Source organism: Vombatus ursinus, unplaced genomic scaffold (assembly GCF_900497805.2).
Source record: "Vombatus ursinus unplaced genomic scaffold, bare-nosed wombat genome assembly UNPS02014812.1, whole genome shotgun sequence".
Classification (NCBI taxonomy): domain Eukaryota; kingdom Metazoa; phylum Chordata; class Mammalia; order Diprotodontia; family Vombatidae; genus Vombatus; species Vombatus ursinus.
Window position 1 is genome coordinate 826,248 of NW_020954590.1, and position 257,322 is coordinate 1,083,569.

General features: G+C 37.5%; 1 protein-coding gene across 2 annotated transcripts; it reads left to right on the plus strand.

The window, feature by feature from the left end:
* The first annotated feature begins 96,982 nt into the window (after positions 1–96,982).
* LOC114053901 (tyrosine-protein kinase Lyn) lies at positions 96,983–243,534 on the plus strand. Of its 2 annotated transcripts, XM_027877021.1 has the most exons (14): positions 96,983–97,131; positions 97,276–97,335; positions 174,106–174,242; positions 177,247–177,298; positions 177,625–177,730; positions 179,101–179,199; positions 179,320–179,423; positions 183,617–183,766; positions 185,442–185,594; positions 207,285–207,467; positions 209,659–209,735; positions 232,952–233,105; positions 234,869–235,000; positions 241,885–243,534. In XM_027877021.1, exons 3-14 carry the CDS (start codon positions 174,111–174,113, stop codon positions 242,085–242,087), a joined length of 1,545 nt encoding a protein of 514 aa, XP_027732822.1. In that variant the 5' UTR covers positions 96,983–97,131; positions 97,276–97,335; positions 174,106–174,110; the 3' UTR covers positions 242,088–243,534. The 2 variants fall into 2 exon arrangements, with proteins under 2 accessions (XP_027732822.1, XP_027732823.1); XM_027877022.1 differs by having other exon boundaries at positions 96,983–97,335; positions 174,106–174,179.
* Positions 243,535–257,322: the final 13,788 nt, after the last annotated feature.

Genomic DNA, 257,322 nt, shown 5'->3' on the forward strand with positions numbered 1-257,322 from the left:
TTCTCCAACTGATGGGCATCCCCTCAATTTCTGATTCTTGGCCACCACAAAGAGAGCTGCTATAAATATTTTTGTACATAACTATCACTGTTTTGCTGATGATATGATGACCTAAAGAATCTAAAGAAGCAATTTTTAAAAATAATTTTTAAAAATTTTTAAAAAACAATTGACAGCTTCAGCAAAGTTCAAGATATAAAACAAACCCATGCAAATCATCAGCCTTTCTGTATGTTTCCCACAAAATCTCAGTTGGAAGAGATAGAAAGAGAAATTCCATTTAAAGTAACTACAAAACAGGAACTAGATAAAAACAAATAGAAAGCACTTTATGTAAACAAAGATACCTAAATAGTTGGAAAAAAATATTAATTACTTATGAGTAGACCAAGCCAATATAATAAAAGTGACAACAGCACCTAAAGCAGTTTACTTATTCCGTGCCATATCATTCAAAATACCCAAGGATTACCTTGTGAAACTAGAAAAAATAATAACAAAATTCATCCAAAGGAACAAAAGGTTAAGAATATCAAAGGAATTAATGGGGGAACAAAAGTGGGAAGAAAAGATTCTAGCAATACCAGATCTCAAACTATACTTCAAAGATGTAATCACCAAAACAAGTTGGTACTGGTTAAGAAATAGAGTTTCATTGGTGGAACAGATTAGGTACCTAACATACAGAAACCAAAGTGGATGGTAACCTAGTGCTTGATAAAACCAAAGATTTTAGCTTTGTTGTTCAGGTGTTTCTGTTATATCTACTTTTCCATGACCCTATCAGGTTTTTCTTGGCAAAGATACTGGAGTGGTTTGCCATTTCCTTCATTTTACAGATAAGGAAATTGAAGCAAACAGGGTGAAGTGACTTATCCAGGGTGTCTGAGGTTAGATATTAACTCAGATCCTCTTGATTCCAGGTCTGGTATTCTATCCACTGCACCACCCAGCTGTCCTATATTAGGACAGTTATTCACTATTTGACAAAAACTTTTGGGAAACTAGAAAGCAGTGGCAGAAACCACATATAGATCAATATCTCATACCATATATACCAAGACAAACTTTAAATGAGTACATGGTTTAGACATAAAAGGTGAAATGATAAACAAATTAAATAAGAATGGAAGAAATTTTCTGTCAGATCAATAGATAAGGGAAGAATTCAAGATGGAACAAGAGAAATAGAGATTTATAAGAGGTAAAATGTGCAATCTTCATTATATAAAATTTCAAAAGTTTTGCACAAACAAAACCAATGCAACTAAAATTAAAAGAAGCAAAAAATTGGGGAGGGAGGAGAGAATTGAAGAAATGAGTGAACTAATTGAGGCACAGGAATATAATTGAATGTTATTGTACTGTAAGACTGATGAAAGGGATGATTTCAGAGAATCCTGGATCACACTGATGAAGAGTTAAGTGAGCAGAACCAGGAGAATGATGTTTACAAGGGCAGTAGCATTGTAAACAAACAAACCTAAAATATTTAATAATTGTGACCAATGCAATAACTTTCCATGTTTCTATGATAATGACCTATGATAAAACATATTTTCTATTTCCTGACAGAGTGGTGGTGGTCTCAAGGTGAAGAAAGAGACATATATTTTTGGACATAGCCACTCTGTGGATTCATTTTGCTTGACTTTGTTTATTTATTACAAGGTCTTTTTTTTTTCTTTCTCTTAATTTTTAATGGTTTGCAATCTGGTTTCTCAAAACTTTCATTGGTTTACTAACTGTGGGACCCTGGGCAAATCACTCAACTGCCTCAGTTTCCTCAACTGTAAAATGGAGATAATAAAAGCACCTACCTTACAGGGTTGTGAGGATCAAATGAAATATTTGTAAAGTGCTTAGCACAGTGTCTGACACATTGCAGGGGTTTAATAAATACTTACTTCCCTTATCTTCCCCCTCCTCAACTATCTTTCCAGGTTGATTACATGTTATTTTCCCTCCTTCACTCTATGGCCAAGCCAAACTTATCCTGCTTGTTTCCAATATGTAACATTCTTTCTCACTCTACCAGTTCCATGCCAAAAAAAAGTTGAACTACTTACATTTGAATTGTCTTAGGAAGCTTCTGAAGATCACCTGGGAAGATAAGGTACCAGACATTCAGGTCCTTTCTCAAGCTGAATTGCCAAGAATTCAAAGTCTACTGCCAAGAATGCAATACTGATGGGCTGGCCATGTTGTTCAAATGCCAAACGTATGTTTGCCTAAAAAAGTATTTTACAGAGAACACACATGTGGCAGGGACTCACATGGTGGTCAGAAGAAGTATTACAAGGACATCCTCAAGGTGTCTCTGAAGATCTTTGGAATCGATTGTGAGACACGGGAGACACTGGCACAAGATAATCCACCATGGTGTGCCCACATCCAAGAAGGCACTGTGCTCTATGAGCAAAGCAAAATTGCTCAAAGAAACATGAGATGCACAAATTTAGAGACATCTCCCTCCCAAATGGTCATGTAGACTATTTATGCCTGATCTGTGGTAGAATCTTCCAAGCTCATGTTGGTACAGTTAGACACACTATGCGTGGACCCTGACATCACAATGTCATTTTGGTCCTCTTCAAGCATAAAGGACAAACAACAACAACCCTTATTTAGGCTGTTCATCTAGGGTGTGGTCTTATTTATGTCTTAGAACTTGTAGCCCCTTCAAGAATTAACTCATATGGGAGCAGCTAAGTGGTACAGTGGATAAAGCACCAGCCCAGGAGTCAGGAGGATCTGAGTTCAAATCTGGCCTCAGACACTTGACACTTACTAGCTGTGTGACCCTGGGCAAGTCACTTAATCCCATTGCCTAACCAAAAAAAAAATAACTCCTACAAAGGACCTTTATTGACTCCCTCAGTTATTAATGCTATCCCAACTCTGTAGTTAATTTGCATTTATTCTGCTTATATTTTGCATTTATGTATCTGTATAATTGTTGTACCCCTCCTGATCCTCAGTAGAGTGCAAGTTTCTTGTGGAAAAGAACTGCTTGATTGTTGTCTTTGTTTTCCCACCATTTAGCACAGTGTCTGACACATACTAGGTCATTTATAAGAGTTTATTGAATTAATGATGCTATTTTTGCTCTAAGTTATCATTGTTTCCTTTTCTAAATGTTCATAGATCATCTCTTTAATAATGTGTCCTAGAATTTTGCTAGGAATTAAAGTCAAGCTCACCAGCCTGCTATTTGAATGTTTTACCTTCTTCCTTTTTGCAAAAATTAGGATATTTGCTCTGCTCCAATTCTACAGTATTTCTTTCATTTGCCATAATTTTTTAAAGACTCTGGCAGCAACACATACATTATGCTAAGAGCTTAAAAATATATTGCTTGAATATGCCCATCATTCAGATTCATAAATTTGTAACACATAATCCAATGGAGTATAAAAGTAGGATAGAATAAAGACTAAATATGCTAGATGCTACACCAAAGTGTTGTTGTTTAACATAAGCTTCTCACGTTATCTGTCCATTATTTGTCCAAATGCCTTTAGAAGTTGTTTTAATTTCTTTAGGTATCGGGGCCCACGATGATGCCTTGGAAGAATGAAGAAGTAACATACCTTTATGGTAACATTCTGTTACCATAAAAATTTGGGGCAGAGTAATTTAATGTAACAAATTGTCACTTTACCAACATAACTTTTGGTGTTTTCTCAGACCTATTCCACGATGGCTGAATCCCTCATATTTCTTCATTGCTATCTCCTTGAGGTTTGTCTGTTTTTTGAAATCTGACTTGATATGGCGAGGTATCCCTTTCTAATAACAATTTTCACCACACCCTTTTCATTCAGAAAGATTCTTTCCCTCAGACTATGTCAATCACTCTAAGGCATAGTCACCAGAGATTTTTGCTAAGGCATCCATCAGTAAAAATGTTTAAGCATGTGCCCCCAATGTGTGTATATTTACTCATTTATAAAATTATACACACATACTACTGCACTAATAATTATGTGTATTGTAAAACTTACACAAAAACAGATATTATTAAAGGATGAGATATTGATGAAATGATGTTTGATGCTAGAGTCAATGGGAAGCCACTAGAGTTTAGTGAATAAGGAAGATATGACATGGTCATATCTCCTCTACTTCAAAAAAAATCACTTTGATAGTAGTGTGGAAGATAAATTGGAGAAGGAGCAGGAGCGGGCGGGGGGAGGAGACTTGAAGCAGTTAGACCAATTATGGGACTATTATAACAATCCAGTTAAGAAGGGTTGGGGGATGAGAGACTGCGCTTAGGTGGGTCATAGTTGTTTTAGTGGAGACGAGGGGACAGATGTTGGAGATCTGGGGGTAAAAATGACAAAATGTGTAAATTGATTGGATATAAGGGAGGGATAAGGGAAAGAGAAAAGTTGAGGATGACAATAAGGTTGTGAGAACCTGGATGACTGGAAGGATGGTGGTGCCTTCAACAATACCAGGGAAGTTTGATGAGGGGAGGGTTTGGAGGAAAGATAACGTAATGACACCTGAGGTGCGTATCACAATCCAGCCTTATCTATTCATCCTGATTAACTAACTCACTCTGTCCTATCCAAAATCAAGAGGCAAAAGTCAATCACTTAACATGTATTTATTAAGTACCTAACTGTATTCCAGGCACTATGCTAAGCACTGGGGATACAAAAAAAGATAGTCCTTGCTCTCAAGGAGCTCGCAGTTTAATAGGGGAGACAGTATGCAAACAACTATGTACAAACACAATATATACAGGACAAACTAGGGATAATCAACAGAGTGAAGGCATGGGCATTAAATGTAATCAGGATAGGCAGGGTTTTAGCTTGGACCTGAAGGAAGTCAGGGAAGCCAGGAGGTGGATGTGAGAAAGTCTCTTACCAATCATTGCCTCTAATCACAGAGACTGACTTCCAATGGGGCAACAACACAGCCACAAGGTATTTTGGGAGTTAGAGATGGAGGTGGAATTTTCCCAGTGACACCAAGGCTGCTACTGTGGGTGCCATGGAAGCCCTGAGGGAAAGATGTCTGGCTCAGAAAGTGGGGGTGGAGGCTGCTATCATGAACAGCAGGGAGGAGTGGCCGAGTGCTGGAGATGAGAAGAGGTGGTTATGTTGGAGACAAGTGCCCATGATTAGCTATGGCAGCTTGGATACGATGAGATTCATTCTCCTACCCTGACTTGTTGATCAGGCACTGCTGAGATAAGGTTAAGTGCCTCATTTCTGAGAACATTGCCTAAGAAGCAGAGATTTAACCTCTTGCATTTCAGCCTTCCTCCTGAGCCCTGAAGCTCTAATCAGTACCCTGAAAGACTAGAACTTTTAGAGGGCAGCTAGGTGGTGCAGTGGATAGAGCACCGGCCCTGGATTCAGGTAAGACCTGAGTTCAAATCCGACCTCAGACACACAACACTTACCAGCTGTGTGACATTGGGCAAGTCACTGCATCCCATTGCCTAGCCCCACACCCAAAAAAAGATTAGAAACTTTAAAAGGGATTAATAACCAGAGCATTTTTTTTTTGCTGGATAGTCTGAGTTCATTGTAGAAACTAATGGAGCATATTGGACTGTCCACTGGTTTTCAAAATTGAATAGGAAGAGAAGAGTGGGCAGGATTTTCTTGGGGAAATGGTACTTTAAATATACCCAAGCCTCTCCTTAACACCAAAGCCTGTCTTTTTTTAACATCAGTATCCCTCTAGTGATAGTTTTTGGCTGTGAGTGATAGAATACCATACTTCCCGAAGAATTAAAGTTCCGAGCCTTCCCATCACCCACAGGAAATCTAGAGGTCATGGTTGATATGAGTAAGCTTCAACATATTACAGATAAAGAAAAATCCATTTTTCTTAAGCTGAGCACATAATTCCAGTCTATCCTTTAGAATTATCATCTCTCATTCAAAGTGCTATTTAAGCACACATAGTTAAGAATTGCACAAGAAAAGAGTCATAAAGGACACCATCAGAGAAATGTTTGACTGGAAAAGTTGGTGTTCTTATCATGTAGTGAGATTAAAGGAAAACAATAGTCAATCCATATGCTCTGTTAGTTATCTGCAGTAAATTCACATGCATTTTAAGTGTTTATTAAATTAACAAGGTTAATTGCTTATGTCTCCATCTGAACTTTTTGTTTTGTTTGTGTATTTTGTAGTTATATTAATGCTTTTTTTTTTTGCATTTTTATTATCTCTCACTAACTCTTCCCCACATAGACATTATCCAAGTTCAATTCCCCATCACCTCTGGCCAGGACTATTGCAATAGCCTTCAAATTGTTTTCTCTGCCCCCAGTCTATCCTCCACTCAGCAGCTAAAGGTGTTGTTGTTGTGTTTTTTTGAATGTAGGTCTGATCTCCTTACCCTACTCCAATATCTTTCTGTTACTTTCAGGATCAAATATAAAGTTTTCTGTTTGGCATTTAAAGCCCTTCATTGCTTTGTCTTTTTCAACCTTTCCAATCTTCTTACACTTTACTCCCCTGCATGTGTTCTACAATCCCACTAAACTGACCTATTTACTATTCCTCACATAGGACACTTCCACCTCCAAATGTTTCCACTGACTGTCCCTGGCCCTCCCCCTCCCCTGTATGTAGAATGCTCCCCCTTTTACCTCTGCTGCCTGCCTGGTTTTCCAGACTTCCTTCAAGACTCAACTCAAAGCCCAACTTCTGCAGGAGACCTTTCCTTAGTCCCCCAGCTGTTAGTGCCTCTTCTCCGAGATTACTTTCCTTAGACTCCTTCTATATCTGATATGTTATTTACATGTTCTCTCCCCTAATTGGAATATGAACTCCTTAAGGTTTCTCCCTTTCTTTGTTTCTTCATTGCTTAGCACAGGACCTGACACATAGTAAGTGCTTTAATAAATTCTTGTTGACTGACTGCTTCCATAGATTTTTTTTAACCTCAATCAATTAGTACACTGTAGATTAGTCTTTTTAGATAACTCCTCAATTTCTCTCTCATTGAAATTGTTTTGCTTGTGTCTTCATTATTTCATGTTTGAGCTAATAGAATTTTAGTTCATCTTCCCAGCAATACTAGCTTACCTTTAGAAGCCTTTGCTACTCTCTTTTTTTTTTTCATATACATTGACCCACTGCATTGTGGAAAAGCAGACACCTTCTTAGAGGACTCAGCTCCTCTTTTCAGGCTATTCTATCCTCAGTCCTTTATAGGACTGATTTGGACATGCTTGCTACTACAGTAGGATTAAATCAACCCATGTATATCCAGTCCTTGACCTCCAATCTCACCCTAATTCCTTTGGAGACTGGAGATTTCCCATTGCCACCATTATCTTCCATATTAACTTCTGTAGAATCAATCTGGTGAGAGACAAGAAAAACTCCAATAATTATTTAAAGCAATTGTGTTTGACCCAGCCAAGCTGGATTTGACTTATTTCTTGAATTTGTGTAGCACCAAAGGCCCTCTCATATGTGGGCACCTTAAATCTTACTTTAAACGAAGGCATATTGTGGAACAGTTTCCACTCAAAGCCATAGGTCATAAGCGCCCACCAATATACTATTATTATTTTACATAGCCATAGGACACATTAGTTCAAAGCATAAAACATCTAAACAAATAGTAAAAGAAAATGAGTGACAAGAAAGTCTATTCTCGTCCCCTTTAATAAAGGATACTTTCCACAGGTTACTACACCCTTAAAGGGAAGGGAAGATGTGTAGAAACTTTACAATCAGGGCAACTCAGCCTTCTAATACTGTAGAGCAGACATTGGGATTTGATAATGTCATCATATTGCTGTCTGCAGGAAATATCTACAGAGCTGTTGCTCTGCTCTACTGCCATGTACTGATATTTAGCTCCAATATGACTTCTTCCTCAGTAGGAGAAGGGGGTCTGTCTATTATTAAATTATAGATGCAGGGACTATTTTAGCTCTTTTGTGACATAAATACCAGCCATATTCATTAAGCCAGCTGGCTAAAGAATCCTTTAGGCATTTTATGTTTCCTTTTCTGAATTTCTTTTTTCTCACTTTCTTAATCTAAATTATTATTTGACTTCCTACTTTCAAGATGCCAGACTTAGCCTTTTTTTTTAGTCCAGACTTATGACTTCATTGGTGTAGGGAATTCCCTCTACCACTGAAGATACACAACTATTCTAAAAGTTATCTTACAGAGTTATCTGGATCACTGAATGGTTAAGTGACTTGTCCTGGTTTACACACATGACCAGTGTGTGTCAGAGTTTGGATATGAACTCATGTCTTCCTAACATAAAGGCCAGTCCTCCAACCACTATCGCACACTGCTTCTCAATGCAAAGTATGGTCTGTGAAAATCAAAGAGGTTGAATAGAGAACTTGAAAGAGGATGGTAACCTTTTCCCTCCTTTCCCCTCCCCCCAACCAGCATCCAAATTCTGAACTCTCCACAAATACAAGATTTATGAGTAACAGTCACATGCCTCTATTTCATATTGTGATGATCTCCAGAAGGAAATGATTCTTAATTGGTGGGACACTGCCTCTTTTAAGAGATGGCAAGATATGAAAATATAACAAGCAAGCAGTAAATCATGAAAAGACAAACTAGAATATGGATAAACATCTCTTAGATATCATCAGATATCATTGAGTGAATAGCAATTACAATAACAACCAACATAGCAGGTTTGCACTTATATAAAAACTTTCTCTTTTGGAATCCAAAATATTTTGGAACAGTAAACTAAGAAACATTGAGAAACCATATTTTAAATATAAAGAATATAAAACCCAGTGCTTTTGATGTAAAAGTGTGGGAACCCTAACGAAATGATAAAATGAACTCCATCTTCTCAGCATCTTCTCTTCACTCAACCATCCTGACTTCCAAGGGAAAAATGATCCTTAAAGAATCCCCCCAACCAGAGCATGCCTTCCCTTTAAACCAGGAGTTCTTAATCTTTTTTCCGTGTCATGGACCCCCTTTAGCAGTCTGGGAAAGCCTACAGACCCCTTCTGATAATAATATTTTAAATATGATACTATAATTTATATAACATATAATAATATATAATAAAACACATGGCATTACAAAGAAACCATGCTATTGAAATATAATTAACAACAAACAAAAACAAGTTTACAGACCTCCAATTAAGAGCCCCTGATTTAAATAATTTATGCACTTGAACAGCATAGGGATTTAAAAAACAAACAAACAAACAAACAAACAAGCTTATATATCTCCTGTCTGCTCCCCTGCTGTGCCTGAAATTCTTTCCACTATAGCCAGGGTAATAAACACAATAACCCTCAGTAGAATGTAAATTCTTTGAGGAAAGAGATCCTTTTCCACTGATCTTTGTATTCCCATGACTTATAGCATGGTACCTGGAGTAGAACAGGCACTTAAATATTGTTTAATTGAACCCCTGTTATCATCTAATTTGGACCCTCTCATTTTAAAATGGAGCATTAAATTATAGTTCAGCTAGATGGATGGTGATAGAAAGCTGGCTTTAAAGCCATAAAGATTCAGGTTTAAGTCGTCCTTCTGATACATACCGGTTGTATGACCCTGAGCAAGTCATTGAAATTCTGTGTGCTTCAGACAACTTTTGAGGACTTTAAGTTGCAGAGATGTCGCTGATCTACATTATCCTTGGGAGGTCCCTATACCACTGAATCACAGGTCCAGTCCTCTATCCCTGTTTTTATTGAGTACTCTGTCAGAAAAGATCTCAAAGAGAATCTCTTCACAAATAGCCCCACCAGAATAATGGCAAGTATTATAGTTTAATTTATTTTTTCTATATAGAGGAACCAAGATTAACCCATAGACATATGATGAGTTAGTTCCAAAACTAAGAACAGTACATTCAAGAGTTTTTATTCCCAATGCAGTGTTCTCAGATTTATCTAATACTTCCTCTCTCTACTCATTTTCATTTGCACATCATTTCTCCTTTTTGTCTGTGAGAACAGCAACATTTGGTATTAGCTTTCTCACGCAATATCCAAATTTACTATTAACATAAGAGTCTTTAGGTAAGGATTTTCAACATAGCTAAAAAATATTAAATCATATAGGACTCTGAAGGGGAAGTGTTGGCATCTATATTTTTCAAATGGAAAATTTATAAAAAATTGTTATATTTTCATAACCTGATTGGGTCAATACCAATACCAAGTAAAATTCTGGTTTACAGTTTACTTCCTAATATTCCCCAGTTCTGTGCTATTTATACTTTAAAAAGAGAATTTAAGGACTTAAAAAATGTACTGTTTGCAACTTTTTGGGGTCATTCTTTCCACTATATCTAACCAGTCCTAGACCTTTGACCGTATTTAACCCACCCCATCTTCCTACCATGCTTTCCTATGGCCACATTGTTGCTGTGGTTGTGCCTTCACAACGGAACCTTTCTACTTGTTGCTTTAGAAAGAGTAGTCAAATCAACATTACCATCAGTCAACTGCCCTATGGCTATACTTACCACCCCATGATTTTTCAAAGCAAAATATCCTTCCTTTAAAATCACCCCCCTAGTTATATTGTCTTCTCCTCTCAGAAGGGAAGGTGCTGAGGACCAGTGTGAGATTTGGAGTAAAAAAGATGTAGGTTCAAGTCCAGACTCTGACTCTCATTGATTATGTGTTCCTGGCCCCAGCCAATTCTCTAAAGCCCATAAGTTAAAGAGAAAGTACATTGGTGAAGGGGATTACCTCTCTGGGAGATCCCTACCTGATACAAAGAAAAAAAAAGATGTAAATAATAAAGACTATCCTTTCTATTGGTATTCTAAACATTTTGTACAATACCTGGCACATACCAAAGCTTCATAAATTATTTTTCATTAATTCATGTTTTTATTAAATTAGTATTATATTACATGTAAATAGACAATTAGAGAATCTTATGATCAAAAGGCATTATTTCCTTCATTTGGACCTTTCTTTTTATAAGCCACCTGCCATGACATTGGTGACCACATTGCTTAATGTCAATGTTAGCCCATCATTAAACACTATGTCAAATCCCCTAAAAACTCACAAACCAGTCCTCTAAGACTCTCCACTACTATGTCTCTTAGTTTCTTGGTCAGATTCTTGCTAATTCTATAATGCTACTGACATTACAGGATTGAGATTAGATACATTATAGCATAGAGACACCATGTGCCTGAATTGGGAATCTTCCCCATAAAGAACCCATATTCTCCTTTGACCTTTCCCCATAGTAAAACTACCCCTTTGTGGTACAATAACCTAACTTTCTGTCTTACTCACAGATGGTCTAAAGTTTAGTCAATAGATAATATGAACTAGATGTGGTAATATAAGGGAGATGATTTGATTTCATAGCTATCACTGAGACTTGGTGGGATGAAACTTATGATTGGACTATGGCTCTGAAAGGGTATACTTTATTCAGAAAGAACAGGATAATAAAGAGGTAAAGGGGGAGAGCTGTCAAGGAGTAGCATTAGTATATATTAAGAAAGTAAGCTCATGTGAAGAAATCCAGGAATCAGAGAGGGGAAACATGACAGAGTGTATTTGGGCTAATGTCAAAGGAGGGAGAGACAAGAGATGTTTGTTGTTGTAGTACATTACAGTCCACCTAAACAGAAAGAGGAAATAAATGAGGGTTTGGGAAACAGATAATATAATAACAATGAAGAACCTCTCTTATTCAGACATTTGCTGGAGCTCTCTTTCTGTCAAAAACAGAGAAGCTAATAATTTCTTAACTTGTTTTAGTGATAATTACAGCTAACAAGACACAATTCTATTCTGGATCAGATTTTTGCTAATGGGGAGGAATTCATTCATGGGGTATAAGTGATGGTAATCTTGGGAAAAATTGATGACTCCCTACTAGAGTATGACAAAGAAAAGGAAAGGAAATCTGATCATAGTTTGACATATATCCTATGTTTCGGAAAAGTAGGTTTCAAAGAGTTTAGAGGAAAAATAGATAGCATCTCATGGATAAAATGCTTTGGGGAAAGACAGCCCAGGAGGGAGAGGCTATGCTCATGAATAAAATTTTGAATTCAAAAAGAAAAATAGTTCCAATGAGGAATAAAAATGGTCTTTATTTGAAGAGACCTATGTGGATATACAGGTACCTCACAGACCAATGTAAAGATGATGGAAGCAAGGTAGGTAACAGAGATGAGTATAAGAGCATGGCATATGAGGGAAGCTATAAAAACAAAAAAGGGGTTTCATTTAGCCATGTTGGGAGAAAAGAAAGATCAAAGAAGTAAAATAAATTTTGCTTAAGATAAAGGGGATGATGACTATAAAGTAGCTAGGTAGCACAGTGGATATAGCACCTAGACCTGAGTTAAAATCTGCCCTCAGAGACTTACTGACTGTGTGACCCTGGGCAAGTCATTTAACTTCTGTTTGCCTCACTTTGCTCATCTGTAAAATGGAGATGATAATAATAGAACCTACCCCCCTGGATTGTTGTGAGGATTAAATTATACAATAATTATAAAGTGCTTAGCATAGTGCCTGGCACATAGTAGATGCTATGTAAATGTTAGCTACTATCACTACTATTATTACTAACGAGAGAGAAGTCAGAGCTGCTCAATTCTTATTTTGTTTCTATTTTCTCTACAAAGGAAAATGATTTTAATACTGGAGATGATAGAACAAAAATGACTAACAAGGAGTTAATAGCCAATAAAAGTAAGGAAATAGTAAGAAAATGTTTAGCTGTCCTTGATCAATTCAATTACTTGGTCCAGATGTTGAGTCTTAAAAGAACTAGCAGCTGTGATTGCTGATTCACTCTCGGTAATATTTTATAAGATCATAGAAAATGAGAGAAGTACCGTAAGATTAGAGGAGGGTAAAAGTTCCAATTTTTAAAAAGGCTGGGGTGAGTGGAGCAGTGTAAATTATAGGTCAGTGAGCTTGACTTCAATTCTTGGGAATATTCTAGCATACATTAAAGATGTTATTTGTGGTCATCTAGAAAAGAAAGTTATGATCACAAAAAAACCAACATGACTTCATCAGCAACAGGTTATGCCAGACTAACCACATTTCCTTTTTTGACAGGATTACTAAATTATTAGACAAAGGAAACACTGTGCATAGTTTTTGTCGTTCAGTCGTTTCAGTTGTGTTCGACTCTTTGTGACCCCATTTGGGGTTTTCTTGGGAGATACTGTAATGGTTTGCCATTTCCTTTTCCAGCTCATTTTACAGATGAAAAACTGAAGCAAACAGGGTTAAGTGATTTGTCCAAGGTCACACAGCTAGCAAATGTTCAAGGAAGGATTTGAACTCAATGAGTCTTTCTGACTCCAGGCCCAGTGCTCTATTCACTGTACCACCTAGCCACCCATGCTAATAGTTTATTTATAGTTTATTAAAGCTTTCAATAAGGTATCTCATGCTATTCTCAAAGAGAGAAAAATGACATATTGTGGAATCTAATCCATAAATATATGGATTATCATTTAATCATTAAATAATAATTAGAATATAATCATTAAAATAAAATCAGATGGATTTAAAACTGGTTGGAATACCAAACTCAAGAGTAGTTGTTAATGGTTCGATGTCAATGTGGCAGCAGTACTCTAAGGGAGCTTTCATGGGGTCTGTACTTGTCATTGTGCTATTTGACATTTTTATCAATGACTTGGATAAAGGAATAGGTGGCATGCTTATCAAATATGCAGATAGCACAAAGCATCTAGGGAGATATGCTGGGAAGAATATCTAATACTCTGGATGACAGGATCCAAAATGATCTTAACAGATTAGAACATTGGTCTGATTCTAAAAGGTAAAATTTTAGTAGGTTTAAATATAAAGTCTTGTATTTGAGTACAAGCACATACAAAAAAAAATTAACTTCACAAGTGTAAGATGGGGGAGCCATGGGTGGTTAGATAGTAGTTGTTCTCAAAGAGATCTAGAAGTTTGACTGTAAACTCAATCTGAACCAGCCATGCATGCATCATGGCAGTCAAATAATCTATTGTGATCTTGGGCTATATTTAGGTGGGGTAGGTAATTTTGAAGAATTGGGATGTGATATTCCCAACATATCTTGTCCTTACATCATCTGAAGGATTGTGTTGAGTTCTGTCTGCTACTATTTAAGAAAGGTATTGATAAATTGGAGAGTGTCCAGAAATTAGCAACCAAGATGGGAAAAGAATTTGAGTCTATGTCATATGAGGATTGATTGAAGGAACTGGGTATGTTTAGCTTGGAGATGAGAAGATTCAAAGGCAACACAATGGCTGTCTTTGATTATTTGAAGAGCTGTCATCTGGAGGACAGATTAGACTTGTTCCATTTGGCCCCAAAAGGTAGACTCAGAAGCACTGAGTAGAAGTTGCAATGAGTCAAATTTCAGCTCAATGTCAAGAAGAGCTTACTAATTGAAGGAAACTAAAAGTAAAATGGACTACCTAGAAAGGTGGTGGGTCCCACAAGATCTTTAAACAGAGGCTGAATGACCACTTGTTATGTATTTTACATTTGGGATTACTTTTGGATGTGTGGACTAGTGGCTGCTGAAGTCACTTATAACTTTCAAATTCTGTGATTCTGTATGTAACTGAATAGACTCTCCAGGCCTCAACTTCCTAGGAACTGTATTCCAATTTTTTGACCTTCTTTTCAATATTCTTATAACATCCCTATTTTTATTCACTGGTCTACTCCTCAATTTAGTAAACCTTTATACATTTTAGTCCTCAACCATCCTGATACTTATTAGTAAACATTTAAAAATTATAATAATTAAAATTTATATTTAACAAATCAATTGTGCAAAACTAATAATCAGTCATGTCAATTCAAGTCAATAAGTATTTATTAAAACTTTGTATCAGGCTAAGTGCCAGAGATACAAAGAAAGTCAAGAACAGTCCCTATATTTAAGAGGCACAATCCAATGGGAAAGACAACCTGCGAACAACTAAGTTTTTAAAAAAAAGATATATACAGAATAAATTGGAGAATCATGAAGATAGTCATATAGTTTATATAGTAATGATGAAATAATAATTATGTGCAATTGGTATTTATCAAGTAAAACTACAAAACCAGCAAGTTTATGTCATTAATTATCAGAAACATTGTCAGGCACTTTGCATTTACTGCTATGAGAAAATACAAAGAAAGAAGGGGAAAAAATTTGAATCTCAGATGTAAGCCTCTACATGTAACAAACTAACAATATAGGTAAAAAAGAGACATGGTTACTGCTTTTTGCAGATATCTTAATAGTTTATTTTGAGAACCCTAGAGAATTATATTGAAATTTAATTAATTTAAAATTTAAATTTGAAATTTAAATTAATTGAAACAATAATTTGAGTAAAGTACCAGGATATAAAATAAACCCACAAAAATCACCAGTTTCTCTGTATCTTACCAACAAAATCTAGAAAGAAGAGATAGAAAAAGAAATTTCATTAAAAAAACTATAGAATATATAAAATTCCTGGGAGCTCACTTACCAAGACACACACAGGAATGATATGAATACAACTACAAAATACTCTTTATAGAAATAAAGACAATACTTGGAAAGATTAATAATCCTTGGTTGGGCCATGCTAATATAGCAAAAATGATAATAATAGCTAAATTAATTTACAAATTCAGTCCCATACCAAACTACCAAAGGATAATGTTATAGAAGCATACAAAATAATAACAAAACTCATTAGGAGAAACAAAAAGGTCAAATTTGAATCTCAAGGGGAACCAATGAAAAGCAGGGGAAACTACTAGAGCCTAATAGTACCACATCTCAAAATGTACACTAACTCATTAATAATCAAAACAATTTGGAAATGGTCTTAAAAAATGGAAAAGTTGATCAGTGGGATAGATTAGATACAGTAGACTTAGAAACAACTACTGATATAAGAACTCACTATTTCACAAATATTGCTGGGAAAATTGGAAAGCAATCTGGGAGAAATCAAGCTTGACCAATATCCCATACCATGTACTACAGTGAGTTCCAAATGGACACATAACCTAGATGTGAGAGGGCAAATTATAAACAAATTACAGAAGAAGGGAGAGAGATGCTCTTCCTAGCTGTGTATATGGAAAGAATTCTTAACTAATCAAAGCACAGACAATCAGAGGTAAAATCGATAATTTGATTACATACAATTGAAAAGGATTTTGGCACAAATAAAATCAATGCACTTAGAATTAGAAAGGAAACAATGAATTGAAGAAAAATCTTTGCAGCAATTTCTCCAATAAAAGTCTATGTCTAATACTTATAGGACTTGCTACAAATATGTAAGGACAAGATCCATTCCTTAATAGAGAGTCAAATGATATGAGAGGGGAAGAAATGCAAATGATTAACAACTCTATGAGGAAAATATTCCAAATCTCTAATAAGAAAAATTCTAATGAAAATAACTATAAAATTCTGCTTCAAAACCATCATCTTGAAAAAGATGTCAAAACGGAAAATGACAATTGGTGGAGGATTTGTGAGAGAACAAGCATACCAAGGAACTATTGATGAAACTGTGAAATAGCCTAGTGGCTTATGGAAAAGAATTTGGAATGATACTTAAAAAGTTAACCATAACATGTCCTTTGACCCAGTGATACTGCTACTGAGAATGTACCCACCCCAAAGAGGACAAAAATGGACAGAAAGGATGCACACAAACAAAAATATTTATAGTAGCATTTTTTGTTATAGAAAATAACTGAAAACTAAGGGGTTACCCATCAACTAGCGACTGGCTTCAGAAATTGTTGTATATAAATATAATACAACGTTATTGGGGAAGTGTAGGGGAAGGAAATAAGCATTTACATAGCAATCTACTATATACCAGGTACTGTGCTAAGCATTTTACAAATATTGTTTCTTTTGATTATTGCACCATAAGAAATAACAAAAGGATCAGATTCAAAGAAATCTGGGAAGATTCATATGAACAGATGCCAAGTGAACTGACAGAACCAGGAGAATTATTTATACAATGACCACAGCATTGTAAAGGAAAACACTTTTAAAAGTCTCAAGAACTCTAATAAATGTGATGGCCAATCACAACTCCAAAGGACTGTTGACAAAGCCTGCTTCCCTCCTCCTGGTGGAGGAGTGATGGACAGTAGGCATAGAAGGAGACATACATTTTCAGATGTGAACAGTACAACACAAATTTGTCTTGCTTGGTTTTACTTGACTCCTTACAAAGGAAGAGCTTCCATTGGAGTGGGAAAAGAATTCTAGAAGAGAGTAAAGAAAATAGAAATACTGAGAAAAAGAAGAAGAGGAGAAATAAGCATTGATGAAACATTTTCAAAATATATAGAACAGAATTTAGAAGGGGAAACAAACAGGTCAATGTTGGTAGTATTACATCAGATTTAATATGTAATTTTAAAGAGGTTTAAAAGGTTTAAAAGAGGTAGTGTACATAGTTGGTAGAGAATTGGCCTCAGAGTCATGATTTGATTTCAAGCCTTCTCAGATGCATACCCTGGCTATGTGTCCTGGGGCAACCCACTTAACCCATTAGAACCTCAGACAACACTTTAATACTATAAAGTGCAGATCAGGTGCCAATCTGAATTGGTAGATAGATTTCATCATAGGAAATTCCCTTGCAGATGAAATCATGATCTGGTTTTGTTTTGTTTTGTCTTTAAAGATGGGGAGAGGATTTATGGTTTACACATACAAACCTCATTTCCTGTTTTTTGTATATGGAAATGGTCATGTTTGTTTGTGTTTATTGAGTTTATGATAAAAAGGAGGAAAAAACATTTTTAATTCATCAATATGTCTCTCTTAGACAAGTATCAATGGTTAACAAACTAGGCTCAGAATTATGTGGTAGAACGAGGTCAGAGTGGATTTCATTTGGGAAATTGCATAGTATTTTCAAAGATCCCAAACTGTATGCCGTTGCAAAATCTCTCTAATAATGAGTGAATCACCAGGAGTAGGTAATAGTCAGCAGGTTTGGCAGGTCCTGGGAGATTTTCTTCCATTTACTCTACATACTTCTTGGTAAGACAGCAGACCACAACATCATTGAGGCCATGTCAACAAATAGCTGCTTCAGTACCCCTTAGCAGGGAGGTACCAACCACCATTACTGGTCTTTTCTTCTGACCCTTACAGGATGATCTCTCCTCTAATAACACTTGTATAGACACATCGTTATTCCTTGGAGGACAGGCAGCTGCTTCCTCCTTAGATGATCCAACTGCTATCCCTCAATACCAGAAAGCACACTGTCTTCATATCACCTCATTCTGTAGGGAGAGTGGTCTCTAACTTATAGTAACTACTACAAAGCATACACACACACGCACACACACACACACACGCACACACACACACACAAACACCCCACTAAATTAAATTCCAAATGCTCCATGAGTTGCTCCCTCTTACTGGACCCAATATCTTGGATGTGGAGTCAATCTACTCTGGGGCTAGCACCCAGTGGCTCACAGGGCTATGCTGGTAGACCGGGTTTGGGTGGTTACAAATCCCAGCAAGAACTCCCAGATTGGCTGGTGTCTCTTTCAAATCTTTGCAGCTCATAAGACCACAGTCGTCTGTTCCATTGCCAATACTACTTTACCTGAGTCAGGTACGAAAGCATAGACACGATAGATGCAGAAGCAACAGCAGAGCCATATGTCAATGGTGTTTCATGTTGATCCAGGAAGCAAAAGTAGGACACTAGCAGTAGCTCTCACTCTCTTCTTCTTCTTCTTCTTCTTCTTCTTCTTCTCCTTCTCTTCTTTCTCCTTCTCCTCTTTCTCCTTCTTCTCCTCCTCCTCCTCCTTTTCTTCCTCCTCCTCTTCCTTCTTCTTCTTCTTCTTCTTCTTCTTCTTTTTCTTCTTCTTCTTCTTCTTCTTCACTCTGTCTCTGTCTCTGTCTTTGTGTCTCTCTCTGTGTCTCTCTGTCTCTGTCTCTGTCTCTCTCTCTTTTTTCTCTCTCTCTCCCCCCCTTTCCTCCTCACTCAATTACAGCCAGGCAGGCAGGAGAGGAAGTTGCCCCTTCTCCCTTTGCTCTGAGAGTATTTTGTCTGCTTCTCAGCTCCAGTTCAGTGTCCCATCTCCATCATAAGGTAAGTAGGTACTTGCACAGTCTCTGAACTGGGGAGTAAGGCGCTTCCATTCCAAGTCTTCACATCTTTCTGAAGCCGGCTCTCTAGTTTCCCCCACATTTCCTAAAAGCAGAGCACATTTCCCTGAAACAGTCCTCCATTTGTCTGTCTCCCCCACCGCCACCACCAACTGCACTGCACTAGATTGTAAGTTCCTTAAGGTATCACATCTTATTTACTGTCATATTTGTCCCTGTACTAACATATGTAATAGGAACTAAATAACTTCATTAAATGAATTTTCATTGTGCAATATGCTTTGGTAAACAGAACAAAAGAATTCTTTAAAACTTAGTAATATTTAATGAGAGGAAAGGGAAGGTCATCTTCTTCTTGGACAAGATCTAACAGAATCTCAATCCATTAACTTAACAAACCTAAGAAGCCTATTTTCTTGAACTAGCCCTTGATTTTGCATATTTCTTAAGGCCTAAAATTGACCAATGAAAAATGTACAAACTAGAGACTAGTTATAATAGCTTCCCTTCCCCTCTTCCTTACTTCCCATAAAAGTACATGAAAAGGTAACAGCTTTGGACTTTTCAAAAAGCAATTGCTCTTTTCCCTCATTTTAACTTACCCAATGTTGCAAGACATGTTGTCATGTGCATATGACTTTAGATTCTCTCTCCATTTGTAAATAGAATTGCAGAGCCTTTTTTGTAAATGACCCTAGATAATGGTAGGCCAAGTATTCAAAATTATTCTTTCACTTTGAGATAAGAATCTTACAAGTGGCATATGGAAACAGTTTAGAAAAACATAGATTCCCAATAGACCTCCTCTTCTTAGGAAACTATTTACCATCTTTATTACCATTTATAAATGTAAAAGCCTATTTTCTTTAAAGAATAGTGATATTTATTTTGTAATATTTGTCTAGTGCCTCCAAATTTGGTGGCCTATATTTAGTAGTTATCAGAGATACAACCAAAGTTGGGGAAGAAGGAACTTCAGGCATACTTAAAGGAAAGTGAGAATAAAGGACAATTGTTAGAATTGCTTGAGAAAAAACTCTTATACTTATAACTCACAACTATCCCCTTAAACATGTTGCCATTCTCCTTAACATGATACTGAAGGAAGAAATTGAGGCCACAAAAAGCCTCAAAAGGCCACAAAACTGACTTAATTTCATGAGGTAAGTTAGAAGCTGAAAAGAGATTAGAACTATCAGCTCTCTTCATTCCCAAGTCAATGCCCTCTCCTTCCTGACCACACTGTTTCTGTGGTAGTCTGATATCTAAAAGTGCATTCTGAAAAACAGACTTCAGTTATGAGACTGATGTTAAAGGTGCTATATGAAGTGTGCCCAAAACCAGGTCTCTGGGCATTGTTTGGTTTTCTCTCCCTCCTGGGTACTAGGCAATGAGTATGGCATAAAATAGGCTGACTTGGAAAAAAAAAACACTTGAATCTGGAAAACAATATGCATTATGTAAATTGAAAGAAGTTCAGTGAAATTGAATGTGTGCAAGCTTGGTTCCAGAAAAACACTATGTGTGTGGAATGTCACATAAGCTTTCAAACTCAATGTGCTGGTTCGTTTTTTACACAACTTTTTTTTTTTTAAATCTTTATGAAGGAAGGAAGCCTCACTAAGGAGGGGAAAATAGGAGGATATATTCAAAAATGAATGTGATATAAAAGCAAAAAAGTCCATTAGACTTTAAAGTATAGTGCTGAGATTTGGTTAAGCAAGTTCATTCAGCACCAGTGCCCGCAAACATGAACTTAAGAACAAATTCTTCAGTATTCATTGCTTTGTGAGAAGCCTATAGGGATGGCAAGCGTTTTCATGGGCTATGCTTTCCACTTAGGATCTAGTTACCCCTGCAAGCAGGTGTTTTCTCATGTAAAACATGTTCTTGACCTTGTTAAAGCCATCACGCATCAAAATGTTCAGTTGCCAGCATGATACAATTAAAGGAGCCCAGGTGCTTCTGGTCTCCCTAGAGCGACGCATGCTTAGCCTGTTGCTGAGGAATGGTTCAAAACAGAAAACCTGGGCAATTATGTGGATAATCTGTCCTCTCATTTACCTTTAGCGTAAGGTTTTTAATCTCCATTTTTTGTGTCATGACTCCTTTGGGAATCTGGTGAAGCTCATTCTCAGAATAATGGTTTTTTTTAGGGATTATTTAAAAACCCGGTCATTGAAATGAAAGATTTTTTTTCACAATCAAATTCACTGACCCCATGAATTCTGTCCCAAAGGGGTCTGTGGACCCCTGAGTAAGAATGCTTGCTTTAGGGTATCAATTATTTGTGAAGTTTCTCATAATAATAATAACTAATACTAATAGCTGGCATTCTGATTAAGGTCCTGGAGAGAAGGGATTGTTTCATTCCTCATTTTTGTATCCCCAGCACAAGACACAGAGGAAGCTCTTAACAAATGCTTGCTGCCTTACTGATTTACATAGCCTTTTAAAATTTGCACGCACTCTATATGCATGGGGCACCCAGGTGGTCTAGAGGACAGAGTGCCAATGGCCTTGGAATCAGGAGAACCTGCAAATCTGACCTCAGACATTTACTAGCTGTGTGACCCTGGGCAGCAACATTTACTAGCTGTGTGACCCTGGGCAAGTCACTTAACCCTTTTTGCCTCACTTTCCTCATCTGTAAAATGAGCTAGAGAAGGGCAAACCACTCCAGTATCTTTGCCAAGAAAACCCCAAATGGGGTCAAGAAAATTCAGACATGACTGAGATAACTTAATAACAACAGCAACAACTATATATACAAAATCTCATTTGAGCTTTCAAGTTGCCTCCCTTTTTGATAAGTGAGGAAATTAAAGCAAAGGCATTAAGTGACTTGCCTCTAGTGATTTGCACATAGCTAGGAAGCATAAGAGGCAGGATCTGAATTCAAGGTTTGCTGAGCTCCAAAGGCCCTCTATCCATGACTCCATGCTTACTCTCCAATGAGTGTGCCTGCAGGTGGCTCTGTGAAAGTAATATGATAGCTGAAGTTAGAGGAAGAGGGTGTGAATCTCATTTCTGCTCTCTCAACCTTAATTTCTTCCTCTATAAAATGAGGAGGTTCGTCACTTAAATGCATAGAGATTCTCATGTATGAAGGAAATTCTCATGTCTTCATTTATGTACAGGAAAATACAAAAGGATTATAAAATTTTAGGTCATTACCAGGTCTAAATTTTATAATCCTGTTATATTTTCCTATAAATGAATGAAGATAAAATTTCCACAGTATTCACCATATATTTAAATGAAGAATGTTGCTACTACTGATCTTGCTAATTTTTAAAAAGGTTTTTATTGATGTGTTTTGTTTTTATATTATAAACATTTAAAAATTATTTCGACTGCATGAGAAGTCTCTTATAACGAAGTAAAACAATTAGCAAAGTTAGTATTATAGTGACCTCATCTGAAAGTGCACGTAACATTCTCCTTCTTTAGTACTTCCCCCTACTTCTCTGGTCTAAAAAAAAAAGTAGAAATCTATTTTCTCTTCCTCCTACTCAACAAAGCATTGAAAAAGAAAAGAAAAAAATTCTTTGTAGCAAATATGCACAGTTAAGCATAACAAATTCCCTTAATGGATGCATGTAAAAGTTATGGGCCTTATTCTGCAGCCTAAATCCATCAGCTCTCTGTAATTGTTAGCATGTTTCATCATTAGTCATCTGGAAATATGAATAATAATTGTGTTTATTATAGTTCTTTCAGCTTTCAAAGTTGTTTGTTTTTGCAGCATTGTTGTTACTGTGTAAATTGTTCTCCTGGTTGTGCTTATTTCATTCATCAGTTTATAGAAGTCTTCAAAATAGTTCATTTTTATAGTATTGATGTTATAGCATAAATTGTTTCTGGTTCTGCTGAATGCACTCTGTTTTAGTTCATATTTTTATATCTTTTTTGAAATCATCTATTTTCTTAATTTTATAGCATAATAATATTCCTTCACTTTCATATGCCACAACTTATCCAGCCATTCCTCAGTTGATGGGCATCCTTTTAGTTTCTAGGGTTTTTTTTTTGTCATCACAAAAAGAGTTGCTATAAATATTTCTGTGCATTTAGGAACTTTTATTCTTTCTTCGATCACTTTTGGGTATAGGCTTCTAAGTGGTATAGGTAGGTCAAAGGGTATACTCCATTTAGTAATTTTTTGTGTATGATTCCAAATTTCTTTCTGGAATGGTTGTACCCATTCACAAGACCACCAATGCTGCATCAATGTGCCTGTTTTTCCAACAGCTTGTCCAGAATTTATCATTTTCCTTTTTCATCATCTTTGCCATTCTGATGAGTGTGAAGTAGAAATCACAGAGTCGCCTTAATTTTCATTTTTCTAATTTATGGGATCTGGAGCATTTTTTTTCACATGACTATAGTTAACTTGGGTTTATTCCCTTGAGAACTGCCTATTCATATCTTTAGACCATTTATCAGTTGGAGGAGTGTCTCATTCTCATAAATTTGAATCAGTTTCTTACATACCTTGGAAATGATACTTTTATCAGAGAAACTTGCTGCAAAGATTTTTCCCTCAGTTAATTATTTCTCCTTTAATCTTAGTTTTATTATATTAGTTTGCACAAAACCTTTTTAATTCTACATAATTGAAATTATCCATTTTATCTTCTGTGATCCTCTCAGGCCCTTTTTTGATCAGAAACTTTTCTCTTATCCATACATGATAATCTCTATGTTTCTCTAATAAGCTTATGATGTGATCTTTTACATCTAGGTCAATACCCATTTGGAGCTTACCTTCGTATAAGGTTTGAGGTATTGCTCTAAATCTAATTTCTTACATACTATAGTCCAGTTTCCCCAAAAGTTTATGTTAAATAGTTAGTTCTCACCTCAGTAGGAGGGTCATTTAGAGTTATGATCTTGTTCATAAAGTTGATGAATTAAACTGTTTGCTCTTTTTAAAAAAAACTGTTTGCTCTTGAGGGAATATAAAAATCATTTTTCTATTTCAATTTCTTTAATTTGCTTTTTTTTAAAAGGTGGGGTGGGGTTCATTTTAATTCATCACCCTGAGAAGCATTTTAGATTAAAGACAGCTATAGTAGTAACAGCAACCCAAAATCCTTGACATTTCTTGAGATCCTAAAAACAAACAAGAAAAAGAGAATTTTCTCTCATTTCCATGTGATAAATTTCTAATCTTTCTTTAAATTCCTCAAGTAAGGAGAAATTCTTATTTTCAATTTAGAACTTATATTAAATACAGTGACTCTGAGTCAAACAACAGGATGAGAAGACACAAAAGACAATTATATTAGGTTGTCTTTACTGTGTAACTCCCAGAACCTGTGATTACCCACATTATTCTCATTGCTGAGTGGAAAAAAACAACCTTTGTTTGAGGGGGGGGGCAGGCCTCAGATTGAAGTGGATACCCCAAAATACACAATAGCAGAAAATAGGATTTGAATTTTAAATTTAGCTAATAGGAGGGATCATTGCCTAAATTCCCTACTTTGCTTTGGGAGTGGCACAGACCTAGTTAGTATATTAAACCCTAACTTGGCGCTCAAAGGCTCACAAGCCTTAGATATTTCAATAATCTTCTCCAAGGGTAAGATGTGCCTAGGAATCTTAATGAAGTGATTCCAGGCTCCAGCTGCTGGAATCTTGAGTGTTTGTGCTCCTTTTTTTTTTTCTTGCCAAAAGTATAGGTCTTGAGGAACTTGGTTATTCATGAGCAAACACAATAATGGCAACAACTCTCTAATAACTAAGCAACTGTGTGGTTGTTGCAATCCTGAGTGGGCACATGGAGTAACCATGACAATTATCACAGGCTCATAGACCCTGAACCTGAGGGGAATCAATGTACGTGTAAAAGAAGTCAAGGTACAGACAAGCAAGAATCTTATAAGAAATCCAAAGCACAATTCATGAGAGACACTCAATCAGCAGGATAACTTGTTTCTGTGGGACTGGTACATCTAGAGAAAATATGAGATGGATGATGAAAATGTCTACAAGCAGAAAATTCAAAAAGAAAGTTTCCAGCAAAGATACTTTTAGTCTTGAAAAACATTCAATAGGATTTTCTATGGAAAAAAAAATGAAAATTGGTGGTAGAATTGTAAATTCGCCCAACAATTATGGAAACCAATTTAAAATGTTGCTAAAAAGTGACTAACATGTCTATACCCTGTGGACTGGGGTTGCCACTGCTGGGGAAATGTATTTCCCCAGTAAGTCAAGGGCAGAACTAAAGGTCCAATATGAATCAAGATATTCAGAGCTGTACTTTTTGTGGTAGCAAAGAAGTAGAAGCAAAGTAGATGTCCATTGAATGGAGAATGACTAAAAAAAAAGGCAGCACATGAATAGAATATTATTGTGCCACAAGAACTGATAAATATGAAGAATTCAGAAAAGTATGGGAAAAGATATGAACGGATACAGAGTGAAGTAAGCAGAAAGAAGAAAATAATACACACATTGACTAAACCAACAGAGATAGTAAAAACAAAAAGCTTTTGAAAGTGAACATTGTGTAATTGTAATGGTCAAATTTGCCCCAGGAAGAACTGAGAAGATGCATCACCCTGCCTCCTTTGTCAAGGTAAGACTATGGGTTTGGAATATTACATATGTTGTCACTTTCAGTCGATGTGTTGATTGGTTTTACTAAATTCCTTTTATTCCCAATTTCTTTTTTACTCTGTTACAAGGATGATATGCTGGATAGGGAAGGGAGGATGGATATATTCAGAAATTTAAATGATATAAAAATAATATACAATTTAAAAATTAAACTGAAAAAGATGGAATTAGTTTAAGAATCAAAGGAAATAATGTCAACTGTGTAATAATCATGAGAACAATAAGATGTACTAGAAAGAACACTGGATTTAAAGTCAAAGTGCATGGATTTGAATCCCAATTCTACTTCTTAAAACCTGTGTGACCTTGTGCAGGTCACTTAACTAGTTTGTTGTTCAGTTGTGTCTGACTCTTTGTGGAACATACTGTCCATGGGGTTTTCTTGGCAAAGATACTGAAGTGGTTTGCTATTTCCTTCTCTACTGGATTAAGGCAAACAGAGGTTAAGTGACTTACCCAGGGTCACACAGGTATTTAGTGTCTGAGGACAGATTTTAACTCAGGTTTTCCTTACTCCAAGTCCAGTGCTTTATCCACTGAGCCACCCAGCTACCTAAAAATCCCACTGAGATTTGAATTCAGATCATTGGATTCAAAGTCCTGAGTGCTAATCATTATACCATGGGACCACTTTTTAACTTGAGGCCCTGCTTTTCTCCTCTATAAAATGAGGGATGGGACCAGATGGTCTGTATAAGCCATTCTAACTCTGAGTTTGTCACCCTATGACAGGGAAATCTCTCAACTCCTCATCACTTATCCAGAATCTATCCATTTCTCAAGAACCAGCTTAAAGAACCTCTTCTTTGAAACATTCCTAGATATAAAATGAAATACATAGACTCACAAAAGAAATCTTGAATGTTTGTGCTCCCTTTTTTTTTTTCTTGCCAAAAGTGTAAATCTTATAGAACTTATTCATGAGCAAACACAATAATGGCAACAGCTCTCTAATAACTAAGCAACTGCATAGTTGATAAAATTCTGAGTGGGCATATTGAGTAACCATTGAAATACATTTGTCAAAATATAAAAAAAATAAAATAAAAAAACAAAAGTTCACCGAATCCTGTTTTTAAGAACCCCTGCTCTAGACAGAAGAGGAGAGGAGAGCTCCTGATTTCTTCCATTACAAACTCCTGTGTGTATCTACAGAGAATCACAGAATTGTAGAATCTCAGAATTGAAAGGTACAATTTAGCGCATGTTTCTGAATATAATAGATGCCGAATAAATATTTTATTGACTGATTACAAAGTCTATAATCTGATTTTAAGAAAAAGGAGCAACAGCAAATGAAAACAGCTGGATGGTAGTAGAACTGAGAGATTATTTTAGCTGTTAATAAGAACCAAGTAATCACAATTCTGGGGCTGCTAGATGGCACGATGGATAGACTGTTGTGCCTGGAGTCAGGAAGTTCTGAGTTCAAATGTGACCTTTTTACTAGCTGTGTGATCCTGGGCAAATCACTTAACCCTGTTTGCTTCAGTTTCCTCATCTGTAAAATGAGCTGGAGAAGGAAATGGCAAACCATTCCAGTATCTTTGCCAAGAAAACCCCAAAAGGAGTCATGAAGAGTCAGACATGAAAAAAAAAATAAAAACAAAAAAAAGAAATAAATAAAAAAGAGTCGGACATGACTGAAAATGACTAAACAACCATCACAATTCTCTATTTATGGACCTTTAGCCATCTACCTGAAAGGTGGCTTCATTAGAAAGAAAACTAGAGAGACAGTGTAAATTGAGGTTTTATATTCTCCATAAGAATAAACTAAATCCATCCTGTGTGGTTCAGAACCTATTTAACTGTACTAGTGGAGAACTTACTTTACTTTATATTTTTTATTAAATTGAAGAAATGACAGCCTCTGGTAACAAAACTGTTCACTTATTACAAGTACCCAAAAGGTTTTCTGCATACTTTTTTTTTTTCCATTTGTGGTTTTCCGGTCATGGGCAGAGTAGCTGTGTGTTTAGTTAGGTTGCTAACATTTTCTCACTTCTCTAACCTCTTATGTTCTTCCTGACTGACCAGCTGGCTAACAGCTGTCATATTACTTGTAGTCACTAAATTGGAGGGACTCCACCAAGGAGGTATTATTTTTACTATTTAAACATGTAGAGAAATTATCGTCTTCTTTGCAGATGGCAGTGTCTAGTGGAGAGGCACGATGGTTTTAGGGATAGAGTTCCCAAGTCCCAGGTTTTTTTTGGCTCCATTCCTGTTCTGCGTGTTGAACAACTCACTGAAACTTTGACAATTTCAGAATTTCAGTAATTAAGTGGAGACGCCAACTGCTGCCAAAAGGCATTGGGACTTAGTTGATAAAGTACAAGTCAAGATGCCGAATCCTATTTCTGGTATGTGACCATGGGAAATTCAGCTCTCAGAGCCTCAGGCAGCTCTCTAAGACTATAAATCACAGGTAGGCTGTCACTTATATAAATGGAAGGAATTCCCACACTGATAAAATCATGACGACATATTACGGCTACCTGGAAGAGATAGCAACTATAAAGTAGCCATTTGCAGAGCTTCTTAGAAAATGTGATGTTGCCGCCTTATAAGCTTATCCAGTGATATCCGTTCAATGTCAGAGCGCAGAAGTCCAGCACGCGGGCCAGCACTCACTTGCTCCCTCTCTTCCGCCCCACACAGAGGACAGGGAAGATATAAGCGAGAGTCACACAGAATAAGAAGGCCTGGATGGGTCATGAACCATGCTGACATAGGAAATACCCGCATCAACAAGGTCGCAGATAGATCCATGGAAGTTTCAAACTGTATTGCACAATTTCTGGTCCTACAGACAGTACTTTCTACTTCATGTTTTCAGGTGCCCATTTTCAGTTGGAAATCGGGAACTTTGACTCCTGAATTTATTCATACTCAGAGGATCATAGATTTTGAGATGAAGAGACCTTAAAGAGCAGGGCACAGTGGAAAGAACAGTGGGCCTAGAATCAGAGGACCTGGGTTAAAATCCTGCCTCTGATGCTCTCTACCCGTATGACCCTTGGCAAATTACTTAACCTCCCTGTGCCTCAGTTTTCTCATGTATAAAATGACAGGGTTGAGCTAGTTGTTCTCTTCTAGCTCTACGTCTAATCACCCTCCCCCACATCTTAGATGAGGAGTCCGAGGCCCCAAGGAGTCTAAATGATATGCCTTTCACTTAGAGCCAAGCAAGATGCCTACTTATGTCTTCAAACTCCAAATCCAATACTTTTTCCATTATAGCAAACTGCCTCCTAGGCCTAAAAGTGCCCAGCTTCATTTCAAGAGGCAGATTATAGATTTAGAACTGGAAGGGACCTTAGAGGTACCTAGTCCACCCCCCCTCATTTTGAGGTTCACTGACTTGCCCAAACTCACACAGACAGTAGGGTCAGAACCGTGATTCAAACCCAGGGTCTCAGACTCCGTATCTAACACATCTTCCACTGTGCCTGGCTTTCTCTTATGTCATCAGTTCATAGATAAAGTACTCCATGCTCCAGTGCAGCCATCAGATCACTCTGAAGCTGCTGTTTTCTACTTCTTAGCACCACTGGTTCAGCAGGAGGTGAAGCTGCCCGATAGGCTCAGTTCTAGAACTGGAGCTTCAGTCTAAGTGGACCGCAGGGCACGAAGATGGGATAACCTCCACTTTGTAGGATGGGCAAGTTTCCAAGAGAAAGTGTTTCTCAGAATGGGAGGCTATGTCGAATCCATTTCTTCAACCTCAGAAATAAATCAACAATTCAGGTTATGATCTGATAAATTCTCACTTAAATAACATAATTCTTCAGGAAGCTACAAGCCTTCAGAGAATGGAAATAAGTTTAATGCCCTCATTTTTTAAAAAACACTTTTACAAAAGGAAATTTACTTAGAAGGTGCAGCAAGCATGGCAATTATTTCCCCCCAGGTGTGAATGGGGGCACACCCTTCTCACACCACCTTGGTTCCTTGGAAGAGTAGGCTCGTTTTTAATGCAGTTTCTACAAGGCATTCACCCATCAGGTTCACTTCTAAATGTTGCATGGTCAATGGATGGATGAGCATGCGTCACTGCTACTGCTGGATTAGGTCCTGGAAAAGTCTTCCCTTCTGGTACTGCTAGACTGGGCCAGGCAAGGTCTTTGGGATTTTACTCCACATTATCTGGCTTGTGGCAAATCCTGCAATGGATTTTAGTTCCTGGCCTTTTGGTGCCTTGGTCTCCAGACATTTTGAAGCTCACAAGGTCATAGCCACCCCAATCTTCACCTAAAAGCAGGCAGGGAGAGACACAACAGAGACCAAGGCAACAGCAAAACCATGGGCTCTCTGCTTCATGCTGGCTATGCAAGAGAGAAAGAGCTCAAAGTCCTTAAGTCATCAAGAAGCCCGCAACAACTAGGCCTCCTCCAATGTTCCCAGTCCAGAAAGAGCCAGAGCAGAGAGATTCACCCTGGCTGGCCAGTGCCTTTTGAATGTCCGCTAGTTCTGGTTACACAGTGAATCAACAGTTCATACCCTCATCACACGGTATTCAGACCAGACCCAGCTATAGAACATCTCAGTATGCTCCTCATCAGGGAACAGTAATCTCCTCATTTTACAGATAAGAAAACTAAGGCCAAGTGATTAGTCTGAGGTCTTATATCTAATAAGGATGAGTCAGAATTCAAACCAGGGCCCTTTGCCTACAAATTTAGGTCCTCCCACTACACAATCAACACATAACCAAAGTTGGGGAATAGAATCCAGGGTGCTGGCCCATCCTGGGAAGGAATTATCTTCTGTCCTATCCTTTTTGCTTGAGGAGAAGAGAGGGAAGATTAAGTTCATAGAATATGAGTGCTTTTAGAGATAGCTAAGTAGTGCAGTCTGTTGACCTTAGAGTCTGGAATACCGGGGTTCAAAACCTGCCTGAGATACTTATTAGCTGTGTGTGACTCTGAGCAAATCACTTAAACTCTCTTAGCCTCGGTTTCCTCATTTATAAAATGTGAGTAATAATAGCTCACAGGAATATTATATCAAATGAGATAGCTTATGTAAAGCATTTTATAATTAGACACCATATAAATGCTAGCTCTTAATGTATGTGATTGTCCAGCCATACTGTTGTTTGTCCTTTGTTTTCAAAGAGGACCAATAACATCATAGGTGATGTCTTGACTTGAGCATGAATTGGATTTAAGTGAGACAGAGTTGCACAAAGTCATCAGAACTCTTGAGTAATTCAAATCCAGTGGCAGGACAAAAATCAGGAAGACTGGTGATGGCCCTGGATGCAGTGGATGATGTTGGCCTCTTGGATGGCTCACCAAGCTCTAATAGCTCCACAGTGCCTGATTTGGCCCCCTTCATGGCCATTGTTCTCATTTGCCCATTCTGCCAGGGAAAGTCTTCACATGCTTGGAGCAGACAACCCCCTAATTCACCAACAGGTTTGAGGCCTGTCAGTTACCCTCAACTTGGTTTAGCTAGGGGTGTGGTCCCTACGCATGCTATAGCTTCTTGGGGCCACGGGTGAGAGTTAGGTGAATCAGGTGGACACCAAAGGTTGATAAGCAGCCCTGAAGAGGGTTCAGCAAGCCCTCACACCCAAGGTGCTAATCCTCTTGAGTACCCTTTACACCCTTGTTCAGCTATAAATTAATTGCAAGATCCCTTCGGGGTGTGTCAGCATACCTGTATTCACATTTATGCCTAAGGTTACAACCATAGGTGAGTAATGAAAACCTAGGTGAGTCAAAAGAGATAACTCCCAGACAAGCACAGATAATCCACAAGGAACAAAAATTAGAATTTTACTATATATGATGTGACATGCCAAAGAAATCTGTGCATCATAAATTTTCTCTGAGAATTGCGTTAGCTACATCCCAGAAACTATCATACCATAACAAATTCTCCATGGTCAGTCAACAAATATTTATTGAGCACTTATTATGTGCAGTACTCAGGAATGTGCTTATAAATGTTTAACAACTGGCTAGGGGAGGGGAATATGCTGGACACATTGTAAAGTTTAATTTTCATTATTAAAATTTTCTCTAACACTATCTTGGGTTATTTTAATTTTTAGGCAATTGGGGTTAAGTGACTTGCCCAGGGTCACACAGCTAGTAAGTGTCAAGTGTTTGGGTTGAGGCCAGATTTGAACTCAGGTCCTCCTCACTTCAGGGCCCATGTTCTATTCACTGAGTCACCTAGCTGCCCCTTCTCTTTTGTGGAAGAATCGAAGGAAAGAGTCCTGGATTTGGGGGTCACACAAACTGAACTCAAATTCTATTTTTGTGACCCCAACCAAGTCACTTGCCCTCTTTGGACCTCAGTTACTTCATAGGCAAATGACTTCTTCCAGCTTTAAAGTTATGATGCTAAGAATAAGCTACAGGCCTTAATCTTAAGAATTTACTAATCAATCTTTTCCCAAGTCCTACCATTTTAAAATAGCCTTACTAAGACAATTTTACGAGGTCTGTAGGATGGGTCTGGTGGGCTCCAGCCTGGAGTACAGCAGAATACCAGCATTAGGCCTTGCAAGCCTCTGCAACAGCAGCAGCAGCTTCAGGAGCTCTCTGCCCAAAGACTGTAAGAGGGTCAGTTAACTGGTCAGAAAGAGATTACAGGGGAGCCTTTGCTAGCACTGGGTGTAGCTGGCACTAACTGGTAACTCTATTGCCTATATGCAGTTCTGGGTCACAATTCCAGGGTGGAGAAGCATACTTGTGATCAGTCACAAAGGAGCAGGGACCAAACACTAGCACTTCTGACTGCAGGAAAGCAGGGGACTTGCTTGAGTAAAGATCAGAGTGCAGACTAGGAGAGCAGTGACCACACCTCTGCCAGGATGACACCACCGTGGGAGCACTGAAAACTTGCAGTTTGGGGCAGCTAGGTGGCACAGTGGATGGAGTGATGGAGCTGGAGTCAGGACTCCTTGGGTTCAAATCTGGCCTCAGATACTTACTAGCTATGTGACCCTGGACAAGTCACTTGACCCTATTTGCCTCAGTTTCCTCATCTATAAAATGAACTGGAGAAAGAAATGGCCAACCACTCCAGTAGCTTTGTCAAGAAAGCCCGAGATGGGGTCATGAAGGGTCAGGCAGTACTGAAATGACTGAACAATGACAAGAAGAACTCGCTCTGAATATAGTATCATAAAAAAACCTAAAACTTGGCACAGCGCCTCCCCAACCTAAGTAAGCAAAGTCCAACTTTATCATAAAGTTCAAAGTAAAGAAATAAACTGAAAAGATAAGCAAACAAGAAGAAGAAGAAAAAAGGACTCAACTATAAAAAGCTATTATGGTGGCAGGGAAGACCAAGACATAAACTTAGAAGACAACAATGTGAAAAGAGCTGCAAGCAAAGCATCAAAGAGAAATGCTATTTGGAACCAAGCCCAACAAGTATTCCTGGAAGAGTTTTTAAAAAGAGAGATGAGTTGTAGATGAAACATTGGTAAAAGAGATGATGATGCAAGAACATTATGAAAAAAAGAATTGAAAGCTTGGTAAAAGAGACACAAAAATACTGAAGAAAATAACACCTTAAAAAACAGAATTGGCCTAATGACAAAATAGGCCCAAAAATTAACAGAAGAAAAGAATCTGGAACTCAAAATTTAAAAAGAAAAGAATGTTGAACATAAATAAATAATAAAAATTTAAAATAAATAAATAAAATATCCTTACTTCCTCCATCTCTTTTTCTCATTTCACCTTATCATGTAATATTCCTTCTTACTATATATAATCAATAAGCTATATAAAAGTGAGATGGGCTGCCACTGGAGGCAACGAGTACATTATATCTCTTTGGAGATCTTCAGTCAAATATTGGATCGCCAATTTATGTGTGTGTTATATTGGGGATTCTTTTTCCAGTATGAGTTGGACTATAATACTTCTATAATTACCGTACATAGTAACACATATTTTGTGTATTTATTATAGAATTGAAATATGATGCATTGTTTCTATTATCTGGTAATTAACTTTGCAAGAAATAAAAATTGTTGCACAGTTACATTTAGTCTGTGCTTTTAATCTCATCCCTTCCAGTCATGTCTAGTTAGGGAGTAAGAAGAGAGGGAGAAAGAGAGAGAGAGAGAGAGAGAGAGAGAGAGAGAGAGAGAGAGAGAGAATGCTTTTAACAGCTACTTGAAGAATTCCATCTTTCACTTAGAGGGTAAAGATGGAGGCAGTATTAGGTAAGTGTTGGTTTCTGAGGGCCTTTGTGTACTGCACCTCCCCTTCCTGCTGGGAGATCTTCATCCTGATTCCTGTTTTCAATCTCAGATCACAGAAATATTTCAAAGGGAAACCCCCCAATGTGGTATCTGTCATTCTTACAAGCTCCCTATTGTGACTGACTGTACAAGGGGTCTGTTGTTCTCTCCTAAATATGGATTCAGGAGAGTTATACAGACAGTGAGTGAAGGAAAGACCCAGAGAGCCTCAACACAAACCAGAAGGGCGTGTCCATTGTCAGAAGACTGTGGGCAGACACTTTTGTCAAGAAGCACACCAGTAAATCTAGCCAGAAATGTCTGGGTGGGCAATCATTAAGATAAAATGGGAAACATTTTACTTCCAACATAAAATCTATGGGACCTTTATGTTGAATTTTGAAGTTCTTAACAAATTTCCTCAATTCTAAATTGTGGTTTTCCTAATGTGTTCTGTAATTTTAATGTCTACTGAAGAGCAGAATTTTAAATAACTATTTAAACAATGTAAGAATATATTTTTTAAGTATCTGAACTGGAGAAAAGTTTTGAACATACAAAAGGGTTAAGCTTTTTCTTTCCTAGTATTAAATAAAAGGGTTGCCGTTTCTCCATCTCTCTGTTTTTATCCTTTAAATTATTTATATCAATGTTGTTGTTAAATAATGGAGGGGTTGTCTTCCGATTTTCTCAAGTCAATAGATTGGTGTAATTACCCTCTTTAGTTGCAGTGATTATAATTCTGGATGCTTTTGCTGAGAGGCTACCCTGGGTCCATTTATTTCTGCATTGTTTGTAAAAGCAAATGGGGCTTGCTTGACATAGTCAGCCATATCATACTGAGATTGTTGTTTTCCTTGCTTTTGTTGCTTTTTTTAATTTTCTCCTTCTCTTTCAAATAGCTTGTAGCACAGTTTTGATTATCTATGCCTCATGGAGAGATATTCACAGCTTGTGACTTTTCTGCTGTTTGTTATTGGTGACAATCTCAATAATGAGGCTCTTCTTAACCCCCATCCATCACTCTCTTTCATTTTCTTTCCTTCCATTAGCCTCCATATACTTCTGCTCCCCATTAATCTACACTCCATATGTCTTTATAAGGGAAATTTAAGCATTCAGGATGAATTCTGCTCTCCTTTTCAGGTATGCACATCACAGTGTATCATTGAAAACACCATTCAAATCAAGGGCCTGATACATTCTAATAATCTCTGCTGTCCTCCCTGAGAGTTAAATACAGGATAGGAAAGTAAGCCTTTTATTTTTCTGCTGTACAAACTCATTCATATTTAAGTCATTACTGGTTTATCAGTTGGAGACTTCCTAAAACTCCTAGGGACTAGAATGTCCAACGAGTACGAAAGGCACTAAGATCTGTGGCTGCAGTTATAAGTGAGATGGGGACAGGGACTGTACCAGTGATCTGCTGGATCAGGAAACTGCCTCTACCAATTCAGGTCAGCATGTTCTCTTCAATGTATAATCTTAAAGAGTTGCCTAGAGGTCAAGAGGAAGTAAGGGAAGAAAGAAAGGAAGGGAGGGCATGGGAGTGAAGGGGAAGATAGGAGGGGGAGAGGAGAGAAAGGGAGGAACTGGAGAGAGGGGGTGAGAGGGAAAGGAACACAGACAGAGGGCCCCTCTTACACAGAGGGCCCCTCTTACACCGAGGGCCCCAGGCTTCCACAGGGGCAGCTGGATCTCTCAACACCTAAATCCAACTCTGGCTTCCTCTGTCCTAACTCCTGACCCCCAATCACCCAACAGTAAGCCAACACCATCAGTATGAAATCAGTATATCGCTGATGGAAGAGGAATATACACTTATAGACCTTATCTATGCTCCTTTGGGGCATGTTGTTGCATGTGTAAAAGCAAAGGTTTTAGCCCAAGAAATGCAACGGGAGGTGGAGCTCACCTTTGAGGAAGATCTGACCCTGGTGAATTTTCACCTTTCTAATAATTCTGTATTCTTTATATTACTGAAACAGATTTGGTGGTAGGAAAAGGCTATAGAAAATGATTGTTTGACTTAGAAATGCCAATAATCTTCATGAGATCATGATAGGTGAAAAAACACAGATAAGTCAACAGTACCTTGCAACAGTGCAGAAATTTGTTGTTCTGTAACTCAGAATGGCATTGCTTCTAGTGGCCAGCCAAATGGAAGCATCCCAGTTCATTATCCAATTGGTCTATGAACAAACTGAAGAGAATAGGAATCCTTTTCTTAGGTATAAAACACGGTCAGCTCTCTGAATCACATTGCCTTGAACAGTACAACAGACACAAGGAGTTGGCAAAGTTATAGCCCTTTGCATCTGTTGCAGGAGTTTGCAAGTGTCCAAAATGTATGTGACACATTTATCTAAGAACATGAGCAGGTAGTTGGACACGTGATAGCAGAAAAAAATGCATACATTCTTTACACAAATGAGATGACATGGCACGATCTTATTATCTTTGTTATTGTTGTTGTTTTCCAGCATCAACAAATCTAAATTGTGCTTTTTTTTACCTTTTTGAAAACCAAGGAATTGACTTTTGCATCTTATATCAAATATTGAAAAGTAGGGTGAATTTTGAACTGCAATCCCTAGACTCATGTTTTAATCAGCCACCCTGGCATTAAGTCTTAAACTAGCAGACCAGATACTACTGTTCCTTGACCAATTGTCTAATGATGTGTTTTTGGTGATTCTCAAGATGATCACAACTTGAATGTGTGGTATCTCATTCTTTAGAAAATTAAGAATTTATACCAGTTTCAATTTTTAAAATCAACAATCAACTTAAAATGAATTCTTAAATAATGGTATGACTTTGACTCTAATACATTCCTCTTCCTCTGACATTTCAAGTGATTGTTTAGAAAGTCAGAAGCAATAGCTAATGAAATGTTCTATCTCATGGATAGATGCTTGAGGTATCGTGCTGTTGCTGGTCTTCAATTCTGGTCATAAAAATGTAACTGGCTTAAAGGCCTTCAATATAAATGCAGTTTTTGATGCCTTTGAAAAAAATTACCTTAGAGCAATTTTTTGATTAAAGTGACTTCACCAGGGTCACATAACCAGTAAGTATGGGGAGAGGGGTTAGGGCCCAAGTTTTTTGATCTCTTAGGCCCAACTTTCTGTTCACTACACCATGCAAAACTATGATTAGATATTTGCAATTGTCCAGATACTCGGGATCATCCTGACAAAATACCTAAAAAATGCATTGAATTTTCTTTTCATCTGGATATTATGGTATCATCTAGGCATAATCTTGGTCTTATTGAAATGACTTAGGTATTTGTAGAGACTGAAGAAAAAACAGGAATGTTTTTAAAAAAAATGAACAAAAATAATTTATGTCAGTGACTGAGCCCTTTCTGATGACCAAGGCCTGATTACGAAATAGCATGAGAACACATACATCTGTAGAATTTGTGGTATAATCACCCACATACAGAAGGCATGTGATAATTGATTATGTTCTCTCCATGTGACCAGAAATTTAATCTCTGGCACAAAGCACCAAGCAAGCCATCTGATAAAATTGTACAGGACATTTCTGTTAGGATGGCCTGGTCAATGAAAACCACAGTCAATAAAAGTCCTATAGATGTTTGGATTACCTAAAGCTCCCCACAAACAGCTGAATGAGAGTGTAACAGAACTCCCAAAGAAGAACTAAAACTGCTCCATTATAAAATTAGCCCTTCAGCCTAACAGATGGAGGAATGACTGGGCCCCCTGCCGTGTCTCCACTGTGTCTAACATGAGGGATATAAGCAATGCAGTCTAACAGTGATTAACTCTAGTGCTGGAGAGGAATTCTGCTCATTCATTCACTCATTCTAGCTGGAGTGACCAGACAAAAGGCAATGTCTGGAAAGAATGATGAATGGGGGGTCAGAAAACCTGGGTTCTGATCCTCCTTCTGCCTCTCTAGACCTTAGCTTCCTCATCTACAAAATGAAAGGGATTAGATGAAATGAACTCCATGCTTGCTTGCTTTATGACCTTGGATCTAGTCAACTACCTGCAACTACATCAAATAATAAGGTAAGGAAATAAACCTCAGCATGTGCCACTACTTACTTATAAGATTATATTTTACTTTTTTCAATCAGCAGAAACCCATCTTCTCTCCCTGCCTCACAATTGGGAATGAAAGAGAAACAAACCACCTGTTACAGACATGCATAATCAAGCAAATCAAACCTACATGTTGGTCATGTCCAAAAGATATTTCTCCTTCCCCTGTCCTGCCCTCACCAACACACGTATGTCTCCTTCTCTGTTCTGAGTCCTTTACTTCTCTATCAGGAGGTAGGCAGCATATTTCATCGTTATTCCTTTGGAATTATAGTTGGGAATTATTCTAATTAGAATTCCCAGTTCTTTCCAAGTTGTTTGATATTGTTCTTCAGTTGTTTCAGTTGGATCCAACTCCTCATGACCCCATTTGGGGTTTTCTTGGCAAAGATACTGGAGTAGTTTCATTTTCCAGCTCATTTTACAGCTGAGGGAACTGAGGAAAACAGGATCAAGTGATTTGCCCGGGGTCACCCAGCTAGTAAGTGTCTGAGGCCAGATTTGAACTCAGGAAAATGAGTCTTCCTGACTTCAGGCATGGCACTCTTTCCACTGTGCCACCTAGCTGCCCAACAACATTGTCACTGTAAAATTTGTTCTCCTGGTTCTGATCATTTTGCTTTGCATTAGTCCACACAAGTCTTCTCAGGTTTCTCTGAAACCATCCCCTTTATCATTTCTTATAGCACAAAATCATTCCATCACATTGATATACCATTCCCCAGTTGGTGGGTACCGCTAAGATTTTCCTTCTTTGTTACCTTAAAAAGAGTTATGCATATTTTTATATATTCTTAGAATTTGTTTTGTTTAGGACCTGAATCTACTCTCCCTCTAACTCCCTTTTCTCCCTTGTTCCCTTTCTCTCCTGTTTCCCTGTTAAGTAAAATGTGGTTTTGTACACAGTTGCATGTGCCTATTTCATCTTAAGATCAGTTCAGATGAGAGTGAAGTTCCAGAGTCAGCCACTCCCCCAGCTTCTCCTCCCCATTTATATGGATTTCAACTTGTCCACATTGATTTTGTGAGATAATTTTCTCCATCCTTCTTCTCCTGTCCCCCTACTACCAGTGTATTCCTCTTTCCCAACCCTTTCCAAACTTCTTTTAAGATTATCATGACATCACAAAACCACTCCCAGGCCCCCTGTCTAATTAGACTCCCTCTATGACCCTGATGATGGTAAGGTTCAGAGGGGACACATGTATCATCTCCCCATATTAGAATGTAAGCAGTTTATTCTTGTTTGGTCCCTTAGGATTGTTCATTCAAATGTACCAGTTTACATTTACCTTAACTCTTGTGTTTGAACTTGAACAAGTAGCTAGGTGGTGCAATGGATAGAGCAGTCACCCTGGTGTCAGGAATACCTGAGTTCAAATCTAGCCCCAGATACTTATTAGCTCTGTGACCCTGGACAAATCCCTTAACCTCTGTGTGCCTCAGCTTACTCAACTATAAAATGAAGATAATAATAGTACCTACCTCCCAGGGTTGTTTTGAGTATCCAATAACATAATATTTGTAAATTTACCACAGTGCCTGGCACATAGTAGGTGTTTAATAAATGTTTGTTTCCTTCAAAGTTTCAATATAGTTCTGCTCTTTTCATCAGGAATGCCTGGAAGTCCTCTATTTTATAAAAAGTTCATTTTCCCCCCTATAGGTTTATACTCCATTTTATACTATAATTATACCAAGTTAATCTTGGCTATAATCCTGTATCTTTTGACTTCTGGAGTATTAAATTTCAAGCTACCTTCTCTTTAATCATAATGGTTGCTAAGTTGTATGTGATCCTGATTGTCATTCCTCAACACTTGAATTCTTTATTTCTGGCTGATTGTAGTATTTTTTTAAACCTAAAAACTCAGATTTGGGCTATAATGTTTCTAGTAGTTTTTATTTGGGAGTTTCTTTCAGGAAATAACAGGTAGATTCTTTCTATTTCTCTTTGCCCTATGGTTCTATGAGATCTAGCCAGTTTTAAGATTTCTTGAAATGTGATATTTAGACTCTCCTTTTTTTCCCTTTTTTTTTGTCATAGAATTCAGGGAATTCAATGGTTCTTGAATTTTTACTCCTTGATCTAGTATTCCAGCTCAGTTTTTTTTTTGTCTTGGTTTTTACTGTGAGATACCTTACATTTACTTCTAATTTTTTCCCAATATTTTGACTTTAAAGAATTTTCTTGTGGTCTCATGGAGTCATCAGCTTCTATTTGGTACATTATAATTTACATTTATATAATGTAATTTATATAAAATTATATAATTTTTTTGCTTGGACAAGGTTATGTAGTTTTTGTGCCAATCTGTTAATTCCCTTTCCCAATCTTTATTCCATAGCTCTCATTTCTTTTCCAATTTTCCCTCCAGCCATCTCATTTCATTTATAAAAACATTTTTAAAGTTTTGTTTCATCTCTTCCAGGAATTCTAGTTGAATCTGTACCCAAGCTGTGATCTTCTTTGAGGTTTTGCTTGTAGATATTTTGGAGTAATACTCTTCTTTTGAATTTATGACTGGAGCATCCCTGTCACTATTACAGATTTTTATAGCAAGATTCTTTTTGTTTATTTGCTTGCTCATTCTTCCAACCTACTTACTGACTTTAGATGTGATGTTAGTCATAAGTTCTGTGTACTTCTGGAGAGAAGATTTGATCTGCTCCTATTATTGCATTTTTGAGGTGCTGAGCATTGTGTTGTTTCCAAATCTCAGGGTCAGCTGAGGTGGGTGACTTACAAGCTCTCACTGTTCCCAAAGCGGTCTGATTTAAAGCAAAGTGTGATTACTGCCCTCATGGTGTCAACTCTGCAATTTTCTAGTCTGGGTTTAAGTCTGAGAAATAGCAGAATGTCTCCGGACTCAGAGACTCTCAGCCAGCCAAGAAGTTCTGCTGGTTCAGAGGGACAGAACTGCAGACTTGCCTTTGATCTAAGATTCCTCTTTAGGCTTCTGAGGCTTCTGAGGCTACTGAGGCTTTAGGCTACTGAGCTGAAAGGTGGAATCGAGACCCCACTCCACTTCTGAAGTAAAAGTTTCTGGTCTTGGAAGCTGCTGCTTCTGAACTTGCTCCTCTCTTGGTACACAGCCCAGAACTTGCAATGGCTCCTCACCCCTGAATACCACCCCTTACCCCCTCCTCATTCTTCCCTGGATCTGTGCCCCAGAAATGGATATAGTGAGTGACGAAGCTACAAGTTCTCATCAGTTCCCATATCTTGAACAAGGTCAAGGTGCCCCAAAATGAGTCTAGGACCTCTGATTGCCCACATATACAGCCTCTCCATTGCCCTGGAGTGTTCCACAGCTTGCTTATGATCAGACCACACCCCCAGTGTCCTCAGACATCTTTCTCTAATTCTCTTTGCTGACCTGAGCTGGAAAAATGACTCCCTGTGACTTTTTTTTTAGTTTTCCCATTAGGATTCAGTCTGGTGTGTTTTATAGATCTGATTGAAGCAGTTTTGAGGGGAGTATGGGGAGTTTACATGACTTGTAGTAGATAATTCCACTATTGTTTGCCATACCTGTGCGAAAAGAGGAGCTTTGCAAAACTATCAGAACCATTATAAGATAATAGAATCATAGACTTAAAGATAGGAGGACTCTGGAAAGTTATCTGGTTTAACCTCCTCCTTTGACAATGGGGAAAATTGAGGTCCACAGATGTTAAGTGACTTGTCCAAGGTCGCCCAGATGGTGAGTAATGGAGGTGAGTTTTGAACCAAAGTCTTCTAACTCCAACTACTGAGCTCTTGCCCTGAGACACATTGCCTCCCTCATCCTAAGTGTCAAACTGAATTTTAGGCTGCTTCAATTCTCAGAGCATCTAAAGGCATTGTTGTTGTTCAGAGGTTTCAGTCATGTATGACTCTTTGTGACTCATTTTTGGGAGTTTTTCTTGGCGAAGATACTGGAATGGTTTGCTATTTCCTTTCTCTAGCTCATTTTACAGATGAGGAACTGAGGCAAACAAGGTTAAGTGACTTGCTGAGGGTCACACAACTAGTAAGTGTTTGAGGCTAGATTTGAACTCGTGAAGAGGAGTCTTCCTGATTCCAAGTCCGGTGCTCTATCCGCTGTACACTTAGCTGCCGTAAAAGCACTGTGGGATAGTGGAAAGATCAGTGCGCTAAGAGTCTGAAAGCCCGGATTCTAGACTTAGCTCTTGCACATTCTGTGTTAGTCTGGGTAATTCACTCTGCCTTTCCGGATGGGGTTCCATTCCCTCAGCAGAAACAAATGGGAGAACAAACACACTCTCATCCATGTGAGCTGAGATGAGAAAATTAGCCTGAGCTTGGGAGAGCCAGTAGTGTAACCTCTCAGCCAGTTATCAACTACAGATAGGAGAATCATCTTGAGCCCCAAGTCTCCAACCCTCATTTGTAAAATGAATGTATTGGATAAAGTAATTTTCTGGCCGTTTGTGAGTAATCTTTTCTTCAGTACTTCAGTAATTCCATGATTTCATTGGAATGGATACTCCACCCACCTGTGCAGGTTCCAACTTCTATGGCATTCTTATCTTCTCCAATTTTCTTTATACCTTCCTGTAAATTCTTCATTGAGGATTCTCCTGCATCTCTGGAGATCTTTGTGTGCTTCTTTTAAAATATTATGGGTAACGAAGTAGTGTGTTGGTTCACCTGATACAATGGAAGGAGCACTGGACCTAGAATTAGTGAACCTGGGTTCAAATTCTACCTCCAGCATTCAGTATGTATGCAACCTTGAATAAATCAATTAACTTGCCTGAGGCTCTGAGCACAATGAAGGGGTTAGACTAACTAACCTTTATGTTCCCTTTCTAGCTCAAAACCTACACCACGATTTCTTTGCTATAGAAACTATATGACTGCAACATAGCTATAACTTATAGTCTAGAGACAATGTCTGAAAGAATGTTGGATATGGAATCAGAGGACCTGTGTTCGAATCCCAGTTTTGCCTCTCTAGGCCTCAGTTTTCTCATCTCTAAAATGAGAGGATATTAAACCTCTGAGGCACTTTCCAGATCTAAATCTATGATCCAATGGCAGTTGCTCGAGGCTCAGAGAGTTAAGTGATGTGTCAATGGTAACATGACTAGTGAAGCTCAGAGTTGGAATTTGATCTCAGGTCTTCCTGAATCCTTACCCAACACATTATTCATTATGCCAGTCTCTTTTGTTGTTGTTATTCAGTTGTTTCAGTAGTGTTCTACTTTTCATGACCCCATTTGGGATTTTCTCGGCAGAGATACTGGAGTGGTTTGCCATTTCTTTCTCCAGCTCATTTTACAGATGAAGAAACTGAGGCAAACAGGGTTAAATGCTTTGCCTGGGGTCACACAACCAGTAAGTGTCTGAATCCAGATTTGAATTCAGGTCTTCCTGTCTCTAGGCCCAGTGCTCTATCCACTGCACCACCTAAGTATGCTAAACTGCTTCTCTACCAATGGAATATCCGTGGTAATGTAGAAGTTGAAAAAGGGATCGATAGGATTAATTTAATAAGCTCATAGGAAGGTGATTCTTTGTTCGGGATGTTTAAATGCGTCTCCCTACGTGGACATGATCATTGACATTTTATTGAGATAAGCAGTCTTCATCCTAAAGATATTCTCTGATTAAGTCTCAGTGTCTGGGGCTACCCCTCATCTCTGCCATGAACTGATGGGCTTGGATTCTTAGAAGGACAGACTCTTGCCGGACGAACCACACCCATAGTGATGGCTTGTAAAAGGGGAGCAGACAAGCCTGCTCAGCCCTTTTTGCTCCCCTCTTTCTTTCTTTTGAAGAGATCATGAGAGTAAAGTGTATGTGCGTGCTCATGTGGAATGTGTGTGTCTGTGTGTGTGTGTGTGTGTGTTTGCAGAAGAGAGGGAGATACCCCTTCCTGAGAGATTTTAATAGTTATCTGGGTTCAGAAACAAATGATGGGGCAAACATGCTCTCATCATGTGACTTAATATGAGAAAATTAGTCTGAGCCTTAGAGACACAGTGGGGTCACCTTTCAATTATTTGTCAACCATAGGAAAGGGAACTAACTAACTATCTTGGGCCCCAAGTCTCCAGCCCTTAAAAAGTGGTGAACAACTTCCTCCTTTCAACCCCACAAAAACCTTTTCTTTTTTTCTTCCTTGAACACCATGCCTTCCCCATTTACCTATTGGTTTTCCATATTCAAATATTTTTCTTGTTTGATGGTTTCTTTCCCAAGTGGTAGGAGTTCTTGAACCTCATTATTCTAAAGGACTATATATCTCTCCTGACTATCAACTTCCCAAATATAGAAGGGAAGCATTCCTGGGCAGTGTGGTTCTTGAACCTAAGCCTCCTATTTAGAGGAAGGTTTTCTCGGTAATTCACACTTGGAGGCTGCCTCGTAAGTAACCCCAAGTTCAAGAACTCAATATACTGGGAGGATCAGTAGCAAGTGGATACAGTGACAATATGGGGGAGCAAGGCATCTGGATCTTGCTTTGTTATTACCACTTTGTTTTTGAAAGTATGACTTTAATGAAAAGGCAGATTTCTTAACTAGCAGTCTCAACTTCATTTTCCTTCTAAAGAAGGAAGGAAGCAAGGAAAAAAGGAAGGAAGGAAAGATGAAAGGAAAGAAGGAAGGAAGGAAGGAGGGAAGGAAGGAAGGAAGGAAGGAAGAAAGGACTTAAGTGCCCACCATGTTCCAGGCACTACGCTAAGTGCTTTACAAGTATTATCTCATTTGATCCTCACAACAACCTTGGGAGGTATGTGCTACTATTATTTTCATTTTATAGTGGAGGAAATTGAGGCAGAGAGGTTAAGTAATTTGCCCAGGCATACAGAACTCTAAGTGACTGAACCTGGATTAGAACTCAGGTCTTCCTGGCATATGAACTGATGCAAAGTTAAGTGAGCAGAACTAGTAGAACATTTTACACAGTAACAGCAATATTATAATGATGACCAACTGTGAAAGACTTAGCTACTCTGATCAATACAATGACCCATGACAATTCCAAAGGACTCATGATGAAAAATGCAATCTACCTCCAGAGAGAGCTGATGAACTCTGAGTGCAGATTGAAGCATATTTTTTCCACTTTATTTTTCTTGCTTCTTTTTTTTTTTTGGCAACATGACTAATATGTAAGTACGTTTTGCATGACTTTACATGTATAATGGGTATCATATTGCTTGCCTTCTCAATGGGTGGGGGAAGGGCTAGAGGGAGAAAAAGATTTTGGAACTCAAAATTTCTGAAATGAGTGTTAAAAAATAAAATAAGTACATGAATGAATAATAAAAGAAGAGAACTTAGATCTTCCTGACTCCAGGCACAGAATTCTATCCACTGGGCCACCTAGATTCCTCCTGTTTGAATAATAAAAGCCATGTGGTGTGATGAAAATTGTGGCATCAGGAAAGAGCTGGGTTTAATTCTTGGCTCCAATACTTGTTAGCCATGCGATCTAGACCAAATCACTTAATCTTTCTGAGCCTCAGTTTCCCCACCTGTAAAATGGGGAAACTGCAAAATACCTCTGTCATAGAGCTGTTGTAAGGAAAGTGCTTTATGAAACAAAGTACTACATAAATCTGAGTTATTGTTTTTGCCCACATAGAAGCTTATTAGCTATTTGTTGCCATCCATTCACATGAGTTTCTGAGAACTTCTTACTGTTTTTTCCTAGTCACCTTGGCTTTTTACTACCCAGAATAAAGAATTTCAGTGGTCAATCCTCCAAAATTATTGGTAAAATATTCAATAAAGCTAGTCTAAGTATCAAAATCTAGGGAATCGCACTGTAAATGTTTCTCCTTTCAGAAAAGTTTCCTTTAATCCTACACTTCAACTGTCCTTAAATGAGTTTTCAATCCATGACAAAATATTTTTCCTTGTCCCACTGTTGATCTAATATAGTATTTTGTTGAGACTCTTTAGAATTTCATGTTTCTTTGTGCCACACGCTGCAAATGAATGCACTATTCTGACCAAGTTAGGAGCAGTAATAACAGGTATTAAGCAATACTTTCATACAGTGCAGTGTAGTGGATAGGGTTATGGGCTTTGTATAGAAAAGTCAAGTCAACAAGAATCTATTAAGCACCTACTAGGTGCAAGGCACTCTGCTAAGCACTAGGGATACAAAGAAATGCAAAAATAGTACCTTCCCTGAAGGAGTTCTAAACTGAATGGGGGAGACAACATGCAAACAAACATGTTCTGAGAAGATTTCTATATGATAAATGGAAGAGATTCATAGAGGGAAGGCATGAGCATAAAGAGGGACCAAGAAAGGCTACTTCCAAAAGGTGGGATTTTAACTGAGATGTGAAGAAAGCCAAAGAAGATAGAGAGGGCAAGAGGTAGAGAAAAGAAAGGAGAGAATTTCTGGTGTGGGGGACTTGGGAAAGATGTGGGTTTGTATAATGCCTCAGATACTCGAAGCTGGGTGAGACTTGGAAGTTAACTAGTCTGGGCTTCAATTTCCTCATTTGTAAAATGGGGGAAATGGTCCTACTATTACTACTGTGAAAATCAAAATGAGATCATTTATATAAAACCCTTTGCAATCCTTAAAACACTATATAAAAGTGAGCCATGATTATTGGGCCTCAGTCCACCACAGTGAAGCAAAAAAGATAGCAAAGGAGTTTTCACTGGAGAATTTCTACAGTTTTAAATTGATTAAAATCAATCCATTGAAAAGCATTGACTAAATGTTTACTAGCACTAGTTGTACTCTGGAAATACGGTGAAAGGTAAAAACCATTCCTGCTTTCAAGAACCATTCATTCTAGTGAAAGGAGACTACATAAATGATTAAGTTCATGCAATATGCACATGTATAATATGTGTATGCATACGGTTAACATATATGTATAATAAACATATATAGTATGTGTTATGGAGGATAGGAAAGGCCTCCTACAGAAGGTGAGATTTGAACTGAGATTTGAAAGAGGTTGGGGAAACTTAGAGGTAGAAGTAAGGACGGATAGTGTTCCAAGCATGAGGGCAGCCAGTGCAAAGGCAAGGAGATTTTGGATGGAAGAGAAAGTTAATGGTATAGCTGCATCACAGAGTGCATGGAGCAAAATGAAGTAGACCAAGACGAGAAAAACAGAAATGAGACTTGCACAGACTGAGATATAAAATTCAAAGAATAATATTTACCTTACATTTTCCTTTGCCTAGTAAGAGGTGTAAACAAAGAACTTCAAACACGAGTCACTCCCTACTCAACGAATAGCCTGTGAAATTCTTATTTGTCTTCAGACTTAAAACTCAAAGCTGTTTATGACCTATCACTAAAGTTTATAGAATTTTAAACAATCAAATGTCTCTTCAGGATGACTCAGCTAAGAATCTTATTTGGCATAGTTTCCTTCCAAGGTTGAAAGAAATGAAGCTGCTTATCTTCCTTCCCCCCAAATAAATTTAGTGGCTTCTTTTTTATAACACTAGATTCATGACCCTGCCCCCCACTTTCTGCCTTAGATTTATTTCATGAATCATGTTCTTCTCTACCATCATTCTAGGATAAAATAGGATTGTAGATTAAGAACAAGAAGGGATATTAGGGGTCAAGCCCAACTCTTTCATTTTACAGAAAATTGAGGGCCAGAAAAGTCCAATGACCTGCTCAGGATCGCAAAACTAGTAAATGTCCAAGGTGATACGTGAAGCCAGGTCTTCCTAACTCCAAGACCTTCATTCTATCCACTACAGAGTGCCCCTTTTCAAACTGGCATTTAAAGCCTTTCACTCTGACTCCAGTCTACTCTTGCAGACTTACTTCCCATTATTCCTCTTCCACATCCTCTATTCCAGTCAATTAGGCATTCATTCCATCTTCCGCCTCTCTACCTTTGTACATCCCTAGAATGTGCTCCATGTTTTTTTACACTCCAAAAATCCTTAGCTTGCTTTCTTTATCACCTTCTGCCTCCTCTCAAATTATCTTGTAGTTATCTCTGTAAATGTTATATCTCAACCTCCTCCCTTCCTCCAGAACATAAACTCCTTGAATGCAGGCACGGTTTTTCCTTTTGTCTTTGTATTCCCAGGGCTATGCCTGGATTTCTCTCCCTCCTCATCTCCCACCTCTTTGCTTCCTTCAAGTCTCATCTAAAATTTTTATCTTTTCCAGGAAGCTTTTCCTAATCACTCTTAATATTAGGGCCTTCCCTGTGTTAATTACATCCAATTTATCCTGTACGTAGGTTGTTTATACACATTGTCTGTTTTTTCTTTTGTTCTCTCCCTTATTACATTGTGAGCTTCTTCAGAACAAGGATTATCTGTTGTCTTTCTTTATATCTCAAACTCTTAGCATAGTACTGGGCATAAGTAAGTGCTTAATAAACACTTATTGACTGACAAATGAGGTGCTTAATAAATGCCTTTTAAACAAACAAATGAATGAATGTCCTTTCTTTCTTAATTTCCCTTTGCCCATTTTTGACCAGGGTATTAAAGAGTGGGGAATAGAGATGATTGTAGCCATAATGAAGAGAAAAGGAAGTATGTCTACTGTATAGTTAATGTGTGAATAAATGGGAGGAAAGTGGTTAGTTAATTTTATACTATTATATCTGAATGGATGAATGAGTAGGTTGTAGTCTACATAGAATCATTAAAGCATAATGGTAAAGAGCCAAAGAATGGTGCATGGTAGAAGCTACATATTGAGGGGTATCCTGCTATGTCAACTGGTAAATTGGCAGTAAATCATAGGCAAAAAGTTTGAGGAAGTCTGTTCTTTACTCATCCATTGACACTGCACAATCTTCAATGGAGAAAAATGAGAGAGGATATAATTTCAAAGTTTTGTGATCTTTAGTCTTTAAAGGAGGTGCTTTCCATGCACCCCTTTTCAAGGCTGGGGTCCTTATCCCAACATCCATGTGAAATGATGAGTCAGGTCCCCTAGAGGAAGACTAGTGGCCACATCTTCCTCTCCAAGTTTTAGGGATAACTGTAATTGTAAGGGGTTAAAGGGTACTTCTCTAATGCCATTGGCTCAATTTTCCATTCTAATGTGTTTTCCCCAATAGCTATTACCCATTACAATTAGTATTTTCCTTATTTTCCTTAATCAATTATAATTGATTGACCTAGTGATTAAGGATCCAATATCAGATAACAAATTAACACCAGTTAGCTTTTTACAAATGGACATTTGCTGAAAAGATATAGTGAAAACAGAAGTTACAAAGCATTCCCCGCCCTTGGACACCTATGGGCACACTCATTCCTAAATACTCACCCTACCAACCAAGTACGCTTCTAAATAGGGCATAATCACTGGATGAGTCATTTCTGAATGCCATTGAGGGGTCTTGCCTAGACTTCACCCAGCTCAGCTAATAGCAAATTCTGGCGTGGACTCCCATGCCTCAACCTCAGCTCCTTGAACTTTTAAAAACTCACAAGGTTGTAGCTATTTCCAATACTCCATCTAAAACTGGAAAAGAACAAAGAGGCAAAGAACAGAGGCATGTGTGTTCAGGGCACATATTGGCCCAGTAGAAAAGTTCCAAGGCCTCTCTCCCTAAGCAGAGGTTTAAAATATGTCTTCCTTCAATAGCAGCCAGGAAAAGAGAGAGAGAAAAGGGAGAGACATACGGACAGAAAGACAGAGACAGACAGAGACAGAGAGAGACCAAGGGAGAGAGGTGGAAGAAGGGAGAGATAGTCCAACTGTCTCTCAGAGCTTTTTGTATTAATGCTTATTTTCAGGTCAGTAGCCAATCAAAGAAGCCCTTTTTTCACCACATAGAAAGAGATAGAAAAAAAGAACTTTTTTTTCTCTAATTTTAGAATACCTGGGCATACTCTAAAGTCCATTTGGGTGTTATAACAGACTTAACACATTGTATATACTCAAAGGGTAGGCTTTCCATGGCCATTCAAATGTTACATTCATTAATAGTGATATTTTGGGGTGATTTTTATTGATTATAAGGTATACTTGGTCCTTTATAGTAGCTTTTGGGGAAGGGGCAAGGTTGGCTCCAAAGCTGAGCTAGATGGGACCTTGAAGATTCTAAATGTGTTGCAATTTTGTTGTTGTTTGTTTTTGCTGTTCAGTCCTGTCTAACTCTTCATGACCCCATTTGGAGTTTTCTTGGCAAAGATACCAGAGTGGTTTGTCATTTTCTTCTCCAGCTCATTTTACAGATGAGAAACTGAGGCAAACAGGATTAAGTGACTTGCACAGGAACATACTAGTAAGTGTCTGGGGCCAGATTTGAACTCAGGAAGAGGAGTCTTCCTGACTTCAGGTCCAGTACTCTAACCCAGAGACACCTAGCCACCCTCTGTAATTACATAAGGCTTTTTAAAAAATTAATGCATGAGGCATGAGAGCTACATCAAGAAAAAACTTCTATCTTTTGCAATAAGGATGTACTTGGGGTAGATGCTCCTAGGGATAGCGTGGTGTGGGAGAAAGGACATTGGACTTAGAGTAGAAGACCTAGATTTGTATCCTGCCTTTGCTATTTATTTCCTGGCTGACCATTAGCAAGTCATTTCCCTCTGGGGTAGGGGAGGGAGGCATGGTCTTTTTTTGTATAAAATGAGGGAATTAGATGGACTCAGTTATGTGAAAGGTCTCTTCCAGCACTGAATCCTCCGTCTTTTATGTCAGAGCACTAAGAGTCACTTCTAAAATTAAGCAATTGAAGGAAATTGCATCTCTGTAATAGATGAAATACCCAGAGCTAAGAAATATTTGCTATAAACCTATACATATTAGCTAGATTTCTGCCCAAACTCTTAAGTCTGTCTTCTCAAGACCATAGAATTTTATAGCTAAAATGCTCGGTTTCCTCATTCTACAGGTTAAGAAAGTGAGGCCCAGGAGTGCCAAATGACCCGTCCTTTGTCACTGCTGACAGGAAGAAAATAATTGGAACAATTTGGAATAGTGAATAGAGTCAAGTCAAATAAAGAGAACAAACATTTATTAAGCACCTACTACTATGTGCCAGGCACTGGGCTAAGCACTGGAGAGACAAAGAAAAGAAACAGCAGCAACAACAAAACAGTCCCTACTTACAAGGAGCTCACAATCTAATGGCAGGGACAACAAGTAAACAACTATGTACAAACAATATACATAGAGGATAGACTGGGGAAAAAATCAAAGAGGCACTAGCATTAAGAGGGATTGGGAAAGACTTCTTTTGGAAGGTAGGATTTTAGATGAGACTTAAAGAAAGTAAGGGAATCTAGGACACTGAGGAGGAGAAAGAACAGTTAAGGCATGAAAGACAGCCGACTTTAGGTGGTGGAGAGTTGTGTGTAAGGAATAGCAAGTGAAAAAATGCTCTAAATCATTATTGACTAGAGAAATGCAAATTACAACAACTTTGGGATATCATCTCACACCTGTTAGACTGGCTAAAATGATAGAAGGGGAAAATGACAAATGTTGGAGGGGATGTGGAAGGATTGGGACACTATTATATTGTTGGTGGAACTGTGAATTGATCCAAATATTTTAGAGAGCAATCTGGAATGATGCCCAAAGAGTTATAAAACTGTATATACCCTTAGACCAAGCATTCCCACGATTAGATCTGTTTCCCAAGGTGATCAGGGGAAAAGAAAAAGAATTTGTATGTTCTAAAATATTTAAAACAGTTCTATTTGTGGTGGCAAAGAACTAGAAATTGAAGGGATGCCAGTCAATTGGGGAACAGCTAAACAAGTTGTGTTATATGATTGTGATGGAATGCTATCATGCTATAAGAAATGAAAAGCTAGTTGATTTTAGGAAAACATGGAAAGACTTGCATTTAATAAAGAAGAATGAAATGAGCAGAACCAAGAGACCATCGTGTACAGTAACAGAAATATTGTTTGAAGGACAACTGTGAAAGATCAAGTTATTCTGAGCATTATAAATACTCTAATCAACTACAAAGAACCTATGGAGGAAGATGTTATCCACCTCCAGAGAAAGAACTGATAAATAGAAGTATGTATGGTTTGGTTTCACGTATCTTTATAAATCTATGTCAAATGGTGGCCTTCTTTGGTGCAGGGTGGGGAGGGAGAGAGGGAGACAGTTCAGAACTTAAAATGTAACAAAAAAAAATAAATTTAATTTAAAAAATTAAGGCTCAGCAAGGAGGTCAGTCTACTGTGACCCAGATTATGTGGAGGGGAGTGACATATAAGAAGGCTAAAAAGATAGGAAGGGGCCAGGTTATAGGGAACTTTCATTGCCAAACAGAGGATTTTATCTTTGATTCTGGAGTCAATAGGAAGCCACTGGGGTTTGCTGAATAGGGAAGTGATATAGTCATAACTTCACTTTAAGGTCACTTTGACAGTTGAGAAACTGGAATGGTGAGAGACTTGAGGCAGGAAGATTTACCAGCAGTCTATTGTAACAGTGTAGGCATAAGGTGATAAGGACCTTCACCAGGGTGGTAGCAGTATCAGAGGAAAGAAGGGCACATATGAAAAACGTTATGATGGTGGTTATTATTGTTCAGTCATTCAGTCGTGTCTGACACTTCATGACCCCATTTGGGGTTTTCTTGGCAAAGATACTAGAGTGGTTTGTAATGTCCTTCTCCAGCTCATTTTACAGATGAGGAAACTGAGGCAAACAGAGCTAAGTGACTTGCCCAGGGTCACACAGCTAGTAAGTGTCTGAGGCCAAATTTGAACTCAAGAGGATGAGTCTTTTTGACTCTGGGCCTGGCACTCTGTCCACTGTGCTACCTAGCTGCCCTAAATTATGATGGTAAAAATTAAAGAACTAAATAGAATATTAAACTAACTGTGATAAAATTTCTGGTGGGTTGGGTGCAACCACTTTAGAGAAAAGCATAACAATGTAATAAATCACAAAACTTGCCATATATTATGAGGTTATGATTCCATTGCTAAGATATTATCATAAAAGGCATAAAATTTCGTGCATAGGAAGAGTTCTGTCTGTTCAGAGATATTCTTAATGGCTTTATTTGTGATGGCAAAGAATTGAAGAAATCTATTTGTTTGGAAAATGGAAAATTGAATAATGCATCAGCTTCTTCCAAGTAGGGAGTTTTCCTTCTTTGCACTGTTTTCTCCAGAAGGTACCTAGTGCAATCCCCAGAACATAGTTGATATTTACTAAACACTTATTGATCATAGTATGTCATCATAAAAAATAATAAATATGAAAACACATGAAGTTGTAGAGAGCTCTCCGCAGAGTGAAATCAGCAGAGGCAAAATGACATGCACACTCACTTTGATTATATAGACCTACATGTTTATAAATACATGGAAATATGTGTTTGTGTGGTATGGTATGGGGTGTGTGTTTGTGGGGTATGGTGTGTGTATGTGTGTGTGTGTGAGTGTGAAAAGTAAATAAAGCCAAAGGTAATGGAACTTCTGATAGACTTGGAAAGGAACATAGAGCAAACTTTTTTTGTGGTTATTCATTTTCTGTTAATTCAGTCAGTTCTTCCTTTTTAAATGGTAAGATTTTATGAAAGATTGTGTTTCTTATTGTGTTTATATGATTGTTAGTCTTTTTGATGCTTATTAAGTTTATAATAAAATTTTTAAGAAGATAGGCCTAACTTCTTAAAGCAACATAACAATTTTAAGCTCAAAGTTATAGGACTGATACTGAAAAAGCTACTAATGCTCTTTGACAGAGTTAGAATTTGAATGAGATAAAATCCATCTTCAATGCTTTCCTTCCTAGTCTGCCTATGTCCTTTCCAGTTTTTTAGATGCCTCTTTCCCCCCGAGGAACACAATGTCCTCATGCTCCTCAACTGTGCCACCCTAGCCAACGTCCCTCCACTCTGCTCACCTCAAAATGTATTTGTATCCCCAACAGAGCCAAGATAAACTCCATTTTCACCCTGGGACATTGGAAAATTGCAGCCCTTACATTTTGCTGTTCGCTAAAGTCTTTGAACCTTCAGTGGACCAAAAAGTAACTCAACTTATCACAAAATAAATAACTATGTACTACAAAGAGCAGCCTTTTCTGGCCTGAATATCCATGTACTTACAAAAAGTCATTTAAAAGTTTCCCTTATTGTACTTACCTGCATGTTGATTCCTAAGTTAGTCAATGAGAATTTATTAAGCAGCAATGGGGATATAGTTTTCTTTTTAAAAAAAGCAAAAGAATAGTTCCTGCTCTCAAAGAGCTCACAGTCTACTAAACATGAAAACAACTAGGTAAATATAAGATACATACGTAATACACTGGAGCTAATCAATAGATGGAAAGAGGAGGAAGTGTCAGAAGGCACTGTGATGTGGGATGAAAGGAGAAGAAGAGGGAATTCTCAGTGAATGGCCTCTTTTTTTTCAGTGAAATATGAGGCCAGGTTCTCAGCTGAGAGAGAAGAAAGAGGGAGATCCATGGGAGGTGTGAGGAAAGAAGAAAAGATTTGGAGGAGCCATGATGGTGAGTAAAATAGCGAGTTAATTAGGTCAGTGTAGAGGTGTGAGGACACAGTTGAAGTTATGTAGCATACATTTGCAGTAGACCCAGTCAGCATGGTTTCATGATTTTCTCCAGCTTCATTCAGCAGCACATGTGTAGGAGTGAAGGTAGCAGATGGTGGGAGTGATCCAAGGTTGAGGCTTAGCAGGGCAACATTGGCAATATGATAAGGGGACAAAGGATTCAAAAGAAAAAGACAGTGTAGAGTTAAGCTAGTTCACCAAAAGGTTAGTGTGGGGAAAGGAGAAAAGTGTAGCTAGTACAGGATGATGGCCTGGAAAAGAACCAAAATGTTAAGGAATTAGAGGTCACAGTAAGGAAAAAAGAAGAGTATTGAGTTGCAAGGTAGAAGGAGAGGTGAAGTGAATATATTGTGATCAGATAAGAGAATTTCAGAGTTCACAAACGTGGAGGTGGTACATTTGTGGGTAATGACAAGATCAAGGGTATGACCACTATTGTGTATGGCTGAGATAGAGTGGAGGAGTAGTTCATGGGAAATGACTGAGTTTAGGAACTGAGGATTAGGGTGTTTGTGGGAGTATCAATATGTATGTTGAAATCTAGTATAAGGACAAAAGTTGAGGAGGAGAAAAAGACTGAATTGTGTACTGAATTTGTTCAAGAAAGAAGAGAAATGCCCTGGAGGCTGGTATACAACAGCTACCCAAATTTTGATTGGGTGATAGGTGTGGATTGAATGAACCTCAAAGGAGTGCTTACTGAGTGATAGTGGTAGGAGGTGAAACCTGGAAGTGGCAATTGAGAACAAGGATTATTCCAACTCCCCTGTCTCAATCAGTGATTGGAGGTGGGGGCAGTGAGTGGGGAATGAGTGAAAGTGTAGCTAGTGCTGGAAAGGAAGGCCAGGGAGGCTTTGTCATTAAGAGGGTGCCAGATCTTAGTGGGATCCAGAAAATGGAAGAAGTGGGAAAGGAAAATATTTAAGATGAAAGTAAATTTGTTATCCAAGGAGTAGGCATTGCAGAGAACACAATAGAATGGGTGAGTAGCTTTAGAGTAAGATAGTGAGGGTGTGAAAGTTGGGTTGATAGCAAAGAGAATAAGTGATCAGGGTATAGGGCCTGAGAACAGACTTCAAATGATGATAGCTAGGGATTTAGAATCAATGACCTGGAGAGGAGTTGATCAATGAGTAATGATTTCAGGTAAGTTTCATTGTCCGTAGAAGTTTGGCCTCAGAGTAGGGTCCTCTCAGGGCCTTAGGTAGTTCAGGATAGGGGACAAGTACCAGGAGTTTAAGGAATGGTGTTATTCTCCTTCTGCCAAAGTAAGAGACAAGGCTAAAGATGTTACAGAATGACTTTTTTTCTCTGCCCTAGAAGGAAGGCGTCAGGTGATCAATGGAATGGCATTTCTCTTCTTTTAATAAGAGTAATGATGCAATGACATTTTTCCTCCTTTCCCCAATCCCTAATCCCAGCTCTATATCCTCTTTATTCCCTTAAGGTCTTGCTAGTAACTAGTCTGCTAATAGCTAATACAGCAATTCATACTGAGGATGATAGAAAATTTAAGAACCTTCCAAGATGCATTTGCATTTTAAATGAGGGCTCCTTCAGACCTTAAGACAAAGGAATGAATCTCTAATGGTATGAATTGTGACCTGGACATTGGTGTTAGAGATTGAAGAAGGCCTTTAATCAGTTTCTCTATAGTCATCTTACCTTTTTAAGGCTGACCCTATCCTATTGGTTGCAATCAAATCCATCATTACTGTCACAATGGTAACAGTAGGAAAAGGTGATCAACAAATGTTTGTAAGCCAACAGATTTTTAGAACCTATCTGCAAAGTTTCATAAAGACCCAAGGATAAAGATCCATGTGCCTCCCTGAAACCCTCTGTTCAATAGCTGGTGCTCAATAGTTTATGAAATTTATAATGTTTAAGGTTGAGTGGCAAAGAATTCAAGAAAAAGATTGTCAACCAAGGGCTACATATTGTAGACATCTCATCATGATGAAAATTGGCTTAGTCCACCAGTTTTGTTTTTGTTTTTGTTTTTTTTGGTAAGGTAATTGGGGTAAGTGACTTGCCCAGAGTCACACGGCTAGTGCGTATAATATGTCTGAGGCCAGATTTGAACTCAGGTCCTCCTCGCTCCAGGGCCAGTGCTCTATCTACTGCACCACCTAGCTGCCCCCAATGAATAATTTGGGGAGATCCAGAGTTCTTCCCCTTTTTCTTTTCTTTTTCTCGGCTAGGCAATGGGGTTAAGTGACTTGCCCAGGATCACACAGCTAGTAAGTGTTATGTGTCTGAGGCCAGATTTGAACTCAGGTTCTCCTGAATCCAGGATCAGTGCTCTACCCATTGAGTCACCTAGCTGCCCAAAAGTTGAACACACTTTTATTTTATTTTTTTTTTTTGGCTGTTAGGGTTAAGTGACTTGCCCAGGGTCACACAGCTAATAAGTGTCAAGTGTGTAGTCTGAGGCTGGATTTGAACTCAGGTCCTCCTGACTTTAGGGCTGGTGCTCTGTCCACTTCGCCATTTAGCTGCCCCTCACCAGTTTTAATAATCAGAAAATGTAAACTTCACCTCATCTCCAAGACTATCTATAATTCTTAACCTTGAAATTTCTCCGGTTCTATAGACTTTTAGAATTTAGAAGTAAAAAGGACCTTCTTGATCACCTATTTTTATTTATCTCATTAAATTTTCATTTATTTATTTAGGCAATTGGGGTTAAGTGACTTGCCCAGGGTCACACAGCTAGTAAGTGTCAAGTGTCAAGCTAGCAAGTGTCTGAGACCGGATTTGAACTCAGGTCCTCCTGACTTCAGGGCCAGTGCTCTATCCACTGCGCCACCTAACTGCCTCTATCTCATTGAATTTTTTTTTAAAAAATTATTATTTTTCAATTAATTCAAATTTATCTCCTCTTCCTCTTACCTCCTCTCATTCCCAAATGAAAAAGAAAGAAAAAGAGAACCCTTGTAACAAATACATATAGTCTGTTCATCTCATTTTAAAGGTGAAGTGAAAATAGGTTTAGTGACCTGTGAAGAGTCAAAGCAAGTGAGGGCAATAACAAGGGAAGAATGAGAACCCCCTGACTGCTACCCCATCTTCTTTTCAATACACCAAACTGAGTAAGTTAAGTTCATGAAAATGTTTTGTTGTTGTTGTTGTTAGGTCATTTCTGTTGTATTTGACTCTTTGTGACATCATTTTGGAGTTTTCTTGGAGTGGCTTGCCTTTTCCTTTTCCAGCTCATTTTTACACGTGAAGAAACTGAGGCAAACAGGGTTAAGTAACTTGCCCATTAAGTGTCTGAGGCTGGAAAGTATAGCCTTCTTAGTTATTTTCATTTGAGTTTGGGTGTATACAGAGAAGAAATGGAAAATTACTCTAGTACCTTTGCCAAGAAAACCCCAAAGGGGGACACGAAGTCAGACATGACTGAAACAATTCAGCTACCACTACAGCAAGAAGGCTATGTTAGCAAATCCATCATATAAAATAGCCTGTGATTATCCAAATTCAATATTCTAAGTTCTGTGTCTTTCTAATGAGTTTTACCCTTTCTTTCTCGAGGTATGAGGTGAATTGGAGAGCAACTTCGTGATTCACTTATTTCCACCTCTTGTGGGTATTCATTTTTCATATATTCTTACTGATTAAACACAGGATACCTAATAATAGCTCTATATCAGTGTCAGTCATAGAGCTCGGGAACAAAATTAACTTGATCTCAAAATAAATTTATAAGGTGACCATATCTAAAGCCCTTGTTCTTTCTTTCCTTCAGTTCCTTCTTAACATGGGATAGCCTGAAGGCAGCATCATACATTGGGAAAAGCAATGATTCTGGATTCAGAGGCCTGGGTTCAAATCCTGTCTCTCTTGCTTACAGTCTGTGTTACCTCAGGCAAGTTCCTTAAGCTCCCTCAGCTTCCTCACCCTTTGCTCTAGCCTCCACTTCCAACCCAACACTCCAAAGTAAGTAAGTCAGTAAGCCTGGGGCTTCTGATTGATGAGGGGTCACTATATAACACTGCTGCTACTTCCTGACCATCATCATACCATGCTGCTGAACATGCCCATTTCATAGGCATCTACCTTGCTTCCAGTTCTTTGGTATGAGAAAAAAAAATGTATTTTCTACTGTCCCTGTCCTGCAATATTTAATACTTTATGGATCTATGATTTTTCTTAGTGTGAGTACTCCCTCCTTGATGCATATTGCAATCCCATTATAACCTAGAGGAGGTGGTGTTTTATTTAGACTTTAAAGGACTGGTCACCAGAAGCTTCTGTGAGTGAAATACCATCACCACGTAGTTATAAGGCTCTTGATATTGAGCTAGGCTGCTTCTCAGACTGGAGACTCATGCAGTCCGTCTGTCCCTGGGCTATACCCTTCCCTCAAATCTCCTTCAAAAACTATATTTTCTTGAACTGAACTGTTGAACACTGGACTCTACATCACTTCCTGTTTTGATTCTTAACCAATTCAATAAGAAATATCTTTAGGCCAGTCACTGAAGGTTACAATTCATGTCTAAAACCACACTTACCAACTTTTTCTTCCCTTTTCCCCCTTTACCAACTCAGTTCCTCCTCCTGACTTTCTTGTTCTGTTTGTGGTACTCTCATTTTCCTGTCTTCCTCATTAGAAGTTCAGAAAGTATTTTTTTACTTCTCCTTCATACCCTCACATTTTATGCATTCTTACTCCAAAATTTCTCTTCCATCAATCCATTTCTTTTCATTCTTGCTGATAGTACGGAAACATAAATAAATTCTTATTATTTCATGTCTGGGATGATCACCCAATTTTCCCTAATATCAAATTTTGATCCCTCCAATTACAGAGCTACAGAATGATAAAACTGGAAGGGAACACAGAGGCCAACTAGTCTAAGGAATACCTTAAAAATCAATCATTCAATTGCCACATATTTTTTTCCAATTTTTTTTAGCTTTTGAGTTTTATTTTATAAACAATTTTTGAACATGTGTTTTTAAAACTTTGGGTTACAAATTTTCTCCCTTCCTCCCTCCCCACCCACCCGCATTGAAAAGGCAAGCAACTCGATACAGGTTATGGATGTGTAGTCATGCAAAACATTTCCATAGTAGTCATGTTGTGAAAAACTACGTATATTTTCCTTCATCCTATCCTACCCCCCATTTATTCTGTTCTCTCTTTTGACCCTGTCCCTTCTCAGAAGTGTTTGCTTCTGATTATCCCCTACCCCAATCTGCCCTCCTCTCTATCATCCTCCTGGTCTCTTGTCCCTTCCCCCCGGTTTTCCTATAGGGTAAGATAGATTTCCATACCCAATTGAGTGTGTATGTTATTCCCTCTTTAAACCAAATCTAATGAGAATAAGATTCACTCATTCCCTCTCACCTTCCCCCATTTCCCCTCCATGGTAAAAGTCTTTTCTTATCTGTTTCATGTGAGATAATTTACCCCATTCTACCTCTCCCTTTCTTCTTCTCCCAGTATAATCCTCTCTCACCCCTTAATTTTATTTTCCAGATATCACCCCTTCATCTTCAACTCACCCTGTGCCCTTTATCTTTCTATCTATCTATCTATCTATCTATCTATCTATCTATCTATCTATCTATCCATAGATACATATATATTTTTCCCTCCCACTACCCCAATACTGACAAAGGACTCATGAGTTACAAATGTCATCTTTCCATGCAGGAATGTAAACAGTTCAACCTTAATAAGTCTCTTATGATTTCTCTTTCCTGTTTACCTCTTCATATTTCACTTGAGTCTTGTATTTGAAAGTCAAATTTTCTATTCAGCTCTGGTCTTTTCATCAAGAATGCTTGAAAGTCCCCTATTTCACTGAATGATCATTTTTTACCCTGAAGGATTATACTCAGTTTTGCTGGGTAGGTGTTTCTTGGTTGTAATCCTGTCTCCTTTGCCCTCCAGAATATTATATTCCATGCCCTCCAGTCCCTTACTGTAGAAGCTGCTAAATCTTGTGTTATCCTAGTTGTGTTTCCACAATACTTGAATTGTTTCTTACTGGCTGCTTGCAATATTTTCTCCTTGACCTGGGAATTCTGGAATTTGGTTACACTATTCCTAGGAGTTTTCCTTTGGGGATCTCTTTCAGGAGGTGATCGGTGGATTCTTTCCATTTCTGTTTTGTACTCTGGTTCTAAAATATCAGGGCAGTTTTCCTTGATAATTTCTTGAAAGATGATGGCTAGGTTCTTTTTGTTTTGATCATGGCTTTCAGATAGTCCAATAATTTTTAAATTCTCTGTCCTGGATCTATTTTCCAGGTTAGTTGTTTTTCAAATGAGATATTTCACATTCTCTTCTATTTTCTCATTCTTCTGGATTAGTTTTGCAGTGCCTTGGTTTCTCATAAAGTCACTAGCTTCCAATTGCTCCATTCTAATTTTTAAGGAAGTATTTTCTTCAGTAAGCTTTTGGACTTCCTTTTCCATTTGGCCATTTTTGCTTTTTAGGGCATTATTCTCCTCATTGGCTTTTTAGACCTCTTTCACCATTTGGGTTAGGCTATTTTTTAAGGTATTATTTTCTTCAGTATTTTCTTGGGTCTCCTTTAGCAAGCCGTTAACTTGATTTTCATGATTTTCTTGTATCACTCTCAGTTTTTCCTCTACTTCTCTTACTTGCTTCTCAAAATCCTTTTTGAGCTCTTCCATGGCCTGGGACTAATTCATACTTTTCTTGGAGGCTTTGGATGTAGGAGCTTTGGCTTTGTTGTCTTCTTCTGGTTGTATGTTTTGATCTTCTTTGTCACCAAAGTAAGATAATATAGTCTGACTCTTTTTGTGCTGCTTGCTCATGATCCCAGCCAATTACTTGAGTTATAAATTCTTTGTTAAGGTAGGAGTCTGCTTCCCATGTGGAGAATGTACTGTCCCAAGCTTCGGGGATTTTGTGTAGCTGTTTTCAGAGATACTTCTAGGGACCTGTAAATTTTCAGTTCTTCCAAGGTGCTATGATCAAGGGAGAGGTTTTTACACCTTTCCTGGTCTGTGCTCTGGTCTATGAGTGACCACAAGCACTTTTTTCTGTCTTGGAACTGTGAGGAGGGTTTCCCTTCCACCGCTACTACAAGCTCCACCATGCCAGCTCTTCTCGTCACCCCAGGACTGCCACCCAAAACTGTGACCCGGATCCAAGCACTGGCAAAGCAAGAGAATCCTGCACCAGCAGAAAGATCCCTGCAATCTCCCTCTGATCAGCCACTCAATTCCCCGTCAGTCTGTGGGCCTGAAGCTCAGGAGGCAGTTACTACCGGGGCCCTGCTCAAGGAATGGGGCTGGGACTCGTGCTTGTCTCTCACCACAGGCACAGACTTTTCCCACTGACCTTCTAAGTTGTCTTTGGCATTCAGGGTTGAGAAGTCTGGAATCTGCCGCAGCTGCCTGCGATTCAGTCCTCTGAGGCCTGCTCCAGGTTCACTGAGGCTTGCGTGCCCATGCTGAACTGCATTCCTCTTCCAGCCCAGCACAATCTACCTTTCCGATCAACCATCCAGGTTGTCTTCGGCTGGAAATTTGTTTCATTTTGTCTTTTTGTGTGTTCTGTTGCCTTAGAATTTGTTTAGAGTCATTTTTATGGGTATTTGGAGGGATTTGGGGGAAAGCTCAAGCAAGTCACTGCTTTTACTCTGCCATCTTGGCTCCACCCTTCTCTACATATTTAATAATCATCTATTATGTGCAAGGTACCTATTATATATAAGGCACTGTGCTCAGTGATGGGGATACAAAGAACTGAAGTATAACAGCTCTTGCCTTCCAGGAATTTACATTCCATCAGGACAGACGATACATACTTGTATAAGTATATACAAAATGAATATAAAATTGTGGGATGGAAAATAAGGAAAAATCCTGGAAAAATCAGGAAAGTCTTTATGAAGCTTTGCAGATACTGAAGCACCTGCTAGAAGCACCTACACTTTACAATATTTATCTGACTTTATATATCCCATAGCTGTCTCATTTATTGTTCCACATTCAATCTCTTATCATCATGTCAGTGTACTTGGCATCCTCTATGCCTGGTATTACCTCCTTTTCCCCACCTCTTAGTATTACTTATTTCCTTTAAAACTCAGCTCAAGCATTATTTTCTACATATATCCAATGAGATAATATTTGTAAAGTACTTAGCTCTGTGTCTGGCATATAGTAGGTATTATATAAATGTTTATTCCCATTCCCTCCACCACACCTTGCTAGTATTGGCTTGATTGAAGAATATGGGAAAGGGAATAATGTATAACAAGGATGAAAAGGTAAGACATAGGTTGTGTAGGGCTTCAAAAACCAATTTGACAAGTTTATTTTTGACCCTAAAGGCTATATGTAATAGGGGGTCATTGGAGTTTTTTGGTAAGAGGATGAAGTGGTCGGAACTTCACTGTAGTAGAAGCATGGTAAAAGTATTGGAGTGGAGAAAGAATAGAGACAGGGAGACCAATCAGGAGGCTTTTGCAATAGTCCAGGAGAGAGAGGATGAGGGCCTACAGTAGGATGGCAGCTCTGTGTGTGTGTGTGTGTGTGTGTGTGTGTGTGTGTGTGTGTGTGTTTGTGTGTGGTGTGGCATGGTATGTAGTGTTTAGAAATGGAGACAGATGGGAGAGGTGGTGTGAAGGTAGAAATGACAGCTTTTTTGTATAGAGGAGGGAGGGAGACTGAGGAGTCAAGGATGACAGACTGGACAGAAAGGCTGCAAACCCAAGTGACTGGAATGATGGCAGTGCCCATAAGAGAAAAAGGGATGTTAAGAAGAAGGACAAGTTTAGAAGTAAAAATGATGAATTTTCCTTTGGATATGTTGAGTTCGAGATGCCCACGGGGAGTCGGCTTGATGTGTCTAGTAGGCATTTAGAGATCTCTGACTAGAGCTCAGGAGAGACACTAAAAGTAGAGATGTAGGAGTCATCTGCATGGAGATGGTAATTAAACCTCCCAGCAAGTAGTCATTCAGTCTTTGTTTAAAGGCCTATCATGAAAGCAAACCCCACCCTGCCCCATACCTTACAAAGCAGTCCATACTATTTCACTCTGAAAAGCTCTAATTGTTAGGGTGTGGAGATAGGAGAGATCACAGTGAGTCTGGAGGAATAAGGTTCAAATCCTGCCTCGTGCTCACTACCTCAATTTGTGCATATCATATTGCTCAACTTCATCTAAGCTATCTACTACAACTGCTTCATTTTACCTAGGAAGGAACTTGGGTCCAGGGAGATTACTCTTAATTTTGCCCTCTGGGGCCATGCCAAACAAATTTAACTCCTCTTCTACCTTGAAATACTTGAAGACAGCTCTTTTGCCCTATTCCTTCTTCCTTTTCTTCCCTTCCCTCTTCAGGCTAGTGCTCCTAATTCTTCAGACCCTTTACCATCCTACTCACTCTCTTCCTGACATCCGGGCCCAACTTCTAACTGTTCTTTCTAAAATATGGTGCCAATAGAATACTCTAGATACGATTGGTCTGACTAGGGCAGAATATAGACTGACCTCTCACTTTCTGTGTTCCAGATATCACTTCTCTGTGATTGAAAGTGGTATAGAAAGTGATGCTTGAGCTGGGTTTTGAAGGAAATAAGAGATGTGAAGAGGCAGGGGAAAGGAGGAAGTACCTTCCAGGGGTGAAGGATGCCAAGTGCACTGGGGAGATTGAGTGAAAATTAGTGAATAGGATGGTGATGAGATAGCCCAAATGAGATATTTGTAATGCATTTAGCTCAGCGTATGGCATATAGGAGGTGTTACAATGCTTATTCCCATTCCTTTCCCTTCTCTTCCCCTCCCACTACCAGTGTGACTGGGTTGAAGAATGTGGGAAAAGGAATAATGTATAACAAGACTGAAAAGGTAGGACAAGGTCATGTTGTGTATGTTCTATGAATATTTGTTTCATTTTATTTTGGTGGAAGAAGAAAAAAGTGCCTATTTAGCTAAATGATCATCATAAAGTCATACATTTAGAACTAGAAAGGATCACAAAGGCTATCCAGTCTAACCTTCTCATTTCACAGATGAGAAACTGAGGTCCAGAGAGGTTGTGACTTGCTTATGATCACATAAGTACACAATGTCTGAGGTAGGATTGGAACCAGGTCCTCTGACTACAGAGCTGGTGCTATTTGTTTTATCACTATGGGTTCTCCACCACCAAAGAGATCACAAACCCTCCCCACCTTCTTATCTTGAGTGATTCTTATCTATAGCAAAATGGAAACACAAGATTACAGATGTACAGCTGAAAAAGACCACAGAGACCATGTAGTCCAACCCCCTCATTTTAAAAAAAAATTCATTTACTTATTTATTTTTAGTTTTAACACTCACTTTTAAAAGATTTTGAGTTTTCCCCTTCCTCCCCCTCCCCAAAACAGCATGCAAACTGATATAGACTATATATGCACAATCATATTAAACATATTTCCACAGTAGTCATGTTGTGGCAGAAGAATCAGAACAAAATGGAAAATCCATGAGAAAGAAAAAAAAAAAGAGAAAATAGTATGCTTCAACCTGCATTCAGACTCCATAGTTCTTTTTTGGGATATGGATAGCATTTTCCATTATGAGTCTTTTTGTAATTGTCTTAGATCACTGCATTGCTGAGAAGAGCTGAGTCTAACCAAGTTGGTCATCATACAATGTTGCTGTTAATGTGTACAGTGTTCTCCTGCCTACCCCCTCATTTTACAGATAAAGAAATTAAGTCCTAAGAAGTTTAAGTGACTTGCCCAAAGTTACATAGGTAGTAAAGGCTGGCCCTCTGACTCCCAAACTAGTATTTTCCCATAAATCTTGAGATGATCTAGCCAATAAGTTGGAGGTCTTCCTATTGTTCATTTAAGTGTCTTAGTGGGAGCTATGCATTCCATCAGCATGTCCACCTGGTGTCTTTTATGCTAACTATATGACTCTTTCACCTCCCCTTTCAGTCAGACATGTCTTTTGCTCTGCTTGGTACAAGTCGTCATTGATGCAGCTATTTACATCTACCATGTCACCTTCCATTCTTCTTTGGGTATCTAATTTTAGTTCTTCTAAAAAGATTTTTTATTCTTTCTTGATTCTTGGCCGTATAGCAGTACCAGGAAAATAATGGTGTTTACAAGATGGGCTTTTATCATTAGTGGCACGCAGGTTGGGAACAATGAAAATGCTGTGCAATTTCCCTGATGTGCTTCTCCTTCTCAGTTCTAGGCTGGGCGCATCATCATAGTGGTGAATTAATTCAACACAGCTGCATGTCAAAATCTTGATAACATGTATCTCTCATTCACTTAGTATTTCACTTAGATTCAAAATGCAAATGGCTAGAATTAACTCTTTTGCATTACTAGGAATTTTACTGAAGCCTTTGTAGTCTTCCATGACTTAATACAGTTCATACAATGTAATTCAGAGTTTAGTGAGAACCTCATCACCAATAGTATATTGAGAAGATCACAATCAGTAACAAGTAGAACAGAAAATTCACAGCAATGTATGAAACAGATAAAAATTGCTATCATTATTATAAACCCCTGTAAAAATTTCAGGCAATGTTACTCTTGTTCTATGTGGGTCCCCAGTTCTGGAGTCCCCAAGTGGTTTTCAAAGTGAGCTTGTTCATCAATTCCCCAGCTTTAAGAAAAAAGAGGTTAAAAAGTACAAACTCAATCTAGAAATAATTGTCCTTCATTTTGTTATCAATTTGTTACCATTTTGTTATCTGATGCTAGCTTAAGAAAGAGTAACTACTAATGCTATTGAGAGAAATGTGACATTTTTTACTTGATGTCATTTATACTTATTTTATTATAGCATGATCTGTGTGTCCGAAGTTGTTTCTCTTCTTTCTGAATACTATTGAATAATATACTAACGTTAAATAACAGTTCCCTCAGTATCGACCCAAATGTTGCCTGAACTTTGTATCAAATTTATGTTTAATATTTATGAGAAGGAAAAGAACCAGGCACAATAAAACGGTTTCCGATCTTTAAAGTTTCATAGTGAGTCATGGGTCTGTCTAACAAGATAAATGTAACAGGACATCCTGTAGTCACTGTACAGTTTTTCCAACCCATCTACATTTTTTTGGTCCTCATGAGATTGAAAGGTACCCAACATTTTAATCAAATATTAAAACCTGCTTAACTTATAGCTGCAATAAAATGCAAAAAAAGAAGTGGAAATTTGAGATCCTCAGCAGAGGACCATGTTTGGAATGAATTCCCATTTTATTTGCCATTTGATTGTGATTGTTTCGAATACTATCTCTGATTATTTTTAAAATAACAAAACACATCTCCACTGATCTTTACATTTTTACTCTTGTTAATGTATTTTCACCCTTTCTTGATGTATTTGTTTTTTGACCGCAATTTTAGCATTTAAAGGGAAATCAAGAACTTTTCTTTTGAAGACTTAAGGCACTTAATGTTCCTAGATAGGTCATTTTGTTTCAGTGGCATTTTATTTTATATCCAGTCTATAACTATGCACTTAAAAAGAATGCCTTTTTAAATTGTTTTTCAAATGGAGTCATGGAGCATTCATATCAAGTTAAAATATATATAGCCTTCCATGCTACCAGTAAGAAAGAAAAACAGAGAGAGCTAATGTGCTATCTATCTATCTATATATATATATATGTATATGTGTGTGTATGTATACACACACATATCAAGGGGAAAGACTGAATGTTAACTAATGGCTAGCTCAGTGAAGAACAATTAGCAAATTCTTATTACTATTAGTTGGTTTATATGTGAAAGGAGAATTATAGTTGTATATGTAACTATCAGCTTTTGCCTTTTTTATAAAGTTAATAGTGATTATTGCTTAATTAAATTAAATTAGGATTTCACAAATATATTTTAACTTCATACCAGAAAGCTGTATTTTTTTTAAATGTGGTCCAGGTTTAAAGACATAGTTAAGCCTATCTAGTTAAATCTAAGGGGATTAAGGTATAAACAAAAGGACAAGTCATAAATTTCCTAATAGTTTTACCTTACATGTGGATTTTCTTAGTAATAAAATAACATGAAATGTAATTGTATAGTATAATACTTTGTATTATTTTAAATATAAGCCATAATTGTTGACCTCTGGCATCATTCTTGTCTTTGTGTCTACATTTTCATCTGAAACTGCCTAAATTTCACATACATATATATTTTAATGTCATATATATGTATATATATTTTTGCTCCATGTAAAAATATAGAACAAATAAAATGTTCTGAGAAGAATTTGGCCTGCTTTGAAAGTGGCTATAGATATGAGATTTACTTGTACTTGCAGTATGTTATAAGAATATATTTTCTGAACTTTTTTCATCTCTCTTGTAAACTTTAGTTTTATTTTGTTTTTAAAAAATGCTCAGAATTGTATCTCTCTCTCAAATATGTGTATATAATTTAGTAGATTAAGGAGCTGAAATTATGTGGTAGCTACATGGTAAAAAGCAAACCCTGCATTTTTGATAACACTTGTTTTAAAGAATAACCTTTCAATCTAGTTACCAGAAGTAGTTACCAAAAATCCATATGCTTCCATACTCCACTTGACATTATCAGTACCTCCAGGAATCTGTTTGATTTCTTTTAGCATCTCCATTTTCTACAGAATGGTTCATATTTTTACTGGTTTCAATCAACCCCTTGAGTAACTTCTTTCCCTTCTTTGTACACATACCCATACATATAAAAGTCAAATTCTGAGTATTTTGTTCAGAAGAAGAATATAATTAATGTTTACTGGAAAGATAGAAAAAAATTATAAACACCATAAAGAAAATACCTTCTTAAAACAAATGTAGGAATGGGAACTGAATCTATAATTTCATTGTTACAGAGAACTCCCAGGTAAGAGAACTCATTCTATCCACGTGAAGGTTATAAAACATGAGTGTGCTCTGGTCCCTATTGCCAGAAGACCAGACATTTTACATTTCACCTCTCCCCCCAGAGAGTTAGGGGTGGATTCTAATCTCTGCCATTGGCTAGAATCCCTACCAACTGTGCTCTGCCAGTTTTAGGGTTCTAAGTATCCCAGTTCCATTTCACTACGTAACAGCCAGATTAGTTTTTACAAAGCAGTATTACTTCAAAGATGTAGTATTAACAAACATTTTTCCCAACACATAGAGGCATAATATTGAGAGAATGATTAGGCTCACAGCTTAATTTAGATCCTACATAGGATTAATCCCACCTAATTCAAGTCCAAGCCTTCCTTGGGCTTGTCTCTGGGATCTTGGCTTTCCTGATATGCTAGATGCAGCATCCGTCTTGGAATAATAGGTTTTAAGAACCCCATACCTCCAGATCCTGGTCCTAAACTGGATTCTGCACCTAGAACTGAAAGTCCAAATGAAACAGATCAGTACCCTAAGACCTTTTGTTATGCAGCCACATGGCCTGAGGAGAGGGGAAGTTGCCCCAAAGGCCCTTCTCTGATAACTGCATGATATCATCCACTGTATGTGAAGGAGTTCTCCCTCCCTGATTATCTCACTGATAAATGAGACTGCCCTGGCCAGGTAATTTTAAAAATGAAGCCAGTTCTGGCTATGCAGCCAATGGAAAGACCACCAAGTAGCCAATCACTTGGTAGGCCAATAGAATGGCTATGCATACATTAGCCATCTTGCCTCCCAGAAGTAAGTCCTTAGTGCCTCTTAGAAAGTGAGGTTATTTTAGATAGTTCAGGCATCTGCCAAACCCCCATTACCCTTATAAAAGAGTAACTTACTCAGGACCACACAGTCAGCATGGGTCAGACCCAAGACCACTAGAAAACACCACCTTGGGGCAGCTAGATGGCGCAGTGGATAGAGCACTGGCCTTGGATTCAGGAGGACCTGAGTTCAAATCTGACCTCAGACACACAACACTTACTAGCTGTGTGACCCTGGGCAAGTCACTTAACCCCATTACCTAGCCAAAAAAAAAAGTAGGAAAAGAAAAGAAAACACCACCTCTCCAAACAAATCTATATACTGCTAATGTAAGCAGACAATATGACTGTGGTCATATCCAAGGCAGGACACTTTATTCCCAAGACATATTATTTGCTCAATATATGTACTAAGAACACATATGCATTTATATAGACATGTGATTATATACACACATAAATATACACATGTACATAAATGAATATATATAAACACATATGCATGTGTTTGGGTATGTGTGTGCATATATGTATATATACATAAACATCTATATACAGGGTCATAAGATAACATGTGTATATGCAGGATGTTCCAGAAATCTTAGTGAAGTTTTAAGCTTTGGTAGCTTAAAACTATAGGTATATATTTTAGAAAAAACAAACAAATACTAATAGAATTTTTTTTAAGCAGACATATCAAAAGATGAAGTTTATACACTTTCAAATGAAAAACAGGAGCCTACTGAAGGACAGATAAAAAGTCAACAATCATACCTTGTGTTAAAAATAATTATAATAGTAATTCATACACACAAATATATATATGTGTGTGTGTGTATATACATATATACATATATATCACTTTAAGATTTACAAAGTGCTTTCTTCATAATAAGCCTATGAACTGAGTAGTGCAACTATTATTATCTCCATTTCACAGACAGAGAAATTAAAGCTCCTGGCCTTGCCCTAGGGTCTAGTGGCTCAAAAAGCTCAGGGCCACATCTCTGGACTCTAAGCCCAGCTCTCTATAGACAACCTTCCATTGTTTCAGGAAACTCTACAATCTTCTCATTATCCATTAATCCTCCTAAAGATTTCAATTTTGTGGATAAAGGACTGAGTTATCACAATTAATCAAAATATTCATTTGGTAACTTTTATTTGTAAGTCAGTGTGATTTATAACACAGGGTACCTTGCCCTCAAAGAATTTATACTTTATTTGCTAAAACAAGATATAAGCATGAGAATAGTTTTTAAAATAGCAGAAGCAAGTTAGGCCAGAATTTTGTTCTAAAAAGTTCACACTGAGGTTGATTATTTTGCTTGGTTAAGTATATTTCCCCACTCACTCCCATGATAAGAGTATCTATCTGCCAGGGTTGTTATAAACATCAAACAAGATAATAATTGTAAAGCACTTAGCACAGTGACTGGCACACAGTTAAGTGCTATATAAATGTTAGTGTTATTATTGTTAATGTTGTTACTCTTACTGTTATCCAAGACATCATTCTGTCTTTTAATGATGTTTCTGTAGAATGAAGTATATTCAGAATCCCAGCTTGGAATGCCAGGAACACCCTCCCAGTCCAGTACAACCTGATTGTAGAAACTGACTGTCTTCTACAGATATACTCAGGGTATATCTGTAGCATCTTACAGTTAGAAAGTTATTTTGCATATATTACCTCATTCAATTCTCATCACAACCCAGTGAGACTTATGGTACAAGCTTCATTACCCCTATTTTACAGATGAGAAAATTGAGGTTCAGAGAATCTAAATGATTTGCCCAAGGTTTCTCAATCAATAATGGCAGGGTGAGGACTGAAACTCGGATGTTCTGGTTTGAAATCCCATGTTCTTTTCACTACTATAGGTAGAGTTTACAAAGGTAGTAGGTAGAGCTTACAAAGGGAATAAAAGTCAGAAGTGGGATGTTAACTCAGCTCCTCTGACTCTAGAGCCAGTACTCACACTGTACTGTGGATTGTGAAGTAGACAGGCTGAGGCTCATATCCCTGTTTTATAGATGAAGAAACTGAGGCTCAAAGAAATTCGATGACTTCTTATTCACCATCACGCAGATAGAGTCAGAGGCAAGGCTTGAACGCAGGTCTAGCACTATGTAACACTATCTTACTCCCTGTAACAAAGAATTACTGCTGGTCATCATGAGAAACACACAGGAGATTAAAAGGCTCCCTCTTAGGCCCCATTTTTTCTGTTCTCTTTCTCTCCCCCCTTAAAACCTATAAAGGAAATTGTTCAGAGCTACCAACGGAATTTTGGGGTCCACATAAAAGAGAAGTAAAATTTACCTTCATTTCAGAGAAAAATCAGACTAAGATTGTCCTGAACATCTCATCTTAGGAAATTGAATAGGGATGGGAATTCTTAGATCCATAGCAAGCTTATAGGTCAAAAGGGTGTAGGTCAGGAAGAGACTGCTAAGATGGGTGGAGCGGGTGAAAACCTGTGTCATGTTTGACTCCTTCTGTTTTTCATCACCCCCCCAATACAATTTGTTATTAAATCTTATAATTTCAACCTTGACAACATCTCTTCTATATATTCCCTTCTCGCCACTCACAGTCACCTTCCTAGGTCAAGCTCTCATCTTTTCTTGCCTGGACTATTGCAATAGCCTTCAGGGTGGTCTCTCTGAGTTAATAATGGTAGTAGTACCACTAATAGTAGCTGGCATTTATAGAGTGCTTTAAAGTTTGCAGAGTACTTTATGAATATTATTTCATTTTATCCTCACAACAAACTGAGAAGTAAATACTATTATTCTCATTTTACAAATGAGGAAACTGAGGCAAATGAAGGTTAAGTGACTTGCCTGGGGTCACACAGCTACTAAGTGTCTGAGACAGGATTTGAACTCAGTTATTTCTGTCTCTCAGTATAGGGCTTGGTTAACCTCTCTATTCCATTCCACCCTTCATTTAGTGCCAAAGTGATTTTCCTAAAGCACAAGTCTGACCATACTACTCCCCGACTCAATGAATTTTTGTGGTTCCCTGTTATCTCTAGGATCAAATAAAATATGCTCTATATGGCACTAAAACTCTTCAAAATCTGACCTCTTTCTACTTTTCCAGCCTTTTTACCCTTTGCTTCTCTCAACAGGCTCTATGATCCAGTTACAATGGTCTACTTGTTCTTTACGCATAACACTCCATTTCCCTACCCCTTGCTTTGGTATTGTCTGTCTCCATGCCTGGAATGCTGTACTTCCCCAGCTCAGACTCCTAGATTACCTGACTTATTTTAAGACTCAGCTCAAATCCCATTCTCCTCACAAAGTCTTCCCCAAATCCTCCTCCAAGTTCCTTTCCTCTGAGATTATCTTTCATCTTGTTGTTCATTCTTTGATTTTAGAAGAGGACCAGCGATATCATGGGCTGATGTCTTGACTCACTGTGAATTGGATTTAAGTGAGGAGGAGTTGCTCAAAGTCATCAGCCTCACTATCTCTTCCAGAGTCATCAAAGTCCTGTGGCAGGACAACAGTCAAGATGCCGGGTGATAGCCTGGGATGCAGATGACCTTGGTGTCTTCAATGTCTGACCAATATATCTTGTATGTACATGGTTATCTTCATGTTGCTTATTAGAATGTGAGATGCTGAAGGGCAGGAACTGTGTCTGCCTTTCTTTGTATTCCTAGCACTTAGAACTGAACCTGGCACTTAGTAAATAATAAATACTTGTTGATTGATTGACTAATTAACAAGAATGAAACCAGTGTTAAGGGTAGGAGAGAAGCAACATCAGGGGTTAATCCACAATCTCTCCTGTGGCACCCACAATCACAGCATCATAGACCTAGAGCTGGAAGAAGCCTCACAGGTCATCTGGCCCAATGCCTTCATTTCAAAAATGAGGAAACTGAGGCTCAGGAAATTCGCTCAAGGTCATGCATCCTTGTGTGCAAGGAAGAGCATCAACAGCAGGATTTGAACCCTGGTTCTCAGGCTCTAGAGCCAGTATTCTTTCCATCATGCCACAATTATACATGCTGCCATAGCTCCCTCCTCCTTCCTACCCTCATGGGCATGAGGTGAAAATTGAGGTAAGGAGGGAGGGGGAATCCCAATTGTGGAAGGTAGGAGAAGGGGACATCCTAAGCAGGGCATGAAGGGTTGTTCCCGTGGTCATCCAAATGTAATGAACGCATGTAAGTTGAGTGTCTGAAAGTCAAGCCCTCCTGTTCTAGTGGAGAAAGAGACTCAACAGGTAGGAAATTGAGGATAAGAAGAATGCTAGAGGTACTGATGAGGGGATAAAGGAGAAGGGAGGAGGGTGTGGTGGTGGAGATAGGAATGGTTCAGAGTGAGGAAGGTGCTGTAGGGGTGAGTAGGCATTGGAATCTGGGTATCTTAGAACAGGGGGCTTGTGGGAAACAGTGAAAACAGCCTGAGAATATAGAAATGAAAGAAGACAGGGAGGGGAAAGCCTGCAGAAGTGATTCAAGGAACAAGAAGTTATGTAGGAGTCTGTTCTTTGGGAACCAATGGACAGATAGCAAGCCAGCCTGGTACATGACACTGCCTTGGTTTCTGTGGTGTGCTAATAGTGATCTCTCCCAGCATTTTTCCTTTGGAAGTTTAGGAACATAGGTGTAGAGTTGGAAAGGGCCTCAGAGGCCAGATAGGCCAAACTCTTCATTTTACAGATGAAGAAAATGAAGTTCAGGGAAAATTCTTATCCAAGGTCACACATGTAGAATTTGAACACAGGTCCCTGACTACGGGGTCCGGGCTCCTTCCACTGTACCCTGCTGCTTCTTAGTGATGATTAACTCTAGAGCGCAGTTCAAGAGTTGGTTCAACATATAAATTGTCCAGCTATACTACATAGTATTACTTTTTTAGCTGTATTGTTCTCATTTCCCACATGAAAAAGAAAAACAAAAACAAAAACAATTTTGTAGATGAGTAGGTGGCTGCAGAGTCAAAGAACTGTACTTTTAAAACTTGCATCTGACTTTTTAGAGCTTCTTTTAAAAAAACAAAGGCTGCTATAATTTCCCTAGAAACTGTGGCAGAGATTTGAGTTTGGGGTTGGGTTTTATTTGTTTGGTTTTTGGTTTTTTTTGTTTGTTTGTAGACAGCAAGGTGATGGATTCTGATCCAGAACTGGTCTTGCTAACTTCCCAAACCCCAGTTTTAAATCCCCTTAGTCTCATAATGAGTCAGCTCCCTGGCCTTCAGAGGCTTAGTTTTACATAGTTTACTCTGTGTGGACAATTCAAATGATGGCCCCAGAAAAGTGTTTTCAGAAGAAAATGAGTAAATTGAGGTCTAAGAGATGTGGCATGCAGCATTCTACACATACTTCAAAACATGGGATTTCATCATATTCCTTCAGTCCTAAATTCAAGTTAATATACATTTATTAAGTGAGTCAACAAACATATATTAAGGACCTCTTATGTGTTGGGCACTGTGCTAAGTGCTGGGGATACAGTAAAAGCCCAGAAAAAGTCCCCTTCAGTGCTCACTGTCTAATGGAGGAGATAGCACGCAAACAACTATGTACAAACAAGATTTAGGGTAATCTCAGAGGAAAGATATTAATATTAAAAGAAGAGCAGGGAAAGGTTTCTTATAGAGGGTGAGATTTTAGCTACCACTTGAAGAAAGGCAGGCAAGCCAAGAGACAGCTGAGAGGAGGGAGAACATTCAAGGCATAGGGTATAGCCCATGAAAATGCAATGTTTCCATGGAGATGGAGTGTTGTGTGCAAGGATGAGCAAGGAGGCCAGTATCACAGGATCACAGAGTATATGGAGGTGAGTAAAGTCTACGAAGACTGGAAAGATAGGAAGGGGTCAGGTTATGAAGGGCTTTCATTGCCAAACAAAAGATTTCATATTTGATCTTAGAAGGAATAGGGAGCTGCTGGGGTTTACTGAGTAGAGGGGTGACATGGTCAGACCTGTACTTGAGGAAGATTAATTTGTTCGTTGAATAGAGGATGGACTGGAGTAGGGAGATACTGTGGAAGGCAGATCAACCAAAAGGTTATTGTAATAGTGCGGGCATGAGGTTATCACCGGTACCGTGGTGGCGGCTGTGTCAGAGCAGACAAGGGGGAACATATAAGAGATGTCAGAAAGGTAGAAATGACAGGATATGGTAACAGCTGGTAAATATGGAAGGTGAGAGAGAAAGAAGTTGAGAATGACACCCAGGTGGTGTGCCTGGGTGACTGAGAAGACTGTGGCACTCTTAATAGGAATAGGAAAGCTAGAAAGAAGAAATGGTTTGGGGAGAAAGATAGTAAGTTCAATTTTTAATATGTTAAGTTATGTATTAAGATGTCTATGGGACATCCAGCTTAAAAATATTGTTCTCATTTGATCCTCAGGGTAGCCTTAGACATTTACTAGCCGTGTGACCCTGGGCACAAATGTTCATGTATACTCAGTCTGTGGTAGAGCCTTCCAAGCTCATATTGGTTTGATCAGCCAGTCAGACACACTGTGCCCTGACTCCAACATGGTGATATCATTTTGGTCCTCTTCAAGAATGAAGGACAAGAACCAATGACCCTGGGCAAGTCACTTAACCCTGTTTGCTCAGTTTCCTCATCTATAAAATGAGCTGGAGAAGGAAATGGCAAACCATTCTAGTATCTCTGCCGAGAAAACCCAAAATGGGGTCACAAAGAGTCAGATATGATTGGACAATAACAACAACGCACTTCATCTTCACAACATCCTGACATTATTATGCCCAATTTACACAGTTGAGGAAACTGAAACTTAGAGAAGATAAGTGACCTGCCCTAGGTCATGTAGATAAGTCCCATATCCAGGATTGAGAACTCAGGTCCAGGTGAAACCAAGCTCAGCATTCTTTTCATTGAACCCTATTGCCTCTCAGAAAGCATGCCTTCCCAGGGCTCTTTAGTGTTCTTTCTTTCTCTTGGGTTGGGCTGGGTTTTGTTTTGTTTTGTCACCACAAGCCTTTATTTCTCAAAGTATAGCACAGGTCTCAGAGATCTGGAGATAGAAAGGACCTGAAAGGTTATCTAATCTAAACATCTCATTACTTATGTGATGAGACTTCAACCCAGAGCAACTGTATTACCCACAGGTAGTAAGTTGCAGAGCCAGGAGCTAAGCTTATGTTTTCAGACTCCAAATACATTGCTCTTTCTCCTGCTGTCATTCATTAGATGCTCTAGTTAGGCTAGTTAAGGAATGTGTCTGGAAGCTTATAAAGGCCTGATGTTCATTATGTTATCTTCTTACCATTCTTCCTATTGATCTTCTTACCATTCTATTGATGTATACTCAACACGTGAAGTTTTTCCCCCTCTAAAATAAAGCTACCTTAAAGAACTTTCTGACAATAACAGAAATACAGCTCCATACTGTTAAACTAATATTCTATAATGATCTGAATAGATCAAACTGAATAGATTTCCTCACAGGGTATGATAAACTCAAGGTCCTACACATTCCTAGTCACCCTGTAGCTTATTAATATCTTTCCTAAAATGTGGCACCCATAACTGAATGCAATCCTGAGCTGGGCCAAGAGTTGAGTAATAAGAGAACATTTCATTTGGGAAATGGAACAATATTTTCAATACCTCCAATGGATGTGCTTTTTGCAAAAGCTAATCTTTTAAATACTGATATTCTGTCCATGAGACTATAAGGCCATAAGTCAGGGAATGCAACTACCCTAGAAGAATTAAAATTACAAGTAACCCAAAGGACAATGAAAAGAAGCATGATGGGTATAAGTAGGCTATATCAAATTCCCAACAATGTGATATAAAAGATAACATCAAAGAAACATCAAACCAGAAAGGTTGGGAACCGATGTGTTGAGAATATTCCAATATATTAAAATGACCAAAGTAGACAGTCATTGAAATGGGTAAGATATATGGTAGCCCTCTCTGTAGGATTTATACAGTGAAGTGAACAGAACTAGGAGAACATTGTACAGGTAATAGCAATATTGACTGTGGATGACTTAGCTATTCTCAGCAGTACAATGATCCAAGACAGCCCTAAAAAATTTATGATGAAAAATGCTATCTGCCTCCAGAGAAAGAACTGATAGTGTTTGAACACAGACTGAAGCAATACTATTTTTCACTTTCTTTTTTTTTTAGTTTGAGTTTTCTTCCATAAAATGACTAATATGGAAATATGTTTTACATGATTGAATATATATAACATATCAGATTGCTTGCCATCTCAGGTAAGGGGGAGGGAAGAAGGGATGGAATGTGTAACTCAAAACTTTTTTTAAAAAAATGTTAAAAATTGATTTTACATGTAATTGGGGGAATAAACTATAAAGAAAGAAAGACAAGCATAAAAGGGGGGGAAGGGAAGGAAGAGGAAGGGAAGGAAAAGGCAAGGGAATATAAAGCCTAGTATGTGCCAAAAACTGGGCTAAGCACTTTAGAAATATTCCCTCATTTGATAAGAATGATATAGGATGGAAAGGCATTGAGAGGTACAAGCTACACCAGTGAAAGAGGTACCTGTACTCATAAGGTTATTATAGATCCTTTAAGTAGCCATAAAGGCCATACTTTCCTTCTAACTTACCTTATGTAAGGATAGAAATCCTCCCCCACCCATCTGCATTTAGCCTGTAATAAGTTTATCAGATGAGAACATATGTGTATTGTTCACTAGGTGTGAACAAGGCCCGGACACCTCCTTAGGTTCCACAAGAAATCTGTTCAGATTGCCTGAGGGACTTGTTCATGCCCTCTGGCACTTATCCTAAACCATCAAGCTAGTCAGAATTGGAGATTTGAGTATCTGCCAACATAGAGGAATTCAAGTGAAGTCTGAATCAGGAGAGGGCTTTCCAGTGAGAAGGAATTTTTCGGGGGTGGAGGAGGAACAAAGGAGAGTCCCTTAGCCTTGTTTGGAGGAACCCTTTTGTACTGGGAAGATACAGAGGGTTTGGACCTTTTCAATGGTGTCCTAGAAGCATCCCTGGAACATCAGCAGCTGTTGGCTGTCATTGTCTGCCTCAAAAGCTGTGAACAGATGGGACACAGGAGGAAAGCAGACTCAAGGCTCTACAAAGAGCTCGGCAGAAAAGCCACACTTGTGAGGACTCTAGCAAAAGGACTTTGGAGAGTTGTGAATTACTCTTTCGCTCCATCTACTCTCTAAACTTGAAGCCATTTTCTCTTGGACTCTGCATATACATTCCAGCCCCATAATCTAGCATTTCACCACTCTGCCCAACCACCTAGCTCTGATATCACGCACCCTGGAGTTAATATAAAAGGTAATTTTCTTTGACTCATCGTCCCTAATCAGAATTTCATCTGGGAAAATTTCCAAATGTAGTTTGTGTCCATATTTCAGCAAATGTAGTTACTGGGGTTCCTAGTTCTGGTAATCAATACAACAAATATGTCACGTAGAGGACAGTTTTTATTTCACCCTTCAGAATACTGCAGACAGTGCAAAGAACTCATAAAAGCCCATAAAGAGATAAAGAAAATGCATAAAGTACTGACAGTAATCCAAAAGCTGCCCACTGGCGGGAAAAGGAAGTTTGGGATGCCCAATATGGCAACACTCTGATATTCAAGGGAAACCCCTCTCTCCCACAGATCCTGGAGGGAGATGGAGTTGAGAGCCAGGTGGCACAGTAAATAGAGTTGTGTGTCTGGAGTCAAGAAAACCTGAGTTCAAATTTGGCTTCAGATGGAAGCTGTGTGACCCTCGGCAAGTCACTTAATCTCTATTTACCTCAGTTTCCTCAACTGTAAAATGGGGATAATGATAATATCTACCTCATAGGATTGTTGTGAGGATCAAATGAGGTCAGATTCATAAAGCACTTAGCACAGTGCCTGGCACAGAGTAGATGCCATATAAATGTTAATTGTTACTTATCATTATAATTATAATTATTATTATTATAGGAAGGAGACCTCTTTGTTCGATACATTTAAATTCTCAAAACCTTCACAAGTATATGTATTCATAAGTATAATACAATGATATACATAATATATGAATATTATATATCATGAATATCTATCTATAATACATGATAGATGAAAAAGGCAATGATGAGGCAATAGATGAGGTTCAGGCAAAGTCCTATAAGAAAACTGAAAAATGAGAGATCACTTTTGCCTGGGGATATCTGAGCAGGATTCATGGAGGAGGTGGCACCTAAGTTGGGCCTTGAAAAAAGAGGATTTCAGCAGTCATAGATATGGAGACAATCATTCCAGACACAAAGGATAGTAAAAGCAAAGGGTCAGATAAATATGTCATGGGACATTATGGCTAAAAAATAAAAATGTGTGAAAGGAATTGGAGTAAAATAAGGCATTTGTGGATGCCAGATTAGGGAAAGCCATAAATACCAGGCTAAGTAGTTTGTATTTTATCCTATAAGAAGGGAAACAACAATGTTCTTTGAGCAAGGGAATGATAACATGATCAGACCTGAATGTAATGAGGATATGAAGATTCTTGGCTTTTTAAGAACACAGCTGCCCCTCCTTTTTTCTAGAATATAAAGGTAAGGGTTGATTGAACCATATATCCATCTGTTCACTTAAAGTAGATAAGAAAATGCTATAGTTTAGATACTAGCCAAGAATACCTCTGTTGAATCAATCAGTCAAAGATATTAAACTAAGTTTTTAACAACCTAGTTAATCAGTTTGGAAGGAACAAAGAAAGCCATTGGATGAAGTGATATTATGCTACATAGGGGGTGTATTGGTATTTGCTGAGGAAACTTTGACCACTTTCTATGGGTCTCCTATAAAATAGCATGCTAGTTCATTCTGAGCATCTAAAAACTTAAAAGATAGAATAGTTCTAGCCTTGAGCGGATGTTGCTTGGGGGCAGGGAGAAGGGTAGAGCTTCTGTCCTCTGACTTTGATCAGAGGTGGGGGACAGAAATTTTATGGACTTCAGAGTGACAAAGGATTTCGACTTCTCATTGGCATCCTAGTAGTGTCTCCAGAATAGCAATAACTAGTATCAGTGTCTGCTTCAGGAACTAAGTACAAACAACATGCTAAAGAAAGGCATTTGCAGGACATTAGAAGTGTTCCAGCAGAAAGCTACACCACATCTATGGGGGACCTCTTGAGGCCCCACAAAGGGAAAGAGAGACTTCCATCAAAAGGACTTCCAGAAAACGTGAGTTACCCTTTGCCACATGTACTCTAAGCTTGAAACCACTTTCCGCTGGACTCTGTATATGTTTATGGGAAGGGATGCCTCCAGTTTGTGATAGTGGGGACATGCTGGTTAGGGGCTCATGATATACAACATTAGAAAACTTTCTTCTTCCCAGTGCTTCAGGGTCTCATTGGATTTTGAGGGAGAAGTTAGCTTAACCCAACCTGCCAATACTGATAGGGGTTGAAAGAGGAGCTCCAGAGCATGTTCTATAAGTGATTTTTTTGAAGCAGATGTGGGCTATTTTGCAGGGCCCATCCCAATTACCTTGATTGAACTTGAGAATGGAAAGACAATTGGAACAACTAGAGCAGGGGTGGGGAACCATTGGCCTTGAGAGCACATGTGACCTTCTAGGTCTTCAAGTGTGGCCCTTTGACTGAATCCAAACTTCACAGAACAAATTCTTTTGTTAAGGGAATTTGTTAAGGGCTGCACTCGAGGACTTAGAGGGCCACATGTGGCCTCAGGGCCCCAGGTTCCCCACCCCTGAGCTAGAGTGTTCTTCCAGCCTCCCAAAGACATAGTGCAAAAAGCATATTTGCTCAGAGCCTAGAGGAATGAGGAAATGAATGGGATGATTCATCTTAATTTGGCTAGGAACAGAAAAATGGAAACGGTCTGAGAAAAGTGAATTTAAAAAAATTCCCAGAGCAAAAAATTCCTAGAGCACCTGAACAGGCCCTTTGGAAGGTGTAAAGCTTTGTAAAACAACAGAAGAAGTAAATAAAAGGTCAAGACACAAGAAGGTCAGCTGGGATTCCAGAAAATCCTCACATGGTTATCCTGTTCAAACGTTGGCATTGTGCCCTACAGAGAAGGAGAAAATGTCAGAAAGCATCTGTGGAAGGAGAGTCAAACATCAGTGAGAAGGATCCTTGATGCCTTCTGGAATGGGGAATAATACTGGACTTTTGAAGCATTTACAGTTGGAGAGCTGAATAGGAGAAAAATATATTGAGGAAGGAGAGCTGAATGGGAGGAAGAAGAATTGAGGGCAGGGTTAGTGGTGAGGATCATGACAGTGTCTAGGAGTAAAGGCAATGAGTTCAGCCTTCTGGAAATAAAGACACTGTGGGGAAGGGTGGAAGGGAGAACTACCTTGGCAAAAGGGACCAGAAACAACCATGACCATCTATTCCATCACTGGAGTCCTATCTAGGGAGGGACCAGCAACTAAGTGGAAGCATGTACAGAGTGTCGGGCCTGGAGTCAGAAAGACCTGAGTTCAAATGTGGCCTCATCCATTTACTAGATGTATGACCTTGCAGAAGTCATTTAACTTCCACTTGCTTCAGTTTCCTTGAATATAAAATGGAAACAGTCAAATGACTCTTTATTTGTGTGCATGTCTTATCCCACTATTAGATTTTAAGCTCTTTGAGGGCAGGGATTATGCCAATATTCATCTTTATATCCCTAGCACTTAGTAACTTGCAGGTGTTGTTGTTCTGTCTTTTCCATCACGTCCAACTCTTTGTAACCTCATTTGGGGTTTTCTTGGCAAAGATACTAGAGTGGTTTGCCATTTCCTTTTCTAGCTCATTTTACTGATGAGGAACTGAGGCAAACAGGGTTAAATGACTTACCCAGGGTCACAGAGCTAGTGTCTTAAAATGTATTTGAACTCATGAAGATGAGTCTTTTTGATTCCAAACCCGGTGCTCTATCCACTGCACCACCTAGCTGCCCAACTTGCAGGGAGGAAGTGCTATTATTGTTACTGTGGGTTGCAGGGATTATAAAAGGGAAAGGGATACACACTAAAATGTGGCAAAGGGCCCTCCTATCTCTCAATAGACACAGATGCAAGTGATTTTTGTGTTCTTTACTGTGTAAATAAAATATAATCTAGGCTTTTTGCCTTGTGAGCCTGAGTGTTTATAAGGAGAGCTAGAGTTAACATTGGGAAGAACTCAAGCTTTACCTGGGTGAAGGCAAATGAATCAAAAGAAATTTAGAAGTTCCCAAATTCCTTTATTCAAGGAGAGACCCTCTGGAACAAGGGTATATTAGGAAAATTATTTTGGAAACTTTCTAGTCGCTATGGCAGAGAGGTAAGATTTTTGACAAAGATACTAATTAGGGGCTATAATAGTCACGCAGGTGAGAGGCAATGAAGGCCTGATCTGAAGGGATAGCAGAGTGAATGTAAAGAGGAGGACAGATACCAGAAATATTATGGAGGTAGAATCAGTCAATTCTGTTAATGTACTGGACAGGGGATTATGATGAAAAAGTGACTCCAAGGTCATGAACCTAAGAGACTGTGAACAGAGAAGACTCCATGGAGGAGATGACACTTGAACTAGGCCTTCAAAGATGGGGAGTATTTCAACAGGTAGATATAGTGGGGAAAAAATGAAAACAAAGTAGGTGTCTATTGATTGGACAAATTGAGAATATATAATAGAATGTATGTAATAGAATATTACTGCACCATAAGAAAAATGAATATAAATATTTTTTTAAAACCATGGAAAGATATATGTAATGTTGTGAAGTGAAAAAAGCAGAACCAAAAATAATATATATATACATACTTTCTATAATTGTATAGCTAAAAACAATTATAGTAACAAAACTTATACTACACATATAATAAATCAAATAAAATATATTAGGAAAACAAAGGTGATATGGCTAGTGCTGCATTCAAAACAATACAGACATTTTTTGAGGTAAGATTAGTGATTGATAAATAGGAGCAAATATAGGCACAGACAACTGTGTTTGTTGGTTTCTACCTTTGTGTTCATTTTCTTAATATTTTTTCTTGTGCTTTCTTGTTCAAGTACCTTCACATTCAAATATTCATACTTTTTCATAGAAATTTTAAAAAATACATTTTTAAAAAGAGATTTTGGGGAAGGATATTCTGGTAATAGGGAACTTCAAGAGAAGAGGTATGGAGGAAGTGATCAGTTCCAATGATGATGAGAAGTCCAATTTGCAACTTAGAGTGCATGATGGGAAATAATTTGATGTAAAGCTAGAAAGAGAAATTGAGACCAGATTGTGGAGAATCTTGAGTATGAAACTAAGGAATTTTACTTAGTAAATAATGAGGAACCATTGGGTTGTTTGAACAGAAATGAGATTAGAAAATTAAGAAAAAATTAAGAAAATTTTAAAAATGTAATATGAATTATAGGGGAGAAAAAAAGAAAGAATGGAGATGGGTTAGACAGGTGTTGCAATAAGGTAATAAGGACTTGAACTAGATTTTTGGTGATGGAAAAAGTAATCCATATGATATTCTTGGTATCACTTTTAATCCCTCCCTCCTCTCACTCCCCACTAAAATACCTCAGGAATCCATCCTTACTGTTTCCAATTATACTGTATTGCATGCAAGCATATGATGAATGCCTGTTGATCAGACATTGAACAGATGAATATAGTCTCACTATACTCTGCCTCTTCAGACCACATTTGGAGTACTGTGTCAGTTTTGGTTTCCACATTTTGGGATGGACTAGAAAGCTAGAAATTCAGCATAATAAAGAGGATAGAGAGCCAACCTTGGAGTAAGGAACACCTGAGTTCAAGTCTTGCCTCTGATACAAATTAGTTTTTCAAGCATAGATAAGCCACTTAACCTCAGTGTTTCAGGCAGCTCTCTAGGACTATAAATTACTAAAGAGTTACCATTTACTTTGATAGGAGGGAGTTTCCAAGTAAGAGTTCACAGGTTGAAACAAACATCAAATATTTTTAAATCGATAAATTGGAGAGGAAGAGTAACCAAGATGGCAAAGAACCTTGAGATCAGGTCACTTGAGAATAGATTGAAAGAATAAGGACCAGGATAAAGGAGAGAGGAGGGAAGAGAAAGAGATGGGAGGGGAGGAGACTTAAGGGGGAACATGATGACTGTCTTCAAGCATTCATAGTGCTTGGATGAAAAAGTACTTGTTTGGTTTGGCCCCAGAGAGCCAAACTGGGAGCAATGGGTAGAATTTGCGAAGAAGAAGATTTAAGTTTTATGTAAGAAAACATTTCCTAACAATTAAGACACTCCAAAAATACAGTAAGTTGTTCTGGGAAGTAGTAAGTTTTCCCTCATTGTAAGTCTTTCAGCAAAGATCAGAGGACCATTTGTCTAACATGTTACAGATTGAATGAATTCTTATTAATGTATGGATTGGCTTAGATGGACTTTGGGATCCCTTTCAACTCTCAGATTTTGTGATTCTGTGAATTGTCTTTGTATTTGCAGTAAATTAGTCTGGTCAGCATAATCATATCTTCTTGTCTGTCTAAATGCTTAAAGTTATAAATGCACTATAAATGCACATTGTTGTAAGATGAATTTATCTAGGAAAACAAGGACTTTTAAAATAAAAGATATGTTGGAGGTGCAAGGAATATCAAAGATGGGATAAGATCAGTTTTTAGGGTGGATATAATGATGAAATAGTGCAGAGAGAAGGCAAAAATGCTCAACTAATTTTGCTTCAGTTTTCCCTGCTAAGGAGAATGATCTTTGGAACGATAAGGGTGAAAAAATGTTTTTAAAACAACTAATGGGGAGTTGACACCTAAGATAAGTAAGAAATTAGCAAAAGCTGCTAGTTGTCTTTGATGGGTTCAACTCACCAGACCTAGGAGATCTACATTCCATAGTATTAGATGAACCATTAGATGTGATTCTGAATCACTGTCAGTATTCTTTGAAAGATCACAGAGAACAGAAGAGATACAGGACTGAATAAGAGAAAATGTTTCAAATTTTTTTTTAAAGGGAACAGAATGGAAACTTTAGCCAGTGCACTTGATTTTAATTCCTGGGGAAATTCTAGAATTTATTTGTAATGGGGTTGAGGGTTGTTCAGAGGAAACAATCAAATTTATGAGTTCCCCAATCAACTTGAAATTACAAGATACAAACCATTTTCTGCTGGCATCTGAGAGAGAGGAACACCCATTCCGGGGAGGAATGTCCATTGAAGCTTTGAGACAACATAGGAAACTGCTCTGATTGGTTCCCTGTAATCTGCTCCCTCCTCCCCTCTGATGACTAACAACCAAGAATCAGTCCAAACCTTGTAAAAGAAATTCTTGCCATCATCTCAGGATGCCCTCTTTTCCTTTTCCCTTATGGCTTCTTGCAATAAGTGCACTGACTGGAGCAATTAATGGCGACTTGCATGAAAAGCAGATGAGGCAAGCTGTATGTACTTGCTCTGTTGGCCTAAAGTTCCTATGCCTCAAATTTGTGGTATGTTTTACTTTTGTTGCTGCTTCTGAGCATAGATCAGAGACTAGGATTCGTGTGGATGAACACTCCCTACTCAAAACACTCAAAGCAACTAGGATATTGATAGAAGTAATGCAGAAGCACATGACAGAGGCATACATGTGCTTGCATGCAACCTTAGAGGCGAGATCCTGGAGGAACTTTCTCATATCCCCAACTTAAAGTCTGACAGTTCTCAAGTTTAAGAGTTTAGGCAAAGGGAGAGTTCTTCAACAATGTACTCAGAGGAAGGACAAGGGTTGCATATATGACCCCTATTTCTGGAAGGCTGTGGAGAAGGGCAGGTGACCTAGATCTTGCCAGTCGTCCTCCCACCCTCACCCCCACCTCTCCAGCTATTGCCATGAGTTTCTTGGACAATGCAGGTCTAGTATAAATGAGGTGCTTGTTCAGAAGTCCTCAAAATGTGTTTACATTATGGGAGGGAATCTCATATTCCATTTACATGCTTCTGTATCTCTCCTATGGACTTTCTATGAGCCCTTTGTGCCTTATGCATTTTCTGTAGGATAAAATAAAGGTTGTTCCATACCCAATATGACCTCAGTGCCTAAACATGACTTGAGGACTCATTATTACCTCATTTGAGCAAATCTAAACAGGAGCTATCCCATAAGTATATTTTATTTATTTATTTTTGGTGAGGCAATTGGGGTTAAGTGACTTGCCCAGAGTCACACAGCTAGTGAGTGTTGTGTGTCTGAGACCGGATTTGAACTCAGGTCCTCCTGACTCCAGGGCCAGTGCTCTATTCACTGTTTCACCTAGCCACCCCCATAAGTATATTTAGAGATTTTTTTTCCGGAATACTTCAGTTGAGGGCAATGAGACAAAAAAAAAACATCCAGGGTTGAACCCAGATCAGACTTGAATTCAGAGTCACTGGGGCCCCCTGGATTAAATATTATTAAGGGGGTGGTTTGTATGGTTTGTGAACATTTAGAGGAAAAAAAATTTTCTTCATTCTGAATCACTTCATATAAGTCATCAATTTTTCTCTGCATTCCTCATGTTCATCATTTCTAATTGCATAATCACACTGTATCGAGTTTATATACCTCATTTGGTTTGGCTGTTTCGAATTGATAGACACTCACTTTGTTTCTAGTTCTTTGCTTCTATTGAAAATGATGGTATGAATATTGTAGACCTTTGTTTCTATTGTTGACCTCCTTGAGGGTATATACACAGCAGCAGGATCTTTGGGTCAAAAAATGTGAACAGTTTTGTCATTTATCTTACATAATTCCTAACTGTTTTCCACAATAGTTGGACTGATTGATAGCTCTATCACAGCGGAATTAGGGTACCATCTTCCCACAACCCCTCCAACACCAACTGTTTTGAGAAATTTTTTCTTGTGTCTCATTCTCTTAAGATTTTCTAAGCATGAGCACTTTTCATTTTTCTTAAGCTGCCTTTTGTATCAACTCCCACACATAAGCACCACTACCAACACCACCAACAAATTTCTCACAAGGTTTAAAATGAGCTGGAACTGTTGATCCTTATAGCAATCTTTCCAAGCTAGGTTGTTATTGTGCATCCTTCAGACCAATGACATCACCAGTTTGATATCTTGCCTTGCTGTGAATTGGATTTAAATGAGGCAGAGTTGCACAAAGTCATCAGCCTCACTCTCTCTTCTAAAGTCATTGAAGTCCAATAGCAAGATAAAAATCAAGGTAACTGGCAATGGCCCAGAATATAGTGGATTACCTTGGCATCTTCAATGTCTGACCAAGCTCAAAGCACTCCACAGAGCCTACTTCAGCCTCCTTCATGGCTATTGGAACAAATTGTTCTCATCCACTCATTTTGGGGAAGTCTTCACATGCTTGGGGCAGACATTCCTCTATTCACCAACAGGTTTGAGGTTTGCCAGTTACCCTGAACCTGGTTTAGCCCACCTGCTGAAATGGTTTTACTGATGTGTGACCACTCTGCATTTTACAACTTCTTGGAGCCACAGGTGATCTCGTTGGGTGAAGGTGAACACCAAAAGTGGATGAGCAGCCCTGAAAAATGCTTGGCAAGCCCTTATACCAGAGGTGCTAGTCCACAGAAGCTTAATTACATATCGCAACTTGCTATGGTTTCAGTAAATCAAGAAATACTTTCTGAAATTCCCATAGTAGTTCCCATTTATAGTTAAGTTTTTAAACTACATGGGTAATTTAGTTTTAAAATGATAACCAAATTTCTTCTGATAGTAAGAGTGAATACATTCTTAACATCTAACTTTACTAGATCTTACTTTTCACTTTGTAATTCTGACCCATCACTTACAATTGGATTTTAAAATGGATCTGAACACAAGTCAAATGAACAAGGAACAAGCTGTGATATGATAGTCGTATTTTTAGTATAGTAGCATCCTTGGAACCTTATAATAACATAAAAATAAATAGGACTTCTAAGGAACATTATATATAAACTTACTGAACTAACAATGCAAGATACACCCAGAGTCAGGAGCCATATCTTACCAAAGTTTGTATCTCCCGATGCCAGATAGCCAAATTTGGATCTTTCTAATGAAAGGGCTTTGGGGTGGGGTAGTAGGATAGATACATTGATATAAACTGCCAAATTAACTGTTGGATTAATATATTTCAGTCATAAGGCACTAAAGAGACTGTAGCAACTCAGGTGACCTTTATTTTAAGGATTATTTATGATCAGTATATTCATAAGGTTTTTGTTCACAGCCATAATGCTGTCATGGCATTGCCAAGATCAGGCTGCTGGAGTTGGGCCAATATAGCACTGTACAGGATTTTGTTACATGAAGTGGTAAATTTGTAAAGCACATCTGAGGCATTTGTTTACTCCCCACTATAAAAGAAGGTAAGAGTGTGTATGAGTGGGTCAATCCACTCAAATCAATCTGTAGTGCTAGGCAGAGCAAACCAGTCTCTTGGCTGGGTTTGTGCTACCATGTATCCCAAGATGAGAGCAAAATGTGAGACTCAGGGACGTCTACACTGTCAATATACCCTTGTTGTATCCTTTTTGCTACTGGTTTGCTTTGGTTTCAATAAATTGTAGTAGTGTAGGTTTACTAAATGTGAATGGTGTCACTTTCCCTCATATTCTCAGGCAAACTAGAACTCTCCCCAGAGGACCTAGCACAGTGCTACACTAGATGTTAAACAAATGTTTGCTGAATACAACTAATGTGAGCAGGTGACTGTGTTGTATAAGCAAAAACCTGTGGTCAGAGCATCTGTGAGTAGTATCATAATTGAATATAACACAAGAAAGTTCATTTGACCATACAGTCAACAATCCATATAATTATTCCTCTATTCCATGGTAATTACACATTAATAATGTTGGAAATAGTAGTGCTTTTTACACAAACTAAACTCAGTTTTTATAGTTTTTTTATTTTCTTTAATTTTCTGGTGGCCATAAAAGTGGAAATATTTTCATTTATTCAGTTTATTCTTTATCTTTCTCTTCATTTCAAATTCACAAACTTGTACTCACAGGTTCTGTATCTGACTTCCGGGAGCCCAGTGGAGAGCCTCCTCATATTCAATCACCATGCTCCTGACCATGAGGATTAGTCATTCATGAGAGAGGACATAGAATAGAAAGAGGAATGGATTTTAAATTCCCAACATCCGGAATCATGGATCAGAGGGAAGGGGGTGGGGAAGCTGCTGGGAATCATGAGAGGAAAGGCAAGGGAAATAGGTTTAGAAAGGGAAGGCACTAAAGAAAAACTTCACTTACTTTAATGCTTTGCCTCAAACTGGCCTTGCCTGTTCTCCTAAAGAACCAGGCAATTGCCACTTAATTTCTGTCTCTTTTTCTTCTTCCCATTCACGTGCCATCATTTGCTCTGCCTGATGTAGTGAAAGGATGGGAATGGCTGAATCAGTATCTCCATGGTGACATTGAATCAGAGGTAGGGACAGGGAAGGGCAGGAAAAGGACGGGATAAAGTTGTGACCTCCAGCAAGCAGCCTGCAGATGAGAAATGACCTGTGTCAAATACTGACTGGTATGCAAAATGTTTACTACCAAAGATCTTTGTTTCTGCAAACCTTTATAAACTCAAAGAACACATTCCTCCTTCTCCCTTCATTCTGATCCTTCTACCTCAGCTCTCTCTTTAGTGAGTGAACCGAGAAGAACTACTACTTTATTTAACTAACTCTGAAGGGTAGGGGATAAGAGACCAGAAGGAAATAAGTCAGGCTCTATGTTCCAAAGCTATAACTAGAAGAAACTGGTGATACACTGATAGCTGGCCCTCCATCCATTGCTCTAGAGAATGAGTTTCTAGCAGGTCATTCTCTATACCTAAGCACCTCTCATAAAATCATACTGAAAACTCAACTTATCAAATGGAGAAGTAAGCCAGTCAGTCTGTACCTCACAACTCCAACCAAAAATTCCCACAAAACCACCAGGGTCACGCCAGAATATTAATGGAGCACTGAGGCTGACAATGTTCTATTTATCTACTATCGTCAGTGGAGCAACTTCTAACTGCCCAGACTCTTTCCCCTCTAGTGGTTAGCAATTTTTGACTTCTTTTTATTTTTCCAATTGCAATGACCCCAAATCTCTGAGGAGGAAATCGTTCCACTCCCTAACCCCTGCCACCCATTAGCTCATCCTCTTTTACCTCAACTCTCTCCCATCCATGTCCCTTCCACTGTGCCCTCTGGAATTCCATAATAAACAAACTTCCCTTTATCTTGGACCTATTTCACTCCTACTCCTTCCATTTTCTGGTACTCACAGAGACCGGACATCCCTGGACATCTTTTCCAATATTGGTTGCACTTTCTCTTATAAGCCTCAATCTCTTTCATGAATCCAATAGTCCAGACAAACTGTCCTACTTAATGATCCTCTTACACAACACTACGTCTCCCATCTCCTTGACTTTGTATTGACCATGGATGAGGAACCTACGGCCTCCCCGCCCCCACTGACTGTCCCTCATGCCTGGAATATCCTGTCCTTTTGCCTTTTAGTTTCTATTTCTTACTTCAAGAGTCTGTTTAAATTTCACTTTCTGCTGAAGGTGTCTATCCATTCTCCCAGCTGTTAATGACTTTTCTTTTCAGATTAGCTCCTCTACTCTCTATATATCTTATGTGGGCCTCATGATTTACATGTTGTTTTTCTGTCATTAGAATCAGAAGTTCCTTGAGGGCAGGGACTGTTTTCTGCATTTCTTTCCCAGAACTTAGCACAATGCCCGGAACTTAATAAACTTAAATGCTTATTGATTGATGACTGTTTTGTCTCTCCTCACCAAATTTTAAATTTCTTGAGGTCAGAGCCCTTTTCATTTTGTCTTTGTATCCCCACCACCTAACATAGAGATTGGCACATAAGTAGGTGATTAATAAATGCTTAACTGATTGATTAACTATTTGATGGTCCGAGAAGCCTTCCCCGATTTACATGATACAGTTGGTCTTCTCTTGTGGGCTTATTTGTTACTTACTGTTTACTTGTTGTTTTGTAAGACTTCATGATTTTTTTTTCTTAAGTATTCTTTGTCTCTGCAAATAGAGACAAAGGCAAGCACTCTGCATTCCACATGTTAATATTGTTGCAACAAATAAACTATCAACACCGGTTTAGGAAATGAGCCCCCTGTGCTTGGCATTGCAGTGAAAGGTACTATGGAAATACAGAAATTGTATCATCCCTGTCCTTAAAATACAGGTCTATCCCACATGGACAAACACAAACAACACAAAACAGTACATAATTAAGTGCTAAATTAGCCAGCACTGACTATAAATAAGAGAGGAAGAATTCAGAAGAAGTTATTGTGGTTCAGATATATGATTTTTCATGACCTAATTTGTGGTTTTCTTGGCAAAGGTATTGGAGTGTTTGCCATTTCCTTTTCCAGTTTATTTTACAGATGAGGAAACTGAGGCAAACAGGGTGAAGTGATTTGTCCAAGGCCACATAGCTAGTAAATGTCTAAGGCTGAATTTGCAGTCAGGAAGATGAGTCTTTCTGACTCCAGGCCTGGCACTCTATCCACTGAGCCACCTAGCTGCCCCATTCAGAAGGAGAGAATGGGTTAAATAAAAACTGGAATAGTAAGAGAAGGTTTTGTAGAAAAATTAATTACACAAGATTCCCCTTTTGATGCAAAAAAATGATCAATGGAAGATATTACTAGTTTATCATTTCTTGTTTTGACTAATTATATTGATATTCTAGGCTCAACTAAGGTAAGACCTCCTATGCACAAGATTTCCTGGTACTCCTAGTTGTTAGTACTCTCTCCCTCCTCAAAATATCTTATATCTATGTAAATATTATATTGTCCTCAGTAGGATGTATGATTTTGAAGGCAGAGACTATTTTTCGTTTTGTTTTTTTCTCCCCAACAACCAGCCTGTGGCACTTAATAAATGATTATTGAATGGAATTGTGTGGAAGGAAATACTAAACATAAATACTCAAGTGAATCTGCCATCTTTTTGATTTGGAAGTTTCCCCAAATGAAGCAAATCAAAACTTATTCATGCTTGATCTTTCTGTGCTTTCTTGTCTGTGTTTTCCCATGAGTTTGCCATAAGAGGTATACATACATACCCATCTAATCTCATTTCTTTTCCTTTAAATTTATATGATCAATAGGCAGGCAGATGGTGAGAATATTCTGTATGAAGCATACCTAGATTTTAACAAAGCATTTGACAGAGTCTCTAATGATGTCCTTGTGGTCAAGAGAGAGAGGTGTGACTAGATCATATTACAGTTATGTGGATTCAGAACTGGATGGATGGCTGGACTCAGACAAGTCATTAATGAGTTGATGTCAGCTTGGAAGAGGTCTCTTGGAAAGCACCCCAGGGATCTGGGTCTTCAGCTCTTGCTGTCTTTTTTGCTGTCTGAGAACAGCTTACTAAAGAATGGAGAGCTACTTCATTTATAGGTTGGCCATTAGGTGACTAATGTCAGCCAATGGCAATGGTAGTTTAGAATACTTACTCGTACATATTCCATTCTCAGCTATGAAGGAGGAAGTCAGTAGAGTTGTTGGTCCATTTAATTAGTTCAGCAGTGCATAAACCTGAGTGAGGAACTAAAAATGGATACCATGTAGGGCCCAGGATTAAATAAGAAGAAGACAGTAAACTGGATAATTTAATGCCTTGTATACAACAGATATTTAACGAATGCTTATTAGATTGAATTAACAACATTTGATAAATTGAATATTGCTTTCAAGAATCCCAAGCTGATCTTTAGTAAAAAAAAAAATCCATTTTAAAAAAAGACATATTTTTCTAGTAATGCTACATGGTTATAAATCTTGAACACAGTAATCGCCAAAGAATCAACATCGTGAGTGACACAAAGGCCAATGGAGAGATGAATGGAAGTAGATAGCAATGTATTTTCAATAGCGACCTTTGAAGAAGTGGCATAAGTTATTGAATTGAGGAAACGTACAATACGAGATCAGAAAAAAAGGCAGGCTGATCATGTAAGGGATAACAGATGGATATCTTGACTGCTCCACTGGTGCCCATGAAATATAAAAAGACCTGGAGGAAAGCCTCCAGAATGTTGGGATGACACTCTATGGGAGGGCATCCATAAAACTTGTACAGGATGAGAAGACATGGATGAGTTGTGATCTGAACTGATGAATTTGATATTACAGTGAAATATTGAGATGAATACATCAAGATACTTAAGTGTACTCTTGTATTCTTATCTGGAAAGACCACAGCTGAAGTACTGCATTCAGTCCCAGGCATCACATTTTCGAATAATATGGTGGAACTGGAGTAATCAGGATGGTGAGGAGGATGGAAAATCATAAAATGTTAAGCTCTGGAGATGTTTAGCCTAGAGAAGAGAACACTTAGGGAACCGTAATAGCTGTCTTCAAGCATCAGAAGGATTGTCATGTGGAAGACAGATTACACTTGTTCTTCTTGGCCTGAGGGCAAAACTAGGAGAAATGTGGGGAAATTATAGAATGAAATTTTGGCTTGATATGAGGGAAAACATTCTAATTTTGGGAGAGCTATATAGGTTGTCTCTGAAGGTTCTCTTTTACTGAAGATCTTTAAGATAGCAGGAGCTAAATAAATGTTTGTTGAATTAAATTGAATAAGTCAGACAAAGGCATTGGAGGTTCCTTCCAATTCAAATTCTGTGACATCTTATTCTTCTTTGTAGCCTAAGTATAACGCAGGAGGCAGCAGGGTATGATGGCTAGGGAACTAGACAGAGTCAGGCACAAGATGTTAAGATACTTTAGGAGTGCAACCCTGGACAAGGTATTTAACTGCTCTCACCCTTCGGATCCTTACCTGTAAAATTGGTATCATAATATCTGTAGTGTTTACTTCACTGGGTTGTTGGGAAGATACCTTATTTGTAAAAAGAGGAAAATTATATGGGTTGTGTTTGCCTCAGGATTGTTGTGAGGAAAGAATGAGATCATTTATGTAAAGTGCTTCACAAACTCCGAAGAGCTATAGAAATTTTAGTTACTTTTCAAATCCATTGAATTGTTAGTTGTTGAGAGCAGACTCTTGGTCATAGCTGTCTGATCACTTTGTATCCCCAGTTTCTTGATCAGCAGCCTTTCACATATTAGACCTCATGGTGTTAAAATTATGGAAGTCTTTGAAAGTTGTGCAGAAAAATTTAATGTAGTACTGAAACAGGAAGAGAGGCAAGTAGAGATGATACTCTGAGATAGTGGTCTCCAAACATTTTTTATTATGCACCTCTATCAGTAAAAAAAATTTTTTTAGCATTGATTCCCAATATATAGTTATTTAAGCTATTAAAACTTAAAATACACTAAGACTTTGGTATACATTATATGTATATTTATAAATTAAATGATGTATTATTGTATTAATATATTATGTACACAAAACATGGTAAATAAAAATAGAATTAAAAAGATGAAATAAGCAATATTTTAAAAATATGTTCAAGTTTATGTCTTAATGATATAAAAACTTCATTCTTGAGAATAATATGATTGAATATGCTTCATTATTTTAAAAAAAATGAACAAACAAACTTTATACATCCTAGGGAATAGAGTTGTAATGGTTAGTATTCATTAAATTAATCTGATCTATATGGCTAACCAAGCTGGTGAACTTCATGTTTGGATATTTTTCTATTGAAAGATATGCAATGCTCAATCAAATTAATAGGTCACAACTGTCAGAGAGCAGAACAGCTTTTCAGCAGGCGTCATGTTTCTTGGTATATTAATATTCACTATAAACAAAGCAACAACAAAAGCAAAAGTGAATTGTCTCTGGTTTCATCTTAGCAGCAAGTTTTTCATATAAATCCATTCCTCTGTCTTTCTTTGATTCTGCTTAATGCATTACATCAGACCTTAATTTTCTATTCATGTTTGGATATTTTAGTTGTGTGTTTTGTATGAGCAGGAGAAACAGCAAAAAGACCAGTTTAGCAGGACCTTCAAGGGCATGAAGGGGAGTAATGTATAATAAGGCTAGAAAGGCAGATTGGGGCCAAGTTGTGAAGGGCTTTAAATGCCAAACAGAAGACTTGATATTTGATCCTAGAGGTAACAAAGAACTGTTGGAGTTTACTGGGTACCAGGGATGACTTGTTCAGATCTAAGCTTATGGAAAACCACTTAGGTATGTGTGGGAGGATGAACTGCAGGAGGGAGATACAGTCAAGGAAGCCAATCAGAATCCCTTTAAACGGTTCAGGTGAGAGATGATAAGAGCCGGAAATGGGGTGATGGTTGGTGTGAGAGGAGAGAACAGAGAAGGGGACAAAATGAGAGATGTTGTGGATCTAGAAATTACAAGATTTGCCAGCTGCTTGAATGTGTGGGATAAAGGAAAGTGAAGTCAAGGGTGACACCAAGGTTTCCAACCTGGATGACTGGAACGATTGTGGTGGCTCTTAACAGAGATAGCAAAGATAGGAAGAGGGTTGGATTTCTGGGGAAAGGTAATGTAATGAATGAGATCTGTGATGCAAAATGCAATCCATTCATGTGAGATAATCCTGTGAGATTTATTCTATCCCAAAAGAAAAGGGGGAAAAGGGGGAGACAGGGCTCTTCTTTATCTATTACTTCCCTGGAGTGCACAGCCTACCTTCTTAGGGCTCTTGTCACAGGAAAGGATCTGAAGGAAAGGGGTGTAGTTATGCTAGGGAGTTCGAGGGGGGTTTTCCTAAAGGCACCTGTCCAGTTGTGCTGTCCGTGCCTCCTTTGGGGTTAGGTTATAACTGCCCTCAGGGGCAGAAAAAGGATTGTCCAGAGCTTTCACAGCTGAGGGAGTGTTGAGCTGTAATGAGTGATGGATAGGTGTGGCTTTATCGAAGAGAAATCCTACAACTAGCTCCTGAAAGGAGGGTGGGATGTGATCTAGGGTCACGGTGGAGTGAAAGGAGCACAGAAGAAAACCTGAATTCAAATCCAGACTCTGCTTCACCTGTGTAACGGTGAGCAAACCATTTAACTATTTGGGTCTCAGGTAAAACGGATTGTCATGTGCTCTAGCATCCTAACTTCCATCCATGTTCTTTCTTTTTTCTTTTTTCCTTTTTTTTTCCTTAACCGATCTGTTATTTTATTGGTTTAGGGAACTCCCTCCGTCCATGCCTAGTTGCACCCGCATAGCAATTTATAGTCTTCGAGAGTTGCCTGGGTTACTGAGAAGTGACTTGCCCGGGGTCACACAGCCAGTATGTATCAGACACGACTTGAACAGAGTTCTTCCTGGCTTGAGACCAGCGCTCTAGCCACTAGGCCGCATTTCACGATTTCAATGTCAAATCCTTCTTGTTGCCTTTCCCCTCTATCAGAGGCAGCATAGTGTAGCAGAAAGAACCCCAAAATGACCAAACCCGAGTTCAAATTCTGTCTCTGCCACTAACTACTCAATGTAACCCCTCTGTGACTTCATCTGTAAAATCAGAGGTGATAGAGTGGTAGATACTCTCCCAGGTCCCTTCCAGCTCTAGTTCTATAGATATCCCCCTCCCCCCCCGCCGCCCCAATCTGAAAGTTTCGGAGCTGCAGCTTCAATTCGGTGACCAGTCTTCACTTGGCTTTGCCCAGGTTCCTTTTTTTTTTTTTTTCCTTTTTCTCTAAACTCCTCAGGATGGTCACATAGAAGAGTAAGACTTTAAGCCAAGAAGACCCAACGGACACCTCCCCCATTGAAGGCTGTGTATGCAAATCGAAATACCAGGAAGTAGCTGGGAACCTCTCAGCCAACCCCCTGAAACCCAGCTTAGTTCCTCTCCGGCTGCCAGGGGCTGAGTGCGCGAGCTTGCCCTGAAACTCTGGGGGTGTTCTAGACTTTTTTTCCTGGCCTAGGGAAGATCAGCCACCCCTCAATCCCTGGTGGGCTTCCGACAGCCACAACAGAGTAAGGGTTTCCCCCTTTTTGTTGGGAACCATTGAAACCTTTCTCCCGATCCCCGTCCCCTTTTCTCCTCCCTCTCCCTTCTTCCCCTTCCCCAAAGCCTCGCTGGGCTTCGCCTCCCTCACTCCCTTCCCCACCCCTTCCTAGGACTGGGCTGAAGTCACCGTGGAGCTCCAGCGCGGCACCCCAACTTTCCAAACCAGGAGGGTGAGTAGCGGAGCGGGATCGTGGACTCAGTGGGTCGATCGGGATGGGATGGGAGGAGGCGGCGTCTCAGGGAGTGGCGCCCGGGGCTGCTTAGAAAGGAAAGCTTTTGGTCGGATCTTAAACAGTAAGATACAGATTTGCACAAGTCAGCAAACATTTATCAAGCGCTTACAGTGGGCTGGGAGAACGGTGCTGAGACAAGGGCAGAAAAAGCTGGCGATTGGCCCAAGAACCGGCGAGAGGCGAGTGTGGGGGGGGGGCGCGGGAAAAGCGCCCAGCAGTGAAGAAAGGTGGGGGCAGTATCCCTTAGCCAGCTGGAGTGGAGAGAAAGCTGCTGCCCCTTCCTGCCACCTCAGTGCTTGACTAAGGTACCCTTACTTAAGTCTCTGGGTTACAGGTCCCCGCCCCGCTTTCTTGACCACACAAAAAACGTGTGGGCGGTTGCAAAGCGGCGGGGTGGGGGGGGGGGGGGGGAAAAGCCGGGGGGGCTTTGTCGGGGGGGGGGGGGGGGGCCGGGGGGGGGGGGGGGAGGGGGGGAGGAGTGGATGTTGTGCGACGTCCCTCCGACAGGTTGAAAAGGTTGCTGGGCTTTCTTCGCCTTCTGTGTGCCTTTCCAGAAAGTAAGGAGAAGTTCCCTTGACTTTCTCTGCGCGGGAGGGGGGCGATAAAGCGGCAGAGGTGTATCAGGGGAATTGTCAGCTTGCGAAATTCAATCAGTCCTCTGCCCTGGGATCCCCAGAGAATGCAGCAGAATTAGGTATATTAGAACTGGAAGCAGTCATCTCCTTTTCTCGATGAGGATACCTAGTCCCAGAGAAGGGAATGTCACACAGGTAGCGAGTGGCAGAGCCAGGATTCTACATCTAAATCTTTTGAACATGATTTACTCTATCTCTGAACCGACACCAAATGTAAACTTAATTTTTCTTTTTTTTAAACCGCATTTCTGGCGGGAGAGGAAGCAGAGTTTTGTCTTCAGGGCTGCTGGTCATACCGTTATTGGGGAACAGGGCTTTTGGACATCTGATAAGCTGTCCAGCCCTTTAGTGAAAAGGAAGCCAGAGTTATTTTGAGACTACAGAGGTTTGCTTTTCCTTTGCACGGGGGGAAGGGTGTAGCTCCAGTCGCAACTTTTTCCTGCATGATCTCGTTTGCTTTAGCTTTCTCCATAGTGCAGTTAATGCATTTAAACTTTTTGGTCTGATTTTTAAGTCTGTTGATCACTCGGCAGACGAGGTGGGAGGTGTTTTAAGGATCCAAACTGCATCAAATTCAAATTACTTGATTGCCCAAATAGTAAGTTGGTAGGATTTTTGTTCAATTTGTTGTTCTGTGACCTAGTTATGCTCCACAGATATTAGCTATCCTGTATTCACTATGTAAGAAAGGAAGTCTTTGCATTGTATAATTTCATCTTCATCAAATAGGACATACCCATAACTAATGTCCAATAATAAAAACTCTAGAGTTGCTGTTATAATTTGGAGTCCAAAGGCAGTGTCTGTGCCTGAAGAAGTCATGCATGTATAAGAGAGGAACTTATGGAAAGAAAAAGGTGGTTTAAAAAAAACATTCAAAAGTTAAAAAAAAAAAGGTAATGAACATATGATGGAAATATGGAAGGAATAATATTTTTTCCAAGTGCAGCATCCCCATCTTAACAACAAGGACCAAAAAAAAAAAATGCTTTTTGAGGTAAGGAAGAAAGAAAATTCAAGTTTATCAAAACTTTTTGGTGATCTTTTGGGCTTCCAGAGGATTTTCAGTGTTACATGCAGAAATTCCTAAGAAGCCATTTTATGAATTCTGTGAGACTTGGGAACTTTAACTTTCCATAATCTATATGGCAGTAAAGCATCAATGATAACTATGCTGGGAATGTCATTAAATGAAAAGAGTACTCAGGTACAGGAAGAAAGAAAACTAACTGTTTTGGGGGTTACTTTTGTTTTCTTTCTCTATTTACCTGAACATCCTGGTATAGTAGATAGATTCAAGAAGACTTTCATTCAGAACCCTCCTCGGACAGTTATTAGTTGAATGACCCTAGTGGGTAAGTCACTTAACCTTTTATAGACTCATTTTTTTTTCTCATCTGCAAAATTTTCATAATAATTGTACCTAACCCATATAGTTATTGTGAGGTTCAAACATAATAATACATGCAAAATATTTCGTAAACCTTAAATGATTAAACATAGGCTTAATTATAGTAAGAATTATGATTAATGACACCCCTTTCCCCAGCTTGGCCATTTTAGTTACATCATAGGTAAGAAAGGTATTGGTTTAATTTCATTAGCTCCTGATTGTCAAAATTCTGTTCAAGAGATGGTTTTTCTATGCTGTGAAAGTTTGATACTGAATGCTAACAGTTGACCTTTAATCAGCTAAATCGGTTAGGTCTTTGAGTTGAAAGATAGTTCAGATCAGTAAATAAAAAACATTGTGCTTTACTTTTGTATCAGAAAAGCAATTCTTCAGAATTTCAGTGGTTTAAAGTGATTCAACCTATTAGGATACTAAAAAAGTTAAAAGCTTTATAATTTAAAATATTTTGTTTTTCTCGTTAATGTAAATAGAAATATATTGTACGCATCTGGGTAGATAGCTAGGTTTTACAGTGGATAGGATTTGGAATCAGGAAGATATGAGTTCAAATCCTGCTGTGGACACTTACTAGCTGTCTGACTCTGGACAAGTCACTTAGCCTTTCTGTGCCTTACTTTCCTAATTTGTATAATGGGCATAATAATAGCACCTGCTTCACAGGGTTGTTTGAGGATCCATTGAGTTAACTTTTGTAAAGCACTTTTTTTTTCTTTTTGGTGAGGCAGTTGGGGTTAAGTGACTTGCCCCGGGGTCACACAGCTAGTAAATGTCAAGTGTCTGAGGCCCGATTTGAGCTCATATCCTCCTGACTCCAGGGCAGGTGCTCTTTCCACTTCGACACCTAACTGCCTCTAAAGCACTTTATATGCACTTTAAAGTGCTGGGTACAGAGCCAGAAAGACCTGGGTTCAAGTCTGTTCTGTGCCACATGCTGGCTATGTCGTTTTGAAGTGAATGCTTTGTGGCACTAATTTAACCAGTCAGGAGTCTAGGCCACTCTCTGACTCTAAGTCACATAGAAGGTGTGTTGACGTACCCTGTTGAAGCTGTTTCTTTATCATAGAGTTCTGAATACCAGTGGAATCATCAAAGGTCCAGTTCTTATCCCTATACATATGATGAAAAAATATTGGTGTGAATATTGATACTTAAAAGTTTACTGAATTGAGTTGATAAACAATTTTGTATGCACAGATATTGGTCACGGTTAACACTGCGATATTTTCTTCAGGTATTCATCAGGGATAAGATAACAATATCAATCAAAGTTAGAATTTAAATCACACAAAAAAATTCCTCAGAGACAGGGGCTATGTACCTACCTGAAACTGCTTTCATATCTTCCGCTGGACCCATAATAGTAATAATACATTAGTTTTTTTTAATTTAAAAAAATTTATTACAAAAACAGCTTTTCTGTTTTTTCAGAGAGTTTTTACTTTCATTCTAGTTTGATCCTCAGAACAAACTTATAAGGCAGGCAGATACTATTTTCCACTTTTCCAGAGGAAGAAACTGAGCTTCCATGATGAAAAGAATAACCCAAGGTCACATGACTAGAACCTAGGTCTTTTGACTTCTAATTTGGTATTCTTTCCATTATACCATGCCATTGGGCACAGAATAGGCACTCAGTAAGCATGTCTTGATCAATTCTAGGAAGGTAGGTAGTACTGTGGATAGAGCTCTGGCCCTAGAGTCTAGACAACCTGAATTCTAATCCCATCTCAGACAATTATGTAGCTGTATAAACCTCTGCATGTTATATAATGTCCATCAGCCTCAGTTTTTTCATCTGTAAAATGAGGGTGATAATAGAACATACCTCAAGTAGGTAAAGACACTTAGATTTGTGACCTTGGACAAGTCACTTAAGTTTCCCTAGCCTCAGTTTCCTCATCTGCAAAATGGGGATAATAACACCTTTTCCCCAGAGTTGTTGTGAAGATAAAATGAGATAATATTTGTAAAGTGTTTTACAAACCCTTAAGTGAAATATGGGCAGCTAGGTGCTACAGTGGATAGAGGGCTGGGTTTGAAGTCAGGAAGACTCATCTTCCCAAGTTCAAATCTGGTCTCTGACACTTATTAGCAGTGTGACCCTGGTCAAGTCACTTAACCCTGTTTGCCTCAGTTCCTCATCTATCAAATGGACTGGAGAAGGAAATGGCAAACCATCTCACTATCTTTGCCAAGAAAACCCCAAATGGGGTCATGGAGAGTCTGACACAACTGAAATGACTGCATGACAACAACAAAGTGTGATATAAATACTAGCTATTATTGTTATTAATTTCAGATTCTCTAAGAAAAACTTTGCAGAGGGATTTTCTCAAATCTTCTATCCCTAGAAAAGTGCCCATTGTACACTCAGAAGGATTGTTTTGATGGTAATTACACCTCAGAGGGTAATATGCTTTGGGACTGACTTCCATTAGTTACTTTTAGGATCATAGAATCTACTGCTAGAAGACACTTTAGATAACATAAATCCATCTCATTGCTTTCATGTTTAACCAAAATGAGAATCTGCAGATATTAAACTTTTAGCTAGTATATTCAATTTGACAAATATTCATTAGGTATTTGCTGTGTGCAAAACACTATGGTAGGCACTACAGGAGATAGAAAGTTTAGATGAGACACATTCTTGCCTTCTGTAAGACTTAGATTAAATCACTGACCCTGTCTTGACTTCAGTTTCCATTAGCAAAATGACAGGTTTGGACTAATTGATTTCTAAAGACTCATCTAACTCTAAATGGCAAGGTACCTAGGGAATTGTAGCAGAGTTGGAAATGAAAGCTGATTCTCCTCATATAATGTATGTTACATATATCCTGATATATATAACATTATATCACATATATAACATATATACATGTTTCTAGAAGTATTTAGTAATTAAGGCAATGATTTTTATTCTCAAGGCTCCAGCAAAGATCCTTCTAACTTTTTTCTATTATGAAAAAGTACAGTAGGGTTTAATTAATTCAATGAACATTTATCACATTTTCATGTAAGGGGAACACAGTATTAACATCTTCCCCTGATTTTACATGTTTCTGAAATGAGTCTATTTTAGACTGGACTTCATCTATCTAAGCTTGAGGCTTTATAGAGGGGAGGAGAGATGATGAAGGGGGAGGGGTAGTATGGGCAGGAAACGAGTTAATGAGATGAGGCTGGAAGGAGAAATTGATTAATAGGAAATGTGATGAAGTAGAGGGGACTCAGTTTGAGAAAAACTAACACTTGTGTTCAACATATGCAGCTGCTGTTCTTTCCTAATTAACTGTCCTTTATTTCTGAATTTACTTAGTATGGAGTGGCTATTCTTGACTTGGGGACCATGAACTAATTTTTAAAATTATTTCAACAACTGTATTAAAATTTAATTGATTTCTTTGTAGTCGTGTGTGTGTGTGTGTGTGTGTGTGTGTGTGTGTGTGTGTGTGTGTGTGACAGAGAGAGACAGAGAGACAGAGAGAGAAAGAGAGAGAGAAGGGGTCCATAGGTTTCAACAGACTGCCAAAGAGGTCCATGATCCAAACGTTTAAAAACCTCTGGTATAGAATATTGTTTGGGTGGTGGCATTTGGTGACCCTGGATACTATTCTAAGCAGACTCTTTGCCTTGTCACTTCTCTGGCCCTTAGAGCCTCTTTTGTACCTTTTGTAAAATCTAGCAATTCCCCTGAAGTGCCCAGAAAGCAGTTTCTTTTCTTGGGTCCTAATTACTTTTCTGTCATTCTGGAGAATATAGTGTCGTGTATCTGGGAAGAGCGATGATGACCCATAAATCAAGTGGAGGAGAATTAGAGGTGGTAGTGACTCTGAAAGCATGGTAAAATTTATGAAAATTAACAGAAGAACATGGAAGAAAACATTTTAAAGGTCCCCTATTAATGTCACTAATATTGAAAAATTCAGCAATTTTATGGGACTTAAACATACAACTTCTGCATTTTCTGACAATTAAGTCACAACTTTATAGGTGGTTTCTCTTCTCTCTTTTTCACGACTCCTCCCCCCAAATTTATTATTTATTTATTTTTATCATTCTTTTGTTTTTAAATTTTGAGTTCTAAATTCTCTCTCTCCTTCCCACTGCTTTCCCACCCACTGAGAAGGCAAGCAATATGGTATCAATTATACATGTTAAATCATGCAAAACACATTTCCATATTAGCCATATTTTAAATAAAATAAGAAAAATAAAGAAAGTGAGAAGATTATACTTCAGTTTGCACTCAAAGTCCTTCAGTTCTCTTTCTCTCCAAGTGGATAGCATTTCTCCATCATGAGTCTTTGGAATTGTCTTTGATCATTGTATTGATCAGAGAAGTCAAGTCTTTCACAGTTGATCGTTGCTACAACATTGGTCTTACTGTGCACAATGATCTCCTGGTTCTTCACACTTTACTTTGCATCAGTTCATATAGGTAACGATGCCATGTTTTTCTGAAACCACTCTGTCATCATTTCTTATAGCACAATAGTTCTCCATCCCAATCATATGCCACAACTCATTCAGCCATTCCCCAACTGATGAGCATGCCCTTGATTTCCAGTTCTATACTACTACAGAAAGAATTGTTATAAGTATTTTGGTACATGTAGATCCCTTTCCTTTTTCTTTGATCTCTTTGGGATACAGACCTAGTCATGGTATTTCTGGATAAAAGGGTATGCATGATTTACAGCTGTTTGGGCCTGGTTCCAGATTGTTCTCCAGAATGGTTGGACCAGTTCACCATTCCACAGAAAGTTCATCATTGTACCTGTTTTTCCCTCATCCCCTCCAGCATTTGTCATTACTGATAGAAGTGAGGTAGTATCTCAGAGTGGTTTTAATTTGCATTTCTCTAATCAATAGTGATTTAGAACATTTTTTCATGTGACTATAGGTAGCTTGATTTCTTCTTCTGAAAACTGCCTATTCATCATCTTTGAACATTTATAAATTGGGGAAATAAGCTCTTAGTTCTATAAATTTGACTCAGTTCCCTATATATTTGAGAAATGAGGCCTTTATCAGAAAAGTTTGCTGGAAATTTTTTTTTATTTTACTTCATTGTCTATGGTACCTTATAGCAAAATACAGTTTCTTTGATTATCCCTTTTAATTAGGTCTATTTTTCTTTTTGTTTTATCTGAGATCATGATTGCTACCTCTGCCTTTTTAAAAAGCTCAGTGAAGCATATTATATTCTTCTCCAGTCTAACTCTGTGTATATCTTTCTATTTCAAATGTGTCTTTTGTAAACAACATATTGTTGGATTTTGGTTTCTAATCCATTCTACTAGGTGCTTCTGTTTTACAGGTGAGCTCATCCCATCACAATTACTGTGTATTTCCCTCCATCCGATTTTCTCCTGTTTTTTTTCCTCTCTTCTTTTTTATCCTTTCCCTCCTCAAAAGTCTACTTTGCTTTTGACCACTGCCTTCCTTAATCTGCTCTCTCTTTTGTCATCCCCCTACCCTTTCTCTCATCCCTTTTTCCTCCTATTTCCCGCTTAGGTTAGTTACATTTCTATACGCAACTGAGCGTGTGTGTGTGTGTGTGTGTGTGTGTGTGTGTGTGTGTGTGTATTCTTTTCTCTTTGAACCAGTTCCTATGAGAGTGAGTTCCAACCATTGTCTGCCACAACTCCCCCCACCCATTTTTCTCTCTATTAAAAAGCTCTTCCTTGCATGCCTTTTCAATGTGAGAAAATTTTCCCCATTCTACCTTTCCCTTTCCCCTTCTCCCAGTGCATCCCTCTTTCACCCCTTCATTTTTTTTGAGATCATTCCAGCATAACCAATTCCTATCCATGCCCTTTGTCTACGTAAACTCCTTTTAATTGCCCTAATAAAGATAAAGATTGTTGAAATTGTATGAATCATCTTCCAGGATAGAAATATAAATCGTTTAACTTTATTGAGACCTTTATGATTACTTTTTCATGTTTGCCTTTATATGCTTCTCTTGAGTCTTGTGTTTAAATGTTATATTTTCTATTCAGCCCTGGTCTTTTCATTAGGAATGCTTTAAAGTCCTCTATTTCATTAAATGTCTGTTTCCCCCCTGAAGACTCATACTCTTTTGCTGGTGGATTATTCTTGGTTGTAATCCTACCTTCTTTTTCTTCCAGAGTAACATATTCCAAGCCTTCCAGTCCTGTAATATGGAAGCTGCTAAATCTTATGTCAGCATAACCGTGGCTCCACAGTATTTGAATTGTTTCTTTTTGGTTGCTTGAAGTATTTTCTCTTTGACCTAAAAGTTCTGGAATTTGGCTATAGTATTCCTGGGAGTTTTCATTTTGGGACCTCTTTCAGGAGGTGATCTGGATTCTTTCAATTTCTATTTTATCCTCTGGATCTAAGATGTCAGGGCAGTTTTCCTTGATAACTTCTTGAAACATGATGTCTAGATTCTTTCTTGGATTATGGCTTTCAGGCTTCTTAAATGACCTCTCCTTGTTATTTTTTCCAGATCAGTTATTTTTCTTACTAAATATTTTACATTTTCTTCAATTTTCCCATTCTATTGACTTTGTTTTATTGTTTTTTGATGTCTCATGGAGTCATTAGCTTCCAGTTGCCCAATTCTAATTTTTAAATAATTATTTTCTTTAGTGAGATTTTGTACCTCTTTTTCCATTTGGCCAATTCTGTTTCTTAAAAAGTTCTTTGGTGAATTTTTGTACCTCCTTTTCCATTTGGCCTATTCTGCTTTTAAAGGAGTTCTTTTTTCAGTTTATTTTTGTATCATTTTTACCAGTAGTCTAGTTCTGTTTTTTAAAGTGATTTTTTTGTTTGTTTTTTGTTTTGTTTTGCTAGGCAATGGGGTTAAGTGACTTGCCCAGGGTCACATAACTAGTAAGTGTCAAGTGTCTGAGGCAGGATTTGAACTCAGGTCCTCCTGACTCCAGGGCCGTTATTCTATTCATTAGGCCACCTAGCTTCTCCTAAGGTGATTTTTTTTTCAGTATTTTTTGTGCCTCTCTTACCAAGCTGTTAATTGTCTTTCATAATTTTCTTGCATCACTCTCTTTTTCCAATTTTTCTTCTACCATTTTTATCTCTTTCTTTAACTCTTCCAGGAATTATTGTTGAGCTTGTGTTCATTAGCATTTTTCTTTGAGGCTTTAGTTGTAGCTGTTTTTGCATTATAATCTTCTTATGAGTTTGGTCTTGGTCTTCCTTGCCACCACAGTAGCTTTTTATGATCAAATTTTTTTTGTTGTTCATTTTCCAGCCTATTTCTTGACTTTGAACTTTATGTTAAAATTAAGCTTTGCTCATGGTGGGGGTGGGAAGGCACTGTCCCAAGCTTCAGGCTGTGTTATGCTGCTGTTTTCAGAGCTAGTTCTGGAGGTCTGCAAGTTTTTGGTACGTCAGTGGATGACTGTGGGAGAGGTATGGTCACTGCTCTCCTGGTGTGTACTCTGGTCTTTACGCAGGAAGGGTCCCTGCATCTGCAAGCAATAGCATTCTCTTTGCCTTGGAACTGGGACCAGACCCCCTGATTCCTTGTGCCTGACCTCCAGCACTCCTTTCCACACTCAAACTGTGACCCAGAACTGTGCATTGGCAACAGAGTTGCCAATCAGTGCCAGCTCTACTCAGGGCCAACAAAAGGTCTCCTGCAATCTCTTTCTGACCAGACAACTGGTCAGACAACCTCCTTAACATCTCTTGGCTGAGAGCTCCCAAAGCTCCTGCTACTGCTTCCCAGTGTGTGTGGACTCTGTACAGGTTTCCACTCAGGTGTCAGAAACTTTTGCCAACATCCTAAAATTTCTTAGGCCAAAAAAATGGCTTACCCTGATCTTTTGTTGGCTCTGCTCCTCCAAATTTTGATTGAAGTGTTATTTTAAAGTTGTTTGGAGGGGAATGTTGGGAGAGTTCAGCTGGGTTGCCTCTGATCTGCCATCATGGCTTTCAGTCTACCTCTTTCACAACTTCTAAAAATATCAGTCTACAATAGGGAAAGGAACAAGGCTGGGAAAGAGGCTGAAAATGCAAGGGGGAGTGAGAGTCTTTGGTTCGAGAAACTGAACTTCCTTGTTTGAGTTTTTCTAAGTTTCAATCCCTCCCTCAGAATTTCTTGACCTCAGTTAACTGGAAGAACACTGAAGAAATTCTGGGTGAAACATTCTTGGTTAAGAGTCTCATGAGATTAGATAGCCAACAGATTCTGCACTTCCCAGCAAATGCCGCAGGGACAGCAAGAGCTTCCGTTTTTATCTTATTGGGTCTTTTTCTTCATTCCTGTTTTATATTATACAAACTTCTTTTCCTCTCACTGAACAGAGTTGTGGGGAAGTAATTTTCTTTATTGACCCAGGGCATTATTTATATTTAGTGCTTTCTGTTAACAGAATTGTGGCAGAGGTGAGGGTAGGTGGGGTGGGGGAGGGTTTAGGAGAGTGGAACAGCTCAATTGGAAAGAGTGAAAGGTTTCAACCCTGTGCTCTGTGTTAGCTATCCTACCTCTTTTCCTGCTAATTCAGTGAGCCCATCTATGCTCTTTCAATAAATCATCTATTTGCCCTAAAGTACTGTATGAAAGTGTCTCTGTATGATTACTGTAGTTTTTCATTTGTAGTAATAAGAAGCATATAAAGAACTCTCCCACATTATGATAATCTCTTATGTTTGTATTATATATTTTACTTTTTAAAAGTGGTTTCATATTCATCATCTTATGCTTGACCAGGAGTTCCCAACATTTTTTTGTATGTAACAGACCCTTTTGGCAGTCTGATGAAGCCTGTGGACTCTTTAAAATAATGTTTGCAAAAACATAAGATAACAGACACAAGGGAAACAAATTATAATGAAATACCATTATGGAAATGTTTTTAAAAATCAAGTTCTTGGACTCCAGGTTAAGAATGTCTGGGCATGGGATGGGTGGGTGAATGAGACCTCCTTTCGTGCTTCCTTAATTAAATACCTCTGTTGCCTGCCTTTTGAGAAACCCATCTGCCTCTAAATCTGACCAGCTGGGAGTTTGGGGAAGGAAGTTAATAGCTGATAGGATCAAAGGACTTAAAGCTGGAAAGGATCTGAGAGGTCATCTAGTCTAGCCTTGCTATTCTATAAATTGGGAAAATAAAGTCCAAAAAGGTTTAGTATATGGCACACCCAGCATTTGAACCCAAGTCTTCTATCTCAAAATCCAGTAGTTTTTACACATACACACTGTCACCCTTCCCCCTAATTATTATGGTGTATTCACCAAGTCCCTAGAGTGCTAAAAGTTTGTTAATTCACCCCAAAACATGAAGTACGCACTGTGTGCAAATCACTGTGTTAGGTGTATGTGATACAAAGATGGTTTAAATAAGACACTTGTCCTTGCCCACTTAGGCTTTATAGTTCAGTAATGGGATAAAATATGAATACAGATAACTAGAATACACTATATCATATGGTAAGTATGTTAGTTAAAAAAACAGGGTTATGTGAGGTCTGAGGAGTGGGAAATTAAGAATTCATGGAGTGAGGTAGTTACTATATTATTACTTAAGGGATAAATGGGAATTAAGTGAAGAAGAAAATATGGGGTATTAAGTTATAGGAAATAGTATCAAATGTGGATATGGAAGACTATTTGACATACAAGTAGCCTAGTTTTGCTGAATCATAGAAAGTTTAGAAGAAAGTAATATGAGAAGGCTGGTAAGGTAGAGTGGTATATTATGTTAGGGGGCTTTGAATGCTAGATAAATGAGTTTGAACTTTATTTAGGAGACTATAGTGGAGCCACTGAAGATTATTAAACAGAGGAGTGGCAAGACTGAGTCTATGCATAAGAACAAATATTCTGGCAGCAATATGAAGGACAGATGAGTAGAAGTGGAGATTGGCAGGAATAACCATTTGAAGACTATTGCAGGAGTCCATTTGAATCTTCATGATAGTGAATAAGACTTGGGAAATCAGGAATAGAAGAGGAGACATGGAAGAAAGATGTGGAAATGGAGTCAACAGAGCTTGGTGATTGTTCATATTTGAAAGGTAAAAGAAAGGGAAGAGTCAAAAATAGTATCCAGGTTTATAAACATGGGGCACAGAGTGGATGGTGGTGCCATAAAAAGAAATGATGAAATCAAAAGGAATTGGTTTTGAGGGAAGGTAGGTGACGATATGTTTTGAATATCTTGGATCTGAGATGCTATATCCAAGTGATGTCTTGTAGGTAGATGAAGATATATTTCTGTGAAGTTGAAGATAGATCAAGACTGGAAATGTAGACTTTGGCACCATCTATATAAGGGTCATAGTCAAAGCCATGGGTGGAATTACCTGGGAATTCATTAAGGGGTTGGGTAGAGGATGAAGAGACAGCAAAGGAGATGGTGAGAGCATGCTAGCATTTTGTTAGAATGGGGTAGAGAATGGTTCTTGAATTTGACAAGTATGATTTGAAAGGTGAATATGTTTGATGGGTCATCAAAATGAATATTAAGCCACCTAAGGATAAAGAAAGGTATGGGTTGTAGAAGGTGATTCAGCCATTGAGAAAGTTAGGAGAGGGATATGAAGTATGGTAGATGGCATTGACAAAAATTGAAAGAGGGTGGTATGCTGGGAATACATGGGTTTTGAAAGCTGAAAAGTCTTTTATGGATGGTGGTGGAGGAATTTTCTGGAAGTGGCAGTAAAGAACAAAGAGTATGCCTATCTTTACTTTAAAAAATAGATGGTATTGATAACTTTTATTTTTTTATCATCAGAAATTTTCTCCCCAATCTTCCTTCTTCCTCCTCTCAGAGAGCCATTTAATAAAATGTTTCGAAAGAAAAAAATAAGATGAGGAAGAGAAGAAATAAAAATCAGAAAAACCAATCAATACATTAAAAAAAACCCTGAAATTATATGCAATAAATCACACTCATGGACCTCTCACATCTACAAAGGAGAAAAGTGGGAGTTTCTTTTCATTTCTCTTCTTTAGCGCCATATTTGTTTTTTGTAATTTTGCAATATTAATTTCTGATTGCTTTGTAGTTCTTTCTATTTATATTGCCGTGGTCATTGTATAGATTGTTTGCTTGTATGCTGATTTTTTTTCTCTTGGTCCTATGTGTTAGGTGCACTGGAAGAAATGGCCTCTACTGTATAAGATTCTTGGTATTCTCAGAAAAGGGCCAGATTTCTGTATAAGTGAAGAATTGGAAAAAGGAAATTGGATGAAAAGGTCAAGGACGTAGAGGGAATTGTCAGGACATCTAAAAGTTATATTCCAGAATTGGGTAAATATGTGTCTCTCAATTATGGAATTAGAGTTTGAACAAATGTCACCTGTTGGATTTATAAGGTGGCTCTTGTAATCAGAAAGCTTTAGGAAAGAGTGTTGGTCTGGTTCATTCTTCTGTTGTAGTTCACACCTCCATATGGGAAAACTCCTGGCAGTTTTTTTCTTTGTAGGGCCTTTGAATCCCTCTTGTAATCCTAATGTATATTGGTATAAATCTTTGTTTTTAATTATATCCTCCACTTCTTTCCACTCCTTTTGTTTTGTTTTGTTTTTATTTATTTTTTAGTGAAGCAATTGGGGTTAAGTGACTTACCCAGAGTCACAAAGCTAGGAAGTATTATGTGTCTGAGGCTGGATCTGAACTCAAGTCCTCCTGACTCCGGGGCCTCTATCCACTGTGCCACCTAGCTGCCCCTCACTCCATCTCTTTTTGGGTAGGATCAGGTACAAAGCAAGGTATCTGAATTTCATCACATGGGACTAAGAAGAAGGAGTTAGGGTCTCTCTCTCTCTCTCTCTCTCTCTCTCTCTCTCTATCACTTCAGCCTTTGGGAGAGATGGTTGTATTGTATGCTTAATCAAAACAATAACAACAATAATAATAACTTCCACATATAAAGAAATTTTGCAAAGCACTTTACGTACAGCAGGGCAGCAGGATGGTTTCTTTGGTTGTTTGAGTTTTTGAGCAGGTTGAAAAATTGGTACATCTCTCCACTCTTTCACTGTTCTTATAAATTATGGTCAGTTCCACTATGGACAGGGAGATTGTAGGAGAGAGATTGACTAGGCCACTTCTCCTTTCCATGGGGAAACTCTGTTGCTCAATCAAGAACCACAGCTTGAGGAGGAGGAATTGGTGCTGGAGTCAGAGGAAGTAATACTTCCTCCTGTTCTTTGGGCCTCAGAAGGGTGACCTGAATAATTACCAGTGAAGTACCACCTTTTTACCATTCTGGAATTTATATTTTCTCATTTCTTCTCACTATTTTTTGGAGAGGAAAAAAAATGATTACACAAAAAATTCTCTGTCTGTACCTGTTCAAGAAGCAACATTATATAGTGGGAAGAGAAAGACAAAATGGTACAGTTGAAAAATTGCAAGACTTGGACTTAAAGGACTTGGATTCTAATCAGCAAATCACTTAACGTCTCTGAACATCGGGTCTCTAATCTATAAACTGACAGGGGTTAGTTTTTCATTTGCTTTTCAGTCGTGTCCAACTCTCTGTGATCCCACTTGGGGTTTTCTTGGCAAAGATACTGGAATGGTTTGCAATTTCATTCTCCAGCTCATTTTACAAATGAGGAAACTTGAGGCCAATAAGGTTAAGTGACTTGCCCAGAGTCACATAGCTAGTAAGTATCTGAGGCCAGATTTGAACTCAGGAAGGAATTTTCCAACTCTGTCTACTGCACCACCTGGTTTCCCTATGGGGGTTAGATCACATAATCTCTAAGGTATGATCTGGCTCCAACCCTAGGATCCTAGATCCAAACTAGGTGAGCTGATCCTGGAGTCAGAATAAATCTGGGTATAAACGCCATACCTGATATTGATCATTTGGGACCCTGGGCAAACCATTTCTACATCTGAGGGGTGACAATAAAATTCATTAGTATTATGAATTGCCCTATGAACTTTAAAATGATGATATAAGTGTCTCTTGCTGTTAGATGGTTATACAAATGCTGGTTAACCTTTATGTAACACTTTAAGGTTTACAAAGTTCTTTATATTTTGTAAGTTAATAACAGCAGTAGTTGGCATTTACATAGCATTTGATGATTGACAAAGTGCTTTACAAATACTGTCTTATTTTACTCTTACAGCAGCCTTGGGAGGTAGGTGCCATTAGTGTCCCCATTTATAGGTGAGGAAACTGTGGTAGGTAAAGTTTAAGTGACTTGCTGAGTCACACACCTATTAAGTATTTTAAGCCAGATTTGAAATCATGTCTTCTTGCTCCAAAGTCTAGTGCTATATTTACTGTGCCACATATATGTTATATATCATAAATACATACTATATATTTATATATTTGATCCTCACAACAACCTTGTGAAGTAGGTGCTATAATGATAGTAGTTGTAGGAGCTAGTAGGTGCTACATTGTTATCTCCATTTTACGGGACCTGTTCAGGGTCACACAGCTGTTACAGCTGTGACTTGCCCAGGGTCACGCAGAGCTAGTATGTGACTATCAGAATTTGAACTCAGTGACTCAAAGTCCAGGCTCCGAATTAAAAAACATTGGTCATTTGACTCCAAAACTAATGTTCTACCAGCCAGTTCCTTCTGAGGTCAGGGACAAGGTAAAATCTAAACAATGAAAATCTTTTCCTGTCCGGTACAACAGGTACCCAATAAAGGTACAAGCCAAACAATACAATAGAAATCCTTGCTATTCACAATAGATGTATTTCCCGAGAAACTGTATAAACCATAACTCTATTTAAAGCATCTCAGGTGAATTAGTTACCGTAGGAAACATGCTGAATTTGTCTCTAAAGCAAATTTCCATTCCTTAATTTCTCTTTTCAAAGAAAACCTGATATGCAAAAAAAAACAAACCAAACCAAAATCCCAAATATGGCAATATACCCTTATCTTTCATTTTGTTTAAAATAATTCTTGTAGTTTTTCATGGAAATTTTCCTTCCTAGGCAGTTAATCTTTCTTTTGTAGAATTGATGCCTTATTTATAGTAGATTCTTAGCATATAGTAGTTGATTTATTGATTGAATAACTGAGCTTACTCTCTAGGGGGACTACTCATATCTGTCTGTAATGCTATGAAATAGGTGATAATGTCTTTATGTGTAGTTAACTGTAAATAGGAGTGGAGAACCCAAAGTGTCAGCTTCCAAAATTTTGACTTTAAAATCATAAAGCTTTAAATTGTAGTTTTCTCCTTTAGAGAAGCCTGGGTATATACTTATTTTTGTGGGATGAATTACTATTATGACCTTTTGGAGAATATTTTGTCCTGTGGATATAGCTATTACTCCTGCCCCATCTTCTATCCTTCTGGCTTATTGTACATCCCTCTTCTTTGCATTCTTTAAACATAGGAGAACTTTGTATCTAAACTGATGAAAAATGTGTGTGTCTTGCTTCCAAATGTTCTTCTTCATCTCTTTATAGAATTGACAGGATGATGTTCATTGAATATTATTATAATTACCTTACCTATGCTGTCCCCTCAATCTTTCTTTCTCTCAGTGGTTAGGGACGACAATGGGCATGAGGAATGATTGTGGAGTAAGTAGAATGGCTAAAAGAGAAGTTTATTGGGAAAATACTTCAATTAAACAAATATTTATTAAGTGGCACGTGCTGGAGATATCAAGATGTTAAAAACAACCCAGTCCCATTCACTAAATAAGCTTTCAAGCTTTAAGTGAGTAGGGGATAAGATATTTACAGAAATAGTTATAATGTGAGTTAGATGAATGAAGTTCAAACAGAGAGGCAAAGGTATTTGGAGAAAGATGGATTATCTCTCGCTGAGGGGATTAAAGAAAGATCCTTTGATGATATAGCACCTGAGCTGGAAGAAAGGAATTCAACAGGTAGAAATAAGGTGGGAATGTGTATTAGATGTTAAAGGTCCTGTATAAATTCACGAAAGCTGGAGAAAGGATTAGGTCAGGGAATAGCTATTAGTCCAGTTTGCTAGATCATAGAGTATGTGAGAAAGAATGTTATGAAATAAGACCAGAAAGGTAGCTTGAAGCAGAACCTGCAGGGCATTAAATACCAGGGTAGAAATATATATATATATGTGTGTGTGTGTGTGTGTGTGTGTGTGTATGTGTATATGTATATATATAGTATATATGTATATATATGCACACACATATATGTGTATATATATACACATTTATACATATATATTTAGTTTTCAATATTCACTTTCATAAGATTTTGATTTCCAAATTTTTCTCCCTCCCTCTCTGCCCCCTCCCCAAGACAGTAAGCAATCTGATATAGATTATACATGTACATTCCTGTTAAATATATTTCTACATTAGTCATTTTGTGAAAGAAGAATCAGAACTAAAGGGGAAAACCATGAGAAAGAAAAAACAAAAAAAAGTGAAAATAGTATGTTTCAATCTGCATTCAGACTCCATAATTCTTTCTCTGGATGTGGATAGCATTTTCCATCATAAATCTTTTGGAATTGACTTGGATCACTGTAGTGCTGAGAAGAGCTACGTCTATCATAGTTGATCATCACACAATGTTGCTGTTACTATGTACAATATTCTCCTGGTATTGCTCATTTCACTTAGCATCAATTCATGTAAGTCTTTCCAGGTTTTTCTGAAGTCTGCCTGCTCATCATTTCTTATAGTACAATAGTATTCTATTACATTCATATACCACAACTTGTTCAGCCATTCCCCAGTTGATGGGCATCTCCTCAAGTTCCAATTCTTGGCCACCACAAAAAGAGCTGCTATAAATATTTGTGCACATGTGGGTCCTTTTCCCAGGGTAGAAATATTATTGAACTGAATTGACAATTGAAAAATTATCCTTTAGGCAATGGGAAACAATTAGACTGCTTTGAACAGGAGGCTGTGAGGTCACAGTTATGTTAGGACAATTACTTTACCAAGCAGTGTAAAAGAAAGATTGGAGAGGGCAAGAAAGAAGGGTTACTAGTAGACCAGTTTAATGACTGTTGTAGCTTAAGTAAAAAATGGTGGAAGTGGGGTTTGCTGGGGGAATGGAAAGGAAGGGGATGAATTCCCGAGGGATTGTGGAGGTAAAAATCAAGAGTAAGAGGGAAGATTCAAAGGTTGTCTGAATTTCATGAATGGGGAATAGTTGTGGCATTGAGCAGAAATAAGACAGTTGGGAGAGGTAGATATGTTTTTTTGGGGGGGAGGGAGATTATGGGCTCTGAGTTTGATCCATCATCAGGTTGTCCCAATGGAGATATGCAGAGAGCAGTCAGAAATTTTGAGATGGGACTCAGGGAAGAAGTTGGGAATGAAGATACAGATTTAGGATACATCTGCACATAAGAGCAGATGAGATTACCAGGTAGAGAAAGCATAGACAAAACAATGAAAAGAGCAAAGCTTTAAGCCAGGATGCCTGGGCCGGAGCAGAAGTGCTCATTGTAATTTATTTCCTACTTGATCGGCAACAGAGGTGAAGTATGATTAGAAGGACAGACATAAATGTGGGGTTGTGCTGTTGCTGCCCTGTTTGGCAGGTATGTTGTGAATGTCTTTTTCACTTGCCTAGAATCTTGTATTTGGTGTTCCATGAACTGATTCATTCCACAGATTTTTTTTGAGCATCCATAGAAATACTTACACAGATACTTATTACTTGACCTTGGGAAAATCAGTCATTTCCTAGACCCAGTTTCCTCATCCAGAAAATGGGCATGCTAATATCATCTTCTTTACAAATGAGAAAATGATGGAAAGACACTTTGCAAACCTTAAAGTGCTATATAAATGTAAGGTGGTATTGGCTGTTATAGACTAGAGGTGAGGAAATCATTTAAGAAACATGTGTGATTTTCCCAGTTATGATATGATAAAGACTCATATTACTGCCAGTGGCAGTAGTGAATGGAAAGAAAGGAATGTATAGCAGAGAGGTTAATGGTAAAACAAAAAGGAATATTGGAAAGGAAGGGAATAAGCATTTATATAGTGCCTACTATGTGCCAGACACTGTGCTAAGCACTTTACAACTCTCATAAGATCCTCACAACAGCCCTAGGAATTAAGTGCTCATATTATCTCCATTTTACAGTTGAAGAAACTGAGGGAAACAGAAGTTAAGTGACTTGCCCAGGGTCAGCTAAAGGCAGCTAGGTGGTGCAGTGCATAGAGTGCTGGTCCTGGAGTCAGGAAGACGCATCTTCCTATGTTCAAATCTGGCCTCAAACACTTACTCTGTGTGTGACCTTGGGCACATCACTTAACCCTGTTTGCCTCAGTTTCCTCATCTATAAAATGAGCTGGAGAAGGAAATGGCAAATCACTCCAGTATCTTTGCCAAGAAAACCCCAGATGGGGTTATGAAGCGTCAGACAGGACTGAAACAACTGAACAACAACAAAACTTCCCGAATCCAGACCCAGCAGTCTATAAACTGTGCCATTTAGTTGCCTCAAAGTATTAGAGTTTACCCTGCCCAACCCTCTTATTTTACAATTGAGGAAACTGGCCCAGAGAAATTAAGTGACTTGCCCAAAGTCATACCAGTAATAGAGATGGGATTTAAACACAACATGTTTATCTTAGCATTTAAATCTAAGCCCTGCCACTTAGCTGTGTGATCTTGGGCAAATCACAGGTGTTACTTTATTTGATTCTTGCTGTAATCCTGTGATGGTGGGTAGTACAAGAATTATTCTCATTTTACAAGTTAAATTATGCCCAAATTTTAGCCATTAAGCCAATCGTTGCCATTGTCTAGACACCATACCACATCTTACTAATATTTAATAAAATGAGAAGGAAGAAGATAGAGAGTGGTGAGGGGAAAAGAAGGAAAGGAAAGAAGTGAAAACTGTAAAAGATCAGGCTATCTTAGACCATATTAGGCACATCTCTCAGTGTAATAGAAACACTAGACTTGGAGTAATAGAAGAAGATAAATATCAGTTCAGAATCTGCTTCTTCTGCATTTAATTTTTCCTTGAGCTTTGCATTTTGTATGTGCTTGTAATATCTTACAGTAACATTTTTCTGTATTTGTGTCTTTAAGTGTTGATAAATAATTATATGACAAAGTAGTCAAATAGGGTCATAGGATCACAGAATTTTAAGTTGCAAGGTACTTTAAAGATAATCTCATCCAGTGTTCTCATTTTACATATGAGGCAAGAGAAGTGAAAGAGACAGTGATTTGCCTAATGTTGTGTTTTAGTAGTAAGTAGTAGAACCCCACATCAAATCCAGGTCCTTTGATGACAAATCCAAAACCTTCCAAAAGTTATGATTGAAGAAGGAAGTTAGCAATCAGGGGGCTTTGGGACAGAAGTAGCAACCAAGATTTTTCTATCAGTCTTGGTCAATAATAAACCTGCCATATCAGGAAAGTTTATCCACAGCTGTCCGTTTTCCCTGCTTATACAATCTCCTCTCTTGTTTCTGAGTCGTTTAAGTAATGAACTCAGATAGGTATCTGCTCTATTCTTATCTGTGGATTATTAAAAAATATTTGTTAACTAAATGATTTGTAAACAAAGCTTACCCAGGGGCTGATTGGGACAGAAGGAGATCAATAAGGGATGTCAGGGTATCTCATAAAAATGGAGAGCTGCCCTTGCCACTTTGAAATAATCATTTAATATCTGCCTTAAAGGATGTTGATATCATCTTTGGACAGAATTTCTTTCAGCTTTGGACCAAAACATTTGTCAGAGTTCCTCTTGAAACTGGGCTAGTTAGAGGTTTTGGAGCACAGTGGGAAGGTTTGTGGTATTAGCAGTATCTATCCTTTGGTACAAAAGAGGCATGCTTGCTTGTTGAAGATATTCTGTAGGTAAAGGGTGCTGCACCTAAACACTTGTTATTGGAGTTATGGAAATTACAAAACAAATTCATTAAAAGGTTCTGTTTAAGTGGAGTTGCTAAAATGAATTCAAAAACATAAGTCCACCCGCTTCACTAGTCATGCAACAAATGATGGTAGAATGTCTGCTATGTGTTAAGGTACTATGTAGGATACAGAGCTGAACTATATTGGGCCACATCCCTGCACTTATGGAAATTTATGCACTGTTTGCTTGAGATAGTTAAAATCACTTACCATAGTATTCAGAAAGCTGACTTCTTCTTTCATAAGGCTAGGGATAGGGACGGCACCCATTATTTCTTTGGTGTTAAGAACTCCCTAATGAGGAAATCCCCTCTGCTATTGCAGGTCAGGCACCTTCTCTGCAACTTCTCTGCAACTTAAATTTTTAGAGACTTACCTAGAACAGAGGTGTCAAACATGGGGGCTGCAGTGGCACAACACTCCTAGTGTGACCCAAGCCAGATTAAAATATGGTTGGGAGAGGCAACTAGGTGGCACAATGGATAGACCACTGTTCCTGGATTCAGGAAGACCTGAGTTCAAACGCAGACTCAGACACCTGAAGCTTAACTAGCTGTGTGACCCCAATTGCCTTGCCCAAAAAATATGTAGTTGGGAAATATTTAACAAAATGGATAAAAATACAGTGAAAATTTTATGTTTATAAGTATATTGATTATACATTAATGTTATATAATATATGAATTAAAATGTTAGTTAATATAATATTAATAACAATACATTATATAATATCTATTGCATTATTAATTATATATCATTAGATAATATTATATTTTAAAACTAAGTCAATATGTAGCCTGCAGGGATTCTTCAGTACAGATTAGTGTCCTTCCCCCATTCCTATTTGAGTTTAATACCACTGACGTAAAACACTGAGAGATTAAGTTAACAAGGGCCACATGACCATTATGTATCAAAGGCAGGACTTGAATCCAAGTCTTCCTGGCTTAGAGGAAAGCTCTCTATCCACTCCACTACACTGCCTCTTGAATGGCAAATGTTAAGAAAATAAACTTTTTTAAAATATCTTTTAAATCTTATACTTCTTTGTATGGTCTATATAAAAACTTTTTAGAAATTTCAAAAAATTAAAATTTAATCTGGCCATTATAGCAAGTTTTCTTAAATTTAATTAGAAATGAATGTTATTTTATGACTACTCCTATAGAAAGGTATAAGCACGGAATAGTGTAAAGATCACTGAATTTGGAATCAGGAGATCTAAATTTGAAACCCAGAGCTGCCATTTACTTTGGCTCTGTGACTTTGTATTAGTCAACCTGTCTCACTGGAACTTCGTTTCCTTAACTATAAAATCATAGAGTTGGACTATAAGATTTTTTTAAGGTCCATTTTAGTTCCATTAGTATATGATGTGATTCTGTGATATATGGATGGCTTCTTTAACAGTTTTTTTTGTTATGTTGTTGTTTTTTGGTATTCTGCTAGGCTTGGGAGTGAGGAAGATTTGAATAGAAGCACTTACCTCCTAGGGTTGTTGTAAGGATTATATTACATTAACACAGTGCCTGGCACATGGTAGGCCCTTAATAAGTGTTTGTTTCCCTCCCTATGTTCCTTTGTAAAGAAAGAGCGGAAGGGCAGAAGTTATTCACAGCTTTCTTATTCTGCCACAATTAAACATCCTCCCTTGCTCTCCCAATTTCTATCTACCTCAGGCATGCCAACTATAAATATCCCAAAACCAGATTGACCTCCCCCTACCAAAAAAGAAGAAAGAAATCCAAACAACAAACTTAAAATCACAAATCACAAACTCCAGAACCAAACAACTCCACAGGCAGACCTGAGCAATGAAAGGAGGAAAGGTGAAGTTGTCTGCATTTCTCTCTCTCTTTTTTCTTTTGCAAGAGTTAATAGATTGTTTTGTCTTGAGTGCCACCAGTGATTCTAGCAGTACCTTTGAATGCCATTAATCAACTTATGTCCTAAGCAGAAGAGAGGAAGAAATAAGGCTGCATTGACAAAATTGAAGTCAAAGGAAAAAACGAGACAAGGAAGGAAATTGGGGTGGGAGGGAGGGGAAGAGGAAGGAATGGTCCAGGAAATGATCCAGAGAACTGCCTTTGATGCTACTAAGTGGCACCAGTACTATGAATTTTCAATGTCTGTGCAAGTATTTGAAGCATGTTTTTGAACTTTGTATTTGCTAACCCACTGCAGAGAATTTAGGCAAAAGTCGCTTTGCTCCCGTTAACAGATTTTGCTCACTTGAGTTTGTAATGATATTATTAGGAGACTTTTCTGGCTGGACACCAGGGTTGCTTTATCAACTGTCCTTCTCATCTCAATCAATCAACCAATCATATAATAAATAAGCTTTGTTTATAGTAATCCAAGCTTTATTTAAATGACAATAGTCATTTTTTTATCCAGTCATTCAGACTCATTCAGTCAATAATTGTTTATTGGGCACCTGCTATGTACAGGGCTCAGTGTTAGACACAGTCGAGGATAAGAGCATATGTAACACTTGGTCGTTTGCCTTTCAAGGAACATAAAAACTAATCCAGAAAACCAAATTCAGATGTGCAAGAATTTCTGCAAATTGTTTTTGTATTTTTGTAATATATCAGTACTTCCGAAGATCTGCAGTTTTATCTGTGCAGGTATCTCATCCTTTCTGTTAGATCACAACCTTTCTGTCCTTTTGTTGTTGTTGAATTATTTTAGTTGTATCCGACTCTTTGTGACCCGATTTGGGGTTTTCTTGGCAAAGATAGTGGAGTGGTGTGCCATTTCCTTCTCCAGCTGATTTTATAGTTTAGAAACTGAGGCAAATAGGGTGAAGTGACTTGGCCAAGGTCACACAGCTAGTAAGTGTCTGAGGTAGATTTGAACTTCAAGTTCCAGACCTGGCACTCCAACTACTGCACCACCTAACTGCCCAGTTCTGTTCTTTAGTGGACAGTTTCATGAATTATCATGGTTAGGGGAAAGAAAATCATCCATATCAAGATGAGGCAATGAAAATAGGACTTCATCATAAGTTTTTGAAAAAATTCCTTTATAAGGAAATACTGTATGCCCTCTGGAGTTTTTTGAATAATGGAAATTGATGTATGTGTATAAAACATGAATACATATTATATATACATACATGACTGTGTGTATATATATATGTGTATGTGTGTGTAGACACAGATATGTGTGAGTATACACTGTATAGGTTCTAAAAGATCTCCATGGCAATTTTTTTTGTAGCAAAAAAATGCCATGTAATTCTGTGTGTGTCTATGTATATATATGAATCACATATATGTATTTAATTGATATCTATTGTTTTTACATCACCCAAATTTCCTCTGGGCGTCTAGGTGGCAGAGTGGATAGAGTGCCGGCCTGAAGTCAGGAAGACTCATATTCCTGAGTTCAAATTCAGCCTCAGACACTTACTAGCTGTGTGACCCTGGGCAAGTCACTTAACCCTCTTTGCTTCAGTTCCTCATCTGCAAAATGAGCTGAAGAAGGAAATGGCAAACTACTCCAGTATCTTGCCAAGAAAACCCCAAATGGGGTCACAAAGAGTTGGATAAGACTGAAAAACAACTGAACAACAACAACAGATTTCCTCTGGTATTTTTTCCCCAGAGAGCCATCCCTTATAATAGATTATTTAAAAAAGAAAGAAAAAGAGGAAGAGAGAAAAATCAGAAGAACTGATTAATATATCAATAGAATCTGATGTCACATGTAGTGTTCCATGCTTATATATCCTGTCTTCTTCAAAGGCACAAGGAAAGATGTCTTCTCATATCTCTTCTTTGGGGTCAAGCTTGTTCTTTATAATTTTGCAATATTCAGTTTTAATGATTTTTAGAGTCCTATACTATTAGAACTAAAATGGACCTAGAAATCTCAAAGTCCAACCTCATGATTTTTATAGTTAAGGAAACCAAGGTCCAGGGAGATGGGGTAACCCATGGATTTGGATTATCTTTGATTCACATTGTTGCAACCACTGTGTCTATTGCTTTCTTGACTGCTTACCTTTTTCTGCATCAGTTCATATGTCTTTCCATGCTTCTCTGTATTCATCGTTTTCATTATTTTTTTACAAGACAATAACATTCCATTACAGTCATGTGCCATAATTTGTTTGGCCATTCCCTAACTGATGGGAATCTACTTTGTTTCCAGTTCTTTGCTAGAAAATGAAAAGTGTTGCTGTAAATATTTTGCTGCATATGGACCCTTTCTTCTTGTCAATGGCCTGCCTAGATTCCTATACTTATAATTTAATGGACTCATGATATCTATGTTATGAGTATTTTCTCATCTGTGCACATCACAAATTTTCCATGCCTTCTTATTCTATTCAATTCTTGTTAATATTCTCTCATAGAGAGGATCTACCGAGCTTGTTGGAAGTTTTCCTTCTAGGTCTTTTTATAGCCTGTGCCACACTTGAACTGAACATTTTCTGTAATGACATGTAAAAAACATTTATGTCTAGTTCCTATCGTTATCTTTGTGTATGTTGAATAAATGCAATTGAATTTTAAAAAACACCTTTTGAGCATACATCTTTGCCATTTGCAGAAATTCCTGCACATTTGAATTTGTTTTTCTAGATTACTTAGGCAGATGCCTTTTAGTTAGAGCGTAAGTAAATATTGAAGTCATTTGTCTTGTTTTCTACTGATATCTAGACATAGCCTAGTGGATTTATAAATTAAAATGTGCGGGTCTTGTGGGGGGAAGTAGAACTTGTATGTGACTTGCACATAATTGAACATCCTCTTCCACAACTCACCTCAGATCTATAATAAGATATTTGAAAGTAGTAAAATATTGTTTAAAATGTATTTTCTATGATCTTCTTTACTAGAGTAAGCTTGATGGATAGCATTGGTAGTAAGGGATACAGTATCTTGTTAGTAGCAGTATAAAGTACTGTTAGGCTTTTTCTGTATGTGTAGGAGTTTTTGTTTTATTTTGGAAGAGGAAGATACTTTGATTTGTGGCACTTTTTCATCTCTGTAATGAGGGGCCATAATAATAAAAATAAAATAGTAAGTTACTCAGTTATATAAACCATTACAATTTAAAAAGTGTTTGCTTTTGTAGAGTAGTACAAGTATTCTACTCATGTAGGCAGTATACATACTTCTGTTTCACTAATAAAAAAAAGAATCAGAGAACGTAAGTGACTTAATTAAGCAATGTTTTACAACTAATATCAAACCTACCTTTGACTCCAAATTTGCTTTGTAAAGCATATTTGTGTCTATCTTCTCATTACAACATAGTTCTAGTGTGTATATTTAACAGGTCACATTGGTTTTTTTTTTAGAAATAATAAAAATGGTATATTATAATGATATAATATAATATGAATTTTTATTTTATCTATATTTGTATTTTGTATATGCCACATATATTTTATGTGCTATTGGAAAAATGGCACCAATAAACTTGCTTGACTCAGGATTGTCAAAAACCTTCAATTTGTAAAAAAAAAAATGTAGTATCCATGAAGTACAATAAAGTGAAGCACAATAAAATGAGGTATGCTTGTATACAGAAGAAATAGGAAATAATTAAAGAAGGGAAAGCACTAAAATTAAGAGGGGTTAAGGAAGGCTTCCTGCAAAAGTGGAATTTCAGTTGGAACTTAAAGGAAGCCAGGGAGATCAGTAGTCCAAGTGGAAGTTTTGGAATTCTTTGCTCCTTTCCCCATTTTGATGATGATTGTTGAGTTGGTTCTATGTTCTTCAATCTTGATGTTCTTCTTTGTGGTCCATTTCTTGGCCCCCTCATGTGCTGCCTTCTTCTTATACATCCTTGGAGCAATTCTCTGATCTTTAGCTATGCTAGAAAGAGCTCTGGATTTAGAGTCAAAGGACTTAGGTTTTAATTCCAACTATGGTGCTTAGTAATCACAGGATTCTGGAAAAGTCATTTTGCCTATTTGAGCCTAAATTTACCTAAACCTGGTAAATAAGAATCCTGTATCACAGGGCTATTGTGAGAATCACATGAGCTAGTGTTTGTTAGGATGTACATTTCAGAACCAAAGTATCTTTACTACTCCCCTATGTATGTTGTTTACTCCTACTACAATGTAAGTTTTTTGAGGATGGAAACTGCCTTTGCTTTTGTATTTGTATATCTAATATTAGCACAGTGCTTGGAATTTAGTTAATGCTTTTTCATTCATTCATCATAAGCTTTTCCTGTTTGTATCCCTGGTTCTTAGTAGAGTTTGGAATATAGTAAATGCTTTTTCATTCATTCATTCATGCATTCATTCTTAGTTCATCCATTCATCATTACTTTTTTTCCATGTTTAGCCCAAGGTCGATTCAGGGGTCCTTGTTCGTCCTTCTATTTTACCTGGAGATGATTTCTATCTGTTAAATATACCTGGTGCAAGTTTCTATTATGCCACACCAAAAAGTGATAGGGAAATGAACTGATTGAAGGTTTCAACTTCTGTGACACAAATGTGAAAACAAGCAGTTTAGTCCATCTTGAAAGACTTATGTTTTTAAAATAATTCAAACACCCTCAGAGAGAAAAGTTTCTTAAAAAAAAACAGTAGTTTAGTGACTTAATGCTATTTAGCAATCCTCTGTGTTGCTGGTCTGCTGCTTAACCTTAGCAACCAGCTATATGCTACTTTCATTGGTCTGAAATGGCTGTCAAGTGGGGTAACAGCCCAATGTAAACATGGAATTTAACTCTCTAAGTGGAGGAGGCATTGACATAATAGAGAATGCAAAGATAGAAGTTGTTGACAAGGGTAGGAATGTTCAGTTCTGGTTCAAAGTCCATTTGCATCAGCTAGTAGAGACTGCTATCTGAAGCCAAACTTGGCTTGCCTTCTTCTCTGAATTTTCCTGCCAAGAAAACAAGAAGCAAACATTAGGAAATTAAAACTTTGCTTCATAGCAATGATGATTCTTGGCATATCTGATCAATGAAATTACAGCTTTAAAAAAACAGATGAAAAAATGGAACTTTATCTTAGAATCTGGATTTGATTTTTAACAAAATCTAATACCAAAATACATGTGACTTAAAATCATCTAAGTTAAAAACATCTTAAAAAACAGGAACTAGGGTTCAAATGTTCAACAGACCTCTAAATTTAAAGAAGCACCATTGAGTGGTTGCCCGATGCAAACTGGATCAATACTAATGATGAATTCCAAATACAGCTCTGCTGCTGACCTCCCCTTTGTACTGACCAAATTAATTTTCTAAGGTTATACACACACACACACACACACACACACACACACACACACACGTATGTATATATGTATATATATGTATATGTGTGTGTGTGTGTGTGTGTGTGTAAGATGGAAATGTATTACTTAGTAATTCATAGGAGTTTTTTTCACTAAAGTACTTGGAGATTCTTAGGTAAGTGATAAGCGCTCTCAATACTATATACTCCTTTCTCAGCTGCTCTATAATAGGATAATAGATGCAGAGCTGGAAGGGAGCTCAGAGACCCTCTACTCCAAACTCTGTGTTTTACAAATAAAGAAAATGAAGCCTAGGGAGTATAAATGGCATTCTCAGAGTTGCACAGATAGTAAATGTGAAAGTGGGGGATTTGAACCCAAGTGGTCTGATTCCAAAGTCAGTTTGTTCTTTCCATTGTGGTTAATACTCCTAGCCACCTGTAATTAATTAATTTGGGAGTAGTGGTGGTATGATTAACTTTTTTTTAAAAAAATAAATTTTGTTTCTTATATCATCATTGTTATCCCAAGTATCCCTCTCCATTCCTCTTCCAGAAAGTTGTCCCTTATAACAATAGTATTTTTAGAGAGGGGGGAAAAATCAGCACAACTGATAAGTATAGTGAACGGTAATGTATAACACTTGTGGACCTCCCTCCTCCATAAAGGGGCAGTTTGAGAGTGTCCTGTCATATTTCTTCATTCAAGTCTTGCTGGATCTTTATAATTTTATTACATTTGTTCTTTATTTTTTGGTATGTAGTTGCTCTTTCCATTTACATTTTTATAATTACTTATTTTCTTGGAAATCTGCTGTCACTATTGTGTTCCTTTCTATCATCATGTAGTGCTCAGATAATGTTTCCTTTTTGAATTTGGATGCTAAGGCATTTATTTCTGATGTTTGTCTATGATATTAGTTTAACTTTCAGCATAATAATTCTTATCGTTTTTAAATTTTTTGAATGTTTGCTTTTGCCTCGTTAAATCATATTGATCACAACTCTTCCTTTTTTGGATTTACTTGATTCATAGTAATCTTTTTTCCATCCCATCAATTTATTTTTTGTATATGTCTTTGTTTTTTTTAATATGTGGTGCTTTTTTAAGCAGCCAATTGTAGGATTTAGCTTTCTTATCCAATCTGTTTCACTTTTTTGTTTTATTGGATTGTTTAATCTATTCAGATTTAGAATTATGAGTTAGGTTTATATTTCACTCTGTCTCTAATACTGTTTTTTCTTAAGTTATGATTTTTCCCTCTCTTCTGCTGTAAGCACAGTACTATGTTCTTTCAGTTATTTTACCTTGATTTTTTTAAAGGTGGCCTTGTTTACACTGGCTTATTTTCCCTCATACTTAATCCACTCCTCATTTGTCACCCCTTTCCTATGGGGTATTGCTTATTAGTTCCTTTTTGTCTCCTGATTTCATTTGGTTTTACATCCCTCCTCACCTTTTTCCCTCTCACTTAGTCAAGTAGATTCCTTCTTCCTCTCCTCCCCTTCAACTGGTCCTCTTCATTAGATTTTTATTTAATTTCTTTGTGCCGCTTTCCAAAAAGGATCTCTCATTTCCTTCATTATTCATCTTCTTTCTGCCTACCCCAGACCCTCATTCTCTGATTCATGATCCCTATAATTGTCTGGGCTTTGTTTTTTCTCTATATTCCTCATGCAATCAAAGTTTTGAAAGTATCTATTCTAGGCTCTCTACTTGTAGACCTTGCCCGGTAGATTCCCTTTCCCATTGTTCTTAATTCCCAGAACAATAATAATTGTTGTAGGTGTCAGAGAGGACACTGCCCCTGGTAGGTGCCCTCTCCCACCATGTCCCTGATTATGCAGCCCTCCCCTTGTTGCCTTCCCCTCACCCCCATTTGCCTCAAAATTTTTTCCCTGGACCCATGTTCTCTCACTGGCACAGTTGCCAGTTGCTCCCAGGAGTTCCTACTCCTCTCTCCTGCCATGTAGAACCAAGTAGACTTCTCAGGCACCAAATATCCCAGGCCATGGTCAACACAAAGTCCCCATCTGACCTTCACAGACCATCTCTCTTCACCCATAGGAACATTTAGTGGTGGAATATCCTCCTATCATCAAAGCAAAGCCTCTTCCTCTCCCTCCCCCTTTTCAGTCCTTTCCACTTCCTCATCACCTGAAACCTTGTAGTCTCTTCTCTTTCTGAAAATAGAGGTCACCTTCCCCTTATGGCTAGCCTTTGATTTGACCCTGGCGAATCACATATTCCTCTCTATTCCCCTGCTCCTCTCCCTCCCTTTCCAGTACCCTCCCATGCAAAATGTAGTCTCACCTAAAGGCACAGTGTCACCAGGTTCCGTTCATAATGCCCATGCCCACTTCTTTACTGTTACCTTTATTAGACTTGCACTTTCACTCCTGTCTCCTTATGTACTTTTAGAAAGAAGTTTCTTACTGGTCTCCTTGCTGTCACTGTTGCTATCACTGTTGTTGTTGTTGTTTTTCGCTGGTGCATTTTTTCACTATCATTTGGGGTATTTAAGAAGCAAATAATCACTTTAGTTCTGTTTTATTTTCTAAAAATGTTTCAAACACATTTTTTTTAATTGTTGAAGTTCATCTTTTTCAAGTATGGTTGCTGCAACCCAGGGCATGACTCCCTGGCCTGAGCTCCATTGCTTTTCTGAACACATTATTCCATTATTCCATTCCCTCTTATATTTTTATGGTGTGTAGAATAGTCTTCTGTATTGAAATTCCCTTCCTTTGTATTTGAAGATCTTTCTTCCAATCATGCAGTTAGGTCATGCAGTAGATGAAGTGCTAAGAGAGCACTGGGTTTGGAGTCAGGGAAATCTGAGTTCAAATTCAGTCTCAGATACTTGCTACCAATTTGGTCAAATCACTTAATATCTATTTGCCTCTGTTTCCTCAATGGTAAAAATGGTTGTTGTGAGGATCAAATTAGATAATATTTATAAATTGTTTAGCTTGGTGCCTGCCCTATAGGAGGTGCTATATAAATGCTTTTTCTCTTCCCCAGATCATGTGTAGTACTTGTTTCTGAATGGAATTTATAAATTTAATGTATCTTAGAGTGTGTAGCCTTGTTTTTTTTTCTGGAGGCAATCATTAAATTCTTTCAATTGATATTTCATTTTCTTTGTTCAGAAGTTGTAGGAAATTCTCTGCTATTATTTTCTACAATAAGGTGTTAAGGTTTTTCTTGTCCTGTTGTGTTCTTCTGGGAGATCTAGGATCCTGAGGTTGTCTTTACACATTCTTTGTCTTTGAGAGCAGTATGTTTTGCTTGCACAGTGAGCGTATTTTCCTTTAATGTAATTGTTTTTAGCTTCTCCTCTTCTAGATTGTCCTTTACTTCTGTACATTTGCATTCTCGGTCTATTGTTTTGTCTTTAATTTCACTGGCAAAACTTGCCATTGCAGATTACAATTTTTCTATTCTTCCTGTATTTTTTGCTTTTTAAGTTTATACATTCTGCTCTCGTTTCTCTTTTAAACCACTCAGGAACATCGTGTCTGGTTCCATGGCCTCTTCACATTCCCCAGGTTCCTCTGTCTCATCAAATGGTCAATCATTTTCCTTTGTTTTGAAGTATTTATTCATAGATGCTTGGACTTGTTTACTAAATCTGAAGGCTGTATTTCCTTACTTTGTTAATGTCTTCTCTCTTACTTTATTTGCTTATGTTCAAGTTCTCTGAATTTTCTTTTTCCTGAGATCTTTAGAAATTTCTTTTTTCCCCCTCCTGATTATCCTCTGTTCACTTTCTTATTTTGTCCCCGTTGATGGTGGTTTCTTTAGGAGCTGGATCTCAGAATACCTCAGTCTCCTCTTAAGCTGGGCAGTTCATGAATCACCAGCCTAGGTCTTTGCCCCAAGTGATTTTGGAGTGATCAGAACTGACCTCAGCTACACTCTGTGTTCTTTCCCTCATGCTTAATGGAATGTTGCACAGGCACCAATCCCGCCAATCCCCTCCCACCCCTTACCCCCCACCATACAAACAACGTCCTGCACTGGTATCTTGTCTTGATCTCTCTGCCCCTTGTTCTCTGGCTTGGCACCAGCTGTTCAGAGAGCTGCCATGCTGGTACCATGGGGTTTTCTGCTTTGGCACCAGCAGTTATACTGGTGCTGTGAGGTTGTCTACCCCCACCTTGGTAGTTCAGCTGCTGCACTAGTATTCTGAGGTTGTTTAGCACTAGCAATTTAGAACTTTGCAGCAATGGTTTAAGGGGTTGTGGCTGCTGGCTGGCTGTCCTAGCCGTTCAAATTCCCCCAGCCCTGGGGAAAGGAGATAAGTGGGACTACCGTGTGGTTTGGGTTTTGTTGTAAGCCTCTGTCAGGTTCTTAGGTCTGCTAATGCAGCCTTGCTATGAATAGCATGAAAAATGGGAAAAGGCGCTAAGTGATCTCAGTCCCTGTAAATGTCAGTTTGGAAGTTTTAAAATTTTATTTAATCTTTTTTTTTATTCTGGGTGTCTTAGACCATGGACACAGCTAAAGTTGCTTTATCTTTGACACATATTCTGTTTTGAAGAGGTTTGAGTGAGCATAGGGAATAAGGAAAATGACTAATACTTTGTCTTGTTACTCACATGGCCCAGAAAATATATGCTCCCTTTATTTTTAAAGAACAAAATGAAGATGGCTGCTTCTAATGATATTTTGAAGGTCGTTTTTATATTGCCTAGATCAATATGTGTTCTAAAGCAAATGGATTTTATTAATCTACTTTGCAAGATTTTGAGGGTTTTTTTAGACCGGACAGAAGCAACAATTTAGAATTATGTGGTAGTAAATCATAATTTTTTCAGAAAAGGGTATCAGAAAATACATTTAAGTACAATTATGAAAATAATTTTATAAAGAAGTCCATTTATTTGAAGTAGCTTTATGTCTTTTCCTCTATCTTTTCCTATTAAAAAAAAAAGTCCTTATGTATTTTGTTCCAGCACGCATAAAGCAGTGGTTTTATCATGAGGGAGGTTGAGACCTCAAAAGAATTCTTTGAAGAGTTCTGAAGAGCTTGGAGGCCAGAGCTGCAAACTTTAAACAGCTGTCTGGTGGGGCCATAAGGGGGAATTGCATGTTACATAAAGGGGGGATAGTATGTTTGTCTACTCCACTTTCTTGGTCGCACATCTGCCTTCCCTCTTTTCTTAGCTTTAACATGTTTTCCCTCTAAGATGACCTGTGGCCCTTGTAGCACCTTCAGAGAGATTGTATTATGAAAAAAAGTCTGGGGCATAAAGAATGATATAAGGATTACTGAAGTAGACATAGTAGATACATATGACAGCTGGAGCTAGGTATAAATCTGGACTTAAGCCAGCATCACTATGAATACAGTTTTAAAATGTTGTAGCTTAAAAGTACAGTACATTACTGGAAGGGAAAGAATGTCTCTGTACCAGAAAAAATATACAAGCAAATGATCTTGATTCTAAAATTACTTGATTCACATAGATGTTATGTTTTCTAAGTGAAAATTCTGGTTATTAGCTTATATCCATTATTTAGAAATATTTAACTGTTCATAGTATCTAATATGGAACCTGGAGTTATATACTAAATCTGAGTAAGATTTAGTTTCTTCCTTTCCCATGACTTTCAAATTAAAACACAAACGTCTATCAGTTTTTATTTCAACAGTGTCTCTTCAACTTATTCCCTCTTTTTTAGACTCATTGGGGAGAGGTTTGGGGTCATTAAAGCTTTGTAATTTCCTAAAGGCATTTTACCTTGTTCTCTTCTTGTTTAATTGTGGGTCCTACTCATCCATTTGTACCATCTGTTCCAGATACAGATATGTATGTGTATACTGATGGATAAGATCTATAGGTTGTCCATCTAGCTACATGTTAGAACAGATCATTCTTTATCCACTTGATTTCTCCTGTGTGGATGGTTAATCCAAACACTTTTGAATGGTTATAGATCTTTTCTAAAGGCTCTGCAATGGTTCAGGGTTTCAAGCAATAGACACAATGCTATTCACAAACATTAACATCTAGAGGACTTTACCATCCAAAGAGAATCCCGTTAATGACTCCAAACTTCTCCCCAAAACAAATGCCATTTAAAAAAATAGAACGTGCTACCAGTGTTGATAATAGGACTGAGAGATATGGAACACTCTTTGTCTCTGAAGAAATAAAAATAAATTTCACATAGAGGGCAATGGAGATATAGTGGTTATGATAAGGTTGTATCGTATAAGAAATAAGGAACTTTGAAGAAGTGGAAGGGAAAATATATGATAAAAGAAGGACTGGTCATGTGGTGAAAGTGAATGGTGATGGGGACAACCTGAAGGTTCCACTGATTATCCATCCTGTCAGTGGAAGGAACAAGAAAGTCCCCTAGTACATTGGATGGATCCCCAATAGTAAACTTCTGAGAAGACATAAGCAAGAATGGTGCAAGATGGTCAGTCACAGATGGGTTGCAAGCTCTGTCACTAGGGGAAAAAAACAAATTGATGACATCATATATACATTTGATTATTCCATTCCCATGTCAGCACTCTACTTAACTCCCTAATTATTTATGCCTGGATAACTCCTATCTAATCCAATCCAATACACATTTATTAACTAACTAAAAGACAAGAAAAAAATAGTCTTTGAACTCAATAATCTTACATTCTATTCAAATAATAACGGAAATTTATTTAACTCTTTACAGAATTGCTTTGCATGTACTCCTTCATTTGAAACTGTTGTTGTGGGTTGCCATGGCATTCCAGCTGCTCTGCTCATCCCCAGTCTCTTCCTGCTATATTCCAAACTACCACCTGATCTAGAATAGTCATCTTCCAGTATGGCTCTAGAGATGCCATTTCATTGCTCATTAACGTTTATGACTCCTCATTTACTAAAGAATAAAATCCTTGTATTTCAGTCTTGCATTCTCTGACTTCAGTGTACCTTTTCTGCCTTATCTTCTCCTCCCCTTTATATCATCAGCTGTATGCCTCCCACTTCCTATCTGTTGAAAAATTCTATCCATCATTCAAAGCCCCCCTCAAATGAAGACTCCTCATTGAATAATCCTTCCTTCACTCACCCTTCACCCACCTCTCTCAAAAATAGTCTTTCCTTCTTACCTCCCATAACTCCCAAGTGATTGTACCTCTTATCACATCACAACGTAGTTAATAACTGTACCAATGTGATCTCCTTGTTTCAGTTATAAGCTCCTTGAGGGCAGGGACCATGTGTTCTTCAATTTTGTATCCCTCTAGTCTAGATGAAAAAATGTTTGTTGAATGAGTGAATAAATCTTATAATGACCCAGATATGGAAACTTCTACTACAGATACATTGCTATTTTACAGTAGAAATGGGAAATTTCTATCTTTGTCAGAAAAGAGGAATCAAGTTCCTTTTTATTTTATTACTACTGGTATCAGTTAACTTCTTTTACAGGTGCTAGGTTTTAGCTTTGAAAGACTAAAACAAAAATCTTAACCCAGTGGAAAAATCTCTCAAATGGTCTCTATTCTCAAAGGACCAACATGCAAATCACTGACTTTATTTCTAAATCACATCCTAAAATAGCTTTCAGTTATTTTACAACTATATCTCTCTTAAGTCTTTTCTCCCTTAAATGAAATATCCCCATTATTTTCAGTTGTTCTTCTGTATGATATGGCTTTGAATTCCTTTACTATTCTGGTAATCTTCTGAGTCTCTGGACATGTTCAGATTGTCCATATCCCTCTCAAAGTGTAACACTAAGAACTTTGATAATGGTAATAAAAAAATAATTAAGTGCCTACTATGTGCCAGGCACTGTGCCCAATGGTTGATACTGTACCACAAAGTAAATGAGTCAATGGTATATTGTTTTACAAGAAAATGTGGTTTCACCACTCTGCTCAGACTTGGTGGAGTTGTTATTAGAGGTATCTACTTTAGGTCTGGAAAGAAATTGGAATAATATAGAGGGGAACAATGGTCATTATTACTTTAGACCTACAGAAAAAAAAAAGACCTTCAAGCAAAGATCAAAAGATATAGTATAAACAAATTACTCCAGGGAATAGCTCAGCACTCACATCCATAGCTGAGTGCCAAAGTCATCTTAATATAGAACCAAAACTCTCTTTTCTAATCTTTGCCTTCCCTTCTTCCTAACTTCCCTATTACTGACAAGGGGTGCCACCCTCTTCCCTGTCACCCAGGCTGTCAATGTAGGTGCCATCCTCAACTCTTCACTTTCCTTCTCTCCCCTCATATCCAAATCACTTGGCAAGTGCTATTGATTCTGCTTCCCTAATACATCACTAATTTTGTCCTCTTCTTTCCTCTGACACTGCTACCACCCTAGTGTGGCCCTCATCACCCCATGTCTGGACTATTATAAAAACCTCCTGCTTGGTCTTCCTGCCTCAAGTCTTTCACCACTCATACATTTTCCATTCAGGCTGTCAAATTTATCTTCCTAAAGAGCAAATCAAACCCCCTATTCAATAAAAGTCAGTGACTCCAGGATCAAATATAAAACTCTCAGTTTGATAAAGCTCTTCATAACTTCTCCCCCTCCTTTTGAGGCTTATTATCTTACTCCCATCCATGTATTCTTTAATCCAGTGTCATAGCCTCTTTTCTGTTCTCTGAACAAGATGCTTCATGTTCTGACTGTTCATTTTCACTCACTGTCCCTCATTCCTGGAATTCACTTCTTCCTTTATCTCCTGACTTCTTTCAGTTCTCAGTTAAAATTCCACCTTCTGCATGAAGCCTTTCCCAATCTTCTTTAATGTAGTGCCTTCCTTCTGATGATTATCTCTAATTTATCTTGTGTATAACTTTACATAGTTGTTGACATATTGCCTCCACCATTAGACTGTGAGCTCCTTGAGAGCAGGGGCTATTTTTACCTTTCTTTGTATTCTGAGCATTTACCACAGTGTCTGGTACCCTGGCACTCACATGCCTTCTGATTTGTTGACTTGACTATTGATTTTCAGCATTCCAGAAATGACTCTATGATTTTTGAGTGTTTAATCATTTAAAAATGTTGTTTAACTAAATCTGAGTACCACCACCAAACTTGTCTTCTAGAGATTATTAGGCTTCTATTTCTCTAGAGTTGGACATGAAACAATTGCTTTGTCCCTCAGTTCAACTGAAGGAAAAAAAAAAAAACAACTTAAGGCTATGTTTTAAAAGGATTTTTAAGGGGCAGCTAGGTGGTGTAGTGGATAGAGCACCAGCCCTGGAGTCAGAAGGACTTGAGGTCAAATCCAACCTCAGACATTTACTAGCTATGTGACCCTCAGTAAGTCACTTAACTGTGATTGACCCAAAAATAAATAAATAAAAGGATCTTTACTCAGTAACTAAGGGAAAATTAAATAAATTAAATACAAAAGCAAGGAATTGACAAGTTTTCAGGGAACTCGTATCTTAAGAAAATTCTAGACTATCTAGTCTTGGCTGGCACAACTTAAGTTAATCATTTTGTCTCCTTGGGACAGCATAAAGTGGGCTTAATGATACATTACTATTCATGAAGAATGGAATATAGTGATTTATAAACCTTAAGGCACCATAATAATGTGAATTATGGCAATAATAATATTATCAAATAATAGGATAGGAACTAGACCTTTGATTTCATTGGAATAGGAAATTCCTAGACTACCCTAACATGGCAGCTTAGCACCTTATCTGTTAATCTCTGATTTTAGAAAATTGCTTGGGACACTGAAAGGTTAAAGAGCTTGGCCAGGATCACACAGCTAATACATGTTAGAAGATGGGTTTAGACCCAGATCTGCGAAGCTCCAAGCTCATTTCTCACTTCATTCTGCCACATTGCCTCTCATCAAATAATATTAAAAACAGCTCAAATTTACATGATACTTTAAGGTTTATAAACCATTTTATTCGTCCCTAGACCTGTTACCTTTTTGACCCTTTCTGAGGACCTCTCAGTTGCAGGAAGATAGACCTTCTCTATCTAGCCCCAAAGAGTCTTCCTCTAGGCTTTCAAGACATCCTGAATTAATCTGTCTTCTAGAGGGCTTTATAACTGCTACCCCTAGAGGACTTGGTATTGCTCTTGGCCCATTTCCATGTATGGAGTATGGCCTAAAATATATTTGCAAGTTAACAAAATATATTAACAAGTGAACTAGTTCTACCCTTAAGTAAAGCTAGGCTTATATGTCCCTTGTTCCAACTTGGATCTAAGCCTGGCTTTGTTTTATGGCAATCCAAGTGTTCACCCTTGAGTCTACCTCTAGCAAGATTTCACATCTCTCCCCACTTAAACATAAAACTACCATTTCCCTAGCTTTACCAGGATGGTTTCTAATTCCTCCTGGAGTGTTCCATGTTCCTTCAGAAGTCTGCTCTGTGGTCTCTTAGATTTGGCTCACTTGGAGTTTTTGACCCACCACTGGTCATCACTTCTTAGGAAATAGCTCCAGGAGCTCAGGCAACTCCATTTTATAGATCATCGACCTAATGTGCTCCTTTCTTCTAACAACTCCCTAGTTATACTGTGGGATCTTTTAGTACCACCTAGCAGTATTTTCTAATATATAGGATCAGCTTCATGAAGAGAACAGAAAGAGGGAGAAAGATTAAGGGACTTAAAAAAAACCTGTCTGCTAAGAGTTCTGGATTTCACCCTTGCAAGAATTAGACTCCAATAGATTACCATTAAATAATTCTTTAGTGTAAATTTATATATTTATTCCTTTACTTACCTTCCTTTACTGTATTGAAGTTTGTTATCTAGTTAGCCAGAAAAGGCTTTTGTTTAGAAGGCATTTATTATCATGTTTTGATCTTGTACATTCACCACACAATATATGTATCCTGAGGCTTTGGCAAGGAGTACATTTTATACAGATAAAGCCAACAAAGTAACACCATTTATCAATGTTAAAATGTTTGATCTTTTGAAAGATTATTGTAAATAGCAAGATAGAAAAGGTTTCTAAATAAGGGAAACAACAAATAGGCTTTATAAATGAATAAAAAAACTCATACAGTACTTGAAAAAAAGGCAAGTAAGGTTGAACTATTCTTTGGAATATATTATATATAACATATAATGATAATAGCTAGCATTTGCAGTTTGCAAAGTACAAATATTAAAAAGAAAGATAGTCTCTGCCCTCAAGAAATATGCAATCTAAGTGGGGAGACAACACACAAGAGCAAACTGAAAAGCAGGGAGAAGGGAAAGGAAGCTGTCCAGCTTAGGGGCATGATAGAGAAATCCAAAGAAATACAGCATCATAGGATCATAGGTTTCCTGGAATGAACCTTAGAGAATGTCAGGTATAACCCCATCATTTTACATATGAGGAAACTGAAGCACAAAGAGTTTGTGACGTTCCCAGGGTCAATCAGAAAGTGTCAGAGGTGGGATTTGAACCCAAATCTAATGGAGTCTTTTAGACTCCAAGTCCAGTGTTCTGTCTACGACACACTGCTTCTCAAAATAAGTAATTTATTTCCAGAGAGATTAAGTAACTTGCCTCTTAGGTCACACAGGTAATGATCAAGAGAGGATTTGACTGAAAGTCCAGCACTCCTTTCTGTATCACACTTCTTGCCCAAACAGGTCATTTCCCCCCTTCATTGCTTCTTATATTTGAATGAAGTTAAATAATAGTGCTATGATGACTGGTTTTCTCCTCATCTAATTGTTAAGCAGCAGGACTCGTGAGGATTTTTTTTTAATTGTGGAAAGTTGAACCATTAATATCTTCTGTCTACCTATGTTTCTTAGTTCTGAGGAGAGCAGAGAACACAATGCCTGGCCATGTTGTAAGTGATTAACAATTGTTTGTTGATTGATTGAAAGAGCAGATCATCTCCCAATCCTAGGGAGCCAAGCCAGTAATTTAGACATTAGTGGCATATATTATAAATACCTCTATGCTTCACAGCAGGGAAAAACTTTGAGGGTAGATTCAGTCATCTCAGGAATGCACTTTTTGCACTAATGGACAGACGCTTTCACATACATAAGATGACAGATACTTTCCTTTCCTCCTTCGTCATGTGGTTTCTTGTTCTGCCATCAAGTCAAACATAAAAAGACTGGGCCACTATTTTTTCAGTAGTTTCTCAGATATTAAAACCCAAAGGGCAGCATTTATTTCTTCCAAAAGTATTGCTCTGATCTCTAGGATTTCTGTGAAATATGGCTGTAAAATAATGAATATGCCTTGTTACTTTATAAGTTGCATCTGGTATTATCAAATTTTTAACCACAGAGTCAAAGAAATTTCTATATGGGAGAGGTTAGAATGAGGTCTAGAGATGATCTCACAGGATCTTTCCAGCCCCAGCGTTCTATGTACCTATAAGTCTAAGCAGCTATTGGACCACGTAATTTTAGAGCTAAAAGGAACCTTTGAGGTTTTTTCGGTCCAGCCCTCTCATTTTGCATAGGTTAGAAAGACTTTGGGTCCAGTGGGCTGGTTTAGAATTGTAAGACTGGGGAAGTTTATCATCATTGCGCCATCTTTTGAATGATAAATTCATATTCATGGTTTAATGAGTCACCTAGAAAAATTGTATTTTATTGGGGGACCAAATCAATCAGTTGATAAATTAATACTTATTGCTTATTATGTTCTGGGCACCATGCTAGATGCTTGAACTACAAACATAAAAATGAGACAATCCTTGCCTTCAAAAAGCTTACATTCTACTGGGGGGAAACAGTGTCTTATTGCACCTATTTAGTCCAAAGCAAATGACATAGCAACTGATACAGCACATTTAGTCCGTTAACACAAATATTAGTCCTTTACTCAAAGCAGGTTGGTCAAGGGAATTTTAGGCATTATGACCAGATGGGGTTGCTTTTAGGTGCTCCTACAGAAGTGCAGCTTAGGTGGCACAGCACTGGATCTGGAGTCAGGAGGACCTGAGTCCAAATCCGGCCTCAGATAACTTGCTAGCTGTGTGACCCTGGGCAAATCACTTAAACGTTTGTCTCAGTTGCTCAGATGAGAGGAATGAAATGAGAGGAAGAAGGAAATGGCAAACTGCTCCAGTATCTTTGCCCAGAAAACCCCCAAAATGAGATCATGAAGAATCGGACACAACTGAAATAACTGAGCAACACCAACAGTTACCTAGTGAGAGGCTGCTTATGGCTTACTGTTACTGAGGGACATCTTACATGCCTCATATGCACTGAATAATGAACTATTCTGATTCCTGTGCTCAATAAGCACTTATGTGCCAAACAGTGTGTTAGGTACTGATGATCCAAAGACAAAAATAAGACAATCAGTTGCTTTCCTAGATTACTCAACAAATTAAAGGATGTAGGGAAGAGGAAGAAACATTCTATTCTAAATTGTTGATAGTAGAGAGGTTGCTTTCTTATGTGTTTTATAGGGGGGAATCATACATTTTCTAATTTCATTCCATTTGAGGGCACTGGGTAGAGTGCAAAGGGTTATGGCCTAGAAGACTTGACTTCAGACATAATTTTGTTTTTGGTATGACTTAGCTGTGTGATTTGGAGCAAGTCACATGAGCTCTCCATATCTTAGTTTCCTTATATGTAAAATGTGGCAGTTGGACTAGAAAATCTCTAAGGTTCCTTTCAATTCTGTTATTCTGTGAGGCACTGGGGACTCTTTTGGTTCTCAGTGTTTATGACATAGCACGGAAACACTCTGGGGTAGTCTCTGAATTTGTTTTCCTTTCTAATGGGTTGAGTGAGAGTCAGAGATAGATCTGGGACTATTTTCACTTGGGAGTAAAAACAGTTGAACTCTAAATGGAGTAGTGCACAGAGGGCTTTGGGTGCAGTCCACCAAAAAAAAAAACTTCAACCTACTTCCCTCTCACAGTCCTTTGGAAGTCCTAAAATCAATTCCTTCTTTTGGGGCCACCTGCCCAATCCGCTGAAACCCCAAATGGTGGAGAGCTATGAGGCAAAAGACATGAGGATGGTGGTCTATCGGCTCTTCCAGGTAGGAAGCATGCTACCCCGAACCTATTCAAACGTTGGTAAAGTCCTGGAGTCAAGTCCTAGTTACCTCATTCTAGTCAAAGTTCTATTGAGAATCAAGTCCAAGGTTGCAATACATACCATCATCACAAAGCTTGTCATATGTATCCAATTTTTTTTTTAGCCCTGGCAAGGCACTATTTTTAGAGCAAAGGATATAAAAGCTCTCTTTAGGAAAGAAAGGGAAAATGTCAAGTAATTCTTTCTCAACCCTCCTCCCATTCATTTTGTCATTAACAATGGAGTCAATTTCAAATGTACAAAAGTCAGCTAAGTCACTGATTGATCAATGGTATTTGGTGACCAATGGAATTCAAAGGTGGCCTTAGAATTTTCCTGTTTATAAGTTGCTTGTTAGCCTCTTAGCTGTGCCAGGAATATCACCTGAGTTGAATTAGTATAATTTAATAATAACCAATTATGGGGAGTAGGGATAAGCTTTTAAATTTAGATGAGTTAGTTATAAGATTTTCTTCATGTTTTTGTGATGACTAATCTATTGCTTTGACTGTTATCAGAAGCATTTTTTGGAAACTTTGGAGTTATATGGTTTTTAAAAATTCATATCATTCACTGAAGGACAGATGGTGCTGCCTATGTTTCACTCCATCAGCTTAGTCTGATACTTGCAATGTACTCCATCTAACTTGAATGTGGTTACTGGAGGTCCTGGTTGATGTAGCTTTCCAGAATGGTTTTGCTTTGCTTCCCTTCACTCATTCAACATTGTAGTCATATTGACCTACTTGCTAATTTCATACATGGCTTTATTTCTCCAGCTTCTGTGCCTATGCCTAAAATGCACACTATCTCCTCACTTCTGTCATTTAAAATCCCTGGCATTTTAAAACTCAGTTCAAATGCAACCTCTGGAGTGAGGGGTGGGGATCCTGATGCTCCCAAGTGTCAATGCTCCCTCCCACCAAATTGCCTTTCAGTTACTTTGGACCGATTTTATATCTACTTATCTGGCACTGTAGATTGTAAGCTCCTTGAGGGTATGTGTTATTTTTCTTTTTTTTCTTTGTATCTCCAAAGCCTATCATAGTGCCTGACATATAACAACAATAGTAAATATTTATATGTCACTGAGGTTTATAAAGCACTTTAAACATATGAACACATTTAATTTCATACAACAATTTGTGAAATAAGTACTACTTTTATCCCCATTTTGCAGATGAGGAACCTGAGGCCAAGAGAGGGCCCAGGGTCATAGAGCTAGTAAGGGTCAACATCAGATCTTTGTGAAGTTCTATTTACTTTGTCACTGGAATTTGCCTCAAGTGATTAAGTTTATTATTATTAATAATTATTATATAATAATAATTATTAATAATAATAAGTAACTTTATATAGTATATATTTTCCAGGCACTGTGATAAGCACTTTGCAAATATTATCTCATTGGATTCTTACAACAACCCTGGGAGGTAGGTGCTGTTGTTATGTCCATTTTACAATTGAGGAAACTGAGGTGAAACCGAGGTTACGTGACTTACCCAGAGTCACACAGCTAGCAAATGTCTGAGGTCAGACTTGAATTCAGGTCTTCCTCATTCCAGGCCCAGTGCTCTATCCAAGGCCACAGAGCTGCTTCGAAATAACTAAGTTCCAGGAAAAGGGTAAATGTTTCATTAAATTCAACTAGTAATTAAGTGTTAGGTGTCATCCTTGACTCCTCACTCTCCCTCACCTTCATATTCAACCATTTGGAAAGTCTTGTCGATTCTACCTTTGCAACATCTCTCTTATTCGGTCACTTCTGTCTTCAGACATTGACACCACCTTGGTATAGGCCCCTATCACCTCATGAATGGACGTTGTAATAGCCTTCTGATCTCCCTGCATCAAGTCTTTCTCTACTCCCGTCCATCCTCCACCTAGTTATATTGATCTTCCTAAAGTATAGGTCTGATCATGTCACATTGTCATTAACAATAGAGCCAAGTTTCAAATATACAAAAGTCAACTGAGTTAGTGACTCATTGATCAGTGGGATTTGGTAACCAATAGAATTCAAAGCTACCTTAGAATTTTTGTATTTATGAGCTGCTTATTAGTTACTTAGCCTCACCTCCACCCCCTGCCCCCAATTCAATAAACTCCAGTGGTTCTCTATCACCTCCAGGATCATATATAAAATTTTCTGCTTGGTATTCAAAGTCCTTTATAATAAAGCCGTCTCCCTCTCTTTCGCCCATTACACTTTACTCCCCTCTCCACGAACTCCGTGATCCATCGATACTGATCTCCTTGCTCTTCCTTCTATAAGACTCTCCATGTCCAGACTTGGGGCATTTTGATGGACTACCCCCCCCCCCGTGTCTGGAATACTCTTCTGCCTCATCTCTCCCTCCTGGCCTCCCTGGCTTCCTTCAAGTTCTAGCTAAAGTCCCACTTTGTATGAAAAGTCCTTCTGGATGTCTTCTACTGCTAGTGCCTTCCCTCTGTTGATTATCTTCAATTTATTCTGTCTATATCTTGTTTCTATATAGTTGTTTGCATGTAGTCACCCCTTTTGTACTGTGGGCACCTTGTGGGCAGGGACTGTGTTTTTGCCTTTCTTGTATCCCTAGTGCTTAGCACAGTGCCTGACACATAGTGGGCATTTAACAAATGCTTGGTGACTGCCTGGCACTGTGTGCTGGGACCTGTGAATACAAAGACAGGAATGAAAAGTAATCCCTGCCCTCAAGTAGTTTATTCTACTGGAGATAAGGCAAATAAATACATGATTTAATCATCCTTATCACCTTTTTCATCCTCTAGAATTCTTCCATATTTTACCAGTTATTTGGCAACATGCTCCAGCCTGCTTACACAATGAATGATTCTCTCCATTGCCTTTAGGTGTTAATGATTTTTTTAATTCTCTGAAGATTGTTTAACAGGAGAATGGTGACATGAGAAAGAATAGCTTTTTGCAGTTCTGTAGATATTGGTATCAATTACAATAGTATGTAGCTTCCTACCTAAATCCATTTGAGCTTGATCTCCCCTCCCATCAAGCTGTGAGCCCAGTTCATTATCCATTTATGGCATCTTTCTAAAACACATGTTTTAATGCATTAATTCAGCGTAGTTATCCTGCTATTTGTTGCAATGTGATAAGTATGCTTTTTTCATCTGCTTAATTTTTGTATGGATAGTTAGAGAAATCTCATATTACACTGAAGATTTGTGGTGGTCTAGGGCTTCAGAAAGTCTGTATGATGCCTTCCACCAATAGAAGAATTTGGAGGAATTTCTTTCATTTGGATCGTAAGACATTTTGCATGACGATACATGGGTCCTTTTGATGAATCCATACCTCCTCTTTTAATACCTTGCTTGATGTCATTTCTAATTAGATAGTTGAACAAAGTAATTGCTCTAGTCATGCATCTTTTAGAATTTTAACATGTATATTGAGAGATATCTCATTTTGTACTTCTAAGTCAAGCATGTTCTTCAAATCAGTAAATGCAGCAGAATTTTGTATTCTGAACCCCTCAATCAGCTGCATGACCTAAAACAACTGATCATCTCTTTCTGTGTTCATAACTATTCTCATAAAGATTTTATGGAGATGAAAAGACAGATGTATGAGCTCATAGTTGCTAATGCTTCCTTCCTCCCTTCTCCTGCATCCTAGTAGAAGGATCCTTCATGGCCTTTTCCATTCATTTTGGAAAATTCTCCTCTTAGACATTCTGAGAATCTAAATTACCATCGTAGACATGATCATCCTTCAGAGCAGATGTGTTTGCACATAAAAATACCAGCATTATATTACATATTATTAGCTGTAGTTTCTTCTCTCATTCACTCTTTATACCTTTGCAGTTTGGCTTCCTGACACATCATTTAAATGAAACTACACTCTTCAAACTTCTCTATATCTGTTCAAGGCACCACAGTCCTTCCAGTTTTCCAGTGTCACAACCTTTCAGAACATCTCTCACTTCTGATCTCTTCACTCACATAGCTGCCTTAGTTAAGGTCTTCAACAACTTTCTCCTAGATTATAGCAACAGCCTCTTAACTGGTCTCCCTACCTCAAGTTTCTGGCCACTCCAGTGCATCCTACACACTACTACCAAAGTTATTTTTCTTATGCGCAGATCTGACCATGTGACTCCCCTACCCTATCAACTGCAGTGCCTTCCTGGAATTGCCTCTGGGATAAAATATAAATTCCTCTTTTCAAACACTACTCACTCTGACCTCAACCTACCATTCCAGCCTCATTGGACATTTTCCCCCTTTTCCTCACTGTACTCTGTGATGTAGCCAAATTGGACTTTTCCCTTCCTCACACATGGCACTCCATCACCTATCTCTGCATCTTCGTTCTGGCTATTCCACATGGCTGGAATATACTCAACCATAGATTCACTCTCTTCCTTTAAAGTGTGACTAGAGCCCTGTCATCTGCACGAAGCCTCTCCTGATTCCCCTCCCCCCACCAACTACTAGTGGCCTCCCTTCCAAATTACCTTGTATTTATCTACCATATATAATTTGTATTTATTCACTTTATTTTTATACTGTATATATATATGTTTGTGTGTGTGGGTGTGTGTTTGTGTGTGTGTATGCATATGCATGTATATACCTGTTATCTTCCTCATAAGAGGAAGTATGTTCCTTGTGAGTTCCTACATTGTTTAATTCTTTGTGCTTTTATCTCTAACACCTAGTGCTGTGTGTGATACACAATAGGTACTTCATGAATACTTGTTGATTCATTTGGTGGTCTCTACCTCAACTGCTTCTTGGTTATAACTTGTCTCAAACATACATTTTCTTTCATATAAGAAAATCAGAATACTTATGTTACATATACTTTCATATTATATTTAAGTGGTATATTTACATTAATATGAAACACTATAGTGGGACCTCAGTGTTATCAGGATCTATGCTGTGGCACTTCATATGTGATTAATGCAGACAGTCCCTAACTTTAAAACCCTCACCCCAACAGGAACTCCCCACCCTTCCCCCATGACACATTTCCTTCCCTCCTCTTTTTTTCTTCCCCTTTGCTAATTCAGATTCATCTACTTCTCAGCAGCTTACCAATGCCAGATGATGCCTGGGTACATTGGTTTAGATTGGTGGGGGTGGGGAAAGAGGGTTAGAGAACACTGTTTCCCCATCACTTCCCTCACTCACATCTTATCCCCAGGCCCTATCTCTGTCTTATAACTTATCCTCCTTCCCCCAGCCCACAGTGTGAAATGAAAAGAAGAGAGTGAAGAAGCCTACTCTGTTTTTTGCCATCAAAGGCCTTCTATTGCCTCTCCTCATGCTTTTTTCCCTTTCTTCCCTTATTCTACTCTAACACTACTTAGTATCATTGAAGAGAGGAAAGGAAAATCTTTTGTTATAAATACTCATTCTTCTCCATCTTCCACCCCTGCTCTTTACCTATAACCTTTGTACCATCTCCTTACTTTTTTTCTGTACCTACTGAAACCTTCCCCTTTATCTTCAATACCCAGATCTGATGATCTTGTGGTAATGCACACTGTCATTGCTTATCCTTTGGAGGGATGGGGTAACAGCAGATCTCTTATTGTTTAAGTTTCATGCAGCAGGGGAGATAAGCTTCTGCCACCACAAGTGGGAATTTAGAATAGATTTCCCCCTTGAAACCTGGTTATATACAGTGTTTAATTGCTATGATACAGCTAGTATATTGCTGAACTTTTCGTGATGGTGGTGAGTTGGGATGGTAGAGCAGTGGGGAACCAAAATGAGGCCTGGAGGTAGGACGAGTCTTGTTTGGACAAAATTCTCTCTTTTTTTCTAATGCCTCCCCACCCACCTCATCCTATGGATCCTTCTGGATGATCTAGAGTGAGTGAGTTGAGGTGAGAATTGGGGTCTCACACTTGAACATGGGGAGTGTGGCATGAGAATCTGCTTCTGCAAAAGGGAAGTGGAGGAAGGAGGAGGAAGGGAAACACTGGTCTTTAAAGAGAAATGTGTTATGAGCTAGCTTGAGAACCTAACCACCTCTGTTTCTGTAGAAAAAATACCTAAAAATAAAGTTGTATCTATATAGATATGACTTATTATATTGATATATAATATGATGATGACATTACATCATAAGTCATATCTGTATAGATAGATTTGTATTGATATATAAATCCATTTGGATTTACAGAGTAGTTTCCTCACAATAGCTCTGTGAGGTAAGTAGTAGAACTATTATCATCTTCATTTTATAGATGAGGAAACTGAGGTTCAGAAAGAGGTTACCTCACCTGGGGTGACAGTTGCTGACAGAGTATCAGTCAGGACTCAAAGTTTTGTCCCCCCAACTCCAAGTGCAGTGCTTATTCCCTCGTATTCTAGGCAAGTTCCAAATAGTGAACTTATAAATGGAATTTTAGAGTATAACCCACTTGACACATTAGAAACGGCTTCTAGTTCTTCTGGTTCATCATTATAGCAGATCCCTTTTCGTGGGATACAAGAAAAATTCTTCATCTTGAGTCAACTTCTGATATGAATGGCCTGGTATATTTTGGGGAGCCTCTCATTTTTCTCTTTGGCTTCTGCCCTCAGCCAGATGGTACCTGAGAACATTAGGGTTTTCCCTTTCCCGGAGGATGATTATCAGCTCTTCTAAAGCAAGCATCAGGCTCATAGGATATTAAACTTAAAACAGGTTTTATTTAACACAGAAAAGGTGCATACTGGACTCATAAAGTCAAAAAACTCTGCTTCTCTTTTCCATGAACTTCTGCCTTTCCAGAAGGAGCTAGGTAGTCTTACACAGTGTTAGCCTGGACTTTCCCTTCACAAATATAAATAACTTGGAATTTGCTAGAAAGTCAAAAGACACCCCCTGCCTTCTTCCATTGGTCCAACCCCACTGGAAGGGGCCCTGAACAGTCATGTGGTTTTCAGTTCTTCCTGTATGGGCATTCCAACAAGAGGCAAGGTTCAGATTTGCTCCTTCACATTGGGGTCCTGTGCTTTGTTGCTCCTTGATCAGCTCATCCTGCAGTCATTGCTCTGTTCTAGTTCCTTCTCGTCTCGATATTTCATCAGTCCACTGCCACTGTTATCCGTACCTGGTAGGCATCGTGTGTTCTTCTTTACTGTTCCTTCCTCCTCCCACATGTGCTCATCACTGTGGCTTCCAGCTGCTTGCTCCACATTTCCCAGTTGCTTACTCTTGCCCTTCTTCTCATCGTCATCACGGCTCTCTGCTTCCCGTTTCCTATTTTTATCAAGGGACGGTGCCAACTTTCAAGAAGTTAGAGGACAGAGACACTGAAATGGAAGTACTTGGTATAGTTCTTTCAAGATGAAATAACTAGGGCAATTTGAAGCTTTGCGATAATTTCAGGTAGGGTCAGAATTTTCTGGGCCTTTTATGACTCTGCTCTTTCCCCCAAGGCTCATAACTTACATCCCTTCCCTACAAGGTGTTCTTTCAAGTAGCTGAAGGAATCGATTTCTTTTCTCTAAAGTTTCCACTTTTTAAGTTCCATATGCTCCTTCCTTTCCCAGTGACTGAATGGTGTGCCTCTTGATGGGAAGCTTATACTGAGTTGGGTTTTTTTGTTTTTTTGTTTTTTAACAGTTCAGAATGAGGCTCAAAAATGCCTTGCCTTTCTATTTCCTACCTTCTTTTGTGGTGGCTGGGTCAGGTCATGCAGGTCACAATGGGGCTTCCCTGAGCCCCTTGGGGTGGAGTAGCACTGGCTGTTCCCAAACATCTATGACATAAGAGGGATGGGGGGAGGGAACAACAGTGTTGCAGTGGGAGAAGATTCATATTCCCGCTGTGTGAAATTCCATCCAAATTAACTTATTTAAAGTACTCATGCCTTCTTCCTAAAGTACTTGAGGATAAATGCGGGTAAAGAGCACAGTGTAAAGGTGTTTCACATAGATAAAATAGAGTTCGTTCAAAATAGAAAAGACCACCTTAAGGTGACAGGCACCTTAATTTGCATTCTACTTTGTGACCAACAATGTTGTAGTGAGGTATAACACTATAGTACTAGGGACAGCTAACTGGCACAGTGGATAGAAAGCTGGGACTAGAATCAGGAAGACCTCTTCCTGAGTTCAAATCTAGCCTCAGACCTTACTTGTTGGGTGACACTGGGCAAATCATTTAACTCTGTTGGCCTCAGTTTCCTCATTTGTAAAATGAACTGGAGAAGGAAATGGCAAACCACTCCAGTATCTTTGCTGAGGAAAACTCCAAATGGGGTCAGGAAGAGTCAGACAAGAGTGAAACATCTTGAACAACAATCACTGTACTTAATTGATTACTTATTGAAGAAAAACAGCATGGTTTGAAATGAGATATGTGAGTCTGAGTTGGATGGTGACTTACATACCATCTGTTCCAACCCGTACCTGAACAGGATTCTCTTCCACATTGTATTGGGCAAAGGGCCACCTGGTCTTTATTTGAAGACCCCCAGAAAGCTGACTACCTCCTGAAGTAGCCCATTCCAAAACTAAATTTGTCTCTTTGCAGTTTACTCCTATTTCTCTGAGTTCTGCCTTCTAAAGCCAAGCAAAACAAATCTAATCCCCTTTCCTTATGGAAGCCCTTAAAATTTTTGAAAAACAATATCACAATGCACTTTTCTTCCCTAGGAAGTATAGAGGGGGAGTATAGGATGAAAAAGTATCTAAACCCTGAGAGGGGAGGTAACGATAGTTGGTTTTTAAATTAACATATTATCAATGCTAAGATTAATTGTTGCTATTCCATGTGTGTCCTTCTGGGAAGCTGGATGAGAAATAAAAACAATGCAAAAAATGATACTAGTAATCAATGTATTTGTTATGACCTTTGTCACATTAACCTAGTTTGCTTGGAAAGAACAAGATTGGTTTTATGGCCTGAAATGAATCTTTTAGATGGTCCTCAAATGCATTATCTCATCAAGTATAAAATCTATGATAATGCGAATAAAAGGCAATAGTTTAAACATCCTCTTCTCTGAATTTTTATTAGGGTACACCCACTGGGGGAATGCTAATGAGTAGGAAAATGGTCAAATTAGAAGACTGTATTATCCCACGTGGACATATACTGCAATATCTACCTGTTTGGCTATCTGGCTATCTAGCTATCTCGGTCTGTCTGTCCTGCCTCAGACCCTGGGTAAGTCACTTACCCTCTCTGGCTCAGTTTTCTCATCTATAAAATGGGGATGATAGCACCTACCCCACAAGGTTCTTGTGAGGATCAAATGAGTTAGCATATAAAGCCCTTTATGAACCCAAAAGCCCTATAAATGCTGGCTATTCTAATAAAGAGGTACCGTAGTATGGTGGATAGGGATTGGGACTCTTAAGTCAGGAAGGTCTAGGTTCAAATACCAGGTACTGACACATATTGGCTATGTGATCCTGGGCAAGTCACTTAACCTCTTAATATCCCAAGCACTTCTCTAAGATTATAAATTGCTGAATAGATGCTCATCTATATCAGTAAAGAGAGTTTCCTCACCTAGAAATTCCCTATGCAAATATAAGCACAGATGCAGTCATTATCTATCCATCCATCCATCCATCCATCCATCCATCCCTCCATCCATCCAATAAATCTGAATTCATTTAGAGACACACATTCAGATTTAGGAAAGTGTTTATGATTGAATAAGAACTATCATGTAGGATTCTGCAGATTATTCTTCTGGAACATTTATTCTGTTTCAGTATTTTGTCTCTGAACATGATTAATGTATGCCAGGTGTTTCAGAGAAAGGCATAAATCCCTGTGTGCTGAATTACACAATACAATTTCCAAATTGGCTGGAGAGAGACATCTTCCTCTTGACGTCTACTTGACTTTATCAGAGTCACTAGCTAGCACACATGTAGCTTAAACTTTTATAAAACACTTTACACATATTATCTCATTTGATCCTCATAACCAGATCAGGTAGGTGCTATTATTATTCCCATTTTACAGATCAAGAAGCCTAGGCCTAAAGTTTTAGTGACCTGCCCTCGAGAACACTGCTAGTTTGTTGTTGTTGTTCAGTCGTTTCACTTGTGTTTGACTCTTTGTGACCCCATTTGGGGTTTTCTTGACAAAGATACTAGAGTGGTTTGGTATTTCTTTCTCCAACTCATTTTACAGATGAGGTAACTGAGGCAAACTGGTTGAAGTGACTTGTCCAGGGTCACACGACTAAGTAATAATGTCTTAAGCAATATTTGAACTCAGGAAGATTAATCTTCCTGACTCTGTACAGCACTCTATCTATTGTACCATCTAGCTGTCCCACTGCTAGTTTAGAGATTGATAATCGTTATTTGTTGTGGTTCAGTCATTTTCAGTCACCTGACTCTTAATGACCCCCGTTTGGGTTTTTCTTGGCAAAGATACTGGAGTGGTTTGCCATTTCCTTCCCTAATTCATTTTATAGATGAGGAACTGAGGCAAATAGGGGTAAATGACTTGCCTAGGGTCACATAGTAAGTGTCTGAGGCTGAATTTGAACTCAGGTTTTCTTGGTTCCAGGCCTGGTTCTCTATCCACTATGCCACCTAGCTGCCCAAATCCTTATTTAGACCTGTAGTAAATTAGGGTAATTTTAAGTGTTGCCTTTAGAATTCTCTATGTATGCTCCCTTTGGATTAGACTCACTTAATATTGCTAGCTGCCATTTACATACTCTTTTAAAGTTTACAAATTCTTTACATATAATTTCTCATTTGATCCTTACAACAGTCCTTGAGGGGTTATTACACATGAGGAAATTGAGACTTAAAGAGGATTAGTGGCTTATTCAAGCTTCCATAACAAGTTGGGGAGGCTGCCTGGTGTGGTGAAAGGAGCATGGGATAGAAGTCAGAGGTTTTGGATTATGTGAACGTGGGCAGATCTTGATCTCTAAGCAAGGGACTAAATGGCCTTTGAGATCCCTTCTAACTTTAAATCTATGAATAATAATAGCTACCATTTGTAAATTAGTTAAATATTTGCAAAGCCCTTTTTATATGTTAAGAGTTATATGGGAGCTATTGTCACTCCCACTTTACAGATAATAAAACTGAAGTTAAATTTGTGCAGAGTCATGTAGCTAGTATTTGAGGCAGGATTTGAACTGACTTCAAGTCTAGCATGCTAGCCACTTAATCATCTACCCATCTGGTATGATCCTATAATAATAAGAGATAGGATGTGAACCCAGGTCTAACTGATTCCAAAGTCAGCACTCTTCCCATTTCCCCCCACCCCTCTGCCCCCAATCTAGGCTATAAAACCCATGGGAATGACAAGGAAAGGAAATGTTTAAACTTCCTCTTCTCTGAATTTTTATCAGTGCACATTGTTAGGGGAATACTAATGAGTAGGAAGGTGGTCAAATTAGAGGACTGCTATATTTGGCCAGTAAGCATTTATTAAGTGTCTACTGTGTACCAGGCACTGTGCTGAGGGTTAGGCAAACAAAAGGAGGCAAAAGACAGTCCCTGGTTCTCAATCAGCTCATAGTCTAATGGAGGAAACAACAACCAAACAACTATGTACAAGCCAGATGTATGCCAAATAAACTGGACACAACTAGCAGAGGGAAGTCACTAGCATTAAGGGGGATCAGGAAAGGCTTCTCATAGAAGGTAGGATTTTAGCTGGAACTCAAAGGAAGGTGGAGAAGCCAGGAGGCAGAGATGAGGAGGGAGAATATTTCAGGCATGGGGGGAAATTTGGAAAAGATAGACCAAATATCCCTGGATTATTCTCAGACTGGATGATTACCTCCTTAATGGTTGAGAGTTGTATGCATATCCAGTCAGATTAAACAATTCTGAGCATGATTCCTACATTTTGTTTAATACGATTGTATATATATAACATATATCAGATTGCTCGCCATCTTGGGGAGGGGAGAGAGGAGGAGAGAAGGGAGAAAAAAGTTTGGAACTCAAAATTTTATAAAAGTGAATGTAGAAAACTTTCTTTGCATATAATTGAAAAAAATAAAATACTATTAACAATTTCCTGCTATAAAAAAAGATTCCTATATATTCCCAAATAATTACCCCGATATTATTTTTATATGTGTAGGTAATTCCATTCTCAGGGTAAATCAAAACCCTTTCCAACCAACCACCTTAGAAATTAATTTCATGTGTTGCTATACCCCGTTCAATACTTTAGAGATCTGTGATTTCATCTCTATGGGTACTCCAACCAATCACTGACACAGGTTACTTAAGTATTTTGCTAAAATATCCCAGAGCACAGTAACACCTAGTAGTAAGTATAGCCTTATATTTATGTTGCACTTTAAGGTTTGCAAAATGCTTTCCTCTTAGCAACCCTGCGAGCTAGCTAGTACAGATATTTAAAGAGGCAGAACCCCAAATAGGTTAAGTGGCTTCCCAGTAGTCACATAGCCAAAGTGTCCAAAGCAGGATTCAAACCCGTTTCCTTCCTCCAAGTCAATCACTTTCTACTCACTATACGGTGATGCCTCTCCACATTCTCAGTTACCTTCCTGAGACAAGAATTATATTGAATTTGTTTTTATGCATAGTGTCTGTCACAATGCCTCGCATGCAGCAGGTGCTTAATACATCCTTGATGATGACAGAATATTAATAGATTCAAAACTGTTAGAGCTGAAAGGGACTTTTGAGATCAAGTTGTCCAATCTCTTCATTTTATAGAGGGTGAAACAGACTTGAAGAGAACATTAACCACTCGAGCTCAAAAACCTGCTTAGTAACAGAGCCAAGATTAGAACCCATGTCTTTTTGCTCCAAGAGCTCTCTACATTTTGATTTCTATTTTATTTTCAAATAGAAACTTAATAAGAATTTAGATGAAGTCATATAACATACCCTTGAAGGATTTTGATGCAAAATGTAGCATGTTTGTGGTTTTTCCCCCAAGAATAACAGAAAACCTAGAGTCAATTGTGTTTTCTTCTTATGAGAAATAGTAATTGACAGTGAAATATAAAGTTGTGGAAAATGAAAGTTAGATTAATTTCCACAGTGGCATTTTCCTATCTTCAAAATTTGAGTATGTGGGTTTTTTGTAATTAAATCTAACAAGTTTGTTGAATAATAATAGTTCATACTTAAATACTGCTTGGAGAATTGTTTTACCTATATTAATTGTCCAGTCATTTTTTAGTCATATCCAACTCTTTGTGATCCCATTTGGGTTTTTTTTGGCAAAGATATTGGAGTGGTTTGCCATATCCTTCTCCAGCTCATTCTATAGTTGAGGAAACTGAGGCAAACAGGGTTAAGTGACTTGCCCAGGGTTACACAGCTATTAAGTGTCTGAGGCCAGATTTGAACTCAGGAAGAATAGTCTTCCTGACTCCAGGTTCAGTTTTCTATTCAATGGGCCACCTAGCTTCCCCCATATTATCTCATTAATTCTTACGAAGAAAAGAGGTAGATGCTCTTATTATCTTCCTTTTACATATGAAAAAAACAAACAAACTTGAAGCTGAGCAGTTAAGTGACTTGCCCAGGGTCACACACCTAACAAGTGTTTGAGGCAGATTTGAACCCTGGTGTTCCTGACTCTATGTCCAGAACCCTGCTTCTCTAATGGGCATGACATAGCTTACAGTTGCATGGCACTTTACTGTAATCCTATGAGGTATTATAACCCACATTCCATAGAGAAGGGAATTGAAGTTCACAGAGATTAAATGACTTGCTCCAGGTAACAAATCGTTTTAGAACTGAAATAAAAATCCAGGTCTCTTAATCCAGTGTGTTCTCGTATATTATGCCATATAAATTGAATGTGTGTGTGTGTATGTATGTGTGATGCAAATATTAAGATATGAAGGAACCTGAAAAACTGTGCTCTGTAAGAAATGGTTGCAGGAACTCTGAATATAATGAACTTAGAGAAGAGAAGTAAAGGGGAAACAGGGTCTTTAAGTTATTATTAGAGGAGCCGTGTAGAAAAAGGAATGGATTTATTTCAATGTTGCTGAAGAAACGTGGAAATCAGAAAGAGGCCCATTTCAGCTCAACAACAAAAAACTTAAAATCAAATACAGACTTTGATTGTAGCAATCTCCTCGTGGTGGGGGAGAGGAAGCATTTAATTGAAGGGGATAGATGTTTTTTCGGGGATTCCTTACATAGTCAAATCAACAAGCATTTATTAAGCACCTACTAGGTGTCAGGCATTTTTCCAAGGGCTGGGGATACAAAGAAAAACAAATCATTGTCCTTTCCTTCAAAGGGCTCACAGTCTAATGGGAAAACAACATGCAAACAATTGTGTGGAGATAATCAACTGAGAAAAAGCATTGAGGAGGATTGGGAAAGGCTTTTTGCAGAAGGCAAGATTTTAGCTGAAGCTTGAAAGAAGCCGAGGAAGGAAGGAGAGCATTCTAAGCACGGAGGACAAAAGGAAGACAATGCCTAATGAGAGAGAAATTGGATTAGCTTATCATAAGGCCCCCTGCCACCTGAAATTCTATACCTCATTTTTAGTGCATTTAGACCACTTAAGAGGTAGTTACTTTAAATATAGAAGCAACTCCCTTGATTTTCAAAGTTGTGTTTTCTTCCTTCCTAAACTGTTACTTGTGGATATTCCTAGATGTATCCTAGTGGATATTCCTCCTTGGCATGGAAGTAAGAGATTCTCCCAGTGATTTAAGGATATCTAACTATGAAAGGCAGGTAGTTATAAATATTACATATGCTTATGTAGTGACTATTGTCCTAAATCTTGACTAAAGTCACCAAGAGAATGTATATTTCAAAGCAGTAATTAAATTGAGATTATCGGGGATATGGCCCAGGACATGGAATTTTGAAGAGTACAGAATTTTAACACACATAATTCCCTGTACCTAGAAGTCATTCATTGTTTGGTTTATGTCTTAATTCAAACCCTCTCATCATAAATTGCAAAATTGAATTGAGAGTCTGTTTTATGCTATTTTCCCCTGGCTGTTTTATGTTATTTACTCTATATCCCAAAATTGTTGGTTAAAGTGTTGGTGTATTCAAATGATAAAATAAATTAATAATGAAGATTTGCTAATAGTAAAAGTTGCAAACGCTGGGAAGTTACCAAGGCATAGATCAGTTTGCAACCATTCAGAGGACAAAAAGTAGGTAAGTTATTATTACAAAGAAAAAGAACTTATTAAGGGAAGAACTAGTTGGCAAGGATTTGAAGGAAGAGTAGGAAAGCTGTGGCTTCACAGAAAGAGGTCTTATTAAAAGTGAAAGAGTTAAAACAAAGACTCATAACCATACATAGGCTCTATGGAAAAACAGAAATGCTAAAGAGTATGCCTCCATAAAAGAGAAGATCAGTCATTTAGTCAGTCAATAAGTATTTATTAAGCATTTACTATCATCCAGGCATTGTGCTAAGCACTGGACGTACAAAATGAAGTAAAAGACAGCTTCTGCCCTCAAAGAGCTCACAATCTATTGGAGGAAACAACAAACAAACAAATATGTACAAACATGCTATATACGAGATAAAAAGGAAATAATTAAAAGAGGGAAGGCACTGGAATTAAGAAGGGTTGGGAAAGGTTTCCTGTAGAAGATAAGATTTTTTCTGGAACAAGGAATCCCAACAGGCATAGAAGAGTGAGAGTATTTCAGACATGGAGGACAACCAGAGAAAATGCCCAGAGCTGAGAGAGTGTCTTGTTTGGGGAACAGCAAGAATGCCAATAAAACTTAATTGAAGATTATATGGCAGAAAGTAAGAGTAAGAAGACTGGGAATCTAGGGGATGGTGGGAAGTAGGTTAGGAAAGGCTTTGAATGCCTAACAGAGGATTTTTGTATTTGGTCCTGGAGGTGATAGGGAACCTCTAGAGTTTATTGGATAGGGAGGTGACATGGTCAGACCTGCACTTTAGGAGAATCAATTTGGTGGCTAAATGGAGAAGATGAACTGAAGTAGGGAGAAACTTGAGGCAGGCAAACCCATCAGCAGACTATTGCAACAATCCAAGCATGAGATGATGATGGCCTGCCTCAGGGTGGTAGCAGTATCAGAGGGGAAAAGGGGGATGTATCTGAGAGATACGAAGGTGAAATCAATAGGTGTTGTCAACAGATTAGATATTGTGGGGTGAGAGAAATGAGGACTGGAGGATAACACCTAGGTTGTAAGACTGAGAGACTGATAAGATGGTGGTGTCTTGACAGTAAAAGGGATATATCAAAGGGGAGATCTTTTGGGGAAATATAATGAGTTCAGCTTTGGACATGTCAGGCTTTAAGATGCATCCGGTTCTAGATATCTGAAAGTAAGTTGGAAAGGTGAGATTCAAAGTCAGCAGCAAATTTAGGGCAGGATAGATAGACTTGAGAATTGTCAACATAGAAGATAGTAATTAATTTCATGGAAGTTGATGAGATTCCCAAATGAAATAGGATAGAGGGAGAAGAGAAAAAGGCTCAGGACAGACCCAAGGGACACCTGTGGTAAGAGGGCATGATCTGAATAAGGAACCAGCAAAGGAAACTGAGAAAGGGCAGTTAGTTAGGCAATAGAATGAAGTGGTAGTGGCCCAAAAACTCTAGAGGAGAGAGGAGAAGGTGATCACAGTATCCAAGGCTACAGAGAGGTTAAGGAAAATGAGGGTTGAGAAAAGGACATTGGATTTGGCAAGTAAGAGATAACTGATAACTTTGGAGAGAGTAGTTTTGATGATGAGGTCATGATGAGGTCCAAAGCCAGATTGTAGTAGGTTAAGAAGAGTGTGAGAGGAAAGAACGTGGAAGCATCTATTGTAGATGGCCTTTTCAAGAAGTTCAGCTACAAATGACAGAAAAGATATAGGATGATAATTAGTGAGAATGTAAGTAAGGGGTTTTTGAGGATGGTGGAGATATGAGCATATTTGTAGGGAAGGAACCAATAGACAGGAAGACATTAAAGACGATTGAGAGTGGGAATGACAGAAAGGCAGTCTGTTGGAGGAGATGGGATGAAATGGAATTACTTGTGCAGGTAAAGGGGTTAGCCCTAGTAAGGAGTAGGGCCACCTTTTCATGTGAGATAGAGATGAAAGAAGGAGATAGTGACAGAAATCATCTGAGTGATATGAAATGAAGAAGAGAAGAGAAGAGGGAGTTCCCAGAGAAGTTGATGCAAGATGGTATAGTATAACTTGAGAAGAGAAGAGGATAAAATAAAAGGGAAAATGAAAATGAATTTGTATTTATGATTTGTATGTATAAGATAGCTATAAAATTTAATGTTTGGAAATTTTCATTTGTTTGCTAGAGAATTCTAAACATGTAAAAATATTTAACACGTAGGTACCATTTGCAATAATAAGCTCAATGGAAATCTTTAAAAATTAGAAACAATTTTAAAATTAAGGATGTCTGTAATGGTTTCAGTGAAGAAATGGGTTATATCTATCTGCCATCTGACCTTTGAGATCAAGTTACATTCAGTGTTGGACAAGTTTTACTTCCTGGTTTCAGAAAGGAAAACCATATAAAAACACATGCACATACACCAAATCAATAGGAACAATTAACTTCCTCCTCTGAGTTCTCCTTGAAAAACATATAACTTCTCTTGTGAGATTTAGAACCAATTTACAATTCATTGTGACACTTATATGGAGAATGGGGTTCAATAAAGAGACACAGGTTACACTGACAGGCTAAAAGAATAAATATGGGTCATGTAAGATTGATGGAGTCACTTTTTATTTTGGATTTTGAAAAAAAAATGAACCTTAGGGCACAGCTTAGGCAGCACTGTAGCGTTTACATGCATATGTGTATATATGTGTGTATATATATATGTATGTGCATTTTACATGTTGTGTGCATGTGTGCATATGTATATATGTATCAAGTGATTAATGTTCTAAATTTTGACTGGTCACAAGAGAATGTGTACTCTAGAGCCTACTAGAGTAGGCTGATCCAGAATCTCTACCTGAACATGGAATTTTAGAGAGTACAGAATTTTAACATATATTCTCCTTCAGTAGCTAGAAACCATTAGAGTGGCTATTTTCTTCCTTTACCTTAACTGAATATTTGAATTATGTTTTAACTACTTATTTTCTTAATTACTTGTGTATGTATATTATTTGAAATAAATATGTGTATATATTATCTATATCTTTAATAAATTTTTCCTCTTCTTACTCTCTAATTCCTCTGTCTTATTTCCCTTTTCACTTTAAACAAATGCATTGAGAATGAAAAGAATAGTTCTTTATTTAAAAATTTCACTATAACAGAACTAGGGGAGAAGAGGACAAAGTCAACTGAAAAAGAAATCCTGGGGGGCAGCTAGGTGGCACAGCGGATAGAGCACTGGCCCTAAAGTCAGGAGGACCTGAGTTCAAATATGGCCTCAGACCAAACACTTGACACTTACTAGCTGTGTGACCCTGGGCAAGTCACAACCCCAATTGCCTTAAGAAAAAAAAAATCCTGGTATAAGAGGGGTAAATTTCATGAATTTAAATTAATTGAGGGGAATGCTTTCAAAAATGAGGGAAAGAGCCAAATTTTAGAATATTTTAAACTTATTTTATTGCTATCAAATATATGTGATAATAAAATAATACACATTATAAACAATAAAACATCAACGGTGGTACAGTGAAAAGCATACAGAACTGGGAATCAGTTTACTCAAATGTAAAATGAAAGTTGGACTACATGGCCTGTAAGGGCTCTTCTAACTCTAAATCTAGTGATCCCTAAGAGCACGTATAAGGAAGACGTAGAGTTCAGAATAAAGAAATGAGGCAGAGAGACCAATTAGAAAGCTATTGCAATATGTGATGAGGGCCTGAACTAGGGTAATGGCCACATGAATAGAGAGAAGGGGATTGAGTCAAGTACTGTTGTGGAGGTAGAACCAACAAAACTCGGCAACTGAATGGGTATGTACAGTGAGGGGTTGAGGATGACCCCAAGGTGGTGAACCTGTGTCACTGTTACAAAGGCGATGCTCTCTCTGGACACAGAAACATTCTAAAGAGGAGAAGGTTTCGGGGGAAAGACAGTTGTGTTTTACACATGTTAAATTTGAGATACCAATGATACATGCAAGACTGGCTATGTGGAACTGGGATTCATCTGCATACAGATGATAATTAAATTGATAGAGTTACCAAAAGAAAGTATGTAAGAAAAAAAAGAGGAAAAGGTCCCAGGACATATCTGGGATGTGGGCACATCTGCAGATAGGGGACTTGATATGGATGATGATCCAGAAAAAAGTGATTGAAAAGGAATACCTGTGTCTACTAGGAGATGGGGCACAAACAAATAATTGCAATGCATAATAAGTACATAAGAGGACTTGAAAATGAAGTGCTTCATGAAATTGAAGGATAACTTGTTTGGCTTCCAGAGGATGTGGGTTTTGAGCTAGACTTTAAAGTATAGATAGAAATTCAGTGTTCCAGATATAAGAAATAGCAGGGACAGGGGGTACGGGGTTGTGGGGGGGAAGGGGGAGATCATGCTTTGAAAATAGAGTTCAGTTTTGGATCATGTTCAAGGAAGGTGAGTAATATAGGACTGAAAATGTAGCATGCTTTCAGACTTTGAACTTTAGTCAATATCCACTGATGACCATTGAATTGAAGAATGATAGGACTAATTACTTTTCTTAGTTTGCTATTAGTATGAAGGCTGTGCAGAGAGTGAAAGGGAGAAAACATATAAAGAGGTTATTGCAAAAGCTGAGGCAGCTTGTTCCGAGGGACAGTATTAGGATGGTGACAGTGGGAATTAAGATGAAGGGATAGATAGAGGATATAGTGAGGTAGAATTTATTGGACATTGTAATTGATTAGTTATGAGAATTGAGAGAAAGGGAAGAGTAAAATATAATAGCAAGATTTCAAACAAGGGAGACTTGGTGAATGGTGGTGCCACTGACAGAAGCAGTAAAGTTAGAAGGAGGAACAATTTTAAGTGGCAACATCATAAACTCAGCTTTGGCCAATTGTGTTTGAGATACAAATGGGACATCTATGTGATAAAGTCTTCTGGGTAGTTGGAGATGAATATCCAGAGTTGAGAAGAGAGGTTAAGGCTAGAGATGTAGACTTGAGAGTCCTCTGCAAGTGGTGATTGTTGAAACCATGCAGGTAAATGTGATTGTCATGGAGAATAGCATAGAAAGACAAGAGTAGAGAATCAAGGTCAGAACCTTGAGGAGCTACTGTTTTGAAGTCAAAAGAAAATTAGAAGCCAGAAAAAGAGACAGAAGAGGAATGATTTGGAGAGATAGGAGCAGAACCAGGAGAATGTTGTATCTCTGAAGTCAAAGGAAAAGACTGTAACCAAAAAGGAAAGGGTAGTTAACAGTATCATGCTAGAGAGATTAAGAAGGATGAGGACTGGGGCAGCTAGGTGGCACAGTGGATAAAGCACCAGCCCTGAAGTCAGGAGGACCTGAGTTCAAATCCAGCCTCAGACCAAACACTTGACACTTACTAGCTGTGTGACCATGGGCAAGTCACTTAACCCCAATTGCCTTAAAAAAAAAAAAGGATGAGGACTGGCAAAAGCCATTGGCTTCAGGAACTTTGGAGATACTAAATTAGATGACATTTAAGAAAACCATTTCACAATAGTGGTAGTGGTAGAAGCCAGATGGTGAAGGGTAGAGGAAAGGAGTGAGTAGTAAGTGGAAGAACGAAACTTTTCCAAGAACTTTGGCACCAAAGGGAAGGTGAGATGTTAATATGTATCAGGGAGTGATGCCATGTTTTAGAGGGGAGAGACTCTATGATTCTTTGTGTGGCCTGGTGTAGGTTTAGGTATTATGTAAGTTTTTTCATGATGAGGATGAAGGAAATTTAATTCTGAAAATCAGCCATTCTGAAGAGAAAGGCAAACTGACAAAATATTCACTAGGAAGCCTAGTATTGAAAGCCAAGGAATAATTCTTTATTTACTTAAGTCCTTGTAACAGGATACTCTTAATTGTCAGTAGATCAAAACCCTTCTGTAGTCTTCACGATCATAATCATCAAAGAACATTTATTTACTGCTCTCATACGACATAGTCCTATGAAGCACTAGTTCTGTTATCTTGCTAACTGACCTCTAGAAATTTATAGGTCAAAATAGCTACGGCCTTCCGATGCCACTCAGCCCCAAACATCAACGAACTACTACCATTCTCTTATATCCTTCAGTTTTGTTTTAGAATAATTTAAAAAAAATTAAATGCTTTGTTATTTTATTTCCTGATCAGTGATTTAACAAGAGTTTGGGAGTTACTAATTTTTTCTAATGAGTGAATGAAGGAAAATTCATTTGTGTGCTTATCCTGTATCTAGCACTGGGCTAACCTGCATGTAGAAATACAAAAGCAAGAGACACTACTCTCAAGGAGTTTGTGTTTCATAAAAACACAGTAAAACAGTCCACCTGTTAGGGAGTGGTGGTCTGGGAAGGGCGTTTTGATATAGGAAGTCTGTGGGAGAGGGAGGACAACAACAGGGCAGTCAATTGACACTCCAGAGGCTTTTGGTAGTTAATTTGTACACTTCTCAGGGTAGGAGGTGAGGGAAGGAGGGGAGGAATCTCCTGCAGAAAATGGCCCAGGTGAGGAGGCATGGTGCCAGAGCTAGTGTTTTAAGTTGAATGGCTTAACTTGGAGGATGGAACAGCAACTACAACCAGGTAGAAAGTGACTTAGAAGTGCCTGATTGATGGTGATTCACTGAGAAAACAATTGCAATTTTCTAACACAGGTCCATCACACTTTGACAAAGTGCTGCTTATTCTGAACAAGATGTCACCAGTTTGCTCTCATTTTTGCTTATGTACCAGCTTTCATTTTTGCTTATGCATTTCTCCTTCCTAAAAGCCTACCCTGTACTTGGCATTTTAAAATATCAGTTGTCCATATAATCCATTTAATGCAATCATCATTGGGTATCCATTTCATTTGTTCAAGAAATGATGAAAATGTATGCAACAATCACCATGATTTCTGAATTCATAGTTCCCAGCTAGAAATCTGTTTTTTTGTTGAAATTCTCTATTAAGTATGTGTACTAGATAATATAATATGTCAGAAAAAAAGGGATAATGGTGTGTGTGAAGCCAAGATGATAGATTTCAGGCAGCTACCCAGCTAAACTCTCTCAACATTCCTCTTCGAATTACTTTAAAATAATTCCTCCAATCAAATTTTCTGGTGGCACGGCCAACAAAAGGCCAGGGTGAGATATTTTTCTGCCCTAAGAAAACTTAGGAGGTCCACAGGAGAGGTCTGTGGCACCAGGGTGGAGGCCTGTCCAGAGTTCACACATACAACAGCAGCAACTTTGGGAGCTCTTAACTCAGAGATGATAAGGGAGTCAGACAACTCGTCAGAAAGAGATTAAAAGGGACCTATTGCTGGCTCTGGATGCAGCTGGCACTGATTGGCAATTCTATTGCCCATACGCAGTTGTGGGTCGCAGTTCCAGGGTGGAGAGGAGCACTTGTGGTCAGTCACAAGGGAGCAGGGGCTCTGGTCACAGCTCCAGGGCCAAAAGGAGTGGTAGTGTTTATGGGTGCATGGGACCTATCAAAAATATTTATAACAGCTCTCTTTGTGGTGGTAAAGAATAGGAAATTGAGGGGAGGCCCATCATTTGGGGATTGGCTGAACAAGTTGTGGTATATAATTGTAATGGAATACTGTTGTGCTATAAAAATCACAAGGGGGTGGTTTCAGAAAAACAATGCAAAATCTATATGAACTGATGCAAAGTGAAGTAAGAAGAACCAGGAAGTCATTGGGCACAGTAACAGCAATGTTGTAATGAAGAACAATTGTGAAAAATTTGGCTACTCTGATCAATACAGTGATCCAAGACAATTCCAAAGGACTCATGATGAAAAACGCTATCCACCTCTAGAGAGAGAACTGATGAACTCTGAGTGCAAATCAAAGTATAATTTTCTCACTTTTTGCGATATAGCTAATATACAAATGTTTTGCATAGTTTCACATGTATAAGTGATATATTGCTAAAAATAAAAAAAAATGTTAAAAATAAATAAATAATAAAAATTCTGGTCCTCATAGATTGCTGTGAAAAGGGAGTTAACTTCCTTCATTGCCGTACCTTGAACTGCTCTTATTATATGTTTTATATTTGGTTTTATCTGTATATTTTAGTTTTTGGCTTTATCTTTTGAAAACCTCATTTTGCTGACTCTAAAACATTTCCTAATAACTACTGATTACTTTTTTCAACCTGTTCCTCAAATTAAAGTTGATTTTGCAGCTCTTGTGTAGATTTTTGAAAGCTTATCTTTATAGTGTGTTATTTGCTCAGACTTCATGAGTGTTTTTCTCCTATAAAACAAAATAGGTCTTTTAGAGTGGTTGATATTATAATTGGAAATAGTTTTCTGGCAAATAATTATTGAATAATCACATTAATATTAAACCTAATTTTGAAAATCCATGTAAAATTATGCAGTTAAAATAGTTTATAATAAAAAATTCAAGTATTATTTACTGCTGATAAATTATTTAACTAATCAAGATCATGGTGACCACAATTAATCAAATATTCAGTCTATTGAGATAGCATTTGTTTATTATTTGTTCTTATGATTCAAGTTTATCTACTCTTCTGATTAGTGGGACTTTTCATTAGCCATAAGTATATTGCTCATTTTTATTTTTTTTCTTAGTTCACTTTTGGTAAACGAAACTTTCCATCATTCTTTTATAATCCATCTGACTTTTGTGGCTATTTTACCGGCATAACATATAATTCTTATCTGACTGGCCATTTATAGCACATGGTATTAAAATATAGACATGCATTTAATTGAAACTTATCAGAAAAGGTGTTCTAAAAATTGTAATGCTAGAGATGGAGTATGTTATTTAAACAGGGCCACTCACTATAGCAATAGGAACTGGAGCTTTCTCAGAGAATTTAAAAATTAGGAGAAAATGATCAGTTTTTCTGCACATTCCTTATTCCTTAGTTGGTAGCAAATGCCTCTCTAAATGAGGGAAAACAAGCATCTACACTAATAGAAGAAAAGAAAACCCATGCACAAGAATTAGGTGTCTAAAGAAAATGAATTAAAACAAAGGTTCTTAACTTTTTGTGTGTGTGATGAATCTCTTTGGCCGTGTGGTAAAGCCTAAGGGCCTCTTCTCAGAGTGAAGTTTCAAATGCATAAAATAAAAGACATAGGATTACCAACAAAACCAATTACAACCACATATTGAAATATAGTTATCAAAATATAGCAGGGAGGAGGAGGGGGGAGGAGAGAAACTTAAAGACCTCATGTTAAAAAACTCTGTATTGAAGGATATTCTTTACATGTAGCATGAGTGAGATACTGTGGGCTCCCAAATCTTTATCTAGATTGGGATGATGATGCATTAATTCTTCAGACTGGGGTGATGTTTGGTAACAGTTACTGAACTTGGAATTAGGAAGACCTGAGTTCTAATACTGTCTCAGAGACTTAATAGCTATGTGATATTGATCAAGTCATTTAACTTCAATATCAGTTTCCTTATCTGTAAAATGGGAAAAAATATTTACTTAAAAGCATGGTGACTACAGAGGATAATTGTGAAGATCAAATGAGTTAATATACGTAAAGTGTCTTGCAAACCTTAAACCAGTGCTTTGCAAACCAATAAATAAATGTGAGATATTTAGAGGCATCTGCGTGGCACTTAAAGTCAGTAAGACCTGAGTTCAAATCCTCCCTCAGACACTTATTAGCTGGATGACCTTGAGCAAGTCATATAACTTCACTCGGCCTCCATTTCTTCATCTGTAAAATGGAGATAATAATGGTACCTGCCTTCTAGGTTATTGTGAGGACAAAATGAAATGACATTCTTTGCAGAATTTTAAGTACTATGGGTCTGAACCAAAAAAAAAAAAAGAATCACTATATAAAAATCATTGTTGATTATTGCTTTCCTCAAAATGTTGCTTGAGAAATGCCTGACTCTGATAGCAAAAATGGCACATGAGCCCTGATATATCTTCTGTGGGTCTTTTGGCTATTTATTGAGGAATTTTGAAGTGGAAGAAGTCAATGCTTTAGGTAGGATTGCACAGAATGGCTGTTAAGGTCCCTTGCAATTCTAGAATCTTATGATTCCATGGACTAATTATTTGCTGATATCTAGTTTTTTTCTGACTGCCTGGTTTGCATTCTGTCAATAGATATTTAAAAATATTTATTAAGTCAACCATACCTATGGGTATGCTAGGGGCAGGAAATGCAAAGATTGCTGATAAAACAAAGCAAAACAAGATATAGAGCTTATAGTCTATTCAGGAAGATGTGATGCACACAAATATAGTATAGGTTATGACAGGGGAAAATGAGAGGTCCAGATAAAGTACTTTATGAAGATTTGTGGAAGGAGAGAACACTTTTGATGAGGGTTTGGAGAAAGAATTTCAGGGAAAAAGTAGCACCTGAGCCGATCCTTGAAAAAGATACCATCCTATGAATAGTGTATGAATATGTAGTATAGAGCCTTTGAAAATGAGGACCACCAATATTAGTGATACTTTCTATATGTTCCATCCATGACATGCTTATTGACTTCAGTGGGGAGGCCTGTTTTACAGGAAAATTCCCTAGGATAGACCAATAAGAAGAAGCTGGTGGGATCAATAAAGCTGCATGACTTTTGTGGCTATTTTACTGGCATAATATATAATTGTGATCTGATTAGCCATTATTACATAATATATAATAAATATGTAAATATTATATGTAATATGTTATTATATTAGCACATGGTATTAGAATATAGACGTGCATTTAATTGATACTTACCAGGAAGAGGTGTTATAAAAGCAAGCTCAATTTATAAAGCTTTGTACTCAGAATCAGGAAAGCTGTGGTCAAATTTTCCCCCCATTCACTTATTAGGTGTCTAATTCTCTATCCTAATCACCACCCCAACTGTTCGAAAGATATTTGAGGACATTGATTTGGAGGAGTGAAGGAGAACAGTTGAGGAAGTTGCCCATCTTGATGAGTATACTCAGTAAAGTAAGAGGTAAGGCCATCTCCTGGCAATGAAGGGAAAGCAGGTTTGGACCAGGTACAGTTTGGAACATTACAGGAGAGAAATTACACGAGTGTGGTGTGGGCACAAGGAGGCGTCGGTGGAGGTATTGTAGCCAGGGAGTACCAGCCAAAAAGGCAGACAGGATAGGTAGTCACGTAACAGGCATAAATATTTGCTAATTTACATGGATTGTTGGGCCATTGCTTTAATGTCTCTCCTAGTTCTTTAAAAATGTTTCCCCATGGTTAGTTTCCATGAACTCATTTTTTTGAATGTTCCTTTTTACTATTGAGAAAAACAAAACCAAAAACCTCCACTTATTTCAGCAATCCACATTTCTCTTCCTCTGTGTAAAATTGCCCAACTAAGAGTTATGTAAATATTTAAAAGAGTCAGCAGTCTAGTGAAATAGTTTTTCTACTAAATTTGTTGGAATTTTTGTAAGTATCTATCTTTCAGTAATAGAAGGGGAGAGGATTGAGGGGTTGACCTTTGTAAAGAGAATGACCACCTCTTTAGAGTGGAATAAAAAACTTGAACATGAAGGCAGGGGGATGACTGATATCAGGAAAATGTGAAATGAGAAGGGAAGAAGATAGAGTTCCTGGGAATGATCTTTTTTTAAGTATAAGTGAGTGAGGTCCTCAGCTAGGAGGGTTGGGATAGGGGTATTGTGGAAGGCTTGAGGAGAGAAGAGGAGGTTTGGAACAGAATTGTATTATTGTTATGCCTTTAATTTCCCATATTCCTTCCTCATCTTCTAACTAACCCTAGGGTCATTTCTCTATACTAACATCATATTTCTAGGAAGGACCTTAAAAACTCTGAACACCCAGGTAGGTAAAAACCTGTAAATTTCTTCTTCTTGTTACTGTCTGGCTTAGTCTAGATTGTAGACAATGATTTTACAAACTATCCATGCTAAAATCTTTATCTGTTCATTTTTTTTTTGTCCAAAGCAGGACACATTCTTCCTGAGATCGCTGTTCTATAACCCATACTCAGGGTAAAAACACAAAGCAGATGGAGAACTAGGGACTCACATAAATTAACATATGTGTCTTAGCCCCACGTACTCAAAGTTTGCCATTTTTGACTGGATGAAGGAATGATGGCTCCTCCCACACTCCGCATCAGAAGGAGAAAAAGCTATTTGCTGCAAGTTGAGTCAAAGGAAGAGAACAAGCCAAAAGTTGTCTCTCATTTAACTGATACTCTATTCCCTGTTGTTGTTATGGGATAGGGTGGACCAAGGAACTATCCACAAAACATATGTGATTTCTATAGCGTATTTCCTCTGCCCCCCTCTTTTCTCTCTTCCTGAAATTATTATTTTATTGGTTTTTTTATTATAGCTCCCCATTTTCCTATTCCTCCTCTTACAGCATTAAAAAGGGATCAACCTACACACCTGAGGACCATGTTATTTACTGGAAGTGTCCAGGGTCCAGGCTTAGGATTTCATAGTGCATGCTCTAGCCAAAGTATCTCCACCCCCATTACAAAATAAAAATATTATCTGATATAGGGTTTAAGTCACATTACATATATAATCACATTTGATAGATTTCTCATTTGGGAAAGAAGCTGCTACCATCACTAAAATGATGTTGAGTGGATGTGGGTTTGTAAAGTTGTTGTGCAAACCAGTTACAACATATGAATATGCATGAGCATGTGTGTGCATATTTATGTATATATGCATATATACATAAATGTTGTAATAGGTTTGCACAACAACTCTATGAGGTAGGAAGTCTAAGTATTATTTTCTGTTTTAAAGATAAGTCAACGGAAGTTCAGAGTGGATAAGTGACTTATCAGTGGAGTTTCAGAGTTGAGATTCAAACTCAAGGCTCTCCTGACTATGTCCACTGTTTGTTCTTTTTATTTTTCCTTTCACTTAAAAAAAGAAGAGATTTATTGAAGTCCTTTTTTGTAACTTCTCAAACAGTTCTTCTGCCAGTCTCTCCCCAAATAGAATATTTTTTGTAACAAATAACAGTCAAGCAAGACACAATACTGTATTAGTCATGTATGAAATGTACGCCTCATTTGCTAGCATCGATTTTAGAGCTGGAAGAGGTATTAGAGGTCTTCTGGTTCAACCTCTATTTTCACAGATGAAGAAATGGAGATGTAGTTAAGATTAAGTGACTTGCCCAGCATCACAGAGGTAGTAATAAGTGGTAGAACCAGGACCTAAACCTATTTCTTCTAATTCCAGATCCACCCTTTTCACTCCATTCTAAATAGTTTGATACATCTCTGTTGAGCGGTAATAGACATACTTCATCATTAATCCTTTGATATAATGACTGGATGCTAAATTATGAAGTTTTCCAGTGTCATCTTCCTTTACATTATTGTTGTCATTATAGAAATTGTCGGGGCAGCTAGGTGGTGCAGTGGATAGAGCACCGGCCCTGAAGTCAGGAGTTCAAATCCGGCCTCAGACCAAACACTTGACACTTACTAGCTGTGTGACCCTGGGCAAGTCACTTAACCCCAATGGCCTAAAAATTAAAAAAAAAAAGAAAGAAATTGTCCAACTTCTGCTTACTATGCTTTGCATCAGTTCATATAAGTCTTCCCAAGTTTCTCTGAATTCTTTATATTTGTCATTTCTTGAAGCGCAACTACATTAAATTACACTCATGTAATATAATTTATTCAACTATTCCCCAGTTGATGATCATCTACTTTATTACCACTTCTCTACTACAATAAAAGGTGATGATATAAAACTTTTTAATTTAAACACTTTTCCCTCTATTTTCAACCTTCTTGAGTTATACACTTAGTTATTTTGTTGGGTCAAAGGATATGTGTGGTTTATCTTTTAAAATTAGAATTCCAATTTATTTTCTAGAATTGTTGGACCAATTCAATCAACTCTACCAACAGGGTGCTTATCTCCACCATTAAATTATTTTCATTTTTTCCAATCTGTTGGAAATGAAGTAAAACATCAAAATTATTTTGTTTGCATTTCTATTTATAATAGTAGTTTTGAGCATTTTCTTATGATTATTGATAGCTAGCATTTTATCTCTTGAAAACTACCTGTTCATATCTTTTCACCACTCATCTATTGGAGAATGATTCTTGTTCATATATATTTGTATCAGTTCCCTATATATCTTTATCAGACCTTTAACAAAAATATTTGCTACAAAATCTTTTTCTTAATTAACTACTTCTTTTCTAATTCTAGTTGCAGTGATTTTGCTTGTGTAAAAGTGCTTATATTTAATGTAATTCAAATTACCCATTTTATCTTTTATAATCAATTCTATTCTCTAAGAAACAGAGAACTAAAAATTGTCTACCTGCGTATAGTTTTGCAAGGTACTACCTTATATTCTCTGATTTTTTAAATAATGTGACATTTAAGTCATATATTCATTTGGAATTTATTGTGGTAAGTGGCATAAGACATTGGTCTAAACCCAATTTCATCCAACATCATTTTCAGTTTTCTTAGCACTTTTTGTTGAATTAGAAATCCTTACTTCCATAGTTGGTATCTTTGGTTTATCAAATACTAGATGACTCTGTTCTATTACTTTGGGGTCTTGCTTTTCTAGTCTGATCAACTGATCAATTTTTCTAACTTTGATCTGGACAAAATAGTTTTACTAGTTACTGCTTTATCACCTAGTTTGAGATGTGGTGATGTTAGACATATTCATTCCTTCCCCCCCGCCCCCGCCGCCATCAATTTTGTTGAAATTCTTGATCTTTTATTTTGTCCAGATGTAGTTTGTTATGATTTTATCTAAGCCTATAAAGTAAATCTCTTAGTAGTTTGGCACTAAATCTGTAAGGTAATTTAGTTATTTATTATTATTGTTGTAGTCCAACCTTAAACAATGAATATTTTTCCAATTTCTTGTATTCTTTTATTAATGTAAAGTGTGTTATAGTACTATAAGTTTTGAGTATATATTGGTGGGAGGGTTCCCAATATTTTGTGCATCTTATGGTTTTGCATGGAATTTTTCCTATTTCTTACTAGGTTTTGTTAGTAATATATCTAAAGATTGATTTTGTGTATCTATTTTATATCCCACTACTTTACTAAAATTACTGCTTGTTTCAATTATTTCTTTCATTGCATATCTAAGATTCTCAATAAACTATGATATCTTCCAGTAAAAATATTTTGAAGTTATCTTTGCCAATGCTCATTCCTTTAACTTATTTTTTTCTTATACTAGCTATCATTTCTAAACTTTATCAAATAATAATAGTAACCATGGACATCTTGTTTCTCCATTATAATTAATGTTATTTCTTGATTTTAAGTAGCATTTCCAAAATAAATGAGTGTTGCATTTTGTCAAACCTTTTATCCACTAATTAACAATAACATTAATAATGTTATTATTATATATATAATATATATTATACATAATGTTATAATATATATTATATATAATAACATTAACAATAAAAATTAAAAATTTTATTGTTTTTGTTATTAATATGGTTGGTTATGTTTACAGTTTCTTTGATATTTAGCTAACCCTATGTTTCTGGTATACATCTTATCTAGTCATAACGAGTGATCTTTTTTATATATTTCCAATGGTCTTTTCAATACACTGCACCCATAGAATGATTAAACAACACTCAAAGATGAGTAAGATGATGTCAGTAATAAATTCGTTTCCTATATACTAAAAGAATTCTTAGAGTGCATGAGAAACAAGATCAAAAATCATTCATCTAGAACTTGAAAGGACCTTATAAGACACAGTACAACCCCTTCATTTTACAGATGAGGAAACTGGGGCTCAAGTAGGTTAAGTGAGCCCAAAGTTGTACTCGTAAGCATCAGAGAAAGGATTTGAATGCAGTTCCTCTGAATCCAGAGTAGGTTCTTGTCCCATGGTATCTGTTACCTCCTCAAGAGAAAAGATGGAAATATTTAAGGCAGGAAAAGATTAAAGTATTCAGAACTTGAGAATTCAGTATCATAATGATTAATGTTATCTTTGGACCCTAAGCCCAGCACTCTAGACATTCTGCCTCTGCATTAAATGTGAAATTCTCAAAATAAAACTATGGGTCAATCACTCTCTGATTTAGCCTTCAGATTTTCATACCAAGTATTCAGTCCCTGGTAGCTTGCCTCCTATTATCCTTTGCTTCCCATTATTCCTGACCTCACCTCTTATCCCTGAGAGCCTGCACTGGTAATGAAAATGGAGATAGTGATTTTCTGTGGACCTGATGATCAGAAATGATTTTTCTGGACACTTTTGGCTGCTGGGGACAGGGCTGATTTTGTAGGTTAACCTTCTGTCTAGCATACTTATTTAAAGTTTCCTGAATACTAGTCCCACTTATGTTTGTCTGGAAGTTTTGGGGAACTTGTCCTTTTATGAGAATCCTTTGCAAGTCCTTAGCAGTTCTAATTTGCATTGTGCCTGCAAATGGGAAATTATGATGTAGAGGTTTATATTCCATTAGGCAGAAATAAGAGGATAATAGAAAAACAAATATACACAATCATGGACACCTAATTTTTTTTTCTGGTTTGGGTAAGCAAAGTCAAAACCGAGTAATGCAAATTGGTAAAGGAAGAAAATCAAAAAATCAACATGGCATTCTATAGAAATAACTTCATTGCAGAAACTCTTTGAAACATTTATTCCTATTAATGAAGTTCAAGATCATTTTAATTTAGGAATATCATCATTCAATTCTGGCTTTCCCACATTGCCCTTTTGCCTAATTTTACTAATTCCTTCTAAGCTCTTTTTTTAAAAAAATCTGGAGCAGGGTATCAAATTTACTCTGTGGTTCTTGGGTGATTAACCACTTTACATCAATAAGGCCATACCTCTCTCTACAGTAGGGGAAGTTTCTGAGCTTCTAATGTGCACGAGATAGATGGTTGTCATTGCTAGGAAGGCTCAATCTTTGAATATTAGAAAGTTGTGGTAAGACAATAGTTTTGTTTTCAGCTATTTCTCATTTAGTAATTGAGATTAAAGGGCAATCCCTAGGTGTGTGTGGGGGGAAGACTTTAGTTTCTTTTATCATTAGAAGTAAGAGATGAAACCTCATGGTTTAAATTAGGAAGAAGCTCTTGGACTTTCAGAGTTGATCATTTGTTTTTAAATGTTTTAAATCTCAGAATGTGGAGAATGGTACTGGACACATACTCAAAGCTCAGTCATATTGGGATGCATAAGAGAAGAAACATTCCATTCTTTGTTTTTCTATAAATTTCACAAATATTAGAAATGAATAATTTAAAGGCTTCATAAGCAGGTGACATGGTAAAGTGATCTTACATTGAATTCAATGCTCATTCTTAAGAGCTGGTGACTCTCAGATCTGCTTATCTAACCCTAGCCTCTTTGCCGACCTCCAGTCTCATCTCTTCAGCTGTCTATTAGACATCTCAAACAGGATGTCTTGTAGACATTTCAAACTAAACAAGTCTAAAACTGAACTTATTATCTTTTCCCCTAATTCCCTAACCTTCCAACCTTCTCTATTCCTGTCAAAGGTAGGATTGCAGCCTATGTGTCATCCTCAGCTCCTAACTCTCAAGCCCCATAGCCAATCTGTTGCCAAGTTCTGTCTATTTCAGCTTTATAATATTTCTCATGTGCTCCCTACTCTCCTCTGACACTTCCACCACCCTGGTGCTTCACCTTAGACTTAAAACTATTGTAATCGCTTACTCGGTTTACCTGATACAAGTCTGTGCCACTTCATTCCATTTTGTACTTAGCCATCAACGTGATATTCCTAAAGCATAGGTCTAAACACATCATCCTCCCTACTAAATAAACTCTAGTGGATTCCCATCACCTCCAAAATCAAATGTATACAATCTTCTGGTATTCAAAAGCTTTTCATAACCTGTACACACATACCCCGCCTTTCCATTCTTCTTACACCTTATACCCTTCCTCACATACTCAGATCTAGTGACACTGGCCTTGCTGTTCCTCAAACCTAACAGTTTATCTCCAGATCGCCTAGCTGAAATCTTCCATTCTAGAAGGAGCTTTTCCTGATTCACTTGTTAATTCTTGTGCCTTCCCTTAGTTGATTATCTCTGATGTATCCTATATATAGCTTGTTTGTACATAGTTGTTTGCATTTTGTCTCCTTCTCTCATTAGACTGTGAGCTCCTTGAGAACAGAGGCTGGTTTTTGTTGTTGTTATTGTTGTTGTTGTTTAACTTTCTTGTATCCCCAATGCTTAGTACAGTGCCTGGCACATAGTAGATGCTGAATATTTATTGATGTTCCAAAGATATATTTTCTATCAAAATCCCAGAGATATCATTCCCTTTCCCTTCACAATGAAAAGATTTCTTCATTGAACAAATAAACGTTTTGGGCAAGTAATCTCTGTGTGTGTGTGTGTGTGTGTGTGTGTGTGTGTGTGTGTGTGTGTGTAACTCATTCAAAAGGAATTAAATCAAATGCTTGTTTTTATCCCTTTGTCCCAAAGCTTTCTGGTACGCATTTAAAATTGACTTTTAGTATGATAGTAACTTCAGTGAAGATTAGCAATTCCTAATATCTGGGGGAGGGGAAGATTCTTATTTTTTTTTTAAATGGTTTCTGGACAAAAGTCCAATGTAGATCTAAGAAGAGAGGCAGGGTTGTATACTGGAAAGAGTGCCAATTAAAGAAATTGGTAGACTTGGGTTCTAATCCTAATTCTACTAAATCTCATTGACGTCCTACAAATTACTTCACTTCTCTGAGCCTCAATTTCTTCATTTGTAAAATGAAGGGATTAGTCAAAATGATCTCTAAGAGTAGTGAGCATGTGAATTTAATTATATTAGTCATTCTCCAAAATTTATAGCATCTATATCTATCATTCACCATTATGAAAAAACAGAAATATTATTTTAAAAAAAACCTTTTTAATTGAAACAGAAATAGGAATCTGATTTAACAGCTAGACAACTTATAGTATAGGAACCCCTTTCACCAATAATAATAATTTGCTTTCATATAGTGCTTTATGGATTACAAAGCACTTTACAAATATCATCTCATTTTATACTCACAACAACCCTGGGGGGTATGTATGATTATTGTTGCCTTTTTACAGATGAGGAAATAGGCAAACAGAGGTTAAGTGACTTGCCCAGGGTCACACATTTAATAAGTGTCTGAGCTGGGATTTGAATCTAGGACTTTTTAATTCACAATACATCATCCACTAAGTCATGTTGCCTCTTAATAATCTCCTGGTAAAGCCATAATCATTATTAAATGAAATTACTTTTAAATTTTGTTATGTACTTCTTGAGGCCTGGGATTTGCTTTTCTGCTTATTTGATAACCCCCTACAGATGAAGCAATTACATTCTTACCAATGTTATTGATGGTGTCTATATACAACCTTATTGATCAGGTATGATATAAATGGAGAATTGTGAATTAATAATATCATTAATTGCTTGGGTGATGAATAAGTGAGAAATCAGTTCTAGTATGGTAAAAAGTTAAATGCTTTTGTGTTCCAACAGGAAATATGGGATGTATAAAATCAAAAAGAAAAGACAATTCAACTCACGATGGAATAGATTTGAAGACCGAACCAGTACGTAATACTGACCGAACTATTTATGTGAGAGATCCAACGTCCAATAAACAGCAAAGGCCAGTAAGTAGATAGTCTCAGGGGAGAATTCCAAGAGCAAGATCCAAGCATGGCTGGCATAATTAAAATTCAATTGAGAACATATGCATGTATCACGATTGACTGGTTCTCAAATAATTTGTTTTTTTTTTTTTAATTCAACCATTCTAAAGGCATGTAAACAACTTTGTGGATACCTGGCCGTTTATTGCGTAATGATTATTTTGTGTTCTTTATATTGAGAAAATTATTTTTATATCACTGGTGTCAAGGAAAATTTCAAACTCAAGAATGAATCTACTATTCTATAAAGGAAAAAAAGTTTATATTAGAATATGTAGTGAGATTAGCACAGTGTCCTTAAATGCAAACTACAACAAAGAATACATCTAAAATATTACCTTCCAACTCTTCTTTCCTTCCGATCTTTTCCTTGTATTCTCCCACCCATCCAAGCTAATCAAGGAAAGAAATACCTTAATTTTTAGTACAGTGAAGAACATTGTAGTTCCTTTCTTTATAATGAATTTTTAAAAAATTTATTCATTCTTAGGTACTTGCCCTAGGCAAGTTTTTACAACAGTAGAATCGGTAATGTTTTATTTTCATTCATTCCAGGAAGGCCTTGGCTAACAAATTTACATTTCTTGGGGAAGAAAAAAAATTGAATAATAGTGACCTTAAATGTACTTGATATTAAACCTCCTGTATCCTCCCCTTTATATCCTTTCCCCAAAAAATCAGTCACATACTCTTTCATAGCATGGTTTAATAGGATCATCCAGTACCTAGCCTCTAAGAACATTTTAAACAATATCTCTATACAGTATAAAATATTTTAAAGCACTATACCATTTCTGTAGTTTCCTGTCTCCTACAATCAATATATAAAAAATGTAAACTTTTTTTTAGTCAGCAATTCTTCAGATACCAAACATATAAAGGAGTTTTTTGAGAATTTATGAGTTAGAGGAAGGGTTTTTTTGAAAAGAAGGTTAAAAGTGACTGAATTGAGATGTGGTGGGAGATGAGAGAGTACAAAAATTAAACAATTGCATGTCTGAGTTTTTCAAAAATTGTATTATTTCTTGTATGAGTAAACATCTCAGACTTATCAGGGAATTAGATTTGCAACAGAAAAATAATTTTCTTTATAAATAGAAAGCCAAGGAAATATAGGGAGGAAAGTGAATGATTCTTATTTCTCTCATGAGATGCTAAAGCTCCCATGCAAAATCAAATTCCTCTTCCCTAGCACAGTTCACCATAAATTTAATCTGTTTTAAATCAAGTGCTTTTTAATTTCAAGTGTGGAAAATGTTTTCATTTTCAGTCTTGTTGGACAACAAATAATAGGTGATGGAGAATATTAAAATGTGCTTAATTTAATTTTTTAAATAGGAAGAAACAACATACTTCACTTTATTAAAAGTTTTATTTTCAGTAACAAAGAGGTAAAAAAAAAATCACTTGATTTAGAAATCAGAAGTAGCTAAATATTGTTGAAAATTTATTTTCCATAATGTATAATGCAGTATTGTATTTTAGTTGGCACCTTTGGCTATGTGGGTAAAGATCATGATTTCTATTCTTTCATTATCAGTTAGCTTTGCCGTGATTGATGGCCAGCGCAGTTACTTAGAAGCTAGACCAATTATTATGAAAATACATGACATTGGTCATAAAAGGAAATGGACAAAAGCATCAATGAATACTAAAAATTGTTAGCCACAACTGGAAGGACAATTTTTTTTAAAAAGGCACATTATGTCATGGGACAGCATGGTATCAAAGAGAGCGTTTTAGACTTGGGGTCCTGGGTTTGAATCTAACCTCTGACATTTATTGTACAATTAACACAAATCACTTAACCTCTCTGAGCCTAGGTTTCCTAATCTGTAAAATGGCAATAATAACTGGAGACCTACTTTATAAGGTTATTGAGAGAATCAAGTGAGATGATAAATGTAAAGACTTCATAACTTTTTAAGTACTGTATATACATGTTATGCTGTGATTACTAAAAATAGTGTCAAAAATAATGTCAAAAGCTAATAATGTGTATTACATGAAAGATGTCTCATTTTTAAAGTATAAATTAATGACCTATTTGAAAACCATTTAAAGAGGCAAACTCGATAATAATGGCTGGATGATATGATTTGCTACTCTCAAGATTTTAGTCCTGTTTTTAGTCTTTGGATTATTTTCTCTAAGTCTTATATAACAAACATTATATTAATTCTACAAATCTTAGTGATCAAGAAATTAAGTATAAAATAGATTCAAAATGATAAAGTATACTTGAAGCTAAATTAAATATTATAGGCAGGTTAAAAAAAAATCCCTTGGCATTCATAATAGAATTCCATCAGCCTGGTGATATCTATGATAGGTTTTTTTTTTAACATGGTCTACACTTTGTGCCATTTATGTTAAATCACTTTAATCAGATGATCAATGGAGTAAAAAAAAATTGGAGGATTTGTGATCATTTTACATTCATTCTATCTATCTTTCAAGAAGTACTGGGCGCTTCCTGAGTCATTGTACCACCTTTGTGGGACAAGAGAATATATCATCAGAATTTACAGTGACTAGGTACATATTCCTTCTCTTCCCTGTGTTCCACCCTCTTTGTTTCCATCCAAAGAAAATCAAAACAACCTAGAGAATATACCACTGCTACCAGTGATGGGTAAGAGTTGGTCATGAAACATTTCTCTTTGAGTTCTTGACACCACAAGAAGGTGGTTTCCCATTGGTGAAAGCCTCCATTTGGCACTTTATCCCCTCACCTCTCAGTTTCCCATACACCTCTCCTTGATCCTGCCCAATCCCGTGAGCTATTCCTGTGCATTACTTTTCAGAATTTCTTCTTGCATTTTTCTCTCCTTTCTTATTTATGGAAGCATCAAACTCACATCCCAGTTGCCACTGTTAGCATTAAAGGCATTATATGGAACACAGATATGACCCAGAAAAACTATTACTGTGCAGAGATGCTTAACACATATTCTCTTTGTAGGTGCTCAGTCCAGATTCTCAACTTTTACCAGGACAAAGGTTTCAAAAGAAAGGTATGTTTTCATCAGAACATCCATGTGTTTTTAAAACACTTTCAGATCCTTTGTAAAGTAACTTCCCCTTAGCTTTTGTATATGCCCTAGGCAGTTGTAATTAATGATATTTATTTCTTTCTTCATGTATATTTTTTTTGTATTTTCTGTGGATTCTTGTGGACTGTCCACTCCTTGATCCTCCAAGGGCAGGAGCCATGTGTCTTATTCCCTTAAAAATACCTGTCTATAGTTCCCAACTTAGTGTTCTGCACAGAATGGGCACTTGATCAGTGTTTCTGAGGGTTTATCTTTTAGGTGTTTTCACTTGAGTTATTCATTAACAGATTCTGAAGAGCAAGGGACTGTGGTAATAGCCTTATATCCCTATGATGGCCTTCACCCTGATGATTTATCCTTCAAGAAAGGAGAAAAATTGAAAATCATTGAAGAGTAAGTATATCCACATTGCAACTTCTGGCTTTTGATTCCCAAACCCATCCAAATCTTATAGACCTGTCCATTTTATCCACAGCTGTTACCTTCTAGTAACCCAGTGTTAACCTGATCCTTGTCATGTGAAAGTGAAACTTCACAACTTTGCTACTGGTACAATTTGGTGCTTAGATAGGGCAAGGTCAAAATAACTACTTTTGCCTTTTAAGTTTGGCTGCTAGAACACTCTACTGGCTAGTCTCACTTTGTAGAAAAATGTATTTGTTTTTGGCCTGTTTTACAACTTCAGGAATTTTTTGTGTCTAAGTAGGCCCCAAGCACTGTTAAGGATGCTGCTTTTTTACTTTAAAAAATTAATTTGGTTTTGTGAGTCTAAAGAACGTAAGACTCTAAAAGCAACTACTTTTATTTGTGAAGACCATACTCAGCATTAATATTATATATTTGCTATATACACAGTATCTCATTTTCCACATTATTTCCCTAACCTCTTCTTCTATTTTATCTCATTTACTTAGTTAGAAGACTAACTTGAGAATAAGACATTCTACATGTTTTAATCTTAGCTATCTCTAGCACATACCAACATGCTTTGAATACATATGTTATCATTTCAAGTATTGAGTAGATTTGAGGAGGGAAAACTATAAACATCCTCATGTGTATTGTGATTAAAGACTTCTTTTCCTACCCTGTAGTGGCATCAAGGAATTTGAGGAGTAGGCATTTTGTACTTCTAAACGATTTTGGAGAGCAGGCAAATGACGTAACTTAATTATCTTTTCATTTCCCCTCACACAGACGCACATAACATATGCTTTACTCTATATATACCTTCTTTGTAAAAACTGGAGAATGAGGAAATGACTCATTACATTGTAATTTTTTTATTCAAAATTTTTCCATAATGAATATTGCTATAGAAACCAGGTAATTTAATAAGAGAGTTAATATAACATGGAAGGGTGACATTTGCTCACTTGTCTCATTTTCCTTTTCTTCTTAATTTTGTCACAAGAATAGTGATACATCTCTCTTAGGTGAATTGAGATGAATAACTGATTTATAGCTGAATAGAAATATATATGTGTGTATGTACATACACATAAGTATTTATGTTTCTAAAGTATGGTAACATGATCTATTAAAAGTGCTTTGTGTAACACTAAACAAAGTGACCCACTTTTGGGATTGCGAGTTAGTGCTCAATATATACTCCATACTCAACCTATGTTTGGGCTCAAGAAAGAGGAGAGTGATGTTTGCACTCAAATCTTGGAGTTCTAGGTTCAATTTACCAAAAGAGAACAATAACCAGTTCTTGACTTATTGATATTAACATCCTTTTATATGTATTTTTGTTTCAGGCATGGAGAATGGTGGAAAGCTAGATCTCTTTTAACCAAAAAAGAAGGCTTCATTCCCAGCAATTATGTAGCAAAAGTCAACACTTTGGAAACAGAAGAGTAAGTTCTTCCAAAATTTCATATAACTTATGCACTTCCTGTTGTTGTATTTTTACCTTATTTATGCCATTGCTTCCCGAGGAAATACCATCTCCAAACTTTTTCACATTTCCTTTTCAGATGGTTCTTTAAAGATATAACCCGGAAAGATGCTGAAAGACAGCTTTTGGCTCCAGGGAATAGTGCAGGATCATTTCTTATCCGAGAAAGTGAAACATTAAAAGGTGGGACACATTTATTTTGTTTTACAAAATATTATTCCTGAAGCAATTTACTGAAACTATTTTTGAAGAATAAGTCAACAGATAGCAAAAGCTTAAGGCTTTAAGATTTGGGACATTATAGATATAGTAGCATTTTACGTTGTTACTCTGAGGACAGAAATACATTTTTTGGACCAGATCAATGTGGGCTTGTTTTGCTTAACTGTGCATTTTGGTTCCAAGAGAAGGTTTAAAATAGGGGAGGGAGGAGGGATAGAGAATTGGTGTGGAGAAGAGGGCTAATGATGGTGGTACCAAAAAAATGTGTCAGTAATACATTTAAAGATGCACAGAAGAAAAGAGAAAGAGGTTCAGAAGGAAAGCAAGGAGACAAGAGGAGACAAGCAGGAGAACTTTGAAACTAATGTGCTGAATTTATTATATGACTTTAAAAACCAGCTGTAAATGATGGAGATTTGATTACTCATGTGCAATCGTCTTTGCTCTTCTTGTATAAGGAAATGCTTGTATTTACCGGTATTTGTCAAGTTCAGAATTACAAAAAAAAAAGTATTTTTTAAATGGTTACTTGTGCTATAAAAATAATTGTGTACACTATTACAATAAAGGCCATTTTTATAAAATGATCGTTTCTTACAATATGTAAGGCTTTGAAATATTTTTCAAACATTCAAACATTTGTAAAGGTAAGTAGGTGGCACAACGGATAGAGTGCTGGGACTGGAGTCAGGAAGAAGTGAGTTCAAATCCAGCATTAGACACTTATTAGCTGTGTGACCCTGGACAAGTCACTTAACCACTGTTTGCCTCAGTTTCCTCATCTGTAAAATGGGAATAATAATAGCATCTACTTTCAAGGTTAATGTGGGAACCAAATGAGATAATAAAGGGCTTAGTATAATACCTGTTGCATAGTAAGTACTATATAAACGTTAACTATTATTTTTTCTTTTTTTATTAATTTATTTTAATTTATCAACAATCACTTCCACAAGCTTTTGAGTTTTACATTTTTCTTTCTTTCCCTTCCCACCTCCCTCCCCAAGATGGCATGCAATCTGATATAGGATGTATATATGTATATATTTATACTATATATGTATATATATATATATATACACACATGTATATTCCTATTAAACATATTTTCATATTAGTGATGTTGTAAGGAAGAATTAGAACTAATAGGAAGAACCATAAGAAAGAGAGAAAACAAAACAAAACAGAAGAAAAAATAGCAAATAGTATGCTTCGATCTGCATTGAAACTCCATAGTTCTTTCTTTGGATGTGGATAGCATTTTCCATCATGAGACCTTTGGAGATCTCTTAGATCCTTGCATTGCTGAGAAGGGCAAAGTCTATCAGTGTTAGTCATTGCACAATGTGGCTGTTACTGTGTACAATGTTCTCCTGGTTCTGCTCACTTCACTCAGCATCACACCATACAAGTCTTTCCAGGTTTTTCTGAAGTTCGCCTGCTCATCATTTCTTGCAGCACAATAGCATTCCATTACATTCATATACCACAACTTGTTCAGCCATTCCCCAATTGATGTGCATTCCCTTAATTTCCAATTCTTTGCCACCACAAAAAAAGCTGCTATAAATATTTTTGTACATGTGGGTCCTTTCCCCATTTTTATGATCTCTTTGGGATACAACCCTAGAAGTGCTATTGCTGGGTCAAAGGGTATGCACATTTTTGTAGCCCTTTGGGTATAGTTCCAAATTGCTCTTCAAAATGGTTGGATCATTTTACAACTCCACCAACAATGCATTAGTGTTCCAGTTTTCCCACATCTTCTCCAACATTTATCATTTTCCCGTTTTGTTATGCTGGCCAATCTGATAGGTGTGATGTGGTACCTCAGAGTTGTTTTGATTCCCATTTTTCTAATCAATAGTGATTTAGAGCATTATAAAATATTATAATATTTTAAATATAATAAATATATAAACATAAATATAATATAAAATATAATACAATAATACAATATATTAGACATTATAAAATATTTAGGAATCAACCTACCCAAACAAACCCAGGAACTATATGAACACAATTACAAAATGCTTTCCACACAAATAAAGTCAGATCTAAATAACTGGAAAAACATCAGTTGCTCATGGGTAGGCTGAGCTAATATAATAAAAATGAAAATTCTACCTAAACTAATTTACTTATTCAGTGCCATACTAATCAAACTATCAAAAATTATTTTATAGAGCTAGAAAGAATAATAACAAGATTCATCTGTAAGAAGAAAAGGTCCAGAATATCAAGAGAACTAATGAAAAGAAATGCAGGGGAAGGTGGCCTAGCTGTTCCAGATCTTAAATTGTATTATAAAACAGCAGTCATCAAAACTACTTGGTACTGGCTAAGAAATAGAGTGGTGGATCAGTGGAATAGGTTAGGTATGCAAGAAACAGTAGTCAATGACTATAGGAATATACTATTTGATAAACCCAAAGACCCCTAGCTTCTGGGATAAGAACTCACTATTTGAAAAAAAAACTCCTGGGAAAACTGGAAAAGAGTATGGCAGAAACTAGGCATAGACCAAAATCTCACACCATATATCAAAATAAAGTCAAAATGGGTTCATGATTTAGATATAAAGGCTGATACTATAAGCAAACTGGGAGAGCAAGGAATAGTTCACCTATCAGATTTATGGAGAACAGAAGAATTCATGACCAAACAGGAGATAGAGAACATTGCGAAATGCAAAATAGATAGTTTTGATTATATTAAATTGAAAAGTTTTTGCACAAACAAAGCCAATGCAACTAAGATTAGAAGGAAGGTAGAAAATTGGGAAAGAATTTTTACAACCAGTCTCTCTGATAAGGGCCTCATTTCTAATATATGTAGAGAATTAAGTCAAAGTTATAAGAATACAAGTCATTCCCCAGTTGATAAATGGTCAAAGGATATGAACAAGCAGTTCTCTTATGAAGAAATTAAAGCCATCTACAGTCAAATGTTAGCTATTATTAAAAGAAAATAAATCAAGAAGTTATATTTCCATTTATTTTAAAATTAAGTTTTTTTTTTTAAAGAAAAAGGCCATTATGAGAGAATGAGAATAGTATGTTAGGTAAATTTCTTTAAAAAAAGTTGATAATGCATACTAAATATTGTATAATAATATTTGATAATACATATTAAAATATTCAATAAGAATATTTAAAATATCTAGACCTGGGGCAGCTAGGTGGCACAGTACATAGAGCACCAGCCCTGGAGTCAGGAGGATCTGAGTTCAAATGTGGCCTCAGACACATAACACTTACTAGCTGTGTGACTCTAGGCAAGTCACTTAACCTCGATTGCCTTGCCAAAAAAATTTAAAAATAAAAAAAATTCTAGACCTTAAAATTTGATGATTGGTAGGAAACAGTTTTGCTTATGCTAAGAAATAGGCTAAATTCTCCAAACCCTTTGACCTAGAGAGCCCACTACTAGGCAAATACTTTGAAGAAGTCAAAGGTTAAAAAAAAGCCCAATATGCATATGAAAATATCATACAGCACTTTTTAATAGAAAAGAACTAGAAGCGAAGCAGGTACTCACAGACTAGGAAGTAGCAAAACATGTTGGGAGACATAAATGTAATACAATAATACTTTGCTCTAAGAAAAAAATGAATATGATGACTACACAGAAGTATGGAAAGACATAAGAATGGTCTAAGGTGAAGTAAGCAGAACCAGGTAAACAATGTGTACAATGACTACACTGATGCAATTGGAAAAAAAAACAACCACAATAACAATCAAAACTGAATCCCATGGAATAATAATAACTAAGATGTGCTCCAGAGAACATACACGAGAGGCATTTCCCCCAGCTTCTCTGCAAAGACAGGAGAACTATGAGTGTGAGACACTGAATATAATGTCAGACTTTCTTTTTGATGTGTTAGTTATTTTAATGAACTGGGTTTTTAAAAATTCTTTATGACTTTAAGGAGAGAAAGAAGGGGGAGTATATTGGATAAAATATATGATGTAAAGATAAAAGGTCAATACAGTGTCATTTTTTAAAAGGGTAAGTACGAAAAGTTTTAAACTTAGTTTATATTTATCATATTTAATAACATTCATTTTCTATAATGTAAAATAAAATGAAAATCTATAACGACTCTTTAACCTAACTAAAGTCATTGCTTTATTTTTCCATAGGAAGTTTCTCTCTTTCTGTCCGAGATTATGACCCACTGCATGGTGATGTTATTAAGCACTACAAAATTAGAAGTCTGGACAATGGAGGTTATTACATATCTCCGAGAGTCACTTTTTCCTCTATCAGTGACATGATTAAGCATTATCAAAGTAAGGCCAACAAATACTATAACATGCATTTTTAATAGCATAAAATGCTTTTTTATTTTTAAATCTTTAGCTAGTTGTCTTTAAAAAAAGCAAATATTTCTTCAGATCTAATGATCTTGATGATCTAGAAGTATCTTGGGGTACAAATACCCATCAATTAGCATCCTGGATATTTCTATCAATAAGAAATACTAATGTTTACACATTGTACTGTCCTAATTCAGTGATCAGAAAGAGACACAAGTTGATTGAGTTTTATGTAAAGGACTCTTTTCCTGGGAGGCATTAGGAGGAGTTTTAAGATTGTCTTTTAAAAGAAAAAAGATAGAAATGAACATATATTCTGTACTATTGGGGTTCATCATTGTGGTACCCACTGTGTGCTCCCTATTTTTGGTGAGGACACAACTGTCTAATCACTTAGCTTCACAATCTCATCTTCCTCATCTCACTGTCTCTTCAGTTGCTGAGTGTTGTCCATTCTAATTCCACCACATCTCTTGAATCTATCTTCTTCATTCTACTCACTAAGCCACCATCCTACTTCAGGGCTTAATCACCAGTCCCCCGAATTATTATAGTAGTCTCCTAATTGGCTCTTTGTAGCTACCCTCTCTTCTCCAGCCCATTCTTGCCATAGCTGTCAGAGTTCTTCTGCACAGTTCTGATCATGTCATTTCCCTACCTCAAAAGCTCTTGTGGCTTCCTATTGCCTAGAGGATAAAACCCAAACTCTTCAGCTTGGCATTGAAAACCTGTCCTAATTATGCTTCAGCCTGTTCTTTTCAGATTTACTATATAGTATTTTCCTCCACTCATTCTGAAGTCCAGCCAAATTGGCCTCCTCCTACATCTTCCCATACAACATTCCATTTCCCATGTCTGTCCCTTGGTGCAGGCTCTTCCCTTGGACTAGAATGTGCTCCCTCCCCACCCCCACCTTCTTTGTTTATGCACTGCAACCTGCTGATACCCACTATGTGCCTTTCCATTTCCTCCTACTTGGTAGTCAGTTTTAGTTCTCTGGAAACTGCAGTTTTCCATGAATGAGAGCCATATAACATCAATGGAATGTTGATATTAAAGAAGATGTGCCTTTGTTTTAGGAAGAAGTTGGGGGTCTTGAAAGATGGTTTGCACTTTTCTAAAAGTAATCAAAAGTGTTTCCTTCTCCTCCTGTTTAATTCTGGGCTTAATTCTTTGGTTTTTTTCAGTGTTTGTCATACACACACATAGAGTGTCAATTTCTATAGGTATTCCAGCTAACTATTTGTCATATTCTGGACAATAAATATTCTTCATTGTTCTTTTTTCCTGTTTGGAAGCTTAGGCTGTACCCCTTTGAATGATTCCTTATTCCATTCAGCAGTTTCTGCCAAATACACATGGCATTCGCACATATGCATACAAATACCCCCCCACACACACACAAACATAGCAAAACAAAATAAAATTAGGCTATCAAATAAAATTATCTTCAAACAATAACAAGAAGAATAATCCTGTCTTTTCATTTAGAAATGTCCCAAATTAATATCTATTTCAAGGGAAACCCTATAATTATTTATCAACTAGGGCAGATCTGAGGTAAACACTTTTAGTCTAAAATATAGAATTTCTGTATATGATGCAATGCAAAATACTATTTTAATGATTTTTTTTCTTTAAAATTTAGAGCAGCCGGATGGTTTGTGCAGAAGGCTTGAGAAGCCATGTATTTGTCCAAAACCACAAAAACCATGGGATAAAGATGCTTGGGAAATTCCACGTGAATCAATTAAGCTAGTAAAGAAGCTTGGAGCAGGACAATTTGGAGAAGTCTGGATGGGTGAGTGGTCACCAGATCATATTCATATTTCCCCCACTTGTAGATTCGATTATTTGGAATGTTAAAAATGTAACCAGAGAATAAGAATAACAGCAGTTTCTTTGTATCTTTCTTAGCATGTGTAACAATACAAAATATTAAGTAGTATCAGTTGCCTTCAGTTGCCTTCTCTTCACCTGGAGAAGATAAGAAATAGTCTGGCAAATATATCTTTTTTCCTTCTTTAGTCGATAACATACAGGGACAAGAATGGGTCCTATCTTGTATCTATTTCCCCATTGAACAGTTTCCCTTTTGAATGGTCATTTAAAAGAGAGAAAGAGGAAATTTTGTTCTTGACTGTTTTGCTACAGATTTTGAATGACCACTTTTCCCTATGCTAGATGAACTGGATAAATATATAAAGGTCAGGAAATGTATTTCTATCTCATAAAATGGATTCAGAGCAGGTTTTATACGTACTAAAGTAGGAGTACATGGAATATTTGAGGAGCACTAGCACTGAGGCTGAGGGAGGCTTAAGTAAGTGATTGGTCAGTGATCATACAGGGAGTGAATGAAAGAAGTAGAATTCTGCCATTAGTAGACTTCATTATTCTGCCTTAATCATTTCTATCTCCCTTTAATACTTTTTAAAATAAAAATACTGAAGGGATACAGCAACGTTCACACATGAAGACTTGAAACTTTGAGAATTTTTTGGATCACTTTAGGTTTCTAACAGAGAAGATTTTGGGGAGTATAATGTCCTGGGTACCTGAAGAGAAGGAACATGAAATAGAAAAAGGAGGTTATGAAGTCACAAAGACAAATTTTACCTGCTTTGAAGTTTTCTTTTGAAAAAAAAAAGAGGACTAATTCTAAAATAAGAGTCTCCTACTACATCACTACCACTTACTTTAGGTAGTTCCATTGCCACCTACCATGGGGATCTATGAGGAGTGATTTTTCCTCCATTGACTGATCCCCTGGGATCAGTTTTACCAATTTCTCCTTCTCCTTCCTACTGTGTCCACTACAACACAGCCCACAGTCTGCAGTACAGAATTAATTTCAACAAATTTAATCCAGGAACTGTTTATTAAACAGCTGCTTTGTGGAAATTATCAAGCAAGGCACTGTGGGGGCTTAAGAGATGAACTTGTCATCATCCTCTTTTTTTTTTATATGAGGCAATTGGGGTTAAGTGACTTGCCCAGGGTCACACATCTAGTAAAGTATCAAGTGTCTGGTATGAGATTAGATTTGAACTCAGGTCCTCCTGACTCCAGGGTTGGTGCTCTATCCACTGCGCCACCTAGCTGCCCCCATCACCCTTCTCTTTACAGGGCTTATAATCAAGTAGGGAACGTAAGATACATTCACAATTAGCTCTAATTGTGGTTTGACAAGGCAGAATGTGGTGCATACTATGAGAGGTAGAAAGTTCTAAGGAAACATTGGGAAATAGGGAAATTACTTCTCACCAGTAAGATAAAGACAAAGAACCAGGAAAAGCACAGACCATGCTTTGGGAATGATGAGTAGTCGTTCTTGGTTAGAGAATAAGGTTTATAAATAACAGATAATGATATGCCTAGAACAAATCTAATATTTATTAGACTTGAGAAAATTTATAAACATACAATCTCACCTTATTCAGTTAACTCCAATGAGATTAGATAGGGAGAAATACAAAGAGTTAGATAAGTTGCTTTAGGTTTGGTATAGGCTTAAATCATTAGTCTTTTCTAGGCATTCCCATTTTTGTCTCTCCTTGTAGGCAGCAGATAACCTTGGGATTACTGAACTTTCTTGTCAGTCCACCCCAGTTTTGTTTACATACATTAGATTGTATTATCTTTCTCTAAGATTCCTAGGAGAAGCAATGGTAATAAAAACAGCTAACATATGTAGCCTTATGCTTTGCATAGATGGTTGTTTGATTCTCACAACCAGAATATATGGCTGGTATTATGCTCATTTTACAGATGAGGAAACTGAAAGCAAAGGAAAGAGAAATTGAGTGACTTGGTCACGATCACATCACATATTTAGGGAGTATCAGAAGTACGATTCAAACCCCAGGTCTTTCTCTTTTTTATATTTTATTTTTATTTTCAATCTCTCTCTCTCTCTACTATTCTACCTATTGAGAAATAAAGATATGATACCCATTATACATATGAAATCATGCAAAAGATATTTCTACATTAGCCATGTTCCAAAAAAAGCAAAAAAAAATTTAAAAAGAGAAAAAATTTGTTTCAATATGTACTCTGAGTCTATCAGTTCTCTCTCTGGAGGTGGATAGCATTTTTCATCAAGTCCTTTGGAGTTATGGTGGAACATTGCAATGATCAGAGTTATAAGTCTTTCACAGCTGATTATCTTTACAATGTTACTGTTACTGTGTACGTTATTCCCCTGGTTCTACTCATTCATTTTGCTTCAGTTCCTGTAAGTCTTCCCAGGCTTTTCTGACACCATCCCTTTCATCATTTCTTACAGCACAATAGTATTACATCACATTCATATACCACAATATGTCCAGTCATTCCTCAATTGATGGATGCCCCCTTCAGTTTCTAATTTATTGCTGCCACAAAAAGAACCACCATAAACATTTTTGTCCACACGGATCCTTTTCCTTTTTCCTTGATCTCTTTGTGGCATAGACTAGTGATGGTATTGCTGTGCCAAAGAGTACACACAGTTTTGTAGTGCTTTTGGCATAGTTTCAAATTGTTCTTCAGAATCATTGGACTAGCTCACAACTCTACCAACAGTGCATTAGTGTGCCTATTTTCCCATATATCCTCTAGCATTTATTATTTTCATTTTCTGTTACCTTAGCCAATCTGACACATGAGGTAATATTTCAGAGGTAGTTTAATTTGAATTTCTTAAATTATTCATGATTTAGAGAATTTTTTATGTAACTATTGATAGCTTTGATCTCTTCCTCTGAAAACTGCATATTCATATCCTTTGGCTACTTATTAATTGGGGAATGGCTCTTATTTTTATAAATTTGGCTTATAAATTTGATAATTTATCAGAGAAACTTGCTGTAAAATTTCCCCCATTTTCTTTCTTTTCTTCTAATTTTGGCTACGTTGGTTTTATTCCTGCAAAAAACTTTTAATTTTAAATAATAAAATTTTATCTATGTTGCCTCCCATGAATTTCTATATCTCTTGTTTGCAAACTTTGGTCTTTCTGGACTCCAAGTTCTGTATTGTTCCCATTTTGCATTGATGCCTTTGTACCTCAAGCTCCTCTTCCCCTTCCAACCTGCATGAGTTGCAGTTCTCTCTCAATGGGATTATGTCCCAAAATCCATATTGGATATGTGCTGAGGGGAAAGAAGAGTATGATTATCAGAGAAGAAAACAGTAAAAGGAAACTGAAGTACAATTTATAAAGTGATTTTTCTTTATTTTATTAGAGACCTAAAGATATTCAATATTGAAATCAGACTAAAAGCATGTAAAACTATGTAATTTTGCATGTCAGTTGGGTAGGAGTGCTGAAGAAGCTCAAGACCAGCCATCACTATTTAAAATAAGTAGCATCCAAATTCTGCCACTCATGGGGCATCTGGCTTTAGAGATGTTACTGTCAGCACTGTTGTCAAATGAAGCATCTAGGTCACTTACTGGGGAAAGGGAGGAGTTAGGGCTTAGAATTCCATGTACAGACTTTTTATCAGTCAGGAGGAACAAGTATCAGTGAGATCGTGGGTGTAAATGATGAAACAGCAAATCAGTTCTTAGGAAGCTCTTCCAATATGTAAGGTTAGCTGTTTAAGGGGGATATGAAAATGATTATCTCTCGCATTTTCCTCAAATTTTCTGTTAGGCTTTTAAGCAAGTACAAAAATACCACTCTTATGAACCCTATGATTGTTCTTAGAGATTCTAATTTGCTGGCCCAGCTCTTTCATTCTAAAGGTTCTGAATTGTTAGGGTTAAAGTTAATCCTCTCTCCCATCTCACACTATTCACATTGGTCTTTTTCACTTCCATAGATACTGCCTATGTTAAGGACTAACAATCTGCAACTCAGATTCCTTGGTCCTAACAAGGACCTGGACAACGTGTTTTCTTAATAGCTGTACTAACCCTTCCTGCCTAGTCCTTAACCTCTTATATTCAGAGAATCACAGAATGTCAGAGCTGTAAGGAACCTTAAAGATCGATGTTATCCAACCTATTTTTTTTAAACAGATGAAGAACCTGAGGCCATGATCACACAACTAATTAATGGAAAAGCTGAGAATTTAGCCCAAGTATCTTACCAAGCCAATCAATGTTCTCCCTACTACACTTCACTTATCAAATGGATTCTTCTGTGTGTACTTTTCAATGTATAGCGTGTTGAATGTAATGTGTGTGATACTTTAGGGATCTTTTAGCATTTTGTATTTTCTTCTCGGGCTCTTCTTCCTGTAAAGATTTCCTCAAAGTAGAGACCTTGATCCTTTTCTCTGTCTTGTCCTCTCCTCTAAACCCTCTGCCTTGGTGATTGATTTATCCAACAGCTTAAATCACAACCCCATGACATATGACTCCCAAACTTTTATCTTCCACCATGATTGATTGGGCATCTCCACCTACATGTCCTTCCTTTCAGTTATGCCTTAGGTTCATAAATATAGAATTTTAAGGGGATTTTAGAAATTGAGTCCCACTGTCCCATCTATCTCCATTTTACAGATGAAGAAACTTAAGAATTTTAAGTGCTTGCCTATGGTCACATAAATAATAAGCAAAAAAGGTGACATTTGCACCTAGGTCTCCTGACTTTAAAGCCAGTGCTTTTCCCATTCTACCATGTTAACCCCTCCTCATATCTCCTCCTTAAACCCCTAACCCTGCTTTTCTTACTGATTACCTCTTCTATTCAAGGTACTTCCTTTATGGCTTTCAGTCATTTAAACTGAGAGGCATAAAATAGGACTGAGTATTCCAATGTAAGTGATTGGAAGCTATAAATGTAATACCATTAAGAAATAAAAGGTTGACTTTAATTCTGTCTCCAAAACATGAGTCATAGGTCATATGGATCATAGATTTATGCTGGAAGTGGATCTTAGAGATCTTATAATTCAACCTCCCATTTTATAGATGAGGATACTGAGGCCCAGAGAAATAAAATGATTTGCCCAAGGTCATAGATAATAAATAGCAGAGATAGGGTTCTAACCATTGTCCTCTGAATATAAATGTGACATCCATTCTGCCATAACAAGCTTCCTCCTCTTGACCTCTTTTCCATTTTCATTGGTGCCTTCCTATTTTAAATACTTTTTACCTGATGTCTTAGTAGTTCCCTGATCTTCACGTTCATCCCACATACTGTTACCCAATTCATTTTCCTAATTTGTAGCTCTGGTCCTGTCACCCCACTGCTTCCTAAATCTTCAACAGTTGCTCCTGTTACCTGGCAAATGAAATTCAAACTCCTAAGCCTCACATTCATGCCCTCTGCAATGAATGTGACCTCAAATGAACTTTGTGAGTTTTTTTTCTCATATGACTCCCCTTCACATATGCCACACTCCAGCAGAATTTTCTCACAACCTATACTTTGCTACATCTATGTCTTATCATGCCCAACATCCGACATGTTCTCTTCTTGATGAAATCCTATCTATTCTTCAAGACCAGATCAAATGTCACCTGTTCAATGAAGCCCTTCCTGATTTTTTTAGGAGAGCATGATGTCTTTCCCTTCTGAAATCTCATAATATTTTCCCTTGTGCACAATCATATTCTATGTTATATCATAATTATGAATTTTAAGGTTCTATTCTGATGGAGATTATATTCTTGGTTCTTAAAGCCAGACAAAGTTCTACCAAACTGAAAAAATTTCAAGAACAGATCCAGTGTGTCTGAGGCCCAGCCTGGCCAAGTATTGCTAGTCAGCAAAAACAAAGTTTGGTGACCAGGTGATACATTTTTTGGTCCTGGAAACTGACCCAAAACAGACACAAATAGAAAATGGTTGACAGTAATAGTGGTAGCAAACAGGCAGAGGATATTAAGAATCACAAAGCTCTTAGTCTGAAAATATTAATTGGTATTGTCACTTTTAACGTGACCTTTGTCCAACCACGACTGAGTTAACATATTACTGGAGGAACTGAACCATAGCCATATTGCCATTCTTCCAATAAATGAAATGGAAAAAAAAAGATCAGCAAAGTGAAAGAATGACTTATAGTCTCTCCTTGGAGAGCTGCATAAAAGAGTTAACAGAGTTGGTTTCATCCCATGCTTAAAGTTAAAAATAAATTTCATGAGACTTTTTTTCATCTTAACCTTGCACTAATCAGATGAACAAAGACAAATAGACTACCATGAAGATAATTTCAGCTTATGCACCCCCATCATTTGCAAAGGATAAAGATGTAGACAAGTTCTATGATATGACTTTGATGATATATGTAAAATTATGTCAATATATACTTTTGTATTCAGTGACTTCATTATAGAGATAAAAATAGAGTCTGGCAGATCATGAAATGAAAGAGGCTGAAAACTCGGAGACTTTATATGTCACAAGTCTTCAAATAACGTTTTCTTTAAGGACAGTGTAAGAAATTATATTGGATATGGAGAGCACCAAGTGATATAAAAAATGAAACTGACAGCCTTCACAGACAGGAGATGTCTGGAGAATCAGTGGTCTATACCCAGGTTATTATTGACTGGTCAAAACAGAGATCAAATTAAATACTAAACTGAAAGGAAAGCTAAAGATAGGTAGAAGAAACTATATGCAATTGCAGCACTTCCAATGCCAACTACTCTGTGTGTTATCTGTTCTGAAAAGTGAGCAGAGAAGAGTAGAAACATTGATCCTCACTATTCCTTAGATGACTGATAAAAAACACCTGCTACAGTGAGGAAACAGGAAGAGCCCCCAAAACCATCACAATAAGAAAAGATCATTCCCTTGCCAATTGAAAAGACATGGCAGCAAAGAGTAACATCAACTTGCAGTAAAAGCCTATTTACAAAGTATTATGGAGGATTAGGATCATGAGTAGAATTAATTCATAAAACATTAAAAGCATAACAGGAAAAAAATGAGAATTCAAAGAACTTGGTGTGAGATCCAGCAAAGTCAAGTCATCTAGATAGCATTTGTAAATAAAACTAGGAGGACCACAGATGCAAAATGCAACTGGTCTTCTTGAATTTCTGGAAATATCTGATCACATTAGTGGTGATATTTGAAGAACCGTACTTGGGTCTAGCTCCTTGGTCCACGTTGTGAAGAAGAGACACTTGAGAATGACGTTGGTCAGAGAAACCAGACCTCTCTCAGTTGAAATCCACATTAATGTGACAGAGATTAATCTACCCTTCCACAGTTGTAAAAACAAAGTGGATACAAAAGGATGCTATTCTGGCCATGACTTGCTCCTGTGATTTTGGCCATGACCCAGAAAACTTCTTTGTAAACAATGAAATGACTTCCATATATAGTGGATACATTTAACGTAGAAATAGTACCAAATGAATGTAGCTTGTATGATTTATTGTAAGTAAGAAAATATGGTTTAATAATGTATTTTTTAAAATTTCTCATTCTTACTAGGGACATGAATGCTAAAAAAAATTAAAATATATGCAATTGAAGGTCTGGGTAATGTGTTTTTAAAAGAATCTACCAAGAGAAAGGTTTGGTAAGCAGGGAAGCTTTCTTATTTATTATAAGCAAAAGCTGAACCTTTTAAAAGATTTCCTGTTGAGCCAAATGAACAAATAGATATTTTTGTTAAAAATGAGAAACTTATGCATGAATTAGGAGTAGTTTGTTATGGTTTGTAATATTTTTGTCTGAAAAGGTAATTAATAAATACTAGGAAGTGACCAGTTCATGGGGAGGGGGAAGAATAAAGAGGCTGTTTCTCCTCAAGATGTTTCCTCTTGTTTATGAGTTCTTCTTGACGTCTCACTGGGGTGAAATGTTTTCCTCCATAGATTGTTACATTGTGGGGAAAATTATTGTACAGTGAAGCTAAGTGCTACATTTCCTCTCACTATTTGGTTCTGAGGCTTCTTTGCTGAAGAAAGAGAAATTCTTGTAGGTGAAATTTCTTTTTGGGAGAAAAAAGTTTTGGCACCCTCCTTATGTCCTTGTCATGTGGGGAGCTAGTGCAGGGGTGGGAAACCTGTGGCTTGAGGCCACCTGTCTAGATCCTTGGGTGCAGCCTTTTAACTGAGTTCTTGTTTTACAGAACAAATCCTTTTATTTAGGGGATTTATTCTGTGAAGTTTGGATTCAGTCAAAGGGTCGAACTTGATGACCTAGAGACCTCAAGGTTACAGGTTCCTCACCCCTGAGTTAGTGCCTACTCAAGTGTCCAATCGATACTTTTTTTAAAAAATTGAAATTATATGGAGAGGCAGCATAGCTCACTAGAGTGCTGGCCCCAGAACTGGAAGACCTGGGCTCATACCCTGACTCTGACACATACTGGCTGTGTGGCTTAGGGCAAGTCTCTTAACCTTTCAGTGCTCTTGGCAGATCTCTAAGACACTACATTGAGGAGAAAGTGCTCACCTGCCATGGTAAAGGGGTTATCCTCATCCCAGAAGTCCCCTATGCCAATGATATCACATACATACTTCGATCACCCCTATAAAATTAATCAATTTTCTAATTCAATTTCATGCATAAAAAGAAAAAAAGCCTCTATTTTAAGTGGGGTTTTTTTTTTGGTGAGTGACTAGTCATTTTTCAGTCATGTCTGACTCTCTGTGACCTCATTTGGGGTTTTCATGGCAAATATACTGGAGTGGTCTGCCCTTTTCTTCTCCAGCTGATTTTATAGGTGAAGAAACTGAGGCAAACAGGGTGAAGTGACTTGCCCAGGGTCTCACAGCTAGTAAGTGTCTGAGGCCAAGTTTGTACTGAAGTCTACCTGATTCCAGTGTTTAGCAAGTATAAATAGGCCATCTTTAATAAGCACATCCAAACTGCAGTGCAGGTTTTTCCTTCTGCCATCTTCAACTGTTATCCAGTGTCACTCAGCAGGAAAGTTTTTATCACTTCTTGGAATGATAAAAAAATATCCATTTTCCATTTGTGTTGATAGCTGAAAGCCCAGTGACTACTATTTTTTAAACTGGAGGCCTCTTGTAAATAACCTTGGTGAAAGTAAGATTTGATTCTTGGTGCTACATAAATGGGCCCTATAGATGTGAATATGAACTCTTATCCCATCAAATTGGATTATTGCTATTATTTTAATGGTGTCAACACCTCTGAGAAATATGTAATTGGTGATAGTGATTCGTTCTTGACGTGACTATTTTCCTGATTGTTCTGACTACAAGCCTTATTAGTATACTTTAATATCTTCGGCAGTTACAGTATTTCCTGATAACTTTTTTCTGACCTTGGGAAGCATAGTTTTTATCTTTCATCAAACTGAATTGCCTGGTAGCAGCTAGTAGCCTGTGGTTTTATGCTGTACACACACACACACACACACACACACACAGCCACACCCCAAAAGTCTATGTTGCCTTTAAAAAAAATCACATTTTCTAGCTGCATCTATTTTTTTAGTCAACTGAAATTATGTAACTCTGGGTCTTTTGGCAATTCTGTGTAAAGTATTTTAAAAGAATTTATAGCTTAATCCCTTCTGGTTTTGAAATATAACACCAAAAGGCTCCTTTTTTGTAACTTGGTTTTGTCTCTCTTTTATTATAATTTGTGGAAAGAAATTTCTTCCTTAGGGAAGAGAGCATATTTTTAGGTTTTATGGGTTTTCCTACTGTAATACAAATCAGTTTTATAACCTTATGAGTTATTATTTTGTTTAGGTGGCTGTTTGGGGCAAATGACCTAGGGAATGTTTTTATTGCCTTTGTATTTTCTATCTTTCCTATATGTTATGACTTGTGTTGCAGAGTACAAGCTTGACTTTTTGATAGTAGTAAGCCATACTAAATAAAAATGGAACATTAAGGGAAATCTTTCAATGGAGAAATCATTTTGACTTCTTGCTGACCAATAGAAAATAGAATTACCTCATAGTATTAATTGTTTCCTCGAAAATGAAGTAGGTGGAATTGTGTTATAGAGAGCAACTTGTTCCATAAAGTGTTGGGACAAGAGAAGCATTTCCAGCCTACCAGAATTTCTTCTTTTCTTCTTCCTCCTATAGTAGAAATTTAAACATTTTGCCACTCCTGTTTGTTTTTTTAATAAGCTTTATTACCTATTTTGTATGACAGTCATTTCTGGATATTCTTCTCACAAAACAATTCAGCTGAAACAGGCAGTTCAACGACTGACTTTTTTTGACAAAGTACATGACTTTCTGTCTTACGACTCCCCTATTCCTCTGAGAGGGAGTGTGTCTCATCATCTGTTCTCCTGGACCACTGTAAGTGTTCCATTATTTAGAGTTAGGCTGCCTTTACTGATCTTTTCATTCACATTGTTGTCATTGTGCATGTTTTTTTTTTTCTGATTCAGCCAAGCCCATTTTAAGAACTTTTAAATGAAAGCATTAACACTTAATACATATGTAATGCTTAAAGAATACTATAAGTGATTTTCTGTAGCATTGAGCTGATGGTGGCATTAAACTTAAGGCAGATTGAAAAGTAGATAAAAATTATTTGGGGCACCTTCCTTTCATCCTCAGGATAAGGATAAGCTAAGCATTGTTAGTCAAGGGTGGTGGATTTCACTTGAAGAAAATAAATACCCAAATCCATCTTTCCAGTTAGGAAAGTGATGCAATAGAAGACTGTCTACAGATCCCTCCCCTGGTACTTGCTTATGATTCTGTCATGCTACCTCCTCCATCACCAATTGCTAGAGCCACACTCCTGAATAACACATAATGTCTTATATCAATAGTAAACCCTTAATAATATATATTGATTTTTAAACTGAATTACTGTATTTAAAGTTAATAGGATCATAGTTTTAGAATGGGAAGGGAAACTAGAGGTCATATAGTCCAACAAATAAAAAACAAATTGATGAATGGAATATATTTATATCTTTATAGTAATGTTGTTACTTTTTTCCTTCCTTTTCAGAGAAAAAGCTATCCTTATTCTTCACTGAGACCACTCCTCTTCTACCTATGCCTTTTTTCTCAATCTTATTTGCGCTAGGACTTTTGCCCAGGACCCTTTCACTCTGTCTCATGCATCCTGAACTCTTGTGTCTCAAGCCTTTTCCAAGATCCCTATTAGCTAGGTTATTAAATAATAAAAGTTTTTGCTTTTTTTCCTTCCCAAATAATATGTGTGAATTTTAACAGTTATCTTCAGTAGATAATACCATATTCCTGTTCTCTGAGCCTCAGGTTTCTTATCTGTAAAATTAGGGACTTGGATTAGATCAGGGGTTCTTAACTTGGATCCCTTTGTCATCAACCCCTCCTCAGAATAATATTTTTAAATTCATGAAATAAAAAAACATAAGATTACCAAGGAAACCAATTATATTAAAACACATTTACCAAATTAAAAAAAAAAGAGTTCCTGACTTATTCAGTGCCATATGAATTAAACTACCAAAAAATAATAACAAGATTCATCTGGAAGGTTTAGAATATCAAGGGAATTAATGAAAAGAAATGCAAGGGATGGTGGGTTAGCTGTACCAGATCTTAAATTGTATTATAAAGCAGCAATCATAAAATTATTTGGTACTGACTAAGAAATAGAGTGGTGAATCAGTGGAATAGGTTAGGTACACAAGACACAATAGTCAATGATTATAGTATACTGTTTGATAAATCCAAAGACTCTAGCTTCTGGGATAAGAACTCACTGTTTAACAAAAACTGCTGGGAAAATTGGAAAATCGTATGGCAGAAACTAGAAATAGACCAACATCTTACACTGCATACTAAGCTAAAGTCAAAATGCATACGTGATTTAGATATAAAGACTGATACTATAGGCAAACTAGGAGAGCAAGGAATATTTTACCTGTCAGATCTATGGAGAAAGGAAGAATTTATGACCAAACAAGAGATGGAGAACATTATTAAATGCAAAATCAATGATTTTGATTACATTAAATTGAAAAGTTTTTGCACAAAGTCAATGCAACCAAGATTAGAAGGGAAGCAGAAAGCTAGGAAACTATTTTTATAGCCAGTGTCTCTGATAAAGGCCTCATTTCTCAAATATGTAGAGAACTGAGTCAAATTTTAAGAATATACGTCATTCCTCAATTGATAAATGGTAAAAGGATGTGAATAGGCAGTTTTCAGATGAAGAAATTAAAGTTATCTGTAGTCATATGGAAAAAATGCCCTAAATCACTATTGATTAGAGGAATGCAAATCAAAACAACTCTGAGGTACTATATCACACCTATCAGATTAGCTAACATGACAAAACAGGAAAATAATAAATGTTAGAGAAAATGTGGGAAAATTGGAACACCGATGCATAGTTGGTAGAGCTGTGAACTGATCCAACCATTGTGGAGAGCAATTTGGAACTATGCCCAAAGAGCTATAAAACTTTGCATACCGTTTGACCCAGCTATACCATTTCTAGGTCAGCATCCAAAAGAGATCACAAAAATGGGAAAAGGACTTACATGTATAAAAATACTTATAGCAGCTCTTTTTGTGGTGGCCAATAATTGGAAATTGAGGGAATGGCCATCAATTGGTGAATGGCTGAACAATTTGTGGTATATGAATGTAATGGAATACTATTGTGCTATAAGAAATGATGAGCAGGCAGACTTCAGAAAAACCTGTACAGACTTATATGAACTGATGCTGAGTGAAGTAAGCAGAAGCAGGAGAACATTGTACACAGTAATAGCCACATTGTGTGATGACTAACTTTAATAGACCTGGCTCTTCTCAGCAATGCAAGGATCTAAGACATCTCCAAAAGACTCATGATGGAAAATGCCATCCACATCCAGAGAAAGAACTGTAGAGTCTGAATACAGATTGAAGCATACTACTTGCTCTATTTTATTTCTTTCATTGTTTTATTTTGTTTCTTCTGCCTTGTGGTTTCCTTAATGTGAAAATATATTTAATATGAATGTGTATGTAAAGCCTAAAAAAAGAGTTCTTGGACCCCAGGTCAAGAATGCCTGCAGCAGATAATCTCCAATGATCCTTCAAGGCATTATTGTTTCTATTATTCTTTCACTCTACATCACTATAATGATGGGAATTTGGAATACCCTATCAGGCTAGGGGAGGACTTGTGGATCTTAAATTTTACTCTGCTTACATATGTGCCTATCACTACTTTCACCATTTAGGCCCTTCATCTTTTTAATTCTTCCTTCTTCTTCCACATTCCCCAGGCCTTCTCCCGCACTGTAGAACAGGAATCCAGAATGCAGTACTTGTCAAAAAGAACATAGACTTTAAACAACTAGATGAAAAGGAAAACTGTTGTTGCAGTTGGGTTCAGTTCAAAACAGGACATGTTCTTCCCCTTCAGAGGATGAAAAAAACATTCCAGCAGTAGAGAAATCAAAGGTTCCAGAAATTCATCAGCTCTGAGAATTAAGGGAGAATTAGGTAATGACAAAGTTGAGAAATTAGGGAGGAGTTGGGGAGAGTATCTCCCTGGTAACAGAAAAAAAATATTGAATTGAATCCCAGTTTGAGGCATAGGGGAAGTATCAGTGTAAGTGAAGACAGAACTGATAATTTTGGTTGCAGATGTTACTTCATGTGTTACTATTTTTCATTAAGAATTGAAATACAGATTACAAATCTGAGGTGTTGAAAAGCTCCTTATATTGAGAGCGAGAGACAGAGAGAAACTTACTCAAAACTCCCTGTTTTATTTGTGGAAACAAGTTTAAAAATAGGATAGCTTTTCTAGTTTTTTTAGTTTAGTTTTATTTTGTTTTGCTTTGTCATTAATTTCAGTGCTTTTATTCTCAATGTTGGTTTGCCTACTGAGAAATGTTGTAGCTAATGAACTAATAAAATTTTGCCTAATTTTATGTTGGTAAAATAGAGCTTGGAACACAATGAAAATTGTCCTATGAATTAGAAATTTAGAATGTTTGAGGTGGAAGGGACTCTGGAAAGGAGAGCACTTTATATACTCTCATTATGCCCTCCTAGTATTATTTTACTTATATTTGCATCTCTGTTTTATTTCTTTTTATGAGATAGTAAACTCCTTGAGGTCGAGAACCATGTATCATTTGTCAGCATTTTAACAGTTGCGTGGTGCTCAATAATTTTTGGTTAAATGAATACATGAATGAATCAACTCATCCATTCTCTCATTTCACACATTAGGAAACTGAGACCCTGAATAGGTAAGTTACTTGTCCAAGGGCATGGAGTTAGTTAGTGGAAGAATTGAAAATCTAGTTCTTCTGACTCCACAAGTAGTGCTACTTCTTGTTCTTGTTCTTTTTCTCCATCTTCATCTCCTCCTCCTTCTTCTCATCATTTCATCCTCCTCCTCCAGAATGAACCCTTTTGACAAAGAAAAACAACTGAGTAAAAATATTAAAAACTGAAACCTGTATTATGTCCTAATAGTCCCCCTGTATCTCAAATGTGAGAGAAGATGTATATCCCTTTTTAGGACCTTCATTTTTTACCCCTTTCTTAGGTTTTAACTTCATTTTAGTGATATTTTTGTTTACATTATTACATCATTGTATAAACTGCTCTCTTGCTTCTGTTTCTTTCACTTGGCATCAGCTCATACACATTTTTCCATGTTTCTCTGAATTCCTCATTTAGTCATTTCTTAACATACAGTATTACAATCACATACCACAGTATTTTTAACCATTCCTCCATGGCTTCCATCAATATTTACTGTCACAAAGAATACTATTAATATTTTGGAATATATTGGACTTTTGTTTCTGTCTTTGACTTCCTTGTGACCAGTGGTAGAATTGCTGGATCAAAAAGTAGTAGCGGGGGGCAGCTAGGTGGCGCAGTGGATAGAGCACCGGCCCTGAAGTCTGGAGGACCTGAGTTCAAATCAGGCCTCAGACCATACACTTGACACTTAATAGCTCTGTGACCCTGGGCAAGTCACTTAACCCCAATCGCCTAAAAAAATTAAAAAAAAAGTAGTAGCAGCTTAGTCATTTCTCTTACATAATTCCAGATTTATATCCTGAACAATTAGATGGCTTCACATCCCTATCGATAGTGAATCAAGATGCCTATTTTCCCACAGCCCCTCCAACATTAACTGTGCCCATATTTTATTATCTTTGCAAGTTTACATGGTGAAACCTCAGAGTTCTTTTAACTTCCACCTTTCTTACTGTAGTGGCAAAGAATTGGACACTGAGGGAGTGGCTCGTCAGTTAGGGAATGGCTGAACAAGTCATGGTATATGAATGCTATGGACTATTATTGTATTGTAAGAAATTATGGAGGGGAGGGCTTCAGAGAAATCTGGGAAGACTTGTATGAACTGATGCAAAGTGAAGTGAGCAGAACTAGGAGAATGATTTATAATACCATAACATTATTATAAAGACAAACAACCTTGAAAGACTTAGTAACTGATCAATGCAATGACCAATCATAATTCCAAAGAACTCATGATGGAACATGCTACCCACCTCCAGAGAGAAAGATGATGAACTCAGAGTGCATACTGAGGCATATGTTGTTGCTGTTATTGCTGTTGTTATTTTTTTGACATGACAACATGGTAATTTGTTTCTCTTGACTATATATCTTTGTAATGAGACTTGTTTTCTTGCTTTCTCAATAGGCAAGGGCAGAGAGAAGAAGAAAATTCAGAGATGAAAATAAAATAAAATTGAATTAAAAAAAAACATCTTACAATGTTCCAAGAAGAACTTTCCAAGTAGGGATTCTTAACCTGGAGTCTGTAGATAGATTTTCAGAAACCTTGTGAAATTTGATGGGGAAAAAAATCTTTGTTTTAGTATTGAAAAAAATGGCTCAGGAGATGGGAGTACTTAGACAGGAGGGAAGAGAAAAATGAAAATGAAGTGTAACTTGAAGCCAAGGAAAACAGAGATTATCAGGAAGAACTCTGCACTATTGCAGTGGTCCCAGTGTTGGACTTGAAATCAAGACACTTAGATTAGAATCCCACTTCAAATATTAATTGTGTGGCTGTGGGCAATCATTTAACTTCTCTGAGTCTCAGTTTCCTCATCTGTAAAAATGACATTAATAACATTTGCACTACCTATTTGTTGTGAGAAAAAATACTTTGCAAACTCTGAAGCATTAGATCTGTATAATTTGTTGTAATTGTCACCTCTGAAATCTTCCCCTTTCTAATACATCCTATATATTGCTGCCAGATGTATATTCTTCATGCATAATGCTAATCATTTTACTGATCAAAAACCTGAACTGACTACCCATTACCTGTGGAATAATATACAAACTCCATAATCTGGCAATCAATGTCTTCCATATACTGACTTCATCTTAACTTTGTAGTTCAATCTCCCCTCATATATTCTATGCACCTGCCAAATCAGATGATGTGCCACTCTTTACACATTCTCTTTTCTTTCCCTCTTCTGTGCTTATGTGCCCATATTATACAATCATGTCAGTTATAAGTTCTTTTGAGGGTAGAGCCTGTGTCTTTTTTATCATTATGCATTATCCCCAGCACTTAATACAGTACTTTGTATATGGTAGATACTTAAAATTTTTTGTTAAATTCTGGATATCTAAAATATCTCACCCATTTCTGCCTATTGAAATTGCTCATGATGATGGAAAGCGTGAAATGTTGCTTCCTCCATGAAGATTGCCCTCATCTCACCCACAACTGGAAGTGAATTCCCCTAGCATTGTTTTGGGGTTGGGTCTTTTTTGCCTCTCTTAATTACTTTTCACATTCTATTTTTATTTTGTTTCTTTCTGTCTATTTCTTATCTCCATCACTAGGGAGACTGCCTGGCACGTAGTAGGTGTTTGATAATTTTTTTGTTGATTAAAAACAATCCTCCTTTGAATGGCAGAAATCTTTTCTTTTTCATTCTCTTTACAGGAATCTAGTATGTTGTCTCACACGTAATAGCTGATTAATAAATATCTTGAAATGCATGAATGACACTCTGGCATCATCACCCACTTCACCTACCTATGACCTTATTCTCATCTGCCCCTACTTCCTTTGATGTCTTTTTCTAGGAATGATAACCTCTCTCTCATTCATCTTCAATTTCCTGCCCCCTCCTTCATTAGCTCCTTGTCATCTTGCTGCAAATAGTATTGGATTTCCCCATCCTTTTTTTTTTTTTTTGGCTAGGCAATGGGGTTAAGTGACTTGCCCAGGGTCACACAGAGCTAGTAAGTGTTATGTGTCGGAGGCCAGATTTGAACTCAGGTCCTTCTGACTTCAGGGCCAGTACTCTATCCACTGCACCACCTAGTTGCCCCTAAATCCTTTTTTTTTCTTAAAGACTTTTAATCATAACATATATGTATGGCACCTTCAAGCTTGTAAAGTGGTTCATATAAGTTATCTCATTTAACTTTCATAATAAGTCCTGTAAAGTAGATACTCTAGACATTATCCTCATTTTATAGGTGAGGAGAAGTCAAGTTATTCTTCCATGGTCACATAGCTTAAGTATCAAAGTTTGGATTTAAATTGTGATTTGCTGTGATTTGCACTGATTCCGATCCTAGCATCCTACTCTACGATGCTACTCTCCAGCAAGTTACAATCTCATTCCTCTCCTCCTCTCTATTACCAGACTCCTTTAGAAAAGGTGTCTACTCTTTTCTCAAATCCTTGCAGTCTTGTTTCTGTACTCCAGTCATTCTATTGACAGTGTTCTTCAGAAGTTACCATTTTCTTCCTCATCTTGAAATCTAATAGCGTTTTTTGAGTCCTCATCCTTAATCTTTCTGAAGATGGTGAACAGTTTTTCTAGATACTCTCTTCAATTTACTTCAAATACCAAGAGTTCATTGGTTCTTCTCCCATGTCTTTAGTTACTTCTCTGTCTCCTTTATGGGCTCTTTTTCTTCTTCCCAATCCCGACTTCTCTTTCTACATTCTCTCTCTTCACAATCTTATTTACTGCCATGACTTTAACTATCACTTCTACATAGATGAATCCTAAATCTATATCCCAAATGGGGTCACAAAGAGTCAGACAAGACTGAAAAATGACTGAACAGCAACAAAATCTATACCTGCATCTCTGACTTGTCGCTCTCAGGCTCCAGACTCACATCTTCAACTGCCTTCAGGGCATCATGGATATTTTGATGACACCACAAACATAACAGACCCCAAGTTGAACTTCTTTTCTCCCTTCCCTCAATCTGCCCCGCTTTTCACTTCACAATTTCTGTCACTAGTACTATTATTCAACTAGACCTCCTATCTTTTATGCTTCCTTCTCTCATATCTAATCATTTATCAAGCCCTGTTAATTTCCATTTCCATAAGCTGAGTCATATCCACCCCCTGTTCTCTGTTCCCCCTGCTATAATCCTAGTACATGTCTTAGTTATAATCTACCTGGACTAATGGAATGGTATTCTAACAGATTTTTCCACCTCTGTTCTCTCCCTCATTCAAACCATCCTCACATTACTACCAGACTTGTCTTCTGTATGCACAGATCTCATACTTATACTCATTCCTCTGTCCAGAATCCTTAACTGGTCCTTTAATTCACAGCAATTCAACTGGGGTCTACACATATTTATTTCCTAGTAAGTGAAGTTCAAATTCTTTTGCCTAGCATTCAGAACCTTCCATCCTCTAGAGCAGGGCTTCTTAAACTTTTTCTATTCGCGACCCCTTCAGCACTTCTTAATCTGTGAGTTGAGACCCACAGTTTAAGAAGTGTTGCTAGAGCCAACATACCTAGTCATCTTTATCTCCTACTTCCCTTTGTATATTATACAGTTCAGTCAAATTTGATGCTTGTTGTCCCTATATAAACTTTTGTAGTCTACTTGCCTTTGCTTAGTCTGTTTTACATTTTTTGAATACCTTCTGTACCATATCCCCAATTACCTTTCTTTAGATGGAAGTGGAAGGGGGTGATAGTGTTTACATCAATGGACAAGCATTAAGCACCTACTGTGTTCTTATCACCATGCTTGACTCTGATGATACCCAGACATAAACAAAGGTAGTCAGTGCACTCTAGGAACTTCACATTCTAAAGGAATTTCCCATGATAGCTTTTTTTGTTCAGTTATTAGTTCATGTCTATAGGGGAAATAAAACAGGATTCTCTGGATATCACTGAGGAGGTTCTGTAGTATTCTGGGACTTGGTGGTATTCATACAATGTCACTTACAAAGTGGAATCACTGAGGACCCTATCATCTATAGAAAATATCTCTTCTATTTGGAGTCTGCTGGAATCTTCCATGTTGGCTAACATAGGTCTTTTTCTTTTATGTCCCTCTTACTCAGAGGGCTGGCAAACAAATTTATCTCTATGATTGTATCTATCAAAGAATCTTAACATATTCATAGGAGACATCTTGTTGGAAGAAAGATTTTAAGACTACATTTTGCTCTACTGAGTCAATTTTTTAAATATAATCAGCAAACAATAAATTATTCAATATTTCATCCTCCCTAGCTTTGTCAGTTGTGTAACTGTGAAGAAATGGTATAATATAGAATTGTTTTCATATATAGAAATCCTATACCTCCCCCCACCCCAAAGTGTTAGCCATGTAAAGTTAGAAATGTTGCCTTATGCATCTCAGTATCTTTACCACTATATAACACTACTAGGGTAGTGTTATATAGTAAATACTGTGTGACACTGGGTAAATCATTTAACTTCTCTCAGCCTCAGTTTCCTCACTTGTAACATGGGGATAATAGCACTTATCTCGGTGTTGTTGTGAGGATCAAGTGAGATAATGTATATAAAGTGATTTTTAAAACCTCAATACACTCCATAAATATTAGCTATTGTTATTAGTAAGTACTTGTTGAATTGAATTAAATTAATCACCCCAGAGAAGCAAGGACCAAGAAATCTAAACACCTGCTGGAAGATGTACTTTTTATTTATGTTTTCTTTATTTCTGGGGAAATGCTGCTAGCCATTTGTAATTGTTGAGATGATACCTGAGAGCCTCTGCAAAATAGAGGAGTTTACTACCTATCCTTTCAAGGATTGGTTCAACCAAACCTTTTTGAGTTCTGCTGTCTTGGCACTTATGAAATATTCTTTGGTATAAGAGAAATAAATACACCAAGTGATACTATCAGAGGTGTTTGAACCAATTTGCAATATATAACAGGTGTTATATAGCCTTGTGGCTATCTCTAAACAGCTCTAAATCTCTTCCTCCTCCATCTGAGATATAAGTAGAACAAGTGGTTATGAAAACTGTAGGCAGTGTAGTCAAGCAGATTTGGGCTTCTATTTCCTATGTACTGTTTCTGAACCAAATATTATTGATTATGTATCCCATCTGGGTGGTCAGAGTTCACCTCCATCAGTATTGTTCTGGGTCTGCCAAAGTATGCATTTTATAGAGGTTCCCAGTGGCTCACAAGGAAAACAAAAACTTGAGCTACATTTACCTCCCTGAATACTTCTGAAATGTCTTCATAGGAATTTGAATGTGCAGTCTTCTATGAGACAGTCATCGGCTGCCAAGCAGAAGCAAGAAAGGAATATGAACTATATATCAATGGAATAGGAGGTCATAGGTTCAGGGACCCTGAGCATGCTCTGTTTCTTTTTAGTATGGCAGAAGAGCTATGTTACTGGTTTCAAGCCACCAAAATATTCCAAAAGCATTTGGATAAAATTCCAGGAATGTGAGAAAAATGAATGCTCTGGGGAAAAGCCCAGGGCAGGCTTAACCACAGTTACTGCATACCGGAACACAAATCAGCTTAAAAATACTTCATAGATAGGGAAGTTAAGCTGTTTTTGTGCTATGAAGAGTTATAATAATGCCTTTCCTAGAAATATCAGTGAGATACCAATAAGAACTATGATACACAATTTGAAGTTTGTGTGAATGTTGAACATTATATAAAGAAAAGAAACAAAATGAAATAGTAAGGGAAATGTAGAAATTGTAATTACTTTTTTTCTACTTATAATAGATAACGTCTATTTCCTAATCACCTCTATCATTCAAAATTTTTCAGAGTATTGAATTATTCATATAATAAGGTTGAACATGAATATTATTTCCATTAGGTTATTTTCTCTCTTTTTTTCATATTTGAGGTTTAGAAAATAAAAACCAAATGCAGTTATCTATTCAACTTCAGCAGCTTTTTATTCAGGCTACATATGAACTATAGCAAAAAAAATCCCAAGTAGAATATAGCTAACTTCAATATTGCATATATCTATCATATCTACCAGATTAGTGTGTATATCTTAGTGTAATAGGACACTGTGTTTGTAGTCATAAAGGTACTGCTTTGAGTTTTGGTTCTGACCCTTAGCTGTGTGACCTTCAGTAAATCACTTAACCTCTCTCAGTCTCAGTTTCTTCATTTGCAAAATGGGGATAATAACATTTGTACTATTACCTTATAGTATTGCTGTGAGGATCATGAAAGTACTCTGTAAATTGTAAGGTGCAATAAGTGTAAGTTATTGTTAGTAAGTTTTTAACCCATGATTCCATAACTATTGTTGAATAAGTATAGCCACCCCTACCTTTTTTTTCTCACCTCTCTCTTCACTCCTTTCTTTCCTTAGGCTACTATAACAATAGTACCAAAGTGGCTGTGAAAACTCTGAAGCCAGGAACCATGTCTGTGCAGGCATTTCTAGAAGAAGCCAACCTCATGAAAACACTTCAGCATGACAAGTTAGTGAGGCTCTATGCTGTGGTTACCAAAGAGGAGCCCATTTACATCATAACAGAATACATGGCAAAAGGTAAGCATCTACTATTTATCCCAGTAACCATATTTTAAATAGTTAAATGATTCTACCAAAGATCCCTCTTTATGACATGCAAGAGACTGCAAGTGTTCAAAGGCTAAGTTAGCAATGCCCAAACTCCAGAAGGTGTTAATTAATAAGTGGAACCAGTTTTGAGGGTAAGCTCCTGGTGGACTTAGTGTTTATAGTCAGTGTACCAGTTCAAGTAGGTGAGGGAAACTCATTTTGCCCACCAAATGACAAATGTTTTCTTGGCTATGGGAACAGATGAAGACCACTTACTAAGACATGAAGTAGTGGAACATATAAAAACCGTGGATATTTGGAAATATTGAAGTGTCTGATGCTCATTTTCTTAGATTAACTTCCAAATAAGAATATTTTTATTACATAATTTTAAAATGTGAACTCTAACTTCCCAAACTAGTTATTTTTAATTTTATACCTTCTTGCATCATCTATGGACCTTGAGAATTCACTGGCTCTGCCGTCTTTGTGTAGGCATTCCATCCTTTTGTCTAGATATCAACCTACATATGCCTTTTTCATTCTGTGTAATCCTTGTCCATTTTCTTTTACCAATCCCAGATACAGGACAAGATATCTTGTAGATATCAGTAAAAGACTCATGTTTCCATGCTTATCATGCCTGGTTCTTGTCATTTGACAAGACTCTCCTTTTTGAAACCCTTAGTAATTTAGTAATAGTTGTTATCTTACTAAAGCCTACTTAACTCATTATGTGATATATTTCTATTGCCCTTTGGATTGCCTACTCTTACGATTCCTTTGAATGTATGGAGTTATCTGACTCATTGCCAATGATTGCCATCATTGGAAGAATATTAATGTTTTAAGACATAGGCTTTGGTGGCAGGAAGTAGCAACTGTAATACTTTAAAATGTAAATCTTAAAAAAAATCATCTAGCAAGCTCTTATTCTTGTGAAATTAAAAAAAAAATAGTTAGAAAACTATGAAACAATCACCCAACTCTGCTTTCTTCATGTGTCTGTCTACCCAGGAATACAGTTACTAAGAAATAGTCAAATCGACCAGAAAGCAGCTGTAGAAAAAAAATGAGACAAATATATCAAGAAATTAAGAAGTCCTGGGAATGATAGAGAAATGACTATATTGTTGCTACAGAGCTGATCAGAAACATTATCTCCCATTCATGTTAGTAATACTAGAGATCAGTCAATCAAAGTCAGTCCAGTTTTAAGAAGTCTTTAATACTTGAGACTTTAAGAAGTCTTAAAGACTTAAAGAAAGCCTTACTCTTGGGGTGTAGGATCCTGCTGCTCTCCAAACCAGATCAGTATTGGCCTTGAACCTTAATGTGAATGCCTCATGGTAGTAAACAGAAATCTTCCAAGGATGTTTAAGGACAGATTTCTACTTCAGTAGAAATTCAGTAGTTTAACCTAATCCTGGAAGACTATAGATTGACAGAAATCTTAATTTAGAAATGGATCTTAGAGGCCATCTAAGCCATCCCCTTCATTTTTTTGATGAGGAACTTGAAGGAATCAAGTGACTTGTCCAAGGTCACCTAGTGGGACTTAGCCAAGCCAGAACTGGAACCCAGCTCATCAAGCTTTAAATTCAGCACTGTGTTCATTTCACCATGCTGCTTCCCTAATAATAATTAGCATTATAGTAGCAATAACATCAAAATTGAAAGTGGAAGGGGCGGGGGAAGGAAACACAATGATTTTTGTATTGTTTTTATTGGAGCATTCAGAAAATGTGATAGCTAATTCACAGGTATTTTATTTTTAGACAAGACTAATTGAGAGAGAGAGAGAGAGAAACAGAGAAACACCAAGATACAGAAAATCAGAGACAGAGAAACAGAGAGTCAGAGCCCCACAGACAGAGTCAGAGCTACAGAGACAGAAAATGAGGAAGACGGAGACAGAGTCAGAGAGAATATCTATCTATATCTTAATATCTATATCTCTCATTAACATCCCATTTGAAGCAATCCCTATTTTGACATATATTTTTACATTTGTGAAAGATATGAAGAATAGGTAGTTGACTTTACCTTAGGGAAAAGTATTATGACTACAAAACTTACAAAGCCTCAGAATTTAGAAAAGTGATGGTAATTTAAATTTAGTCTGAATTTTCCAGAGAGGGTAGGAAGAAATAGCACTGACTTCTTGTTCTACAAATAGGGAGTTTGCTGGATTTCCTGAAGAGTGATGAAGGTGGGAAGCTGCTGCTTCCGAAGCTAATTGACTTTTCAGCACAGGTAAATTTACTAAAAATTTAAGTGTCTACTGGTTTACGGATATCTTCTAGCCTTGAATTTTATGTTAGGTTGTGTAAAATGTGTTATTCTGGGGAGCCAGATTTCCTATCAGTATTTCCCCCATGGAATAGCACATTCAGAGATGCATTCAGACATACATTTCTTTTGGAGAGAAGAAAGAATGGATATTTCTGAGAGAATCCTAATATATTAAGTGTGCTTATCCTTCAAACTATTAGGGCTTGATTACCCATGACTTCATTCTGGTTTTTATGGAAATAAGAGATATTTTGGATGTCTTTATGAAGAGCTTTTATATTTCTAGTTCTAGCCATCTCCTCTGAGGCCAATTAACCTCTCTTTAGTCATTTCACCACCTGGAAAATGGGAAAAATAGAACTGAATTGCCTTCTTTGTGGGGAATTTATGAGAACTGATTTAATGCTAGTTAAGTAAAGCACCAATTGTACAAATAAATGTCTGGTACTATCAAGCTGACTGGTTCATACATTCAAACATTCAGAATTCTCAGAAAACAGTGATAATTAAAGGATTTCTTTTCCCTTTTTTTTCTTACATACTAGAGTGACTAGTCACATGTTTCTGAGAGATTTTAATTGATCTGTAATCTTTTCAATGGTGGCCAAGTGTGTTTTTAGGTTTTTTTTTAATATAATTTGAGTATGCATGAGAGCAGAGGCAATTTGCCAAGAAATCCACCTGACTTCCTGTAGACGTAGCATAACTGTTGACATCTGACAGTTTCCTTATGTTTATTAGATGCATATAGATTTTTGTGTTTGTTTAATTCTCTGTATTGGTTTATGTGGTGATGCATGAAAGGCCACTTTCCTTATATTACATTATGTTACATCTTACATTATTAAAGTATAATGTAACATAAAAGAGAATTGTTGAAGTTCTGGAAGAAATATGTTTTACATTTTTTAATCTCCTACCCTGTTCCTCTTTGTTTCTTCTTGAGCTCTTTATCTCTAAAAGCATTTCACAGGAAAAATTTGAAAAGGGCCTTTTGTAAATAACAAATCATATTCATAGGAAATGATAATTGCTGGTGATGCTAGCATACTATGTAGGAGCACATTTTACCCACGTTTTTAAACTAATAACACATGTAGTATAGTATTGGGTGGGAGTTATAGCTATTCGTTATAACCAAGGGAATGGAAGCCTTAATGAATGTGGCTGTCTCCCTTGTCTCAGCTTCTTGGAATCCCTAGCTTTTCTCACGGCTTAGCTCAAAGGTCACCTCCTACACAAGGCCTTTTCTGATTGCTCCCAGTTTCAAGACAGTCAACAAGCATTCAGCTTTTATTATACTTACCTATGTATGTTATTTTCTTCTAATGGAATGTAAGTCTCCATAAGACAGGTACTACTTTGTTTTTGTCTTTTGAATCGCTGACACCTACTATCATTCCTGGACCATAGTTGGCTTTTAAATGCTTGTTGAATGAATGGATGCATGCTAGTTGAAGTAGTTCTAAATAGAATGTGCTTTTAGCACAGTGAATAGAGCACTGGTCCTGGGGTCAGGAGGACCTGAGTTCAAATATGGCCTCAGACACTTAACTAGCTCTGAGATTCTGTGCAAGTCACATAACCCTTCCTGCCTCCCATAAACAAACAAACAAATAAACAGAATGTGCTTTATCTGAACATACAAAGGGTTAAACTTCAGGAGCATTTTGTTGTTGTTCTTGAATAGAGTGAGCAGAAAGGAAAGCTAGTCAGAACTTACTCTTGTATCTCCTTAAAGACTACCTGTCTGGTACTCATGCTTTACTTACCAGGCCCTCAAATGTTTATATAATTCTATCTTTCTTATCTTTCTCTAGTCTCCCCACTTAGAATGAAAATCTCAGGAAAAAGACAAAAATGCTTTAGATAAATTACAGTGCTTGAGTTCTGGGGGGAACTAATACATAGCAATTTAGATTGCATAATATCTTACTGACCTTTCTTTGCCTCTATGATAACCATCAACTTAGAATTGGGAAATTCTGTAGTGTACATGAGCCTACAGTCAGCATATTTTCAGACTTCCTAGTAGAAGTTTTAAGTACATCAAGTGGAGAGTGGGATGGTAAGAAAAGGTACTGTTTATCTGGATGAACCACAGCACAACTCTGACGGAGTTGTCTAGTATAGGATGACGAGCAGAGAATTGTTCCCCAAAGCCTTATTGCTCATCTATTCTCCTCACCAGAAGAAATTTCAGATTCCTCAGTCCACAATTTCCCTTCCCCTCCCCACTGGAAACAGGAAGTTCGGTGAATACACATTACAACATCATACTGTATGAGCAATGATGTTATCACTTCCTGGTTTTGAATAGTTAGGGAAGGAAAAGCTCTTCTGATATTCAGGAGTAACCTCTTCCCAACTTGACTTCTAGCCCTTTTGGCCAAAATCATTTTCCTTTCTTTTCTTCTCCTTCCAATATGACACTAACTAGGTCATTCCTAATTCTAATCAGATTTGCTGTAGAGCTTCACTTATCCTGCAAATAAATGGGGCACTTTCGTTCTTTTTTCAGTGAAAAGGAGGATTATTTCCTTATTAGAGAGACCAAGCCCTGAGGGAGTTTTATGTTCTCAGCACAGAGATGCTGTATGTACTTCTCCCTTCTGGTTCTCCATTTTAAAAATAGATGCTTTATTGATGCCTTTTTTGTATCACTATCACTTCCTGAAACCCTCCCTCCTCTACCACCACTGCCTTTGAAACTTCCCTTGTACAAGTCACTCAATCAATAAGCATTTATTAGGCTTCTACTATGTGTCAGGTACAAACTTGAATACAGCTGACAATCTATGCCTTATTTGATACTATTTAATAATATGCCTTATTTAATCATAGATTTAGAGCTAGTAGAGGACATCTAGTACAATTCCTTCATTTAACAGAAGAGGAAACTGAGACCTAGAATGGTAAAACGACTTTCCCAAGATCATGTGGGTAGTAAGTGGTTTTGAACTCAGATCAACTTGATTCCAAATTCACCACCACTTATTCCACTGTATCATAGTCTATCTATCACTGCTGAGAAGAATGAACTATACCTTACTAGCTGTCCTTTGTAATCAAAACTGCTTATTAAGTAGACTAGAGTTCTGATGTCTTTCAATGATGTTTTCTTTTACATTATTGTGGTCACTGTGTAAATTGTTTTCTTAGTCTGCTTACTTCAGATTTCAGTCAATATCAGATCAAGTAATCAATTGACAAGTAATTACTAAGCACCTACTATGTGCTGGGCACTGGGGATACACAGGCCAAAAAACTGAAATAATCCTTTTTCATATACATCTTCTTACTATGCAACAATATTCCATTGCATTGATGAGCTGAAATTGATTCAACATTTCCCCATCTGTTGGGCACCTTCCTTGCTAGTTTTTGTTTGCTTATTTGTAAAACAAAAAGTGCTACTATAAATATTTTTGTGTATATGGGATCTTTCCCTCTAGCTTTGACTCTCTTTAGGTATATCCCCAATATATTCATTGGAATCAAATGGTATGTCAGCTTAATTACTTCTCTAGCAAAGTTCCAAATTGTTTTACTGACTAGTTGGAACAGTTTTGAGCTACACCAGCAGTACATTAGCTTACACATCTTCCCACAGCCCTTTGAATATTTATCATTTTCATCTTCTGTCATCCTTATCTTTTTTGCCAATCTGATGAGGACAAGGTAAAATTTTAGCATTGTTCTCAAAGAGAAGGGAACTAACACCTTGTGGGGGCTTATTTAAGCAGCAGGGGATGAATGAGAGCAGTTATACAATCATAAAGTTGTAGAGTTAGAAGAGACCTTAGAAATCACCTCATCCATATCCCTCTTTTTTTAGTGGCCTAGAGAGGTAAAGCTGATCTTTAAGAGTGTCAGAGTTTCCAGAATGAGAGAATAGTATTATTCCTATCTTAATCCTAGTGCCTTCCCTTTGTGAATTGTTTAGTATGTATCCGGTATGTATGTAGCTTGCTTTGTATATGTTTGCATATTGTCTTCTTCATTAGATTGTAAATTCCTTGAGGGTAGGACAGTCTTTTGCCTCTTTTTTGTATTCCCAACACTTATCATAGTGCCAGGCATATAGTAAGTGCTTAATAAATGTTTATTGATTATTATAATCTGACCTGGTCAAAGCATATCTGGAAAATTATGTTTAGTTTAGGGCATCATGTTTTAGGGATAGCCTTTCTAGGTTGGAGCTCATTCAGACGATGCTGATCAGAATAATGAGGAGACTAGAGACCATATCCTAGGAGGGCAAAGTGAAGGAACTGGGGACAAAAATAATTAATGGGGATAAAATGCTGTTTTCCAGTAACTAAAGGATTTCCAAGTAAAAGAAGTATGCTGCTTGGTCCTAGAGGGCAGAAATGGGAACAATGGGCAAGACTGGCAGAAAGGCAATTCTCAGTAATGAAAAACATCCCAATAATTAGAGGTGACAGCTAAGTGGGGCAGTGGATAGCATGTAGTATTTAGAGTGAGGAAAATCTGAGTTTATATTCTGCCTCAGATGTTCAGCTGTGTGACTCTGGGCAAGTCACTTAACATTTCCTCATCTGTAAAATGGGGATAATGGCAGCACTTACCTCCCAGGGCTATTGTGAGGATAAAATGAGATCATATTTATAAAGTGCTTTGCAAGCCTTAAAGCACCATATAAATGATGACTTACCATCATCCTCATTATTGTTGTCAAGAATAGGCTGCCTCAGATGGTGATGGGTTCCCTTATTCTAAGTGAATGAACATTTGTCATTGATGATTTGAAAGGGGTTCTTCACTTCAGATTCTTCTAAATGACCTCGAAGTATCATCCAGATCCAAGTTGCCCCAAGTTGTAGCTGAAGTATCCATAGCAAACAATGGAGAAAAGTCACAAAGGGCTTTTGACTCCAAGCAGACCAGAATGCAAGAACTAGGAAATTTGGTTTCTAGAAAGGATGCAGGGTGAGTTATATAAGAATATACCAACTAAATTCTGGTGCTAAGGGCACGGGGAGATTTGGTTGTAATTGATAATGTTTAAGGATTGGTGATCAAAAGCACCAGTTTTTACTTAGATGTTTATTTCACTGAAAAGTGGGCTCTAGATGATCATCTTCAAGATGCATGTTTATTATGTTGTTTATGATTAGTTGTTTTAATTGAGTAATATTTTTTATTTATCAGGAGAAGCTATGGAAACTTGTTAGTTGTAACCTATCTTGAAGATGATGTATGGGCTTTATAATTTCGGAGGGGTCAAATATGTGGTCCAAGGGCCACACTCCTGAGTATGGCCTAAAACCAGATTATAATTTAATTGGGGAATATTTAACAAAATAAATAAAATACAATAGAACAGAGATGTTAATATGTTTTTTTGGGGGTTTTTTTGTTTGTTTGTTTTGGCTAGGCAATGGGGTTAAGTGACTTGCCCAAGGTCATACAGCTAGTAAGTGTTACGTGTCTGAAGCCGGATTTGCACTCAGGTCCTCCTGACTCCAAGGCCAGAGCTGTATTCACTGTACCACCTAACTGCCCCAATATGTGGTTTTCTAAGTCAATCTGTGGCCCACAGGAATCTTTATAAGGGATTTAGCAGCCCCCATTTCCATTTGGGTTTGACACAACTGGTTCATACCACCTGAATTAAAGTCTAATTGCTACCTAGTGTCAGCATACCCTAATTGCAATAAAAGTATCTTTGGGTTTGCTGTTTTATCATTAAGGGTCAGATTACACTCTGATCCTTCCCTGCATCTTCCTCTTGCCATCTATTATGGAGCTGTTTCTGCATTATCTCTGAGAATTAAAATTTTGTTTAAGTGTTTATAAGTTCCATCAGTACTAAGAGTACTAAGCCTATTTCTGCTTTCTTTTATTCCATCTGGTATTCTCTTCTTTTCCTTCTTAACATTCTATGGAGTTTCCTTGTTAACTCTAATGCCCTTTTCAAATCACTGAGACTTCTTGCTTCTTTCTCCAATATGCTTTCCTATCCCTCACCTCCACTCTCTTCCTGCCCAAAAAGCAGGATATTCTCTGCATTTTCCACTGTTGGGGTGGTTTTGTTCATCTAACTTAGTTCGGTCCTTTGGTTGAATCCAGACTTCACAGAACAAATCTCCTTACTATAAAGAGGATTTGTTCTTTAAAACTTGGACTCAGTCAAAGGGTTGCCCTTGAGGACCTAAAGGGCCACATATGGCCTTGAGGCCGCAGGTTTCCCACCCCTGGATAAGACATTGCCAAAAGTAGTGAAAAGTACGGTCAGCAAGAAGAAATGAGATTTAATTTAAATGCTGTTGTGCCAATGTTGGTTACTGAAGATGGGACTGTGACACAGTGGTGTCATAGCACCAGATAGCAGGTAGGTAGCTTCATGAAAGTATTGGTGTTAAATGAAGGTCATTGACAAAAGCTTAGCCGAGTTCCTCAAACCCTGGCAAATCAAATAGCTTTGGTGGGTGAAGACTCCGTTAAGAAAAGGCACTTGGGGGGCAGCTAGGTGGCACAGCGGGTAGAGCCCCAGCCTCAGAGTCAGGAGGACCTGAGTTCAAATCTGGCCTCAGACACTTGACACTTACTAGCTGTGAGACCCTGGACAAGTCACTTAACCCCGGTTGCCTCACCAAAAAAAAAAAAAAGGAAAGGCACTTGAAGCAGTTGGGTGATGTATTATAGTAGTATTTCTCTTGCATTCAGAGGCATGTTCTCCTTGCACATCTAATTCTTCAGATATTCTCTGCAGGTTTAACACTGATGTTATCACTAACAGCAATATGTACATTCAAACAAATTAAATGAAAAAGCTGTAGGTTAAATGCCAGTTGCTTTAAAAATCAGGTTGGGATAGGGAGTGGACCCATGATTTAGTTGGTATACAGAACTCTGTGGCAAAGAAACTTTCTCCCAATACAGGCCAGCACCTTCTCTGCATCCTAGAGAGTTTCCTAAAGCACTGAAAGGTTAAAGGACTTGCTCAGAATCCCATAGTCAGTATGTGTGACAGGCAAGACTCGAACCCAGGTCTTTGTGACCCCAAGGCCAGCTTTGTATTCACAAAGTTGAGTCATTTTAGAGTTTGTTTCTGAGTCCTTTCCCAGTGAAACAAGACTTCTTACCAGGCAGGTGATTTACACAGTACAATGAGATATCAGGGAAAATTGTGGCGTCACCATCTTAGAAGGCTTTTGATCATGATGATGATGATGAAGAAGATAAAGAATAGTAATACCTCACATTTATATAGTGCTTTATGGTTTACAAAGCACTAAGGGGAAGAATTGAAGGGTAACTTAATAATAATAATAATAATAATAATAATAAAGTAGCATTTATAAAGCACTTTGAGATTTGCAAAACAATTTGAAAACATCTTATTTTATTCTCACAACCCCCTAAGAGGTAGATGCTATTATAATCCCCATTTATACATGAAGAAACAGGTAGACAGAGGCCAAGTGACTTGCTGAAGTTACTAAGGTAGGATATGAACTCAGGACTTCCTAACTCTAGCACCAGCACCACAAGACACCTACATGCTTTGACTTAGATTCTTTTATGAAGACAGGTTTCTAGACTAAATAGTTTCTTGAATCTACAATCTTCCCACAACCTTCCATCTTGGTGTCAAGATGATGTGATTCTTTGAACATTTAAAGATCTTAGTCATAGCTTTAATGATGCCTACATTTGTTACTATCTAAATGGGAATTAAGCAGTCACAGCAACTTTTGGGCTAGGACATTAAATTTAAGGGTTCTGTCCCTCCCATTAATACTGCATCCGTCCAATCAGGATGATGATCTTTCTTCTTTCTTTCTTTGACTCAATAGGATCTTTACATCACATTGTGGATATACCCAGAATAAATTCTCTCCCCTTGTCCCTGTCTTACAAGTAAGGAGTGTGTGTGTGTGTCTGTCTGTGTGTCTGTGTCTCTGTGTGTAAACGCCAATTCATTATTTTTCATTCAGATCATTCTCATGTTTTCATGACCATTATGCTGTTGGTCAGCATTATTTTAGCATTTGCTTTTACTTTATTTTGAAATCTCTTAATTTTTAGTCTTCAATGAGTCCCTCTGTCATTCCTACTCTCTCACACATTTTCAATCTCTCTCTCTCTACTGGTTCATTTTCTTCTATCTACAAACATGTCCATGTCTCACTTATCCTGAAAAACCCCTCATTTGATCCTTCCATCCCTGCTAACTATTCTATTTTTTTTTCTGCCCTTTGCCATCTACAATAGGCGTCTCCAGTTTCTCTCCTCTGACACTCTTCTTAACCCCGTACAATGTGGCTTATCATTCCACCAAAACTGCTCTTTCCAAAGTTACTAATGACGTCTTCGTTGCCACATCCAGTGGCCTTTCCTCAATCCTCATTCTCCTTGATCTCTCTGCAGCCTTTAGCACTGTTGCTCACTCTCTCCTCCATGATATTCATAATACTTGCTCCTGATTTTCCTCTTACCCACCTGACCGCTCTTTCTCTGTCTCCTCTGCTGTATCGGCCTCCTCTATAGGTTTCCCTCTAACTATAGTTATCCCTCAAGGTTCTGTCCTGGCCCTCTTTTCTTCTCCCTCTATACTACTTCACTTGACGATCTTATCAGCTCCCATGGATTTAATTACCATCTCTGCTGATGATTCTCAAATCTATCTTTCCGCCCAAGTCTCTCTGCTGACCTCCAAGCTTACATCTCCAACTGATTTCCAGACATTTTGAACTGGATGTCCAGTAGGCATCTTAAATTCAATGTGTCCCAAACAGAATTCATTATCTTTCCCCTTAAAATTTCCCCTCTCCCGCCTGCCCCCTTTTTTTTTTTTTTTTTTTTTTGGTGAGGCAATTGGAGTTGAGTGACTTGCCCAGAATCACACAGCTAGTATTATGTGTCTGAGGCCAGATTTGAACTCAGGTTCTCCTGACTCCAGGGCCGGTACTCTGTCCACTGTGCCACCTAGCTGCCCCTACCTTCCTTATTTCTATAGAGGGCAACATCATCCTCCCAGTCCCTCAGGTTCACCACCTAGGAGTCATCCTGGATTTCTCACTATCTCTCACCTTCCTTATCCAAACTGTTGCTAAGGCCTGTTGATTTCACCTTTGTAACATCTCCTAAATATGCCCCCTTCTCTCTTCCAACACTGCTACCACTCTGGTGCAGGCCCGCATCACCTCACACCTCTATTACTACAGTATCCTACTGGTGGGTCTGCCTGCCTTAAGTCTCTCCCCATTCCATCCATCTTCCATTCAGCCACTAAAGTGATTTTCCGAGAACACAAGTCTGATCGTGCCACCTCCCTACTCAATAAACTCTTATGGGTTCTTATTACTTCTAGAAACAAATACAAAATGCTCTGCTTGGCATTCAAATCCCTTCATAACCTAGACCCCGCCTACCTTTCCAGGCTTCTTACATCTTAATCTCTGACATAAACTATACAATGCAGCAAAACTGGTCTCCTTGCTCCATGAACAAGACACTCCATCTCTTGACTCTGGACATTTTCTCTGGCTGTCCCCCATGTCTAGAATACTCTCCCTCTTCCTCTTTGATTACTGACCACCTTGGTTTCCTTTAAGTCTCATCTAAGATCCCATGTCTTACAGGAAACCTTTCCTGATCCTTCTTAATTTCAGTGACTTCCCTCTGTTAATTATTTCTACTTATCCTCTATATAACTTGCTTTGTATATATTTGTGTGTGTGTTGTCTCCCCCATTAGATTGTAAACTCCATGAGAGCAGGGGCTATATTTTATCTCTTTTTATATGGCCAGCACTTAGCATAGTACCTGGCACATACTAGGCACTTAATAAATATTTATTGCATTGAGTCAAATTAATTCTCACAGCCTCTTAGTGTAGGGAATGTTATTGCTATCCTTATTTACCTAAAAGGGGGTGGAGACAAAAGAAGGTGAGTATTAATTAGCCTTCAAGCTAGGACTCCGCCTCTGTTAGACTGGATACCTAACCGAAAATCCAGAGTGAATGGCCCCCAGCTCTGTGCTCAGTCCTCCAAGAGAGGCCCTCCTCTTGTGATTCAGTTTCCCAGGCAAAATAGAAAATGATTTCTGGTAAGTGACGCTCCAGTGACTGTTCGATGTTTCTTCCTCTTTTTAGCTGCTTGTTTTCCTTCTGTTCAGAACACCAGACCTTGCTATCATTATCAAGCATTTAAAGGCCTTAAATGAAACTTCCTCAGCAAAAAAGTCCAATCAACCCTATTAAAAAGAAAAAAAGGCAATTTATGAAAGCATTGGCATCTAATATTCAAGAAGTGTTATTTTTACCTGAATCTGGTAACTTTATACAAAATATCTGTAGTGAATATCCTTTATTATCGGGATGTTTTCTTTTTCAGAGTTTTTCTTAAAAAATAATATTGCTGTTACTATATACAATGTTCTCTTGGTTCTGCTCATTTCACTCTTCATTATTTCATGCAAGCCTATCCTTGTTTTTCCTAAGACCATCAAGCTCATCATTTCTTGTAGCACAGCAGTATTTTTCTATGGAATATCTGTTTAAAAAATTCTAGTGAACTTGTGATAGAGACTCACAGAGAAGAACAATGTGTCAAATTACAAATTCATTAGGCCTATATCCTGCCTTTACTACAAAGTTTATGACTTCAGGTGAGTCATTTTATCTCACTAGGCCTCACTTTCCTCACCTACGAAAAATGAAAGGATTGATTTGGGTTATCTCCAAGGTCCCTTTCAGCTCTAAAATTGCATAATTCTGAATATGTTTGAATTACTCTTATATAATAATCAGCATCATAGATTTAGAGCTGAAAGAGACCATAGAGAAAATTTTATCCACCCCTTCATTTTACAGATGAGGAAACTGAGGCCCATCGAGTTTGTGACTCACCTGTGATGACAATAGTAAGTAGCAGAGACAGGATTCTAGGCCATGTCTTCTGACTCCAAAACCAGCATTCTTTTCTAGTAGTTACGATGCCTTAAGTATAAATTACATCTTTACTACTACCATCACTAGTGAAAAGAAATATGGTTCTTTGAGAATCAAGTTATTGTGTTGAGAATTTGCTTCAGAAAGCACTGATTAAGCTTCCACATATATAATACTCTACAAAATTAAAAAGACAAGGTCATTACTTTCTAGAAGCTTGATTAAATAGATTATATTAATCTAACACTATGAAACTGACTAAAACATATGAAAGGAACAAACAATCAATATAGGACTTAGTCATTAAATATATAAATTATAATTTTTATCTCTTTATTAATGCCCTGCTGAGACTGGAGAATAAACTTCAGCCTTTGAAATATACAAAATGGGTAGATAAAACTAAAATTGTTATAATAATTGCAGAACAGGAATACGTATGATTTCCTCATTAAGAGACAAAAGGATATTTTAACTCTGTCATTTGAAAAATTTTGTAAAGTTAAGCTTTTTTGTCTGGGCAAGAGAAAACGAATTCTTAAAATGACCTCAGGATATAGGAAGTTGTTATGGGTGTGTCACATTATTTCTTCAAGCTCTGTGTGTGTGTGTGTGTGTGTGTGTGTGTTTCACTGTCTCTGTCTCTCAATCTCTTGTTGAATCTCTCTTGCTCTCCTTTGAGAGCTCTATGGCACCAATGGTAGATCTGGGATATGAATCTATCAAAATAGATAATATAGGGAAAAGCACTTTACCAACCTTAAACTATGTAAATGGTTATTATTATTGATATTATTATAACATAGGCCCTGCCCTCAAGAAGTTTACATTCTGTTGGACCTAGACAACAGGGAAGGTCAGCTTCTGGTCCATGTATGAGTTGGACTAGATGATCTCTGAGATTCCTTCCAATTAAATTTTATAATTTTGCTCATAGGAAGGGTCTGGGGATCAGAGATCCCTGAGTAAATGATAAATAGCTTAAACAGTGTGTGACTTCATTGCTGTGATTACTCTTTCCTCAGTTGGACTGTAATTCTTTCATGCTTTGAAAGTGGTTTCATGAGTTAAATGTAAGGGGGGAAATCAGGTGACTAGTATTCTAGTGATGAGCCTTCCTATCCTTAGATGACCAGAGTGAGTTTTTGACAACAGAACCAGTCTTGCTGAGCCTTCATTTGGAGCCTTCTGGGCTGGGCATAGTTTCTACCATAGTGGTGTGAGCGCAGCATTCTGTGAGCATGGAAGCCAGAACCACCTCCATGTCATAGTGAAGCATTAGATTCATATCTCAGTAAAGGAAGCTAGCAATAAACCATGAAATACTCAGCATGGTTTTTAAGGTCCTCCATAACATGGACCCAATGACCTGTCTAATCTTATTTCCCATTACTCCATTACTTCCCAAGGCAGATCTTCTGCTCTGCAGAGTCTGAATTCTCCACTGCCCTCTCCTTTCAGCTTCCCCCATTTCCTGTACCCCTGCTCATGCAGTCTGACTCAGCCTTTGACATCCAGCTCAAGCCCCACATCTTACTCCAGGAAGTCTTTTCTTATGATTCTCACCCACGATGACTTGAATTTCTGTTGTACTATGCCATTTAGTACTTGATTATAAATTAAGTTGTGACCTCTTTGTTTCATGCATGGTAGTGTCCTCGCTTGAAGGCAGGGATCATGCCTTATGATTTATTTTAATGTTATGCAATACCTAGTGTGAGGCTCATAGTAGCTATTCAATAAATATGAAGTCCTTTGTGAATCATTGCCAGTTCACATTAAATATGAAAAGATGCAGTATCTTACAGTTTATCTACAGTTTTTCTTCCCAGAAACTCTCTTGAGAATTTCCAACCACAGTCAGTTAATTTTTATGCCTTCAGGATTCTTAGCCGGTAGTATACATGGATGCTACTTTCAGGAAACTGTGTTACATTTAGTATGCTGCACTAATGAAATACTGTGCCTGTCCCCCAGGGGCTCATATGCTAAAGAATAAATGAAATATGTACTCTAATACTTACGTTGGAAACATTTATATAAATATACATAAGTAAATGTTTCCAATGTAAGTATCATGGTGCATGTACCTGATAGTCATATAGGAGACTTGACTCAGCAATAGTGCAATTATACTGCTTAGGATAAGATTCACTGAGTGTATACATTTGGCTGGTGATCTAGGACAAGTTTCTGCTCCATCTAGCCAATACATTTCCTAAAATGTGACACCAAAAATTGGACATGATATTCCAGATATGGTCAGACCAGGAAATAATACAGCAAGACTCAAGTCCCTGGAAACTGCTTCTGTTCATGTATAGCTAAGATCACCTTAGTTCTTTTGGCTGCCATATCACACTTTTGACTTAATGAGTAGGTAGTCCACAGAAATTCTCTGGTCTTTTTCTTATGAACTCCTTTCTTGCCATGCTTCATTCACCCTGTACTTAATGAAGTGTGTGTGTGTGTGTGTGTGTGTGTGTGTGTGTGTGTGTTTTCCTAACCCAAGTACAGAACTTTATGTCCATCAATATTGAATTCAGTTTTATCATTTATTGTCCATTATTTTAGTCTGTTAAGATTCTTTGGGATAACAGTTCTATCTAATTGGTATTACCATTCTTTCCCAGCTGAGATTATCTGGAAATAAAAGCATGCTAGCTATTATCTTCGAAGACATTAATAAAAATGTCCACCATAGTGAGAGTAAGGATGAAGTCCAAAGGCTTTTCAGTATAAGCCTACCTCCAGGATGACATCATTTCATTAAACATTGATCTTTGGCTCTGGTCTTTGCTCCAGTTCTAAAACCAACCAACTGACCTGTCATCTAGTCCTTAAGTGTCCATCTTGACCACAAGGACACTGAAAGATTTTGTCAGATTCTTCACTGGAACCTGGATATGCTATGTATATAGCAATGTCCTTATCTACTAACTCTTACCCTGATAAAACCCCCAAAGGAAAGAGGTTAGTCTGACATGATTTTTATTAATGAACTATACTTCCTAATATGGCAACAGAGTGTAGTGGATAGAGAGCTGACCTTAGAGCCAGAAAGATCTGGGTTCAAGTTCTCCCTCCAACCTAGGTGAATCATTTAATCTCTCAGTACTATAGGCAATCTCTTAAGGCTCTAAGTTTCCAAGAAGGAGCTAACTTTCACTGATAGAAGAAGCTTCCTCTTCAGGAAGTTGGCTGTATCAGTTAAGTAATCAAGTCCCAGATTTGGTTCCTATCCCTATCTGTACTTTTAAATAGTGGACACTATTTTTCTTTCTAAGTGTTCATAAAACTACCCCTTTGAAAATCTGATCCAGGCTGTTGTCAGGAATCAAAGGCACTCTGTAACTTAAAGAATCAACCTTATTTCCTATTTTAAAAACCAGCATATTTCCTTGTTCTCAATCCCGTATTCTTTCCCTTTCTCCGTAATTCTCCCTCAAATCATTAACAGCTTAGCAAACATATCTGCAAGTTGTTTTTCTCTTTTTTCTTTTTTACAAAGTACTCAGTGCCCTTTGGATGAAAGGATCAGTATGATTTTATTTTTTATTTTTAGTATTGTAGTTTTCACTCTGACAGGGCACTAGCCTCATTACCACAGGAAGTATTAGGAAGTCTAACACTTCAGTCTATCTTATTTTTCTTCTTTGAATCAGTGGGCAAAACCCTCTTTACTTTCTCTGTTCCACTGAAGGTCTTGGTTTTTGTTTGTTTGTTTGTTTTTTGTTTTGGGGGTTTTTTTTTTTGCTTTTTTAAAAAATTCTATTCCAAATTCACTTCATCCAGTCTACTATCAAAGCCAACTCTGCCTGGCCTGTATTCATGAAGAAGACTTTCTGGTTAACTTCCTGGGTATAGCTGCTCATCCTTATTATCTTACCTGATAACTACCTATGGGCAGCTAGGTGACCCAGTGGATAGAGTGCTGTACCTCAGGATAGGAAGGCCTGAGTTCAAATCCAGCCTCAGACACTTACTAGTTGTATGACCCTGGACAAGTCACTTTACCCTGTTTGCCTCAGTTTCCTCATCTATAAAATGAGTTGGAAAAGAAAATGGCAAACCACTCCAAAATCTTTTTTGAGAAAACCCCAAATGAGGTCATGAAGAGTCAGATACAACTGAACAACAGCAACAACTAGAGTCAGAGCACACAGATTCAAATTCTACCAAAGAAGTTTACTGTCTGTGTGACCTGGGACAAATCACATAACCTTTCTTGGCTTTGGCTTCCTCATCTATAAAATGAAGGAGTTGAACTAGATGGCCTCTGAGGGACTTTACAGTTCTATATTTATGATCCTATAACATTCCTTCCACCATGACTTATCAGCTACCAAGAGTCAGATGAGAGATTTGAATCTAGATCTTGTGAAATTCAAACCCAGCACTCTATCCAGTGGGTCATGCTGCCTCTACATTATTATGAACTTTTCAAAAGGATCTCTGTTATAATTCTGAATTGATATTTTATATTGCAAGTTTTCCATTTTCAAGTGGTTGGTAGGGATAGAGAGGTTAGGTAGTTATGTTGTTGTTCCATCATTTCAGGTAAGTGACTTGCTCAGGGTCACACAGCTAGTAAGTGTCTGAGACTGGATTTGAACACATGAAGATGAATCTTCCTGATTCCAAACTCTATCCCAGTGCTCTATCCACTGGGCCACCTAGCTGACTGTAGAGACAATGCCAATTCTACTCTAATTCCACTGCCTTCTCTCTACACCAGAAGTTTACTGTGCTGGTGAAATCCTAGATTTTTCAAATGTCACTTCCAGTAATTATATGGTCCCACTAAGTTTTCCTAGTTAGCTCAAAACTAGTCCTTTCAAGTGGCAGGCTATAAGATATAAATCAAAAATAAGATTGTGAGGCTATTGAGTGGGATACAAAATGTATCAAACATAAAGTAAAAAATATGACTAATATGGTATTTCTGTCATGCGGCATAGTTGTTATCAATTTGTGAGGGCTTTTTATCAAAGCAAAACTTTCCTTTTTACCTAGGCTATGACTTTATTTGAGCCTGAATTTAACCTTCTAAAAAATTAAGTGAAGTAAAACATTTGCATCATTCAATTTATTTTGGCATTATTTTTCACCTCAGAGTTAATTGACTAAAATTCTAAGTAAAATTAGTTTGGGGTAGAGGATATCAAATAAGTAAAGCTGAAGAAGCTATTGGCAGAGGAAGCTTTCAAATACAACTTGTTTTTGAGATAATAGAGGATTATATCTCCATCTGGTAGCAAGACTTGATCTTTGTTTGAAATCTTTTAACCTTTAACTGTTCTGGGTTTATTGCTGTTGCTGTCATTTGAATTTTTTGCCTTTAAAAAAATCTCGGGGCAGCTAGGTGGTGCAGTGAATTGAGCTCCAGCCTTGCAGTCAGGAGGACCTGAGTTCAAATCCAACCTCAGACAGTTGACACTTAACTAGCTGTGTGACCCTGGACAAGTCACTTAACCCCAATTCCCTCACCAAAAAGTAAAAAAAAAAAAAATTTTTTTAAATCTCAATTTTCTTTTGTTGCCTTGTTGTTCAGTTATTTGGAAATCTTTGTGACCCCATTTGGGGTTTTCTTGGCAAACATACTAGAGTGGTTTGCCATTTCCTTCTCTAGCTCATTTTACAGATAAGGAAACTGAAGCAACCAGGGTTAAGTGAGTTGCTCAGGGTCACACAACTAGGAAGTGTCTGAGGCCAGATTTGAACTCAGGAAGATGAGTCTTCCTGACTCCAGGCCCTGGCACTTTGTCTACTGCACCACCTAGATGCAAGTCAACAATTTTAGAAAGGCCTAGATGCTACAGTGAGAAAAGCAGTTTAAAAACCTAATCAATTCTAGGAATATGTATTAGTATTTCTTATGTGCTAAGCAGAATTCTGAATGCTATGATACAGAATTGAAAGGTTCAAGGAGCTTACAATCCATTAGATGCATACATTAATGAGGCACTGTGCTGTTCATAACATAAGACCAGGATTCACATCAAGGTTCCAAGATTTAGTAGTTGTGAGACCCTGGGTAAGTCACTTAATCTTTTGGAGCTTAAAAGTGGGCTAATAATATTTGTATTACCTACTTCATAGGGCTATTGTTAGGAAATGACTTTGTAAATCTTAAAATGCTGTATAAATGTGAGTTGATGAAGTCTTATAGAAATGAAGTCTGGAGATGTAAGTACAACATTGTTAACTGTTTGTGGACAAGTCATTCAGCCTATCTGAGCCTCATTTTTCTCCTCTGTAAAATGGGGATAGTAATTTACATTACCTATCTCAAAGTGCACTCCACTGGAGTTGACTCCTTCCAAGTTGACTTCAGACCGTCAATGACTCCTACTCTTTGGTCTAGCCAAATCTATTTCATTGTAACTCACATCTCTTCAGCCACTCCACAAGAATTGAGTGAGATGTTTTGTCAAAAGCTTTGCTAAAATCTAAGTCAGTCAGTCAATAAGCAATTATTAAGTGCCTGCTGTATGCCAGGTACTGTGCTAAATAAGGGCTGGGGATACAAAGAGAGGCAAAAGACAGTCCCTAACCATGAGGAATTTGAAATCAAATAGGGTCGAGAACATGCAAACAAAAGTAAACTATATCTACAGTACTTCACTGATCGCAGAGCTTAGTAACTCTGTCAACAAAGGAAATTAGTTTAGTCTTACATGACTTGATCTTGCCCTTTGAAATCTGCCCCTTCCTTTTCTACATCAGTGGCATCAAACACAAATGGAAATTGATCCATGCAGGCTGACTTAGAAAAACACTAATTAATATTATCTGTGTTTTACTGTGTGTTTATGTATTTTGTTAAACATTTCCCAACTACACATTAATCTGGTTCAGGCTACACTGGGAGAGGCCTGAGTTTGACAGGGTAGCTAACCTTCACCTTAGTATTAATGCATTCTAGAATTTTGCCAGGAATCAAAGTCATGAACACTGGCCTAACGTCTGTGGTCTCTATTTTATTCCTTAAAAAAACTGATCTTTCAAAGATCATTCAAAATGGGTCAATCATTACATCTGCCAGTTCTTTTAGTACTTGAGGATGGAGTTTATCTGGGCTTGGTAACTTGAATGTAAGAGCATCTTAGATGTCCTCTCACCATCGCCTTATTACTTTGAGAATTGACAGAGTTGCTATGAGGATCAAATGAGATGACATGCACAGAAGGTTTGCATGCTTTGCAAACCTGAACGTGCTGTAGAAATGCTGGCTGAGCTATTTTTTCTTTTTTTTTTCTATTTCTTCTTTTTCTTTTATTTTTTCTTTTCTTTTTTTCTTTTTATTTATTTATTTTTATTTATTCTTTCTTTTAAAATGTTTTTTTGGAAAAAAAAGTTATCAACCATAGGTAGAAGTCAACTGCAAACCAGATATGAAGTAATTACTATAATACTAACAGATTTTAAAATGAAGTACAGGAAAGAGGAAGGTATATAGAATAAAGATCAAGAAGTTCTTGTCTCTAAGGTTATCTGTCCTTATATGTTTGGCAATAGAACTGTTCTCACTAAGACCAAAGCTGTTGCTTGAACTGATCAGCACTTAACCAGTCCTGGTCACTTTTATTGCTCAGTCATTTCAGTTGTGTCTTATTCTTTGTGACCCCATTTGCGGTTTTCTTGGTAAAGATATTGGAGTGGTTGCCATTTCCTTCTGTACCTTGTTTTGCAGGTGAGGAACTGAGGCAAACAGGGTTAAGTGACTTGCCCAGGGTCACCCCTAGTAAGTGTCTGAGGCTGAATTTGAACTCAATTCTGCCTGACTCTGGGCCCGGCACTCTATCCAATGCACCACCTAGCTTCCCCTTGGTCACTAGAATTCCACTACTATGGGCTCTAATAACTAATTGATCAGCTTGGCCAAAAGTTAGAATCAGAACAGATGCACCTCTAAGAATATGAATGGAATTTAAAATTCACAAGTATTTTTGTATGTGTACATAAAACAAAATTTTTTGTTGTGAGTTGTGATTTTATTTATGTATCTAAGTCCCTTGAGGAAACCCCCTCTACAAATGCATATTGGCACCTGCTCTGCTGCTTCTACTCTTAGTTACCCAAGACACTTTTCCAGTGTAAAGTAAGTGACTTTTCCAGACTTGACCAGAGTTACACAGCTGGAGATGAAACTTTAACTCAAATCTTTCTGACCCTCAGGCTAACTTCCTATTACCATTATACCACACTACCTCACAGAGGCATGCTGTCTTCAGGAAAAGAAAGTCATATCCTCTTTATTCATCTATTATTGATTCTGTTACATTTCACAGCGGCTATTAAAACTTTTCCTACACCTCTCAAGGTCCCAACTCATCCCAGGTGTCGTCCATCTCATCACCTTACCTCCATCTCATTCACCTTACTAAAAAGGTGGACATCTTCACATTCATCTCACAATTTCTGTTTCTCTCCTCCTTCCCTTTCTATCCTAGAGGAACTTGTTTCACCTCCAAGATCTTGAGCTCTCTTTCCTCACTACTCATTTATTCCTTCACCCTTAGCAATTCAGGTTCAGCCCCACCCCTCCATTAAACTGTTAAAGATTAAAGATCTTTTAAAGATTAAAATTTTAAATTAAAAGTTTAAAGAGTAAAGACCACCAATGATCACATAGTGCCTAGTAAATCAAATATTTAAGCTGGATGAGACCTTTAAGAATTTTCTAGTTCACCTTCCTCATTTTCTAGATAGGGAAATGGAGGCCCAGATACATAATAATTTAAGTGGCTTCACTAAAGTCATATAGATAACTAGCCACAGAATCAGGAGTAGAACCCAGCTTTCCTTATTGCTCTTACCCATCATTCTTTCCAACATGCCTCACTACCTTGTTAAACCAAGCTCCTTATTATTCTCCCTAAATTAGTTCCTTATCCTTATCTCCCTGTTTCTGTTAACTATTTTTTTTTAAATCACTTAATTGCTGCCACCCTATTTTTTCTCTTACCATATCTGGATAGAGAAGTTTCTGCTTAGTTAAGTTGTACTTCCTGTTGAGGAAAGAGATCAATATCTTTAATACTTTCTGAGAACATTTCTTTGAGAACACTACTTAGGACTATTCAAAGTTCAGAGAAGCATGAATAATTGTTTTTTAAGTGGAATTGATTCACAACAAACTGCTCTTTCTCTTTTTGTTCTTACACAGGAAACACCAACCCTACAGGGGTGATCATCATTCACTTGTTATAGGTGTGAACAGCTGGCAGCTTATTTCGGCATATCTAGGATCTCTACCTGGTGAATGGGATTTAAGGCAATTAATAGTTGAGGGTAACTTGACCAAAGCAATGAAAAGCGTTGGTCTGGCATCCTTGTACTATAGTTGTTCTAAAATGGTACTTGAGGGAGGGTATGCAATAATACAGGGATTTTTCCATGTCTTCTTGTTGATAGGGAAGGAGGGAGAGAGAGACAGACAGAGAGAGGGAGAAAGAGAGAATATTACTTCTAGCATTTGAGTAGTAGTGTGCTGTAATGGGAACATCTAACTCCACAGGTAGAAACCCTGGATTCAGCTCTCCACTCTGCAACTTACTTCTCTGTCGGGTTTTTTTTTCTGCAAAATTAAATTCATACTACCTACCTTGCTTACATCCAAGAATAGTCATAAGGGTCACATGAAATAATGTATGTAAAGTGTTTTGTAATAGAAATAGATTTTATTGGCCATTGGTGGGGAAATCCCCAACAAGTCCCTCCATAGCAAATCACAACCTGCCAATGACTCATCACTTTTGTCCTAGAGTTTTGCCTAAGGAATATAGAGATTAAATGACTCATATGATGATATTTTATCCCCCCCCTTTTTGAGGTTATTCTCAAACTTATTAGAATATTCTAGTTCATGAGTTGGTTAGGGGGCATGGTTGGTAGAGTGCTGCACTTGGAGTCAGGAAGTCCTGAGTTCAAATCCTGCCTCAGATACTTACTAGCTGTTTGATCCTGGGCAAGGTATTTAAGTTCTTTGGGCCCAAGTTCTTCATCTGTAAAATGAGGATGATAACAGCAGCTACCTGAAAGTGTTGTCGTGAGATATAATAAGATAGTATATGTAATGCACTTTGTAAACCTTCAAGTGCTATATAAGTGTTATCTATTGTTATTTTATTAATTTAGTAATTAAAACATTCCTGATTTCAACTGTTGACATACATTTCCCTCCTTTTGAGATGAATAAATAAGCAAATGAATTCAATTTTCAAAATATGTTCAGACACATGAACAAAAAGTTTGCAACTCTAAACTATAAGAACTAAAAGTGTATATGTGTGTCTATATGTGTGTATATATATGAGTGTTGACAGACAGACAGATAGATAGATGTGAATGTACAAAATCTTTTAAATGACAGTTTCTGAAAGATTCTTGGAAATCAGTCTCTCCTGTTTGGAATCTTTTTAACTTTATGAGAAATGGTCAGTGATCTGAGGTGAGGTCATGAAACTCTGCTAGGTTAAGAGTTGCTGCAGGTGCCAGGCACAGGTGAGCCCTCTGGTTCTATATAATGATGTCATTTTTGGCATTTGTTCTTAGATGTACAATGCAAGGTAATTTAGACAGGAACTACAATTTCCATGGAACTATTCAAAAATAAACTCATAAGTTACATAGTTAGTAGTTAAATAGTTACTTTGTGTATTATGTATTAAGATATGACATTTAGATACATTTAATTAGGATGAAGTAGCCCAGAAAGTAGCATCTACAGACAAAGTAATCATCTGAAACTTTTCTTTCAAGATTAGGTATCATTTCCATCTCTATCCGCACTCCCCATTCTTTTGCTAAAAGTGATCTTTCTCCCTCCTCAGTTTTTCTTATAATACTTGGGATATCTCTCTTACCCTGTATTTTATTTATTTCTATACATATTGAATCAATCTTCTTTCCATGTACACACTTGGAATGTAAGGATTGTGTCTTTTCAAACTTGCATTCTCAGTGCCTAGCATTTAGTAGATTGGGATTTTTTTTAAATCATGGATCTGATTAATACTCAAAAAAGGCAATTCAGAGAACATCATGAACTACTAAACTATATACTGTAGTACTCTCTTAAAAAGTGTTTTATTGAATCAAATTATGGTAAGCCAACTAATCTGATAGTTTGCCTCTTGGTGAGTTCAACACATTCTTCAAAGGCTTAGAGTAAGGATTTTCCTTAACTTTTGAATTGGTAGTGTTGTTCTTGGAAATCGTATTTTGGAAATGTAGCAAATTTTCTCTTTTTTTTGTAATTTTGTTTTGGGAACTTAATCCTCAACACATACATTTCAATATACACTTAAAAAAAGAACTATAAGAAGTTTGTGTAAGAAACTTCAAACTATGCTCATTTTTAAAAAGAAATTATATATGTATATAATTTAATAGGGTAGTAGGAAAATTGTTCTATTTAATTGTTTTCTTTTTTGGATTTAAAAATACTTTATTGATGCTCTTTTAAAGCTATCTCTTACCACACAGTAACATTCTACCCACAACATCCTTTTTCACCCCTTCCTTGTAAAAAATACATATAACCTAGCAAAATAAATCAATGTGTAAACCATGTCTGAGAATGCATTTCTCATGTTCATTACCTCTCAAGAACTGGGAGATTTGTTTCACCATATGCCTTTTGAAGTTGCTAGTGCTCCTTGCTTTGATCAGTCCTGAGGTTTTGGAAATTTGTTCTTTTATATTATTGTTGTTGTCAACATGTAAATTTGTAATAAGTCTGCTTCCATTCTCCGTCACACTAAAATTCTATTCAAAACGGGAGCTGTAAAAGCTGTTAAAAGACAATGCTGGTGTTGTTGACTAATCTAATTTAAAAAACCCATAGTATTAAGTAAATGGTGCTTTAGATAGACTTATTTTAGTCCTTTGTCCATTAATTTATTACTTCTGGTTATTCACATACCATCTCTGCCTCTGCTGTCTCATTTATGAAATGGAACAGTAGTATCAATGTCTTTGAAGAGATAGCTTGAAGGTTGTCATTTGTTTTTGGAAACTCTTTGAAGCAATTAAAATGCAATATTACCATTAAGAGGAAAAGTATTTATCTTCATTAAAATGTTGGAGAGTATGGTATTTCCAAAAGACCTTAAAACAGCAATATTGGTTTATCTATCAATAATAAAATTCTGGTATTGAAATGGCTGGGGCTGTTTTTCCTCCTGCTGGTCTTGTATAATTGGCTAAGGACAGAAAATGAGAGCTCTTCTTCTCATTACAGATATCAGAAGGAATGGCATACATTGAGAGGAAGAATTACATCCATCGAGACCTGAGAGCAGCTAATGTTCTTGTTTCAGATTCACTGATGTGCAAAATTGCTGATTTTGGCCTTGCTCGGATAATTGAAGATAATGAATATACAGCAAGAGAAGGTATGGTGATGATTTCCAGGTTTGTGTCATGTATAGATTATTTATGAGGTGGCTGATGTCTTTGAAAAGAAAAGACTTGGTTTATAGAATATTAATGTACCACAATCATTCATTTAATTTGCCATTCTGATAAGTCATTCCTAAGTTGCTTTTTTAATTGCCATCTTGATTGACTCTGGATGATTTTAACTAGAAACTTAATGTGAACTACAATTTGCACTCTAATTAAACAAACTGACAAAAATGGTTTTTACAAAATAAAATTTGATTTGGGGTTTTTTTTTTTTGGCATTATATGTGGAAGCTTTTGCTTAATTAGAAAGCAAAGTAGTCTTTTCTTACCCACACAAGAAATGTTAGTAACATTAAGTCTATCTCCAAAAACATAATTTAAACCAGTCTTTTATATTAGAAATGAAAATGTAAAGTTGTCACCATAATGCTCACTTAATTCAGAATAATGTTGCAAATTAACCTGATTTCATAACCTGGTTCAGATATTGCATATTAACTCATTAAAGATCAAGGAGTAGAAATGGATTTCCAGCAGATTAAAAAAATGACAACAAAAAACTTGAGCAATTCTTTGTTTGCACATCATGCCCAGTACTGTTTTTGAGGGCTATCTATTCATTGTCATCAATAAAGATATAGGTTTAAAAAAAAAAGAAGGATGTAGGTGAGGTTTAGGACAAAATTACTATCATTTTAACAAGTAGTTTTTGGTGATACTTTGGATTCTGGCATTCTCCCTCTTGAACAATATAAGGATTAATTTTTTTATTACCTTTTCTTGTTCTAAAGGGACAAGGATTAATTTGACAGCATCTGAGTTGGCTCAGATTGTTTCTCTTATAATTTAAAAGAGTATGCCATATGTATTTGTTTCTGATGCCATTTGGAAGAATTGGCCCCACTTAGAGAGTTGATAAAGAAATAACTTCAAAATATGGTTGCAATTTGTTCTATATCTGCTTCTGTTATGTTTAAATATCACTCTCTGCCTCTAGAGGCCTAGTCATCTTAAGTAGTTTCTCTAGCTCCACCCTTACACTTAATCAAGTTTGGAAGGTGGGACTAGTACAAACAGTAGCTGAAGTTGGGCTGGTGAACTAAAGATTGCCCTTTGAAAGAGCCTTGGATTCTTTCACTGTCTTTCAAGTTTCATTTCATTCTTTCATACTTCATTGAGATGTGTCATATAAATAAGAGTGCTCTCTTTGCTTGGAATTTTGATTTGGCACCACACAGAATACCAAAGTAAAGTCATGTTGAAGGCTCAGCTCTCTGCAAAATATCCTTACTGAAAACTCTGTCATCTTCAATGTTTCCTAAGCGTTCAAAGTCACAGTTCAAGCCTAAATCCTTTGATTTGCTGACAGCAGAAAGACATTCGCAGCTCTTCCCAAACTAACACTGACTCTCTCCTTTGATGTTTGTGGATATAAAGACCTCATCCCTCATGACACTTCAGTTTTTATTCTTTATTTAGAAATCATTTGTGGCAATGGAAACCCTCAGATTTGCTGAGAATTACAATCCTTAACAAATACACAACTAAATCTATTTTCCCACTTATAAAGTACAAGAATTGGACAGCCTTTTTTTTTGTGAGAGTTTGAGGGAGCTAATGTCTCTAGTGGTTTACACTTTTAAGGTATTTATCTTTACAAATACAAACATTTTAAAACAAGTATTATTTCCCAGGTATATGCTAACATTTTTTTCCAGTTGCTCATAACTAAACATGTCTTGTTTCATAGGTGCAAAATTCCCTATTAAGTGGACAGCTCCAGAGGCAATAAACTTCGGATACTTTACTATTAAATCAGATGTATGGTCCTTTGGAATTCTCCTATATGAAATTGTAACCTACGGGAAAATTCCCTATCCAGGTACTATAAGCTTGTTTGTTATCCACTCAGTTGTGTTCATTCTTTGATATGTTGTTTTGCTTCCTGGCATGTGTGGGAAAGGAAAAGAAACTACAACAAGCAGTAGAACAGAAGTAGAAGATTATGTTGGAGACCAGTATATTATGAAGAGAATTCTTTTTCAGGCACAGGTTGGACTGAGTGGCCTTTGAGGACCCTTCCAACTCTGAGATTCTGTGACTACCAGCAGCCTTCCCATTCTGCTAAAGATAAATAAGGGCTTGGAATTGTAGCAACACAAATCATACACTAAGATGCAATTATGTAGAACTTGGGAAAGATTGAGTTCTAGATACCAAGTTTTTTCTAATTAGCTAAAGGGTAACTCTTTAAGAGTTAGAATTTTATAACTTATTTGTGTTGGAATGCTTTCTAAAATTAGCTATAGATTTCCCTTGCCTTTTAAGCAGAGAATGTTGAGTATAATTTAACCTTTGATCTATTATTTGGAGTTATCATCTTATTGTAATATGTACACATAGATGGAAGAGGGCTGAAGGGACACTGATGTTAGCAGCAGTCTTGAAACCTGATTTTTTTTTAAGAGTTTTTCCACATCACATTGATTTTTGCTCACTTGCCTTTTTTCATTAAGGGAAGAGAAAAATCAGCTTTCTAATCTCTTGGGCAACAGAATATGGCTCTATTTCTACAAGACTGTTTAGCAAGTCAAAGGCCAAATCTCCTTTGGCTTTTAGAAATGTCCTGCTTCTTTATTCTTGCTCTCTGGGTTCTTTAATTTGCCAGTACCATTCAAAACATGATCAGTGATTTCTGCATCACAGCAACAATGGCCCAGATAGGCACTTCCTTGTCAACTTTCATCCAGTGTTCTATCTCACTCACATTTTTGTACATGGGGTACAAAGGAGTAAAGTACAGTTGAAAAAGCACTAACTCTGGAGTGAAAGGATTGGGTTGAAATTCCACTGCTGACACAACTGTGTGACCTTGGTCAAGTCCCTGAGCCTTCCTAGACCTAATTTTCTTCATCTGTAAAATGAGGGGATTGGACTAGAAGAACATTGAGGTCTCTAGATCAGTGATTCATTTCTAGAATCAGTGCAGGGATGCCAAAGCATTCTCCAAAGGGAAAAGTTCTTATTCCAAAGGCTCCGAATTCTTCATCAGAAGAAAACGATAATATTTCTGCCAACATGACACCAGACTACCTTTTCCTCCAAATTTTCCTTCGTATATTTACTTTGAACAACATCCCAGGCACAATTAAAAGTGGTATCTTTAATATTATGATGGAATTGGAAGTCCTGAATAGTTCCTGTATGAGAGATCTCCCTTCTTTTAAAGTCTTTTTTTGCAATGACATGATATAGCACTGCTCTAGTGAGGTTCACAGAACCGTTTGCAAAAATGCACTTGGAGCAAAGGTGGCTCACATGAATGCTTTCAGGATTACTGAGCACAGGAGCCCGTCTGTCTAACTTCTCAGTCTGAGGGACTGCTTTTTATTTTGTCTCTACATTCTTCTGTCCTTAGTCTGTTGCCATCACCACCATGATCTTCTTCCTCTTCCTCCTGTTCCTCCTCCTTCTCTTCCTCTTTCTCGTCTCTCTGTATCCCATGTTTCTCCATGCTTACCTGGCTTATGTGGAAAGCACATGTAGGACAATAAATTTAATAATGGCTAGCCTTTATTTAGCACTTTGTTTGCAAAGCAAACAAAACAAAGCCCTGTACCTATATTATCTTATTTGATCCTTACAACAACTCTGTGAGGTAGGTATTCCCACTTTACAGATGAGGAAACTGAGGCTGAAGGAGGTTAAATGACTTACCTAGAGTCACACAGCTGGTATATGAGGTGAGATTTGAACTGTCTTCCTACCTCTAAATTCAGCCTTCTTGCTCACTGTGCCACCTCACTGCCTTGAGTTGCAAGGAATCTCAGAAGCCATCCAGTCCAACCCATTCATGACTATAGTAAGCATATGTGGTAACATTTGAATCTAGATCTTATAACCCCAGAGTTAACTGCTCTTTTCACTGTATCAGCCAGATTATTCCTTTCCTTCCATGTGGTAAACCAGCCAGTGGCAGCGTGTCAGATCTTTAGCTGCTCCCCAGCTGTGTTTTACTCTGTCTGGGTACTCAGAAGCTGCTGCTTCACTGCCAAAAAAAAAATAACTTCAAAAAAAATGGATGTAGGAGGACACATCTGAATGATGAGAAAAAGAGCTGGGAGTGGGGATGAGAACAGAAAACCCTTAGGAGGAAGTAGCTTCCATGGGAACCTTGTGACCTTATTTACTTAACTTGGGACACCTTAGAAAGGAAGGGGAAGTGAAATCTTCAATCAAATCTGCAATTGTTATACATATATTACACTGAAAATTAGATCTCCACAGCAGGAAACCTACAACTTAACAGAAGTAAAAGCATTTCTTCTTTCTGAAGCTGGTCCAAGTGAATCAGGCTAGATACAAAGGTTCACATAGGGCATGAGCCTTGGAAATACCACAGCTCTTCTGTGGTGAATAGAAGCTCCAAATAAAGAAATTTATGCACATTTCTCCCCGAGCTTCAGGCGTTACGTTGACATTTGTATGAAGCTTTCCATTTAGTCAATTCCTATCCTGTAAATATTCAGAAATTATACTTCTGAGGTAAGAGTGAGCAAAAATGTTTCACCATCAGAACTGCTCTCAAGATCTAGAACTGCTATCAAGATCTAGAACACTTATTCAAAGTGTCACTTAGATCATAATAGTTAGCTTGTCCGGACAGTTGTCTATAGTCTCCCTCAGGGGTTTCTTCCCTGAGTAATTGAAGAGGATTAAAATGACCTCATGGTATCGGGGTCAACGTACAGTGTGACCGACTGTGGCTGATCAGACTAATGTGGACTTGGAAGGCTCTAACACAAGTTAGGTACAAATAGTCCATGTGAACATTTGGGGTGGAGATGTCTCTAAATTTGCTCATCTCACACTTCTTTTGAGCTACTGCAATTCTGCTTTGCTCATAGAATGCAGCACCTTTTTTGATGCATGCATGCCATGCTGGGCAATTCTGTGCCAATGTCTCCTATGTCTCAGAATTGATGCCAATTGTTGTAACCCGAGGAAGTTAGCTTGAGTGCATACATTCCTAATGACATTCTGTATTAGGTTGGGGGGGAACTATGCAAACACTTCCCTCCCTATATCTTTCTTTTAAAGTTTACCCAAGAACCTCTAATGGTAAATCTGTGGAAGAAATAAGGGATAGTCTTAGTTAATTGAGCTGTCACCACCTGATGATTGCCACACAGAGTATATACTAAAAGCATTTGGCTGAGATTATCTGAAAGGTGCTTTCCAGCTCTAACATTCTAACATGATTCTGACATAACACGTAGTTCCTGCCTTTACCCCCAGAAGCTTTTGCTCTAAGTCAACATTTCACATGGCTCATACTGAAAAAAAATGCATCATCAACACAATACGTAGTTTAAAAAAACAAACTACACACATACATTTTTTTAAAAAGCAGCTAAAATGGGATAGAAGCCAGCAAAGAGCCAAACACCGACACTGGAAGTAGGTGGTGGATTGCTTACTAAAAACAAGAAACATAACAGGTCAAATGCATCTGAATAATGAAGCAAAGGTAGTAAACAGAGCCAGGAGAGGCTTTGAAAGCTCATTGTCAGTGAAGCTGAAAAAGTCCTAGCAGTTTTTTTATAGCTACAGACTGTTCTTATAAAGTACTGCACACATGGAAAAAAATATAAATACCAAGTTTTTGTTTTTCACTTTAATAGCTTTCAAATTATAAATCCCTCTCCCTTTTGTTTGATTGATTTCCTTAGTGAGATAATTTGAACATCTTTTTTTCCAATTAAACCAATATTTATTGAGTTGACTATATGCAAGGCATTGTGTTAGATATAAGGAGGAAAAAATGACACAATCCTTGCCCTCGAGGGATTTACAATTTAGTAAGGGCAAGATGTGATTAGGACAAAAAAAATGATCCAGACAAATGGGTTTCCAGGAGAGAGAAATAACTTTCAGTGAAGTGGAGAGGTTCAGGGAAGGCTTCATGGAAGAGATGATATCTCAGCTGGGCCTCTGAAGGAAGAGAGGGTGAGCAGGGAGATGAGAATGAATTCTAGGCATGTGCAGGTGACCTAAGCAAATATATGGAGGCATGAGAGAGGAGAACAAGACTGGGAAACAGCTGGTAGTCCAGTTTGGCTGGAATATAAAATGCATAGAGGCACAAAATATGTGTCTGTTGGGGGGAGGGAACTGGAAAAGTAAAATGATGCCAAATTGCAAAGGACCTTCAATGTCAGATTAAGGAAAATGTCAGTCACTGCCTTTTCCTATTAGGAAAAGGCAGTGATTGCAATTGTTTTGTTTTGTTTTAACAGAACATGGTCAGATCTGTGCAGTAGGAAGATTTGTTTGTCACCTGCATGAAACTTAACTTAGAAAGGCAAGAGACAGTAGGAAGAGAAAAGAGTTAGAAGCCCATTACTTCTTAAGAGGTTTACCAAATATAGATAGATATAGATGTATATATGTATATGTATATATAACTTATGTATAATATATAAGTAAAAACGTATATGTGTATATACATACACATGTGTGTATATATATATACATACATATACATATACATATATATGTGTGTGTGTATATATATATATATATACATGTGTTTTAGAGTAAATCAAAGAAATGTATACCAGGAATACATAGCCATATCTCCATATATGGAATCTGTATAAGAGCCATGACCATTTTCTCAGTTCCTCATTGACTAATATTAAGATTTTCAAATTATTAGAGTATGATATAATTTGCTAGAAATTGCTCTGGATTTATAGTCAGGAAACCTGGGTTGGTCCCCAGCTCTGACATTTTATAGCCATGTATCCCTAGGTGAGCCACTTAACATTATATAGCCTCAGTTTCCTCATCTGTAAAATGGAATTGATAATACTTTTACTATAGTGCTTTGTAAACTACAACTGAGTCAGAATATGAATTATGGAATAATCCATTGCTGCTGTATAGACTTTTCTTAAAAAAAATTCAATTTATGTCAGATGTCTAGCATTTGTGAGGAAAACCACTAGGATAGTTCATTGCAATGCCTAGACCATTGTCTTACTCATAGTTGGTTCTTAATAAATATTTATTAAATTCAAGCCTGCTTGATCCATCTGATATATTCAATAAAATGTAAACTCAAAGGCAAGGACTGTTTCCTTTTCTTTGTAGTCCTGATGCCTACCTAGCACAATGCCTTGCACACAGTAGGCCTCTAATAAGTGTTTGTTGAATTACTTTGTTAAGCACGCTTCACTTACTGACCTTTAGCACCTTTATTTCTCTTATGTCCTTCCGGAAAAACTGAACCAAATCCTCAAAGTGTAAAGAGTCATCTCATTCTCAAAAGCCAACCAATCAGGCTTTTCAGTTAGCCCGAGAGATTCAACCATCCTTCCTAAATTCTCATAGCTCTAGTAATGGAGAAACTTTCTTTGTCATGCTATGTCATTTACCACCAAATTCAAGTAATAGACATTCCAGATAGAGTGTGAAGTTTTTGAATTTGAAAAAAGGATGAACATATATAACCTATATCAAATTACTTACAGTTTTAGGGAGGGGGGGAAAGGAAAGGAGAAATTTTGGAACTAAGAACTCAAAATTTTTTAAAATTAATGTTAAAAATTGTCTTTACATGTAATTGGAAGAAATAAAATACTATTTAAAAGAAAAAAAGAAAAAGGCTGAGTTTAGATAATGGGATGTGGTTGAAGGTCACTTCCCTCTATCCCCAGACATTTTTCTCTGTTAAAAGATGACTCAAAGGGGCAGCTGGGTGGCACAGTGGATAGAGCACTGGCCCTGAAGTCAGGAGGACCTGAGTTCAAATCTGGCCTCGGACCAAACACTTGACACTTACTAGCTGTGTGACCCTGGGCAAGTCACTTAACCCCAATTGCCTAAAAACAAAACAAAAAAAAAGATGACTCAATGAGTTTACAGAAATGTGTTATGTATAGACAATTGATCTCACCCAGATCATCAGAGTCTGTGCCTTTGAAAACAAATCACAGGATCATAAATTTAGAGCTAGAAACTGCCCTCATTACACAGATGAACAAATTGAGGCCCAGAGGCCCAAACTTAGCAGAGTTGTTAAGTGGTTTACCTGAGGTCACACAAGTCGTAAACAACACAGCCAAGATTTGAATCCAGGTCCTCTGATGCTGAATTCAGCATCCTTGTCATGGCATTTGGTAAGTTGGGCCTCATCCTAGCAATCAAAAGAACTCACTTTTGTTTGAATGACTCAGATTGGTTTGACTGGGTAACCCACCTCCCACTTTTCTGGGCAATTTTACAAACTTTGATTTGATTTGGATCATGTAGATAGAACCTAAGAGTGTAAATAAAAAGGATAGAAGGAACAAGAGAATTGAGAAAACTAGGAGAAGAGTTTTGACAGCTGGGAATGGATGGGTGGGCTTAAAAAAAGAGAACAAATGCCCCAGATAGATGAACTCCAGCTCAAATCATTGAAGGAAATTGGATGAGACTGAGCAAAAAGACTTGCTTTCTACAAACTTTGCTGGCTCTTGGGGCACACACTGTCTTACTTCCCTGATGCCTCATTCTGAATTATTTGGCAGGCTAAATACTACCTTGGAAACTCAAGAGTGAAAATGTATATTTTTAGTCTGTCAGAGCAGTGTCCTTAGCCTCTGAAACTTGCTTATGTTAATGGCTGCAGGATGTGGGTAGCAGGAGAACACTGCCCTACTTGAGAGCAGACATACTCAGGCTGGTTTTCTGAACGGTGTGTTTTGTTTGCCTCAGGGAGGACTAATGCTGATGTGATGGTGGCTCTGGGGCAGGGATACAGGATGCCACGCATGGAAAACTGTCCAGAAGAGCTCTATGACATCATGAAAATGTGCTGGAAGGAGAAAGCAGAAGAAAGGCCAACTTTTGATTATTTACAGAGTGTGCTGGGTGACTTCTACACAGCAACAGAAGTGCAATATCAACAACAGCCTTAGAACAAAGAGATACTTTTTTTTCTCCAATTGGCATAGACAGATGTCACATTAAACACACACACGCACACGCACACACACACACACACACACACACACACCCCAAAAACTGGTTGCACAAGTTATTTCGTTGTGCCTGGATTAGCCACTGCGCCTGGTTCCTAAAGGCTGAAATAACTCAGGAAGATTCTGTGTACTATACACAGAAAGAGATACCCTGTTTCTCAACTGATGGAACAGAATTGAAAAGAATAACTGGGGAGTGACTGGCTCAGAGGATAAACTGCTCATCTGCTGGTAACCTTATCTGTCTAAGCTACCATCTGAATCCAAACTTAGAAGGCAAAGAATAGATCCCAATTAAAAAATATACACTCTGACCCTGCATTTCTAAGGTGGAAATGCGATAATCACTTTAAAATGTGATCCATATCGGCAAATTGTGACACAAGTGTTTTCAAGCCAAATGTACTCATTTATAAAGTCACTATCAATGGTTACACACTGCAGGAATTCTTTGTATTTTCCATAGATTTGCACTCATTTAAAAAAGATGGGGAAATGTCATCAACTAACCATGTACCATGTGAAGTCAGTGACTGAGAAACATACACTCCCCCCCATGAAACCTAGTCCCACAAATATCCTGCTGCAGGTACAGTTCACCACTAGCCTTTTCTTCAGTGGAAAGGGACCAAGATTTTTCATTTTAATGTCAGTGTTATATTTTAAAGAAGATCTATGTTCTGGTAACAAACCATAATTCCCAATGTATGGAAATTTTCGATAACCTTTGATTATTTGGGCATTAGAAACAGCAGTAAGATTATGGTGTCTACAAGAACTTTCTCTAGCTATGCAGTTAAGGCATTATGGAAAGGAAAATGGAAAGACTAATTCTTTAGCTGCTTCCAGTGATTGGAGGGGCATTTTTATTACCAAATGCATTGTAGTATATGCCTTAATGGATTGATTTGTTTTTCATGATTCATACTATGATTTCTAAGTAATTAGAGATTTGTATGTGACTATTTATAGCCAGCAGCTAAGGCGCTAAGGAATTACTATACATACTGTCTGTGGTGTGAGGTTCAAAAAGACATATTTTTGTTTACTAAACTTTTCTATTATTAGCCTTGGATGACAAAAAAAAAGCCTCATGCTTGTAACCTTTCACTTATATTACCATGTAAATACCTAATATGTCTATTATTTGATTGTTTTTATTTCAACATGCACTGGTCCAATAGCATTTTTAAAAACAATAACATTTTCCTTGTGTGTTGCCTTCTCAACTACTGTCAACATAAAAAAAAAAAAAGACAAATGGCAGGAAAAAAAAACCAATGGCATTGATTCCCTGGAGCTGTCTGATTAAAATGAATAATTTCCAGTTCTACTTATACAACTTGGTAACTTCAGGAATAAAGTAAAAAATAAATTAATCACCTAGAGGCCTAAATATCCTTTTGTGAGTGCAAAATAGACCGTTTCTTTTTCCACAGGCTTCAAAATCGATTGCTAAGATCCATTGTCATTTCAAATTTTAGATACTAATGGAAAAGGGTAGTCCAGTCACAAGTTTTTTTTTCTCTATACTTCCATTCTTTCCTTGTGTTTTATAAAATATGTACTGTCTAAAACATTCTGTGGTTACCATTTCCAGATGCCATATCTGCACATATTCTATATTCATAGGTATAGTATTGTATTCAAGCAGGATCTGCACAGCTGGTATCTTTTCATCTAATTGATTGTGTTTATAAACACCATAATTGTCATCTTAGCACAATTAGGATTCTGCACAACAATTTGGGGTGGGGGAGAGGTTCACAATGTGAAGATACTCCCAACTAAACCTCTAAAAGATAACCCATGGGCTTTCTAATATTTTTCCATGGTCCCATTGTCTTTCAACTCTTCCTGTTTCATTGTCATAGTCTTCTCCTGAAAACTCAGGACCTAATGTGTCAAGAAATCTTTCCTTTTCATCCATTTTGTTCCCTTCTATCTTGCTTAGAACTCATATGCTAGAGCCACATCCTACTTCACATGTGACAACCCAATTCTCTTCCTTCTCCTTAAAAACTCTTCCAGGCTTCTGAGAATGTCATCTTGAGGTACTTCATGACTGATAGACAAAATTAGGGACAGAGGTAGAGGGTGTAATATATTGATACCTGCAATAACTTATTGAATATCATCATGTGCACACATCATAGTTATACTTTTATGTGGTAATATTCTTCTGCCGTGTTCTGATGAGGGTCCTAGCTTACCAAAGAAGAGAAATCTTCCAACTTTCCCCAGGTAGAGTAGATGTCTTAGGTTGGGGGAGAAAGGGTGATCTAGCCCAGATGAACAAAATGATGGCTGTGACACAGAGTAAAAACACAAGGTTTGATGGTTTCCCATAGTCAGTGACAGACCCTCTCTGATAGTGACCCTTTTCCTCAGGTAGTTCAGAAACTCCAAACCTACTCTTAAGTGCACAGCCATCCTGCCTCCATCTCATTTGCTCCCCAAAGACAAAAAGAGACTGACCCCTCTTTCTATGGCAAATACTGTATCAGAAATAGCCAGAAATTTTAGGGGGTGCTGTTGGTATTCTATTTTGACACTCCTGTAGTAAATGAGCCCTATCCCAGCAAAGTATATGACTGATAAAAGGAGTAATTGTATTTGTATTCTAACATGGCAACACATATCATGGGTACCTCATAAAATGTTAACAATTTTTAAACTTGTTCAAGATTCTGCCTCTATTACCTGCTTTAACTTCTCCTTTTCCTCTGCCCTTTGCCTTCAGCACGTATATTCCATACAGGGTAAAAGTAGGATGGCAGGAACTCGCTACCTAGGCATCTGAATTTGACAGGTCCAGAGGCTGGGAGAATAGAAATGTAATTTAATTCTATGGCACTGTGCCTCCGCCCTTTGGTAATTGATGAGCAGCTGACTTTCCCAGCTATGAACAGCTCTTGGTGCTGGAGTAACAAGAGTATTGAATTTAATATCAGACCTGGTTCAAGCCTTGGCTCTGTTGCTAAGTTTCTGTGTGACTTTTGAGCAAGTCATTTAACTTCCCAGAGCCTCAGTTTTCTCTTCTGTAAAATGAAGGGGTTAGACTCTGAGGTTCTTCCCTGCTCTAAACCTAGGCTCCTATGAAAGTCAAACACTGCACTTTGCCATCAATTTCTCCTTTCGCCATCACCCCCACTCTCCTCTGCCTTTCTCCATGCCTACCCACCAAACCTGGAAAAAGTGAGATCCAGTACGTTTGAACTTACTCTCTTTTGAGCTGGAACCACAGGTTATATAAAGCTAAGTCTTGCTATATTTCCTGCTCCTGTTTGGTGGGAGTAGTTTTGCAGAACTATGGAAGAGGCCATAGGGGCTTCCCTTTGTAAAGCTCTGTATGTAACACAGATAAAATGTCCTCACAGTTAAAATTCCTTAGTTCAGTTGGGTGCTCACAAATCTAGATACTGGAGTGGTTAATCAAGCCCCTAAAGTTGCTCAAACAAAACGCACCCACCTAACACCACAGAAAAATCTGGAAAAGCCTGGATTGAAATCCAATGGCCTTTTTAATACCTGCCCTCTTTACCCTCTCAAGAGCATTCAACAGGACTGATTACCCTCTTTTTCTGGAGTATTCTCTCCTCCTTTCTCTTGGCTTTCATCAACCTCTTTAACTGATTAACTCTTCTCCATCTTTTTCTCCTCTTTATCCCTTAATGTGGGCATTCTCCAAGGTTCAGCCCTCTCTGTCTTCCTTAGCAAGATCACTTAGTTACCAGGCATCAACCATCATCTCTATCCCTAGGATTTCTAAATTTATCTAGGTATGACCACTTACCTGAGTTCCAGTTCCAGGCAATCAACAAATATTTATCAAGTGTGCTATGTACTGGGGATACAAAAAGAGGCAAAAGACAGTCCCTGCCTTCAAGGAGCTTATAAATTAATTGGGGAAACAGCATGCAAACAAATATATACAAATAAGCTAAATACAGGATAAATGGGAAATCACTGATAGAGTAAAGGCACTGGAATTGAGGGGTTGGGAAAGGCTTCCTGTAAAAGATGAGATTTTAGTTGGAACTTAAAGGAAGTCAGGGAAATCAGTAGGTGGAGTTGAGGAGAGAAAACATTCCAGTTATGGGATCAACCAGAGAAAATGCCTGGAGCTCAGAGGTGGAGTGTCTTCTTGGTGAAACAGCAAGAAGGCCAGGGTCACTACATGAAAGCATATGTGGCTGGGAGTAAGGTATAAGAAGACTGGAAAGGTAGGAGGGGGCTAGGTTATGAAGGGCTTTAAATGACAAAGGATTTTCTATTTGATCCTATAGATGATAGGGAACCACTGTAGTTTGAGTTAGGGAATGACATGGTTAGACATGCACATCTCCAGCTGGACTAAGGGCATTTCTACTTGAACGTTCCACTGACATCCCAAATCAGGCTTATTCTTTTTCAATTTTATTTCATTTTTTTAATTCCTTTTGTTTATATAACACATCCATTCCTAGAAAAGAAGGGAAAAGTAGCCTAGCAAAAACAACACATCTATTCCACATACCCCATATCCTCCCCCCTCCCTTGTAGTAGAGGGGGACAGGGTGCATTTTCTTTTTTAGGCAATTGGAGCTAAGTGACTTGCCCAGGGTCACGTAGCTAGTAAGTGTCAAGTATTTGGTCTGAGGCAAGATTTGAACTCAGGTCCTCCTGACTTCAGGGCCAGTACTCTATCCACTGTGCCACCTTGCTGCCCCTGACAGGGTGCATTTTCTCAACTCTTTCCTGGTCCGAATTTGGACATTATATTTACATGGTGGTTTAAAAAAAATTCATTATTCTATTTACATTATTGTAGTCATTGTGTAGATTCTATTCCTCATTCTTGTTTCACTCCCCCAAGTCTTCCCAGGCTTCATTGAATTCTTCATATACATCCAAAGTTAAGGGAAAAAGCTATTTGATAAAAGTGATTATGAGACATGGATCACCCTCGTGAATAATTATCTTCCTGCTCCACCATCAACCTAGACTATTTTATCTAATTCATAGTCACTTCATGACACATCCCCCTACCAAGCCACAAGCTCCATTAGGGCAGGGATCTCTGTTTAAACTCAACTTCCCCTACACTGCTCTCTATACAACAGACACTTAAGAAACTTAAGTTTGTTTAGTTGAATTGTCTGTTGAATGGGAATGCTGATACTCAAGGAAATATGAAAGCTGGTGATGGTAAGCTGAAAGGGATAATGTGGAAGCAGGGTAAAAACACAATCAGGTAAAAAGGAAATCTGACATCAGAGGTTCCTGGGACAATGTGATGGCTAGGAAAAATGAGTGGTCTGTCCATTGACCATTCATTAGAAGAGTTTCTTTTCCTTTTTTGGTAGCAAAGAACTGGGAACAAAGTAGATGTCTGCTGATTGGGGAATTATTTAACAGATTGTGGTACATAAATGTAATATTTCTATGGTATAAGAAACAATATGATGAATACAGAGAAGCATGGGAAGACATACGTTAAAAAAAAGTACCTAGATAACCCTCCCCTATGTATTTGAGAAAGAAACAATAAGTATCCTCTAGGAAATGACTTTTTACTATGGGAAATTCAGTACTGCTAATTCATCCAAATCCAGGCCATTTAGAGTGAATTTCATACCAAAAAAGATCATACCCCAAACCCCATCCCACCAAGCAGCAGCTCATAAGCTGTCAACATATTTAAAAATATCAAAACTACCTCATGAAAGTTTATTTAGTGGTTGGTAGGGGTTGGGGAGAAGGAGCAGAAGGCATGTGAGGGAAGGTTCACAAATTCTACCTTTTCTTTGGGGACGCAAAACACAAAAGTCTGAAATTCCCAACTTCAAAGGGTCAAATGAGTCTGACATGGGAAATCTGCCCTAGAATTTATGGAAAACATTATTCCTTGATGCTGAGCCTTTAGTGAGCTAATTCACACACTTCATTATCCTGCTTCTGAAACTTGACCAAAGTGTTACAAGCTGAAATGGATACAGACCCATTTTTTAAGGCTCAAAATTATCTCAGAGAATATAAAAGAAGACCACGTAGACTTAGAGGTGAAGAACCATTTTTTTTCCTAGTAGAAGGTCAAAAGTTAATTTAAGGAGTCCTTGATTCAGGTCTGGAATTATATGTGCAATGTAAAAAGTGATGGTTTTCCTTCTATAATGTATAAATAGAGAAGCAGATAATAGTGAGCATTCATATAGTAAGGCTTGATGAAGTTAAGTGACTTACCTGCCTAGTGTTTCATGGCTATTAAGTATTGGAGAGGAGATTTAAACTCAGGTCTTCCTGATGTCACATCCAAAACTTTATCCATTATACTATATTGTCTCTTAAAAGAAGATTTTTTTTGTTCAGTTGTGCCCAATTCTTTGTGATCCCATTTGGGGTTTTCTTGGCAGAGATACTGGAGGGGTTTCCTGTTTCCTTCTCCAGCTCATTTTACAGATGAGAAACTGAGACCAACATGGTTAAGTGACTTGCTGAGGCCAGATTTGAACTCAGGTCCTCTTGAATCCAGGGCTGGCACTCTATCTACTGTACCATCTAGCTGCCCCCTGAGAGAAATTGCATTCTAGATTAAAACAAGTCTGAGATATCACCCCACACTAGACAAACTGTCAATGATGGCAAAAGAACTCTCCTTTCCCCCCTCTCTCCACTATTCATTGTTGGAAGTTCTGTAAAAAAAAAAAAAAGGAACTAAGACATTATTGGTGTAGCTAGGAACTGGTACATCCGTTCTAGGTACTGATTTGGAATTTTGCAAAAAAAAAAATTGACTAAATTGTTCAAATCTTTGAGCCAGTTATCCTACTATTAGAGGATTCCACTACTTTGATCCCAAAGAAGTCAAAGACAGAAACAAAAGTCCTTTATAAACCAAAATATTTATTCAGCACTCTAATAACAGAGTACTCAAAAAAAAAGTAGATCCCTCCCATTTGGGGAATGGTTGAAAAACTGTGTCTGTGATGGAATGTTACTGTACAGTAAAAAGTAATGGATGTGAAGAATCCATAAATACACTGCAAGACACATGAACTAAAACACAATGAAATAAGTAGATCCAGAAGGATAATATACCACAAATTATTTTAAACTAGGCACAGTTTTTCCCATCAGCTCTTTGGATTTCATACTATCATTAGCCTTGCTACATCTGACATCAATAAGCAAGCACTAGGACTACAGAGGGCAGCTGGGTGGCATAGTGGACAGGGTGCTGGGCCTGGAGTCAGGAAGACTCATCTTCTTGCATTCAAATCTGACCTCAGATACTTACTAGCTGTGTGACCCTGGACAAGTCACATAATCCTGTTTACCTCAGTTTCCTCATCTGTAAAATGAGCTGGAGATGGAAATGACAAACCACTCCAGTGTTTTGCCAAGAAAACTCCAAAGGGGGTCATGAAGAGTTGGACATGATTGAATAGCAACAGGACTAAAGAGAAATAAGGTTTTGAGGTAGGATGTTATAGTTTCCATTATTTATTAGAACCATGATTTATTATAAAAAGTCTGATTTCACAGAATCACAAATCATGAAATTCGAGAGATGGAAAGAACCTCATTAGCCCTCTAGTTCAATCCATACCTGAAAGGAAAACCTTATTATAACAAACTCCACAAATGGCCATCCCATCCCTTTACTTAAAAACTTCTCATGAAGGGAAACCCATCACCTCCTGAGGAAACCCATTCATTCCACTTTTGGATAGCTCTAATTTCAGAATGGTTTTCCTCTCAAGAAAATGGTTTAGAATGCTTTTCCTTTCATAACTTTGCCTTGTTGCAACTTCAAACCATTGCTCCTGGTTCTGCTTCTAGGGCATAATAAATCTAATCTAACTTAGTCTAATCTAATAGAAGAAATCTAATCCCTCCTCATAAAAGATATTCAAAGTTATATGCAATTATTTGTCCTACCTGAGTTTTTTGCCTTGCTTTATTCTTTTTCTCTCTTTCCCTCTGTCCCCCTCCACCTCCCCTCCCCTTATCCCTCTCCTCCTCTCTCTTCTCCCTCCTCACACTCTCCTCCCACCCCTCTCTATCTTTCTTCCTCTCTTCTTTCCTCCCCCTTCTCCTCCCTTTTCCCTTATTCCCCTCCTCTCTCATATTCCTATTCCCCTCTTTCTCCCCTTTCCATCTCTCTTTTCACTTCTCTCTTCCTCTTCCCCCTTCAAACCCTACTGTGGAAATGTAACAACCACTTATGGGCCCAACCCCACCACTGATTGGTGTGGAAGCCTTGACTTGCTCTTTTTCCAATGTGGTCCAGGTCACTCCTCCTTAGGCAGCCTGGTGGCTTCATTGCAGTGGGGAGAGGTAGTTTACCATATTGGTACTGTACTTAGTGTGAATATCTGATCAGTTTTATCTAAGGTCAATTGATCCACTAGTTTCAGCTCCCCAGTGACCGGAATTACCGGAATGTACCATCATACCTAGTTGGTGTCTTCTCTTTTCCAGGCTAAGCATTCTGAGTTTTGATCTTCATGCAACATGTGTTCAAGCAAGGTCCTTCACTAATCTGGTTGTTCTCTAATCAGTCAGTCATCATTTATTAAGTGTTTACCATATGTTGGGCACTATGCTAAGCCCTGGAGATACAAAGAAAGGCAAAACCACTGTCCCTGTCCTTCACCTTCTCAATAGCATCCTAAACTGATGCCAAGAACTGGGATATAGTCTGACCAGGACAGATTACAAACTATGACCTCCTTATTCCTATGAGCTAAGTTTCACAAGGCAACCACTATCACTTTAGCCTTCATGACTGCCAGAGAACACCATTGACTCATATGAAACTTGTAGTTCACTAACATCATCAGAATTTTTTTAACAAGCTGCTTTCTAATGATGGCTCAACTTCTACTTGTGTCACTGAATTTTTGAAGTAAAGAATAAAATTTTACACTTATCCCAATTGAATTTCATCTTATTATATTCAGCCCATCTTTATCCTTGAACCTGATTCTTTCATCCATTGCATCAGCTGTCCTCAGCTTTCTGTCATCTGAAAATTGGTGGTCATGCCAGCTACACATTTGTTCAAGTTATTGTTTTCTTAAAAATAATTAATAGCACAGGACCATAGATAATAGATCCCTGAGGAACAACACTAAAAATCTTTCAAACTGACACTGAACCATTAATGACTCCTTTGAGTCTATCCATCCAAGTAGTTCTAAATTCAGCTAACTGTATCACCTTTTAGCTCTCATCTCTCCATCTTTAGTGCAAGAATAATGTGACACATTCCATCAAATGCTCTGCTAAAGTATAGGCAAACAATGCATGCAGCATTCCCCTGGCATACTAGTTTAATAACTCTGTCAGAAAAAGAAATGGAGTTAGGCATGACCTGTTTTTGATGAAACTCTGTCGGCTCTTTGTAATTACTTTCTTTTTCAGATGTTCCCTATGCTTTTAATAATCAGTGCCAGAATTTCCCCAGAAATAAAACTCAGGTTCACTGACCAATAGTTTGCAGGATCTGTTCCCTTCCATTTTTTTTGAAACTCAGGAAATTTACCTTTCTGCAGCCCTGTAGTATCTCTCACTTTCAAAGACAGTGACAGCCTTTTAGTAGTTCTCTCTGTTCCTAAGAATGTCCCAAATCACCTTTGCTCCAGGTGACTTGAATTCATCATGTTCATCTTTGTATTACTAGCACCCAACACAGTTCCTGGCACACAGCAGAAACTTACTAATTGCTTACTAGTCAATTGATCATGGTCAATAAGCAGTACTTTCTTACTATCTTGTTGCTTATCTTGGGTATTGCCAACATCCTAATTGGCTACTGTGTGCTGTGCTTTCTTGTCCAAAAGTCATTCTCTTTGTTAAAAAGACGTGCAAAATAAGAATTAAGTAGCTTTGCTTTCTTTCCCTTGGTGCTTATCATTATTCCATCCAGACAATGCATTCATTGGTCCCAGCCTTTTTTCGATCCTTCTCTTTCCCCTAAGATAACAACTTTTTAAAATTGTTGGTTTTAGGTTTCCTCATCAACCTTGGCTCCTTTTGAAATGCAACCCACCTAACAGTATTTTCTGCAAGATTGTGATGTGTTTTTATGTACAACATCTCTTCTCTGCTCTTGTTAATATCTTCTGCCCAGATCTTTTTTTTAATTAATAAATTTATTTGTTTTTAGTTTTCAACATTTACTTCCACAAGATTTTGGGTTCCAAATTTTCACCTCATCTTGCCCCTCCCCCCACTCCAAGATGACATGTATTCTGAATACCCCGACCCCTAGTCTGCCCTCCCTTCTATCTCTCCCCCCCTTCTCTTATCCCCTTCCCCTTCTGTTTTCCTGTAGGGCAGGATAGATTTCCATACCCTATTTCCTGTATTTCTTATTTCCCAGTTGCACATTAAAACTTTTTTTTAAACGTGTTTTTAAAACTTTGGGTTCCAAATTTTCTCCCTTCCTCCCTCCCCACCCACCCTCATTGAAAAGGCAAACAACTCAATATAGCTTATACATGTGCAGTTATGCAAAACACTTCCATAGTAGACATGCTATGCAAAACTATCTCTATTTCCCTTAATCCTATCCTGCCCCCCGATTTATTCTATTCTTTCTTTTGACTCTGTCCCTCCTCAGAAGTATTTGCTTCTGATTACCCCCTTTCTCAATTTGTCCTCCTCTCTATCATCCCCCTACTCTCTTGTTCCCTTCCCCTGTAGGGGGGAACATTTTCCTGTAGGATAAGACAACTTTCCATACCCAATTGAGTGTGCATGTTATTCCCTCCTTAAGTCAAATCCTATGAGAGTAGATTCACTCATTCCCTCTCACCTTCCCCCGTTTCCCCTCCACTGTAAGAGCCTTTTCTTTTCTGTTTTTTGTGAGATAATTTACCCTGTTCTACCTCTCCCTTTCTCCTTCTCCTAGTATAATCCTCTCTCATCCCTTAATTTTATTCTCCAGATACGACCCTGTGCCCTCTATCTATCTATCTATCTATCTATCTATCTATCTATCTATATACATACATATAATTTTTTCCCTCCAACTACCCTAATACTGACAAAGGTCTAATGAGTTACTATCTTTCCATGCAGCAATGTAAACAGTTCAACCTTAATAAGTCTCTTATGATTTTTCTTTCCTGTTTACCTCTTCATGTTTCACTTGAGTCTTGTATTTGAAAGTCAAATTTTCTATTCAGCTCTGGTCTTTTCATCAAGAATGCTTGAAAGTCCCCTATTTCACTGAATGACCATTTTTTCCCCTGAAGGATTATACTCAGGTTTGCTGGGTAGATGATTCTTGGTTGTAATCCTATCTCCTTTGCCCTCTGGAATATTATATTCCATACCCTGCGGTCCCTTAATGTAGAAGCTGCTAAATCTTGTGTTATCCTGATTGTGTTTCCACAATATTTGAATTGTTTCTTTCTGGCTGCTTGTAATATTTTCTCCTTGACCTCGGAACTCTGGAATTTGGCTACAATATTCCTAGGAGTTTTCCTTTGGGGATCTCTTTCAGGAGGAGATTGGTGGATTCTTTCAATTTCTATTTTGCCTTCTTGTTCTAAAATATCAGGGCAGTTTTCCCTGATAATTTCTTGAAAGATGATGGCTAGGCTTTTTTTTTTATCATGGCTTTCAGATAGTCCAATAATTTAAATTCTCTCTCGTGGATCTATTCTCCAGGTCAGTTGTTTTTCCAATGAGATATTTCACATTGTTTTCTAATTTTTCATTCTTTTGGATTTGTTTTACAGTGTCTTGATTTCTCATAAAGTCACTAGTTTCCAATTGCTCTATTCTAATTTTTAAGGAAGTGTTTTCTTCAGTAATCTTTTGGACTTCCTTTTCCATTTGGTCAATTTTGCTTTTTAGGGCATTCTTCTCCTCATTGGCTTTTTGGACCTCTTTTGCCATTTGGGTTAGGCTATTTTTTAAGGTGTTATTTTCTTCAGTATTTTTTTGGGTCTCCTTTAGCAAGCTGTTGACTAGTTTTTCACGATTTTCTTGCATCACTCGTATTTCTCTTCCCAGTTTTTCCTCTACTTCTCTTACTTGCTTCTCAAAATCCCTTTTGAGCTCTTCCATGGCCTGGGACTGATTCATATTTTTCTTGGAGGCTTTGGATGTAGGAGCTTTGACTTTGTTGTCTTCTTCTGGTTGTATGTTTTGATCTTCTTTGTCACCAAAGTAAGATAATATAGTCTGACTCTTTTTGTGCTGCTTACTCATGATCGCAGCCAATTACTTGAGTTCTAAACTCTTTGTTAAGGTAAAAGTCTGCTTAATGTGGAGAATATACTGTCCCAAGGTTCGAGGGTTTGTACAGTTGTTTTCAGAGATATTTCTAGGGACCTGAAAATTTTCAGGTCTTCCAAGGTGGTATGATAAGGGGCGAGGTGTTTTCTCTCCACCACCACAACAAGCTCCACCACACCAGCATTCCTTCTCGCCCCAGGACTGCCCCTCAGAACTGTGACCCAGATCCAAGCATGGGCAGAGAAAGAGATTCCTGCCTCAGCACTGGCAAAGATATCCCTGCAATCCCCCTCTGATCAGTCACTTGATTCCCCCTCAGTCTGTGGGCCAGAAGCTCAGGAGGCAGCCACTGCCCTTCTCTCTCATCACAGTCACAGACTTTTCCCACTGACCTTCTAAGTTGTCTTTGGCGTTCATGGGTTGAGAAGTCTGGAAACCACCACAGCTGCCTGTGATTCAGAACTCTGAGGCCTGTTCCAGGGTAGCTGCGGCCTGTGCACCCATGCCAAACTGTGCTCCTCTCCTTGTCCGGTACAATATAACTTTCCGATCAACCATCCAGGTTGTCTTGGGCTGGAAATTTGTTTCATTCTGTCTTTTTGTGGGTTCTGCTGCTTTAGAATTTGTTTAAAGCCATTTTTTTACAGGTATTTGGAGGAGTTTGGGGGAGAGCTCAAGCAAGTCACTTCTTTCACTCCGCCATCTTGGCTCTGCCCCCCTGCCCAGATCTTTTAAAAATCTAAATTTGAGGGGGCAACTCTGTGGCGTAGTACATAGAGTACCAGCCTTGGAGTCAGGAGGCCCTGAGTTCAAATCCAGCCTCAGACACTTGACACTTACTAGTTGTGTGACCCTGGGCAAATAATTTAACCCCATTGCCTAGCAAAACAAAACAAAACAAAATCTAAATTAGTTAATGAGTTTCTCATGCATCCTCATCAGCTTAAGCTCCTTTTGAGATTTAGCATTCCTAACAGTACTTTCTACAGGACTATGACATGTTCTTATGTCCAACATCTCCTCTTTACCCTTTTTCTGTCTTCTATATGGATCTTTTAAAATCGAATTTGGTTGGTGAGTTCCCCAGCATTTACATCAGTCTCTTTAGACAACTTCTCTTTTTCCTCCTCATTTGTGTCTTTATGTACTCAGAATTTCATTGTTGAGAGGTTCCCATCCGTCTTGGGTTGATTTCCCCTAGATGCCCCATAGATGCCATATCCCTCTTTGGAACCTTCTGAAATCTGCTTTCCTAGAATGTAGATGGATATCAGACGATGCCTGGCTTTCCTCAGTCACAAATTTTAGAAAGGCTATTTCTTTCAGGTCCAATAGGTGTGAGCTCATGTTTCTTTACAGGGTTTGGGTCATATTTTACCTCTTCCCTCCTGTGGTAATTCCAAGGGATACTGAGGTGTGTTATCCCTATTTGTGAAGTAAAGCTGCTTACGTATCCATAAAGATAATGTTTTGAGACTGAAAAAAGAAGTTGTGCTAAATATTATTTATTTGACTGCCTTGACAAAATTGCAATAAAGTTATCACTTTAAAATATCAAGCCTAGTTTCATTTGACTATAGAAAATAAAAAAGGCCAAAACAATCCCTAAAGAGACCAAAAAAAAAAAAAGTGCATGAAGTTTCCTTTCTTCATAGAACTTCGCCACCTAGTGCTCTATCAAGTAAACAACAAGGTTAAGTTTAATCACCTTCATTCTGAACATTCACAAGTAACACTTTAAAATGCTTTTTAAAGCAAGAAAAGAAAAATGCAATGGAAACATTTATGAAAGTCTTTTCAGTCCCTCAATAATTATTTAGTTGCCACGCTTCTCCTTCTTAGTTATTTAAGTTCAGCTTTGTCCAAAATTTTTATTTATTCCAAATGGCAGAAGAAAAAAGGGCAACTAGATTTAAATAAATGGCTAAGTAAAATTCTTCATCTCTGTACAAAATACCCTAAATGAGGAATTCATATTCTCTAAGTCTTAATCCAAAATCAAATATTAAACTATTTTTTTCTAAAGAAGCCAGGGAGGTGAGTATTTGGAGAGGAGGAGACAGAACATTCCAGGTATGGGGAAAGCCAGAGAAAATGCCCAGAGCCAAGAGATGGAGAAGCTTGATCAAGGAACGATCAGAAGGACAATGTCACTGGATCAAAGAGTACATGTTGGGAGATAAGGCGTAAGAAGACTAGAAGGTAGGAGTGGGCTAGGTTATGAAGAGCTTTGAATGCCAGAATGTATTTGATCCTAGAGAGAAAAGGAAGCCAATGGAATTTACTGAGTAGGGGAGTGACATGACTGCATCTGCAGTTTAAGAAAATTACTTTGATGAGTAAATGAAGAATGGAGCGTAGTAGGGAGAGACCTGAGGCAGGCAGACTCACCACTAAGCTACTCCATAACCCAGGCATAAGGTAATGAGGGCCTATACTCGAGTGGTGGCAGTGTAAGAGGAGAGAAAGAGATATATTGGAGAGATGTTGCAAAGGTGAAATCAATAGGCCTGGGCAACCGATTAGATATGGGTAATGAGAGATAGCAAGGAATTCAGGATGACCCCTTGGTTGTGAGCCTGAGGGACTGAAAAGATGGTGTTGCCCTTTATAGTACCAGGGAAGATGGGGGGAGAGTTTTAGGGAGTAAGATAATGAGTTCCATTTTGGACATCTTGCATTTAATATATACTGTATATCCAGTTCAAGATGTCTAAAAGGAAGGTGGAAATGAGAGGTTGGAGGCTAGAAGAGAGTTTGGGGTAGGATAGCTATATGTGAGAATCTTCAGCTTAGAGATGGTAATTAAATCCATGGAAGCTGATGAGATCACCAAGTGAAGTAATATAGAGGGAAAAGAGAAGAGGGTCCAGGACAAGCCTGAAGAACCTACAGTTCTAGCCAAGAAGAGGATCCAGCAAAGAAGACAGAG

What these genes read in the sequence shown, in the direction of transcription:
- LOC114053901 (XM_027877021.1), top strand. Translation starts at nt 174,111, where the DNA reads ATGGGATGTATAAAATCAAAAAGAAAAGACAATTCAACTCACGATGGA. An exon ending in ACAAAGGTTTCAAAAGAAAG is followed by an intron (nt 177,299 to 177,624) that starts GTATGTTTTCAT and finishes ATTCATTAACAG; the next exon opens with ATTCTGAAGAGCAAGGGACT. An exon ending in AACACTTTGGAAACAGAAGA is followed by an intron (nt 179,200 to 179,319) that starts GTAAGTTCTTCC and finishes TTTCCTTTTCAG; the next exon opens with ATGGTTCTTTAAAGATATAA.